Source organism: Orcinus orca, chromosome 1 (genome assembly GCF_937001465.1).
Source record: "Orcinus orca chromosome 1, mOrcOrc1.1, whole genome shotgun sequence".
NCBI lineage: Eukaryota > Metazoa > Chordata > Mammalia > Artiodactyla > Delphinidae > Orcinus > Orcinus orca.
This window is the reverse complement of record NC_064559.1, coordinates 198,359,309-198,644,901: the sequence shown is the minus strand read 5'-3', so window position 1 is coordinate 198,644,901 and position 285,593 is coordinate 198,359,309. Positions and strand designations below refer to the sequence as shown.

Sequence of the window (285,593 nt, the reverse complement as noted above, 5' to 3'; positions counted from 1 at the left end):
TGACTCACCTCGGAAAAAAGCAGCCTGGCTTGAAAGGGGGAAGTGGCATTTCAGGCACTTAATTAGACCCAGGACAAGAATGGAGGCTGGCTCTCGGGTCAGGCCAGGGGGGATTGTTGGGGGATTAACACCCAGGTAAACCCATCAAGGCTCACCGGCCCCTTGGCAGCAGGCAGCAGAAAGGCTGGGCCAGCAGCCTGGAATCACATTCCCCCGGGGGTGGGGGGGGGGACGGGGAGGAGAAGGAGGGCCACTCCACCTGCAACCTCCACCATCCTCCTTCCCCTCCCCCACCACCAGTGCCCCAGGAGAGTGGAGCTGGAACTACCACTTTATTCCTACAGTGATGTACTGAGCACCCACTATGTGCCAGGCATTGTTCCATGGGCTGGGAGAACAGCCTGGAACGCACAAGGCCCTGGTTTCCCGGGGCTGGCACCTGGGGAAAGGGAGGCAATGAGCGTGTCCTCAAGTAAGGAAATACTTTCAGAAGGTGGACAAGGGTTTGAAGAAGATAAAGCAGAGTGCTAATAGAAAGTGGCTGAACAGGGAAGTGATGGTAGGTGGGTTATCAGGGAGGCCTGCCTGGAGGAGGTGATATTTGACCTGAGACCTGGATGGCAGGAAAGAGGCAGCCATTTATCGAGTATCTACTTAGGAGAATAGCTCACCGAGAGCTGACTGTGGGTCAGGTATTGGGTTAAGCCCTTTACAGGAATGAATGCATGAAATCTTCCCAAGAGCACCTTGAAGGAGGGATTATTAAGATGCTCATTTATAGATACAGAAATTGAGGCACGAGGAGGCGCTCAGCTCTTTGGGCACAAACAGGCAGGGATGTCTCATTGGAAGATTGGATGCCTGTGCTCTCAGCCTGTCCACCTCTTGACACTGTGTCAGGTGTCTCATCTCACCTAACCCCTGGCCCTGCCCCGTGGGTATTTGTTATCCCAATTTTGCAGTTGAAAGCAGAGCTCAGAGAGGTTTGCTCAATTCCCTAGAGTCACACAGCCAGCAAATGGCAGAGACAAATAGAATCCGGGCACCACAAACTCTTCCTGCCATGATGCACCAACTTTTGGCAGGCATCAGACTTTGGAATGCCCTCCGCTGACTCACAGGGTCCTGTGTCCCTGGGGAGTGGCTTCCCCTGTCTCTAGAGCAAAGGGCTTGTCATTAACAGAAGATTCAGCAAGAAGAGGGCTTGATGATTTTTTTTTAATGGGGTACCGTGCCCACATTTCTGATTTGCATTTGGGATTATGAACTGAGAAATCCCCAGTGGCCTTGGGAGTGTGTTGGAAGGTAAATGTTGGGATTGCTGTTAAGGGAGTGTTTTTTCTGGTGTGTATTTTGTACTGTGTACACTGTGTACTGTTTACAATGTACTGTGTTTACATGGTTGCTGATGGATCGTATTTTGGGAGTCAGGGCAGAGGTAGAGTGGGTCCTGGTTAGACTGGGTGGGGGGCTTTGTCTTGGGTCATTGGTATGTGTGAGTATGTCCTTGTGATATGAAGTGTAAGGACCGAGTGCGAACGTGTTCAGGGCTGTGTGGTTGTGTAGATATGGGTGTGCGTCTGTTGGCACTGTGAGGTGAATGGCCCTGGGTGTTTATGTACTCCTGGGGCTACACCATTTCCAACGTGTGCGGGCGCAGGTCAGTGCGTTTCTCTGTGGTCTAAATGCACTTGCCCCCATTTTACAGACAGCAGCCGAGGCTTAGGGAGCCCAAGTCATCTGCCTGAAATCACCTAGCTAGTAAGTGGCTGAGCCAGGAAGGAAAACCAGGGCCTCCTTGAGTTCCAGCCTCTTTCCTCTGCTCCCCAGGAAGGGTTTAAGTGACAACATAAAGGTTCACATGCCAGCGAGCGTAGATGCTGCCTTCTGTCCCGGGGCCTGGTGGATGGACGTGTGTGCGGTCACATGCGTGTCCCCCTCCTCACTCTGGCGTCTCGGCCTCTGCCCATCCCCTGGGCCCCCAGCCCAGCCCTGTTGCACGCAGGGCTTTTCTTTCCTGGGACTGCAAATACGCCAAAGATTAACGCCCGCAGCTGGCTGTAGCACTGAACAATGGCAAGACCTAGGAAGTGAAGAAATCACCAGAGAGGCACCACAGCCGCTGTCCAGAGAGTCGGTTCACAGCGTCTGCCCACTTGACGTGGAGTGACCCATCCCCCCTCCCTTCCCTCCTCTCCCCGCTCCCCTCCCCCCACCCCACCCCCAACCCTGCCCAGCGCCATGCTCCCAGCTGGAAAGGGAAAACAGTCTGTAAAGAAATTCTCACTGGAAAGAACACTTCTCACAAGTTCACCGCCTTAGACCAGAGATTAGGGGACAGTTAAAGAAGGGGAGGGGCATCCCCTCCCAGAGGGAAATATCCAATAAATAATCACATGTGGGAGAGAGGGAGAGAGAGAGAGAGCTGGATGAGGGCGGGGCGGGGTGGGTCTGGAATCCCAGCTGGACGCTGTGACCCAGCCTGGGATGTGTCAGCTCCAACTCTGTTCTCCTTAACGGACGACAAAACACAGTATAATAAAGCAAGACCAACGCACAGGGATGCAAAGCCTTTCTCCTTCCTGAATCTCCACTCACCCACTTCTTGGCGAGCAATGAGGGTGACAGATGACCCCGGAGAATTTCAGGGGCTACTGAGGCTAGTGGAGGGGGAAAAAAAAACATTGGATAGGCTGGAAGTTAGCCTGTGCTAATTTGCAAGGCTGTGATAATTCGAGATGAACAGATCATGGTCATTTCTAGCTGGGATGCAGCTCTGGAAAACAAACTTGGGATGGTGGAGGACTTACTGTGTGCTGGGGGCAATAGTCCCCTTTAGGCCCACAACGCTGAGAACATCACAGGCGTTATTAAGCCCATTTTACAGATGAGGGAACTGAGGGTCAGAGAGGTAAAGTCACTTGCCCAAGATCAGATCTAGAAAAAGAGGCAGAAGGAGTTTGGATCCCAGCCTCTCTGGCTTTGGGTCCAGGACTCAGGTCAGCGCCCCCCGTGGCTCAGGAGGGGCCAATCAAAGGGAGAACTAATCTTGCTTTGCACGTGACTGTCATGACACAGTGACATCAGAAGCACATATGTATTCCTTTCTTTTTGGCATAATTATGATTTAATTTTAACTCTGCTCTTTCATCTGCAGCTGGTCAGGTTTGTGCAAGCTCCTTCCCAATTCATCTCCACACCACAAAAAAATGAAACAATACTATTTTAAAGGATGATGAAAGTCCCTTCTAGCAGCCAGAAGCCGGTCTCCCTGGATTCCGGTTTGCGCGGTCAGACACAAGGGCTGCGCCCTGTCCCAGCCCGTGACTGGGAAGCTTAGAAATGCAGGTGGCGCGTCCCCTCCTCAGATGAAGCCACTTAATTACCACGCAATCAATATGCAAACAAGTGCCAAACTGGGTTTGAGTCACATTTCTCGTTGGGGACACAGTGCGGGAGGAGAGTCCAGCAGAAGGGGGTCCCACCGGGGTGGGCTGGCAGGGAGGGGGGCTGCGGGATGAAGACGTGGGCTTTGACTGGGACCCAGGCACCCGTGGACCGCTCCGAGGCCCCCGGAGGCCCCAGTGTCTGGCATGGGGCCCTGCTCCCATTGAGGGGGCCGGGGTCCATGGCTCAAGGCTGCCGTCGGCGGGAGGGTTTCCAGGCCTGTCAGCTGAAGGCTGGCGGCCTCCACTAATTCATTTGACTCGGAAATCTCAGTTTGACCAGGTCCCCCCTCCCCTCTTTAAAACAAACTCATTAAACTTGTCAACACTCATTAGGCCTGTAAAACATTGAACTAGAGCCACTGGGGAGACGTGGAGGGTTTGCGTGTACGTGTGTGTGTGTGTGTGTGTGTGTGTGTGTGTGTGTGTGTGTGTCTGGGAGCCTGCACTGCAAAGCTGAACCAGGACCTGGGAGACCCACTTCCAGGCTTGTTGGGGCGGAAGTCACATTCGTTTGTTCATCTGCTTCCCTCCTCCTGCGTTTGCCTTTCATTGAAAGCAGAGCAGCATAGGGACTGAGGCAGAGCCCCAGAGTCAGAACAGACTTGAGTTCGAATCTGCCTTTGCCCATCTGGCTGTCTGACAGTTCCTTCTCCTCTGTGCCTCAGTCACCCCATCTGTATTATGGGTGATATCATAATAGGACCCATATCACCGGGCTCTTGGGAAAACAGTGTCCATAAAGTCTTATGACAATGTCCGGCACATTTTAAAAGCACGACTTCTGTGGCTATTACGACTATTAATAATACCTTAAAATGTAAGAGGCAGCTTAGTTTAGAACTTGAAAACATGGATTTGATAAGACTTGAGTTTGGACCTCAGCTTCCTGTTATGGGACTCGGGATCAGGGATCATTTCTCTGAGCCTTGGTTTCCCCAAGTAAAATGAGAAAAAGTGAGGACAAAAATGTGTGTTAGAAAATAGGATAGTGGTGAGAAGTGAGTTAACACGTATAGAGTCAAAACTAGCACAGTGTCTGGCACGGTAGGAATCTTAGGAATATCCCTTCTTTCTTGCCCACCCCCAATTCAACCCACTCCCCCCATCTCACCATGCAGCGTGGAATGGTGCGGGGGGGGGATTTCTAGGTCTTACTCCTTTGGGGAGGAGCATGGGGGGTACTTCCTACAACCTAAAGCAGAGCTTTTCAGGGGACTGGGGCTGGGGATTGAAACCGCAGGAGGAAAAACTGCTCAGAGGAGAAAAAGCTGCCCACCCACCTCGCCCCGCCACCCCCTTGACTGAAAAAACACCTCCTCCAGTTTTTAAAAACTGCCTGATGGGAAGGAAACCAAGTGACCCCAGATCCAACACAGAAACTGGACGGAAGGCTCCTGCCTGCTGTCCCTGCTAAGCCACACTTTGAAGAAATTTCTTCTCTCACCCCGACGCCCTACCGGCGACGAACTCAGCCTTTCTTGCCTCCACCAAGGGGACCCAGGGCCAGCGGCCCGGAGACACTCAGATGGAGGCAGACCTGGGGCCCCATGAATAGCGGTTTTGTCTGGGCTCCCATCTAGGATTTGTGGCTGTAGTTGTGATGTGTTCTTTTTCCCTTTAAAGTGGGGTGTCTGCGGGCTTTCTCCTTTTCTCGCTCTTTCCCATTCCCCTTCTTATTGAGAATGCCTCCTCAAAAAAAAAAAAAAAAAAAAAAGCCACGCCAGCCTTCTGCTAGTTTTCTTCTCTCTCTGAAAATGAGAACATCAGCTATTGAAGCGGATTGATGAACTCTTCCCAAAAGTTTATTAAGAGAAGGTTAAACAAAGGCCCCAAGGCCCGCGGGCAACTGAGCAGTCAGTATATATACTGGGCCCTTTTGTCCCCCCAGGGCCGACGCATGAATACCCCTCAATGGCCCTCTTTAGAGTGACAAGATCAAGCCAGACAACGGCTTGTTAAAAGGAACTGTTTTCTCTTCCCCCCCAGCCCAGAGCTCCGTCCCCGCTTCTCCTGCATTAATGTACATCTGCAGCAGGAGAAATAATCGGCTGGAATTCTGTCGGTTTTGTGTGGGTTTTTCTTTTTTCCTAAGTACACCCTTCCTCCTCTTCCCTGCCCCCAGCTGCCCCTCCTCCCCCAACCTCCCAGCCCCTCCCCTCAGCCATATGTTGCCCAGCACAGCCTGCTGGAGTCTTCGAGGGACCCCAGGGTGGGTGTTTCTGGAGAAGAGCGAGAGACCGGGGTCTCTTCCCGTCTGTCCCCATCATCCTAACCACTTTTATTGAGCACTTACTATGTCCCGGTGGCTGGAGGGGGGACGGATGTGTGTCATCCCTCAGGTGAGCTTTAACGTCGATGATGGTATTATTTCCCCCAAGTTGTGGACGGGAAAGTGAGGCAAGCGAGAAGGAAGAATCCAGCTGGGGTGCACTCCAGGCCTGACTGATGCTTGAGGCCTTGCCCTGTTTTTCAGGGGCTGCACTCAGGACAGGGGTTGAAGCCCAAAGCAAATCTTAGTCCCAGTGAGACGGCAGCGGGCTTGTGAACAGGAGGCTATAGCTCAGCTCAGAGAGGATCAGTGTGTTTTGAGAGGGCAGTTGTCTGGAAGAGGCCTGAGCCCCAGGACACAGGGCTGTGGGAGAAGACCTGGCGGGGGTGCTGGGTTGGAAGTGGCCTCGCGAGAATCCTTTCCTGCTTATCACGCAGATAAGCCACTGTAAGGGAGAAATTCCAGATTCCCTCCAACTAGGATGGGGAGTGTGTATGTGTGTATGTGTTTGTGTATGGGTCTGGCTGTGTGTGCATGTGTGTATATGTGCGGGTACATGTGTGCAGTAGTGTGTGTGCCTTTGTGCGTATGTGTGTGTGCATGTGTATGTGTGTGTGTCCCGCAGAGTCACTGTCCTAGTGCGTTTCGTTCCATGCTTCTGTCTCCTGTGCCGGCTTAGAACTTTCCTGGACGACAAGGACTGGTTAACTGTGTGTTATTCTGTTTTGATCCCCTCTGGTCGGTACAATGCTGTAGACAGAGTAAGTGCTCAATACATGCTTCCTAAATCTGGAACTTTCCTGAGACATGTGAGCAGTCGGAGGGGAAAGGGGCAACCAGGCCTCTGCTGAGCGTGAGGCCCGCCCCTCCCTCTCCTCCCCCTCCCCTCTCCTCCTCCCTCTCTCCCCGTCCCACACCTGTCTTAATTTGGGTACTGAGAGGCCTGAAAAGGGAGCATCGCTTATGACCATAGGCTAGAGAATTGGACCTGGATTACTTGCCTTTACCTTCTGAACAGCTTCCCTTGTAGCAGTGCCAGTGAGGGTGTTTGCAGTCATCCTCCCTGATGGTTTTTCCCTGGAGAAAGGGATAGACAGGGGAAGGGAAGGGGGCTTAGGCAAGTAGCAGGTGGAAGGAAAACACTGTTGCCTGGGAGCTAGGAGCCTGGCCTCTGCATCGGGCCTTCCCTCCCTGGTGGGGCAACAGACTGCCCCGGTTTGCCTGGGACTGTCCTGGTTTTAGCACTGCGAGTCCCATGTCCCCAGGAAACCGTCAGTCCTGGGCAAATTGGGATGGTTGCTCACCCTACATCCTGGGGTGCAGGGGACAAGTCTCTTTGGCCTTGAGGCTCAGATACGTCACCATCAAGTAGGGTTATCTCAGCCTCATCCCGGCTTTGAGAAGAGGGACCGCAGAGGGACTTGGGAAAGCACGGAGAGCTGTGTGCTCGTGAGGCTGTGTCTCGAGCGTGCTTCTTGGACACGAGCCCTTGCGCTGGGTGGCTGAGGGGGGTCCCTGGATGGGTGGAAGTGGAGCTTGGGGCTAGAGCCTGGGGGGAGCCTCTTCCCGGGGAGGGGCCCCCAGGGTGGGCCTGACTCCCGTTTGGTGAGATGGCCCTTAGCTGTAGACTGCGTTCCAGGCTGGGCTCTGCCACTTGCCACCTGGGTGGTTTCAGTGGAGTCATCACCCGGCCTATTGAAAGGGAGGTGAGAACCCCTCAAATCCCAGTCTGCTCAGAACAAAGCAGGCCTCCAACGAACGTTAACTCCTCCCTTCACTTCTGCTCTGCTCGTCCCCTCAGACCCCTTATTTTTTTCTGACTTAAGGACAGAATTAGAGGGAAGAAAACGGGAAATCCAGATGCCGAATCTATCCAGAGACCAAAGCGGGTGGGGTTGAGTGAGGCATAGTGGGGGTGGGGTGGGGAAGCGGTTGAAGTATCATCATATTTAAGAAATCTGCCTCTCCTCCCTTCCCCGCCCCCCAAGATACGAGTCACTATTTCATGGATGGTTCAAGTCAAACTTCCACCAAGGAAGGGCCGTGACCCCCTGACCCCTGTAACCTGTATTTAGCACGTTCAAAAGTCCCTACTAGCCCCAGAGAGCTGACCTGGGCTGGGACCCAGGCAACAGGGCAGGCAGGGCTATAAACAAGCACGGCTCCTTGGGCTCAGGAATCCTGAGTGAAAAAACAGAAGGGAGCTCAGAGGTGGGGCGGGACCCAGGCTGTGAGCACGTGGCCGAGGAGGGGGTGTGGGGATGGAGAGGTGAGGGTGGGGGGGTGGGAGGATACCTGGGAGGTGGAGAGAGTTAGGGGAGAAGCAGTGGGCAGCCGACTCCCCAGATGAGAAGGTATTTCTTCTCTCTGACCCTCAGTTTTCTCACCTGTAAAATGGAGCTAAAAATATTGTCCTCATAGGGTTTTTGTAAGGATTCGGTGAAATAATGTGGGTGAAAGGAGCTTGCATGAGCCTGGAGCACAATAGGGGCTCAAGAGTGCTAGAAGGGAAAGATGAATAGAAAAATGTGATAAAGCAGGGGCACAGAATGGGGGTGGGGGATGATTGAGGATTGAAGTAGTTGGCGCTCGGTTGTCAGTCCATCAGTTAGTCTTTGTTGAGCTCTAACTAAATGCCAGGCGCTGGGCTGAAGCAGGGAACAACATGGGAACATCCGTGCCCTCAGGGGCCCCTTGTTTGGCGTGGGGGACAGACAGACATACAGATATGCCCCCCCCCCACATTCAGTGTGGGAGGTGCTTGGGGTGAGGCACAGGGGCCGTGAGAGATTCAGGCTTTAAGTTTCATGAGGTGGAAATGAACTTATGGGCAAAGCAGAAATAGAGTCACAGATGTAGAGAACAATGTTTTGGTTACCAAGCGGGGAAGAGGGGAGGGACAAATTGGGAGATTGGGATTGACATATATACAGTACTATGATAAAATAGATAACTAATGAGAACCTACTGTTTAGCACAGGGAACCCTACTCAGTGATCTATGGTGACCTAAATGGGAAGGAAATCTTAAAAAGAGGAGATATATGTATACATATAACTGATTCACTTTGCTGTACAGCAAAAACTAATGCAACGTTGTAAAGCGACTCTACTCCAATAAAAATTAATTTTAAAAAACGGTAGAATAAGAAAAAAAGAGGTGGAAAGGAATTTGTTTTTAGTTTTTCACTTTCCTGTGCATCTTTCCAAAACTTTCTGAGCCTCAGTCTTCTCATCTGTAAAATAGGGTGAATGACACCCAAAGTACAGTGTTGGAAAAAGCCAAGTGCCTGGTGCCAGGCCTGCACACAGTGGGTCCTCAGGGTGCAGGTGCAGAGGTGGGCCCGGAGCCCAAGCTGCCTTCCAGGTGCACACAGGAGCCAGGGCTCCGCTCCCGTGGCCGGGCCAGCCTTTGAAGCTCAGTGCAGCTCCTTATTACTGCAATTAATTACCCAGGACAATGGCGCTCAGCCCTGCCCTCTGCCCGCGCCTTCCAGTGGCGGGGGGGGGTAGGCGGAGGGCTCCCGGAGGGGGGGGTGTTAAGCGGCTGCCTGTTTGTTTATGGGCACTGGAAGCTTTATTGGTTTTACACTCCAGCCTGTTTTGAAATCAAAGGACGTTTCCAGGGAGGGGGGTAGAAGCCAGCCTGCCGGAGCCCAGAGAGTGGTGTTATTTATTTTTTGGTCCCTGGTTGAGCACAGCCTGGTCTCAGCCTGCACCAGTGTCCTCAGAGGCTGCTCTGGGGCTGGACAGCAGGGGTGGGTGCTTTGCCAGGGACAGGGTGGGCACTCAAGGGCGAGGGGGGCAGCCTCTCTTCCATGAGCTGCTGGCAGGCTGGGGAAAACACTGAGTCGGGCGTGGCGGGCAGGAGCCTTGGCTTCCCAGAGCCTGAAGTAAGCACTTCTGAATCGTGTGACCGGGGCCCTGGCCAAGTCATTCATTCTCTCTGAGCTTCAGTGATCTTGTCCTCAAAACAGACCTAAAGATGAGGACCCCAGCACCCTTGCAGGGTGCGCTAAGTGATGCTCAGCGACGTGAAAACATTCGGGAATCTTTATGACGTCGTGGAGTTTGTAGTGGCTTCTTTGTTCTTTCTTTAGTTCATTCATTCATTCACTTATTCTCTTGCCCTGTAAGAGAGGCTACAGCTGCAGGTCAGGCTTCTGCTTAGAATTAGACAAAAGAAAGCTGTTTCTAACATCCTATTAGTTCTTTATTATAAAAGAATTAACGTGCTTCATGTGAGCGCAAAAGTCAGACACCCGAAAAGGATACAGAAAGTAAAGAAAGTTGTCTTCCTTTTCTTTCTTTCTATCCTACAGAGTTAAATACTGTGAATAATTTGGGAGTCAGATCTTCTAGATATTTCTCTGCAGGGGAACGTGCACACCCGTACATATATTTATTTTGACGAAGTGGGCAATATGCACTGTTCTGGGCTTAAAAGTTCAGGTGTCAAGAAAATGTCAAACATCATTTTCTGGAGACTGGTACAAGAAGCTGCTTCCTCTGTGATGCCTCACGGGCCATGGGCTTTGTCAGTTGTTCTGTCACTGTTGATCTGACAAGTGAGACCTGGTGTGCTTTTGGCCCTGTGCCTGTCATTCTCACCTGTTAACTCCAGGAGCCATTGCTGCCCCTATTTCACAGATGGTTAAGACTGAGGACCAGAGAAGTAGAATGTTCCTTCAAGCCCCTTGCTAGAATGTAGCTGAGCTGGAATTTGAATTTGGGTTTTCTGATTCTAAGTCCTCTGGAATATTCTGGGGGGTGCGGAGGAGTTGGTCCCATCCTAAAACACAACTGCTGAGTTCCGAGGACAGACTCCAGATAAGAATGGCCCGGCCCCATGGCGAAAGATAAGGAGTGCTGACATTCACCTGACGGGCCAGGAACTGTTACGAGACTTTAACATGGCCTTGAAGTTAAGGCCGGCTGGTACCAGCCCATCCAAGATGGCTCACTAATACCACAGCCTTCCCTTCTCCCTCTTATTAAGAGAGAGCAGAGAGAAAAAAAGATGTCAACCCACATCTCATCCATTGGCATTAAGAACATGGGATCCCGGGGCCACAATTCCCTTTCCCATCTAGGATGGTGAAACTCACAGCTCCCCCAGATCCTTGCACTAAGATTGTGATTTGGAGCTGAAAGAAGCTTCTCCTGCATCAGATCCATCTCATATGTCAGCTCTGGAAGCATCTAGCCTGACCCTCTCACTTTCACAGATGGAGGGGCAAAGGCCCCAGAAACTTTAAGTGACTTGCCCAAGGTCATACGGCTAAATTAGTGGCAGCACCGGGACCTATTCCATCTTCCTGGAAAGAAGATCTCATCCCTCTGAGGCAGTGGTGACCTCTCTCCTGGCCCCCACACGGCCTATAGCCACATCTGGGTTTTTCCTTCCCAACTGTTGAGAGTATTCCAGACCCAGAGGAGGGCAGGAGGCATAACAAATGGGGAGCTAGTGACCTGGAAAAGGGAAGACAAAGCCTGTTTGGGGGAGGGTGGGGGAGAAGAGCTGCTCCCGGGGCTGAGGGTGAGGCAGCCGTGGTGGGAGTCCATTTACGGAGTTATCGCAGCCCTCTCCTCTGGCCATTACTTTACAGTTTACAAAGCTCTTCCGAGGCTGTGATCTTTACAGCCCTCTGTGGAGTAGCCTTGTCACCCTGCTTTACCTATGGGGAAATTGAGGCCCAAAGGATGACATCAGTAGCTCAGAGCCACACAGTAAGTGATAGAGTGTCAGTCCAGGGCTGGGGGGCGGGGCATGGAGCTTTGCGATCATCTAGCTCTCTGCCCCCATTTTACAGATGAGAAAGGTAAGGCCCAGAGGAGGGGAGGCCAGGAGCTCACTCTTCGAGGACCTCCTCCCCTAGACACATACTGTTCCCCGAGACATATGACAGGTGAACCCCAAATCCTGTGGGGAAGCAGGACAATGCATTACCTTCCCCAGGAACCATGCCAGCTTCCTGATGAGGCCCAGCCTGAGATACCATCCTTTACTTCCAGTGATTCTAAACATGGCAGTGGAAGGTGGTGGCTAAGCTCCCAGGCTCCAGAGGCAGCTAGACCCCGAATTCCAATCCTGACTGTCCTGTGCTGTGTGTCCTTGGGGAAACGACCTCATCTCTCTGAACCTTACTTCCCTCACTGTGGAGTTTCGTTACAGATCATGGCTGAGTGGTTTACATGATGTGATGCATACACACAGCTCAGCAGAGAGCCTTGACACACCTCTTGATAAACGTGGCCGCTGATTATTTTTACTTCCAAGACAGACTGAGAGGGGTTGAGATTGGCCCAGCTTTCGGCCCCAGTGGCCTTGACAACACACCTGTGGTACGTGCCCTTCCCAGGTCTCCAGCCAACACAGAAGGCCGAGGGACCAGGTGTCTTGGGCCTGCAGCTAGACAGATGTGGGCATGCGCAGGCTCGGGGTTGGGGAGGGGAACGCCGCATAACTGGTGAAGTTTCCTGCACCTCCTTTATCCAGAGACTGCTAATTCGACTCATTCTGTTTCAAAATAATCATTTAATCTGCAGCTCCAAACCTCAGGCCTATCCCCAGCTGTTCTCCACACAGTGGTCTGGTTTCAGTCCAGGGGGACCCTGAGCACGCTAGCCTGTGGGGACCTCATGCGCCCTCCAGAAAAGATGTTGTTGGGTGTCCAGCCCCAGAAGGGCTAAGGGCACAGGTGAACACCCCTGCAAGTGCCGCATTCCCTCTAATAGCTGCCCAGTAAGATGCTCCAGGGTGCGCCGGGGCTTGCAGCCTGCCTGCCCATCTTGGCTCCCAATCAGAGTCAACTCCATGGCAGCCGGTGACTGTGGGCAAGGCTTTGGGGTGGAGGAAGGGGTTGGTGGGGCCCTGAGACGACTCTGGGAGGCATCCAGCCAATCTCGGAGCTCGGATACCTCCCCATTCATTCCCTGGCAAAGTCCTCGGAGTTCAACCCTTTGCCCAGGTGGTGCATGGCAGCGTTCCACCTGAAGACAGGCTTTGAAAGTCAATTATTTGAAACCGAGGAAGCCAAGGCCTCACGGGCCTCTCAGAGAAAACAAGCTTTTGGCAAGTTCAGAGAAAAGGAAACAGGATTGAATTTCCCTTCCGACTCACCTGGGGGAAAATTCAGACTGCTTGGTGGTGGGAGTACCTGGGAGCCTGGCTCCAGTGGTAGGCTTAGGGGCCAGGGGTGCTTTGGGGTCATCCAGAAAAGCCCCCGAGACATCCTACAGCTTCCCCCTAACAGCTGGTTCTAGGGCTTTGGACTACTAAGGTTGGGCAATTCTTCCTTTGGTCTGACTTTATTCCCTCCTGCTGCAGATCAGAGCTAGATGCGTGTGCTGTCAGGCAAGCTGCTTTACCTCCCTGTGCCTGTTTCCCATCTGTGAAATGGAGGAGAAGAATAATACCCACTCTGAGGTTCTCGGTCAAGTGTAAAGTCCTACAGAAGGGAAGGGCTGGGGACAAGTTTGTTCTGTGGCTGGCTTCGTCTACATCCTTCAGAGACTTGCAGGGGAAGGAAGGATGCTTGGGACCACACACACCCCTGACCCTGCAGCAGCCCAACAAAGGGAAGTCCTTCTCCCAAGAAGCCTAGATCCTCACACAGTGACGCAGCACAAGGAGGACAAATTCCAGGAGATAGATTCCGGGGGATGCGACCGCGGGGATTGAGGTTAGATTTAGGGAAATGCACGCTCATTAGTCTCTACAAGTCGTGAGGTCCTGGGGGTGAGGAGGAAGATTAGCTGGGGGACGGGGGTGGGATTTACTCTGAGAATGTGGCAGAGGCAGGGGGATGGTCTGAATGACCTCCCCAGCCCAGCCCAGGAGCTCCTGCCTACCTGTCACCTTCAGCTGGGACCCCTGAGCCAGCCCAGCCAGCACCAGGGCTTGGGAAGGGTCCAATCTTTGCTCTTCTCTTCCCCCAGCCAACGTCAATGGGACACATGATCCTGATTCTCCCCTTTCCTCTGAAATCTCTTAACCATCCATCTCTTAACCATGCCACCTCAAGAGCTAAATAGGAGACAGGAAATTCTGGAGCAAAGCCCAGGAGCCTTAGCTGCACGAGAGAGTCAATGGGGGAGCTTTAAAAAATCTCAGTGCCCAAGTTGCACCCCAGACCATTACATCAGAAGGGGGGCAGTATTTTTAAAAAGCTCCCCAGGGGATTCTTATGAGCGGCCCAGGTTGAAAACCCCTGGCCCAGAATCAGAGCTGTGGGCATTCCAGCCACATGGACGCCTGAGCCACACCCTCCCAGGTTCAGCCTCCTCACCTGCAAAAACCAGACACCATCAGAACCCTCTTAGGCCGGAAGGCAGCTTAGAAGGGAGAGCATGTGAGAAAGCACGTGGTACCTAGTAGGTGCTCATTAAATGCTTGTTAAAATAATAATGGCTCCCAATCATGGAGCACACACTCAGTGCCAGGTATTTTGCATGCATTTACATAAGCTTTTTTCTGGACCTGGATGACTCCTGGGTTGGCACGTCTTTTCCCAGGGGGAGGGTTGCCTTTGTCCCGGTTTTGGACAGGCGGGTATGTCTGGAGGCCCTGGAGGAGGAGGACCCTGGCTGGTTCTCGTTTGGACACATCTTAGGTAACCTTCGGCAAACAGTGACTCAGCTGTAGCCGAGTCCCTTCCCCAGCCAGGCCTGTCTTCCTCAAGTTTCTTCCTGCAACATGTCAGGGCCCATGAGGATGTAGCAAGCGCCTGTGTCTGTTTTCCTTGGGGGCCCTTGGGAGGGATGGGGGTGAAGGACAGCGGGTCTCTCCTTTGCCTTCCTATCCTCAGACACTTACTTCACCTGAGCACCCACCTGCCTCCTGTATGCTGGAGCTCAGAGAGGCTAAGTACCAGCCCGAGCTCACCCAGGATTCAGACTCCCAGTTCTTGGTCTCCAAAGCCATATCTTGCTGGCAGCCTCTTAGTTCCACCTGGGGAACAAAAGAATGATGCTCTGATCCCCAGCCTGGCCGACACCACTCAGTTCCTGGCACTTGGCCTCACTCTCCTTTTTCTCCTTCCCTCCTCTCAGTCCTGGAGCATCCTCAGACTGGGGGTGGCAGCTGATGGCATTGCTTCCGGGTTTGCAGGGGAGGGTCAGGAGGAATTCAGGGCATCGTCTGAATGCAGAGCCTGCATCCCGAGTCAGTGGCCCCAGGACTTAGCTAAAACCATGACCATACTGGCAGCACCCTCTCCAGAGCCCTGTCCAGGAGGCCTGCTGTCGACCACCCCTCCTCCCGTTGCTGACATACCCTGAGAGTGTCTGCGGGTCTCTGGGACTAGAGGGGGACCTGACACCAGTCCCGGCTCTCCTACTGACTTGCTGTGTGACCTCAGGCAAGTCACACCCCGTCTCTGGTCTCAGTTTTTTCAACTGTAAGTTGAGTCCCAATGAGTTGGGACTCAGCGATCTCTCAGGTTGCTCCTAGCTTGAACCAACGGACCCTCTTGAAACAAAAAGGAGATTTCAAACATTTAGAGACCAAGTTCATCTGGGGAAGCCTCCCCTTCCCAAACAGGGAGGTCGGTGCCTGCACCAGACCTGCAATCAACTCACATTCTGCCTCTCTGAGCCTTGGTTTCTTCACCTGTAGATGGAATAATAATCATTGCAACATGTTGCCGTAGTTAGGTGAGTTCACTAATCCGCAAAAAGCCTTTGAACAGCGCCTGGCGCGTGGAAAGCGCTTCGTGGGAGCGGTAATGACCACTGGGAATGGTTTCTCTGCATTCCAGAGCCCTCCTCTGTAAAGTGCGGATAACAGTGCCTACCTGGTGGGGATATTGCCAGGATTAAATGAGATAATAAGTGCCTGGACCTCGGTGCCTGGCCCATGGTCCCAGTTGCTGTAAACTGAATTATGTGTACGGGCGCAGCTGAGTCTTTCTCCCATCTCCAAGCCCCATCATGGGAGCAGGGGCGGTAGGAGCTGGGAAGTGGCGGGACGGAGGGGGTGTAGCCCTGCTCCGGGTGCCAGAGACACTCCGTCCCACATGTCCTGAGTGCCCAGGCCCCGGGGACCCGCTGTGCTCCACCACCCTCTTCGCCCACGTGGGGCCGTGGTCACGCCCGCCGCGCCCTCGGCGCAGCCCCTGCCCGGGCCTCTTTCTGCAGCCAGCTCCCCGACTCCGCCCTCTTGCTTCCCCTTGGGCCAGAGCTCTCAAATTCTAATTTATGAAACCTGTCCACTCAGAGCCCAGATCTGCAGCCCCCCGCGGGCGTCCGTCAATCCGTCGGTCTGTCCGTCCGTCACACGTCATTGCTGGTCTGGCTCCAGCGACTGAAGAGTGGGTGCCCAGCAGCCCGTGTGGGCTGCAGACTGTACAGATGACCGCCCACGCCTGTGTGACACCATCCACCTGGCTCCTGGTCCCATCAGGCTCCACTTAAAGGGATGTACCCTTAAATGTGGAGGGCGAAGGCAGAGCCGGGGATGCTTTCAGAAATGGAAATGGGACCCATTTGTTTATAATTTACTCTCTGACACTTAACGGGAACCCGATGGGACCAATAAAGGCCCTGCCCTCACCCAACTCCCACCTCAAAAGTGCTGGAGCCGGTCCAGTTCTCTGGAGGCAAAAGTATCTCAAAGTGGAGCGAACGGCTTTGCTCCCCCCGCCCCGCCCCTCCCCCTGCCTGCCCGCCCGCCTGCTCTCTCAACTTTTGAAAGACTCTTCACTGTTCCCAAGATCACTGGGGCTGCCAGCCTTTCCAGGCTGTGGGGCAGGATGGCAGGGGGCCTTGCTTTCGAGGTAGAGGAGGGCCCAGGAGGGGTTTGGGAATGGACTATAGCATATTCTGGGCACAAGATAGGCCAAGAGAGGGGGCCCGGTGATGGAGGAGAATCCAGTTTTCAATTTTCCTCAAGAGAAAAATGAGTGCACGAGAGACAGAATAATTTTCCAGTGTGCAGGCCCTAAGTAAAACCTCCTTGAGACATTGTGAGTTATTAAAGAGGAGGAAAGAAAAGAAATTGTAAAATCAGTTTGCCTTCAGCAGAACGGTACAATGCACTCTTATTTCCAGGGGAATCTAATTAGAGGGCAGGCGGCCCAGCCTGTGGGGGGAATGAAAGCTGGAGGCTGGGTCTGGGAGGCCCCATGGGCTGTGTGGGAGGAGGGCTGCGAGGGTAAAAGTTGGGGTTTGGGGGATGCATTTCCCTTCCCAGCATCACGGGAGGCTCGACTTGCTTGGATTCGAATCTTGCATCTTGGCTCTGACGTATGTCTTTGAGTTAGAGGCTTGATATGATCATCTGTTTCTTCATTTAAAAATGGGAATGAAAGGGCTTCCCTGGTGGTCCAGTGGTTAAAACTCTGCGTTTCCACTGCAGAGGTCACGGGTTCGATCCCTGGTCAGCGAGCAGGGATCCCGCATGCTGCATGGTGCGGTTAAAAAAAAAGGGAATGATAAAATTCGTTATTGCTGTAGTTGTCAGGATGAAATGAGGGAATGTATGATCTGAGCTGGACCCACACTGGGCCCTCTGGGTTTGTATATTTCTGTCCTTCCTCATCCATTACCTTACCCGTCTCCACGCCTCCGTCACTGACACCTTCCGAATCTCCAGGCACCTCGATCATCCCCTTGACTTTCAGAATCTCACGCCACCATCTCCCTCTCTTTCACCACTGACCCTCTGAATCTAGCCTCCAGGCCCCCTAGACTCCCGGTATCACACGTCTAGCTCAGCCTCTGAGGTCGCCAAGCCATCCCCCCCTCCTTCACCTTCTCCCTCGACCTCTTGCAGGATACTTCAGATTCTTTTAGTGTAAGATCAACGTTTTTGTTCAGAAATATATAACAGAAAGTAAAAGTCCCGTGAACTGTAAGCACGCGTGCACACACCCAGCGGGACCACGGCTAACAGCAGATGTGGGTCCTTCCACGTGTATTTCACAACGCACAGGATTCAGACCTTCCCATGATGTTCATCCACTTATCGAGGGCTGCATCCCTTCCCACCAATGCCACCCCATGCCAGAGAGCACTGTCTTTTCAGCAACCCTATCAGGGTGATTTGGGGCAAGCACAGTACGGCATTGCAAGGAGAGGGGAAGGAAGCAAAGGACTGTAGAGAAAGGGGCATTGGATTGTGAACCTTCTCTAGTTTCCAAGGCCTTGTCACTGCCCTCACTTAGTGAAAGGCAGATGGAGGGGCAACGGGGTCTGACCATAGGTTCAGACTCCTGATGGACCTGGGTTCAAGTCCTGATACAGCCACATAGAGCTGTGTGACCTTGGATAAGTCATTGCCCCTCCTCTGAGTCTCATTCTTACAACCAGTTCAATATCAGTGCCTGCCAGCTCTGAGTGTTGTGGGATGAGGCCAGTTATGTGTGCCAGGCGTAGCACCTGGCACCAGTAAGAGCATCGCAAATGCCTATTATCACTGTTTTATCCCCGTGGAGTTTTATCCCCCCTTGTTCCCCAGAACTGGGAAGTCCAGTCCCTCACCATCTCGAAGCATGATTTTGCCCTCTGAGAACCACTATGTTTTCAGATTCCACCCCCTCCCTGCTGGCTTAACGTAACTAACCTATAGCTGGCCACATTTGGGGAAAATAACATTATTTATTCTATCAAGATTCAGCACCCCAGGGTGCGAGTGACAGATTTTATTTTTATTGATCAAAAAAAAATTTTTTTATCAAAAACACATCAAACTAGAAAAGGCGTAAGCAGCAGGATCAAATTGGATTTTAACTCCTTTAAAAACGGGCTCCTCCAACAGCCCACTTGCAAAGATGTCTGAGGCTTTGCAGGGAGGTGCTTGCAGTCCGGGGTGCCTGAGGGGTTCCGCGGCCGCGGAGGCTGTTTTGCCACCATCCTTCAGACACCGCATTAGCATTTGGGCCGCCTCTGAGTGGACCAAACATCTGGATGTGGATGAGGGAATTCAGTGGAGTACCTGTGTGTTGCTTTACAGAGCGTCAATCCTCCAGACCTCTTGGAACCGTGCAGCTGGCTAGCTGGGGCTTTCAGCCTGGTGCCAGGTGTCTGGCGATGCATAAATACATTTCTAATGAGATCATTGTGCAGGATGAGTCTACTTGCCAATAAGCACGTTGGCCCAAAGAGCAAACCTTCGTCAGCATCTGTCGGAACGCTGCAAGTTATTGCCGAGCTCTCAGCATATGGGGGCGGGGGGCAGTGCATTCATTCCATAAATGTGCATTTATTCACTCATTCATTCATTCAACAAATCTGTGTTGAGCTCTTCCCATGGGCCAGGCCCTCTTCTGGGCAGTGGGAATAAAGCAGTAAACAGAACAGATAAAGGTCCTTGTTCTTCTGGAGCGGAAACATCACCTCTTCAAATAACTCAAGCTGGGAGGCTGGAAGATGGGTCAGGGAGGAGGCATGTGTCAGGCGTGGTCCCTGACTTCAGCCTTTTGAAGTCACTGTTTTGATGCTGTGGCAGCTCTTTCCCCTGTTAATACCAGTGCACATCTGATTGCTGATGGTGGAGGGAAAGATGGTGGGAGAAGGAAGAGGGCTTAGGACAGAAGCCAGGGTAGATAGGAATGGAAAGAGGTGGGTCCAGAGACTGGGGCAGGGCAGGGACAGGCTGGGCCCTGGTCAGGGTTCCAGACACCCAGGTGGTCTGTTCTGAGTCTGATGACCCAGCCACCGTGGCAAGCTGCAGGAGCAAGGACCGCAGAGAAGAAAGTTCACCTGCCAAACTGGCCCCCCGCTGGGTCCCCCTGGGTGAGTGTCTTCTCCCCCATCATTGTGAAAAAGATCTAGGGTTTTGGTGCGGTGAAGGGCTGTGGGCTTGGCGCTCTCAGCTGCTCTACCTCCATTCTGATAATAGCAAGAAAAGTATGCTTTTCCCTTTCCCTGGAGCAGCGTGGTTTTTGTTTGTTAGCTGTTGCTACTTTTCTTGGAATTTCTATGGAACAGTGGTTCTCAAGGTGTGGCCCCCAGCAGCAGAGGCGGTATCACTGGGGTACTTGTTGGAAATGCAACTTCTTAGGCTCCACTTACTGAATCAGAAACTCCCCCCGGGGGAGGGGCCCAGCAATCTGTGTTTCCACAAGCCCTCCCAGGGATTCTGATGCCCTAAGAACCACTCCTGTAGGAGATGCTGGGGAGGCAGCTTGATTGACTTAAAACGTATGCGCTGGCTTTGGCCTGGAGCCCACCTTGGCTAAAGGAAGGCTTTGCCACTGAGCACCCGACAGGTCTCCACACCTTTCTGAGCGTTTACCAAAGAGCACTGGCCCTAAGAGATGCTTGTGAGGATTTCATGAAAGGACACAATGCGTGTTGAGTTCCTGGCACCTAGCAGACCCTAAATAAACTGTGACCTCCCCCCGCTTCTATTACTGCATCACGTGACGGAAACAAACAAAAGATGAAAGTATTTAACAGGACAAGTGCTGATCACCTTTGAAAAATCAACCCCACCAACCCCAACAGCAACAGAATCATAGCATCTTAGAATTTCAGAACCACACTATGTTAGAGCCAAAAGGGGAGAAGTTAGTCCTGCCCCTCTTTTCACAGGTGAAGAAACAGAGGTTCACAGAGGCTGTGGACCTGGCCCATGTGACACAGCACACCAGAGCGTGCCTCTTCTCCCTCCACCCCCTTCCGGTCACACAGCCTGCCTCCTTCCCCCTTCCGTCCTGCCTGCTCACTTACTTTGCAGGAGGAGCCCCAAATGAGCCCCTCCCTAGCTGCCTTTTACGAATATCTTTTCAAGCTGGACATCTTGTCCATTTCATCCTCTGCTCTGTCACCCATAGCTGGCTCAGAACCTACACCTATGTGTGGAGTGAATGAATTAATATCTGGGGGCAGGAGCCTGGACAGGAGGAGAGGTCATCGGGCCCTGGGAACCCCCTGCCCTTGATGGGTGCGGTCGATGGCCTGCCGTGGACCCACCAGCATCCCAGCACTGGGACCTGGCTCCGAGCTGGTGTCTGCTTCAAGACCAAGTTTTCCAGGGCTGGGGCGTCCGCCTGACATAATACGTAACAGTAATTAAGAAATAAGCCGCCTTGCCCAGCTTCACAGCGATCATTTGGCTAAGTAACTACCATGGTCCAGTGCCTCAAAAATCACCATTGGAGTACGCTCCTTATGGCCATAAAATTTCTCGTTTTCTGCCTTTCATCAGCCTCCCCCTGCAATCTTCGCCTTGCTTTATTTATACATTCGTCCTCAAACAATGGCAATAAACTCTTTCCCAGAGTGTTGCAAATCAGAAATTTGTCCACATTTTTCCACCACCTTCCACTGTGGACCTGCTCTGCCTGGGAACAGCCCAGCCAGGCCAGCTGGAGAGGCTGGGTTGCCGTAGATTGATGGGGGCACGACAGGATGGGCTTGTGGGGAGCGGGCAGCAGGAGAATGCACCATGAAAGGCCGGGCTGCCCAGCGACCAGCCATAGACACAAGGGGCCCACGACCGGCTGGGGAGAGGTGGGGGGAGGGGCAGGGAGGGGAGGGGGAGGGGCAGGGAGGGGAGTGGGGAGGGGCAGGGAGGGGAAAAGCCTTCCCCCACCTCCTTCCCCTAAGAGAGGAAGAAGCGTTGGGGACTACTGGCAAGCAGGGTTGGCCCTGGGCAGAATACGAGGGTCACGAAATCCATCCTTCACCCCCGCAGGAATCAGATGACCTTGGGGTGTCTTGTAGCCCACACTGCACTCCCAGCTTAGAATCCCAATCCCTTCTGGAGCTCCTCACTAGCCCCACCCATCATCATTCTTTCATCCAGCAACAGACATTTATCCAAAGCCCTACGTATGCCAGTGACTATATTGGGTTCTGGAGTGTGACATAACGAATAAATCAGATACAGCCCAGGCCCCCTTCTCAGGGTCATTCTTAGAGACCCAGGAGGACCTCTGGTTTTCAGGGATGGGGAAAAGGGGGCCCAGAGAGGGGTTTAGACTTGCCAAAGTCACACAGCAAGTTGGAGACAAAGTCAGGAACAGACTTCAGGGTTCCGGTCTGGAATCCCCTAGTCTTTCCAAGCAGCCCACAGGCTCCCTGGAGACCCTCCTCTGGGCAAGGTAATGGTCCCCTCCTCTGGCCGGGGTGCCAGCTGCCTGTAGCGGGCCTGGGGGTGTCACGTCTGCAGTGACTATCTGTATTTTAATCCGGAGTTCCCGGAGGCAGCAATAGGTGGAGAAGTAACTCACGTTGAAGGCTTTGGTGTTGGTTTACAACAGAGGGGAAGTCTGTTCTGTTAGGTGGGCTTCCCAGGTAAAGCTTTCTGCTCCTAAGGAGGAAGGCTGGACTCCATGAAGCGACATTAAGGGTCTGACTTGTTTTTCCAGTGATCCTGCTTCACTTTCAAACCCACGCTCACAGCACTGCCCACCTGTATGAGTGGTTCTCTTCGAAGGCGGTAGGGTTCTGAGAAATGCGCTTGTTTGCGTGGCGGTGGACGGTAACTGCTATGGCTTTTGTCCCTGTGGGTCTGTGGGGCACCCAGTAAGGAGCACCTTGATATGCAATGTGATGTTAGGTTTCAGAGTTTTCTGGGAGGCCCATTTAAAGAAAGATGGAGGTGGGGCTGGATGGAAGTTGGACGGCTATAAATGGCTCCCGAGGGAAAAGGAATCAGCCCAGAGTCCCGAGAGAGAACCTGTGACTTTGAGGAAGCTTGAGTCATTTCTCCTTGTTGTGTTTGGGAAGGCAAGGTCCATGGTTTCTTCGTTTAACTGACAGCTGCAGTTTCCATGGGAGACTGTTATTAAGAACATTCTAGAATGATAGGAACTCAGAGCTATGCCCAGTCACCCCACCCTGGGGTAATGCCCAGTTATAACAGAAGAAATATAGTTTCCAACTTTAAGAAGCTGCCAGTCTTATTGTGAAGGTGAAGCCTCTACTGTGGAGCGTCCCCAACTTGATGGGGGAGACCTCGTTCCCATCCTCAAGAAGTTCAAATAAACCTTTTGCGAACTGGATGATAAGATAAACAGAGCACAGGCCTTAAAACATTGGGACTTCCTTGGTGGTCCAGTGGTTAAGACTACACGTTTCCAATTCAGGGGGCACAGGTTCGATCCCTGGTCGGGGAACTAAGATCCCGCATGCCGTGAGGTGTGGCGAAAAACTAAAAACAAACAAACAAAAAACCCCACAAACTTAATTGTCAGTCCCCAGCAGGAGTCGAGGCCATGTGCTGAGAGGGTGGCATGGGGGGCAAATGCCACAGGGATTCCAGGAGAGCGCTCAGGGTGTGGCAGTCATGGAGGGCTTCCTGGACTAGGTGGACTTCAAGTCCAGACTTGAAGGATGGGGGAAGTGAGACAGTAGGAACTAGTGTGAGGGCACCATCCCAGGCCACTGCAGGGTACAAAGGCCTGGCAGTGACCTTCAGGGGAGGCACATTTGGGGCAGGGCAGGGAGGACCCTGAATGCCAGGCTCACAGGGGTCACCTTGATGGTGAAGACAGGGACTCAGGGGCAAGCTGCCCGGGTTTAATTGTCAGTCTGCCACTAAGTCCCTCTGAGCCTCAGTTTCCTCATCTGTAACATGGGGCTCATAGTAACACTCACTTCTTAGAGTTATCATGGGACCGACCACGTGACTTACCACGAGAAAGGCACATAGCTCAAAACACATCAGCAGCTCTTTTAATGTTTATTCTCCTGTGGCCTTCCTGCCCGGTTGTGCTGTAGGAGACTTTGTGTGGTCACAGAGCCCAGTCTTCAGGGTTCAGTGAGCCCCAGGTTTAAGCCCTTCCTCAGAGCTGAGCCTGGAGGCAGGAGGGTTGATGGATGGAGCCGGGGTCCTGAAATCACTTTCCATCCCACCTTCTGTGACGACTTTCCAGTGGCTGCAGCCTTCCAGGCTCCAGCTTTGAGGAGGGGGAGTGGAGGTTGGGAGGTGGAGGAAGGAGGGTCTGGGCAGGCTTGACTTCCCAGGCATGGGGTCCTTTCACGGTGGCTTTGTGGGGCTCTGACGGGTGGCCAAGCTGCCTCTTCCTTGCTGCCACGCAGGGCGGCTTCGTCTGGCCACTGGGGCCCCAGGTGCTGCCATTTCTCCTCACTGATTTGGAGACCTCACCCCAGGCCTCTCCCAGCCCAGCTTTCTGAGTGCCTGCCTTGGTCCCTTCATGCCTGCCAGCATTAGTGTCCCAGCTGGATGGCTTACTTGAGGCCCTTGCACCTCTCCTCTCCATGGGCACCACTTGCTCCTGGGATGGCTCCCGCTGGGGATGGGATGCGGGGTCCGTGGATGTGGCTGGGGTTGTGCAAAGCTTCCACCGTAGGAGAATAAGGAAGGAATGACCAAGGGGTATTCATTCATTTGTTCATGCATGCATGCATGCTTGCATTCCTTGCCTTCCAGTTTTGTGCCAGGCAAATGTGCTTTTGCCCCAGAGGTAGAGGAAGTTCTCATTGTATTCGGGCATCAGTCGTAACAGCAATAATAATAACAACTAACATATGTTGAGCACTTACTGTATACATGGCAGTGTTGTAAGCCTTGTCTTGCAGTAGTTCATTTAATTTTCACGTATGACGACTCTGTGAGGTCAGCGCTATGTGATTTTCCTCCTTTTACAGATGAGGAAATTGTGGCCCGGAGGAGCGAAGTCACTTTCCTGAGTGAGTAGGGCAGCAGGCTGTGATCACTGCCTCAGAGGCGCCCCTTGGTGATTTCTCGAGGTTTCCATCTGTGCAGCTACACCAACAGCCTGAGGGGCAGGCGGATGGCAGTTCTTACTTCCCGTGGGCGGATGGGGAAATGGAGATGCCACGAGGACGAGTGACACGTTCAGGGTCACACAGCAGGTCGGGGACTGAGCCCAGAGTGCCGGCTCCCCGCCTGCCAGGCTTCTGCCTGAATGAGAAGAGAGACGGGGTCTGCTCAGCCAGGGCTGGGGGGGCCCATCACCCCCACTCTTGGAGCTCAGCCTCCGGACATAGTTTTCTCTCTTCCTTTCCTCCTTGACTCCCATCACTACCCCCATTTTAGAAAGGATGAGAATGAGGCTTGGAATTCAATCACACATTCAGCATCTAGAGCAGTAGGGCGCAGAGCCAGAATTCAAACTCAGGTGCTTCTGATCCCACAGCTTCTGTTCTGCCCCCCTCTTCCCAGTGTCTGCCGGTGACAGGCTCGGCCACGCTCTGTGAGGTGGAGCCCCGCTGGCAAAGCCCCTTTCGGGAACTGACTCTGCTGTCTACCCAGCACTCATCACCACTCTTCAGCTTCAGCCTCTTGCCCTAAGCAGGCAAACATTAGTTTTGAACTCTGTCCCCAGGAAGTCTCCCCTGACTGAGTGCTGGCTCAGGCAGTTCCAGCCCTCTACCAACCCACTCTTCTCTCCCACACGTGACTTGGGCTTGGTTCACAGTTTGGTGCAGACAGAGCTCTGGATCCATCATGAGAAAACATGGCTCTGAATTCTGGAGATGCAACTACACAGTACCATTTCAAACAGTACTACTTCCTTCTTCCTAGATAGTCCCCTTCCTGGCAGGAATGTATAAAGAGTGCCCTCTAGTGCCTGAGGACAGGACCATACTGTGAGCATAGAAGCCACAGTCAGAGAATACCCGATGTGGGCCTCGTATTTTGTAATGCGAATTAGCTACCAAAGGTTCAGAGTTTTTAAAAAAGGCAGCCTGCTGAGGTTTGATGGGGACTTCCGGGAGAAGGAAAAGTTTTCTTACGTTTAGGTTATGAACAAAGTGAGAGTTCCACCCAGTCGTCCTGAAGACACTCTCCTCCCTTCCCTCTCCTCCTGGAGTTGGCAGAGTGAAGTTGGGTCTCCGTCAGTCGCTGAGAAATAGCATAGGATTTGGAGTCAGACAGAACCTATTTGGACCCCTACCTCACCAATGCCTCCCGACCCCTCGGGAGGCCTCTTGGAGAGCAGGACTGAAATGAATCCGCGGGGACAGTTTGGCTGAGCTCCAGCCGTGAGGGCACAGAGGTGGGCACCCCAGACCCAGATGGAGAGGGTGCCGTCCTCCAGAAGGCTTCCTGGAGGAGTGGTCCCAAACTGAGTGGGAAAATGACAAGGCTTGATGGAAGCTCACACTTGCTGAGCACGCGCTTGTCCCTGGCACTCTTTCCTGGCCTTAATATACTCACTCATTTACTCATTCCTTCCGTTATTCAACAAATATTTGGGTGTCCACTTTATGCCAAGCACTGGAGATTCAGCAGTGAACAAAAGAGACAAAAACGCCCAGCTGCTTGGAGCTTGCACTCTAGTGAGGGCCAGGATGATGCGGGGAGGGGGGTGGGGACGGGCAGTAAAATGGAATATTTGGCATATCTGACTGTGCTATGTGCCGCGGAAAAACTGCAAAGCAAGGAACGTGGTTCTTGGAGGGAGGGGATTCCCATCATTATCCATATTTTAAACGTGTGGAATCTACACAATCCAAGCAAACTGTGTTGGGAGCCTGTGCTTTTTTTTTTTTTCTTTTTTGGTCGCGCCGCTGGGCTTGCAGGATCTTAGTTCCAGGACCAGGATCAAACCGCGCCCGCTGCAGTGGAAGCACAGAGTCTTAACCACTGGACCGCCAGGGAAGTCCCAGCAGTGCTTTTCAGTGCCCTGCTCCAGCCAGCAGCAAACTGCAGGCCAAGAGGGGAATGGGAAGGGTGTTCCTGGCGGAGGGCACAGCCTGTGCGAAGGCCCACGATTGCTGGGGCCGGAGACAACTGCTGGAGTCCAGGGAGAGATGGACAGGTTCTGGGGCAGGGCCAGGGTGGGGTGGCGGGGTGGGTTCGCAGCTAAGCGGGATGCTGAGTCACCCACTTCTGGGGCTGGGCTGACTGCCTGTGAGGCTTGATGGGAGAGCAAAGGGGTTATTGAGGACTCCTGAGGTCTGTGACCTGGATGCCTGGGTGCTGGTGCTGGGAAGGGTACCCGAGAGAAGTTTGGGCAGAGAAGGTGAGTGGGAGGGGTCGCTTCCAGGGAGGTGTAACTAGGGGTCTGATTCCCTCCTCTCCATCCACCCACTTCACCAGGCCTTGTGTGCTGTCTGGTCCGGCTCCCGCCGGCCCTACTGAGCTGCACGAACCCCACGCTGGTTACAGCTGAGCAGTTCCTGTGGAGGGGCTGGGAGGGCGCCCGCCATGGCCCGGGGCCCCCAGCTGAGCTGTAAATGACTTTTCCATTTTCCAAGACCTGCGCCCAGGCCTGTTTGGTATTCAGGGACACCCAGCCCACACTCGCTGGCTCTCGGCTCTGCCCGAATTACTTGATTAAAACGCATATCAACTATTATGTGATTCATTTCTCTGCTGCGGCTGTGAGCCGGCCTATGTTAAACTGTAATAAAGGCTGGGCTGGGAGGCTGCGGGGACGGGGGAGCTCAGGAGCGGGGTGGGAGGGCGTCTCTGAGTTGGGGGGGCTGAGATAAGGACCCCAAACCTCAGGGCCAACTGCTGGCTTCCACGGATCTTCGATGACAAGGACTTGGTGTGGAGAAGGCTCAGCTCCCTCCCGCCTCCTGAGGGAGAGGTGGGTAGGTCCAGAAATTGTGACCATCTCATTTCCATGCTTTTCTTTGGCAAAAGAGAGAACAGAGAAAGTTTGGGAGGGTGGGATGGAGAAGAAGCCACCTGGGTTTTCATGATCAGAAATGGAATTCTCCATCACCTGGGAATTATAGCAAAGTTGGCTTTCACTGGGCTGAGAGTCCCAAGTCCTGGGTTTTCTTCCCGGCCTCACTGGCCTGAGACTTCACCGACCATCTGTAAAATGGGGCTAATCCTGCCTGCTTGACACTCCATTGGGAGAGATTAGTGTTGGAACTATGAAAGGGCCTGTAAACTGTAGAGTGCATGCACAAGTATAGGCTCGTGACTGCTGCAGTGTGTCAGAGTTTGAAAGGAACTTTCTGAGCATTCTGCCAAGCTCTATTCATTTAAGGAGGCTTCATTAGGCCCCTGCTGTGTGCCAGGCACAGTCTCTGCTGGACTCAAGGATCTCCCTGTCCAGTGGGACCAAGAGACCAGAAACAGGCCAGTTTGATGTCTCTCGATGAGCTCTGAGAGCTCCGAGGATGAGAAGTGAAACCAGCCTGGCCTGGATGGACCCAGGACACCCACCAGCTGGGTTCTGCAGGGTGAACAGGAGTGCACTGATGAAAGGGTGAGGCATTCCGAGCAGAGGAGGCTGGAGTTCAAAGGCAGGGAGGTGTGAGACAGCCCAGCTGGGTCATTTAGGACTCTGAGAGCTGGACAGGGAGTGGTGGGGTGAGTCTGGACATGTGGGCAGGGCCAATGATGGTGGGGCCTTGCTTGTGTAACTGAGGCCCCCCATGTCAGTGGCTGTGAAATTCAGCATGCTTCAAAGGAGGGGGCAGAGGCTGGGGTAGAGAACAGGAGAGCTGCCCCCCAGTGATTTTCTCTCCACTTCCATCAACCTGGCCTGAGCTGGACTCTGACCTGAGCAGACCTGCTTCCGTCCACCCTAAAGCTTTGACAAGCCAGACAGCTCTTGTCACCCGCTCATCCCTTATTCTATTCTCAGGCTGCTCTCAAATCACGGAGCTGTCTTCCTCGTTTATGCCTGTCCTGGGCCCAGTTCATCTGGAAGTAGTGTTTCCTCCATCAGACTGGGAAATTCCTATCACAGGGGTGAGGCCTCCTCCATCAGATTGGAAGCTTCCTAAACCAGAGACTGTTTTTCCCCCATAAGATCGGGAGGGCCCCAAGGGAGGGGCTGTTTCTTCCTTGCTCTGTAGTGGACTCCTCACATCCCTAAGCAAGACAGGATCTGGGAACCCAGAGAGAGGGTCCCTCATCATATTCCTCTCCTGGGGCTATCCAGACCAGCTCCAGGCTCTGTCCCACCCCCACTGGGGCCTTTGTATCCAGAGCTGCTTCAGAGCAGGAAGGCAGGGGCTGCAGATGGCCAGGAGGCTGCTCCCCCACTGGTCACCCCAAATCCAGCCTCTGTTTAATGGATGTGAGCCCGTGTCCCCCTCCCTATATGTCCCCCACCCTGTGCCAGCTGCCCAGGCTTCACCAAGAGGCAACCAGCTTCCAGTGCATGGAGGACTCAGCCCCAGCCAGCAGGGCCTCTCTGTGGCCAAGTCCACCTAATCCTATTAATTTAATTCAGAGGCTAAAGGGTTCCCAGGGGTGGGGAGGGGGAGAGGCAGCACAGGGGAAACCAAAGTGAAGGTGATGTGGTGGCAACAGGGCTCTTTGTGTCCCTTCTCCCAGTCCAGTGGGACCAAGAGACCCATAAACAGGCAAGTTTGATGTCTCCTGATGAGCTTTGAGAGCTCCAAGGATGAGCAGTGAAACCAGCCTGGCCTGGATGGGCCAGGAAGGCTTCCTGGGGGAGGACACCCACCATCTGGGTTCTGCTGGATGAGTAGGAGTGCATTGATGCTCCTTTTTTCTGTTATTATCATCATTATCCTCATCAATAATAATAATCCTTCATGTGCCCTTTACATGTTCCAAATTACTCCCATAGTCTTCGTTTCATTCTGTTCTCACAGCAGTCCGGTAAGGCATGCAGGGAAGTATCATTATCCTCATGTGTACCTCCAAGACAGTGGAGGTCCAGGGAGAGGATGCAACTTGTCCAAGGCCACACAGCAAGGGTGGAGACAGAGCTCAGAATCCAGGTGTCAGGCCTCCCAGAGAAGGACTCTTGACTAGACCAGAGCTGCCCCAGAGGGTCCCCGAAACTCCCTCTCAACCTGTCCTTCCGCCCCATCCCTCTCCAGGAATGAGCATGGGCTTACTGGCTATGTGGCCGCTCTCAAGTTACTGAACCTTTCTGAGCTTTGTTTCCCTATTTGTAAAAGAACCAATAGTGCCAGCTTCATAGACCTGCCATGAGGATGGCATACCAAAGAGTGGCTCCAACCTAGCATGGGGGGGCTCTTCCGCTGGGATGGGCCAGGATGGAGGCGAGAGATCTCTTCCAGGGGCCTGCAGTCACAGACTGTAGTCCAGCTCTCTTGAGATCTCTCTGGATCTCCCAGCTACTGGGACACGGCCCTGCTCTCCCCACTCAGCATCCAGAAGGTTGTTATGGCAACCACCATCATCCTAGTGGATCATTCCAGATCTTTTCAATCAACAGAGACTTGTGGGCCCTGCTCTGCCTTTTTTAGTCTGGGTTTCCATCTGGGTGTCTCTCTGGGCTCGAGGAGATCCCAGATCTGTGCTCAATAAGGGGCAGGAGGGACAGGGAGATGAGGAAGAAATGAACACAGAATTCCATGAGGCACCTAGAAAGCCAGAAGTACTTTAGATGGCAAGAGCATCCAATGCACCTGGGGCCTGACTGGGCACTGAGGCTGGGCAAGGTCTAGTAACAGAAGCACCTTGAACTTATCTCCAGTTGGTCATTTGCTAACTGCACTCATGATTTTGGTTACAGTCCTACAGCCTATTCTGTTATTTCCTTAATATTTTACTTGGTGCAAAAGTATCTTTAAAAACTGAATTCAAGGGCTTCCCTGGTGGCGCAGTGGTTGAGAGTCCACCTGCCGATGCAGGGGACGCGGGTTTGTGCCCCGGTCCGGGAGGATCCCACATGCCGTGGAGCGGCTGGGCCCGTGAGCCATGGCCGCTGAGCTTGCGCGTCCGGAGCCTGTGCTCCGCAACAGGAGAGGCCACAACAGTGAGAGGCCCGCGTACCGTAAAAAAAAAAAACAAAAAACACTGAATTCAAGGAAACAAATTCTCTTGTAAATGAAATATGCCTGTCACGTCCTATAAACAGATGGGAACCATAAAAACAAATATCCTAAAAACAAACAATGTCGTTTAATTCTACCTGGAGACTAGTGCACGCAGAAAGATCTTGAGGCCTGTCCTCTCCTTGCTAAAAAGAGAGACCAGCGGCGCTAAAGACACGCTGTCCTGTGGGGTAGCCACCAGCCCCGTGCGGCTAAGTAAATTTGAAGGAAAATGAAATAAAATGAAAAACTCGGATCTTCAGTTGCACTGGACACATTTCAAGTGCTCGGTACTACATGTGGCTGACGCTACCGTATTGAACTGCACAGACCTAGAACATTTCCATCATCACAGAAAGTTCTATTGGACGGCACTGCTCTAAACTGAAGTGAGACTTAATCAGGCTGAGGGTTCTCCCAGGACAGGGCTGTGCCTTCTCCATCAGGCTGGGGCTCTCCATCTCCTCCCCGATCTGACCTCACAGCTCTGAGTATGATCTCTGCCCATAGGTTTTGCCCCCAACAGCCCATCTCAGCTCCTGTCCGAGCCCAAGGGTCCCCACTGGAGGACAGAGCCCGGTGTCCCATTCCCCATCTACAGGCTGGCCTCCCTTGCTGCCTGCCAATCTCAGCTCTCTCCTTCTGAGGCCCCAAGGGCTCTCTCCTTGTCAACGTCAGAAAATCGAAGTTATGCAGTGAGTTTCAGGAAGTGAATCCTTGGGATTACTTGTATTTGGCTCTGAGCCCCAGATGTGCTGGGGAAAGCACCCCAGCATGCCAGCTGTGACCGTTCCGGCCTCCTCTTAGTGACAGGGAGCTGGGAAAGGGCAGGGGGGTGGCTGGATCCGACCCCAGGTGTCTGCCTTTAGGGGTGAGGCAGGCAGCCATGAAGGCAGGTCTCCTTGCCATTGGTTCCCTTGTTGTGTGGCGTCACAATCAGCAGCCAATGAAAAGCAGGGATGACCTCCCGATGGCCGTGTTAGCAGGATGGGGGAAAGGGGGTCTGGGGCAGAGGAGCATCGCCTCTGGGGCATGCAGCCCCATGATGGCATCACGCATCTTGCCCTTTGACGCGCCAGGGCTTTGCACATGCTCTTCCCCCCACCTAGAATGCCTTTCCCTTCACCTCCACTTGACATCTAAGAGGTTGCATTAGGTGGTGTGTTTTTTTCAGGGATGGGGGACAGTTGTCCCTTGTGGGAGGAGCTTAGACCTATCTGTATAACCAACATTTGAAGCCACTGGGTAAGAACAGGATGGGGGACAGGAGAGCAGGGTCTGAGTGTGGGTGTGGACACTTGCTGAGGGACTTTGGGTGTGTGATGTTACTTCTCTGTGACTCAGTTTCTCCCATCTGTAGTGTGAGCACATGATCTCTGAGGCTCTTCCAGCTTGACTCAGGTGAGCTTCCAGAACACAGCTTACGTAGTCTGCACGTGACACATAGCGGGTGCTCTGTCAATGCTCTGGGGAATGAATGAATGACAAAACCTAGATGTACTCCACAAATATCAAAGATGGAGATGGAAAGGGAGGGGAGAGAGAAATGAAACAAGAAAAGGGAGAAAGCAGGAGTGGGGAGGAGGAAGACCATCTCTGCCGCTTTCTCGTCTCCCTTCCCTGGTTTCCTCTTCTCACCAGCCCCCTCCTCCATGCTCCTGAGGGTGCAGTTTCAGAGCCCTGGCTAGGGGGCTCCTTGCTAGCATTCCTTCTGCTGGATCAGGGATGGGCACGAGGCCCAAGCTTGATGGGGGTGGAGAGTCAGTTCAGCCCCCAGGGTGTCTTCAGCCCTGACGGCCGAGGAGCTTGATCAAGCCCTTCTTGCAGCCTCCATCACCTGGACCTGGGACAGAGGTAAATTCCTGTCCTGACAGCCCATCCAGGGCCCGACTCCTGGGCTCTCTCTGCACAGAAGCAAAGGCTTTCACCTACCCCTAGGCTTCAGGGTGAAAATTAATGGGGATGATGTGGTGGGAGCCATGGCTATGGTCAAGGTCATCAGGTGAGGTCTCCTCCAGCCTGTAAGATCACTCAGTGATCCTGGAACATCCCAGGAAGGGCCTGGGTGTGGAAGTCACGTAGTCCAAACGCTTCATACTGTAAATGGGGAAACTGAGACCCAAGGAGGGAAGGTAGCCTTCCTAGGGTCACAGTTCAGGGCATCTGGGGGAGAACCAAGCCTGGAATCTAGGCTTCCTGACTGCCAGCCCTGGGCACAAGCATTTGCTCCCTTACTCCAACCTTTCCTTTCTTCCTGCTTCTTCCTTTCGTTAGTTTTTGCAATATTTTCCAAAAATGCAATAGTGTCATTGTTTAAATGATCATCATTTAAGAAATACTAAACTATAAATAAGTTTTAAAAAGAAAACAAAAATTCTGTCACCCTGAAGGTTAACATTTGTTGGTCTTTTGAGTGTAGTGTTCTATGATGTATTATGCACGCTTTTTCCAAAAGTGGAATTGATCTCCACACACTGGTTGTACCTTGCCTTCTTCTTTTTTTTTTTTTGCTGTATGCGGGCCTCTCACTGTTGTGGCCTCTCCCGTTGCGGAGCACAGGTTCCGGATGCGTAGGCTCAGCGGCCATGGCTCACGGGCCCAGCCGCTCCACGGCATGTGGGATCTTCCCGGACCGGGGCACGAACCCGTGTTCCCTGCATCGGCAGGCGGACTCTCAACCACTGCGCCACCAGGGATACCCCCTTGCCTTCTTCTTAAAGTCAGGTTTATTGAGGTGCAGTGAATATTCGGTAAAATTCTCCCCCTTTTGGAGAATATAGTTCTAGGAATTTTGACAAGTGTGTTTCCTCATGAAACCATCCCCTGAGTGCCATGTCATGGACATCCTTCCGTGTCAGTAGAAATAACCTAAATGCCCAACTACAGGGGTTATTTTTTTAAAGGAATGGCTGGGCCATAAGGTATTTAACCAATCCCCTAAGGTTGGGCAGAGAGGTTGCTTCCCAGCCTTCACGCTGATAAATAGTGCCGGGGGGAACATCCTTCCTGTGCTCAGGAGGGATCTGAGGCTCAGTGCCGTGGTGGCCTGCACAAAGCACCCCTCCATCTCACTGGGCCCCCACCCTCTTCCTCCCTCTCACCTGGCTGTAGGCAACCGTCTGGATGAGGGCTCGGACGTGGAGTCAGAACCCGACCTCCCTCTGAAACGTAAGCAGCGCCGCAGTCGGACCACGTTCACAGCCGAGCAGCTGGAGGAGCTGGAGAAGGCCTTCGAGAGGACTCACTACCCGGACATCTACACCCGGGAGGAGCTGGCGCAGAGGACCAAGCTGACGGAGGCACGCGTGCAGGTGAGGGGGCGCCTGGGGCTTTGTGCTGTGGGCATCATCCGGAGACCAGGATTGGGAAGGTGGGAGTGGCCAGGGTCAGAGGGTTTAGTGGGCACTCCCCAGGGTGGGGATGGAGGTTCTGCAGCAAGTGATCCAGGAACCGTGTAGGCAAGTATTGCCCTGGCACTTGGTACAGAGTAAATGGGCAGCGAATGTTGACTGATTAACTAATCCCTAGGCAGTCCCAGGGAAGCCAGGAGCGGCAGTGAGGACTTGGATCGTGGGGGGGCGGGGAAGGGGGGAAGGAGGGATGGAGGGAGAGACAGAAAGGGAGAGGAGAAAAGGGTGAGGGAGGGAGGAAGGAAGGACATTGGTTCAGCCACAAGAGAGGGAGCTCGGGGAGTAGAAAAGTCTCCAAATCTCTGAGGAGGGGAGGAAGTAATCAGGACGCACATTCCAGAAGAGACGTAGCTTCCTAAGATGGGTAATGAGTTTCCTGTTATGAGAAGCATGCAAGCCGACTGGGAGCATGTTCCTGGTGAGTTAGAAGCATGCAGGGGAGGGTGGGCAGGCCTAGAACACGCCCTCTACACCCTCAAAGTGCGTGGCTCCTAATCAGTGGGCCTGGGGGAAGGGAGGGCATGGAAAGAGCAGAGTCTGTCTGGGGTTCAAGGCCTGCAGTGGGGTGGGGGGACTTGCCTCTGCTCCCCAAGCTGTGCTCTCGGATTCCACGAGGTCTACAGTTCTCTAAGTCAGAGTCTCTAGGGGCCCGGCTGGGACGGGCTCAGGCTGGGTGGGTCAGGGAGGGTGCAGAGGAGGAAGAGAGGGGTCTGATGAACAGCTCCTGTGGGGGCCCATTCTTGGCCTGGCTTCTCTGTGAATGGGGGAGGCGGGTCTACAGAGGTCCCGGCCCCAACTGGTCACTGGGGGCGCTTCTATCTTATCAAGGGGGACCAGCCTTGCTTGGGCACCTACCTTATGCCAGCGGCAGTGCTGGGGGCTACTCCCACGTGACCTGGTGGAAGCGCAGACCGCCTTCTCAGGTCGGGATGGCCACTCCCCAAGCCGCAGGCACAGAAGCTGAGGCTCAGAGAAGCGACATGGGGGGGATACAGAGCCCAGCAGAGGCTGAGCTGGGCCTGGAACTCAAGCCTGATGGATGCCAAGGCCAGGTTCTAGCCATTCAGAAGGAAGAAATGGACTCAGAGCCTGGGATTTGAAAAGGAATAAAGTTCTAGAAGCAAACTGGCATTTAAGCAATCCGGGGACCCGCGTACCTCCCTCTGCCCTCCCCACCCCCATCCTGGAGTGGGGGACCCTTGGCTGCCCCTGAGGGAGATCCTGAGGGGAAGGGGGCAGGCGGCAGCAGCCAGCTCATCTCATTCCTTCCCCTCCTCTCCGGGGTGATACCCGAGCCTGCCCCCCAGCCCCCAGCCTCCCTCCCCCGCCTCTGATCCCCCTGCAGCTGTTCTGGGCACATTCCTGGGTGCTTTCTCATTCCCACGTCTGGTGGCCATGGCTGCTTCCCACCACCTGGAAGCCTGACCGCTCCTTGTAAAATTTCTTGGCTGTCAGGGCAGTGCTTTTATTGGCCCAGGGGACTCAGAAACAGGTGTCACTCAAGGTCCAAGGATGGAGGGGGGCCTGGGAACAGGGGGGGCAGCCAGAGCTCAGGCAGACTCACGGTGAGGGGACCAAGGCCGCTGTCCTCCACCTCCCCCCTCAGGCTCTGAGCTCCCCTGGGGCGGGGCGGGGTCTCCCCCCTCAGGCTCTGAGCTCCCCAGGGTGGGGCGGGGTCTCCCCACAACCCTTAGCCTGAGAACTTGGCCTGATCCCAGCCGAGGAGGGATCAATACACGTTGAGTTTTTAAAAAATAAATAAAGGCGGACCCCAAAATCAACACAGGAATAACAGAATATTTGTCCCAGAGAAGAGAAGGCTTGGAGGACACGGCTGCTCTGAGAGGCCCCTTGGAGTGGTGGCGAGACCAGGGCCGATAGGACAATGTCCTAAATCCCATATAAAGGTCTGCAGGGACAAAAACACAAGATTGGGAGCCACAGGCCGGGTTCCCATCGGTTTCTGCCTCTGATCAGCTGTGTCACCTTCAACAGGTCAGGTTCCTTTCCTGAGACTCAGTCTCCCATCTATAAATAAAGGGATCAAGCTAAATGAGCACTAAGGCTCCTTAAAGCTCTAGGATCCTAACTTATTGACTATCAGAGCTGTCTTGTGAGGTGATGAGATCCCTGTAACCGGAAGTGTTCGAGGAAAAGTGCAGTGTCCAGTGGATCGGAGACCCTGGTGAGAGGGTTCCCGCTGTGGACAAGGGAGCAGGGACCTGAAACCCTCTGAGCACTGCTTTGATTTTGGGGCTGATTACTTTTAAGGTCTTGGCGTCTGACTCTAAGAACCTATGATTCGGGGATTTTGCAGTCCTATGCCATCACGTTTCAGTGGTGCCGGGAGACGGGTTACTGGAGTGGTTCAGAGTGGTCTCGGAGCCAGACGCCCATGTGTGAATTCTAGCTCCATCACTTACTCCCTCGGTCCTCAGTTCCCTCCTCTGCAAAATGGAGATGACAAAAACAGGGTCCACTTTGTTCTGAGGATTAAATGATTGCACGTAAACACAGACACAGAGTCAGGAAGTGCTTGGCACACAGAAGTGCCCTGAGTAGGGGCCATTATTATTAAACTCCACCTATTCTTAGTGGTTCCAATTCTGGCCACCCTTGAAACTCCAAGGTCATTCATCTGGCAGTCATGTTGGGTACCTACTGTGTGCCAGACATGGTTCTAAGCACAGGGGATTCAGCAGACAAGAAATCCCTGCTGTCATGGGGCTGATGTCCAAGTAAGCAAGGAAGCAGGTAAATATATGTCAGGTGGGGTTCTATCAGTCAAGTACGTCACCCCCTCTGCCTCCCTTCCAGCCCTGCTCCCCAGCAGAGGGTCGGGAGCCTCCTTGTGGAGCCCCGCAGGGCATTATATGGTGTTATATGGTACCCCCGATGGCTGGTGGAGACGCCCCATCTCAGCCCCCAGAAAGCCCAACCACCATGAAGGGTAGGAAAGGGGCGTGAGGCAGGAGGACGCATGCCTAGGGCCCAATGACTCCTTTCCCTGGAAGAATCTTCATTTCTAAACAACTGGGGTCCCGAAGCCAACCTTTGCATACATCTTCCTTGCAGGTGAACAAATCTGTTTCGTCCTGAGCTCCAAGATCCCTGAGCCTGTGTGTTTCTTCTAGAAACAGAGGCTGCAGGTCTGATAGGTCCCGAGGCCACCCCAGGTGTCTCCCACAACTGCCTATGAAACCATCTCACCCTTCAGATGACCAGCACCAAGAGACCAGGGCTGTGTGCAACTCTTTACATATGGCCCCAAATCAGAACCCTGCTATTTGCCTGGGGGTGGGCTGGGCACATTCTGAACAGAATTGCATTTTGGAGGCACTAGAGGGACTGGCTAAGTAATAACTTACGCCACATCTTTTCATTACACTAGATGACATTTATGATGCATCTCTATGCGCCAGGCACGACGCTCGGCACCCTACATACATAATCTTCATCATTCTCACTGTAACCCTAGGAGGTAGGGACGATTCGTCTCTCCATTTCGTAGGTGAGAAACCCGAGATTTCACTAAGAGAAGCAACTTCCCAAAGACACACGTAATAAGTGACTGTCCTGGGACCCGAGCCCAAGTCTGTCCATCGTGTTCTTTTCCTCGGTGCTACATTGAAAGAAGGGCCAGGTGAAATGTTCAACTCGGTAAACTGATGCTTCCTACAGGGTCCTGCTACCAGGGCTAGGTGTTGAGGGAAGGACCAAAAGTAAGTAATAAAATCCAGCCTCTACTTTTAAAGAATTCAACCCTGAGCAGGGATTCTGGGTGGGACACTGGGGCCACCACTGTCCCTCCTGGAGCCTTCATTTCCCCATAGGTAAATAGGAAGCTTGAAGTACATACTGGCTAAGAGCCTTTCCAGCTCAGCCGTTGGAGGCTTTCCAGCAGAATAAGAGTTGTAGATGCTGTTCTAAGTAAACACTTTGCCTGTGTTAACTCCTTTGAGGTCCAGAACCACCAAGAAGGTAGGTGGTTATTAGCAACAAAGAAAGTGAGGCCCAGAGGAGTAATGGAATTTGCCCATCTTAGCTAGGAGTCAGAGGCAGGCTTCAAAGCCAGGCAGCTGGGCTCCAGAGTCCCTGCTCTTAACCATCATGTCACACTTTGTGAGGACGGAGGTGCCTGCTGTGGTGGAGGCAGCCCTGGGGAGACAGGACAGTGAGGAAGAAACGAGGAGAGGAAAAAAAAAGCAAAAGATGTGTCCTCTCCTCCAGGAAGTCCTCCTGGATGCTGAGAGGAGTTGGAAACCCCTCCTCAGACCTCCTTATAGCACCTTGCGTGCCACCTCATCTGAGCTGACTGCACCAGAGAGCAGCTGTCCTTTGACTCATCTGTCGTGTGCCCAGGCCAAGGGCAGCTTGAGGGCTGGGACTGTGTCCTGCTCACCTTCTATCCTTACTGTCCTGCTTGACACAGAGTGGAGTCCCAGGAACAGTTTGAGATGGGAAGGAGGGAAGTAAGGAGGGCGTGAAGGAGGAGGGAAAGGAAGGGAAAGGAAAGGAAAGGGCGAGAACACTTCCAACTTTGTTGAGTCCTCTTTGTTTGAGGAACAGATGACCCATGCCGAAGAAACAGCTGCATGGAGTGAAACTAGAGCACGGCGTCCCAAACTTAAGTCTTTCTCTGACCATCTTCAGGACTTTGGCCACGTTTGCGTATTATCTGTATTGTCATTTACTTTTTAAAATAAAATTAGTGGTTTTTTTTTTTTTTTTTTTTGCGGTCTGCGGGCCTCTCACTGCTGTGGCCTCTCCCGCTGCGGAGCACAGGCTCCGGACATGCAGGCTCAGCGGCCATGGCTCACGGGCCCAGCTGCTCCGTGGCATGTGGGATCTTCCCGGACCGGGGCACGAACCCGTGTCCCCTGCATCGGCAGGCGGACTCTCAACCGCTGCACCACCAGGGAAGCCCCAAATCAGTGTATTTTAAAATAAACATGCATATCACTCTCATAAAAAGGAAGGCAACTGGAAACACTCACACAAGGGAAAACAAGACAGCATGGGAAAGTCCTGCCGGAATACATCACCTGCCAGGGCGTCCTCCCTGTGCTTTAAACAGGGAGACTGGCGAGTGTTAGGAAGGATGCTGAGCGCCAGGCTGAGAGTGTCTCTTCCACACGCCCCAGGCCCAGAAGAGACGGGAGTGGTTCAGGGTTATTTGTCATCTGTGTCTCTCGCCTTTGGGGATGTCTCTCCACCTCGGAGTGGAGGAGCCCCACCCTTTGGGAAATGCTGATTTAAACCAAAGCCGTTCCCCACACCCTCCGTCTGAAGCGGGGAGCAGGTAACACTGCCTCAGTCGGACTGGCAGGCATCCATCCCGCCCAGGGCGCCCGTGGGGAAGCCCTCGCTGCCTTGGGGAGGTGGGGCAAAGCCAGGACCTTCATTTTGTTTGGGAGCCAGCTTTTGGTCTTGATTTCACTGCCACGTCTCCTTTTTCTGTGAATCCTTAACGGGTAAGAGCCAGCTGCCCTGTTCGTCCAGCTTGGCAAGCTGAACACCGTTTCTCCCCTCGGAGAAAGGAGAGCCGATACCAGGGGCCATAAACGCCCCTCCGTCCCTGCTGAGACCGCCCTCAGGTCAGCAGACATCGTCCAGGGGTTTGGGTGTCTTAAATGATCCATGCCAGGGGATCCGTGTCTTCACCCACCAGTGGGGGGACTCCCCACTGAGCCTTGTGGCCAAACACCAGCAAAGGCACACCAGAGCCATCTCTGCCTTCCACTGTTCATTTGTTTGTTCGTTCATTCATTCATTCAACAAGTATTCCTATAGAGCTGTGAGCCATGGGCCAGGAATTCTTGGCTTCTGCCTGTGAGGCTTAGGGCCTGAAGGGGAAACAAAGAAACAGATAAAGACAATAATTGTTTGTATGAGGCCAGCTCACAGCTGGAGGCCTCCTGATAGAAGGGGATGGGGACCTGCCTGGACTTACTTTTGAGGCAGGGATTCCTTATTGCAGCAGGGGGGAGGCATTTCTGCTGAGCCCCGCAGGCCAAGGAGCCGGCCCTGGAAGAGCGTTTAGGTTGGAAGGAACATCGTGTGCAAAGTCCAGAGGTGGAGAAGCATTCTCTCACAGCAGCCCCGTTCTGCACACTCATTCTTGTATTAATATTTCTCTGGCTTGTCCCAGGGAATTTGCTGCAAATCCAGACACGAAGGTTCTAGGAAGTCAGACTGATTGAAGTTTGAACCTCACATCTATTACAGACTAGTGGTGTGGCCTTGGGCAAGTGATTTGACCTCTTTGAGCCTCAGTTTCCCCTTCTGTAAATGGGACTAGAAGGGCAGGCCTCACGGGTCTATGTATGGACAGACGTACGAAGAGCTAGCACAGGTCTTGGAGGAAAGGGAGACCCAAAGGTGTTAGATTGGGCTTCCCTGGTGGCGCAGTGGTTGAGAGTCCGCCTGCCGATGCAGGGGACACGGGTTCATGCCCCGGTCTGGGAAGATCCCACATGCCGCGGAGCGGCTGGGCCCGTGAGCCATGGCCGCTGAGCCTGCGCGTCCGGAGCCTGTGCTCCGCAACGGGAGAGGCCACAACAGTGAGAGGCCCACGGACCGCAAAAAAAAAAAAAAACAAAAAAGTTAGGTTATCTTCCCACTGGTGCTTAATCAATCCCTGTGTCTGTGAAAGGTGGGCTTTCCTAATCAAGGGGGCCCATGCAGCGAAAGCCAAGCAGGGTCTCAGGCTCCTGACAAAGAACTAGCTTTCCCATCTAAGTGTGGCAGGTGGGTCTCAATTCAGGTGGGTTCTGGATATGCGGCCTCCTCCTTGGGGGCTTCCTGGAGGAGGTGAGGAGTGAGCATGTGTATGAACAAGGGTGGTCACACATCTTTGAGGGCGGGAGCAGCTGCAGGGAAAGAGCACTGGACTGAGAGTCACTCAGACCCGGCTGTGCCTCTCCGACCCACCCTGTCACGTGGACAAGTCCCCCACTTTCTCTGGGTCCCAGTTTGCTCATCTGTAAAATGGGGATCATGATAATGACCTCCTCATTGGGCGGTCGGGAGGACAGAATGGGATTGTACCTATGAAATCACTTTGCAAACTGTTCCGAGTTGCAGGGAGGTGAGGATCTCCTCCCACGGAAGAGGATGCTGGCTGGATGGAGGGTATAGCCGTGCCTCAGCTCCCTGCCAGGAGCCAAGCTGAGGGCTGTCCATGCTCCGCTCTCCATCCCCCAGGTCTGGTTCAGTAACCGCCGTGCCCGCTGGCGTAAACAGGCAGGAGCCAACCAGCTGGCAGCATTCAACCACCTTCTGCCAGGCGGCTTCCCGCCCACCGGCATGCCCACGCTGCCCCCCTACCAGCTGCCAGACTCCACCTACCCCACCACCACCATCTCCCAAGGTGAGTGCGCAGCCCCATCCAGGCATCTCAGCCACACCTTTTCATTCCCCTCCACCCCCACCCACTCCTTCCTTCCTTAACAAAGAAAGAATAAGAGGGTGTTTGGTTTCTCTTTAATGGCTGCCTGGCTGCTTTCATGGGGACAGACTATTAAGACAGAAGAGATGGGGTCCTGCCCTTGAACTACTAGGCTCTGCACCCAGGTGAAGATAAACAAGGTCGCCTCCATGCACGTGTTTAGAACAGAGCTTCTCAAACTGTAAAGTCACATGCATCTCCTGGGTCTTATTAAAATGCAGAAGAGATGATGGTGGGCAGAGAAGAGTAACTCCCCTCCCTCCCTGGCTCCTGGCCCCCAGTCTGCCCTCCCCTTCCCACCCTCCGCCCCCAGCACACATTAAGAATCCTGCTACTTGACTTCGGCCTCGTGGAGCCCCGTGGCCTCCTCTTAAAGGACTGGCAGGCTAGAGTTCTAGAAGCTGAGGAGAGGCCTCCCTGTGATTTTTGATGAGAAATTGAACTGTTGCCAATGGTGATGGTCCCATCTGCCGGAAGGCCTACGTGGAAGGGGCTGGGACAGAGAGGAAGAGCAGCCCAGCAGCTAGGAACAGAACGGCAGTTCAAACTCTGACCCCCCACTCACTAGCCTTGTCACGTTGCACAAGGGCCCTGAGCCCACTGAGCCTTAGTTTCTTCATCTGTAAAATGGGAATCACTATTGCTTCATATCCTTAGACACTATTTGTAAGAGCACCTGGTGAGTGGTCGGCACTCATAAAGCGCTATCGGGACAGGCCTGGGCAGATTGACACAGTCCTCACGGAGATCTGACTTCTAGTCCAGATAATGTTTATTGAGCACCTACTATGTGCCAACCACTGAGAACAAGGCCAGCACATAGTAGGTGACTAGAGGTTGTCTGGAATGTTGACTGGCGGTCAGTCAAGACTTGCCAGTCCGTAGTGTCCTGCCCAGAAGCCAGTCGTCCCATCCCAAGTAGCAAGAGAAGGTGGTCCCCTCCCCGCTCCATCTGATGGACGGAGGCTGGGAGAAGGAGAAGGCTCAGGTCTTTCCTTCCAAACAGGAAGTACTTGCCCTCCCTCGCCCTCTGGGGTGAGGCCACTTGCTCAGGCCCTCTCCTGGGTCTCTCCACAGACGGGGGCAGCACTGTGCACCGGCCCCAGCCCCTCCCGCCGTCCACCATGCACCAGGGGGGCCTGGCTGCGGCCGCCGCAGCCGCAGACACCAGCTCTGCTTACGGAGCTCGCCACAGCTTCACCAGCTACTCCGAGAGCTTCATGAACCCGGCAGCGCCCTCCAACCACATGAACCCTGTCAGCAATGGCCTGTCTCCTCAGGTAGGTGTCCCCACACCCCGCCCAGGGTCCCATCACCAGATGATAGCCAGTCCAGCCAGCGAGGGCTCTGGGGGACACAGGCTGACTCTCCCTTGGGGAAGAATGGCTGTTGGACACCTTGAGAGAGTTTAAGTGGGAGGCGGGGATGTTCCTTCCACCTGCACTTGTCACTATTCTGTGACCCTTCACCCTGGGTTTATCTTCTTCAAGCCACAGACCTGGGTGACCCAGCGGGCAGATGCAGAGAAAAGGTTTCCATCACAGGTTTCCATATTTCTCACCACCCAGAGCTTATTAAACTGGCCCATCACCCCCCTCATGGCTGTTCAGTCCATAAAAGTCAGGCATTTTCAGCGTGTTGATGGAAGCCTTGCACCATTTCCTATGGGATGGTGACTGGTTGGGGCTTTGTTCTAGAATCGGGAGTCTTTCCTGGATTCCATCCTGGGCTCCATCTCCCACTTTGGTCACTAGGAGTGACCAACGAGTGAAAGAAAGGACCACGTACTACTGGTGGAGAGAACTGTGGCAATGGGTGGGGAGGGGAGGGATGGTTCTAGCCTGGGAACTCTACTCTCATTGGGTCTTGGAACTCTGTTTACTCACATGTGGTTGGTTGCTGGTTAAGTCACTCATTGCCTGATGGTGCTATTAGAAGCGGTGGGACCATCTTTAGATGAAGCCAGAAAGACAAGGTTGAGGCTGATGTGGTTATTGGTGGGTTTGGGGAACAGGACTCAGTGATGCTCGAAATCCTAGTAAATTGGAAGAACTGCTGAGCTCATTTTTGTCGCTGTAACAGGCTCTCAAATATCTGTGGGGGAAAGAATTGAATCCAAGTCTCATTTTACCTTGCCTCCCATTTTCTGAGACACCTCTGTCATGTCTGTGGTGAGAACACATGGGGTGCAAACTTATCTGAACAGCTGTAACGTGGTAGAAAAGGTGAGGCTTGGAGGGGGTTTAAATCCCAGCTCCGCTGCTCAGGGTGTTAGGCTAGTAAGCATCTTTGAGCCTTAGTTTATCTCCCATTAAACAAAAGAGTAATTAAACAGAGAGCTGCTAACCTCCTAAGAGGGGTGTTCTCTGCATTCAATGTGCTAACAGGTCAAAGCACTTAGCACAGAGCCTGGTACAGAATAGGGGCCAAATAAACATTAGCTCTCTCACCCCCGCCCCGCACCCACCCCCACCACCCCGGCCATTCCAGGACAATATAGTTAGTATGAGAAATATGTTACCTAAAGAAAAGGACCAAAGAGAAGGTCAGCTACATCCCCCCAGGCCACTTCCACCCAGCTACCTGTCTTTGTAAGTAAAGTTTTATTGGAACACAGCCATGTCCGTTCATTACGTATTTATTTATGGCTGCCTTTGTGCTACAACAGCAGAGTTGAATAGTTTCAAAAGAGATCACATGGCCCGTAAAGCCTAAAACGTTACTGGCCCTTATAGAAAAAACTGGCTACCGTTGGTCTAAAATATTCCCCCAAATGTTCGATTTCTGCATGTTTGGGGGTCATTCCTATTTGCCTCAATTAATGTGTGTCGTTGAGGACTAACTGTATTTCAGTTCCATCATTTACTTATGGGTAAGATCCCTTTCCCTCTCTACACCCCAGTTTTCTCATCCGTGAAATGGGGTGATGTTAGCCCCTACCTCATAGGGTTGCTGAGGACTGAATGAGATGACCTAGGTAAAGCACTTAGGCCAGGTCCAGTGCAGAGCTGAATGCCCGGTGAACCCACGCAGCTGAAGGGAGAGCTCCCAGGGGTGAAGCAGCAGGTCCTCGTGGGCCCCACATTGGGAGGGTGATGCAGCCTGTAAACCAGAATGTTTTTCCAGTAGAACCTAATTGGCCTCTTTGGGGTTCAAGGCCACCAGCTCCATCTCATTAGTGCCGAGGACTAACTGGCCAAGCTAACCTTCCAGAGCCAGGTTTAGACATGACAGGATCCAGAGCTGGCTGGGTAAGGATGGCTGCAGAGACCCACAGTGTCCACACTCGAGAATGTGGTCCAGGCCTGGCCTTATGGTACAAAACATATTGGAGGAAATCTGAAGAGGGGTGTTGAGATCAAGTGGGCCTCCAGCTCACTTTACAGGTGGAGGGCTAGGACACGGCGGCTGGGCCAGGCCTGAGAGTCCGGGGCACCTGGCTCCCTGACCACGGCTCTTCCGTGTACACCCATCTCCACGTGGGCTGAGGTGTGTCCCCAGAGCAGCACTTCTGTCACAAGACAGAGGAGAAACTAGCAGATTAAGGGGCCCCTGGCTTCCGGAGCATATGGTTCAGCAATGGTATTAAAGAGAAGATGTTCCACGCACTGTCTGAGCCCAGAATTGAACCTCAGGGAGGGAAGCAGAAGAACGGAGAGAGCCTGACCCACTAAGGTGAGCAGCCAGACCAAAGCCGACCTTTTCCCCACTTGAGCTGGACCCTCACCCCTCCTCTGAGAGACCCTCAAGGCTTCCGCCCCATTCCTCAGGGCAGAGGGGCTGTGCGGGGCGTGACGGATTGCGTGAACTTTGGAGACCCATCGGGAGGTTCCCACCAAAGGTGTGAAGACAGATGGAGGGTCTGCCAGGGGCTGAGGGGACCAGGAGGTGAACAGCTGCTAGAGGGCAAGGAGAGGGCTGCGTGCGGGGCGGACGTGAGGGCAGGGTCAGGCTGTGTGTGCTTCTGCGTGTGTGAACCTCCGGGCTATGCTACAAACACTTCCTGAAGGAAGGGGGCAGCGAGGGGGTGTTTAGGGTCTTATACAGAAATCCCTGGCATTTCCCTGTACTCCTTCCCCCATCTGACAGGCCAGCTACACATGGTCAGCAATCTCTGTGGTCTTGGGGATCTCCACCAAGAGAGGTTCATTACCATGTCTGTCTTCCCAGCAGGAGGGGTTTCTCCATAGCTCACCTGGGCAACAGGGGGAGGATGGGCCCCACTTGGGCTGCGGGGCCAGCATACCCCTCCCTCATCCAGGATCGCAGGTCCACGGTTGCCCAGATAGCCTTGGCCCTTGTTTTTAGAGAAGCCCAAGGGGATGCGGTCGGGGACCCAGCTGGGGCTCTGCTGAGCACCTGCTTGTCTCACTAACCGGCTTGCTGCTGCCTGGAGAGGACCTGCCTCCTCCCCGTGGGTTGCCCCGGGTCCTGGCCTCAGACCCAGCCTGGGAAGTGGGTGCTTCCAAGCCTCAGAGCCTCCACGGAGAGTCTGCCCAGCAGAATCTCACAGAAAAGCCATTTACTCATCTAAGCTCTGGGCCTGTCCTCTGGCTCTAATATAACACACAGCTATGGAGTGCCGGCTATGGGCCAGGCACTGTTCTCGGCACTTGGGATAAATCAGTGAACACAGGGATGCAGGTCCCTGCTCTAGTGGAGCTGGCAGTGTAACAGGACAGACAGACAATAAACATAATAAAACAGCAAGGCATGCAGCATGTTTAATAACAACGGGGATGAGGACAGCTAAGCTTTCTGAGCCGCTGTGATGTTCTGACCCTGTTCTCAGTGCTTCCTATAGACTAATCTACCTGAGCGTCAAACCCTGGGTTCACCCGTCGTTTCCAGAACCCGAGATTGTACCCACTCACACTGCCCTCCTGCCTCTCAGAAACGCCCACACATGCTCTCTTTTTGAGAGACTGGCTGGCGGCGAGGAGAAATCATCTCGGAAGCCAGTCCCTCCTTCTCAGTGGAAGGGAAAGCTCCTTCAGCCCATGTCATGGATGAGAACACTGAGGCCTAACTCAGGTTAGGGGCCAACAGGCAGAGCTGAGTCATATGAGAGGCTTAGATGACCTTGAGGCTTGGTTCCCTCGGGGCCTAGGCCCTCACCCACCCCCAGAACCCAGCCTGGTAGGATTAGGGACTCAGCACGTGGATGGCCCTGGCTTTGCTTGGAAACAACTCTTAGAAACAAGCTCAGGACAGCTTAGGACAAAAGGACCCTTTTGTGACATCACTTCGAGTGATCTGATTCCTGCAGGTGGATTAGTTCATACCAGCCCACGTGTAGGAATCACGAGCAGGGCACAATTTTAAGGGCGGTGGGCAGAGATAGAAAGGGGACACTCAGGTCCTTAGAGATTCCCCCAACCTGTCTGATGGGGGAGACACAGCCCCCAACCTGAGGAGCTCTCAGTCTGAGAGGAGGGACACGACTCTGTCCTCAGGAAACCCCTTGTCCTTAGACGCCCCAGTCTGGTGGTGGAAGCATAGCCCTGTCTTGGAGAGTTCCCAATGTGATGGGGGAGACAGGCCACGGGGGCCATTCATAGCCACAGCACTGACCAGTCAAAGCTCCCAAGCAAAGCATCAGGATCAAGGTTCTGCCGTTTCCGGGGTCATGTGAGCTGAAGGCCACAGGCAGGCTGCCCTGTGCTGGGGTCTTCTCCGGGGCCTGTGCAGATGTGTTACCAGGGGCAGCCCGAAGCAGGAGCTGCCTTCTCCCCCAGGCTTTCTTAGATGCGGACTATCAGAGTTGGCAGTGGAAACTGAGGCCCAGAGAGGGGGAGAAAATTGCCCAGATCACACTGTCAGGTTAGCAGCTGAGCTGGGACCCGCACCCAGGGCTCCAGACACCTCACCCACAGCTCCCGCCGCTGCTTCATGGGAAGGGGGCGTTTCTCTCCTGCCACCACCCCTCCTCTTGCCTCTTCATGATGTCCCTTGCGCATCGTCCCCTTTGTTCCTCTCTGGAGCTTAACGTGGAGGAACCTGTAAAGGGATTTACATATTTACAATTTCCCCCATGTGGAATTAATGAAAGATAGTCTCTAAGTGTGAAGTTAATCACACGGCTGTGATCACAGTACACCAAGCCTCGTTGTCCTTTCCCTCCCGTAATAGTTACAGTGACGGCTTACGTAGAATGAACGCTTACCGTGGGCCAGCCGTGAATGGGCTAAGTGTCATACCGGCTCTCACTCAGCCAGTCTTGGCGGCTACCTTGTGACCTTGGTTTACAGATGAGGAAATGGATTTGTCCAGGGTCATCCATCCATCCGCCCATCTAACAAGTATTAATTAAGCCCTACCACATGCCAGGCCCCGTGGTAGGTTCTGGAAAGTGGCAAAGCTAGGATTCAGATGGTCTGGCTCCAGAGCCCACTAGGCTGTTCTCTTTTATCTGCCCCGTAAGATTGGTCCTGTGGTCCATGTGGGGAAACTGAGGTCTGAGGCCACAGTGGCAGTTAACGGCATGGTCAGGTTCATGGTCTACACCTTCAAGCTCCCCCTTCCTCCCTAGACCAGTAGGAATAAAGCGCAGGGCTTTTCAATTCTTTATGAACGGGGTCTCCAGAATGCCCCTCCATGGTAGAGTCCCACCACTGCCCTCCTGGCATCCTTTGAGGCCTCCAGGGGAGCCAGTCCAGCAAGGAAAGACACCCCATCAGCTGATCACCTACGGGATGCCACATCCCCTGTCAGCACTTTGCTTCTGTGAAGCTACTGTGGCCCCACAGAACTTGGGAAGAGAGACTCAGAGAGCTTAAGTAACTTGCTGAAGGCCACAGAGCAGGTGAGTGGTGGCGATGCAATTCTAAGGCAGATGTGCCTGACCCGCGCACCTCACCTTCTCATCACCCTCAGCGGGATGAGATGGAGAAACCTCTCACACTGCGGACCTGAGCCAGGGCCCTTCGCGCGGTGGCCACTGGAAACTCCCTTTGCCTTTTTCTCCCCTCACTTCCTCTGTGTGTTTTTTTCCCCTTTATTGGCGACACCGCGTTTATAATAAGCATTTAAAATGAGTCTTGCTGGACCAGGGACAGGGAAGGAGGAGGGCGTAAGAGATTTGTCGGCAAGAAGACGGGGAGGGGGATCGTGGGGTGTTAAATAGCCCAGAATTTTTAAAAAAGTGATGCAAATCACTGGTAGGAGAGAAAATTATGTGCAATTACGTCCTGATATTGGAAGGTTTTGCCTAGCCCAGGCAACAAGATCTCATTAACAAGCAGAAAATAAGATTGAAATGGTGTGTAAAAGGGCTGAAAAATGAATTTGAATGCTGCGTTTGTCCACAATTACCCCCTCCTTCACACATATTTTATTGCAATTTTTTTATTATTCTTAATCTCTCCATTCCTCAAAGCAGATTGGGGACATCCTGGCATTACTGGGGCGTCGGGAGGAGGTGTGGAGGATTTCCTGCTCCCCTGAAAGGAGACCCTTCTCTCGCACATTTTCCAAGGTTGGGTTTTGGAAGGATCAGAATTCATTTCTCCGGCTTAGCGGGTTGTAGGAACATGAGGCTTTAACCCCAGCCGAGTGAGCGCGCCTCTGGGCCCCGCCCAGCCCTTCCTTTTCCTCCCTTCCCGGCGGCCCCTTTGCCTCCAGCTTCCTTCCCTTCGCCTTCTCAGGGTCTCTTCCAGGCTCATCCTTTCCCGGGAAGTCTCTCCTGGGAAGCCTGGGGCAAGAGAAACTGCCTGACCTCTGCCAACAAGCAGCCCTGAGTTGGAGTTCTGGTTCTGCCACTATCTGAGTTGCTGTGTGGCCCTGGGGCAGCTTGCCTAACCTCTCTGGGCTTCCTTTTCCTCATCTGTAAAAGGGAGTGATAATCCCTACCTCTCAGGGGGTGCTGTGAGGACTAAGGGAGATTTGAGTACAGTGCCTGGCACGTAGTAGGTGCTTAATAAATTCTCCACCCACCTCCCCCGTCTGTGCCCTGGCCTCCCAACTCTGTTTTACTGCCACCTCATTTCTTCTATCTCTTTCCCCCTTTCCTTCCCACCTGGAAAATGCCTGAGTTGGTTTCCAGTCTTGGGAAGAGAGGGTGACAGGGTGCAGGTAGCACCCCTCTCCGCAGAAAGCACAGGAAAGGCCATCTTCCTCCCTCCGCCCTCAGGTCCCAGGGAAAGATGAGCTGGGATGGAAGGAGTGACCGGCTCCCGTTGGAAGGACAGGCTGTGACGCTGGTTTTTCCCAGGATTAGGGGAAAGCTAACTGAATCACCTCAGCCACCTACCCATTGCTCATGGTGACCACTGGTGATGGTGTGGGGTCAGGGGTCAGCTTGTGGAAAGGACCGAGAACCTGTGGCCAGATTTTCTTGGACTTGAAGCCAAATGCCCTTTTGCAGTATCTGCCCTCCCTGACTGGCTTTCACTGCACCAGTAACAGCCCAGCTCCCAGACCTCCCCCACATCAGCCAGCCACATCTGCCAGCCTGAGTCACAGCCCTGATCAGGGTACTAACTGGAGGTCGTGAGGAGCATCCACTTACCTCATCAGGCCTCCGCACACCCCCAGTGCCCCTTCCCCACAACTCCCGGCCAGGCCCACCCCGGGACGAGGATGAGCTGCAGGCTCAGAGAATCAGCCATGGGGTCCCAGGCGTCCTCAGTCCTTCCAGCCCCTGGGCAGACAGACCTGCCAAGACCCTGCTCTCATGTCCAGCTCTGCCTTTGGCCATCGTTAACCCACCAGTGGGAAAAGCTGAGTTATTTCCCCCTGGGCGGCTGGCCAAACAAAGCCACCTGCTCACGTCAATCAGAGGCCCAGCTCCAGCCCACAGGGAGAGGCCTGGGCAGAGCCTCGTCTCCTGTGAAAACAGACTCGTGTTTATGTCTCTGCCTTTCTCACCCCTTTTCCTGGGTGGAGGGGACTGAGTGGGTGGTGGACAGAAAGATGAGACCGGAATCAGGAACTTTCCAGAATACTGGTGATGGAGGCGGGTCATGCCTGTGTGCAGGCCCTGCTAGGAATTGGGGGGTCTAGCTTATGGCCTGGCTTCTGGGTGACTGTGGGATCTTTTCTTTTTTCTAAAGATTTTTTGATGTGGACCATTTTTAAAGTCTTTATTGAATTTATTTCAGTATTGCTTCTGCTTTTTATGTTTTGGTATTTTGGCCCCAAGGCATGTGGAGTCTTAGCTCCCCAACCAGGGATCGAACCTGCACCCCCTGCATTGGAAGGAGAAGTCTTAACTACTGGACCGCCAGAGAAGTCCCCAACTTTGGGGTCTTTTTACCATTGAGGGCAACCCTGGCTTTTTCTCCTTAGAGGACTGAGTGGGATTCTGGGAAGATGGCATTTTGAGCTCATCTCCCTGAGTCTGGACAAGGGCTGTGGATTGAGGGCTGCCCTCAAGGGATGCTCTGGGCCTCTTTTTTGTCCACTACTGATACATCTATAGCAATCAAGACCCTATACCTTGAGAAGATGTGGGCAGGAGCTGACCTCTGCCCCTCCCCATGAGCAGAGTAAGGCCTGGTATGAACAAGTGGGAAAGAGGAGACCTAGATGTTTCCACACACCATTTGATGTCAGGGACCACGGTCTTCAGTAGGACCCCAGGCGAGGCAGTGGTACTCTGCATGGTGATTCATTCTAGCGACACACAGAACTCAGTGTCTGGCCCATAGTAGGCCTCCAGCAAGTGTTGGTGAACCCCCAGGAGTATTGCAGGCTTGACTACACACAGCTGTGGTCTGTACCCCAGAGAGTTTTGAGGCAGCTGATCAGTTAGTTTGAATGTTCGTATGTTCAATTGCCTTCAAATTCATTTCTCTGGCTCCTGTTACTAACACAATGTATAGGGAGGCACAAAAAGGAAATAACACGTGTCTGTCTCTGCTCTTACCGAGTATGTTTTAGGGGAGACAGTACTACCCCCATTGCACCACCAAAGAGCAATGAGAGAATCAGTTATTGACAGTTGAGAGGGATTTCTGGTCAGACAGGATAGGAAGAGCAGAGGAGTTTGGAAAAGGGAGGGCATTGTCAAAGAAGGCTTCCTGGAGGAGGAGTCTCAAAGGGCAAGGTAGCATTTGCTCAGGGGAAAATAAGGGAAGGGGTAAGAGGTTGGTGCAGACTGGACAGCAGCAAATAATATGGCAAATGCTAAAACAGTGTCTAATTCAGATACATCATGGGCTGAGTGAAATGATCATACAGACCAGGTTTTGGATCCCAGGTCTTCTATACTTACTTGCTATGTGACCACAGGCAAGTTACATGAGTTCACTGAGCCTCAGTTTCCTCATCTGGAAGATGGGGCCAATACTGGTCACCTTGTGGGATTTTGAGAAATAAATGAGACTCTTCATGTGAAATACCTAAAACTATGCCTGGCAATAGAGGAAGAGCTTAATAAGTGACAGTTTTTCCCTCTTTGCTTCTCCCTGCCCTAATTAGAAATTGGGGGCGAGGGGAGGGAGGAGAGATGGATCGGGAGTTTGGGATTAGCAGATACAAGCTATTATATATAGAACGGATAAACAACACGGTCCTACTGTAGAGCACAGGGAACTACATTATATCCTGTAATAAACCGTACTGGACAAGGGAGAAATTGAATTAGCCATTCTTTTCTGGGACTGGAGGTCCGGCTCAGCCCAGGCCAGGCCTGGTCACTGGCTGGAAAGTCAGGCGATCTGAGTTCCCTCCAGACTTTGCTTCTAACGCACTGTGTGACCTTGGTAGATGCCTCTTCGCTCTGGGCCTGAGTTTCCCTATCGGTGCAATGAAAGTGAGAAGCCAACTTCTAGTCAGGAACCTTCCTGATCAGAGTCCGTGATTCCCGTGGGTTCTTTGTATGAGCACGTGAGTCCCAGCCTCTCGGTCTCTGGGTCGGGCCAGCCTTCCTCTTCACCCTCCTGGGGCCCCAGCCTGGGCCTGGGGAGCTTCCCAACAGGCTGGGGCTTTAGCCAACCAGACCTGCCTGGCTTGGTGGGAAAGAATGCAGATAGCAGATTTGTCCTTCTTTCTGATTAGCACGGGGCTGGGGCCTCTGAACCAGACAGTCCCGGCAGATAGAGGGGAAGAAAATGAGAGAGATTAGCATTTAATACAGCAGGCAGACTCAGAACTGCTGAGGCCCGTCCCTGGGGTCCCCAGCAGGAGGGAGGCCTCTGGGATGGCAGCGCAGCCGGACCTGGGAGGCCAGGCACGTACCCAGATAGGAGAGGCAGGAGTGACTTTGAGGGTCCCCAGAGGGCCATACTGTCCCCTGCCTCCAAGCCTTGGCACCCGCTGCTCCCTCGGCCTGGGTCTCCTCCACCATCTTGTCATCATCTCAGACTCACTCTTACTTTTAAAGACTTGGTCCCTTCCAGGAAGCCTTCCTGCACCCCCTTATGTTGGGTTAGTTGTGCTTTCCCTGTGCATTGATCACATTTTATCAGTATATTAAAAGTACCTGTGTTGGTAGACAAATACTAAGTAATAATAATAATGGTTCCATTTTCTGAGCCCTTATACCACAGGCCAGGTGCTGTGCTAAGCCCGTTATACGGATTATTCCATTTAATCTTCATAACATCTCCTTTGGACGGGGAGGGCCTGGAATGATTTCTGTCTTACAAATGAGGTGGTGGACAGTGGCACCATGCAGTTTAAACAATTTGTCCAAGGTCAGGAACTAACAAGTGTCAGGGCCTGGACTTGAACTCAGACTGCCTGGCCCCAGTGACCATGCTCTTAGCCAGTACATGTCACAAAAATGGTCTGTTTCCCACTCGCTGGTGAGATCTCTGAGGGCCCCAAACTCTTTGATCTCGGCTATTCCCAGTGCCCTAAGGGGCAGGAGAGGAGAGGCGTCAGGATACCAGCTCTGGAATCCCTGGGCCTGTGCCCAATCCCCAGGACCATCACTTCCTAGCTGGGTGCTTCCAAACAGGTTCTTCTCTGCCTCGATTTCCCCCTCTGTAAAGTGGGGCTAATAAATACTTCCCATCTCATGGAACCAGTCTGAGGAGTAAGCGTGCTGATAGATGCAGAGCAGGTTGGCATCTCGCACGATGCCGGGTAGCTGTTTGCAGATGGGGGCTCCCAAGGCCACACAGTGAGCTGGCGCAGGGCCAGGCCCCCAGCTAATTCTTCTCAGCACCTTTGAGTTCCCCTGCTCCTTCCTGCCTCCCTATCTACCCTCCTGCCCTGCCCCAGCCTCAGCCCCAGGGTTCCCCCCTCTCTCCAGACCCTCCCACCAGTCCCTTCTCTCTGCTCGCCCTCGCCCCAGCTGGGAACATTTCTCCAACACCTTCAAGGGCTTGGGACAGGTATTTCGAGCTGCCCTGGGAGTTTTGCTGTGGGGTTGAGGCTGATGGGGAGCAAACAGGCAGAGGAGGCTCCTCTCCTGGGGCTTCTGGGAGTATCTGAGACCTGGGCTAGTGTCCCCCAGGCATCGCGAGCGACCTTTGGAAGGTCAGGCCTGAGTGCCACCCCAGCTCCTGCGGGGTAATTCGGCCAGTCACCACCACTCTCTGCTTCCCTTTCCTTCTCAGTGACGAGAGCCAGCACTTTCTTTGGAGGGAGGACAGTCTCCACCCCAAGCCCTGCGCAGCCAGACTGCCCTCCCCCGTCCTCCTCCAGCCAGTCTCCTCTCCATGTGCCCTCCCTCAGCCCAGAACTTTCTCTTGGGCCCAGCTGATGGGAAATTAACCGCTGCTTTCTTTTCTGCACTGATTTTCTTCCGCTTCCTTGTTCTCTCCTTTTCCCGTTTCCTCCCCCCAATCCCCAGCTCTCCTGCTCCTTTTCCCCTTTTAGCCCCATCTGCATCTGACCCTCTTTTGCTCCATCCTTCCTTCTCTCAAATCCAGTCCCCTCCCCCACTCTCTTCCCCCTAATCTCTCTCATTCTTCTCCCGGCTTCTCCCGCAAACACCTCTTCTTTCTCCCCATCCAGCCCCTCCCCGCCCCCTCACCCTCTACCCCCTCCCGTTCTGTGTTCCCTCTTCTCCCCTTCTCTCCAGCCCGCTGATGGTGAGCTCCAGGCAGGGACCGGGCGCGGTTCCGGCCCGGCAGACCCGGGTCGGGGCGGGGGCATCGAGGTGGGGGGATCGGGCGGGATCCGCGCGGCCGCCCCTCCCCGCGCTCCGCCGCCTCCACCGCCGCCGCCGCGCGCCTTTGATCCATGGCCCGAGGCCGCCTGACAGTGGAAAATGCGGGGAGACAAAACCACTCAGTCAGAGTGATTCCCAACAACTGTCTCCCCGAGATAAGGACGCGCTCGGGCTCGGCGACCTGCTTAATTCCTGCGGCCCGGGCCTGAGATCGGGGAGCAGCAGCGAGCCTGGCCGCCGCCCGGAACGCCGGGCCCGGCGCGGGGCTTGCGGTTGCGGGTTCTGCCTCCGTCGGCCCAGCGGACGCGCGCACGGTGGCTGGTGGCCGGTGGCCGAGGGCCAGGGGAGCGAGTGCGCTCCGCAGACAGGCACTTCCTTGCTTGGTAGCGCCTCCAGTGAGGGCTTCCTCCCTCATTCCCATCCTCCATTCAGTCGCTCCTCTTAGCCAAGGATGCACTTGCTGGGATGTTCTCATCCTCCCTTCTCATCCCTTAGCCAAGCCCTCTTCACTTCCTCTGAGAAGCTTCCCGTCCTCCAGTATGGGTGGCCGCACTCCTTCCCAGGGTAACAGATTTGCCTCTGAATTCGAACTTTCTGGATACTGCTTTCTCCCCCTAAAGCAAGAACCAGGCTTTTCTGGGGGCGCGTGGCCCTAGCACAAAGCCTGGCTCATAGCAGGGGTCTGATAAACAGCGGTGGGCCCGCATTGGACACAGCATCCATCGTATGCCCAGCCCCACGGTCCCTGCCTTCAAAAACCTTCCAGTTATTTTGGCAAAAGAAAGCAAAGGAAACCAGGCGCCAGAAGGCTCCACAGAGGAGGGGATGCCCCAGACAAGAGGGTGTGGGGAGGTAGGGAAGCATCTGTGGCCCCCGCACCCACCTGACAAGAGAAATATGTTTCTCGGGGATGCCAGGCTAGGCTGGACTGGACTGACCAGCTGGAGGTCCACCTTGGCTTTCCCACCACCTTCCTTGGCAAACTGGGGTCTACCTTGGAGGTTCAGGAGGTGACGAGAGGTCAGATTATGTAAAGGGAGAGCAAAAGGGAACCTTCACAATCCCAGCCTAAAGCCCCAGGGCGCTGTCTGTTTGGGACAGAGAGAGCCAGCATGATCGGGGTGATGACAGAGGTCATGGGGAGGCAGAATCCCCATCTCTGGGGTGCAGGCAGGATCTGGTTCTGTCAAGACTATTGAAGCGTGGGTTCTTAGAATGGGAGGGGATTCAATTAGAGTCAGTGGTTCCCAACGCTGGGCGTCCAAATGATCTGGAATGCCTGTTAAAAATCGAAATTCCCAGGCTCCACCCTGATGGGTCAATACAGGAGCTCTGCTGTGTGAAATACAGCTCTTCTGTATTTTAAAGAAGGCGCCATCTGAGGCAGCTGGGGTAAGGTCCGGCACATGGAAAGCGCCGGATTAGCGAGCCTTCACCTTGTCAACATCGCATCAGCACCTTGACCCTCAACCCCCTTTCTTTAGGAAGTGACTCAGGGGCAGGGCTGTTTGAATTGAACTGAGACCCCTCTCCAGCAATCTCTGGGCTGGAAGGCTCCCTTGAAGTAGTTAACCCATTGCCTCCTGTTATAATAGAGACACCTGCGGTAGCCCTCCACACTTCTCACCACCTAGAAAGACTCAGGGATTAGCTGGGCTTTTCCGCGGGCACGGTGGGTGTGGCAATGGCCGGATCCTTCCAGAGGGTTGGTGGACAGCATTTACAGTCCTCTCTGCCTCTGCTCCAAGTGGCACGGGCAATCCCTGCTTTGACACAAAGCCCTGGGCAACCTTTCCAAGGATGGAGCACCAGGCAAGGAGAGGGAGACCCATCCCTGCCTGGCTCCCGTCCCTCCATCCTGCTCGTTTGTTGGGGGCCAGCAGAGAGCACGGAGACTCAGCATGCGGGCGACCCTCTTGCCAGACCGGGGTGTGACCTGCGGCATCGGAGGATTAAGGTCCCACGAGAGCCCTGGCAAGTGTCTTGACAAAGGGGATGGTCCAGGCTGAAATTGAGACGTGAAGCCTGGGGGCAGATGTTCCTGAGCCTCCCCCAGGGGCTGCCTTCCCTTCCCTATCACAGATAATGCCCCCCACCACGCCTAACTGCCCAGGCATCCTTCCCTGAGCCCCCTGGATGCTGACTCCCACCCCAGCCAACTCCAGTCTCCCTCTCTAGGCCTCTGGAGAAAGCGGCTGTCCCAACTGGGGTCCCACCCTGCTTTGGCTCCCAAAGAAATGGAGTTACTTCTCTAGCACCTTTACTGTTCATAATAATTACAACAGATCCCCGATTTGTTCAGAACCAGAGGAGTCCACGATGTGCTTTTGCCTCCATTAGCTATTCGGTCCTCACTGAGCCCTGAGGGCCTGGAATTGTCAGAGGGGCAAAGCTCAAGGTCAGCAGCAAGGGACAATATTGGAATCCAAAAGCCAGGTCCGCCCAATGCCAGAGATTCAGTTCTGTCCTCTGTGCCGGGCTGCCAGAACAGAACCCTTGCCTCTCCAGGTCTGGTCTGCACTTGAACAGGCGCCCAGGGGCTTCCCATGTTGAGGAAAGCTTGAGAAGTACTGGCTAAAATGAGCTCGTTATGCCGTCCCAGCTCTCAGATGCCCCATAAGCTCCTTGAGTGACTCAGAGTGGACCACCCTGGGCAGCAGAGGAAGGGGAAAGGAAGGGGCCTTGGAGGGAAGCCGCCGAAATCCCTCAGAGGAAGAAGCAGGGGAGCAGAGGAGATTGGCTGAGGGTTCCTCCAGCCTGTAGGCCAGTGCTGGGCTGACAACCAGCTCGACCAGGGTGCTGGCCTGGCCTCCTGGCCTGGTGGCCTCAATCCTGGCACACTAGGCTCCAGGGCTGATTTGGGAGGCGCCCCCTGTTGGAGGTGTGTAGGAGCGGAGGGCAGAGGGGCATGAACGTGGACAGACAGACCCACAGACCCATAGAGAGAATCAGGGTGTGAGATGCTGGTGGAGAGAAGGGAAGTCAGTCCAGACAGATGTGCAGAATGGTCAGAGAAAGGGAGGGATGGAGAAGCGGCAGAGGCAGAGGGAGAGAGGCAGGACAAGAGAAGAGACAGAAACAGAGAGACACCCAGAGACCAAGAGACAGAAATGGGAAGAAAGACATGGAGAAGGAAAAGGAGAGAGAGTGTGCAGACAGGGACTGGGATGGGGAGCAAAAGGCAGAAACAGGGAGACACCAGGGTGATGGCAGTGATGGAAAGTCAGAGGCACAGTTGGAGGGAGATGAACTCACAGAAGTGGGATGGGGAAGGGAGCCCAGACAGGAGGGAGGACCCCAAAGCTGGAGGAGAGAAGGGGCAGAGGACTTGAGGGAGACGCATACCCAGCTCTGCAGTCAGACTCAAGTGTGAATGCCAGCCCCACCTCCTCCTAGCTGTGTGGCCTTGGGGAGGGAAGGAACTTTACCTGGGGTTCCTGCCAAGCACCAGTGGGACATGGGAACCTGCCAGAGCCCAGCTCCTCTCCATGCTCCTTCTCTCCCCTATGGTCCAGGTGTCCATGGCAGGGGCCTTTCCTCAAGCCCAGGCCTGAACCCCAGATGCCCTCCTCCCAGCCCTGGCCTCCTCGTGTGGCAGTGGTTGGTCTCCAAGCCCCCAGAGCCCAGGGTGAAAAGTCTTGGCCTTTTGATGAGTGTTTCCCTTTAGTTCCAGATGCCACCCTGACAGGGGCTCCCCTGTGATTAATGTCCCCACCCCCAAGGCCTGGGACCTGCCCCTCTTCCCCAAGCCAGAGCTGGTGGGTGTGTGGGCAGCTTAGGGACCGAACCTTCCAGAATCACCACCTGGTTTTCCCTCTTCCTTGACCCTTCCTCAAAGCCACCCTCAGAGGAGCCAGTTAAACTCAGATGAGCTGAGTTTTCATCCAAGTCCCCGTTTTCTCATCTGTGTGACATTCATAATCCTGCAGCCACGGTTAGGAGGCTGTGTCAGCAAAGGGCCCGGAATCCCTTGGGGCAAAGCAGAGAGACCTCTGGGAGCCTGCTGGGAGGACCCTACAGCCCTGATAACAGAAGCACTAAAGGTGGACATAGGGCATAGAAGAACAACTTTGGCTCTGACAGTGACCCCGGGAGGTGAATTAGACAGTCATCAAACCATGTAGGGGGCATACAGCCTTCAGCCATTTGAAGGATCTTATACATAGTGGCAGGGGAGGGGACCATGGATCGTTGGGGGTACTGCCAGGTGGCGTTGGGGACTTCTGTCGGAGTTGGGGACCACAGTTGGAGATGCAGGTTGAGTTCAAATTGGTCGTGGTCGAATGGGAGAGCTTTATTTTAGATAATAACTCTCCAGCTGGGATGGGTGGTTACGAGCTGTGTGATCTTGAGCAAATGACTTGACCTCTCTGGGCCTTGGTGTCTTCATCTATAAAATGTGGATGACAGCAGTACCTGTTTCACAGGGTTGTTGTGAGGAGAAAATAGGTTAACACGGGAAATGCTTAGGACCCTGCTTGGCATGGAGTAAGCACTGAAGCCTGTTAGCTGGGATTACAGATGGTTACCTTTGGAAGTGCAGTCAGCGCAGGGTCATGGAGTTGGATTGTATTGGGAGTTGGGAAACCGGCTGCATTGGGGTGCATGTGGTAGAGGATGGGGTGGGCACTCCATTCTGGTTCCTAGCCCACCTTGCCCAGCCCCCTTCTCAGATAACCCAGGGCACCGCCTTCCCAGCCCGCTGCACCATCAGAAAGCTTCTGTCTCCTCCCGCATCTCTCCCAGCCCGGGGCCTGCAAAGAGACAGCATCTCTCCGTGACCGTCCCCAGACTCTTGTTGTTTGGTACATCGGAGCCGTGGGCACGTTTCTGCTAATTTTGTGGCTGCCTTTATCAAATGGGGATTCACAGGCGCTTTATCCTCGATAAGTGGATTAGTCGGTGAGCTAAACAAGATGGTGTGGGACTCAGGGGCTGCTCCGGAGAAGATATTTGTTTCGCAAAGAATGGAGCCCGCGTTGCCTTCCCTGTGCAGGCGAGGCAGGCAGGGTGGTGGAGTAGCTGGAGGGCCGGCCCTCTGAGCTCCTTCTCCCCGGGCAGGGGAGCCCTAACTCTTGGGAACTCCCTACAGGGCAAGCAGGAAATGGGAGGGAGGCTGGGTCCCTGGAGAACAGGGTCCCTCTGGGGAGGAGAGAGTGGAACCCCGGGTTCAATCCAGCTACCTGTCATCCCTGGGCTCATCTGGAGTGTCAAGTCCCTGGGCGGCAGCTTCCTCCCTATCTCCTACCTTCTGATGCCCTTGTCTTCCCTCCTCCCCTTCCTCCTAGCCTTTTGCTTCCCTTTTGTTTCTTTTCTTTCCTCCCTCAAATACCTCCGAAGGCTTTTTGCTAAGTATTGTGAACCCAGACACGGATGAGACGTGGTCCTTGCTTTTACAGACAGAAGAACAAAACCAAACCCAGAAGCCTCCAGACATGGCAGCAAGAGGCAACCCTGGTTGCACACTGGGCTTCTCAAAGTTCTCTCCGAAGTCCAAAGTGTGTTCCCCCGAGGCCCCGGAGGTGGGCTGTAACAGATTTGTATGTATTCGCTTTAAAATGCAGGCTCATTTTGCATGCTTTGCCACTGTGGAGCTATACTTGTTGACCATCACAATAAAATTAATTAGCGTCAGGGCGAGTCGACACTCCAGGAAGTTGTGCCATGTTCTCTCGTGACTTGGTATATGGTACATGACGCCATGCAACATCATGGATGTTGAGACTGAGGGAGAGGCAGAGATGACTGGATGTGTGGAGTTTGGGTGACCAAGAGGCTGATGTAATCGTAGACAGATACAGGGAGTGCAGGAGGAGGGTTGGATCAGGGTAGATGTATGGAGGTCAAGGCCAGGGGGCTGCCCAGGAGGGAGCTCAGGGCGGAGATGTGGATTTCAGAGGCCTCTCTCTATAGAGACTCGGAGACGGAATGATATGCTCAGGGGGGAGAGGAGAGAAAGCGGCTGGGAGGATGCTTGGTCCAGCTGTTCCTCTAGGCTGGATGAGAACACGGGGGACCCACATGTTTTCTTTTCCCCCTCCAATTCTTCTATGGGTGGCCGGGATGTTGAGGTCCCTGCTCTGTGCTGCAGCAAGAATCTGGTTGAGGGTGAGGGGGGGAGCAGAGACTCTAAGAAGGAGAGAAAAGGATGGAGCAGAGCATCCCGGGTCCCCAGCTGGTCCTTAGCAGCGTCTGTCCTCGCCAAGCTGCCTCCAGCTGAGTGTGATTTTGCTATTTATTTACATGTAATTATTGCTATGAGGTGCAGATATTAACGCTGTCAAGAGCAATTTGCTCTGACATTTTTCACTCACTCAGTGCCCCCGCCACTCTCGATGGAGCCCAGGGCTCTCCCAGCCCGGGCCGCTGCTCGCTCGGTGGCCGGGCCGGAACCACCCAGCCGGCAAGGAGTGGCGTCAGTGAGCTCACCCGGCTCCTCCGCAAACTCATTAAACTTCGAAATTGAATTTGGTCTGGGAAAGGGCCGGCTGGGCCCTGCTCCACCCAGCCGAGGCTGGCTCAAGGCCTCCCCGCCCTGCCTTCCTCCAAGAAAACTGGGCAGGGGCTGGGCTGGCCGGGGCAGGGGCTGGTGGCTGAGGCTGGCAGAGGGCAGCTGGTGAAGACGGTGGAGGGTCATTGTCAGAGAGGTGGGAGAGAACACAGCCGCCAAGGCGGCCAAGGCATAAGGGTCAGGCACGGCGGCTGGAACCCTCTCGACCCCATTACCGGCTCACGCTACAAGAAAACCAGGCAGCTCTAACTTTGGGGGACGTTATTGCAATTGACTGCTATACCCACCTAACAAAGAGACTTCCCTCTGGGGCCCGGCAAGCACCTTAGGCAGCCTGCAGGGCGTGGTACCATGCGTGTAGGAAAGGTGCCGAGCTGGCCCTGCGGTGGGTCCCGGAGATAGATGCTGGAAAGAGAATCGACTTTGGAGTTACACCTTCTGAGTTCAAGCCCCAGTCCACCACCTCCTGATTGTACAGACCTGGGTGAGTTTTTTTTAGCTCCCCTGAGCCTCAGTTTCCTGATCTGTATTGGAACAGCCAATACCCATAGTTCATTGAACCTAAGGCTGGCCCTTTCTTGATCTTCTCAGAAGACCTCAACAAAACCTTTGCACACAGCTGGTGTCATTGCTACCACAGCCGTAGCAAGGTGCAATGGATGGTGAAAGGCATTCCAGTTCTAGAAAGATGAACGTCCACGTTGTTCTGACAGCTGTGGTAAGGAGTGAATGGCTGTGCCGCCCGCCCATAGTAGGTACTTAATTACGGAAGGCTACGATCAGGTTTCCTTGTGAGCCTCTTGATAACCACGGGCTGTTTTATACAAGAGGACACTGAGGTTTGTTCCTTTTTTCACTCGTTCTTTCCACTTAAGGGACTTTGCTCCTTGGAGAGGACCAGCAGGGCCTGAGCCATCATGGCCGTGAGTCCCTAACGCGTTGTGATACGTGCCAGCTTGTCTGCCCAGGTACTAACGAGGCCTCCCTGCCACCACTCACTCCCTGCCATGGCCAATCTGCGTCCTCGTCTCTGGTAATTACTGAGGGGGAGAACTCCCACCACGCCAGGGGGCCCGAGAGCCCAGGCCACCCTGTCCCCCTCCTCCTCTCCCAACCTGGGCCCGGCCAAAGTCAAGGAGGCCCCCCCTCCCCACTCAGCCCTCCCGGCTCCCCCTCCTCCCTTCAGCTCAGCCAATTAGGCCCCTGACACCTGGAGCCTCTGACAAACTGTTTCTGTCACTTGCTCTCTGTCTTTTATTAGGGCCGCAGAGGAGGGGGAGCTGGAGGGGAGGGGGAGGAGATGGGATCTTTCATGCTTAGTAAGGCCAGATACATTAATTACAAAACGGCCATTTGCCGCGTGAAAGTGTGCTAATTAAATTTATGCAATCATTATCTTTAAATAGTCATATCTTTCCCGGCGATCGGCCCCTTCCTTCTCCAACCCCACCACCGCTCTGAGAGCGGAGTTGCGCTAATCCCCATCCGCCATTATCACGCCATCAGAAATGGTCTCTGAATCCCACCGCACCCCATCAGCTCCACCACCCACCAGGGACCAGGAGCCCTTGGACCCATCCTGGCACAGACCCCTTCAGACTGGGGCCAACCCAGGATCCACCTAGGGAGGGGGAAGCCAAAGTCTGCCCCCACCCCACCAGTGTTTCTAGATGCTTCTAGAAGTTTCCACATATTTGGAGGTTGACATCTTGTAGACCAAACACTGGAAATTTGTGTGTGTGTGTGAGAGAGAGAGAGAGAGAGTCTTAGCTTCTTGGACAATGAGTGGGAAGTCGTTCTGTGCATCCCGCCATTTTCGAAACAGCCTTTAGCTAAGCCGGCAGGGACCCCTGGGGAGAGGAGGGACCTTCTGTTTATTTTCATCCACCCAACTCTGTGCCAGGCCCTGTGCTGGGGATAAAAGATAAGTAAATTCATTCATTCACGGATTCACTCACTCAATAAATATTTGTTAGACATCTACTGTGTGATGGGCACAGGGAGTAAATAGGACAGCAAATGTGCCTCTAGCCGCTCTTGGTCAAATCCAAGGTCAAGGTCAGTCTGTGCCCAGGGGAGAAAGGGGGACCATGGCAGGGCGGAAAGTTTTCTCTCAGTGATGCCCTTTTTTGGCTTTGTCTCTCAGAGTATCTCCCTTCACACACCAGGAGGTTCTTACCACAGCCTTGGCTGAATCCTTCCTCTGCAGAAATTATCCTCCCTGCTTTCCTCTCCCATCAAACAGAGCCTGACTCCTGAGTTTTTTTGGGTGCGGTCTGTGGAACTCCCACGTGGAGGGAGGAGAGAAGCTGGTGGACTCTGGCGGTGGGGAGGGCCCTCCTGGCCAGAGATGACAGTCAGTGACAGCCTGTTTCCCGAGGGCCCTCTGAGCTCTGAGGTCCCCAAGCCCCAGTGTGTGCCCTTGGTGAGATCAACCAGAGGGGCAGACTGGACATGTGCCCAGACACACGTGCTGTACCCATTAGCAACACTCACACATGAGAAGCACAAACGGTACTCACACACATGAACACACAATACTATCACACGAACTCAGGAGCACACATACAGAACTCACATCTGCAGACGTACTCTCATGGGTACATGTGTGCACGTACGAGACATGCACACACAGACTCACAAACACACATACAAAATTCAAATATACATACACACAGTACTTTCACGTGCACCTGCGTGCGTACACACCCACGCTAGTCTCACACATGCAGTATCCCCCATATGCTCCCGTATAATACACACACACACAACACACACACATACACAGTGTTAAGAATGACCCAGAGCCACATATGGTAAGTGAAGACCACAGCCATTGCAGGGCAAGAGTACCGGACTAAAAGTCAGGGGTCAAGGGTTCTTGCCCCGGTGCTCATCCCCTAGGTGATTCTGGGTGAGCCCCTCCTAAGCCTCAGTTTCTTTATCTGAGAAATGAGGTAACAGCGCTTCATAGAGTGGTTCTGAGGCTTAAAGGGAGATGGCTTTCGAAACTGTAAGGTGCTGTGCTCGTGCAAGAGAATGGCCTTCATGGAAGACTGGGTGGGGACAAGCGTGAGGGGAACAGGAGCCAGGGGGCTGGGGCTGGGGTCGGGCAGGGGAGGGATCCTTGCTTGGGCACCAGCTCTCCTGGTTGGCGGGGGGCTGCTGTGTGACATGTGGCTGGTGGAGGGTGTGGCAGGCAAGGGCCACAAGCAGAAAGATGGAAGGCGAAGTGGGGGGCGGCGACGGGGGCCTGCGGGAAATCTTGTTCGGATACTCCAAGTCAGCACCCGAAGCCCATTACCGCTGTCCACAGGAGGCAGGGAGAGGGGAGGGGGCCCAGATCCTCTTAGTGGAGAATTGAGCGCGAGAGAGGGGGAGCAGCGGTGGTGGGCGGCTATCCGGGTGGGTGATTTCTCGCTTGCACTAATCCCAGCATGGAGCTGGGAACAGGCGGCGGGATGGGCAGGTGTGCGTTTGTGTGATGTGTGCCTGCGCTGTGTGGTGTGTGTAGGTCTGTTTGCCCGTGTGCATCTGTGAAGTGTGTGGATGGCGTAGGGGCGGGCAGTTGTTCATGTGTCTCATTCTTTGTGTGTCCGTGTTGGCTTGTCTGTATAATGCCGCGCTTATCCCGGTATGAGTGTCTGTGTGTACTCTGTGTGCGTGCCCGTGATTTCGCCCATGTGGGTGTGGAGGTGTAGTCATACTGTGTGTGTAGCAATAATAGTGATGATCTGAGAGCAGTGGTTCTCGTAGTTGGCAGCATACTAGAATCATTGGAGGAATGAGCTTTTAAAAATCTCGATTCCCAGATCCTCAGGCCAACTGATCAGCAGCTCTAAAGGGTGGGGTCCTGGCATCAACATTTTTTTTTTTTTTTTAAATTTAATTTTATTTTTTTTATACAGCAGGTTCTTATTAGTCATCCATTTTATACACATCAGTGTATACATGTCAATCCCAATGTCCCAATTCATCACACCACCATCCCCAACCCACGGCAGCTTTCCCCCCTTGGTGTCCATACGTTTGTTCTCTACAGCTGTGTCTCAACTTCTACCCTGCAAACCGGTTCATCTGTACCATTTTTCTAGGTTCCACCTACATGCGTTAATATATGATATTTGTTTTTCTCTTTCTGACTTACTTCACTCTGTATGACAGTGTCTAGATCTATCCACATCTCTACAAATGACCCAATTTCGTTCCTTTTTATGGCTGAGTAATATTCCATTGAATATATGTATCACAACTTCTTCTGGCATCAACATTTTAAAAGACTCTCCAGGTGATTGCACTGGGCAGCCAACATGGAGAAGCGGTCTCCGGGCGGAGAAACCCCAGGGGAGCCGCCCTGTGGCTTCTCCCCAGCTCTTAGCCTGCCCTTATGGGGTTTATCTGGACACAGAGGTGGACTTTGGACCCTAGACCCTGAGAGACCAGGGCAAGTCATGAGCTGGGCTTCCCCGGCTCATCCTCAGCCTGGGACAGTCTGTGGTCCAAAGAGACATATTTCATGTAATGCAGACGGAAATTGTGTTCCATTCCTGGCAAGCTGTGCCCTTACCTTCTCTCCCTGACAATGGGAACAGGCTGCTCCCCAAACATGCCCCTCTCAGCTCTTGTGGAAGTCAGGAGGATGAGTTAGTAAGCGGGTGGACCAGGCAGGGCTGCAATCAGACCTAAGGCTTGGAGATCAAAGCACTTGTGTGCCAAGCGCTGTGTGCCAAGCCAGCTGGTCATTTGGGGGCCAAACCGGAGCCTACCGGCAGGAGGGGTGGCCGTCGTGAGCCCCAGGACCGGCTACACTGCCGCTAGTTTGCGGGGACAACTCTGCCCGAGTGCAAACCATTGCCCCTCTTTGAGCCTCCGTTTCCCCATCTCTGAAGATGTGCGAATCTCCGAGGTGCCTCCCAGCTTTCATGTGTGTATTTAGATGTGCTTATGTGCAGGTGTGTGCACAAAAGTGCAGTGATGAGTTTAAGAAGGGTAGGTGGGTGTACGTGAAGTTTATCATGACAGTTTATCGGAGTTTTGATGAAAAGCCATGTGGTGGTCTGGAGAAGAGGTGTTTTGAGTTGTCTCACCTTCTGGGATGCAGATCTGTGTCCCTGTGGAGGTGCAGTGTGGGCTGCTCTGTGCAGTGTGTGTGTTGTGTGGGTGTGTGAATTCTGGGCCTCGCTAGTTCTCAGCTCGAGACTTCATAGATTCGCCACTCTCTACAAATGAGCACATTCAGGGACCCTTGGGGACCAAGGCAAGCCATGAACTGGGCCTCCCCAGACCATCCCCCGGAGGGGTATGATGTGTCCACGTGACACATGCCTTGCTCCCTTTCCAGAGTGCAGGCAGAGTGATGCTCCGTTCAGAAAGCACCCACTGTGTGCCAGGCCCCCTGGGGGAGAAGAGATAGAAAAGACAGGGTCCCTGACAGGGAGGAGGGCCCTGACAGGGAGGAGGGCCCTGTGTCTGCCTCGTCTCAAGCCATGTCCCATCTAATCCAGGTGGAATGTAGGGGGAGAGGAAGAGGAGGGGGAGAGCTTACATTTACCGAGAACAAATAACACGCCCGGCACTGCGTAAGCATCCTATGTGCATTGACTCATTTAATCTTTCCAATAACCCTATAGGTAGCTACAATTACTATCATTCCCATTATACAGATGAGAAAACTGAGGTCCAAAAAGTTAAAGAAATTGCCCATGGTCACAGCTAGTCAGCGGCAGAGCATGGATGCCCATGCAGATATCCTGGCCCCCAATGCTGCAGGGAAGCCCCTCAGAGCACTCACTGGCCGAGTGTCTTTGGGGAAACCGCTGTCCCTCTGAGGCCTCAGGGTCCCCTTCTGGCATTGCAGAGGCGGGGCTCCCCACCTGCTGCCTGGTCACTGGTCCCGTGGTCCTTGGCCTCATTCTAACCCCAGTCTCATCTCCAGGTCCCGACCTCACCAGTCTCGGCCCCTGCCCCTCCCTGCCCCCCTGCATCCTGCCATGGGCCCACTCACCCACCCTGAACCTGGCCATGGAGCCCCGATGACGGTGATCACCCCTTCTAATTGCAGCCTCGCTCCCAGAGCCACGTTCGGTTATCACAGAGGGTGCAGATCTCACAGCTCAGCCTCCTCTGTCCCAGGCCCTCGGGGCCAGCTCAGGAATGGAGGGAATTAATTACATTTTTCCCATCCCCTTCTTTTAAAGTAGGGGAGCGCCGGCACGTCCCGGGGGAGGGGGCGGTGAGCAGAGGATGTGGGAGGGGGGCTGGTGCTTGGCTCCCGCAGCCCCCACCCCCCAAAACTAGAAGCCTCTCCCCGGCGGCAGAAGGTGGCGGGGTGAGACCGGCCCCTTATTGATTTAGTCTGGTGGAGGCTGGGACTGATTTAGAGCAGAGGGAGAGGAAGGGGCTTGGGGGGGGCATGCGGGTAGAGGGGGAGAGGAAGGGATGGCTGTCACTCAGCCTGACAGACAGCCCAGAGATTTGCCTTCAGATAAAACCTTACAGATGTGGAGGTCGGTATTGATTTTGAGTTAGTAACGGTAACGTACCAAGAAGTGATACATTAGTGAAAGCAAGGTCACTGGGGAAAAAAGTAAAACCCACCGGGGGAGAGGCCTTAGCATACTTGAGGGGGGTGGATTACCGCATCAGACCAGGACTTCCTCAAGTTCAAAAGTTTGCAGGCCCCAGACCTCAGCTGGGCCCCTAACTGTGGGCAAACGCTTCCTGCTTCCGCAGGCAAAGAGGGACTCCCGGGGGCCCATGGGCCAGCCACAGGCCGGCGAGGGCCACGTAGGCCTGTGGGGCTCTGTGCAGTGCGGTTGCCGAGGGCCTCTCTCTCTCTCGTGCTCTCCAACACAGCTTGCTGTGGGGAAGGAACACAGCTAGGGGTCAGGGAGACACGGGTTCAAATCCCAGCTCTGCCACTTACTGGCGGTGTGATCTCAGGCACTCCTTTTCACGTTCCTGTGCTTCGATTTCCCCATCTGCAGAATAGGGGTAATAGCCCATTTGCTGGAGAAGTCATTCAGTGCTCCCCTCTCTCACCTCTCTTTATTTATTTATTTACTTTTTGCGGTATGCGGGCCTCTCACTGTTGTGGCCTCTCCCGTTGCGGAGCACAGGCTCCGGACGCGCAGGCTCGGCGGCCATGGCTCACGGACCCAGCCGCTCCGCGGCATGTGGGATCTTCCCGGACCGGGGCATGAACCCGTGTCCCCTGCATCGGCAGGCGGACTCTCAACCACTGCACCACCAGGGAAGCTCCCACCGCTCTTTCGATGGGTCCAATCCCATCAGCTTGGAAGTGGTCATGCCTTGAGACAGAGGTTGGATGCAAGGGAAACCCTTTGATCCCCAGGCCTCCAGGCACTCTGGAAGAGAGCGGGCACATGCTGCACATCCCCCATTCACACCTACCCCAGACGTGGATTTGATTTGATGTCCCAGGGCAAATCCCATTGAACAAGTCCCATTACAAGGAGAGCTCCCTGGGCCTGAGCTGATTCTGAGCTGTCTCTTAATGACCCAGGGTCCAAGCCACTGGGCACCACATGAGCTCCTGCTGACAAAGCATTCCAGGAAGGCTTGCAGCTCCGAGGATCTTCAGTCTTCTCATTGACCTTCTTGCTATGTCTCAAACCTGAGGTGTTCCAACCTCAGGGCCTTTGCACTTGCTGACTCTTCTGCCTGGAAAACTCTCTGCTCTGTCTTCCCTTGGCTGGTTCTTTTTGGTCTTGCTGAATCTCACCTCTCTGGGGAGGTCTTGCCTGACTACTCCACATACTCTATTTTTCTTCCAGAGCGTTTATCAGTATCATAAATTATATGATTTGTTCATTTATTTGTTGTCAGCCTCCTTCACTCGACTGGCAGCTCCAGGAGGTCGTGGAGCTGCTGCTGTTCATTACTGCATCTCAGCGCCTGGCTTAGTGTCTGGCACATATTAGGTGCTCAATAAGTATTTGCTAAGTGAATATGCATGAATTCAATGGGATTTTCTGAGCTCATAGTATGTAGCAGGTACAATGTAGGCACTGAGGCTGCAATGATGGATGAAACACAGTTCCATCCTGCCCTCAAAGAGCTCGCAGTCCAGCCCTATCTCTAGCCTGGCACATAGTAGCAGTCTGTGAAATGTTTGATCAATGAATAAGTGAATGAATGAAGGATGTCTTCAGGAAACACTATATGGTTTGGGATAGCTGGGCCATAAAGTGCAAGGTAGGAATGGGTGGGAGGAGTTGGGACAGGCAGGTAGAGGTCCAGTCACAAGAAGACTTTGCCCTGTTTATCTGGGAGGTACGAGGAGCCACAGATAATTCAAGCCATGTCGTCAGATTTGGTAGTGGTTGTCTATAGGGCTCTGCCTTGCAGGATGAGTACTGGGTCTATGCACAGCTCCCAGCCCATCCCCCAAAGCACCCATCTCCTCTCCCTAACCACAACCGCTTTGTCCCCTCCATCCCATCCTTTCTGGGGGTGGCATCTGGGTGCTGTGCAGGAGGTAAGGATTAAACTGGGGTCTCACCAGAGCTGACAAACCCTCACAAGAATCTCCCAGCCCCACACTTGTCGTCTTGAAGGAAAAGAAATGGGGGCCTGTGTGCTTTCCCCAAACCTCTAAGTTTATTCCTGGGGCCCAGGCCTCCTTGAAGGGAAGAGCAGGGTTAGTGTTGATATGGGGTAGGGAATGAGATGATGGTGATTTTCTTAATTTAGATGGAAGGTGGGAACCTGACAGGCAACCTGGAAGAGAATCGGGTCTCCTAACCCCAGGGCAGTGTGAGATTCCTGAGTACTGCGCCCACCCCCCGCCAGGCCCACCAAACACACACACCAGCAAATTCCTCAGACCCAGGACCCCATCTCAACACTCCGAGAGCAACAAACCCAGCTCAGCGGTGTCAGACGTCCTCACACACCACCCCCTTCACCGGGCCCCTCTCACCAGCACCCCTGGGTGGACCCTGCCATGAGAGAGGCCTCGGAAGTATGTTCAACAAAGAGTGAGTTTGGGAGAACTCAGCTCCCTAAAGACACCCAAACTAGTCCAGGTGTCTCCTTCTCCCAGACCCATCCCCGTGTGTCTTTGCCATCTCACTGGGTTGACACCCCATGAAGTCCCAGCTAAACCCCCCCAGCTGCGGTGGAGACAAAGTCCAGCCCCAGTGGGCCTGGTGCCCTTGACTTTGGCTCTGGGAGAGGGTGAGAAAGAAAGGACAGAGGGGGGTGACCTCCAGGGCTGAGGGGAACGTTCTGGGTACATTGTGCGAAGAGTCAGGGGGAGGCTGTGCTCATGGCATTCCGGAGGAACCAGGCCCCCCAGGGGTGAGGGACCCCACTGCACACCCCCACCAACAGCTGCCAGGGAACAAACATCTGGGGTGAGAACCCCTACCGTGGTTAAAACCCATCTTGGAGAGTCAGACTTGCCATTATCGGGGGAGTGGGGCCAGGCCTGGACTGCTCCCTGGCAGACCTGCTGTGAGATCTGGGGAAGCCACAGCCCTTCGCAGGCCTCAGTTTCTCCATCCGAGAAATGGGCCTTATGGCTCCACCTCACACCTCTCTGCAGGGCTCTGCACCGGGAGAGTCACACGAGTCTGTTGCTAAGAGGAGGGAAAGGTAAGGAGAAGGGGAAGAGGAGCATTAGAGGATCTGGGGCTGCTGATACCTGAGCACTTTCCACACACAGAGCCTGTCTCAACCTCCCAGCCACACTCTAAGGATGGGGGCGGTCACAGGGGTTAAGGGACCCCTGGCGGCTGCACAGCCAGTAAGTGGAGGAGCTCAGTGTCTGCCCCTGGCCTGAGGATTCCACATCCATGCCCTCCACCCCGCCCATGCCTCATGCCTGTGGCAGGGATGGGTCAAAAATGGGCAGGTGAAAATTTTCACAAGGTGTCTAGTTGGCAAAAAGATCATTGCTCCAATGCCCGAAGCCTGCTTTCTCCCCAGGGGGGTGCGTGGGGACATCAGAGAGCACACCGTGTGCCCAGCATGGATTGCAGCATGGCCCTTCAGCTCCGTGCTGAGCAGATTATCAGCCAGACTGACCACCCCGGCCCTGGGGCCTCCCTCCCCATAAAGGGTGGCATTACCAGGAGGCCATCAGGATCCTGGGCCCTGCAGGTCAGGTCCACAAGGGCTGCCTCTTTATCCCCCTCCCCGTCATCTCTCCTGGATTGACCAGGACACCCCACCTGCACCTCCCCCTGCCCGCACCTGCTGCCTGCACCACCTTTCCCACTCTATCTCCAGTAGCTGGGCCACCGGGATGCCTGGGCGCCCTCCTCTGGGCTCCCACAGCCCCCTCTGCTGCCTCTACCATGCCCCTCATCACTCCATATTCTGATGATCTGTTGCTAGTTGCCACCCTCACCAGACCCAGAGACTCCTCCGGTCAAGGTCAAGGACCATGGCTCTTCGTCCTCTGAAGTCCCAGGGCCCGGCCTGAGGCCTAGAGCCATAGTCATCATCAATGCATGTTTGTTGAATGAATAAGTGAACACACCAATGAACCAACACCAGGTTTTTAAGCTGAGTTTCTAGAGACAAGCCTCACCCTGTCAGCTGGGGTTGCCAGCACTGATGGTGAGTTCCTGTTTGCTAAACCAGGCCAAGCAGGAAGTGGGTGATGGTCACAGACATCCAGGAGCTGCCAGAATCAATGCTATTTGAAAGCATTGGCCACGTAGGGGCAGAAGCTCAAAGTCAAGAGCATAGTAGCACAGGATGGGGGAGTAAAGCTGGACAGATCCAGAGTCTTTAACCTTTGTGTTGGAAGATGGGGGCATCCCAGTCTGATGGGAGAGGCATAATTAGCTGGTTCATTCATTCATTCAGTCAGTCATTTGTTTATGCATGTATGCATTCATTCATTCAGCAGACAGAAATAAGGTGCCCCTCAGAGCCAGGCCTAGGAATAGAGAGGGGAACTATGCCTGCCCTCTGCCCCCAAAAGCTCTCAGTGGAGGGAGGCTCCATGGGCCAGGACTTGACCAGAGAAACTGCTAACCGTCTTGCCCACAAAGGCAAGCAAGCCACGTAAATGGAGGATCTCAAGGCTGCAGGGGCCTCAAGGGAGCAACTCCAGCAAAGGCCTGTCCAAGGCCAGCCTGGCATCTCCCCTGCTCACCCTCGCGTCTGCCAGGTCCTTCCTCCGAGCCCCGCCCGCCTGCCATGGCGCCAGCACTGACGGTCTCTCCCCCGCAGGTGATGAGCATTCTGAGCAACCCCAGCGCAGTGCCACCGCAGCCCCAGGCCGACTTCTCCATCTCTCCGCTGCACGGCGGCCTGGACTCTGCCACCTCCATCTCGGCCAGCTGCAGCCAGCGGGCTGACTCCATCAAGCCGGGAGACAGCCTGCCCACCTCCCAGTCCTACTGCCCGCCCACCTACAGCACCCCCGGCTACAGCATGGACCCCGTGGCTGGCTACCAGTACGGCCAGTATGGCCAGAGTGAGTGCCTGGCGCCCTGGGCGTCCCCCTCCCTCTCCCTGCCCCGCCCACCTCCAAGGACCTCCCACTTACGTGTAGAGAACAGCAAGGTGGTGCTGGGGTGCTGGTGCCCATTTCATAGGTGAGGAAATGGAGCTCCAAGAAGGCGGAACGGCTGTCCTAAGATGATGCTGAGACACTACTACTGTCTTAGAGCCGCGCTGCCCCATAGGAACTAATACGAACCACCAGTGTCATTAAAATTCCCTAGTAGCCACGTTTTACAAGTGGAATGATTTTTACTAACATTTTTTATGTAACCCAGTATATCCAAGAGGTGATCATCTCGATGTGTAATCCGTACAAAATTAGTAATAAGGTTTTTTTTACACTCTTTTTTTCGTACACTGTCTTTGAAATCCAGCCTATTTTCATTCAGATGCTGTTTTCATTGGAAATACTTGATCTGCATTTAAGTTGCATCAAATTTACGACTGAGGAAGTAGATTTACACACCCAAGTTGTTCCAAATATACTGAAAAGTTTCCCAACCACTAAATTAAAGCGAATTTCAGTTTTTAAATTTAAGTTGGATAAAATGAAATCAAAAGGTAACATTCAGTTCCCCGGTTGCCCCAGGCACATTTCAAGTGCTCCGGAGAGCCGCGTGTGCTGGTGTCAGACAACGCCCGCGCCTGCGTGAGAGATCCTGCCCCTTTCTCCCCGCCCCACCTCCGCTATAGGGCAAGGCAGTATCTCCCCTGCGCCCATCCTCAGCCTTGGTTTCCCCAAACCGTGAGCTGGTCTCAGGCGCCCATCCCAGCTGCCACACCCTTGGCACCTGGCCTGGGGTTAGAGACGGCAGACCCTCAGACCAAAGGCTGCAAAAGGCGGGCTGGGCCACAGCCTCCAGCTGGACGGGGATGGACGGACAGACGGACGGACGGGGCAGCAACAGGGTCAGTCAAGACAGCCCGGGGAGCCAAGGTCACAGGCTGCCCCTCCTGCCCCGCCCCCGGCAAAGGTGTCACCTGCTGGTGTCAAACCAATCAGAAGGGCATGTGACAAGAGGGTGTGACCTTCCAGCCCCAGGGCTTTTCTGTGCTTCTCTGCCCTCAGTGTAGCCCTGACCCAGCCCCACTGACCTCTGCTTCCTAAGCCCACACCCACCCACCCATCCTCACGCAGCCTTGGCCTCCACGGCTAAATGAGGGCCAGCTGTGCCGGCCTCTGCCTCCCAGCCGTGTTCGCAGCCCCTTCCCTGTATATGTGCGTGTTCACATACGTGTATCTGGGCGAGTGCGAATACATGCGTCATGGATACCTTACAGTTTGTGTGTGTGTGTGGGGGGGTGTGTGTGTGTGTGGGGGTGGGTGTTTCGGCATGCATGTGTAAGTGCACACATCTTGCGTATAGGTGAGTATGTTTATATGTATATATGTGAATGTGTGAGTGGCACATGTGGGTATATGTGTATATGACACACGCGTGTGAGTATAAATGAGCATATCGTGTGCACGTGGTTGCATGTGGGTTTGCATGTTAACACTCCTGCACACGTTTGGTCATGTGAGTATATGTGGCTACAACCCATATGCACGTGTGTTGAAGTGTGTACATGTGGCTCAGTGTCTATGTAGGTGCCTGTGTTTGACCTACGTCGCTATGTGGAATGTATAACAAATATGTGTGCATGTGTGTAGGGGTGTGTGTAAGTGTACGAATATGTGTTGCAGTATGTACATGTGTGTTCAGCATGTACATACGCTGGAGTGTGTAAGTGTGTGTATTGGGGAGTGTGTGTGTGTGCAGAGTACATACGGCTGTGGGTCTGCTTGAGTGTGTGCATAGGTGTGGCTGTGTGTACTGGTGTCCAGTTGTGCATCTGGGTGTGAACACATGATGCTGTCTGTGTGTATAACTGTGTGTGAATGTGTGTGCATGGGGTCATAGAACACACGTGTGCGTGTATATCTGAGAGCAGGGTGCCTACATGTGCACAGGAGTGTTTCCAGAGGGGCCAGGGTGACCCCCTGCCCCAGCCCGTGTTCCCGGGCACGGAACGGGACACACATGCTCTTGATAAAGAGTTTAGAGCAGCTCCAGTGGCGGCGGCGGCAGCCCTGGCCTGGGGCAGGCGTTAGTCACACCCGGAGCCCTGTGCCCCACTCCAGGGGCGCCTGCCCAACTCGGAAATAAAATTAACCCCAAAGTCAGCACGGGGGCCGTGAAGGAGGGGGGATCAAAAGGAAAAGGGCCCAGGAGGCGAGAAAGGAGTTTTGTTTCCCTTTGCTGGGGAAAAGCTGGCCAGTGATTTCCTCCCCTGTCCCCACTCACCCTCCCACTCACCCCCCCATCCTCCCTCCTCCCTCCTCCCTCTGGCTCCCCCTCCTCCCACTCACTCCCCCCCTAGCTCCACCCTTGCTCCCCTGGCTCCTCCAGGGTCTCTCAGAGCACCTCCTGGGTCACCTTCTCCTGCCCTCCCAACTCAGACCCCATACCCCTCCACCCACCCCACAGAGGCTCCAGGGGCAGGCTGGAAGGGGCCTGAGGGAGAGTCTGCCCCTCCACCACCACGGCGTGGGCAAGTCACCTGCCTCTCTGAGCCTCAGTTTCGCCATCTGTGAAATGGGGGCCCAGGGATTAGACTCCATCGTCTTGATGTTTTCCCCTGGTACCATCCCCCTCACCTTTGACATCCTGGGACAGCCCAGGGACACACGGTTTTCCCACTGACCACTGCCCCATGTTCATGGGTGGCCAAACCCACCTATGACTGGGCTCCCACAGCTCATGTGCGAGAGCCTCATGTTCCAAGCCGTGCTGTGTATGCCCAGGGCCACCTGTCATCTTCTCACATCCGTCCCATGCATGAGGTTAGCCCACTGGGCACTGGGCGAAATGCATGTTCCTCATTTCGTGTAATCCTCAAAAATCCCAGGTTATTTGCTCTCAGGTTACAGATGCAAAAGCTATGGCTCAGAGAGACGAGGAACTTTCCCCAAGGTCACACAGAAAGTGAGTGATGGACTCCAGGTCACCTAGCTTCAAACCTAGTTCTCTTTGGGCCAAACCACAAACCTGTATAAGATCCTGAGTAACGATGCACACCTTGACCCACCTGGGTGTGGGTTCATGTGCACAGCTTCACATGCACCTGTGCATGGACAGAGGTTTATTTCTCTGTGGGTATTCACTAATGTGTGTCTATACATAGCTTCAAGGGAGAACTATTCAAGATGTATGTGTATAAAGAAAGGAGAAATAATGGTTTCTTGAGCATCTACTATGGGTCTGGCATTCCATCCTGACGGCCACCCTGTGCAGGGTGCAGGATTATTCCCATTGGGCAGATGAGGAAATGGGATCCCAGAGAGATTGGCTGCCTGAGATCACCCGGTGGTACGTATCGACGTGCACACGGCCACACCTTTAGCCATGGAAAGCATCACTTTCAGGTGTGCCTGGAGTCACGTGGGCCAAACTCTTAAGCAGCAGAGTCCACCTCCTCTTCCCGGGCCTCTCATCTTCCCAGGGACACCTTCACACCTTCCCTTCCTGCTCCCTGCCATCGTCCATCCATCCGTCTCTCCCCGTCCCTAAAGGGGGTGGGGGCAGGGGGGCAGGGACGGGGCACATGGCAGATTAATACGGCCCTGGTGTTCCCAGAGGCCAGGGCCGTACTAATGATGGGGCTGATAGAACGCAGAAGTGTGAAAAGAATTTTAATAGATCTGACAAGTCTAATAAGAATTTGTGTCTAGAAGGGTCCTCCTCTGGGGCCGCGGGCTGACGAGACGCTGACGGCTGAGATCTGTTTACTGGTTGGCATCGCTGCCACCTCTCCTGCCAACTCCCGATTAATCTAATTTGAGACATTTAGAGCCCAGGCTCAGGCGCGAGGCAAAAGAGGGGAGACGCAGAGAGACAGGAGGACAGGAAGGGCCATTGACAGACGCCATAATGAGAAATGTCACAGCCCTGCCCCTCGCTGGACCCCGGCCTGACCCCAGGGAGAGGCAGACTCTGCGGGATGACGGGTGCCCTTGAAGTAGGCTGGGTCGTAGGTAAATTTTGGCTTGGTGTTTCCTCGCTCATCTTGACAACAAGCACCTACTGTGCGCAGGGCTGTGGCTGGTGACAGGGAGAGGCTAAAGAGGAAGAGACAGAGTGCCCAGAGGCACAAGCAGGACAAATTCAGGCTCCTCCAGCTCACTGCCGTGCGCATGCCTCTGGGCCAGCCATCTTTCTGGGCCTTGGTTTCCATGTTTGTAAAATGGGAACAACCGTAGCTAAAGCATGGGACTGTTGAAAGAATCAGATGAGATTTTGTCCGCCTAGTACCTAGTGGTTGCCATCCATCATTGTTATTCAAAGCCAGGCCTTTCTGCCCCACCTGCAGGAAGAGTTGTGCCCTTAGACGAGTCACTTCCATTTCCTGAAGTAGAAAATGGGGCCATTGCAGGCTTTGGGGTATAGAGTGTTCCGTACACTCTGAAGTGCTGTACACGAACAAGGGTGATGCTATAGGAGGCTGCTGGGTGGGGTTGGTCGGGGCTGAGTAGCAGCTGGCATCAGACTGCCTGCATTTGAATTATGATTCCATAATTTAGGAGCCCTGGGATCTTTCAAGTTATGCAGTCTCTCAGGGCAGGGCCTCAGTTTTGTCATATGCAAAATGGGGATGATAATAATAATACCAACCTCACAGAGTTGCTGCGAGAATTTTAAATGAGATGATGCACATGAAGTGCTTAAAACAGGACTGGCAGAGAGCCAGCTCTGGGGAACCGTTAGCTTCCCCTCTTCCCCTTCCTATTATCACCCTGACAGTGAGGCCTTCTCGTGGGCAGGACCTGGAGCCCAGATGAAACTGGCTCCAAGTAGCTGAGATGGTGTGGCCACAGCTGCCGGGTCCCCCTGAGGCCAGAGATGGGAGATTTTCCCACCCTCACCCAGAGCAAGGGCTACATCCAAGGCAGGCCACCACCACTCTGTCCTACCTGCTGGGAGCCTGGAGGCTGAATGACCTCAGAGGCGGCACCCAAGGGGCCCAATTCAGTCCCTAGAGCCTGGGAAGCTGAGGGGCACAGGGTCCACACACTCCAGAAAGACCCCAGGGCTCTTGCACATCCTTTAGGAATCTAGGAGGCCATGCCCTGAGCACTCTGTGCCTGGCATCTTAAAGCCCATTATCTCATTTGATTCTCGTAACAGCCCTTGAGGAGTCTGGAATTTGTTCTCCCCATTTTACAGTCAACGAAACAAGGCTGGAGAGGCAAAGTGATTTGCCCAAAGCCACGTGAGCAGGAGGTAACTGGGCCTCTGAATTGCCCCATTCACTGTTCCTTTCCTTCTTGCCACCATCAAAGGGCATGTCCGCTTACTAAGCCCCAATCCCGGGAGCCCACATCTATCCAACTCACTATGTGCCAGGCACAGTGCTGGCTAACCACTTTATATACATTTTCTCATTTAATCCCAATTACCCTTCAGCCTAGGTGCTATTATTATCTCCCAAGGAAACTGAGGCTTGGACAGGTGAGTTGGTATGCCCCAAATCAGTTTGCCCTACTTTGCATCTAGGTCATTTGAGCCCCTACGCAATACAGCCTCCTGGAGCTCAAATTCTTTTTTAGAATTTTTTTTTTTTTTTTTTTTTTGGCCATGCCGGGTGGCATGCGGGGTCTTAGTTCCCCAGCCAGGGATTGCTGAGCCCCCTGCAGTGGAAGCGTGGAGTCTTAACCACTGGACTGCCAGGGAATTCCCACTGGAGCTCAATTATTGATACAGCCCATCTCACCTCCCCAGTTGCACTCCAGCCATGCCCATCACCTCCTGGCTCTACCCACCCATCCTAGGCAGGAGCCCCCAACTTTGAGGAGACATGTAGAGTGTTACAGGGCCCCTCGGTGGGCAAGTGACAGAGAGGGTGTTGGGCCAGGCCTCGTGATTCCTACCATGGTCCCCTCTCCATCTTCCTCTCGCCTCTGGATCCGAGGGGTCCAGGGGGTTGGATTGATCACAGCCACAGATTCTGGTTTGGGAGGTGGCATCTCTGTGCCTTTCAACAGGCCTTGGTCACATGCCAGTCGTCGTTTGGTCAGGGATGATTTCTGCTGCAGCCCCAGACAGGCACAATTAGGACAGTGAGGACAGAACACACGTAGACATACCTGCACACACATACGCACTCACCCGGACACATGGACCTGGCTTAGGTAGAGCTCACCTGTGCAGTTACCTGTACATGCACAGGTGTTCCCACTGTTTTTCTACACATGTAGGTGCACACCACTCACCCACATCGGTGCACACGTACATGTACTAGTGTTGTTCGTGCCCATTACTACATCCCGGAGATTCTTGTTTCCACGGTTCACCACACGCAAGTACACACCCTCAAACTCTCATTCTTCTCCTCTGGGCGACCAGAAATGACAAGGCTGAACGTCGCAACTCCCTGCATTACAGGCTCCTAGCTCCTCCTTCTGCGTGGACCCCTCAGCTCCCCGGAAAAATCTCCTTTGATTTTTGAGTACGAGGTCTTGCTTTGCCTCATCCATGAGCTGGGCTTAGGGTCCAAAAAAGGCAGAAGGACCTTGTCCTCATTACTACCTGGATGCCATGGGACTCACTGGATGTCCCCCAGAGCAGGGATAGGTGGAAAGAGGAACTAATTCTTCACTAAACAATGTGATACCCTCTGTACTTCCCTACAGAATCCATGAAAGAGCTGGGTAAATACTGTGTTAAGCAAATATGTGCTGAATGATTGGAGAGGAAGTGAGAGAAAGAGCTTCATGAAGAAATGGATGGATGGATGGGTGGATGGGTGGATGTGTGGATGAACAGATGGAGAGGCAAGGAGTGGAGGGACAAACTGATGAATGGATAAATGGATGGACAGTGCATAGATGGATAAATATATGATTGGATGGAGGGATGGATGGATGGAAGAAGAGATGGATAGATGGACAGAAGGATGGATGGATAAATTAATGAAGGAATAAATGGATGGATAGATGGATATATGGATGGATGGATGGATGGATGGATGGGTGAACGGATGTGGGGCAGATTGAATAATAGGCAAAAAGAACCTCAATTTCTAGGAGTTTATCTTTTTTTTTTCCAGCTGCTGTTGATTACCTGGCCAAAAACGTGAGCCTCTCCACACAGCGTCGCATGAAGCTTGGGGAGCATTCGGCTGTGCTGGGACTCCTGCCTGTGGAAACTGGCCAGGCCTACTAGGGCCCCTGGGGCGACTTGCCCCAGCCCAAGTCCCAGCCTAACCCTTACTGATCCCTGAGCCTCCCAGCCTCAGTCCCTTCATTGCCCTGGGGTCCCAGGAGGCCAGGAAAGGAGCCCATTCCCTTCTCATGGCCAGCGCTCTGGAGACGAACAGCCCATCCACCATTTGCCTGTGATTAGGGACCTGGAGCGGCCCCCTTGGAGTCTGCCCCCTCACTGTCCCCCCAGGAGGGTCTCTGGTCAGCCTGCAGTCTTCCCCCAGCCAAATCCTGTCGTGGCCTCTGTGCCATTTCAGACACAGAGATCACAGCTCACCCTGAATAGAGTACCTTGAGCGCCCAAAGGAGGATGGTGTCTGGGATGACGTCCTGGAGCCCTTTGGACCCAACTCCAGTTGGTCCCCTGGCCAGAGGAGGAGGTGGAGCTCACAGGGCCGCTCTGGGAGTGCTGGGAGCCGGCCCTCCCGGGTGGGTGTCCGGCTCAGGGCCAGAACCGCGGCCATTCCTCCTCTGAACACTGGGACTTTAGCAGAAGGGGGGACCCTGGCCCTGAGGCATTCCCAGGGAATCACCTAGGAATTCTGAGGACTTCAGGAGCCTCTCCACACACCTCTGCTGGGTGGAGGGGGGAATCCAGCCCAGGCAGGGGGACTGGGACCACCAGGAACAGGCTTAGCCGGGGGCGGGGCCATGTGGGTGGGGCTTGTCGGCAGTGGGCCAGCCCAGGGTACCAAGACCCAAGCCAGGCATCCGGAAGCAGCTTTGGGCTCTTAGACTGAAGCCCCAGTTCCAACTTTGCCCACCCCACTTAGGGCCTGGGGAGCCCACAGAACCTCCAGTTTTCTCATTCACTGAATCAGATGGCAGGGGGAGGGGATCAAGTCTTGAGGACACATAAGTGAAGAGGCAGGCTCAGAAGGGGTTTCTGTAACTGGGGTCCCTCTGCTTGTGGGCAGCAAACCTTTGTTGCCAGAGGCTTCAGCTCTATGCCTCCAAGTCCACAGCCCATGGAGCTTCGATTTCTCACAGAGCCTCCCTCAGAGACCCAGGCCTATCCCCTGCATGCCCTACCCTCTAGGAATGGGGCCTCCATTGGTCTGGGAATCCCTTTAAGCTGCTGGGGGTGCAGAGAGCTTCCCTTGGGGCTCTGGAGGAGGATTCTTGGATCATCAGGGACTGGCTGCCCCACAGACAAGACCACAGGTTCTCCTTGGCTTTTGCGGGGGAGGCATGTCCCTGTCCCACCCAGAGGTGCATCTTTCAGTGTTGACACAACCTCAGCCAAGATGCCTCTGTCTTCTGATCCAGCACAGCTGGGTGAAGAGATGTGGCCAATCTTTGAGCCACCACCCCTGGGCAGAGGGGGACACCAAAAGTTCCGGAGAAGAGGGCAAAGTTGCCTTCCTTGGCCACTCCGGTTGCTCTCCCAAGCTCCCCTCTCTTTACAAGTTGAGACCTTTGGGGAATGGTTCCAGCCCCTGACTGTGGCCTCCCTTGAACTTTTCACCACCTTCACCTGTTGAGCAAAATTATATTCATCTTCTCCATCGCCATCATTATAATCTACACTTAGATCACCTGTATCAAGTGTTGCTGGGTCAAAGGCACTTGAGATGGGAGACACAGCACTGAATCCATGAAGACCGGACCAAATTGCTTGGCCCTACCTGGGCACCTGAGGCCACCTCTTTGCTCAACCCATGCCTCTTGCTCAGCCAACAAGACACTCCCAGAGGGAAGGGCTGCTGCTTTGAGAATCAACCTGAGTTCCTCCCTACTGGGGAGCTGGGTTGGCAAGATACTAGGACACTTTCCTGCATGGACATCACCTCTGTGACAAATGCTCACCTGCTTCTCATCTTCAGACTCAGTAATACCAAGCCTGTCCTGGACCGTGACCAAGGTGGCTTGTATCTCTGGTTCTGAGGAACCTATTATTGGGGACGAACAGACTCTGGTAGCCGCGGACACCCAGACGTGTGTGACCCATCAAGTTGAGCCAAGGTTTCAGGGGAGCCTCCACGGCAGGAGACTTCGGGTTCTTCCCGCTCTGGACAAAAAGGAAGGGCGTGTTGTGTGTTGGTGACCCGGTCCAGGCTTTTGTAGCTGTCACAGCCAGGAAGCAGTTCTTCCTTAAGATCAACCACAATCTTCATCCACATTCCTTAAGTGGTCAATCTTTCCCCCTGGAGGCCTGTCTCAGAAATCCTTTGAGCCGCCTTAGGTTACCCAGGAGCAGGGATCTCAGGCAGGTGACATCAAAACCACCCAGCCCTACCCCCAGGAAGTGACATTCCAATGCTAGGACCAATGACAGGTATCTGCCCCCCATGGCGAAATGGGAATAAACCAAATGATTTCTCATTACGTCCACTGTCTCTGGAGTTCTCCCAAGCCACCATCTTGGTAGAAAATGGGTCTTACTCCCCCAGGGGCTCCACGCTCCTCGGAAATAGACCCTGACCCTGACAGGTTTTCCTAAAACCCAGTGTATTAATGTGTCTAGCCAGCTCAGTCTATAAAATTCAGTCTTGTGTTGGCAGCTTGCAACTTCACCAGAAAGATGATATTGGGTGAGAGTTACAAGGCCTCAAACGCTTGAGGGTTGATCACAGGCTGAGGAAGAAGGCCTGAATCCCAGTGGCTAGGCCAGCCCGGAACAATCCCCATCCATCCCTGTAAATAGATTCCATAGCAAAATAAAAGATATTTCCCCCAACTTATCACAAGTAGCTGTTGGTCCTACCTATGGGGGCCCCCTCTTCTGAACTCATTGTACATTAGTTGGAAATGTGGTGATGTGCTGTTCGTTTATAGGAAGTTGACTTTATATATATATATATATATATATATATATATATACACACACACACACACACACACTAAAAATGGAACGAAACCCCCCACAGTGCGTGTCATGCTAGTGCCAGGGACCATCTGTAGGGATATATCTGCATATCGTGTGTTTCAAATTATACATTCCGGGCTCTCTTGGGTTCTTTCATTTTTATTGCTTTGTTTTTCATTTGGTATTTCTCTCTTGCTATTGGAAAAAAAAAAAAAGAAGTGATATGTAAGAACCAAGCTATGCTTTTATACTCTTACGTTTTCCTTGATTTACATTTGCCGTTCTTTTGCCAGAGGAACATGAAGGAGAAGAGAGCTAGAGGAATGAGAGAAGAATCGAGAGAGGTTTGCCCAGAAGAAAAACGAGAAGGTCAGATTTCCAATCTGACAATGGCTTGAGAACACCGTGGGTCCCAGACATCGATCACTCCACCGAAATTCTACGCTGTTTGCGATGGAACGGGTGAAGAATTCTGAGATTCGGATCCGGGGACTTGGGAAACTCCGTGATGGCCCCAAAAAGACACGCTCTGGGGCCTCTCTCAGGCTGATATTCTCCTCAGGCTCCCGAATTTGCCCTTCACTATTGGATGCTTTCTGAGGTTGACAGATCTTCTCCCCTCCTGCAGAGGCACCGAACCAAGGCCAAATGGGGGTCCTTCAGCTGCCGTCTTGAAATGCTCAAAGACATCTGTATATCGAATGCTTTCTCTGCCAGCTCTAACGAGGCCAATCCCCTACCTGGGAACTATCTGCATAGCACTCTAGATCATTCCTTCTTCCTAGTAACTGGTTGCTTCCGTGTTTGACTCACAGCCATTTTCCTCCATGTGGGAGTGAGTGTGGGTGCATGAGAGTGTGAGTGGTGTGTCCGCGTGGGCGTGTGTGGGCGCGAAGGTGTGTGTTTAAATATAATCGCACCATAATTTATTCAGCTATATGAAGTAGTAGACTAGAAAGAGAAACTGGCATTCGCTTTAACTACCTGCTTGTAAGCGCTTCCTCTGTAACTCAGGCGTAACTGTTACATATACATTAAAGAGAAATTAAAAGCATCTCCGAGATTCCGTGTACTCAATTGATCGTCATGGTGCGGCTGCCCTTAAAAGGGGCTGGGGTCCGTCAAGAGCTTTGACCTAGTTTATTGGGTGTGGAGGAGTTAGAACTGCATTTCTCTTGCACCCCACCTGGCCCCCCAGTGCTAAGCAGATGCTGGACATGTAGCGAAAGCCTCAGCAGGATTTCATTAATGGATGCCATTCTCAAGTATCTCTCTGGGAAAACCTCAGTTCTCTTCACCAGGAAAAATTTTCCTGCCACTAAACTTAGAACCCTCTGTGGTCATGTCCCAGTATATAAAATTTGGAAGGTGGGAGAGAGCTCAGAAGCTTACCTGTTGCCGTAGAAACAGGGCCTGATGTGGAGATTCTGGGCAGGTGAATTATTGAGGGAAAGCCCTCAAGAGGAATCCGTAAGGGAGTAAAGGAAGCAAGATAGGGCTGGGGAAGGAGCTGGCAAAGAGGAGGTCTTACTTGGTGTCTAGCCCCACCTGATACTGCAGGGAGCGCTGGAGTGTGAATCGTAGCATGGAGTTAGTCTCACCTTAAGACCAGGGGACTCTCGTTGCACAAGTCAGTCATTCATTGGCTGCTGGCTGTCTCTGGGGATGTGGATGGTGGGTAAAGGGCTCATGTGGCTAAGCACCTCTGCTTAAAGTGGCTCCTATGGGCTGAGGGCAGTTCTCCAGAGAAAGGTGTGGAAGTGAGCCCTTAGCAACAACATTCATATCAGTTAGGGGACAGGTGCGCTGGCCCAGTGAAAGGGCCTCTGGGCAGGGCCAGCACCATCTACTCCACATGTGTTCCCCTGGCTCTACACCAGGGCACCTGTGTCATTCCAGTGGGTAATCTGAACGGGGCAGCAGTGAGGTGGAAGAGTTTTGGGGAGAAAGTGTAGATGAAACATTGGTAAGGCGGATGGGAAGGAAGGACCTGAGTCCATCCAATCCAGCCAAGTTCTCTTCCCAAGTTCAGACCGATCGGAAGGCTGCCACGCGCCCTTCTCCACATAGAATCCCTGCAGTGTGATGAGCTCTGTACCAGCCCCCTATGGAATCAGGCAGTTTATGTCAGAACCAGGGCTCCCAACTACGTTTCACCCCAGGTCTGTCTCCCTACCTACCACCCCGACCAAGCAATTGTCATTCAGTAAATCAGGAAGAGACGGGGGAGAGTCAAGAACTAGTCAAGTTCCATCCTGACCTCTGCATATGACTCTCTGTGGGTCCTGAGACAATTTTCTTCCCTTCTCAGGCCTTATTTCAGTATACTTTTTAAAAAGCAGGCTAGGGGGCTTCCCTGGTGGCGCAGTGGTTGGGAGTCCGCCTGCCGATGCAGGGGACACGGGTTCGTGCCCCGGTCCGGGAAGATCCCACATGCCGCGGAGAGGCTGGGCCCGTGAGCCATGGCCGCTGAACCTGTGCGTCCGGAGCCTGTGCTCCGCAGCGGGAGAGGCCACAGCAGAGAGAGGCCCGCGTACCGCAAAAAAAAAAAAAAAAAAGGCAGGCTAGATGATATCTAAGGATCTTCCAGTTTACCAAGACAATAAACTGAGCCAAAGGCTGGTCTTGGAGCAGCCCAGAGAGTGTCCAGAGAGTGGCTTGGAGCTGTCCATCACCGGTGCTAGGGAAGCAACACAATGAGTGCTGAATGTAGGACGCCAAGTTGCTCCAGACACAGACCTGCCCTTGGGGACCCCCAGAGAGTTCTCTGACCCCCTCTTAGGGAGCTTTCCTATGGATCCCACTCAACAACCTTTGTTTATAACTCCAAGGAAAACTGAGAAACATAGTCCCCTGCCCAGGCACACTACTATCCAGAATAAAGTCAGGTTTCTGTACCTAAGAGAAAAGAGAAGAATGGATATTAATCAGATAAGTGTATCAGTCAGCTACTGCCACAGCAATGCTACATAACATAGCCATCTCTGTTCCTGGTCTCATTTGTCAGGCACACCTTATGGTGGGTGAGTTTCACTGCCTTTCCTTGAGAAAATTTACTAGTGAAGGAAAGAGTCTCCTGAGACAGGAGATAAATGGAGCCATTGAGATGAGGAGGGAAACAGAACAGAGACTGGGGCTTCTGAGTATAGTCCTGTCTGTTACAAAGTTAAGTCTAGAACGTCTAGTCCTCCCAAGAATTCAGCTTCCAGAACTCTGTCCTGTCCACTCCCCAGGCTGTCATTGACTCACTCTGAGCAGAGAACCACTCCTGCTTCTGATCATGTAAACAGCTATGGCAGGGAGCAGAGAGTCACTTCCCAGAGGCACCAGGGAGAGAGCATTCAAGCCTCCAGTCACCTCCACTCTCTCCCCTGGAATGAGTCAAATGTGCTTTCTCAGGTAAAGCCCTGCCCTTGGTCCCAGATGCCCTCTGTGTGACTGTAGGCAAGCCACTTCCCATCATCCTTTGAACAGAGATAAAGTCTGTCCCACTGTATCAGGTTGGAAGGCAGTAACCAACGACCCCAAATCTCGGTGGCTTAAAATACCAAAGGTTTACTTTTTTTCTTGTTCGTATTCACGTTCAAGACTCTGATGAGTCAGCCTGCTAGAGAATGGGCATCATCCTGAGTGTTACTTGTGGCTGGTACCAGAAGGAAAGAGAGAGGTATTGAATCATGCTCTGCCTCCTAAAGCTTCCACCCAAGTGACACAGGACACTTCTGCTCACCCTCCATTGATGAAGCAAGTCCTATGTCCACATGGACTTGAAAGGGAGCAGGGAAACCTAGCCCACCCTGTGCCTGGGAGGTGGGAAGTGGAACTATTGGAAGCAACCCTCAGGACCACCACCTCCACCTGCCACAGAGGGTTTACACTAGGATCACATGAGGCTAAAGATGAGAAAATGAAAGCAAACATCTCCTTAAGCACCTGCTCTGTGCTCTTCTCCTGCAAGTAGGGAGGGCCAGGGAGTAACACTAAAAGCACAGACATAGACAGTCTCTGCTCTGTGGGAATGGGTACACAGTCTACGAAGCTTCTGTGATGTGCCCAGGCACACAATTTTTGTCATATCATCAGCATAAAACCCTTGTGAGGTGGGGATCTCACTCTTAATGTCTGGGGAAGAAACCAAGTGTCAGAAAGTTAAGATCACTTGCCCAAGCTCACACTGTTTGTTAGTGGAAGAAACCGAGCTCTCCAAAAGAAGGCTTCCATGTCACATTTCAAAATAATTTAAAATTAAAGTGCAGGAGAGAAAGAGCTGGGGTCTCGTCTGAGGGTGGATGCCCGGGGTCCCTACCCCACAGAAACCAGGGAGAGCTGCCTTCTACAATCTGGCTCAAACGGAGAGTCTTTTCAAGGTCAAAGAGCCCGGCAGGTCAGCCCCTCATCTGGTGATGAGACAGCACCCAGGCAATGCACAGGTATCAGCAATGCAGTGGCCCCTCCCAGAATCTGTATCATATTCATCCTCTGAAAATAGGGGCACGTTGGCTATGAGCTTTAGAGAGATAAGACACTAACATTTATGGCGCCTACTATGTGCCAGGTGATCTTCATCTATTGTTCTAGTTAACCCTCCCAGCATCCAGATGAGGTAGGCACTGTGGGTCCCACTATTCAGGTAAGGAAATGAATCCACAGAAGTGAAGCAACTGTCTCAAAGCCCCCCAACCAGGAGGGTGAGGAGCACAGATTCAAGCCCAGACCTCTCTGGTCCAGTGCCCTGCCCATCATAGCCAGCTGCCTCCCCAGAATGGAAATATGACCTAGGAGGGCAATGCTTCTTGAAAAGAAGTGTATCAGCTAGCCACTGCCACAATAATGCTGCATAATGAGCTGCCTCAGAATCCAGTGGCTTGCAACAAGCATTCATTCTCACCTTCACCTGTGGGGAGGTTGACCATGGTCTGGCTAATTTTGGCTTGGATGGTGTGGTAGGCATAACTCTCTGTTCTCCACCAAGACTCCTGCCTCTTGTTGTACATGCCCTATATAGTCCCCTGCCCTTGAGCGTGGCTGGGATCTGTGAAGATGATGAGATGGTCACTATCATGACATGGTTATATTATCTGGCAAAGGTGATGGGATAGTCACTCATGTGGTTACACTACATTACATAAGACTCCATCACAGCAGAGTGGAGTGAGGTTTTCCTACTGCCTTTAAAGAAATGAGATGCTATGTTATGAGAGGGCCATTGCTAGGATATGAGGTCACCCTCTAGGAGCTGAGAGTGACCCTTGACTGACGGCCAACAAGAAAGTGGGGACTTCAGTCCTACACAAGGAACTGAATTCTGCCAACACCCTGAATGGGCTTGAAAACAGATTCTTTCCCATCAAGCCTTCAGCTGAGATCACAGCCCCTGCCAACACCTCGACTTCAGCCTGGTGAGATCCTAAGCAGAGGACCCAGCTATGCTGTGCCCAAATTTCTCACCTACAGAAACTATGAGATAATAAATGAGTTGCCTTAAGCCATTAAGTTTGTAGTAATTTTTTATGCAACAATAGAAAAATAATACAAATGGGCAGCTGGGCTTTAGGCTCTACCGACAATAACTTTTCTGAGAGGACCATGAAGAAGGAAGATACTGGGCCATGATTACAGATCACCAGAGTTCTAAGGGCATTGTGGGTGTGCGGTGGTCCCGTTTCAAGCCCCACTTCAAGCTTCTTTCTTATCAGATCTACTAACAACCCACTGGCCACGGCAAGTTTCATGGGCAAGCCCAAAGTCAAGGGCTGGGGAGGTCCATTCCACACATCTTGAAGCACAGAAAGGGTATGGATGTCGAATTCTATCACAGGGGAGTTAAGGACTGGGACCCGTTATACAAGAAATTTAGCAAAATAAAAAAATTGTCTGCTTAGTTCTACCTCCTCTACTTCCATGGGTACACAGGTGACCAATAAGCAGTTACCTCCACGTATTTGAAGTCCGTGAAGCCCCCTTCCCCAGCCCTGCAAATCTATCTCTTGAAGAAAGGCTCAAAGAGAGGCAAGTGGGATCTAGGAGAAGTTAGGGTGAGGATTAGGGGATCAGTATGAGGTTTGTGTGTAACAGGAGCAGCTTTGGATAAGACTGGTGTTGGCACGAGCATCCCCAAGCAGAAGGACTTAGGTAAGTGGTGGGGTAGGGATGGCTGGATTCCTTGATTCTCTGGGCTGGGCCACACCTGTCTGACCCTATAGAACTTCCTCCTCTTGTGAAGTCAGGCTTGAGGCCAGCCCTTGAGCTACCCATGCCATAAGGATAAGCATTTCCTACGTGCCAGGGACTTTACGTACATCATTTTTTTTCTACATTTTTAAGAGGGCAGACTCTGAAGTCAGACATCCTATGTTCCCATCCTAATGTCACAACCAGCTAATCTTGGGCAAGTAGTCTAAACTTCTCTGAAGACTCAGTTTTCTTGTCATTTATAAAACTGGCATGATGATGATATCAACTCCCAAGGTAGTTACGAAGATTAAATGAGACAGAATAAAGAAATGTATTTAATTTCTTTAGCCCTGTGTTTCACAGACTTATGTGACCACAGAGTCTTTTATTGTAGGAGTGCTTATTAACATTATGGGGAGGTTCCTGTAGCTTCCTAACAGCCAATGGAACATGGGAAACCTGGTAAGTTACCCAAGTACCAATGTCAATGAGAACTAAGAAACTCGCTAAAGGAAGGTTCTCCCTGGTATCTTCCTAAATAGGACAGGGTGATATAATAAATAACAACTCAAGAATAAACTCCTGAAATGCATTTAATGTAATGATTGATGTAGTTGGATTTAGGTCTGCTATTTCATTATTTTTCTGCTTGTAACCTCATTTTTTTTCTTTTTTTTTGGCGGTACGGGGGCCTCTCACTGTTGTGGCCTCTCCCGTTGCGGAGCACAGGCTCCGGACGCGCAGGCTCAGCGGCCATGGCTCACGGGCCCAGCTGCTCCGCGGCATGTGGGATCTTCCCGGACCGGGGCACGAACCCGTGTCCCCTGCATCGGCAGGCGGACTCCCAACCACTGCGCCACCAGGGAAGCCCTGTAACCTCATTTTTAATTCCTCTGTTCCTTTTTTCCTGCCTTATTTTGGATTTTTAAAATATATTTTAGTATTTCACTTTCGTTTATCTCTTGGCTTTTTGGCTCGCTCTCTCTTTTTTTTAATGGCCTTTCCCCACACATCGAAGTGTTTATTCAAAAGGTTCATTTTAAAAAAATATTTTGGCTGTGCTGTGCAGCATTTGGGATCCTAGTTCCCTGACCAAGGATCGAACCCTTGCCCCAGCATTGGAAGCACAGAGTCTCAACCACTGGACCACCAGGGAAGTCCCTCTATCTCTTTATATTAGTTCTTAGTGAATGGTCTAGGGATTATAATATACATACCTAACATCGTCACAGTCTACTTAGCATTAATATTTCACAACTTTTTTTTTTTTTTTTTTGCGGCATGCGGGCCTCTCACTGTTGTGGCCTCTCCCATTGCAGAGCACAGGCTCCAGACACGCAGGCCCAGCAGCCATGGCTCACGGGCCCAGCTGCTCCGCGGAATGTGGGATCCTCCCAGACCAGGGCACGAACCTGTGTCCCCTGCATCAGCAGGCAGACTCCCAACCACTGCGCCACCAGGGAAGCCCCTCACAACTTCTTATAAAACATAGACGCCTACAACCCTTGATATTATAGTTGTATGTGTTACATGTACATACATCGAACCTTCCCAAATAATGTAATACTTTTTTAAAACAAGGCATATATTTTAAAGAACTTAAGCAGAAAAAAATGGTCTGTTATATTTACCCAGATATCTACCATGTCTGCTGCTCTTCCTTTATTCCTGAAGTTCCAGGTTTCCCTCTTGTATCAGTTTCCTTCAGCCAGGACTTCCTTTAGTCTTTCTTTTAGCGCATGTCTGCTGGTTAAGAATTCTCTTAGTTTTCCTTCATCTAATATCTTTAATTCATCTTCATATCTGAAGGATATTTTTGCTAGATAGAGAATTCTGGATTGATGGTTATTTTCTTTCTGTAAAGATGTTGTTCAATGTCTTCTGGTCTCTATGATTTCTGATGGAACACTCACAGTTCCTTGAACTGCTCTTCTCTTTTACGTAACATGTAGTTTTTCTATGACTGTTTTAATGACTTTATCTTTTACTTGCAGAAGTTTGATTAGGTTGTATTTGGGCATGGTTTTCTTTGGGCTTATCCTCTATGGGACTCACTAACCTCTTGAACCTGTAAATGTATGTTTTTCACTTAAGTTTGGGAAATTTTCAGCCATTATATTTTATTTCATATTTTTCCTATTGTCTCTTATGCCTCACATTCAGGGATTCCAATGATAGATATTAGATCCTTTCTTATAGTCCCACAGGTCTTTGAGGCTCTGTTAATTTTTAAAAATTTTTTTCTCTGTTCTTTGGATTAGATAATTTCTATTGATCTGTTCTCAACCTCAATGACTGTTTTCTCTGTTATCTTTATTCTGCTATTAAACTCACCCAGTGACTTTTTAAATTTTTTCTGATATTGTATTTTATAAAATTTCCACTTGGTTGTTTTTGTAGTTTCTATTTCTCTGCTTAGAATTTCTATTGTACCTTTCCCTTTATTTCAAGAATGTTTACTTTACCTCATGAGGTATGATAATAAATACAAAGTCTTCAATAATTCTGATATCTGGGTCATCTAGAAGTTAGCATCTGATGTCTTTTCCCTTGAGAACTGGTTTAGAGTTTTCCGGTTCTTGATATACCAAGTAATTTTGAACTTTCTGAATATTACATTCTGAGTCTCTGGAGCTGTTAAAAATCCTCTGAAGAATTGTTTGTTTGTTTGTTTTGCTGTTTTAATTTAGCAGACAATCAACCCATTTAAATTCAGATCTCAATGTCTGTCTTGTCTTCTGTGAATGGTGATTTCAACCTCACTCCAGTGTTCAAAGCCTTTGCTATGTTGTTTGGGTCTGCCCTGTTCACGTGCCATTCAGGGGTTGGTCTGGGTCTTGAATAGTGGTTTATATCAGTCTTCAAAGTCTTTGCTATATTTTGTTTATTTTTAAAGTCAGAACTATGTTTTTTATTATTAAGCAAATGCTAATGAAAGCACTGAGAAAAGACTTACTATAAAGATGAGAAAATTGAACATAAAACTGTATTTTGGTTGCTGATAGAAAAATCTAAAATGTCAAAGAGTCTAATAAAAAATCAACTAGACTTAAAAACAATTTGTTAAGGTGGCTACATAGGGGATAACTGTACAACAGACAGAAGATTTTCTTTATTCTAAGCAGTGATTGCCTAAAAGCAGAAGTAGGAACACATATTCCATTCACAGTAATGAAAAACATTATTTAGGAATAAATTTTCAAAGAAAGCCACAGAAGTTATGTGAAGAAAACTGAAGTCTTACTGGAAGACAGAATAAGATTTGAACAAATTGAAAAGCATACCTTTTTGTAGGTTTTTTAACCATTTTTTAAATTGAAGTATTGTTAATTTACAAGTTGTGTTAGTTTCAGGTGTACAGAAAAGTGATTCAGATATATCTATAAGTATCTATCTATCTAGATATACATATATTCTTTTTCAGATTCTTTTCCATTATAAGTTATTACAAGATATTGAATATAGTTCCTTGTGCTATACAGTAGGTCCTTGTTGTTTTGTGTGTTTTCATGTTGTTTTGTGTTTTCATCTGTGTTCCATGCACACGCAGCCTGAACAGGTGCTTGTGTCACTTCACACGCAGAATTAGGTTTTCCCCGTCCCCATTTCTCTCCTCTTGGAGATTTCCGCCATAACTTCTAACTCCCAGGGGCCCCCTTTTCTGGTCCTTCCGACCAGAAAAACAGGGTTCTCTCAGTGTTTTAGCCTCTCAGGATGTCACATAGTTGCGTGTGACTTCACCCACATTCAGGAAGACAGCACAAAAGATTTTAAAATAATAAAACCCTGGGATTCTTCCACACTCTTCGCAACATGAGGCCCCTTTGCCTGGTTTCTCTGTCCAGAGGGGTAGATTTTCCCTACTCTTAGGCATCCACTTGCCACCACTGCCCTCATGGTGGTGCAGCAACTCTGCAAGGGTTGGCCTCAAGGCATAGCTTTTTAAAACAATAAGAAGAAAATAGAGATTTCTCTCATACCCTGTGGCTCACAGGGACATTTTTTCCTGGTCCTATGGCCAGAAAGACAAGGTTTTAGGGCTTTCCACCTGCAGGTGAATGGGGTCCGGGTGGCCACTGGTCCATAACCTTTCTGCCCATGGGCCCCAGGCTTCTGTGCCTTCTTGGACCTCAAGTTCTGCAGGCAGTTTTAATGCTTGGAAGTGCCTAACATCACCAAAAGAAGCTGCTAAAAATAGTGGGTTTTTAATGATGCTTTTTGGGGGGGTTGGGGGCTCATACAGCTTTTTAAAAATTGAAGTATAGTTGATTTAAAATATTGTATTAGGTTCAGGTGTACAACATAGTGACTCAATATTTTAATGAATTGTGCTAATGACACATTTATATGTGTTGGATACTGCACTAAGCATTCTGCATATACTATCGCTCTTCATTCTCGAGGCAGCCCGCTTTATGATGAGAGGTTGGGGTGCTGCTCTGAGTCTCATCCCTAGGGAGCAGTGGAGCAGAGTTAAGCCCAGGCCCAAAGGATCCCAGAGCCTGCCCTGAACCACTGGGTTTACCACTTCAAAGCCATAGCCTCCCCATGAAGCAGTGGACTGACAAGGCAGTGGATCCCAGCTGTTTAAAACTTTTAAAACAAAAGAGAAGACATTTCTTTCTCTGTCAGAAAGAGGACCAGGATCCCAGTGGGAATTAGAAGCTGAATCTGGGGTGGCTGAAAAAAATTATGAGTGCAGTGCCAGGCTGAACTGAAGAAGGACATATGTGTCCCATCTGTTTGAGCAACTTAAAAACAGTTCATCTCAAAGAAACATTTTCCTGAGAGGCTGGTCTATGGCAGGTCCTGTTCAAGGTGGTTCAGAAACAGTTGGGAAGTTGGGAAGAGACACATAGAAAACTTCACTGGCAATGAGTGGGGCTCTGACCGAGGGAAGCCCGGGGATGAGTGGTTCCCATGCCTGGATGCCACCTGGAGGCCATTTAAAGGGCCAATACCAGACCCCACCCCAGCCAATTACATCAACATTGTGGTGGGGTGGGGTGGGTAATTTTCGAAGTGTCCCAAGCGATTCTGAGTTGCGATCAGGACTGAGACCCCCTGACTCTCTGGGAGGAGGCTTGAGGTCTACCCAACAGTGTATCTAGGCTCATGGGGTGCTGAAGGAAGGTGGGAAACCAGGGAAACATAAGACATAGGAACTTCATTGAAATCCATGCTGGCTGCCATGTGTGCTTGAAATGAAAGTCAAGAAAAAGGGGGCAGTGCAAATGCAAAGATCCCCAAAGAGGCCAAGACAAATAAGCCACAAAGTTGCAAGAGTAATTTTATAAACTACGGTTTATAGTTCTATAATCTCCAATCAGGTGTTAATTCTCATTGTCTTATTTTATCATTTTCTTCATCCATTAGCATCCTCCATGTTGAATGTACATCCTTCAGCAGAGTTTTGAAAAACGGCTCTGTGTGCGTTACGAATTTACATAAATACCTTTGTGCTGCGGATTGTCTTCTGTTTCTTCCGTCCTCAGGTGACACTGAACTTCATCCACGTGACTGTGCTGGAGCATCAGCTCTGTGTGCTATGTAGCCTTCCATCAGATGTTACCTCTCCAACCCCTGAGGGGTGCACGCCCGGGCGGCCTCCAGCTCCACACACCCCACAACTCCACAGACAGTGCTAAATGAACATCGCAGCGCCAGCCCCCTTGCAGACCTGGCCTAGCACCCAGCAGTGGAACTGTGAGGCCATCAAGCACGGCTGGTTAGCCCGAGGCTGTCCTAGGGGGATCTCATTGCCATTTTCCACATTGGTGGTTTTGTCCCAGGAGGACAGATTGGCCCATGAATCCCATCTCCAGAGCACACAAAGTCCATTCACACAGTGTCACATTCAACTATAGTTCCTCCATGACAGAAGAACAAACACTGTGAAGGTAGGGGTATAGTCCCCAAGATCACCCTTGCTTTTGACTCTCACTTCTTTCAGTCTTTGGGGGTCAAGACCATGCTTAGGTTCAATACTTTGCTGGAAGGACTCACAGAACTCATTGAAAGTGGTTCCACCCACGGTTATGGTTTAGGACAGCTCGAGGATGCAGATTCAAAACAGCCTAGAAAAGAGATGCCCGGACAGAATCCAGGAGGGCTCCAAACACAGAGCTTCCTGCCCTGTGGAGTCACAGATCATGCTACCTCCTTCCGGAAAATAGGTATGACAATACCTTGCACACAGGCTATTGCCAACCAGGAAAGCTCGCCTGAGCCTTGCTGTGCAGAGTTTTTTTGGGGAAGCCGAGGTTGACTGCCCACGTGGCTTACCTGCAGTCTCCAGACACTAAAGGCTGATCCTTGAGACAGCCCCTGTTATATCTGCCAGGAGAGACATGGCTCTGTGCAGAGGCAGACAGTCCCCAAAGGTTGGTGGCCCTACACGATAAGGGTTGGTTTTCTCCTTCGTGTTCCTACACCATTTGGAATGCCTGGGCCCCCAGGTCACTGTAGCTGAGAAGGGAAGTGGGGCTGAGGCACACTGGCTCTTAATCGCCTCAGCCCAGAAGCTACCCATCATCTCCTCTCCTGGAATTGGCCGCATGGCTCCAACTCACTGCTGTAAGGCAGTCTGGGAGATGTAGGGCCACCCGTGGGATATTTGTTGAGTGGAGGCCCTTCCCCAAGCAGCAGCCTTCTGAGCATGAGATGATCCCCATCCTTTCCCATCAACCCAGGGGAAGTAGATGGGCACTGATTGGGAAACAGTTCTCATGGAGTCAGTCCATCCATGCCCTGTAACCAGCCAGAATTCCTGGAGAGCTCCCAACACCCCGTGCCAACTCCTGAGAGGCTGAGAACATCGAAATAATTCAACCAGCGCAGACAGCTGATGATGAAGGAACGGGGCTGTCCCCCCAGGAGAACAGAGGGAGTGAGGGAGAAGGCTGAATGGGCAGGAGCAGCCTTTCAACTGTGGCTTCTGCAAGGATCTTGCTAGCAGTTTGGCCATTAGGAATTCCAGATGAGGCTTTGTCACAGCTGAGGCCAAGAGGGGACTTGCATGGACTCAGAGTCCTTCATGGGGATTAGGAGTTTTGTCCTCACCTAGCTCTGTGGGCAACCTGGGGTTAGAGTCCCTCCAGGGCCACCATAGGGCGTAGAGCTTCGTTGGTGACCAGGGCTGGAGGTGGACAAAGGATACTGCTAGGAGGAGTTCTGTGGTGAAGCTGGGTCTCCCCATCCCCTTGCAGACACTGAGGTCCTTGCAGTGAAGAAAGACAAGCTGCTATGACCCCAGAGGAGCCCTGCTCTCAGCCAGGTCCTTACTCTGTTCAGGAACTATCGCATATATTCGGTATTATCTCATTCAATCCTCACAACAACCCTGCAAGCTACAGATTATTATCCCCTCACTTTGCAGATGAAGAAACTGAGGTCTAGAGAGGCAAAGAAAATTACCCAAGATCATACCAAAGGTAGTGAAGCTGGGATTTGAACCCAGACAACGAATCAGTATCCACACTTCTAAACGCATTGTATGATGGGAAATCCTACAAGAGTAAAGATGTAGCCATCACCTGGCTTCAATAATTATCAACTCACCACCAAGCTCATTTCATCTGTACCCTTGCCCACATCCCCTCCACATCCATGCTTTGGAGCAAATCCCAGATCCCACCTCATCTTATCCTTAGATATTTCAGGAAGTGTCTCTAATAGATGAGGAAGAGCCCACATTCTTAACCACAGGGCCTGGCACGGAATGGGCATCAATAAATATTTGTTGAGTAAATGAATGATATCTAAGGGCTCATCAAGCTGAAAATATACCTACAAGTCTCTAAAAGGCAGCCGGGAGAGGTGGGAAGATAATGGGCTTTACCATAAAGTTTGGGTTCAGACCCGGCTCTGTCCATTGCAATGGCTATGGGACACTGGGTGAGCTCACGGACACCACGTGAACTTCAGTTTCCTCCTCGGAATCTGAGCATCATGACACCGTGACTTGCAAAGTTGCAAGGCATGAACGAGAACATGAATATGGGCACATGCCCAGCAGACAGCCTAGCTGAAGCGGGTGGTCTGCAGGAAAAGAGGTCAAGTGACTCACCTAATTTCTCTGTGCCTGTCTCGTCATCTGTGAAATGGGATAATAATAATACCCATTCCAAAGGGCTGCTGTGAGGATTGAGTTTGTCTATGCCTAGCACTTAGTAGGTGCTCAACATGAGCTATTAAGCATTAGAAGCCTGATGCATGGACAATAACCATTTAGGATAATGGTTTTCATGCTGTAAGATAGAACAGATAAGGAACAGGCTATGCTGAGGATTAGTGATTCTCAACCAGGGGCAATTTGGGTCCACCCAGGAGGCGTTTAGCAGCCTGGAGATCATTTTGGTTGCCACAATTGGGTGAGTGGCCTGCTCCTGGCATCCAGTGAGTGGAGACCAGGGAGGCTGCTAAGCCTCCTACAATGCACACAGCCCCTGCAGCAAAGAATTATCTGACCCAAATGTCAATAGTGCCAAAGTTGAGAAAGTCAGGATTAGAGGAGGATCAAGAGGGGGTTAGCTCCATCACACAGAGGCTGGGAGACTGAGACTTCAGTCGTCCCACACTGTGTCCAGACTCACTAAATTAACGGAATTTTTCCATCTTTATCAGACAGAGTAGCAGCTGATCTGGTCCTTTCCGGAAGGCAGATGGATGGGGCTACCTGTCTGTTTCCAGTCGGGTATGCTGTGGCTAATAAAGTGTCTTCTCCACGCTTGTGCAGCTGGCCTGGGAGTGGCCAGGTCCTGGAGGATGGAGGATGCTGCAAAATGAGGGGCCTCAGCTCCCAGCCGGAAGGAAGGGGGAGGAGAAGTTCCATTAGCAGCCGTATGTGTCTCTGGTCCCAACCTGGAGACTAGGGGAGGGGTCTGGGATGGGAGGCGCAATCAGAGCAGAAGCGCGGTGAAAATTGTGCATGAGCTTTGGAACCAGATGGACCTGTGTTCAAATCCTAGCCCTCTCAGTTACCACTGGGTGACCTTGAAATGGGACTTAACCCCTCCAAGATGATTTGTTTCCATCTATAAAATAGGTGTAACAATACCTACTTCATAGGAGAATTTATTCCAACAAATATCAAAAGCAAAGGCCCAGAGAGGACAAGGGTGGTTGTCCAAAGTTCCAGAGTAACCAGAGCTTGAGTCCGTGTCTTAAATCTCAGTCCAGGCCCTTCCCCAAAAATTCATTCATTCATTTGTTCAGTCCGCCCATCGGGTGAAATGGCCTGGGGCCAGATAATGGGAGGCCTTGTAGAGTCTGGTAAAGAGTTTGGATTTTATTTTAATAAATTATGGAGTAGAGATTCAACAGGCCTGTTCAGCCAGGCTAGAGCCGAGAATTCCCAGGTGGAGAAAACGCCGCTTGACAGTCCTGTATCTGGAGGAGAGGGTGATGCTCCACGGGTGACTATGGAAGTTTGGTTGGTATTAAAGTTTGTCTGAGACCACTTAGGGAGTGAGTGAGGTAGAAAAGAAAAGAAAAGAGAGCCAAGGACTGGGCTGCAGTTACTCCAGCCTTTAGAGTTCAAAAAAAAAAAAAGAAGAAGAAGAAGAAGAAGAAGAAGAATTCAGGGAAAGAATCAGTGAAGGAGCAGCTGGGGACAAGAGGACAAGCAGGGGAGGATGGTGCCGGAAGCCAAGAGGAGAGGCAGGGGATGAGGCAACACACTGGCACATAGTAGGTCCTCAGTGAGATGACATAAGCAAAGCGTCTAGAAGATTCTAGGCCAGCAGTAATTGGTAAATACCATCATTAATGCTTAAACATGCTTGGAAGATTGCCAAGAAAGCACCCCACCTGCAAACTCCTCGCCACTGCCCATCAGTCCACTATTAGCCCCTCTTCAACAATGCAGATTCTCCCCAGCCAGGCAGGCAGGCTTGAGGCCCCAGCCCTCCAGCCCCAGGATCCACTCTGGTTGAATCATTTCAACATTCTCGGACTCCCAGGAGTTGGCACAGAGCGTTGGGAGCCCTACAGGAATTCTGGGTGTGTATGAGGCATGGATGGACTTGCCATGCGAACAGGTCCCACCACCCCAGCACCTGTTCACTTCCCCTGGGCCGATGAGAGAGTATGAGGATCATCACATGTTCAGACGGCTGCTGCTTGGGGAAGGGCCTCCACCCAACAACTATTCTGTGTGGATCACAGAGGGATGGGTGAGTAGGGTGGGGTGACAAAACATACCAATGTCTAGGCCCCCCCAGACCCATTAAATCAGGACCTCTGGGAATGAAGCTCAGGCATCGTTATTACCACTACTACTGCTGCTGTTATTATGATTTTTTTTTTTAGCTCCCCAGTTGATTCTGTCACACAGCCAATATTGACAATCAATGGGGAAACTGAGACCCTGGAACTCTAACCCTAAATCTCTCCTACCTGAAATTCCCCCAGGCTACAAACAGAAGGATGGCATTCTCTTCCCTTCATAAATTAATGTCCAGGGAAGAAGTGTGCTGGGTGGTGAGAACCCAAGAGACTTCATTTGCTCAGGCTGCTATAACAAATTACTATAGACTGGGGCTTTAACAATAGACATTTACTTGCACGCAGTTCCGAAAGCTGGGAGTCTGAGGTCAGGGTGCCAGCATGGTCAGGTTCTGGTGAGGACTCTCTTCCTGGCTTGCAGATGGCTGCCTCCTGACTGTGTGCTCACATGGCCTGTCCCCTGTGCACTTGGAGCTCTGGTCTCTTCCTCGACTTATAAGGGCACTAATCCCATCATGGGACCCCACCCTCATGACCTCATCTAACCCTAATTATCCAAAGACCCCATCTCCAAATACCATCACATTGGGAGTTAGGACTTCAGCATATGAATTTGGGGGGACACAAAAACGTTCAGTCCGTAACTGAAACATTGATGAAAAACCCAACTAGGTTAATTTTTAGCTGTGTGGCCTTGGGCAAGTCATCCCCAACCTGAGTCCTAGAAAAGGTAAATCCTCAAATAGCAATTGCATGACTCTTTACAGTTGACACGCATTTTGACACACACAATCTCCTTGAATTCTCCCCCATAATCCTGTGAGGGAGAGGGAAATTATTAGTTCCATTTTCTGGTTGGGGAAACAAGGTTCAGAGACAAAGTCACTCACCAAAGGACACTCAGCTTGGGTTTGAGTGCAGGTGTCTTTCTCCTTTGCCAAAGGGAGCCTGGAATTAAGAGGAACCACATATAGTCTCCTCCAAGACAGTGCCTGGAACATAGAGATGCTTGGAAATTGTTGGATGAAGGATGGAAGGAAGGAAGGAAGGAAGGAAGGAAGGAAGGAAGGAAGGAAGGAAGGGAAGGAGGGAGGAAAATAGGGAAGGTGGGAGGGGAGGAGGGAGGGAGGGAAGGAAGGAAGGAAGGAAGGGAAGGAGGGAGGAAAATAGGGAAGGTGGGAGGGGAGGAGGGAGGGAGGGAAGGAGCTGGGCTAAAAGATGGGAGTAGGTGCTTCTAAACAGGGTCCTCCAATGACCAAGGAATATGTCCCAGTGAAAGGAGAGCAAGGAATTAACCACCTGGGCAACTACTATATGCCCAGGAACATGCTAACCCTTTACACGTGACATGGGGCACTTGAAGTTGTACCTTTGCTAGAAGGGATCCATTTTACGTGGAAAATTAAGGCCCAGGGTAGGTGAATGGAAAAGAGCACCTAACTTCTTGTCCAGAGCCCCTTCTGACACTTCCGTTTTTTATTTTAAATGTTATATAATTTTTTTTTTTTTGGTAACTCTGGGTAAAATTCCTCTGAAAAAACAAGGCCCCAGTTATGGTTTTGGCCCCAATGAGAAATTCTGTGTCTATAAGGCAGATGGCAAACTGTTGGTAACTATTGTGTAAATACTGGTTGATTGATTTTCTTCCTGACACCCAAACTTCCTTAAATCTCCCACCCTGTAGTAACTGCTACCAAGAATTGGTGCTTCTGACATCCCAGACACTGGGCTGAGCGCTTTACCTACGCTGTTTCAAGGGTTGGCAAACTTTTCCTATAAAGGGCCAACAGTAAATATTTTAGCCTTTGCAGGCCCTGTGGGCTTTGTCGCAACTACTCAATCTGACGAAGGGTGACAGCAGCCATACATAAACCCAGGAGCGTGTCTGTGTTCCAGTAAAACTTTATTTATAGACAAAAATTTGAATCTATATAATCTTATGTCACAATATACTATTCTGTTTTTGATTTATTTTTCAACCATTAAAAAATGCAGAAACCGTTCTAAGCCGGCAGGCTGTGTAGACAAGTGATGGACGGATTTGGTCCACCGGCCATCGTTTGTTGATAACAACCAGATGAAGTAGATGTGGTTTTTATCCCATTTTAAAGATAAGGAAACTGAGTTTCAGAGAGGTTAAAGAATTTGTGTCAGATCACACAGCTTGCTAGTGACAAAGACAATCCGGCAAAGACAACCAGACTCTTAACCGCCCTGCTGCCATGTGAGCACAGAAACTTCACTCGGGGGAAGTCAAGCTTCCGATTTTACAGATGGGGAAACTGAGGCCCAGAGTGGGGATCAAGGCTGCAACCTGCTCAAGGATGCAAAGTTAGGTGGAGAGAGAGCCCTGCCCGGCCCCCTGACTCAGTCCCGGGCTTGTTCCTCCACATCGTGTAGCTTCCTCATTTATTCCAATTAATTATCATTTATTAAGCAGATCTGGAAATGCTGACATGAGAGTCGTAGGTGGGGGCGGGGGGGCGGGAGGGGGCAGAAGTGAGATGGGCAAGAGGCGCTACGGCATCCACACGCATCCACACACATCCACACGCACGCACACACATCCACACGCACACACACACAACGGCTTCCATTTCCTGAGATGTCCACCTGCTTTTATGAATATAAGTGGATTTGTAACAAGCATTGCAGCTGCATATAAGGCATTCAGACATGGAGACAATTTTACTAGATAATAGACTATCATGCAGGATACAATTTAAATTAAAAAATGCAATTTTCACCTTGAAATGAACAAATGATTACAATTTCTATACAAATTAAGGCATTCAGCCTCTCTTTCAGTAGTGGCACCAGCCCATGAAATATGACATAATTACCATGAAATACATTTTCAAATATTTTGATTTTTGTCCGCCGCTTTTTAAAAAACATAGGCCGCCTTCTAGGTCTCCGAGTGTGTGTTGGCATTTCCCACCTTCTGGGAAAAACACATTAAAAAGAAAAGCCAAAGTCCCCGAAGATGAAGTTGGCCCCCCTCGCTGCCCCCCCATCTCCCATCTCCTCACCCCTCAGAGTTCCCTGCCCTCCCCCTCCCCCTGCCTTGGCTCAGAGATAAAATTGAAAAAAGGCAGACGGAGGAGAGGGGACGCAGGCGACCCGCTCCAAAGCCTGAGATTTATCTAAATTGCTACGCTTATCTGAAGAATCGCATCTGTTGGTTATCTCAACGCCAGCCACTCCGACCCTCCATCTCTCTCTTCTCTGGAAATCGCTTCCCCAGCCCCCCGCTCTCCCCTACCAATGCACCCCCTTCTGCAACCTCCAGTCTTATTTTTAAATTATTTTTCCATCCTGTTGTCTCTTTATGGCTGAAGACGAAAGGATGAGCAGCCGCTGCCTGTGGCTTGCTCCAGCCCCCATGGGTTAGATAAAGAACTGTGGGGTTCAGCAGGGGTGGGGGAAGCAGGCGGCCAGTGGGTCTTAGTTCCTGGGTGGGGCTCTCTGTTCAATGCCCAAGCTGGGTAACTTTGATGAAGGTCATTCCTACGCTAATCCGTCTTTTCCCTGTGTCTGTCAGCCCGCCATCTTGAACAACCCATCCCTTTGGTCTGAGCTTTGGGTGGATGAACCTCTTGGACCATTAGGTCTGCACCCAAATTACCTAAGAGCAGACCTCCAACCTTTCACCTGGTTCTCGGTCTTGGTTCTGAGCCTCCTGCCCTGACCCATCGTCTGCTGTGGGGGCCTCAGCACCCCCAAGCCCCCCGCCGCTGCCCTCAAGACTTGGTTCCTATCAGTTGTGTGTTCTCACTTCACTCTCTCTGCCAGCTGCGTCCTGCCTTTCCCTCCTTGATGGTAATTCTGGCTCAGCAGCAGTCCATCCTGGGCTAGTCAAGAGCCTGGCCCGGGTGTCCTCCATTCAGCATGGTCAGCCTTCTACCTTCTCTTTGAGATGTAAAAGGAGCCTGAGGAGAAACCCAGATCATAAGATGCCGGGCTTAGAGCCCCTGGCTTTTTCTTAGCGTGTTTGCTTTTGTTTTCCAAGCACTTTCGCTTGCTTCAGCTCCATCCCATCTTGCAACTGCCCTGCGTGGAGGACCTCACCCACAAGGAACACACAGAGCGTGTTACCGGGGAAGTAACCAGGTATTCTAGACCCATGCGGGAAATTGCCAAAGTAATTCCATACCCATTGCCATGGTTTCCAGCTGTTTGTCTGGAAGATACTTCATGGAGCTTTGTGAACTTGGACCATATCCTCTCCCTCTGACTCCCTCCTACCTTATGCTCCACCCACTCACCTACCTTCTGACCCCAGGGCCAGATGAAAACTGGGTCATACTCCAGCTCAGAAAGCAGAATGGGCTGTCCTAGTGGAAACAGAATGGGTTTTAGGGTCAAGCATTCAGAGTCTCAGAATCTAACCTCCATCTGTTTCTTGCTCTCTGACCTTGGCCAAAGAAATTGGTTTCTGTGCCTCTGTTTTCTCACCTAGAAGATGGAGGTAATGATACTTCTACATGGAGGCCGTGAGAACTAACTTTGAGAGCATGTGGCAGGCTTTCAGCAGGTGTGAACTTCCTCCCCTCATGCAGTGGCTCCCAGCTTGCTAAGGGATTTTGAGATATTAAAAAAAAATCTTTCCAGTTCATCAAGAAACCCCAAGCCCCATAATGTCTATCACTTAGAAACATGTTGGAATTTGGGAGTGAGTCAAGTTACTATGCGTGAAGCAGACACCAGGGTATTGAAAGATGAATGTGTGAAGGTCCAGGGAGGGGTGGTAGGAGCTGAGGGGAAGCAGAAAGGAAAGATTATTATTTTAAATTATTACAAATTATTGCTATAATAGAATAATGTTTATTAAGTATCTGCTCTCTGTTACAGGCACTGAGCAAGGGTCATTTTGTCATTTAATCTGCACAAAAATATTATGAGGCTACTTTTAGCCCCATTTAACAAAATGGAAAAACGGAGTCAGAGAGAGGTTATGTTACTTGCCTAAGATCACACAGCTAGGAAGTGGCAGAACTGGAGACCTGGCTCTTGAAAACTGCCATAGTCAAGTGTTCTAGGTAGACCAGATGACTGTATTTTCCCAACTATTTATTTTTGTCAGTAAAAAGATATGAGCAAATATCCTTTGTTTTTTTTTTAGATTCCATATATATGTGTTAGCATACAGTATTTGTTTTTCTCTTTCTGACTTACTTCACTCTGTATGACAGACTCTATGTCCATCCACCTCACCACAAACAACTCAGTTTCCTTTCTTTTTACGGCTGAGTAATATTCCATTGTATCTATGTGCCACATCTTCTTTATCCATTCATCTGTCGATGGACACTTAGGGTGCTTCCATGTCCTGGCTATTGTAAATAGAGCTGCAATGAACATTGTGGTTGTCCCAGGAAACAAAGGCATGTCAACAGCTAGTGGGTTGAGAATGACATGTGCACAATTAGCTTTATTCCAAGACAGAATTCACTGATGCCTAGTATAGGAAGCAGTGTTACCAAGCACCCCTGCGGCACTCTGGTCAGACCATGACCCAGGGAGCAGCTGAGGCAGTAGGTGTGGGGGGACAGGGGATGCATAGTTAGGAGGAGGTCAGATTCCACTTGTGGTTCTGCACAGCCTCCCATGTGGCTTGACCAGATCACAGGGTATCTCTAGGCCTCTTCATCTTCATCTGTAGAATGAAGGTCTGACCTGAAATCAATGGTCTGCCCATATTTCCACAAGCCTCCCAAGGTACAGAAGAGGGACCATGGGTGCTGTGCCCAGGGCATTTGGAGAAGGCGAATAACCCCAAACAGCCCACCCCAAACCAACATTCGTTTAAATGGTCACATTTTTTAATCTTAAAAATGCATTCTAGGGACCTCTCTGGTGGCGCAGTGGATAAGACTCCACACTTCCAATGCAAGGGGCCTGGGTTCAATCCCTTGTCAGGGAACTAGATCCCACATGCATGCCGCAGCTAAGATTTCGCATGCCACTACTAAGGAGCCCGAGTGCCGCAACTAAGGAGCCAGTGAGCCGCAACTAAGACACAGTGAAACCAAATAAAGAACTAATTTTAAAAATGCATTCTAATTTTGCATTCTGTTCCCACGTGCATGCTGCAACATAAAGATGGTGCCAGTTCACTTCTGAATTTTCCCCTCCCAATTCTGTCTATAATTACTACTACCAAGCCCCCCAAAAGTTATACTGCCTTTTTGCTATGGCTTTGCCTATCTACAGATTCAGCAAAAGACAAGATCCTCTTCAATAAGCCCTTCCAAAGACAAAGTTCTTCTAGTATAACATTCTATTGGTTATTATAATATCCACACATTGAGTCATTTTAACATCCTCACGTTATGACACCGTCACCCTTGATTATAACATTATTCTAACATGCAGGCGCTGCCTCGTTCAAACATTCAATCTGTCTGGTCTCCACTGAAGCCCTCTAATCCTCAATTCACCTGTATCTGATTCTGTCATGGACAGGGTGGTGGCCAGACCCTCGGTGGGATGGTGCAAACAAGCCCCATGAACAAGCCCTGGAGAACCTTCTGGTAGGTACCCAGGCAATATCAGCCTCTCCCCTCCCTCTTCCGCCACACAGGTGGAACAGAGTTAAGGCAATTGGTCATCCTGGGACTTCCCTGGTGGCGCAGTGGTTGAGAGTCCGCCTGCCGATGCAGGGGACACGGGTTCGTGCCCCGGTCCGGGAAGATCCCACATGCCACGGAGCAGCTGGGCCCGTGAGCCATGGCCGCTGAGCCTGCGCGTCCGGAGCCTGTGCTCCGCAACGGGAGAGGTCACAACGGTGAGAGGCCCGCGTACAGTGAAAAACAAAACAATTGGTCATCCTGAATATGGAGCAAAGTGACTATCTTATAAGTTGTTTGAAACGTTCTTACACAATGTAATAGCAGGTTAACAATTGTTATTATAGCTAACATTCGCTGGATGCTTTCTAAGTCCATGCAGTACATCATTTAATCCTCACAACCACCTTACAGGTACCATTATTGTTCCCAGTTCACAGGTAAGAAAATGGATACTCAGAGAAGTTCAATGACTTGCCCAAGTACCACACCGCTGACTGTCTGACCTCAGCTCATGCCTCTGTTGACCCAATGAGTATAGATGGAACTGTGGGGAATGAGGAATCAAATCCAGAGCCTGACACAACATTAATTAAATACGTATTTAGTAAACGAATGAGTGAATGTTCAGTCCTCTTAGAACTGTAGTGACCTTAGGAAATCACCAGCTAAGACTCAGATGAGTGGAGGATTAACTCTGTTTTAAAGATGACAGGTGCTCAGAGTGGCTAAGCTTTTTTGCAAAATCACACAGCTACAAAGTGACAGGGATGGGGTGGTAGGTGGGAATGGTTGGAACACAGGTCTGCTGCACGTGGCAGAATTTTCTGTCCTTAACTCAGCTGCTTTGACAGTTGGGCAGGGCCATCATGGATGCCTTGGAAAGTAGTTTCCACCAAGTTCTAATGGTTTTGGATTCAGGGACCTCAGAGATGCTTTCGGGGAAACAAATGTGAAATTTATGTCACTCAGATCAGAGCCCTGTCTGTTATGGAAGCAGGAATTGCTAAGCCACATATTAAAATAAAACTGATTAGGGATAATGGGGGAGAATCAAGATCCTTAAACTCCTTCATAATCATTGGCCAAGGGATTCCACCCCCGGGAATCCAAGCCTCAGAGAAAAAAACCTGTGATGGGGGCAAAGCTCTTTTAAGTGAATGCTCAGGAAACTGAAATAAAACGAGAACAACGCAAAGGTCCAACAATAGGAAGATAATTATGGGAAATATGGTATTTCCACTCAATAAGCTATCCTGTAGCCATTACAATGGACATTTATGACATTTTTAACCACACGGGGAAAGGTGATGCCCCAACAATGATCCACATAATTTAGAATAGAAAACTGGCTTTCTGATGTGATCTCGAGTGTGTTGAAGTGCGTAGAAGGTAGACCGGAAGGCACAGTATGAAACTGTTCATAGAAATTGCCATTGAGGACAGGATTGTGGGGAGTCGCTTTTTACTCTCCAAAAGACGCTCTGTTACTCTGATAACTAGAAATTCATAAAACAAAAGACAGACAATGAGTAAGTGGGAGAAAGGAGGAAAAAAAATGCCCTCTTTCTGGTTATCACCTCTTGTTAATGAGCAGAAGTTGCCTCTACACGGGAAAGGAAAATGGAGTGAAGGAATTTAACAAAATCCAAAAAGCTTCAAGCCTAAATGTGTCCAGTGACTAAGAAACAAAAAAGGCTGTGAGGCTGCAAAGGAAAGCTCTCAGCCCTTTGTCTCCCGATGCACAAGGAGGACTCCTGGGCTGGTGGCCTCTGCTCCTCGTCCCATTCTCACATGAAAGGGGTGGAGTGTGGATGGCCTTCCAGGGCCCTTCTTGCCCAGATGCACCAAGGCCGCCTCCCATGAGCCGTCAGCATGGCTTCTTCCAAACAGAGGAGTCCATGGTACTCAGCTGCAAAAAAGAATGAAATAATGCCATTTGCAGCAGCATGGATGGACCTAGAGAGGATCATACTAAGTGAAGTAAGCCAGACAGAGAAAGACAAATACCATGTGATATCACTTATACTTGGAATCTAAAATATGACGCAAATGAACTTATTTACAAAACAGAAACAGACTCACAGACATAGAAAACAAATTTATGGTTACCAAAGGGGCAAGGGGGTGGAGGAGGGATAAATTAGAAGTTTGGGATTAGCAGATACACACAAGTATATATAAAATATTAAATAGATAAACAACAATGTCCTACTGTATAGCACAGAGAGCTATATTTGATATCTTATAATAAACCACAATGGAAAAGAATATGAAAAAAGAATATGTGTGTGTGTGTGTGTGTATGTGTGTGTGTGTGTGTATAACTGAATCACTTTGCTGTACACCAGAAACTAACAGAACATTGTAAATCAACTACACTTCAATTAAAAAAATAGTAATAGGGCTTCCCTCGTGGCGCAGTGGCTGAGAATCTGCCTGCCAATGCAGGGGACACGGGTTCAAGCCCTGGTCTGGGAAGATCCCACATGCCGTGGAGCAACTAGCCCCGTGAGCCACAATTACTGAGCCTGCACGTCTGGAGCCTGTGCTCCGCAACAAGAGAGGCGACAGTGAGAGGCCCGCGCACCGCGATGAAGAGTGGCCCCCACTTGCCACAACTAGAGAAAGCCCTCGCACAGCAATGAAGACCCAACACAGCCATAAATAAATAAATAAATAATTTTAAAAAAATAGTAATAAACAGAGGGTTCCAGTTTCAACAGGACACTCATGTCACAGTATGCACAGTCCTCACCCCCTGGCTGAGCGACTGGGACTGAACAATAATACTTATTTTATAATTAATAATACTTGTCAAAGCAGCCCCCATTTATTGAGCACCTTATGTGTAAGAACTAAGACTCCGACATGCATGACCTTACTTAATCCTGGCCACTACTCATGAGGCAGGTGCTGGGATTGTCCCCTTTGCAGATCTGCACGGAGGTTCCACTTAAGCTGCTCACTCAAGGGCCAATGGCAGAGCTGGGACTCAAACCCTGGTTTCTTTTTTTTGTGGTACGCGGGCCTCTCACTGTTGTGGCCTCTCCCATTGCGGAGCACAGGCTCCAGACGCGCAGGCTCAGTGGCCATGGCTCACGGGCCCAGCCGCTCCGTGGCATGTGGGAATCTTTCCGGACCGGGGCACGAACCCGTGTCCCCTGCATCGGCAGGTGGACTCTCAACCACTGCACCACCAGGGAAGCCCCAAACCCTGGTTTCTTGACCTTTACCACCAGGCTCGGCTCACTAGGCAGGAGCCTGGTGAACGTCAGCTGGACCCCTGCATGTAAGAAAGCATTTGTCTCTCTGCTGCCATAAGGAAATGTGTGGTGCTCGCTTCGGCAGCACATATACTAAAACTGGAACTAGACAAAGGAAATATGTGGATGCCCTTTAGTTATTAATCACGGAAAGGTCTCCAAGAGATCCAGTTAGGTTAAAAAAATGCAGAACTGCATGTATAGTATATCACCATTTGTATGTGTATGAAAGAGGGAAAACAGAACATGTATACATGTGCTTGCTTGAACATATATAAAACCTCTGGCAGCTCCGTGAGAAGCTGGTTACATGGGTCGTCGTGTGGAAAGGGGGACAGGGAGAGATGCCTTTGTCCTTTTGAATCATGTGGATGTATGAGTCAATAGCTAAAAACTTTGACACTTAAGGAAAACAAAAGACGCATTGGTCTTGAAAGCACAGATATGCTGTCACCACCAGCCATGTGCTCATCAGAACAGTCTCTGAACCATCTCTTCTGAGAAGCTTTGGGGTTTCACAGCATTAGGCTTGCATTTCCTCGCTGTCGTTGCTTGAAAAGCTTATTTGGACCATTGGGCAGTTCTTTAAGGGAGCCTAAGTTAGTGAGAGCCCCAGAATTCCAAGGGCAGGGAATGTATTAGATGGTCAAGGTTTGAACTAGAGAAGCTAAGAAAAAAGAGACACATATCACACACACAAAAAGAGAGAGAGAGAGACACGCACACGCCCCCCAAAAGCTCAAGAACACTGGACCAAAAAAAAAAAGACAAAGAGGATTTTATTCATTCAACAAATATTACATGAGCTCCTACTATATCCCAGAGCTGTGTTGGGCACTGGGGTGTGGCAGGGACAACATGGTCACAGTTCCTGACCTCAGAGGGCTTATGTTCTAGTAAGTGGAGACAGATAGTAAGCAACTGAACAAATAAAGATTGAAAATAATAATTGCAGGTGTACTAAGCATGGTGAAAGAGCAGAGGATGACAGGCTGAATTAGATGCCTCTGAGGATGCTATATTTACAGGTACGTGAATGATCCAGAAAAGGCAACCACCCGGAAGCTAGGGAAGGGCATTCTGGGCAGAAGGAACAGCAAGTGCAAATGCCCTGTGGCAAAAAAGGCTTGGCATGTCCAGTTTGACTCTAGAGCAGAGCGAGGCAAGGGTTCCATGTCAACATTTTACAGGAGGAGAACTATTTAATTTGTTTTTAAGACACAGATAACACTTCAATTTATTCTCTCTGTAATAGTTCAGATAAGACAAGGTGACAGAGACCCCTTCACCCACCATTGAAATTAGTCTCCCTGTCCAAGTCCATGTCTGTTGTCACTTTGGTGTTCACTCTTCCAGATTCCTTTCTAGGCATTCAATATATACACAGATATGCAGTTTGGGGTGGTTGATCACATGGGATCATATCGTTCGTTATTTTTCCACCAGTTTCACTTGCTATATCTTGAAGATCTTTCTTTGTCAGTCCCTGTAACTCTAATTCATCTTTGTAAATTCACCTCTAATTTTTACTCCATAAACATTTATTAAATACCCACTAAAAGCCAGCCAGAATATGGAGATAAATAAGACCCAGGCTCTGCTTTCAAGGAACTTACATGGTAGAAGAAAAGCCAAACATCAAATTAGGCATTTAGGCACCCGGGAACTGAGGGCTTGGAGGGAAGGATCAGAGTGTACGTTGATGGGGCCGAGGCGCGGGGTGGTGTGGGACAGGCAGTTAAGCCAATCAGGCTGTGAAAGGAGAAGCATCGGTCACAGGAACAGGAAGGGTGGGCAAGCAGGAGTGTTCCAGGTGAAGAGGAAGAAACGCTCCAGACAGAGATCACAGTGTATACAGAGGGAGGCATGGAAAAGAATGGCAGGTTCAGGGAGTCACAGTAGCTCAGTCTGGCTGGTGGGCCTGGTACATGGAGGGAAGGAGAAGCAGGTAAGCCTGGGGGGCAGGTGCGGACAGGACCCAGTGAACCATAATTTCTAGCACGTATGCTGTACATGCTACATGATAGGTGTTGTCCTAAGCGTTACCCATATTATCATCTTTAATTCTTGCAACCATCCTAGAAATAGGTATTCTTATCTCTGCTTAAATATGAGAAAATGAGACACAGAGAGGTTAAGAAACTAATTTGAGGGCACACTGCTAGTAAGTGAAGGAGTCAGGGTTCAAACCCAGGCTGTGAGTGCTTTAAATCACTTCATTTCACTAGGTCACAGTGATGGGGCAGGGAGACAGGGTGAGTGGTCTGCTGATGGCTGCCAGGCATTTGTCCATGTATAAAGAGGTAGGCCAAGGGCTTCCCTGGTGGTGCAGTGGTTGAGAGTCCGCCTGCCGATGCAGGGGACACGGGTTCGTGCCCCGGTCCGGGAAGATCCCACATGCCGCGGAGCGGCTGGGCCCGTGAGCCATGGCCGCTGAGCCTGTGCATCTGGAGCCTGTGCTCTGCAATGGGAGAGGACACAACCGTGAGAGGCCCACGTACCAAAAAAAAAAAAAAAAAAGATTGTAAAGAGGTAGGCTGGCAGCGGACCCACCTCAAAGACCGGAGTACCTGTGCAGCTGGGGATGCACTGGGGGAGGAGCAGGGCATCTGCCTGCAGGGACCTCACAGGTGTGTGGCAAAAAGCCGCTGATTCCGGACCAGAGAAGAGCACAGCTCGTAACACTGGAGCCCCTGAGAAGTAGGGGAAGTTCCCTGTGGCCTGCTGGGGAAGGGGTGGGCTTGTTAAAGGATGCCTCAGAGGAACTGTGGACAAGAAGGGCCTGGGGCGAGGAAGAGGAGGAGGATGTGGATCTGTGGCTCTCCTGCCTGAGTCCCCAGCAAGCATCATCGGGAGAACTTGTTAAACACAGACTGCTGGGCCCTACCTCCAGAGTTGGAGATTCAGCGAGTCTAGAATGGAGCCAGAAAATTTGCATTTCTAACCAGCTCCCAGCTGCTGCCAACAACTTTGAGCATCGCTGATCCAGATAAGGGTGGAGGAGAACAGACTCATAAAGGCCCTGATTCGGTGCCTGACCCCTGTGATGCCTCAGGTCATGGTAACTACTCTTATTATATTTCCAAGGAAGAATTTGTGGCACAAAAGGGCTGAATGACTTGCTGAGACCCCAACCTCAACCCAAAGCTTGGTCTCCCACTCTGTCCCCCCGGCGTCTTCCATAGGGAGCCTGGGAAGGCCAGGAGGTCCCTCCAGGGCCTGTCCTCCTGGCCCATCACCTGGCCCTCAATCCTTCCTCTGCTGAGCGGGGGTGGCTGTAAGAGTCTGGGAAATGTGGTCAGGCCCAGGGGTGCCTCAGCCATTTGGGGGGGCGGGGGCAGCAGTGGGCACAGAAATTGTGGAAGAGAGAAGAGGATGGAGGGCATCCTGCGTATCATTCAACAGATATTCATGGAGCATCAACTGTGTTTCGAAGATGTTTGGAAAAGGACTTATGTTTCAGATGGGAAAACTGAGGCCTTCAGGGGAAGGGACTCACCTGGGGGTGGACCTCGGACTGGAACCCGGGTCTTCCTGACCTGGATTCCCCATTGGATGAGGGGCTCCCCGAGCTAGTCTAAGCCTCTGAGTCAGACTCCAGGAGATGTCTGGCCCCTCCTTCCTGCCACATGTGTGCTGGCCGGAGACCCTGGAAGGCGAGAGGGGAACACCTGCCATTTGCTGAACCCCTGCTCCGTGCCAGTTCTCCCTGAAACACTGAAATGCAAGGAAAGAAGTTCCAAGTGATGAGACGACTTCCCCAAGGCCGTTTGGTGAGCACCTACTATGTACCAGGCTCCTGCACCAAATCAGCCCTTCACCTACGCAGAGCAATGCTGTGAGGGCAGAGCTGGTCAAACAGGTGAGGCAGATGCGGCACAGAGAGGTCCACCAGCCACCCAAGGTCACACAGCACTTCCACCCTCAGCTGGGGAGATGAGGATGCTTTCTGGAGGAGGGTGGACCTGTGTAGACCGAGGGTGCCTGGGTTGGGGTGTATGTTTATCCCTCCACTGACCCTGGGCCCTGGGCCTCATACCCGGTTTCTGTCCTCTATCCCAGCAGCTGTGCCTGCCCCCACTGGCCCCCCGACTGTCACGGATTATCCCAGGGACCCTGGGGACAGGGGAAGGAACATCTGGATCCTGTTACAAGGCCTGGCTGGGGGTCCAGGGCGGGGTGCTAAGGCAGCAGAGCACAGGGCCTAAATGAGTTTCAGAGCCCCAGCAGGGCCCTCGTGTGGACTGGCGAGGGGCCGAGGGGCTGCAAGCCCAGGCTGAGCAGGAAGGTGGGATCAGAGCCTGCCAGAGAAGCCTTCCTGAGCCGCCGGGGCCAGGCAGGAGGTAGGATTATGGAATTAGTTCAGGAGGCAGCGCTGGGCAGGGGTTGGTGAAGGCGGCCCCAGGCGGTAGCCCAGCCAGGCTCCATCCCCAGCTCCCTAGGGAACACTGGGCACTGGGGCCTCAGCAGGAATATGGTTTGGTTTAGGGGCCAGACCCGCGGAACAGGTCAAATCAAACTCAGCTTGAAATTCCAGGCTGGTCACGGCAGCTCAGGTGAGGGCTGTGTGCCAAAGTCAACAGCAAGGCCGGGAGAGGTTGCACAGGGCATGGGTGGCAGTCCTCACCAGACAGCATCCGAGGGGCAGCACTGCTGTTCGGGCTTCGGCACGCCCTGCTGGGTACCGGGGAATCGGGAGAGGGGGCCGGGGGGATCACGAGAAGGTGTCCCAGAAGGTGTCCCATAGTGACAATTTTCAAAGTCCTCACTGTGCTTTTAGAACATTCGGTTGTCATGGAAACTCCACCAAAATGGGCACGGTGGACATCCACTTGACGGATGAGAAAACGGAGGCTCAGTGAGGTCAGGTGAAGGGACCGCTTACTGCAGGAGGTGAAACTCGAGCTGGAAGGGGGAATGCGTTCCAGGAGGAGGATACAGCAACGAACGAGGCAGCGCCGGCCACATGTGGGGTGGGTGCCTGTGGGGAGTGGAGGCTTTGCCTGGGGCCCTGTGAGCGAGGCTGAGGACTGTATGTGAAGGTCTGTGAATGCCAGAGTAAGTGCTTTGGTCTTTGTCTTGGAGGCAATAGGGAGCCACTGAAGATTCCTGGGCGTGGCATTGCCATGATCAGAGAGGGGTTCTCAGAAGACTCCTCAGGGCAACTCTCACAAAATGGGTTAAAGAGTTGAACACAGCAAGGGAGGCAAGCAAGGGCTGTGTAGGCAGGGCCCTGAATGAATGGGCCCCAGGACAGAGACATCCCAAGAGAAGGAAATAAAATAATCCTTATAATTATAGCTTGACGTTTACCGAGCACTTCCAAGTGCCGACCACTGTTTCGAGCACAGGCAATATCTACACAGGAAGTAGCATTATTGCGCCTATTTTATAAATGAGGAAACGGAGTATCAGAGGGGCCATTGGCCAGAAGGTCACAAAGCTAGTAAGTGGCTAAGCTGGGGCTGGGATCGAGGCCTTCTCCCTCCGTCCAGGGTATAGTTTCCCCAGATCACACTGCCTCCCCACAAGTACATGGTGGAGATGGCAAAGCTGGGGTGGTGAGGTTTAGGTCAAGGGCTCCGGCACCATAAGAAGCAGGGCTGGATACCAAGGCTCTGACACTCGGTGTCCTGCCTTCCTGAGCCTCCCTGGGCCGAGCCTGCCCAGCAGACACTCAGCCCTAAGGCATGTCCCTGAAAGCTATGGCACAAAGTCTGAGCAAGAGAAACCTCAGACCATGGGCAAGTGCGTACAGATGATGGCAAGGGGGTGGCATTTATTCTCCCTCTGTCCTTTAATCTGGGAAGGCTTCTTAGCCGGGGCGGAAGTTCAGGGGCAGAAGGCAGAGATGGGAAGATGGAAGAAAGGTGAGGTGAGAGGTCATGACAGGTGATCGCCACGAGGACGCCATGGTGGAGCCCTAACCAGAGCGCCTCCCCTGCACCCCCTCAAGCTTTTTCTAGAAAACCCTAACACTCCTTGAGCGTCACGGGCACTGTTCCAAAAGTGTTACATGTATTGGCACATTGATCTCCCCAGAATCCCTACGAGGTGGTGCTGTATCGCCCCCATTTTACAGATGAGGAAGCTGAGGCACAGAGAGGCAAAGTGGCTTGCTCAAGGTCACAGAGCACTAAGTAGCAGATCCAAGGTCCCAGCCCAGGTCTGTCTGACTGCAGGGCCCACACACCTAACACTGTAACACTGCCTCCCAGGCCCTGGTCCACTAGGGACTTCACACCAACACAGCTCAGATTTACGAGTGGAATAGTAGAGAGTTTCTCAGCGTTCAGTGGATCCAGAAAGACGGGTTGGCTGGCTGTGCAGAGAGGGTCCTCATGATGCTATCTGCCTTTTGATAACGTCATATCAGAAGAGCAGAATGGTCTTGTCGTTAAGAACCTGCGTGCAGAATCCAAACGGTTTGGGTTCAGATCCTACCTCTGCCGTTTACTGCTGTGTGTCCTTGGGCGAGTTGCCTAAGTTTCTCACACCCCATTTCCTCTGTTTCCTTACACGAGGAAATGGGATGCATGATGATACCTACTTGCCTCTCAGAAGAGTTAAGCTGTAAAGTGTTTTTTAATGTTTTTAATGTGTTTGTAATTTTGCCTGGCAGAAAACAAGCCCTCAGTAGATGGATGTCCTGGCCTGGGTCCCAGCATCAGGGTGACCTTCACATTATCAGATCCCTGTGGCTCTGGGGGCGGGTGCCTCCTGCCTGAGGAGGGACCATCAGAGAGCTGAGACCCAGGCCATTACAAAGCATTGTCATCTCAGCGTCTGAACCTTCCCTCCACACCCTCGCACCCAGGAGACATGCTTGCCTGCTGCCTCTCCACCCTCCACAGTGTCCAGGCCACCCAGGTCTGACCACACCTGAAAGTCCCAGAGAGCCTCAGATGCGAGGCCACACACTCACCTGGAGGCCTGCCACCATGGAGGTCTTTCCTCCTGGAGCCAATGGAGTCCAGAGCCCAGCCTTGGGGTGACATGACTGGGGTGCAAATTGGTTAGTTGTTCTGTGTCTGTAGGCTGATCACCTACTGTGTGGTGGGCACTGTCCTTGGTCCTGAAGATCCAGTTGAGAACAAAGTCCCTGCTCTTACAGGGCTCACATCCCCATGGGACAGTAAACAAATATAATGTGAGATGTAAGAGAGCATGTGAGGACCTGACGGGGTGCAGTGAAGGAAATAGGGTGGGCCAAAGAGGGGAGGAGGGAGGATGGAGTTTTTTGGAAAAGAACGTTGTAGACATCTCGGAAAACAATTTTAAAAAACTAACCCTTGGCTTCCCTGGTGGCACAGTGGTTGAGAGTCTGCCTGTCGATGCAGGGGACACGGGATCGTGCCCTGGTCCGGGAAGATCCCACATGCCACGGAGCGGCTGGACCCGTGAGCCATGGCCGCTGAGCCTGCGCGTCCGGAGCCTGTGCTCCGCAACGGGAGAGGCCACAACAGTGAGAGGCCTGCGCACAGCAAAACAAACAAACAAACAAACAAAAACTAACGCTTTGTTCCTCCTTGAAGCATTTGCTCAGTTGAATGATAGAACTACACAGATTTACAATGAATACAGAAACCAAATTCTTGGTAGGGAACATTTTATAAAACCAAGAATCACTTGATAAAATGTCCTTCCCTGGGAACCTCCCTAAATTATGGCCAGCTGGGGAGGAGCTGGGCTCTGCTTTGGCCTGCCTTGCTAAGCCCAAAATGAAGCCCCCCACCCTTCTAAGCCTCAGTTTCTTTAGCTATAAAATGGGGTCACCACCGCACAACCCCACCTGATAGAACAGCTGGCCAGGCTCAACAAGGGGATCTCTAGAAAGCTTTCATACAGTTCACCCCTAGCCAGGCAGGCACTGCGCTAAGCAGCATTGCTGAGTGCCTGCTAGATGCACTGTGTGACGCTCACAGCTGAGTCAGGATCTGGGGGTCCCTTCCTTGCTCGGCTCTCCTCCACGTCCTGGGATTCAGTGGTGCTAAACTCTCAGCTAGGGCTCAGCCCCTCGGCCGGCCTGGCTGGTCCTCCCCAGGCAGGAAAGGGCACATGGCTCCTTTAAGGCAGGCCCCAGCTGGGCTTCTTGGATATTGGAGCAGGACGAGATTAGGTGGCAGAGGCTCGGGGCCCAGGCCAGATGCGCCTGAGCGGGGCCTCGTTATGTATTCATGAGCTGTGAGGAAAAGAAATAAAAGGATTCATTATCAACCAAACTGTTACTAATGACATGTACCTGGAGCCCCAGCACCTCTGGAAATCTAATGCGACACACTCGGAGAGCAAATGTATTCCCGGGCTCTGCGCGTGGCCGATGGAAAATGTCTCCTTCCCGCCCTTCCTCATTGCCATTCACTGGGGCGACATTTACAATTCTTCTGCCATTATGTCCAACCAGGGCCTCTGAGCCTCTGTCACGACCTGCACATTAGCTGAAAATTGGAAATTCCACAGCGTGGCCGTGGCCGTGGCTATGGTGGGCTAGGACGCAGCGGGCCGTGGCAACCAGAGGCATACTGAACTGAGTGAGGGGGTACCAAGGGGCAGGGGCTTGGGGACAAGAGGATGGACAGTGCTGCCGGCCTTCGGGGTCCTGCTGGCCCTGATCCATCCCCAACCAGGTCACCCACGACACCAAGCCCAGCCCTGGGGTACCAAATCCCCTTGGGCGGCCAGGAAGATGACCCCACCCCTTTTACATATATACCTTTGCACTCCCTCCCACCCCTATCCTGCTGTGAGAGTCCTGCTGCCCCCTGCATAACCATCCCAATCCTTTGTTCCCTCAAAGCCTCAATGAAAGTAGTTACAACAACCAGACAAGGAACATTAGTCCAGATCTTATTTTGCAAGATAAAGGTGTACCGGGAGCACTGCATGGACACTGTCTCACCTGATCTTCACCACCATGCTCTGAGGTGGGTTCTCTTTTGATCCCCACTTTACAGATAAGAAAACCCAGGTTTAGGGCTCCCCTGGTGGCGCAGTGGTTGAGAGTCCGCCTGCCGATGCAGTGGACACTTGTTCATGCCCCAGTCCGGGAAGATCCCACATGCCGCGGAGTGGCTGGGCCCGTGAGCCATGGCCGCTGGGCCTGCGCATCCGGAGCCTGTGCTCCGCAATGGGAGAGGCCACAACAGTGAGAGGTCCGTGTACCGCAAAAAAAAAAAAAAGAAAACCCAGGTTTGGAGAGGTGAGGGGACCTGCCCAAGGTCACACAGCTAGGAAGGAGCAGACCTGGGATTTGAACCGGAGCTAGGGTGCTTCTAGGAGTTGGGCCTTGCCTTGGCACCAAGTGAAAACCCCAAGTTCAAAGCTCAGCTCCTCCAAGAAGCCTTCTCAGGCAGACCTCAGCCCACTGTGATGAGACTCCTGGGATGGGCACCTCTAGGCTGGCTTGGATCAGCTGTCCCACGGCACAAACCATGGACTTCTGTTTAATGCACCTTCATGGGAAAGATGCAGCTGCCTGTCCTGACGGCTATGCCCTAAGGAGAAGGTGCCCCATCAGCTGTGTTTTCTGCATCATTCTGCAGTGTTTAGCACCCCTCAGGTGCACAGTTAAGTCTTGGCTTAATTGTCCCCATAGGCTTCGGAGGCAGAGCTAGGATTGACTGGGAGAGCAGAGAAGACTCGTTTGGGCCCTACCCAAGGAAGAGCTTTGAACAGGATTGATGGATAAAATACAGTATTTCAAATAAACAATGAATAACTTTTTAGTATAAATATGTCCCAAATATAGTTTATCTGAAATTCAAGTTGACTGGGTATCCTGTATTTTTATTTGCTAAATCTGGCAGTCCTAGCTTTGAGATATCCCAAACTACCCCACAAGGGGTCTGGCTCACCTGGGGATATGAGTCAGTGCTCCAAACCACTAATTCCCAAGCTCTTAGAAGTTTCAGCTAGAGATTCTATTTCCCAGACCTCCTTGTGATGAGGTGTGGCCACATGAGTAAGTTCTGGTCAGTGGGATGTGAATAAAAGTGACATAGGACCCTTCTCGGTCATGCCTTAAAAGGAAACAATAGACACTTCTCTTGCCCTTTCCCACTTCCTGTTTGCTGGGTTGCAGATGAGATAGCAGGAGCTGCAGCAGCCATTATGGACCCAGAGGTAGAAGCCATACGCTAAGTGTGGCAGAGTTGCCCTAGCAGGGCTGAACCACTTATTTCTGGAGTATTACTCAAGGTGAAAAGAAATTAAATAAACAAAAAACTTCTAAGTTGTTTAAGAAACTGTATTGTTGGGTTTATTTTTTCTAGTAGCTTATACTAATATGTAATACTAAAATACTCTCTCACCAAAATGTCAGCTCCCATGAAGAAGGGACTTAGACTTATTCACTGTTATAATACCAGTGTGTGTCACCAGTCAAGTCATCGATAAATATTTCTTGAACAAATAATGAATGAATGACCTGGATGACCTCTAAGTGTATGTTAACAAACAGTTGATTAATCAATTAATTACAATCATTAACATTTAATGAAAGCTTACTAAATCATTTTATATATATCAACTCCTACGACCCTACCCTATGGGTAAGATTCCTATCCTATGAGGTAGGAACATTCGTATCCCCATTTCACAAATGAACAAGCTGAGGCAACTTCTCCCAGTTCAGAGAGCAGATAGGTGCTGGAGCCAAGGTGCAGGCTGTCTCTGGGGCCCTGTTGCCTAACTTCATTCTGACTCTTAGAGAAAAAATGAGTAAATGGGTGAGTGAAAGGGCAACTCTATAGCTTTATTTATACATTTATTCATTTATTCAACAAATATGTCCAAGTATGTGCCAGGCACTATTCTAGAAGCTGGGAATTCAGCCATGAACAAGACAAACAAAAATCCACTCCTACAGGTCTAGTCAGAGAGACAGACAATAAACAAGATAAGCAAAACACATAGTGTTGCTGTAGGATTCCATTTATATGAAGCTCAAGAACAGGCAAAACTAATCTATGGCGATAGGAATCAGAACAATGGTTGCCTCTAGAGGGAGGATTGGCTGGAAGGGGCATGAGGGAGCTTTCTGGGGTGATAGAAATGTTATGTATCTTGACTGGGGAGGTGATAACATGATTGTATACATTTGTCAAAACTTTTCAGTTCCAGGTTGGTGAACACGTGGAGGTGCTAGGAGAGTGGCTCCTGCAGAGGGCATGGAAGGTCCACACCCTCTCCCCATACCTGCCCTCTGCATGTCTTCCATCTGCCTGTTCCTGACTTACATCCTTTTATAATCAACCAGTGGTCTACCGTGTGGATGAAAGGCTCTTGGTGCTGCAGCCAGGAGTCAGTGCTGTGCCTCTGACGAGGGAGAGCCAACTTCAGGATACTGGTCTACAAGAGACTTCCCAGCTCCATGTAATATCAAATGGCGAAAATCTCCCAGAGATCTCCATCTCAACACCAACACCCAGCTTCACTCAATGACCAGCAAGCTACAGTGCTGGACACCCTATGCCAAACAGCTAGCAAGACAGGAACACAACCCCACCCATTAGCAGAGAGGCTGCCTAAAATCATAATAAGGTCACAGACACCCCAAAACACACCACCAGACATGGACCTGCCCACCAGAAAGACAAGATCCAGCCTCATCCACCAGAACACAGGCACTAGACCCCTCCACCAGGAAGCCTACACAACCCACTGAACCAACCTTAGCCACTGGGAGCAAACACCAAAAACAACCGGAACTAAGAACCTGCAGCCTGAAAAAAGGAGACACCAAACACAGTAAGATAAGCAAAATGAGAAGACAGAAAAACACACAGCAGATGAAGGACCAAGATAAAAACCCACCAGACCTAACAAATGAAGAGGAAATAGGCAGTCTACCTGAAAAAGAATTCAGAATAATGATAGTAAAGATGATCCAAAATCTTGGAAATAGAATAGGGAAAATACAAGGAACATTTAACAAGAACCTAGAAGAACTAAAGAGGAAACAAGTAACGATGAACAGCACAATAAATGAAATTAAAAATACTCTAGAAGGGATCAATAGCAGAATAACTGAGGCAGAAGAACGGATAAGTGACCTGGAAGATAAAACAGTGGAAATAACTACTGCAGAGCAGAATAAAAGAATGAAAAGAACTGAGGACAGTCTCAGAGACCTCTGGGACAACAGTAAATGCACAACATCGAATTATAGGGGTCCCAGAAGAAGAAGAGAAAAAGAAAGGGACTGAGAAAATATTTGAAGAGATTATAGTTGAAAACTTCCCTAATATGGGAAAGGAAATAGTTAATCAAGTCCAGGAAGCACAGAGAGTCCCATACAGGATAAATCCAAGGAGAAACACGCCAAGACACATATTAATCAAACTATCAAAAATTAAATACAAAGAAAACATATTAAAAGCAGCAAGGGAAAAACAACAAATAACACACAAGGGAATCCCCATAAGGTTAACAGCTGATCTTTCAGCAGAAACTCTGCAAGCCAGAAGGGAGTGGCAGGACATATTTAAAGTGATGAAGGAGAAAAACCTACAACCAAGATTACTCTACCCAGCAAGGATCTCATTCAGATTTGATGGAGAAATTAAAACCTTTATAGACAAGCAAAAGCGGAGAGAATTCAGCACCACCAAACCAGCTTTACAACAAATGCTAAAGGAACTCCTCTAGGCAAGAAACACAAGAGAAGGAAAAGACCTACAATAACAAACCCCAAACAATTAAGAAAATGGGAATAGGAACATACATATCGATAATTACCTTAAATATAAATGGATTAAATGCTCCCACCAAAAGACATAGACTGGCTGAATGGATACAAAAACAAGACCCATATATATGCTGTCTACAAGAGACCCACTTCAGACCTAGGGACACATACACACTGAAAGTGAGGGGATGGAAAAAGATATTCCATGCAAATGGAAATCAAAAGAAAGCTGGAGTAGCAATTCTCATATCAGACAAAATAGACTTTAAAATGAAGACTATTACAAGAGACGAAGAAGGACACTACATAATGATCAAGGGATCGATCCAAGAAGAAGATATAACAATAGTAAATATTTATGCACCCAACATAGGAGCACCTCAATACATAAGGCAAATACTAACAGCCATAAAAGGGGAAATTGACAGTAACACATTCATAGTAGGGGACTTTAACATCCCACTTTCACCAATGGACAGATCATCCAAAATGAAAATAAATAAGGAAACACCAGCTTTAAATGATACATTAAACAATATGGACTTAATTGATATTTATAGGACATTCCATCCAAAAACAACAGAATACACATTTTTCTCAAGTGCTCATGGAACATTCTCCAGGATAGATCATATCTTGGGTCACAAATCAAGTCTTGGTAAATTTAAGAAAATTGAAATTGTACCAAGTATCTTTTCTGACCACAACGCTATGAGACTAGATATCAATTATAAGAAAATATCTGTAAAAAATACAAACACATGGAGGCTAAACAATACACTACTTAATAACAAAGTGATCACTGAAGAAATCAAAGAGGAAATCAAAAAGTACCTAGAAACAAATGACAATGGAGACACGACGACCCAAAACCTATGGGATGCAGCAAAAGCAGTTCTAAGAAGCAATACAATCCTACCTTAAGAAACAGGAAACATCTCGAATAAACAACCTAACCTTGCACCTAAAGCAATTAGAGAAAGAAGAACAAAATACCCCAAAGTTAGCAGAAGGAAAGAAATCATAAAGATCAGATCAGAAATAAATGAAAAAGAAATGAAGGAAATGATAGCAAAGATCAATAAAACTAAAAGCTGGTTCTTTGAGAAGATAAACAAAATTGATAAAACATTAGCCAGACTCATCAAGAAAAAAAGGGAGAAGACTCAAATCAATAGGATTAGAAATGAAAAAGGAGAAGTAACAACTGACACTGCAGAAATACAAAAGATCATGAGAGATTACTACAAGCAACTCTATGCCAATAAAATGGACAACCTGGAAGAAATGGGCAAATTCTTAGAAATGCACAACCTGCAAAGACTGAATCAGGAAGAAATAGAAAATATGAACAGACCAATCACAAGCACTGAAATTGAAACTGTGATTAAAAATCTTCCAACAAACAAAAGCCCAGGACCAGATGGCTTCACAGGAGAATTCTATCAAACATTTAGAGAAGAGCTAACACCTAACCTTCTCAAACTCTTCCAAAATATAGCAGAGGGAGGAATGCTCCCAAACTCATTCTACAAGGCCACCGTCACCCTGATACCAAAACCAGACAAAGATGTCACAAAGAAAGAAAACTACAGGCTAATATCCCTGATGAACATAGATGCAAAAATCCTCAACAAAATACTAGCAAACAGAATCCAACAGCACATTAAAACAATCATACACCATGATCAAGTGGGGTTTATTCCAGGAATGCAAGGATTCTTCAATATATGCAAATCAATCAACGTGATATACCATATTAACTAATTGAAGGAGAAAAACCATATGGTCATCTCAATAGATGCAGAGAAAGGTTTCAACAAAATTCAACACCCATTTATGATAAAAAACCCTGCAGAAAGTAGGCATGATCCCTTCCTCAACATAATAAAGGCCATATATGACAACCCACAGCCAACATCATCCTCAATGGTGAAAAACTGAAAGCATTTCCACTAAGATCAGGAACAAGACAAGGTTGCCCACTCTCACCACTCTTATTCAACATAGTTTTGGAAGTTTTAGCCACAGCAATCAAAAAAAAAAAAAAAAAAAAAAGGAAATAAAAGGAATCCAAATCAGAAAAGAAGAAGTAAAGTTGTCACTGTTTGCAGATGACATGATACTATACATAGAGTATCCGAAGGATGCTACCAGAAAACTACTAGAGCTAATCAATGAATTTGGTAAAGTAACAGGATAAAAAATTAATGCACAGAAATCTCTGGCATTCCTATACACTAATGATGAAAAATCTGAAAATGAAATTAAGAAAACACTCCCATTTACCATTGCAACAAGAAGAATAAAATATCTAGGAATAAACCTACCTAAGGAGACAAAAGACCTGTATGCAGAAAATTATAAGACACTGATGAAAGAAATTAAAGATGATACAAATAGATGGAGAGATATACCATGTTCTTGTATTGGAAGAATCAACATTGTGAAAATGACTCTACTACCCAAAGCAATCTACATATTCAATGCAATCCCTATCAAACTACCAATGACATTTTTCACAGAACTAGAACAAAAAATTTCACAATTTGTATGGAAACACAAAAGACCCCGAATAACCAAAGCAGTCTTGAGAATGAAAAACGGAGCTGGAAGAATCAGGCTGCCTGACTTCAGACTATACTACAAAGCTACAGTAATCAAGACAGTATGGTACTGGCACAAAAACAGAAATATAGATCAATGGTACAGGATAAAAAGCCCAGAGATAAACCCACACACATATGGTCACCTTATCTTTGATAAAGGAGGCAGGAATGTATAGTGGAGAAAGGACAGCCTTTTCAATAAGTGGTGCTGGGAAAACTGGACAGGTACACGTAAAAGTATGAGATTAGAACACTCCCTAACACCATACAGAAAAATAAGCTCAAAATGGATTAAAGACCTAAATGTAAGGCCAGAAACTATCAAACTCTTAGAGGAAAACATAGGCAGGGACTTCCCTAGTGGTGCAGTGGTTGAGAGTCCACCTGCCGATGCAGGGGACGCGGGTTCGTGCCCCGGTCCGGGAAGATCCCACATGCCGCGGAGTGGCTGGGCCCGTGAGCCATAGCCACTGAGCCTGCATGTCTGGAGCCTGTGCTCTGCAACGGGAGAGGCCACAACAGTGAGAGGCTTGCATACCGCAAAACCAACCAAACAAATAAAAACATAGACAGAACACTCTATGACATAAATCAAAGCAAGATCCTTTTTGACCCACCTCCTAGAGAAATGGAAATAAAAACAAAAATAAACAAATGGGACCTAATGAAACTTAAAAGCTTTTGCACAGCAAAGTAAACCGTAAACAAGACCAAAAGACCACCCTCAGAATGGGAGAAAATATTTGCCAATGAAGCAGCTGACAAAGGATTAATCTCCAAAGGTTACAAGCAGCACATGCAGCTCAATAACAAAAAAACCAACAACCCAATCCAAAAATGGGCAGAAGACCTAAATAGACATTTCTCCAAAGAAGATATACAGATTGCCAACAAACACATGAAAGAATGCTCAACATCATTAATCATTAGAGAAATGCAAATCAAAACTACAATGCGATATCATCTCACACCAGTAAGAATGGCCATGATCAAAAACTCTAGAAACGATAAATACTGGAGAGGGTGTGGAGAAAAGGGAACCCTCTTGCACTGTTGGTGGGAATGTAAATTGATACAGCCACTGTGGAGAACAGTATGGAGATTCCTTAAAAAACTACAAATAGAACTACCATATGACCCAGCAATCCCACTACTGGGCATATACCCTGAGAAAACCATAATTCAAAAAGAGTCATGTACCAAAATGTTCATTGCAGCTCTATTTACAATAGCCAGGAGATGGAAGCACCCTAAGTGTCCATCATTGGATGAATGGATAAAGAAGATGTGGCACATATATACAATGGAATATTACTCAGCCATAAAAAGAAACGAAATTGAGTTATTTGTAGTGAGGTGAGGTGAGGTGTAGTGAGGTGGATGGACCTAGAGTCTGTCATACAGAGTGAAGTAAGTCAGAAAGAGAAAGACAAATACCATATGCTAACACATATATATGTAATCTAGGGGGAAAAAAATGTCATGAAGAACCTAGGGGTAAGACAGGAATAAAGACACAGACCTACTAGAGAAAGGACTTGAGGATATGGGGAGGGGGAAGGGTAAAGCTATGACAAAGTGAGAGAGTGGCATGGACATATATACACAACCAAACATAAAATCGCTAGCTAGTGCGAAGCAGCCACATAGCACAGGGAGATCAGCTCGGTGCTTTGTGACCACCTAGAGTGGTGGGATAGGGAGGGTGGGAGGGAGGGAGACGCAAGAGAGAAGAGATATGGGAACATATGTATATGTATAACTGATTCACTTTGTTATAAAGCAGAAATTAACACACCATTGTAAAGCAATTATACTCCAATAAAGACGTTTAAAAAAAATTTCCAACCATGCATGTAAGATCTGCACATTTTACTGTATATAAATTAAGCCTCAGTAAAAAATAAATAAAAAATATATATGTATGGAAAAAAATATGGTATCAGATGGTTCTCAATGCTAAGAGGAAACTAAAGAAGGAAATTAGGGTTGGGAGATTGGGATTTTACACAGGATGTCCGTGGAAGGAAGGAAGGAAAAAAGGAGGAAGGGAGGAATGAAGGAAGGAAGGGAAGGAAAGGAAGGGAGACGAAAAGAGAGAAGGTTGGAGGGAGGGAGAAATGGGTGAATAAATTAATAAAGAAATGAGTGAATGAATAAAAGCCATGTCTTGTTCAGAAAGGGGTATTCACAGCGGACATTCAACCACCCAGCGCTTCAGAGCCTTGGGCAATCAAGCTCCTCCAATGTGGGAGGGGCAGGGGCAGTTACTACTTGAGAACAGCCTCTTGCGTGGGCTTCTGACAAGGAGTAGCGTGAGGACAAATCCTAAGTCCCACGGTCTAGAAGATAGACATCATGGGACAGATGCCCCAAGATAACTGCTCTGCTAATTCGGGGAAAAGATGCCCCCACCTGCTCACCCTGCTCCCCCAACCCCACTGTCTCTGCAAACATCTCCTCCACCCACATCACCCTCCCCAACAACAATAAGTAGCACTGGGACCACTGGAAATCCACATGGAAAAAACGTGATTCTTAAACCCTTCCTCACACCATATCCAGTCATTCTGGATGGACGGCAGTCTAAGTGTGAAAGGTAAAATAATAAAACTTTTACAGGAAAAGGGAAGACCATCTCTGTGACCTGGACGTAATTTCTTCAACTGGTCCCAGAAAGTACTAACCATGAAAGAAGACAATTATAAACTAGACTATATTAAAATCAAGAACTTCTGTTCATCAAATGACATCATTAAAAGGTGAAAATGCAACCCACAGAGAGGGAGAAGGTATTTGCATATATACGACAAAAGACTCATGTCCAGAATAGTAAATTTTTTTTCTACCAATAAATAAGAAATAGAGAAACCCATAGAAAAATGGTCAAGAGACTTGAACAGACACTTCACCAAAGAAAATATCCATGTGTCCTGACAGTGGTAGTTGCTTTTTTCCCAGAAAGACTAAATTAAAATGCTATATTTTTCACTACTAAAGACTTTTTAAAAGTTCTCATTCGTTTCTGATTCAAAGACAATTAGCATTAGCTTGCTAAGTGAAGTACAAGTGAAGTGTCCAAGCCCTCCTGTAATTGCAGCCCACCCCGTGATAGAGAGCGTCACTGAAGAAAACACATAAAATTAGCACTTGGGTCCGTGCTCACCCTGAACTTCATCATTGCTACCAAAGGCACATGCTAAGATGCAGGAAGAGGAATGCTAAGCTCTGACCTGCTTTAGCCCTTAACCCAGTCCCTGTCAATCCACTCAGTGGAAAAACAATCCTGAGATACGCTGGGAGGCTAATACCCAGGAAAACTTCCCCCAACCTCTCCCATCACTGTGTGATCTAATCAATACCTCTCTCTCTCTCTCTGACACACATACACACACACACACACACACACACACACACACACACACACACACACCCCTACTTCAGCAATGGCCACTAGGAAGTGTATATTGTTTTTTTGAAAACAAATTTACGGTTACCAAAGGGGAAATGTGAGGGGGGAGGGATAAAATTAGGAGTTTGGAATTAACATATACACACTACTGGGACTTCCGTGGTGGTCCAGTGGTTAAGAATCCATGCTTCCAATGCAAGGCGCACAGGTTCAATCCCTGGTCAGGGAACTAAGATCCCACATGCTGTGCGGCAAAGCCAAAAAATATATATATATATATGTATGTATACACACTACTATATATAAAATAGATAATCAACAAGAACTTAATGTATAGCATAGGGAACTCTACTCAGTATTCTGTAATAACCTATATGGGGAAAGAATCTGAAAAAGAATGGATATATGTATATGTATAACTGAATTGCTTTGCTGTACACCTAAAACTAACACAACATTGTAAATCAACTATGCTCCAATATAAAATAAAAATTAAATTAAAAATATGAAAAGTGGGGCTTCCCTGGTGGCGCAGTAGTTGAGAGTCCGCCTGCCGATGCAGGGGACACGGGTTCGTGCCCCAGTCCGGGAGGATCCCACATGCCGCGGAGAGGCTGGGCCCGTGAGCCATGGCCGCTGAGCCTGCGCATCCGGAGCCTGTGCTCCGCAACGGGAGAGGCCGCAACAGTGAGAGGCCCGCGTACCGTAAAAAAAAAAGAAATAAAAAGTGCTCAATGTCATTAATCATTAAGGAAACGCAAATTCAAACTACATGGCAGAATGGGAGTGAGGAGGAGACACCAAGCTTTGTTGAGGATGTAGAGCAACTGCTGTCAGGGGTGGAAATTGGTAAAACTACTTTGGAAAACTGTTAGGCAGTGTCCGTGGAGCTGACCATATGCCTTCCCTAGGACCCAGCCTTTCTACTCCGTGATACCCATCCAACACGAGTGTTTACGGTCACCAAAAGCCTGCATGCCCATGGCAATACTGTTCATAGTAGCCCCAAACTGGAAACTCTCCAAATGTCCATCAACAGTAGAGCAGATAAATAAATTGAGGTCTATTCATGCAACGGGGTAGAATACTGCAGGGCCATGAGAATGAATGAACAGAGTACAACTGCGGAAACCAGACAGAAAGGGTGTACACTGTGTGATTCCATTTCTATGAAAGTGGTTACCTTCGGGGGAGGGGGAGTGGTGCCTGGCAGAGGCATGAGGGGGGCTTCTGGGAGCTGGTGGTGTTCTGTTCCTTGATCTGAGTGCTGGCTACACAGGTGTGTTTACCTGGAGAAAATCCTTCTAGCTGTATGCTTATGAATTCTGCTCTTTTCTGTGTTTATGTCCTATGTCAATAAAAAAATTTTTTTTAACTTTAAAGTCACAATTTGGCCACTTACAGCCAGGCTCAGCTCACCAGCTCCTTGGCACCCTGAGGTGACATCTACTTTTCCAAACACTCTTAGTAGCTGAGTTTTTAGCGAGAACTGGCTTTCTTTGTAGTTAGGGGTATATTTTTCCAGGAATGGCTTTCTTTTCTTTTTCCTATGGTTTTTGAGAGAGAGAGAGAGAGAGAGATGGAGCGCTGCATCAGGAATGTCCTGTGACGTGGGGTCAGTGGGAAGCTGTGGACACTTCTGGCCAAGGAAGGGTAAGTGGGGCTCTTATTCCACATATCCAGCACTTTGGGAATCACTAATCTGATGTTTTCCATCCAGTGTTACTTACCCTTCTGCCCTGAGAGCCCACCTCAGTACCTGGTATAGAGAGGTGCTCAATAAGAGAAAACATGCATATAAAAGCCAGTGAATGAGTTAAACAAACACTCCATCCGTAGCACCTCTGATGCTGGTCACACACCCCCAGTGGGAACTCATCCCCTCTGGAGGGAGCTTGACCACTGCAGAGCTCTGGTTGTCAGAAGGCTGCCCTGGGTTGAAGCCCTCACCTTTCTCCCCATCCTCCTCCCATTTCCCCAACCCCCCTCCAGCGTAAACCTCCCCCAGGGGCATGAGTCCTAGCCACCTCCCCACACACACCACCTGTCAGAACCAAGGAGAAGGAGGGCTTGCTTAGGCAGGTGGGTGGGAAAATGAAGGCAGGGTGCTTCAGAGACCACGTTGTGTGTTCATTCACTCACTCATGTAGTCACTCATTCAGCAAACCTCCTCTGGGCTCCCGTTCCTGGCTAGACGCTGAATGAGGCATTAAGAACAGAGATGACCCAGCAGTCCCACTACTGGGCACATACCCTGAGAAAACCATAATTCAAAAAGAGTCATGTACCAAAATGTTCATTGCAGCTCTATTTACAATAGCCTGGAGATAGAAACAACTTAAGTGTCCATCAACGGATGAATGGATAAAGAAGATGTGGCACATATATACAATGGAATATTACTCAGCCATAAAAAGAAACGAAAGTGAGCTATTTGTAATGAGGTGGATAGACCTAGAGTCTGTCATACAGAGTGAAGTAAGTCAGAAAGAGAAAGACAAATACCGTATGCTAACACATATATATGGAATTTAAGAAAAAAGTGTCATGAAGAACCTAGGGGTAAGACAGGAATAAAGAGACAGACCTACTAGAGAATGGACTTGAGGACACGGGGAGGCGGAAGGGTAAGCTGGGACAAAGCGAGAGAGAGGCATGGACGTATATACACTACCAAACGTAAGGTAGACAGCTAGTGGGAAGCAGCCGCATAGCACAGGGAGATCAGCTCGGTGCTTTGTGACCGCCTGGAGGGGTGGGATAGGGAGGGTGGGAGGGAGGGAGATGCAAAAGGGAAGAGATATGGGAATATATGTATATGTATAACTGATTCACTTTGTTATAAAGCAGAAACTAACACACCATTGTAAAGCAATTACAAAGATGTTAAAAAAAAAGAACAGAGATGAATAAGAAATCGATTTGCCCTCAAGGTGCTCACAGTTCAGTAGGGAGGAGGTCAGCAGGTAAAGATGCCTGCGTAGTGCCTGGCTGCACTGGGAGCCGGTTGGTTGAAGGGGAGGGGGGACCTGGCAATGACAATCTAAGGGGGAGAGAGATTCATAAACAAATGATCCCACCGGGCTGAGTCTTGCTGGAGTGGAGGTAATAATAATACTACGAATAACAACAGCCGTGCTCTAAACGCTGTATATTTATTATCTCAACTCATCTTCCTGATAATACTATCATTACCTTCCATTTTACCAATGAGGAAGCTGAGAGATTAAGTCACTTTGCTCAGGGCAGACACGGCTAAGGAGTGATTCAAACCCTTAATTGTCTGGACTAAGAGCCTCGATGTCTCCATGTGAGTCGGGGAGTCTGGAAGCATGGAGGAAGGACATCTGCACAGATCATGGTGGAGTCTAGGGAAGGCTTCCTGGAGGAGGTGGCCCTTGATCTTGTTCTTAAAGATGTTGAGAGACTGATTATACAAATGCACAATGGCCACACCATACATAAAAATAGAACATTGACCCGCAACCTGCCGCAACCTGCCCAGGAAACCAACTCCTTATCTACAACAAACAGCCCAGGAAGCCAGCCTGCTATCAGTCAGCCTCGCAGGAAGCCAGCCTGCCATCTTGAGTGACAATTCATGACACTAAACAAGAACTTTACAACAGTCGGCCCCAGATGGCCAGGACATGATTAATAACTGGCAGCTTCCCTCATTCTTGCCCTCGCTTCCAACTTAGGAGTAACCAGAGAAAGCCAGATATGCTCCACTGACCATGACATAGGATGCCCTGCTTCTGGTTAGTTCATCTGCAGATTCCCTGTGCCCATGGCCTCCAATCAGGACACACCTGAAGCCTTCACTTTTTCCCGCTATAAATCTTCCCCACTTCTCTGCCTGCCTCTGAGTCCCTGCCAAAACACAAGTGACAGTGGCTGACTCCTTGCTATAACAAGCTCAGAATAAATAGCCTTTGTTTTTCTCCTTTGGTTGGACTTGCTTATTTCCACCATGTGCAGGAGTTTGCTGGGTGGCTCAGAGAGGAGTATGTGCAGAGGCATAGAGGCGTGAATCAGCCAGCCACAGGGGATGGGGAGATTAGAGGTGAGGGTGGTGGAAAGGAGCCAAGAAAACTCCTACTCAGCCGACAATGCCCAGTTCAAGAGTTGCCCTCTGCACACACAGAATAATGAATACTTCTGGGATCTACAGAGACCAAGTGGACCTGCTCAGCCAGTGCTCCCCTGGGAGCCCCAGAGGCAGCTCACATCACCAGGTGAGGCTGTGTGGGAGTGAGCAACCCCACTGACCAGATGGGGATTCCAAGGCCCAAAGCCTTCTCTGCTCCAGGCTGCTCAGAGCCTGGGCCCAGCCCCGCACCCACAGCCCTGGTGGCCCTCTCCCCTCACGTGTCAGCCACATCTTCTCCACTTTCACTGCCCTTCCTGGGTGTACTAACAGGCACAGGCTGGCAGAACATTCTGATTTAATCAAGGCTGGAGACAGGATCCCCCCCGCTGCCACTGCTTGTACTGCCCGAGGCCCAGGATGCTCAGATTAATTCACAGGATGTCACAGACACTGTTCTGCTATGTTTGTCATCTTCCCCAGCCAGGTGTGAGGTTTCCCAAGGCCCTGGACATGAGGTCTCAGCGTCTGTGCCCAGAGGCGCCCCTGCCACCACCGCTGCCCTCACATAGAACTCCCCCAGCTCAAGTAGATGGGCTGCAAGTGAGACTTATTAAGCCAGAAGAGGGGCCTTGGGCAGGATGCTAATTCAAATGTCTGCATCTGGAATGGGCCATGAGATGGAGAGAGAGAGAGAGACGCTGACCCAAGAGGCAGAAGATCTGAGTTGGAGTCTCAGCTCCAGCCCAGGGGAACGTTAAGCTCCCAACCACTGCCCCTACCAATCCCCGCCTCTTTTCTTCTTCATTTCAACAAATGTTGTCTGATCATGCACTGTGGGCCAAGGGCAGGGGATGCTCCAGTGAATAAGACGTGGTTCCTACCTCCAGGTGGTCAAAGTTCTCTGGGCCTCAGTTTCCTCATCTGCAGAATGGGACACCCATATCTCCCTGGACCACTTCACAGGGCAATTGTGAGGATCCCGGGACATTGTCCATGTGGCCATGTTGAGGGAGCAGTGGAAAGAAGACCCAGCAGGGAGTCAGGAGGTCTGAGTTCAAGTCCCAGGCAGCCACAGCTAACTGACGAACTTTGGGCAAATCTCTACCCCTCCCCGAGCCTGTCTGCTCAGCTGCAAAATGGGGAGAATACAAATCATCAAAATAAGAGTTATTTGCTACTATGAGCCTGGTCTAAGCACTTTACAGGTGTAAAATGATGGAAGTCCCACCACCTCCCATTTTACAAATGAAAGAAGCTGAGACGCAAGAGGTCAGATAGCATGTTCAAGGTCACACGGTGGCAGGTGCTGGAGCCAAGTGTAAAGCCCTGGAGGCTGCTCTCTTCACCCCTCGTGCCCCACCACCTCTCACCTCCAGCCACATCTGAGGTCCATAAGCAACTGGCCCAAATGACCAGGCGCCCCTACGTCTGCCACAAAGTTCATATAAAACAAGGCACCTGCAGTGCTCCTTTGAGGTCCTCAGCAACCAGGTCTGATTTCTTTCGTAAGTTTCTTGGTATGTGTTTTTACATTTGTTGGTTTGTTTGTTTTTTTAAATCAGACCAAGAACTCTTCTGGGGTCAGGGCTGTGCCTCCCCCATTAGACAATTTTCCCAGGGCAGGTGCTGTATCTCTCCCATCAGACAGGGAGTCCCTCAAAACAGGGACTATTTCTCCCCATCATTCTGGTAGTTTCTGGGGTGAGGATAGGAGGAGAGCACTGGTTCTCACCCCAGTTTTGCACCTGACTGTCCTTAATTGCCCCAGTTTCTGAGGGCCAGTCATTCCTGGAGACATCTGGTCTACCTCCTCAGGGGCCCCAGCTGCTGGGTGACCTTCTCCAGCCGCCTTGAAGAAATTAAATACCCTTTCCTAAATTACTGCCAGAGTTGGGCAAATGTGAGAAGCCTGGAGCTGGGGGCATTGGCTGCTAAAGTGCTAAAGAGTTAATTCAGTTAGCCAGAGAGTGAAGCTGGGGCCTCCAGCCTGCCTGCTATCACAGCCCAGCAGACTTCGGCTGGACTTTCCACACCTCTGCCAGAGCTGCCCAGCTCCCATATGAAATCCCAGCTTCTCTTCTACCCTCCCCCCACCCTCTGCGGCCCTCACAGTTTCCACTTATACAAAAGCTAAGGCTTGGAAGGATAAGCAAGCCCAACTCTATCTGGAGAGCCACAGCCTGACCCAAGGCCACCCAGCGAGTCATGGATTTCTGACTCTGGTTTCAAGTTCTACTTTTGTACCTGCTGTTCCCTCTGCCTGGAATGCTCTTCCCCCAGATCTGTTTGGCTCCCTTCTCCTCATCCTTCAGGTTTCAGTTCAACTGTCACCTTCCCTGATCACACATGTCCAACACAGCCCCACCCCACTCCCCAGAAATTTCCAACCCCTTCCCTGCTTTATTTTCCAAGTGCACTTGTCACCAGCCAACATTGTCTTATCTCCCTACTTCTCATCTGACTCTGCTTTTGGACAGTTAGCTTGGTGAAGGCAGGGCGTGGCTGCCTGCCGCATGTCCTTCTTGGTGGCAGCTATATCATCAGCACCTGGCATGTAGTCGCCCCAATAAATCTTTGTGGAATGAATGAATGAATGGGGGTCCATGAAGACCCTGCCGCATGGGACTTGGTCCTCTTCTTCTGTGACGGTGGCAGGAGGGATACCAGGGGGCCGGCACTGCAGGCTGCACCCTTCCCACAGCCCAGCTGTGGCTGCAGCCACCTCTGATTAGGCCCCAATTAGCAGAGAGGCCTTTCAGCCATCAACTTCTATTAGTCGTTCAGATTTTAGCTGCGAAGTCTGGCTAATGGCCAAGAAGGTGGTCTCCAGAGAGGCCAGTGGGGGAGGAAGCTTGGGAGGTCTCTGTGATGTGATTGTCTGGGCTCCAGTGGAAAGGCTGGGTGCAGTGTGGGGAAGGGGTACAAAGGTTAGGGGCTAGGTGGGGTCCACAGCCTGGGATGTCGCCTACTCTTCTGTCACAGGGTGAGCAGCTCACTCATCCACCCCCTTCCCTGCTGTAATTCTGTCTCTGCCACCACCATGTTGTGTGACCTTGGGCTGGTCACTTGCCTTCTCAGGGCCTAACCTCCAAGACTGCAAAGTGAGAGGACTAGATATTTTATTTTATTTTATTTTACTTATTTTTGGCTGCGTTGGGTCTTCGTTGCTGTGCGTGGGCTTTCTCTAGTTGCGGCGAGCGGGGGCTACTCTTTGTTGCGGTGCACAGGCTTCTCATTGCGGTGGCTTCTCTTGTTGCGGAGCACGGGCTCTAGGTGCACAGGCTTCAGCAGCCCGCGGGCTCAGTAGTTACGGCAGGCGGGCCCTAAATCGCGCGGGCTTCAGTAGTTGCAGTGTGCAGGCTCCAGGGCACACAGGCCTCAGTAGTTGTGGCGCACAGGCTTAGTTGCTCTGCGGCATGTGAGATCTTCCCGGACGAGGGATCGAACCCGTGTCCCCTGCATTGGCAGGCGGATTCTTAACGACTGCGCCACCAGGGAAGTCCCTGGACATTTTAGGGGATCTCCCAGCCGAGGGATCCTGAGGTTGCGTCTGGCTGTGATTCACACCTTGTCTGGATGTCCAGGAGCCTCCACCATCTCCCTGCCTCTTCTCCCGTCCCTCTGACCCAGCCTCCACCCTGCAGCCAGAGTCAAAAACCTGCCTCCTCTGCTGCCTCGTCTCTCACCACCAACCCACCGGTGCCCCCTCTTCCCTCCACCAGGAACGCCCTCCTCCTCCCTGTGGGCACCTCAGCAGCTCCACTCTTAGTTTGTCTGTGATGCTTTCCCCAGCTCCCCTCAGCTTTCCTTCTGCTCCCCAGATCCAGACACATAGAATCGCTCCCTACTCTGGGCCCCTAGAGCACTTTGTTTCACCAACCACGTAACTTCATCACATTTCTCTTCACTGTTATCATGAGCACAACACAGTCTTTACATCATTCATCTCTGTGTCCCCAGTGCCCGGCAAAGGGCCTGACGACGACGACGATGATGATAACAGTAGTAAACATCGATTTGTTGAGCATCTACTATGTGCCAGGCACTACGTTGTGTTCTTTATGAGAGTATTCCGTTCGACCTTCACAATAACCCTATAAAGGAAGATTCTTTAATTACCCCCATTGTACAAAGGAGACAAGTGGGGCTCAGAGAAATTAAGTAACTTACCCAAGGTCACATAACAAGTGGATGGCAGAGCCAGGATTTAACCTCCAAAAGCCTGGCCACAAGATATGATCTCCTTTTGAGAATGTTATATGCTTCCCTGTGTTCTAAAACATTTAGTTGTTGCCAAAGAAGTTATGGGAACATTGGGGAGGGTAGTGGGAAGAAACCTCCCTTAGGACAGTCGGTGATGTGCAGCAAAGCCTTAAGAGTGGTCCACGCTCTTTGATCCAGGAATTCTGCTTCTGGGAATCTGTTCTAGGTGAGTGGTGTGTTATGTGGACCATGATTTATGCACAATGATGTTCATCACAGCATTATTTATAACAGGGAGAATAGGAGAATGGTGAAATTAAATATGATAAAGGGTTATGCAGTCATCACGAATAATGTTTATAGAGGGTTTGCAATAACACAGGCAGCGAGGGCTAACGTTTAATGCTGGGTAAAAAAAATCAGGGTTCAGGATGGCACAGAAGCACATAAAAAGAAGTTCAGCAGCACCAGGTATTAGAGAAATGCAAATTAAGACCACAATGAGATATCACCACGTGCCTATTAAAACAACTAAAATAAAAAATAGTGACAACACCAAATGCTGGTGAAGATGAGGAAAAACGAGCTCTCATGTGGGAATGTAAAGTGATACAGCCAGTCTGGAAAATAGTTTGGCAGTCTCTCAGAAAAGCTAGGCATATACTTACCATACAACCTAGCAATTACCATCCTCAGCATTTATCCCAGAGATATAAAAATTGATGTCCACACAAAAACCTGCACATGAATGTTCATGTGTAATAGCCTAAAGTTTAAAACAACCAAAATATCCTTCAATAAGTGAATATTTAAACAAACAGTGGTACATCCATACCATGGAATACTACTTAGAGATAAAAAGGAATAAACTAGCGATACATTCAACAGCTGGAATGAACCTCTAGAGAATTTTGCTGAGTTTAAAAAAAAAAAAAAGACCTCAAAAGATCACATACTATATGATTCCATTTATATAACGTTCTTGAAATGACAAAATCATAGAGATGGAGAACAGATTCCTAGCTGTCAGGTTAGGGCTGGTGGCTGAGAAGAAAATAGGTGGAGCACAAGGGAGACCCTTGTGTCCTGTATCTTGATTACAGTGGTGGTTACGCACACCTACACATGATAACATGGCAGAGAACTAGGCAATTCAGTGTCAGTTTCAACGTCAATGTCAGTTTCCTGGTTTTGGTATTCCACTGAAGCTATGGGAGATGTAACCAGTGGGGGAGACTGGGTGAAGGGTACACAGAACCTCTCTGTACTCTCTTTACAACTTTCTGAGGATCTATAATTATTTCAAAATAGAAAGGTTTTTAAAATGCAGGATTCAAAGTATATACAGCATGATCCTCATGATGGAATAATACCTGTGGGGAAGCGGGAGCCACCCTGCTATGAGCTGGTAAACTTGATGAGCTCTGACCACTGCTCAGACATTACCTTATTCCCATAATCTTCTCATGACAGTAAAAGGGATTCTTATCCCCATCTTACAAAGAGGAAACTGAGTCACAGAGAATTTGAGTGCCTGTCCCAGGGGCAGAATGGAGACAGGAACCCAGAATATCTGACTTTCAACGTCCCCCCACTGCCTCCACCTTAGATGGGGTTTATTTTCGTCTTTACACATCTCTTTATTTTCTCTAATAAGTGTGTCTTACTGCAATAATCAGAAGAAAAAATAAGCAAACACTAGAAAGTGTTCCTTGGTGGGTTGCCTGCTTGTTCCGGAGCCTGTGACACCGCAAGTCTACAATTTCTGTCTCAAAGACACTCTATCCTGGCTGCTGGCACAATGAGACCCACCCCCAGGATGCTCTGGCCTGAGTCCCACACACTTCCCAATTAGAGACAGTGGGGTCTGCAGACAGAGCCCTAGGTCTGCTCTACACCAGATAGGAGCCTCTGGGCAAGACCTTAACCTGGGAACCTCAGTTTTCTCATCTGCAAAATGGGAATCAACAACACTTACCACTTCTCAGCATTGTTATGAAGCCCCAGTGGAATATGACCACTCACTGTGTACCTACTATGTGAGAGCACTCAGTTGTTTGAAAAGGAAAGCCTGAATTCAATGATCTGCCTCAAATCCGGCCTGCGGCACGATGGGGTAGAGAGAGCTAAGCAAACAACATCAGGGATTATTACTGTTGTTGTCTCAGTCTAGCTGGCCGCAGCCCTGTGTATCCAGATGGGCGCGGTGCCTTGGGAATTGGGTGGACCCCGGCAGGATGGAGCCTCTCTGGGAATGGCAGGCCCCAGAGGACTCAGAGGAGCAGGCCACAGCCCACAAGCTCAAAAGACCCCAAAAGACCCTGCTGCACCCATTGGTTTTCCACACTGAGAATCAATTTTCAAGGGTGTTTCCCAGAAGCAGTCTGGCCTCTCTGGTGTCGTTATTCATCTTTCCCTGGCTGCTGGCCACCTCCTGGCCAAATCCTCTCCCCTCTCACTGCTTCTTGCATTTGAAGCCTGGAAGTGGAAGGGCAGCTGGGCAGAAGGCTGGTTCCCGTAAATGCCCCCACCCCTCTGTGAGTCTGGATGCCAGCACGCCATCCACCCACCCCATATCCTGGCCTTCACCAGCTGAGGCCCTTGGCAAGGCTGGACCAGGAATGCCACACTGGGGCCAGGAGTGCCTTTCCCAGGCTGGGGCTTAGAGGAGCACGGTATGGGCCAAGCAGCCAGCGCTGGCAGCGAGAGAGACTTCCTGCCCTCACAGAGGAGATGAGACCACTGCCAGCTTCCCATGCCCATCCCGGTTTACAGATGTTCAAGGGAGCGTTCAGGGGAAGCACGAGGATTAAGGCGGGGCGGTGGGGGAGGGTGGGGAGATGTGGCCAGGAAGGATGGGGGAGAGCCCTGGAGAGGCCGCAGGGAACAATGGAACAGGCAAGGAAGGAAGACACAGGCAGCCTCCACCGCTGACCTGCTGTGCGACCCCAGGTCCCGCATAGCCCTCTCACGCCTCCATCTGCCACCCAAGAGGGTTGGGAAAGATGGTTTACTTCACGGTATTTGCTGAGCACCTACTGTGTGCTGGGCCCCAGAAACAGAGCAGTGCAGGAAACGGGCCCCCTCCCCTCCCTGCCCTCTGGAAGCTGACGGTCTGCGGGGAAGGCAGACATCGCAGGAGTTCGGTGAGAAGTGTGGGATCAGCAGCAAAAGGACCGAGGAGAAGGCGCGAGTGACAGGAGTCAGCACCGCCCCTGGGGACCAGGGCGGGCTTCCCTGGGGAAGCAGAGACCTGGAGGAGCGGGAGGTGGCCAGGTGTCCCGAGGATGGAGCAGCAGGGGTGGGACAGAGGACGCCGCCTTCGAGGACAAAGTGAGACAGGGACAGCTGGTGTGTGGTGACGATCAAAGGATGCCAGGGGCTGAACATACCGACCCTGTAGGTCAAGGCAAGAATTTTGATCTTTAAGAACAGGAGCCACTGAAGGTGAAGATGGAATACGATCCGCATTTTGAAAAGTTTCTACCCAGAACCCAAGTGGAGGGATCCGATGGAAGAAGTTCTGCTGGGCCTGAGGCTAGTGCCCCTCTGTGCCCCTCTCATGCCCAGCGATGCTTCAGTGGAACCCCAGGGTTCCAAGAAACCCAGTTTGGGAACCACTGGGCTGGCCGTCCTCTAAGGGCCCTTCCTTCACCGACATTCTAGGCTCCGTGAGGATTCTAAGACATCCCCAAGTGGCACTCATGGCCCATGCTAACACCCACAGGCAAGGCTTTGACTAAGCCCCGATCCCACCCCTCTCCATCCCAGAGGGGCAGCTCACCGGCCGTCAGGCACAAGACCTCCAGGTCTCTGGAGGCAGGGCCAGAGAAGTGAGGGTGGGTGGCCCCCAGTAAAGGCCGCACCTTCAACTGTGGAGTGCTTCTCACTTCCCTCCTCTTGGTGATCTTATTGGTCCTTTAATACCCAGATCAATTGTCACCTCTTAGTAAAGCTTCCTCAGACCCCTCCAGGCAAAATAATCCCTCCCTCTTTCCCTCAGGCTCTGAACCCTGGGTGCCACTCCCACTATACTTGCTGATCTTCTGCCAGTCTGTGAGCCCCCTGAGAAATGGGGATTCATCTGTGCATTCATTCATTCATTCATTCCCTCATCCCGCAGGAGCTGGGAACGCTGTGATGAACAAGTTAGAGGGCCTCCCTGCTCTCACAGGACTCATGGTCTAAAATGTGTTTTGTTCATCAGGGTACATCAGGGGCCCACCCAGGGCCTGGCATGGAGGGACCCCAGGGAGTCTTTGCTGAATAAGTGAATTTGAGAACGAAGGAGGGTAGATAGAAAGAGGGAAGGAAAGAAGGAGTGTCTGAGGGTTGGAGTGGGGGAACAGGAAAGCCCTGGTAGGAGAAGCTTTGTGGGTCCCACCTCCCCCAGTCTAAACCCACCCCACGCTGTTCCCCCTTTCTCCTTCAGGCCTTGCCAGATACCCCGATCCCCTCCCTAACCCAACTGAACAGTGAGCGATTCTCTTTCAGTCCAGGCTGGAGTTTTTCAAAAGGAAAACAAGGAAAGGCGGTGGAAGCCAGATGACAAAGCATACACGTGTGTCTGCAGGACACAGACTCCTCAAGGCAAGTCTGGTTGGAGCAGCGGAAGAGTCACGGGCCATGGCATTGCCTCAGTCTGGCTGGGTGAGCGCTGGACCCAGAAAGCAACAGCATCCCCCAAACAGCACCACCACCAACACCACCAGTGACAATGTTAGCACAGCAACACCACCCAGACCAATACACATGTTAGCACTACCACCATCCCACCACCAGCACCACCAGTGACAATGTTAGCACAGCAACACCACCCAGACCAACACACATGTTAGCACTACCACCATCCCACCACCACCACCAGTGACAATGTTAGCACAGCAACACCACCCAGACCAACACACATGTTAGCACTACCACCATCCCACCACCACCACCACCAGTGACAATGTTAGCACAGCAACACCACCCAGACCAACACACGTGTTAGCACTACCACCATCCCACCACCACCACCACCAGTGACAATGTTAGCACAGCAACACCACCCAGACCAATACACGTGTTAGCACTACCACCATCCCACCACCACCACCACCAGTGACAATGTTAACACAGCAACACCACCCAGACCAATACATGTGTTAGCACTACCACCATCCCACTACCACCACCACCAGTGACAATGTTAGCACTACCACCATCCCACCACCAACACCACCAGTGACAATGTTAGCACAGCAACACCACCCAGACCAACACACATGTTAGCACTACCACCATCCCACCACCACCACCACCAGTGACAATGTTAGCACAGCAACACCACCCAGACCAATACACGTGTTAGCACTACCACCATCCCACCACCAGCACCACCAGTGACAATGTTAACACAGCAACACCACCCAGACCAATACACGTGTTAACACTACCACCATCCCACCACCACCACCACCAGTGACAATGTTAGCACTACCACCATCCCACCACCAACACCACCAGTGACAATGTTAGCACCAACAGCAACACCACCCAGACCAATACACATGTTAGCACTACCACCATCCCACCACCAGCACTACCAGTAATCATGTCAGCACTACCATCATCAACACCAACACCAATACCAGGAACAATGTGAGTACGAACAAAACACCAGGAATCGTTCTAGAACCACCAACAACAACAACACTGACACCACCAATAATCACGTAAGTACCACCACCATTAACACCAGAAATCATGTCAGGACCAACACCAACACCACCAGTAATAATGTTAATACCACTACCACCAACACCAGTACCAGTGATCATGTTAGTATCACCACCATCAACACTACCAAGACTAACATCGTCCACACTGATACCACCAGCAATAGTGTTAACACCAGTTCCAACACCAATATCACTAATAATGTCATCAGCACCGACGCCACTAACACCACCAGGGATCATGGTGGCATCACCACCAACAACGCCAATACCACCAGAAACAGCATCGGCACCAACATCACCAACATGAACCTGACCGCTCCCAGTAACAACAAAAAGAACAACCTCAACACCAACCACTTCAACATTACCAATAGCAATAACGCCACCTATAACTACAGTGAGTCCCTACAACCCCAGTATCACCAGTCAGAACATTAACACCACCAACAACAACGACAACCTCAGCACCAACACCAAGCAATTCCATGTTGCCGACACCAACAGTACTATTCCTAACAACACTGCCACCGATAACAACATTAACACCAACACCATCATCGTCAACACTGCCATCACCGCCAACTCCAACACCAATAACAAGAGCGTCACCGTTACCAACACTACCACCAATTATACCACCAACGCCATCTCCACCATCAACAACAACAGCGACTATTATCCCAACAACAGCCACACCTACTCCATCAGCCCAGCAGCAACAACGTCAACACTGATAGAAAAGCCAACAGTGCCATTAACATCAACAATGCAAACTCCCTACCGACACGCCACCCCTGGCAGCACTCACTTTGTGCCAGGCACTGTGCCAGGTCCTCTACACACATGATTTCAACCAATGTTCATCCCGACTCCACGCAGTACCTACTATTATCACCTCTTCTTTAACTGTGAGACTAAGAAAGTTAACGGTGTGTTTGAAAAAGAGTGTTGGCTCCTGACTCCCAGCCCAGCGCTCTTGCCACTGTCTTTGTGCCTGGAAATCCTCCCTGCTCCTGTACTGTGTGAGGCTGGCCTGACATCTCTTCTCCCTGGCATTTCCTGGCTGTGGGACCTTAGGTGGGTCTCTCCAGGCCTAAGATCTCTCCTTCCTCCCCTGTCCAAATGCGACAGTAAATCATTATATCCCTGCGTGGTAAGCAGACTCCTGCGATAAGGTAAGTAGGTCACCAGGCAGGGCCCCCAGCACCCAGAAGGCAAGGTGTGGGTAGCAGCTGTTATTGTTACTAGGGTTGGCAAGAAAAAAAAAAAGAATGTCCTCATTCTGTAGATCTGGGCCCAAAGTATTCATAGAGCGTTTGCAGCAACAAGCATAATAATAACAGCTAGTGCTTACGGAGGGCTCACTGCCTAAGTGCATCCCATGAGGAAATTGAGGCTCAGGGATGGTAACTGATTAACAGAGTGAGGAAGTGGCAGGGGCGAGATTTGAACGCAGAAAGTCCGTGTTAGCCTGTGCTCTTAATCACTAGTCTGTATCTCCTCCAGTAATATAATTAGCATCTACTGAACACCTACTATGTGCTGGTGCTCCCCATGTATTATCTCTAATCTTCACAACAACCTTGCAGAGTAGAGAATACTGACCCTGTGATGACCTTGAACTTGGGCTCCCCACTTTGGCCAGCTCCAAAGTGGGACTCTCACCCCCACTGTCTCCCACCTCCCCATCTCCTGCTCTGTGGTGCCCTGGCTACCCAAGAGAAACCTCAGCACCCCAGGGGCAATGTCCTTGGGCCTCCACCCAGGCCAGGTCTATGCCAGAGGCTGTTCAGACTCAGAAGGTGCCAGATTCTGGGTCTGCTCCCCTGGCTTTCAGGGCTCCAAACAGCCCCCTTAACTCGGTCACAGCCCCAGGAGAGCCCAGGGGCCGGCCGTTGGGTTTTTGGCAGCCCCACGAGCAGCTGCCCCGGCAGAAGGGTTTCGTCTTTCCAGGCTGGACGGGAGAATCCAGCTCCCCTCCCCAGTTCTTGTTCCCAGCAAAAGACCTTGGCAGAACCCCTGATCCTCTCTCCTTCCCTGGGACGGATGGCTTCCAGCTGCCTGCCTCCTGGCCTGGGAAAATTCCTAGGAGCTCTGCAGGTCCCCGGATCTCTGAAACTTGAGTGGCCCTTCCAGAGCTCCGACCCTCTCCCTCCACCCCACTCAGGGCTCCCTGGGGCACCATTTTCCTTCAACGCCCCTGCCTTGTTTCCCTAGGAAAGCCCCAATAACAGTCATCACAGAAATAGAGCAATTTCAACCTGGGAGGGGCTTAAAGCAGAAGAAATCCTCCAACCTTGATCCCCTAGTATGTGCCAAGCCTGGTGCTAGGCACCTTCCAATCAGTGAGCTGGTGCTTCCAACTTGCTTGTGAATTTGATGTTTTATAAACAGGGAAACTGAGGCTCAGGGAGTCAAGACACTTGTTCCCAGTGCCGAGTGACGGCACCTCTGGGGGATAGCTTGCATTGGTCCAAGGTCTTCCACATCTTGCCTGTCCAACCCCCTCACTCCAATGGTGGGGAAACAGGAGAGGTGGCTGGCCGAGGGGACAACGGTTAGGGGTGTCCAGGCTGGGCGTGAGCCCGTGTGCATCTGGCTCCATTCAATCTCTGCCTCGTTGTCCATCTTCAATCCCTCCTCCACCCTGGAAGCAGATCAGTTCTTGGTGCAGATCTGAGCATGTCTCTCTCCGGCTCTTAGAACCCTCAGTAACTCCCATGGTCTTCAGGACTCGTCCAAGTGCATGGTCCTGGCTCCACAATCAAGGCCATTCCTACATCCCCGGCCGAGACTGCGTCCCTCCCTGTCTCACACCCTGTACAAAGTTCCCCAAACACATACTGCCCTGCTGGGTCTCTGGGCCTACGCAGAGGCTGTTCCTTCAGCCTAGCTTGCTCTTCCCTCGCTGCCTGTGCTTCCCACTGCACTGTCACTGCCACCGACATGTCTGCCTCCCCTACCCGGCCAGGGCTGGCTCCCTCCCCCTCTGGGGATGCTCCAGGGCCCACCACCTTTTCTGGGAGGGATGCAGTGTGGTACAGCCGCCGAAGAGCCCGGGCCTTGGACAGACCTAGACTCGCATAGCAGCCTCATCACCCGGGCAATTCTGGTGGTGCTCAGAGTCTGCAACGGGGACAGAGGTCCCCCCAGGGCCCTCCCCCATCACGGCCTCCACGAAGGACTGAAACAGCCAGCTTAGGGAGAGTGAGAGCAACAGGTGGCATCCCCGCCAGCGGGGCCTTTCCCACACGCGGCCGCCAGCTGGGGAAGATGGATGGGCCCTCCCCGGCCAGGGCTGTGGAACAAGGGAGCTCATGTCACCAGGGGCTTCACATCCCTGGCTGGAAAGGGCCATAAAATGTTCCGGAGCCAGACACAGGATTCAGGCCATTTTTCCAAGTCGTGGGAGATCCGGGATTTTTCTTTCTTTTTTTTCTTTTTTAGGAGAAAAGAGAGAGAGAAGAAGAAAAGACCTTCCACGGTGCTGTCCAGCCCCCGCCCCCGTTCCGTTTGCCCGTCCCCCCCCCCTTCATTTGCCTGTCCCCAGGCACGGTCAGGAGACACCCACAGCTCCCCGGGGTGGCTTCCTGCTCAGGGTACATCGTGACCTGCTCTGTCTCCCCCGGGCTCTGTCCACTTCTGGCCGGGCGGAACTCTCCGGGCTTTACTTTCTCATCTGCCAAATGGATCGATGGGCCACAGACCTCTAAGATGGGCCCCTTCCAGGTCTGTTTTCCACAAGCCTGGGTTTATCAAGGGCGGATGCGGGGTTCCAGTGGAGTTGCTGAAAAACTGAGTCAAAAGCAGAGAAATTAGGCAGCGGGGGAGGAGGGCTTTTCCCCAACTCATGTGCCACTGAGTCAGGCATTCAAGTAAATATTGCATACATGCAGGAGTTCTTCCTGGGCCTCACTTCTCCCTGCTGAGATATGGGTGTGAATGTGCTTTTGATCCTTGAGAACTGGACCGCTGGGTGCTAAGTGCCAGAGACAATGCCTGCCATGGTTTACACGTGGATCTCTGGATCTCTGTTCACAACCCCCTGCGGGGCCACAGAAGGGGTGTAAAAGGGAAATTAACAGCTTGCCCCAGGGTCACCCAGAGTGGGATTGAAACCTGGGCGTTTCAGGCCAGACGCTATGCCCTATCCCGCGGCCTCCCAAAAGAAGGAACTCAAACAATGCCAAAGGCTCTGAGCAAACACCGAAGAAAACCAGGAGCGCCTGGTCCAGAAGGAGGGACCTATGACTCCCGGCCCTGCATCCAGGGCTGAACTTCCACTTGGCCATCGCAATGCCCGTGCTCCTGTAAAACCCGAGGGGCCGAGAAGCAGCGGTCCCCCGTCAGCTCTTGGCCCTCATCCCACACCACGTTCCAGGTCACCTCCCTCCTTGGCCTGTTCGCTGCTTCAGAATCAAAGCACTTTGGGAACACCCCCCCACCCCCATCTTAGCTCCTTGAAGACAGAAACTTGTCATTGTTTTCTTGGGCCTCCAGAGCGCTTAGCAGAGCGCCTGCCACTGATTCATTCCTTCAACAATCATTGATTGAGGACCCATTATGTGCCAGACACAACAGTGTAGGCCCTGGAGACACAACAGCATCTCCTTCAGCATAGCTCCTTTCCTTATGGAGTTCGTCTCCTCATGGGAGGGACAGGCATGGATAAAGCCCCTGGGTCTGTGCTGAGAGCCAGGGAAAAGCGAGCAGGCTGCTAAGGATGGTTGCCTTAGGGTGGTTGGAGGGGAGGGGCCATCTCTCTAAAGAGATGATGTTTATGGGACTTCCCTGGTGGTCCAGGGGCTAAGACTCTGCACTTCTACTGCAGGGGACGTGGGTTCAATCCCTGGTGGGGGAGCTAAGATCCTGCATGCCGCGCGGTGTGGCCAAAAATAAAATAAAATTAAATTAAAATGAAGAGATGATGTTTAAACTGAGACTGAAGCATAAGGAGGATCTGGCTTACTGGTCCCTGGGAAGTGGGGGAAATTTAGCCCTGTTCCCTCTACTTACAGATGGGGAAACTGAGGCCCAGACAGCTCACACAGCCCATCAGAGGCGGAGCTGGAACTAGGTGCCAGATGGCTTGACCCTCCCATGAGGACTTGGTTTCTTTTCCTCCCCATGAGCCCAGAAAGGGGGCAGGGGAGGGTCTCTAAGCCTGAGGCCCAGCCCAGTGAAGAGGCAGGGGAGGTGACCCCTAGAAGGGCCTCTGGAGCTGGGGAGGGGGCTGAACTCCACCTGCAGGGCACAGAGCCCCTCCCGACACCAGCCCAAGTCTCCCCAAGGGCAGCTGCCCACCCCACTGACTGGGCTTCAGAAAATTGATTTTCTAACAGCCATCCATCAACCCAGCACGTCCAGCTGTTGGTATGACACTTGTGTCCCCAGAGCCTCGTCCACCTGAGGAAACTGTTCCTAGAGCCCTCCCCGCCCCCTGCTGCCAAAATGACCTCTGCAATTCCAGGAGCTGGTTACTGGACACCAGAGAAAACACCTCCCCTGCCACTCACACCCCTGCCCCCATCAGGACTGAAAGGGGTCTTCAGGGTCACCTCGTTCAACCCCTTTCCCAAGATGCCTCCCTACCTCGTAACCATAGTCTGCTTGAATACCCCTCAGTGACAGGGTGCTCAGCCCCTACTGGCGTAGCCCCGTGATAACTGAGGGTCCATTGAGTAGGGAGCAGTTGGGAGTGGTCATTATTTTAAGTTTCAAGATAAATAGGCAAGGTGATATTATTCTTCTCATTCAAGGACGATAAAATTAGGCTTCAAGGTCACCTAGGCAAGGTTCCCAGCTGAGGACTGGCTCACCCTAAAGCCGGGGGGTGTCACCAGACCTCCTCCGTAATGTTAACAAGTCCCTTCACCCTGGGGTTTCTCCCACCAGCCTTGGTTCTACAGAAGCCCATGTAATCTTCATCCCAGGTCACTCCTGAGGGTTCTGAGCTGGGGCAGCACCTTCAGGCCAACTTCAAGCTTCTCTACTCCCTCAATCCAAGTCCACCAGCTGTGCAACTGGCTGTGATCCGGGGTAATGGAAACTGTTATCTGGGCCTCAGCTTCCCTGTCTGTAAAACGGAAATACCAATCCTTGAGAGAGGTAAGAGTCTCTTACTACGGATAAACTACACCAGGGGTCCAGGAAGGACCCTGTTGTAAAGACCGTGGGGCCCAAGACCAAGAATCAATATTCACCCTTGTTAAAGACAGTAGGATAGGGGCTTCCCTGGCGGCGCAGTGGTTGAGAGTCCGCCTGCCGATGCAGGGGACACGGGTTCGTGCCCCAGTCCAGGAAGATCCCACATGCTGCAGAGCGGCTGGGCCTGTGAGCCATGGCCGCTGAGCCTGCGCGTCCGGAGCCTGTGCTCCGCAATGGGAGAGACCACAATAGTGAGAGGCCCGCGTACCGCAAAAAAAAAATAAATAAATACAGTGGGATAACCCCTAATAAGATAAGCAGGAAGCTGTTGGGATTCCCAGATTAGAGCTGACGAGTGAGCCCAGAGAGGGGAGGCAATCCACCTGAGTTCACCCAGCTTCAAATGGGCAGACCTTAAGCCAGAAGCCATCCTCTAATCCAGAGGCCTTCCTGCAAGTCCCTGGGGGCAGCCAAGACCCCCAGAACACCTACCCAGCTTTCCGTTAAGTCCCTCCATCACCCCGAAGGACCTAGTTCGGCAGGGTTTGTGGGAGAGCTGTGCCCACCACTGGTAGGAACAGGATCCCAAAGGGTTAAGGCTCTGCCCGGGTTTGCCTTGATCCTTATAGGCAAGCAGGACCCCAGGCAGAGTGGGGGCTTGGGTTTCATGCCCCCCCACCCCGGCCTGGCTATAAAATACGATCGTGTCTTGCTGCTGATTGATGGCCTTGGGGGAACCTTGAGGAGGTGGGCTGGGGTGAGATCAGATTTTCAAGGGCTCAGCCACCGATATTCTATCCGGGGCCCTCTGGATCCCGCCACGGGCCCATATCCACAAGCCCCGTAAGTCCTGCAGGAGGCTGGGGAGTGGAGAGGCCAGACAGATCGTCCTCCACAGCCAAGCCACAAGGCAGAGGGTCCCTGGGCCCAGAGCCTGCCCCGAGAATGGCCCCCAGGGTTCCCTCCAGGACTCCCGAGAGGCTTGGCCTGTGCGATCACTCATCCATCCATCCGTTCATTTCTCAAGTACATACTGGGCCTGGTCAAGAGCCTCCGGAGGTGAGCAGAACCAGACATGGTCCTGGGCCTCGTGGAGCTTTCCATCTAGAGGCCCAGGAAAGACCAACTCTGAGATTTCATTCCCACACAGGGCATGTGGGATTGAGGGCCAGGTCAAGGCTGAAGCATGGACTGGGGCTTGAGCTCTGCCTCCAGGCTGACCTAGGCTCAAACCCCAGCTCTGCCTCTTAGGAACTAACCTTTCCATGCCCCATCTATAGAATGGGCATGAAAATAGTACTGCCACTTGGAGTACCAGTGTGAGGTAACGAATATAACATCTTAACATCATGCCTGGCATCGGGTAATTAAATAAGTAATGTTGCCCGTGATGCTCTCAGATCCTGGAAGAGTGCCTGGCCCTCCATGGGAATGAATGAATGAGTGAATGAGTGCACGCATGAAGGTGGTGTGCCGGCTGCACGAGGTGCTCTCTACAGGACGTCTCATTTCACTCCCACCGTGAAGGTGTGATGCGGAGAAACTCTGTCTCAGGAAGCGACGTGCCCCAGGCTATTCGGCAGCCTCCACAGCCTCCTGCGTGCCTCAGCTAGAGACTTAGCACCCCCGTAACTGAAGTCCCTGTCTTTGCCCTCCCAGCTAATCATGAGTTTCCTGGGGACAGAGGTGGTGCCCATCTGTGTCTGGGCCCTCCGGTCACTCATTTAGCTCCAAGACCAGAGGAGGGATGAAGGGAAAGGAAGAGAGAGAAAGGAGGAGCGGAGAGAAAAGGAGGACACCGCGGAGCTCAGCAGCCCAAGGAGAAACTGTCTTTGCAGAGCAACGCGGGTCCTCTTTTCACCCTGTAGACGTCAGCCACGATGCTCAGAGCCCCGCATGGGGACACCTGGGTCAGCGCCTGAAAAAGTAAGACTTGGCTTTCAGAACAGCCCCACTCAGGTCTGCCTCTGAGGAACCACGCTGGGAGAGAGCTGCTTAAGCCAGACCCCCCTGAAGACCCCTCAGTGCCCCCCACCCCTCGCTGAAGCTCACCAGGACACCAGTGCCCGCTTCCCCGGGGGGCCCCTCAGAGCTACACCGACCACCCCATCACATGCCACCTCGTAGCCCAGGCCACGCCCCTCTGGCTGCGTCCATTGCTCTTGTGTTCTGCCTTCGGTGTTGGTCCGCGTGAGCACACGTGAGTTAAATGTGTGGGCTTGAGAGCCTGGCTACCCGGATTCAAACCCCACCATCACCTAACAACCTTGGGTGAGTCATCTCCCCTCTCTGAGCCTCATTTTCTCCCTCTGTCAAATGACGATAATAATGGGGAGATAGTGCGGACTGTTGAGTTCCTACTAACCCTGGCACATAGTAGGTGCTCATTTAGCATCTGTTGACTTGTATGAGCAATCGTTATCTCCAAAGCCCCGTCAGGTTACCTGAGCACATCCCCCACAAACACACTGAGAAGGAAGAAGAGCCCCCAGCCAGCAGCTGGCCCTCAGCCCTGCCCCCAACTCCCCTCTTCTCAGCACCTCCAATCCCCTGGCCCCAGGGTCCCTAATCCACCCCAGAGTGACACGGAGCAAGTGCTCCATCCCAGCATTCGCCTGCTGCGAGGGGCCAGGGGATCACACAGGCCAGGAGAAACCCAAGCCCCTAGACCCAGCGGAATGTCAACAGCAGATTAGACCTCCTGCTGTTCCCAGGACCCAAGCAGAGAGGCGGGGCTCTCACCCCGGAGTCCTCCCCTACCATCCGCTCAGGGGTAGAGACCAGGTGCCCACCCCATCAAAGCCTAGAATGCCAGAACGGTTGATAGAGCCTCTTCGCTCATGTCACAGAAGCTCAGAGAGGGCAAGGGGCTTGCCCAAGGTCACACAGCAATCTTGTCCAGAGCCAAGGCCAGATTCCTGCTTTCTGCTCCCAGACCTCATCATCTTTCAGTCCCAATCTCACTATGTGACTTGCTCTGACTGTGATCTTGACCAGGTCAATGAAGCTTTTCTCCCTCATTAAGTCATCAGTTAACAGTCCTCTATGCCTCAAACACCCTGGACTGATCCAGCCCCCACCCCCCGTGCTCCCCACCCCAATCTCAGAAGGTGCCCCCAGGTCTCTTCAGCCAGGTGCTCAGAGAGGGTTTGCAGACTGGCAGCCTCGGGGACCATGGGTGTTTTATTTCGGGAGGTGAGGGGGTTTTCGCACTGTAGCTGTGGGAGGTTTAAAATCCATATTTCTAGCCTCTCTTGAAAAAAATGTTCAGGCTACATAGTTCCCCAGAGCCCCACCCAACCACTTTGCCCCTTTACAAGAGCAACCTGGCCTCCTCAGGCAAGTCAGTCCGTTTGCAACCCCTTTAGGGTTTTCCGCGGGGCAGGGGAGGGGATGGGGGGTGGGCTTAGAAACTAATCTTTATTGAGTGTTTAAACGCTGCTCCAGCCATTGTTCTGGGCACATTACGTTTGTTAAGATCTTTAGTCCTCATGGCAATGGGAATTCCTGTTATTCTCTTGATGAAGATTCCAGACTCAGGACCGTCTGGCACACGAAGACCACAGTCCAGAAATGGCAGGATCAGAACTCAGGTCTGGCAACTCCAAAAGCCAGAGCGCCCACCACCTCTTGTTCAAAGCACCAAGCTAGGCTACTGCTTCCCAGCCTTACAGATCCAAGCCTCAAATTCTCTCCCGATCACATCGTTTTCTCGTTGGCCTCTCCTGTCCTCCCCATCCCCCCAAACCCCTGGAGTGGAGCTGAGTTTAGAGGAGACATCCTGCCAACACACCAGCATCTGACCCTCAGGACCAATTTGCTGGGGTTCGACTTCTACCCTGCACTCCCTTTGTCACCCCACGGTGCCACCATGATGCTAAGACAAACGACAAGGGTCTGGCCAGGCCACCTTCCCCCCTCATCTCCCTTCCTTCCTCCCCTGAATGCCCCCAGAAAAGCCACTCCCTTTGCTATGACTGTCCTGCTCTTCCGTGCCTCCCCACCGCAGTTCCTGGGCCCCCTGCCTGAAATCCCCTGCCTGCCCACTTCCCCTGGCCCACACCTTCCCCTCCTAGACTCCACTCAATTGCATCCTCCCCATTCCAATCAGGCTTGACCTACTGCTCTCTGGTAGATATAGGTTTCAGAGTAGATTTCAGTAGAGTTGAATTTGAATCCAGCTCTGCCGCTCACCAGCTGAGTGACTTCGGGCGAGTCACCATCCTCAGCATACCTCCCCTTCCCCGGCTGTCACCGGAGGCGAGTCCCCACTGTGCTGGGATTTTGTGAGGATTTATCCCATCCTCCCTCGAACAGTTATTCATTCCGTGAGGATTCAATGTAACAAGGTTTGCAATGTACCTACCACATAGTACGTGCTCACTAAAGGCCTCCAGCTTGCTAGAATCCTTTGTCCACCTCTCTTATCTTATGCTTTACGTTTTAAGCTCCTTGAAGGGAGGGTCTTTTTTTTTTTTTTTTTTTTTTTTTGCGGTACGCGGGCCTCTCACTGTTGTGGCCTCTCCTGCTGTGGAGCACAGGCTCCGGACGCGCAGGGTCAGCAGCCATGGCTCACGGGCCCAGCCGCTCCGCGGCATGTGGTATCTTCCCGGACCGGGTCACGAACCCGCGTCCCCTGCATCGGCAGGCGGACTCTCAACCACTGCGCCACCAGGGAAGCCCCAGGGTCTTATTTTTTGTTTGCCTTTTTTGCCTCTGGGCCTCGCAGGCCACCCGGTGCATAACAAGGGGTCCATAATTTGAATATTACATAAAGAAGCATGAGTCCCAGTGCACCAGGGTTTGGGCCCAAAGTGTCCTCTGCTCTCTGACAGCAACAGTGAATCAGGGTCAGAAAGCCAGATAGGCTGATAGAGAGGACATGTCTTACATTTCAGGTCCCAACAACCCTGGTCACCTAGTCAGTCAATTATCACGGATTTATCAAGCACCTATACTGTGTGCTGGGTTTACTCTAGGGAGCGGGGTTACAGCAGTGAACAGAACAGATGAAGTCCCTGCTCTCAGAATATTTACATTCTAAGTCAGGGAAACAGATCATAAACCTAGAAACAAGCCAGATGATTTCAGATGCTGGAAAGTGCTATTAGGAAAGTCAAGCCTAGTGAGGCTATTGGAGATCAGCATTAGCCAGGGTAGTGAGCAAAGGCCGGCTGAACTGACAAGGAGACAACCATGTTTGGATGTGGGCAAAAGCAGTTCAGGCAGGAGGACGAGCATGTGCAAAGGTCCTGTGGTGGGAACAACCTTGGCGGGTTCAAGGAAGAGGAAGGAGGACGCTGAATCTGAAGCAAGGAGTGGGTGACGAGAGTGAAGGGGAGAACCCTGGGCGATGAGGTCAGAGATCAGAACAGCGGGAAGCAGGGTCGCACTGGGGACCGTGTTCAGGAAATGGAGTTTCTTCTAAGAGGATGGGAAGTCCTGAAGGGCTGTAGCAGGAGCGGGGGGTGAGTGACAGGATCGAATTCCCACTCTGGCAAGCTGCCCCTGGCTGCTTTGTGGAGGATGGACCGCAGGGGGCAAGAATAGAGGCAGAGACCAGCAAGGGGGGCATAGCTGTCATCCAGGGGAAAGGATGCGGCGGCACTAACGCGACGGGGCCAAGATTTGGGAAACGTGCAGGAGGCACCATCCCCTGGCTGCTGGATGGGATGTGAGGGCGCAGGGAAGGGAAGACGGAGGACAAATGCCCACGGCCCGCAGGAGCCACGGGGTCTGTGGACGAGTTCACAGGAGGGAGCCTGTGTTCAGCAAGTGTCTATAAAGGCTCACTGCTATTATCAGTCGCCGTGTGACTGAGTAAAGCACTTCCATTCTGAAGCTCAGTGTCCACACCTGTAAAATGGGAGTGAGAACGTCTGCTCACACGGAGTGTGGCGAGGGCTGTATGAGACAAAGGATGTGAAGGGCTTGCTCAACTAGAAAATACAGTAAAATAGAAACTAGAAAAACTAGAAACCATGTATAAGATCAAAAAGCAACAAAATACTTTCAGTACCGTCATGACTACCCTTCCCTGCCTCCCTGCCCGGGCTCACCTAGCCTCCTGCCAGAAATCCCCTCCCTGCCCACTTCCGCGGGACCACACGTTTCCCTCCGTCTAGACTCAGCTCAGTGTGGTGGACACGTGACCCTGCAGGAGGCACCCTTGGTGTAGCTCAGGTGAATCCAAAGATTCTGCGTCCACCGTCCAGTTAACCTCCTGCCCCGCGGCAGGTTGGAGGGATAGGGTGCCACTTGGGCAGCAGAGAATTTCTCAGCTTGGAGCCAGGAGGCCTTGGGCCTATTCCCAGCTCAGTCACTGACTCCTGTGTGACCTTAAGCCAGTTGCTGTCCCTCTCTGGGCCTCAGTTTCCCCTTCAGTAAAGCAAGGGGATTGGGCTAGAGGACTCCCAATGGCCCTTCCAGCTGAGACACTCTTAAAAGTCTGTTCCTCTCCTCCTTTGTCACGCTCAGAAGTTCGGTCTCCCAGCGCCTCCCCGGGAGGGCCAGCTGGCCACACCTGGGACCAGGCTTCCCCGGGGTGAGCTCACCACTGGCCTAGTTCAGACCTGGCTGATTCCCCCACCACCTCAAGCCTTCCTCTCCCTGCTTCCTCTCCCACCTCCTGGCTCTAGCTCTGCCAGAGGAAATTGTCCTGTAGCCTCCACCCCTGCAGGAAAAGCGGAGAAGCGGGGCCCACGGTCCTCGAGCTTCCCCCCCTCCACCCTACCCAGCACAGCTGTTTCCCCGCATCCCAGCCGCCCCAGGATTACCAGGCTCCCAGGGACCCCAGAGGAAGCGGATTACATTCTTGAGGGCCTTATGTCAGGCTCAATGCTTCCCACTCCCCTCTCTAGACCCCTCCACCCGCCACCAGCTCTCCAGACCCACCCCTGCATGTCCCTCTGCCAAGGCAGCTCAGGGGGCGTGGAGCCAGTCAGGCCCGGGCATGAATCCTGGCCAGGCGAGTCTCCCACCTCCCTTCTCTGAGCCTCGATTCTCTCACCTGTAAAGTGGAGACGAGGGTAGTCAAAGAGGGGGACATCCAAAGAGTCAGGTGTGAATCTAGGAAGTACAGGGCACACAACGCCAGCCACCTTCACCACCGGGCAGCCCCGTCCTAGGGGCTATGTGCAAACTTATTTAATCCTCACAGGAATCCTCAGAGATAGGTAGGTCCCATCGTCATCACCTCCATTTTACAGACAAGGAAACTGAGGCACAGAGCGTCTGAGTGGATTGTCACACAGCTAGTCCATGGGATTCAAAGCTGGGATTCAAACCCAGGCCTTTCTGGCTCCAAAGTCCACAGGCTTAATTACACTACAGTGTCTGGTAGATAACGGTTAGTTCCCCTCGTCCCTATTTCCCCATTCCTCACCTGCCCCCCACCCTTGTGGTCAATCCAGTGTGGGGAGAGCCCTGGGTAAGGTGGGAGTCACACAATGGCTTTCACCTGTGCCCCTTAAGCCACTGTTCTGCCTCCCCTAGCTGTGTGACATTGGGCAAGACACTGCCCTCTCTGGTTGTGACTCACACCTTGGACGCGAACATCAGAATGGGAGGCGCTGGTGCGGAGGAGCGAAGTGTGTGTGTGCAGAAAGGTCAGCACCCAGAGGGGCAGGCAGAGCGGGGAGGGGGGCTGGCAGCCCAAGATGCATCTGCAGATACACTTCATACATGCAAATGGGAGGAAGGGATGGATGCCCAGACATTCCTCACAAATTGACTCAACCCTGCCATGAAACGTGTGGTCCTGATACCCCAAGGGTGCCTTCTGCAAGGTCACCACCTGCCTTCTACACCAAGAGTCCAAATGCACCTCATGTGTACATCTCTAAAATGGGAGCTAAATCCCCTAGGAGTCACAGGGAACCCAGGGACTGTTTCGAGGGAGAGAGCTGGCCCAGGATCACACAGAGGATCATGGCAGAGCTGGGATTGGAACCAGGGCTCCAGACTAGAGACTGGGGCTCTCACGTGGCACTTGGCATGTCGTGGGGACACAAGGCACTGTCACCCTTCACACTTGGCCATGGCTCTTATCTCTCCAGCCCTCTCTCTTTCTCCATCTCCACTCCCTCTCCTCCCTGCCTCTCACTGTCCCCTGAGTCTCTGAGCGCCACACCTTTCCTGCCCTGAAACCACCTCCTGCTTCGTGCCTTCTCTGATCTTCCATCCCCTGGCTTTCCTCTGATGCAAAACATCCACTTGACATCTGGCCACATGTTTTATACCATGGTGTGTGTGTGTGCGTGTGTGTGTGTGTGTGTGTGTGTGTGTGTGTGTGTGTATAGTTGCTACTTTATTGATGATGCCTGAAAATCAAGGCTTCTATTTATTTTTTTCCCAAAAATGTGCTGGCACTAAACACATCGCTGTTTCTTTAACTGACAGGTTGAATGAATACATTGTAATCCCCTCTGTCACCATCACCACCATCACCTCACCACCATCAACTACACCGGCAGCAGGAAAGGCACCCACGCTGCCGTCTTCATCGCCTTTGTCACAAATGCTACCATCGTCATCGTCAGCAACAGCAACAGTCCAGAGGCCGTCACCACAGAGCTATCGTCCCCGTGATTTCCTTCCACACATGTTTACCCAAAACCTCACGTGGGCCAAGCTCTGTCCTAAGAGTTTTCCATGCAATCCCCTCAGTTAATCCTTATGACGACCCTAGTACCAGCCCTGCACCTATGGGGTAGGTACTCTTGTTGTACCCATTTAACAGATGAGGAAACCAAGACACTGAAGGGTTTCTTGAATCTCTAAAGTGATAGAGATAAGGGAGGAATCCAGGCTTGTCTGACTCTAAAGTCCATCTTCTTAAACATGCTTTGTATCACCACCCCAAAACCACAGCAAAATTGTCATTGTTTTCACCACCAAAAAAGTAACCAGCAGCAGCATGGGTCTTATCGTTACTGCCATTGCCAGCACCATAGCTGCCAAGAGCTATTGCCATTGACCTCCCCATCACTGACTCCAAAAAAGTAACCAGCAGCAGCATGGGTCTTATCGTTACTGCCATTGCCAGCACCATCACTGCCAAGAGCTATTGCCATTGACCTCCCCATCACTGACTCCACCATCACCACCAGCCACATCACCATTTTTAGATTCAGCTCAGGGAACATTAGCCTAAGACAGAGGAGTAAGCCCTGGGAGCCAGGATCACATCCATCATCAGGACCACTTCTTCTTGCCCCAGGCTTGCCACCTCATTGTATGAAGGATGGCCTGGAGAGGAGCATTTTCCCCATGATTATGGAAGGAACTTTTTCTTGGCCAAAAATTCAGGTCTTTGTTAGACTGCATTCAATAAGCATTCATTCAATCATTCATTCAATTCAATCAGCATTTATTGAGCACCACCATGTGAGCCAAAGGGATACACAAGCAAACAAAACAGAGGCAAGGCCCCCTCAAATGGAGTGAGGAGGACAGATGTCAAATAAATCATTACAGGAGGGACAGAGCATGAAAGAAACGGGCTGAGTGTAAAAAGGAGTGGAATGGAATAACCTAACCTAGGCTGGGAAATCCAAGAGGGCTTCCTGAAGGAAGTAACAGTTAAGCTGAGACCTGAATGCCAAGTGGCAGTGAGCTAGGTAGAAAGGAGATTGTGTTAAGGCTACTGGGAAGGAGTTCTGGTGAAGGGCACAGCATGTGCAAAGGCCCTGAGGTGGGATGGCACCTTCTCTTAGAGGAATTAAAGGGAACACAATGTGGCTGGTGCAAGATGACACAGAGGAAGGTGGAGGTGACCAGAAATTGAGGCATCCCTACTTGCCTCATGGGGAGTAGAAGGAGGATGGAGTAGGCAGCAGGGGGGTGGTTCTTTCTGGAATTTGGAAAGAGAGCACCCAGTCACAGCAGAGAGTGCATGGGCAACCCAGCGTGAGGCCCAGAGGAAGCAGCCCCAAGGGCTGATGGGGGCTGATGAAGTGTTATGGACAGTGCTTGGCGATTATGCAGGGAGAATCGATTGCTCGGGCTTGTGCCTGCCTAGCACAGAGACACAAACACTGAAATGTCAAGCCTGTGATCTGAAAGCATCACCCAGCAGCCAATGAGTGAGCACGGCCCATGGGTGCAGGCAAAGATGGGGAGATTAAAGAAAACCTGACACCCCCAAATAAAAGCAGGGCATCTCAGAAGATGCTGACATGGAGAAGCAAGTGGATATGCTTTTCTGGGCTCTTGTGCACGCAGATAGCTCAGCTCCCAGAGACACGGCAGGGAGGAAGGGAGGGAGGCTGGGCCTTAGTTGCAAGATGTGTCTGCAGATATATTTTAAACATGCAAATTGGGGGAAGGCAAGGGACTCAGGGAGACTGCCGAAGGCTCACTCCCGGGGACACACTAGAGGATGAAGGAGGGGGCTGGAGGGAGGGCAGATAGAGGAAGAGCCCAGGTGAGTCAGAGGAGGGCCCGTGGAGCCCTCCTGGCCGTGCCCCTGTCCCTGGAAGCCACCTCTGTGCAGAGTTGGCCAGGTGCCTGCCCCCCAAAGAAGGCTGGGCCAGCTTGGGCAGCACCTCAAAGCCACATTTCCAAGTACCTAGTCTGCCACGCACTTTCCCACATCTCATTTGAATTTCTGGCTATAACTTCAAAGTGGGTCTGATTCTACAGGTGGAGAAACTGCAGTTCAGAGTGTTAAGGGGCCCACGCCAGGCATTCAGGTAACTAAGTAATCACCACCATAGCAACAGCGAACACTAACGGAGCTCTGACGGCCACGTGCCTGGCCCGGTACTGAACCCTTTGCGTGCTCCATCATGTCTAAGCCTCAGCACTGTCTGATACTCTAAGAAGCATCATCATCCCCATTTTACAGACAAGGAGACTGAGGCTTTCATAGAAGTAACTTGGCCAAAGTCATCCTGCCAATCAGAAACGAGCTGGCATTTGACCTCTGTGCAGGATAGAGAGTCTGCACCTGGAGACCTCACTCCCAGGGTCCACAGTGGCGAAGAAAACATCTCCAGGCATAAGAAAATTCCCGGCTCAGGGAAAGAGCTGGAAGTCACAGGACACACAGGACCTATGGGAAGGAAGAGAGCAGGAGGAGGGCTTGCTCCAGGATACAAATTTCAAACCACAACTTCCCAGGCCTCCTGTGTTCCAAACCTGAGGGCCCAGGGAAGGGGTTAGGGAGTCTCTGCCGCACCTGTGCAGGTCCCATTCTGCAGAATCATCAGCCGTCATGGAGCATTCTCTGCATGGCATCCAGACCAGCTTTAAAGGGCAAATCAGGTCTCGCCTGCTTAAACCCCTCCACGGCTTCCCCGTTGCTCTGAGAATAAAATCTCAAGTGCTCGCCATGGCCTGCAAGGCCTGCTCCATCCTCCGGCCACCATCCCAACAGCCCCTGTCAAGCACCTGCTGCTGCCTCGGCTCAGCCCGTCCTGGCCCCTCCCCCGCCTCAGCCCCAGGGCCTTCCCCTGGAGACCCTCCCTGACAACAGTGTGCAGAGCAGAGCGGCCGGCCACTGCTTGTCACGTTGCCAGTTCCATTCTTCCTGGCACTTACCTCGGTCTGAACAGGTCTCGTTTATGCTGGTTTTTTTTTTCCTGTCTCTCGTGGCATGAGCGCAGGGACCATGTCTTTCCCGTTCCTAGCTGTGTCTCCAGCATCTAGAACCCCGCGTGGCACATAGCAGGTACTCAATAAACTTTTGCTGAATGAATGGGGGCGGGCAGTACCCAACAAGGCTTCTTGCACCAGGTCGGAGCTCAGCATGCAGGGAAACTGAGGCTCCCAGAGGCTGACCCCTCGCTGCAGGCCGAGGCCAACGCTCCCAGGCCACTCTTGCCACAGAGCTGGGAGTTTTCCACTGTCTGAGTTGCCTCCTTTGACATCAGGAGTCATGGCTCTTTTCCTTCATCTCGCCCTTGACCCTGAAAATGTCCTCCGGTCCCATCCCAGGCTTGGGGCCTGACACTCATCAGCGTCACAGCCCATCACCCAGGCCTACTTGGCGTAGAGGAGATTTAGTGACAAGTCTTAGGGCTGGACTTTTGCTCAAGACCCAGCTCCACCAGGCCTGTCTGACCACAGGCAAATTCCTCTACCTCGCTGATCCTCAGTTTCTTCATCTGTAAAAGGGGGGCATCAGGAGGGTGTTAGGTGAGGCCGTGTGTGAAAGAGCCTGGCACTTCGTCACACATAACTCTGTGCACTTAATCATGGTGGCAGCACTGCCTGCTCCCAGCCTGAGAACCGCTGGCTCACTCCCCGCCGGGTCAGGGTCTCTGGGCACCAACAAAGAGGTCAATTCGTCTTTGCAGCCTGTCTGTCTATACCCTCTCTATTCCTCAAACCACTTATTATTCCTTCTCATCCATCAGCCCAGCCCAGAGGTTGCCAGGAGTTTGAGATTCGCCCACACAAGCACACACACACAGCCAAACACGTGTGCACAGACACCTGTATGGGCAGCTGTAGACACACACGTCTCCCCACACACAGCTGAACAGTCGTGCCCAGAGGGACAGGGCGCTGGGGGGCTTACACACACACAACACCCACTCACACACGTGTGCACCCACACTCACATGCTACACCTTTCACGTGTGCACGTGCAGACACACAGACCACAGACACGAGCTCTCGTGCACTCACGCTGACCCACACGAGCCCACACAAGCATCCCCCTCCCCTCACACACCCCCAGCCAGGCAGGCCCCCCAGCCACGTGGGCTACACGGAAGCACACGTGTGATCCGTGAAGACAGCCAGGCTGGGCATTTGGTGCCAGGCAGACAGAGGTGAACAGCCTGTGTGTGCCTCTGTGTGTCTGGTGTGCGCATGTGTCTATGTGAGTCTGCGCTTCCGCAGGGCAAGTGATGGGCCATGGAGGGTGTGCCCGAGAGTCCGGCCTCCTAGGAGAGGGGACCCCAGGCCCCAGCAGCACTGCCAGGCCCTGGAGCTGGGAGCTCGGGAGACTCCCGGCCCTCCCCTTGCCCAGTAACGGGGTCAACAGCACCACCTGCCGCCGGTTTCTGGAACTGCCCCGCAGAGAGCGTGCCTGGCCCTCAGCTGGCTTTCCCGAAGGACCTGAGATCCTGAGAACAAGCTGAGACTACAGGGACACTCCAGTCCTGTGGTCCAGAATGGGGCTCCTGGTCAGAACCTCCTGGGAAGGTTGGTACTCAAGTTGGCGCCCCAGGTCAGGGAGTGATGAGATCCACTTGTCGCCCCAGGAAGAGGGGCACAGCCATGTCACAAATGGAGTGTTTTTCTCAAATTCTTGGGGTGAAGCAATGGGAGACACATTGAGTCCTGCCCAGGATGGGAAGGCCCACTGTACAGATCACGTGTTCTCCCACACGAATGCCCACACCTGACCCCCTGTGAAAGGGGGCTGCAGAGGCGGGGAGGCCCAGGCAAGAAACCACAAAGGGATGAGGGCTTGAGGGAGACCACAGGTAGCTGGGAAGGTGGCCCTGGCTGGCTCTGGCACCATGCTCCTATCCCACCATGCGGACACCTGCTGAATGCAGGAGGGAAGCAGCCTCAGAGTGGAGGTGACCTGTCCACGATTTTACAGATGGGGAGACTGAGGCCCAGAGGGAGGAGGGATCCCCGAGGTCACAGGAGCCAATGGCCAACTAGGAATTGCTCCAGGTCCTCTGTGTCCCAGCCCAGCACTCCTGTCTTCCCCGTGGCCGGCTCCTTCATCCCCTTGGGCCCAGAATTACCCTTTCTAAGGTGGGGGGCTCTTTTCACATCCCTGGTGGATGTGGCTGAGTTAGGCCTTGAAAGGGTCCGTCAGGCCTTCCTCCCAGAGCAGAGGGCAGTGCAGGAGGCGCAGGAGGCCTGGGACAAGGTGGCTTCTACCAGGTTCCTTAGCCAAGCCCTAGGCCAACCCCTACCCCTGCCTCCCTCCTTTTAAGTGACGGACATCATAGATCTTCATAATAGTAATGGTCAGATCCTAGTAGCTACTGTTTATTTTTTTTTGCAGTGAGGTAGATTTTTTTTTAATTAATTTTTATTGGAGTATAGTTGCTTTACAATTGTTGTGTTAGTTTCTGCTGTATGGCAAGATGAATCAGCTATACGTATATACATATCCCCTCTTTTCTGGATTTCCCTCCCATTTAGGTCACCATAGAGCACTGAGTAGAGTTGCCCGTGCTATACAGTATGTTTTCATTAGTTATCTATTTTATACATAGTATCAATAGTGTATATATGTCAGTCCCAATCTCCCCATTCATCCCACCCTCCCCGCTTTCCTTCTTGGTATCCATACATCTGTTCTCTGCATCTGTGTCTCTATTTCTGCTTTGCAAATAAGATCAGCTATAGCATGTTTCTAGATTCCACATGTATGTGTTAATATGTCATATTTGTTTTTCTCTTTCTGACTTACTTCACTCTGTATGACACTCTCTAGGTCCATCCACGTCTCTACAAATGACCCAATTTCTTTACTTTTTATGGCTGAGTAATATTCCATTGTATATATGTACCACATCTTCTTTATCCATTCCTCTGTCGATGGACATTTAGGTTGCTTCCATGTCCTGGCTATTGTAAATAGTGCTGCAATGAACATTGGGGTGCATGTGTCTTTTTTAAAATTAATTAATTATTACTATTTTTTTGGCTGCGTTGGTTCTTCGTTGCTGTGCAGGCTTTCTCTAGTTGTGGCGAGCGGGGGCTACTCTTCGTTGCGGTGTGCGGGCTTCTCATTGCGGTGACTTCTCTTGTGGAGCACGGGCTCTAGGCACGGGCTCAGTAGTTGTGGCTCACGGGCTCTAGAGCGCAGGCTCAGTAGCTGTGGTGCATGGGCTTAGTTGCTCCGTGGCATGTGGGATCTTCCCGGACCAGGGCTCGAACCCATGTGCCCTGAATTGCCTGGTGGATTCTTAACCACTGTGCCACCAGGGAAGTCCCTAGTGTGTCTTTTTGAATTATGGTTTTCTCTGGGGTTTTTTGGCCACGCCACACAGCATGTGGGATCTTAGCTCCCCGATCAGGGATTGAACCCGTGCCCCCTGCTGTAGAAACGTGGAGTCTTAACCACTTGACCACCAGGGAAGCCCCTATTAACAGTTCATTAAGGAGCTTGGGGCCGTCCTCCTGCAGGATGGATCCTTCTTATCCCATCTACGGATGAGGAAAACAAGGCTCAGCTTAGTGCCCTAATTTGCCCAACTTCACATCACCCCCAAGCGACTGCCCCAGGTCTCACCCCTGGGACAGTGGCCCCCAGCCCAAGCCCCTCTCCTCTGCCCCCACTATCAGATACTGGCCAGGGCAGTGTTTGCATCTTGAATCCATTCAGCAGTGTTGCCGGCCCACAGCAACACGGATCCGAAAACACCCAGGAGTTCATTAACAAGTATTTACTGAGCACTTACTATAGGCCAAGCATCATCCCAAATGCTGAAGATACAGCAGAGAATAAAACAAAAAAACTCCCTTTTACTGAGGAAACAGATAAATAAGGTGAATTAGCAAAAGACACATCTCCAGATTTCAGTACAGGCTGTGGAGAGAAAGAGAGCACAGAGGCAGGATAGGGAGCGTGTGTGTATGGGATGGAGGGTGCGGCTAGGAACAGAAGGAGGCTTGGGGGGTGTAACTGAGAGGGAATGTTTGAGCGGAGACCTGAAGGAGGTGAGGGAACCAGGTACATGGATGTGTCTTCCAGGCCGAGCCAGTAGCCTGTGCAAAGGCCCTGAGGTGGGACCATACAGGTTAATGTGTTGGAGAAACAGTGAGGTGGCCGGTGTGGCTGGGGCAGAGGGAGCAGAGGGGGAGGGGGGAGGGGGGAGGTCAGGGAGGGAACAAGGAGACCGGGCAGGGCCATGTGGGTCCCTGGCAGGACTGTGGCTTTCCCTCTGATGGGATGGGAGTCGTTTTTGAGCAGGGAAGTGGCAAGATCTGATTGAAGTTTTGAAGGGCACTTTGGACAATATGTAGTTAATAAGCCGCAGAGGCGGCGTGGGCAGATGGTCGGAGACCAGGGAGGGGCTTCCCAGGAACCCAGGGTAAGATCAGGGTGTGTCAGGCCGGAAGAGGTCATATTTGTGATCTGTTTTGAAGATAGACACACACACACACACACACACACACACACACACACGTGACGCTGTGAGCGAACCCACCCTCAGCTGTAAAGGAGTCAGCTACACCAAACCATTCATGCTCTCGCACCTGGTCCCCTGGGTGATCAAACTGCACACAGCGTGAGGGGCCAGCTGGACCCACCCAGGCCGGGTCACTAAGGGGCCCCGGTGTGGACATCCTGCTTCACTGAGGCCCCAGAAGCAGTCCTTGTGCCACTGTAAGAAACAGCTGAAACTCTCAGCTCCTGTTCAACCCCCTCATTATGCAAGTGGGGAAACTGAGGCTCAGAGCAGCAAACTCAGTTGCAGTGACTCAGGGAGTCAGAACCGGACCCAGTCTCCTGACTCCCTGTCCAGTGCTCTCTCTATATTGTACAACAAGCCCAAGGCCTGCCCCTTAGGACTGTGGTGACAGAGGGTCAGGGGCTGGTCAGACCCGAGCACCCTCTTCTAGAGAAGGGGGTGGACGATGAGGGGCTGAAGAGGAAAATAGCTCTACCTTCCAGACTCCATCCCCACTCGATTCTAGCCCATGGTCTGCTCCACTTCAGCCAGAATCTGGATGGATCCCCTAATGACCCAGATCTGCCAAAGAGAGAGGTCTACGTATTGCTGGTATAAGAAAGGACAAGTGATCTTGGCTTTTGGCCTCGAAAAAAAGAGACTTGGGCTTCCCTGGTGGCGCAGTGGTTGACAGTCCACCTGCCAATGCAGGGGACATGGGTTCGTGCCCCAGTCCGGGAAGATCCCACATGACGCGGAGCAGCTGGGCCCGTGAGCCATGGCCGCTGAGCCTGCACGTCCGGAACCTGTTGCTCCACAACAGGAGAGGCCACAACAGTGAGAGGCCCGTGTACCCCCCCCAAAAAAAGAAACTTGATGAAGGCATTCAGCTGGAAAGGAAAGGACCAGAATTAACATCCTTATCACTGTCACCACCACCACCATCACCACCAGCACCTTCACTACCTTCACCATCACCAGCATCACCAATACAACCAACACCATCACCACCACCAACACCACCATCATAAGCAAACCATCACCATAACTACCACCGTCAACACCATCACCACCAAGAGCGCCACCGCCAACATTATCACTGCCATCACTGTCATTACCACCACCATCATCAACATCACTACCTTCCACACCTCGCCAACCTTTCTACCATCACCACTGAGCCAGATCTAGGTTGGGTTACCCCAGGGAAGAAAGGGGATCCCCTGCAGCTGACACTGAACTCAGAAATCTAGCTAAGAGAGTGAGGCTGTCTCAGCCCCCAGAGAGGGCCAAACGGCTCAGTTAGTCACCAGGGAAGCAGAGCTGGGAGGACTGGAGGGACCTAGAGCTGGGACGGGAGATTAGAAGCAGGAGACAGGGCCCCATCCAGGGCAGGGCAGGCTGGCTAGAAGAAAGAGGAACTAGGGAGTCTGACGAGCCAGGAAGCAGGATGACCGTCATCTACATGGAACGCCAGAGAGAGGAAGAGAGCAGCCCCTACAGGAGCCCGCTTGTGAGGTGAAGGCCAGGGGGGAGCAGCTTCTCAGAGTTGGGGTCCAGCAGGCAGGTAAGCCTACCCCCATGTGAATGAATATCAACATTGTAACACCATGGCTTCCCACTCTCTATCATGGCCATGACCTCCATCACCATGGCAACAAGCCTCATGAATGACACCATCATAGCTATGGACACTCTCACATACCCACAATTAGCCCCGCCATGACGCCACCGTTCCCAAAGCAGATTTCTGCTGCCCATCAGTAGACCTTCTCCCCTACTTCCCTTACAACAGCGCTCCCAATTATGTTTGACGGATGCAGGTTGGGTTCTCCCAGAAGCAGACTCTGAGATTAGTGGGCAGGTTTACTGGGGAGTGCCCTCGAGGTTGACACCTGTGGAAAGGAAGCAAAAGAAATGGGAGTGGGCAGAGGCAGAAGCTGGATGCAGAGGCAGCTCAGCAAAGGCCTCCGCTGATCCCACAAGGACCTCTGAAGATTGGATGGTTTTCTACAGTTGAGAGACTGGCCTTGACATTCCTCGAGATTCCCACAGCCTACAGTTGTTGCCTGTAAGCTCCCCACTGGATGGGGATGTAACTTTAGGCGAGACAGCTCTCTCCAGCCAAGAGCCATTTCTAGGGAGGACTGAGGACTACCAACCAGTAGCCCTCCCAGAAGCGGGGGGAAGAAGTTCTTCAGTCCTGAAAGGGGATCTGGGTGATGCATTCCGTGTCCACCAAAGATGCCACTAAATACCACATTCCCACCCTCCCTTGTAGCAGGGTGTGGCTAGATGGCTAAATTCTGACCAATGCCATGTAAGAGAAAATTATGTCTGCCACTTTCAGGTTGTGCCTGAAAAGGAATGAGCACGTAATCCTCTTCCCACTTACCTTCTCACTGGCTGCGATGCAGATGTGATGGTGGGAGCTGGAGCAGCCATGCTGGGCCCAGAGTTGGATCCACATGTGGAGTGTGGCAGAGTTGCCCACCAGTTCTCACCCGCACACTTCCAGATTGTTACATGGCAGAGAAGCAACTTCTGCCATGTATAAGCATTCAGGGGGTCTCTTTGTGGTAGCCTACTCTCGTTTACCCCAATTGAGTAACAACCACCTACATTACCATTCTGACAACAGTATAACCACTGTGTCCACCATCACCAACACCAAGTTCAACTCCAGGTTCAACCCTGGCTCTGCTGCCCACTTGCTCTAAGACCTTGGACATGTCTCTATACCCTTCTGGACCTCAATTTCCTCTTCAGAAAGTATGTAATTTATAATATATAATTTTGTATACATTGCAAGGGTGTCATAAGGATGAAACAAAATGATGTATGTGTGAAGGAACCCCATGTATTAACATACAAGGTTTGCCCTCCTCCACACCTCCCCACCAGCTCTGAATCCAGAGCTGTCTCCTCGGTGGTGATTTGTACTGCTGTTATATTACCTGTTAACACAGCATCATTACAAAACCCACTACAATGTTATCCCCACCCTACCCACTAGAAGCGTCACTTCCACTTCTACTTTACAGTCAGAAGACCTGGATCCCAATCCCAACTCCATCCTTTATCAAATGAATGACTCAAGACTCCCTTGAGCCTCAGTTCTCCCATCTGTAAAATGGGACTAATAACAACCCTCAGGTAGTGGCTATGAGGATGAAATGGGATGATGGGTGTAAAATGCTCCACACAGCTCTCGGGTCACAGGAAACACCATAAATGGTACCTGTTGTCACCATCATGGTTGCCATTTACCTTCATCAAACACCTTCAGTTCACCAGCACGAGAAAGCCATGAACCAGATCCTCCCTGGGGCTGGAAATGTGCTGGGCGGGATGCAAGACACCCCCACTCGTGGGGGCTCATGACTCATGCTCAAGGAACCTGCCCCGACATCACAGCTGGGCAGGAGCGCCAGGGCTGGGATCAGGCACCAGGCAGGACTAACACAGTCCAGAGCCCACGGGTGGGCAAGTCTGCCCCTCCCCTGGAGCCCGAGATTCCAGCCATAGGGAAAGGAGCTACAGAACACACAGGTGCATTTCAGAGGTCCCCCTAATGGCAGGTCTTAAAGGTCTCTGGTTGGGACAGTCTGGCTCATGGTTCAAAGCAAAATCAAGGGGGTGACACTTCCAATCAGGCCTCACTGTTACTGATGGCTCAGCTCCAAGGCCAGATGCCTGGTGTAACCAGGCCCGATCAATCCTCTTCAGGCTTGTTCTTCTGCCCATGTGCTGAGACACCTCCTTGGCAAAACTCTCCTCCTTCTGGCTGATGCCTAATTCCACCATGCCAAGCATCGCCCTCAGTGTTCCTCTCAGATGAATACTGACTTTCACCTTTTGTGAATTTATTCTGTGAGGTTTTCCCTTCAGCAGGAGGGATCAGACAGGTTGGGTGTGGGTACCAACAAGGGAAGGGAGGCACGCTAACAATAAAGTTTGAAAAACTCACCATTTTGCCACAATTCAAAGCAAACTGAGATAAAACATCTGGGTAATGACAATCCCTGCCTCCACATCCCCATGGCCCCTGAATTAACCATAGTCACGACCGTGATCCGTCACATTGCCTGTCCTCACTTTCACTGCCCCACCCCCTGAGAGGATTTCTCTCCCTGCCCATCAACATCAAGCCAGGTCATGTGACTTGCTTTGGCCCATGAAATGTGAGCACAAGTGACATGACACCCCAAGGAGAAGCCTCAGAGGCATGAGATGCCTTTACCATCGCTCTGTTCCCTCTGCTGTGAGAGCAGGGTGTTTCCAGGCAGGCCAGCTCCTTCAGCCTGGATCCTGGAAAGAAGACAAATGGAGAAGCGCTGCAGAGAGCCCACACAAGAAAGAAAGAAATCTTTGCTTCTGTAAACCATTGAGATCCAGGGGATGTTTGTCACGCTAGCATAACCTAGCACACGCTGACTGATACAACCGCTAACATTTATACAGCAGTTACCATGGGCCAGGCAAAGTCTGAGTACTTTACACGTGTAAATCTCATTTGACCCTCACAGCAACCCTGATAAGATGGTTCCAGTTATTAAACCCTGTTTTACAGATAAGGGTGGTAAAGCTCTGAGAGGTTAAGTATCATGTCCAAGGTAGTGACGAGCAAAGCTGGGATCTGAATGGAATCCATCCACCTTGAATAAGCCTAGACGGTTTTCTCCCATTTTACAGATGGGGAAGCTGAGGCTCTGAGAGGTAACACCACCTGCCCAAAGTCACACAGCTAGAGCCAGTCCATTTATGTCATGTGGCCCACAGCAAGTCACGCAGGGAATGAGAACCAAGGTCTCCCCTCTTTGAGCCTGTAGCCTGCCACCATGTGTCTTTGCCAGGGCAGGACCCCACTGGCTCTCGGACATCCCTGCCACAGCCAGGGTCAGGACGCCACTCTCCAAGAGCCCTTCCCTCCTCCTTGAAGTTCAAGCTTAAGTTTCAGGAGCCCAGGCGCCCCTCCTCAGCACAGGGGCAGAGGCACAGCCGCATCTGCCCAGGCTCTTCAAAGCCTTTTGACACTTGTTAATATCCTGCCACTTCTGTGCACGAGGATCTGGTTTGCGTTAGCACCCCAGGCCCCATGGTGGTCAACACAGGGCTTGGGCTCTGTCCAAAAAGTATCAGACTCTGCTGGGGCTCTTCTAACTACTTATCTAATGTGGAACATCGAATGGTTTGATCTGCCAATTAGGCTCCCCCGGAGCTGCTAACTGGAAGCAGATGGGCCTATGCGTTATTGTATGGAAAACCCCACACTCCCATCTTCCCTGCAGAAGGGGCAGGAGGGGCCCGGCCCACCCTGGACATCCCCCATGGTCGGTGCTCTGAGGGCCTCCTTTGGGGGTCTTATGGGGGAGATCTAAGGCCCAAGGAGAATCCGCCTCATCTCCTGCTCCCAGAGAGATGGAGGAAATATTGCTTCTGGTTATGCAGTGAGCCAGGATGGGGACCCACCCAAGTGGTCCCAAGTTCCCGGATATCACAAGCTTCTTTCTGCCAGTTCTCTGCATCTAGTGCTCTAAGCCTGCCCAGGAGACCTTTATAAAGCGGGTCAGCGCTGGCCACCAGGCTGGGCCCCAGGCCTGCCCAGAAGCAAGGGGGTGGTGTGAATGTCCTCTGGGGTCCCTTCTGACTCTTAAGTGGGCCGGACCCACCCACCTGACAGCTTCCCCAGCCAGCGGCTGCCCAAATCAGGAGCCCCCTCCTCCTTCCAGGGCCAAGCTGTCCCCAGGTCCACGGCCACCCCACGCCCACGGCCGCCGCAGGTCCATACCTGTGTCCTCACTCACCTGGACCTGATGCCCAAGGGGCCTCCCCGCCTCCTGTCTCACACCACACGGCCTGCTTTCTCCCTTCAGAAAGCCTTCAAACTTCCCTCTTAGGACCAAGCGGCTTACCCCTGCCGGGCACTCACTCTGTGCCAGGAAGCCTGCGGAGTGCTTCACAAGGGCAGCTCATGTCATCCTCACAGCGGTCCTGTGACCACCCCCCATTTCACAGAAGAGGGAACTGCAACGCAGAGGGGTGAGTTCACTCTCCCAGGCCACACAGCTGGATAGGTGTGCTCGTTCTCTCTCTCTCTGCCCCTCTGTCTCTGTCTCTCTCTCTCCTTCCCTCTCTCCCTTCCTCTCTTCCTTTCTTCTATCCTCTTAGTTTCCTCTCCCTCTCTCTCGTTCTCCATCTCCCTCCCACCTCCTCTCCTTCCCCCCTCCACAACTCACCCTCGCTCTCAAGCTCAGCTCCACACCTTCTCTCTATTTTCTGGACCTACCGGGTCCTCCTCTGCTCAGGCTGGCCCCTGCCTGGTGCGCCCTCCGAGCCCCCCTCACGGGGCCGAAGGCTGCACACCCCTCAGGTCTTGGCCCAATGTCACCTTCTCGGGGCACCGTCCTCCCCTTCCCAAGGCAAGGCGTCTACTCTGGGTGCCCCTGCAGCACCTGGAGCCTGCCCCTCACACAGTGTCACATGGAGTCCTGGGTCCCCCACTGGAACATGAGTGCCTGGGAGCAGGGACTGATGTCTGGGGTGGTGTCTCCTCGGGGCCGCACAGTGCCTGACCCTAGTGGTGTTTTGTAAGCATTTGTGGAGTGAATAAATGAACGAGGGAGTGAGAGAAGGGGTGCACGAGTGAATGCACCTCACTCACAGACCTGAACTGCTCAGCCTGACCATCACTGTCCACACTTCCCGACCTGCCCCTGCTTCTCTGGCTTCTGACCTCACAACCCATTATAGTTCGTTTCTTTCACTCACTCATTCAACCAGCATTTGTTGGGCACCTATTCTGTACCAGACACTTACCCAGATGCTTGAGATACGTCCGTTAACAAAACAGACAAAACTCCCTGCCCTTGTGCAATGTATAGTCTATTGGGGAAGAAACACAACGAACAAGACAAAGAAGTAAAATATATAGTGTGTTAGTGGCCAGTGTTAAAGAGAAAAAAACAGGAAGACAAAATGCATGAGACAACAAACCATGGGACTGTCAGGAAGGACATTTCAAGAAGAGGGAACAGGGACTTCCTGGGAGGTCCAGTGGTTAAGACTCTGCTCTTCCAATGCAGGGGGCCCAGATTCGATCCCTGGTCGGGGAACTAAGATCCTGCATGCTGCATGGCGCGGCCAAAAATATAAAATTAAAGTAAAATAAAAAATAAAGAGGAGGGAACGGCCAGTGCAAAGGCCCTGAGGCAGAAACATGACATGTCTGGGGGATGGTGAGGAGGGCACTGTGGCTGCAGAGGAGTGTAGGAGGGAGGTGGCGGGGAGCCCTGTGGGTCTGACACACGCCCACATAAGGACTCTGGCTCTTCCTCTGAGGGTGCTGGGGAGCCACGGGGTACTGAGCAGAGGAAGGCGATGAACTGACTTAGGTTTTAAGAGAACCATTTTGGGCACTATGGGGACGAGGGCAGAAGCCATTAGGAGGCTGCTGCTGGAACGTAGGTTTAAACCAGGATATAGTCTGAAGGTAGAGCCAACAGTTTTGCTGACAGATAGGATGTAGGATGAGGGATAAAGAGAAGTCGGGATGATGCAGAGGGTTCTGGTCTGAGTGATGGAGATGCTGCCATATTTGGTTTTTTCTTCAAAAAGTGAGATTTAGAGAAAGATATCCTACTATTTCTATGAAATTTCCCAAGTAAAACGGTTACCTGGTGAAACTGGAACAGATATTTGCTTTCTCTTTCTTAAAACAATGGAATTTACTCTTTGGGATTTTCTCTTTCCAAGTTAAGAGTTCTATAAAGTATACCTGAGGTAAGTAAACTGTGGGAGACCAGGAAGCACTAGAGACTTTGCTTGCCTGGGAGGCTCAGTCCCAGCTTGCTGGCTCCCCTCTCTCACCCTCTCCATTCCCCCCGCAGCCCCTGCCACCGGGGAAAGCAACACCTCTCTCCTGGCCCGGCCCCAGATCACAGCCAGCTCCCACCAGGTCCACTCCAGCCCTGAGTAAGGCCCCGGGCATCTCACTGCTCAGGCAACAATGCCTTGAGCGACGAAAGCATTGGAGATGAGACCACAGGGGAGAAAAAGGCTGCACAGAGAACAGTTCCTGCCCTCCCCCGCAGGTGGTAGCAGACCAGAAAGGCGGCGGCCATGTCACAAGTGCTGGACCAACAGAGGTTAAGCCCAAGCAGCTATGGGAGCACGAAGGAAGCCCTCGGCCTAAGGCAGGGAAGTCTTCCCAGGGGAGGAGGCATTTGAACTGGGCCTTAGGGGACAAACGTAAGTCCACTGGGGAAAAGACAGAAGGGCCTGAGCAAAGGTGTGAAACCGAGCAGTGTGTCTGGGGACTAGCTGGGGGGCTGCTGGAGATGAAGCTGGAGAGACGAGCAGGGTCCAGATTTTGAAGGATCTGATTGGCACACGAAGGGGGTGGGGCAGGATCGTGGAGGCCCTGGGGAGCCACGGAAGGTTTCTGAGCAGGGGAGATCCGTGACTGTGATTGGAATAAGGGGACGTCAAGCAGCTGGCCAGAGTGTGGATTTGGGCAGGATGACAGGGGCCTTGGAGAGGAAGGCTGGAGAGGTGCTCTAGGAGAGATGGTTACGGGTCAGAGAGTAAGGAGAGGACCAAAGGAGAGCTCCGGGTCGGTGGTCACAATCAGGTCCTAAGAGCAACTGAGAACCTTTAGACCAAAAAAACAAATGATCCGAGGAGAGCACAATAGCTGAACCCCACCCCAATTACCCCTTGAACCCAAATCCTAGCTCCCTCACTTATGAGCTGGTGACCCTGGGCAAGTTAATCAGCATCTCTGAGCTTCAGTTTCCTCTTCCCTAGGGTAAGGATGCATTGGGTTGCAAGCGGCAGAAAATCCAAGTCAAACTGTCTGGGGCAATAGTGGACGTTAATGGACTCGTGAAATGGGAGATTTCAGAGGTGGGGCTGCCTGCCTGCAAGATCCATCATCTCAAAGGTTTCCAAGGACCCAGTTTTTCCATCCTTCCACTTTGCCTCTAAGGCTGACTTGCCTTGTGGTCCTGCAAGAGCTGCCCCCAGCTCCTGGGTCAACAGCCTTGCTGGTTCCTCAGAAAGAAGCTATCCCAGCAAGCATCCTGAAAGTCGCTCTGATTGGACCAACCCAGGTCACGTGCCCACCCCTGAGCCAATCACTGCAGCCAAAGGAGGGGTGTCTGTGGATTGGCTTGGCCTGGGTCACCTGCTCCATCCCCTGGAGCCAGGACACGGGAGGCAGCTTCCCTATAACCACATAGATCTCCCTCGGGAGACCAGGGGCTGCCAGGGAGGGAGGGAGGAAGGGGATGCTGGGAGGTATCAGCATGTGGCCACCGAGGGTCACAGGTACCCATCAGGCAGGGTCATCATGGGGATTAGAGATCATGTATATGAAGCAGATGGCACACAGTAGGTGCTCCTTCAAAGGCAATATGCTTTTTGTTATTACATATAAAAGACCTTCATGAGAAAGAGGAATGAGATTTAATTTGTGGTCCCCAAAAATAAAACTAGTGGCCACAGATGTTTCAGAACCCCGGGGAGTTAGGTTTTGATTCAATCTAAGAAGAATTTTATCAACATAGTAACTGGCATTGTCCTCAGTGAGCCTCCTGTCACTGGAGGGGAACAAGAAGGGATTAAGCGCTCAGCTCGCGGTGGCTATAGAAGGTGGTGCGGAGTAGACGCCTCTGAGGTCAGTGGGATTCCTGGATTCTCTCTCTAATGGTGGTCTGTGAGGCAGAACCAGGAAAATGAGGTCATTATCTCTTAAAAAAAAGATGTTTAAACCAAGGCATCAGAAGCTTGCAAGAAAAGAGAATTAAGAGCTTAAAACTCCCTGAGCCTCTGACAAGCTGGTCCCAAGGGCAGGGGGCACGGAACACAGGCACATCCAGGAACAGACTGCACAGAGCTGCTCCCCAGAAACTCAGGGCTGGATGGGGTCTCAGCCGAGGCTCTGGGCTCCCCTGCGAGGCAAGCGGAGGGGACAGAAAAGGGATGGTCACACCAAGAGTCCGTCCTTGGGGTCTTGTCCCAGCAAGTCTCCAGCCCACCAGGCCAACACCCAAGACTGTGGGACGAGGATGGAGCCAGAGAGGAGGCTGGTCACAGAGGTCAGGGACATCCAGGGACAGCACCTCAGGCAACCCCAGGAGCAGGGCCAGCCAGTCTGTGCGGGGGACGCCGACAGTGGCCACCAGGGAAGACAAGGTCCAGATACCTAGGTCAGGGTCCCCCACATGTAGCCCCAGCTATCCTTCCACGCTCGGTTCTGCAACCCAGCCACCCTCAGCCGCCTGCTCCTGCGGGCCTCCCTCCACTCTGCCTTTGCTCTGCTGCCTGTCCCACCCACCCCGCCCCTCCCCCACCCCTGCTCCTCCCCAAACACTCATACTTCCTGGCTTCCCAAACTTCTCTGTCCTTCAAGGCTCTTTTCAAATGCCAGCTTCCCCCAAAGTCTTCCCTGGTCACTGCATCCACCAGCCATCTCTCTAAAATCTGAAGCCCCCCAGCACACCACAGGGCCCTGGCGGGGACACTGCACCCCCTCCACCCAGCCGTGATTGCCATTCCCCTGCACCAGCTTTCCAGGCAGGGCTGTCTGGGTCTCACTCCACAGAGGGCCGTGGTTCCTGGGGTGAGCTGTGTGGGGCTGGGGACGTTTCATAACCCTTTTGAGTCTCTTTTTTTCCCCATCTGTAAGATAAGGACCCTAACAGCACCCAACTCATAGAGTTTAGTGAGGAATAAATGGATAAAATTACAGTACAGTTCTTAGGGAGGGCAATAAACGTTAGCTGTTGTCCTCATCAATTGTAAGCACAAATATTTGTTGCGTCCTTCCAGTACCCCAGGCCATGAAGGATGAACTGAATGAACGATGTGATGGTTTGGGGAAGGGGCGGTGGGCAGTGGAGGAGATAGTGGAGGAAGCCGACAGTGACTTAGCGGTTCGTCAGTATCCACGGAGCACCTGCTCTGTGCCAGGCTCCAGAAAGAGGCTTAGGGAAGAGAAACAGGGACTGTCCACGGAGAAGCGGCCCAAAATATGAAGGCCGTTGCCCCAAATCCCAGATGGTTCAAGCCAAGATCCTGCCACCCACCACCCTGAAGCATGAAAGAGGTAAATTCAGGACAAGGACTCAGTCCTGCCCTCCCAGCCGCAAATAAGCTTAGGGAAGTTGTTCCTGCCAGGGCTGGGGCTGGCCAAGCTCTCAATCACTCCCGGGGATTTCTGAGAAGGCCACCGTGTCACCGCAGTTATGGATTCTTCAGAGCCCCCATCTCCCTGCCTGAGCGCACTGAGGCTCTGACGCTCCCTCTCCCAACTTGGAGCTGGGTGCACCTGAGCCGGTCACTCAACCTCTCTGGGCAGGCAGCAGTTTGGAGGCCTCCGTATGGAAGTTGTGGCTCCCTGGTGAGCTGTCAGAGGCCAGGTCTGACCCCTGAACAGGGAAGACAGGGCCCCTCCTGCAGCTGGAGCCCACCATCGGGGGTGGTTGACATGCACATGGCCACACCCAGCAGAGCAGCCTCTCCCGGGTTTGGCAGTGCCATGGTACACAGTGGCTCTGGAGCACGTGAGAGGCTCGAGCACCCCATAACAACACCCAGTATTTACTGGGTGGGGGCCAGTTTCCAACAGAGGCTAGTACCATGGACTAGAAGATATACCATGGACATCAGGGTGTAAAAAGGAAACACAGTCTTATTTTGCCCCTGATGGTTCCAGGGACATGTGGATTTGCAACAGTTGGCATTTACTTAGTACTTAATATACGCACTTTGCACCCCTTATCTCTGATCCTTCAATGTTCCCATTTTAGGGACGCGGAAGTGTAGGCTCAGGGGCAGTAAATAATTGGCCCAAGGTACACAGCTCAGAAGTGGCAATGCTGGGATAGAAACCGAGGTCTCCAATTCCACATCTTCTTAGGGGACCTCCGGAAAACAAGAAGGAAACTCATTCGTTTCACCCAAGCGAGGTTTATTCCCGAGCATTTATGGGCTCAGCCGTACTCAGAGACAACAGAGAAGCCGGGGATTCGTGCTCTGGGGGAATCTCGGGGATGAGACGCGGACACACGGGCAGCTAGTGAATGAGGCAGGGCAGCATTATTTGAGCTCACATCCTCCAACCCCAGCCCAGCCCTCCAGCAGGCGTCCCTTCACCGTGAACCTGCAGGTACCCACAGTGACCACCAGATGGCGGCTGTAGGCTGCCAAACTGGACTCCGTCCTTGGAGACCAATAGGTCACCTTGGGTTGTTTTTCTAGAACGGGGTGGCATGCCTGGCAAGCTAAACAGCTCGAGGGAAAGGAACGAAGGGCAAATGTTTCTAGGCATCCATCGCTAGGTGGGTAAAAATGGCCAGGATGCAGAGAACCTCGGAGGAACGCCAAATCAGATACCAGGGCATGGTGGTAATCGTTGGGGGTGGCTTCCTTGCAGACATCTGGAGTTGAACAAGCAAGCCGCCGGCCTCCATCTCCCAACGCTGAGGCCCTCATCCCAATGGGCAGATGATAGGAGTGCTATCCCCTCCCCATGGTGTAGCCCTGAATCATGCTGTTGACGTAGGCTGGCGTGTGGCGCTCCAGGTAGAAGAGGATCATGTAGCACTTGGGGCCGAAGTAGCCCAGGGTGATGCCCAGGAGGTAGAGCACAGTGACCAAGAGGCCCAGGATGGTGACCGGCACCCCCTCGTAGACAGACACGAAGGTGCAGAGGAAGACGGAGGAGGTGAAGTAGAAGGTCATGCAGGTGATGAACTTGGCCTTGTAGTAGTTGGTGGGCAGCTCCTTGCCTATGTGGGCGAAGCTGAAGCCCAGCACGGAGACGAGCAGTCCAGGCTGCTGTTGATCCGCAGCCCCCGGTGGTAGCTGGGGTTGCAGGACAGGATCGTGACCTTGGGGTCATCGGGGTCAGTGCGGGCAGTGGAGTTGGTGGTCACGGCCAGTATGCTGCTCCCCACGATGACTGTCTTGAGCACCGTGATGAATGCCACGAAGACACAGAGCCCATGGTAGCGGACCCAGAAGCCGTAGGCCCGTGGGAGGCGTCTGGCCATCTTGAAGATGAGATGATCTGGAAAGAGCGCACGGTGATGCAGGAGATGCAGACGGTGAAGCAGAGCGTGAGGAAGGCCTGGAGGCAGAGGCACGTGGAGACCATGGGTGGCCCTACTTACACGGGGACCACCATGTATGCCATCAGCTGCAGCGTCAGGAAGCACACGGGCCCCCCAGCCGAGCGAACCATGGGCGTCTGAAACTGCCTCCAGAAGATTATCGAGATGGCCAGGGTGCCGAGGAAGCCCAGGGCAGCCAGCACGACCACAGTGATGGTGGGTGCCTCATGCCATTCAAGGAAGGCCAGCTGCCACTTGAAGCAGGAGATGTCCTTCCTGCGGGACCACTCGTAACTTGGGCAGGGCTGGCAGTCGAATTCACCTGCAAGAGCCCACAGCAACTCCCAACAGCCGAACCTGCCTTCTCAGCATCTACATCCACTGGGCCTGCATTGAGCCAGGCCACGGCAGGAGAAAGAGAGAGAGAGAGAGAGCTAAGGGCGACCAATGCTCACTGAGTCCCTTACACCCCCCGACTCATCAACTCCTCACAGCAACCCCATTTCACAGATTAGGAAACTGAGGCTCAGCCAGGTAAAGTCACAAAGCCAGGAAGTTATAGAGGCAGGATTTGAACCGAGGACTCCTTGACTCAGAGTCTAATAACTATAATTCCTTCCTCCCGAGACCTCACCCTCTGGTGGGAAAGACATAATCCTTAGCCTTTGGACACTTGCGTACCATGGGGGAGACCCCAGAGACCCTGCCAAAGGTGAAGGGCCCTGGAGACTACCCCCCTCCAGGGCAGGGCAGTGGCAAGACAAGCATGTGGGCCCATGAATCATACCTGCAGCTCGGTTGAGGAAGGTGCCAGAGAGGCAGTCAATATACTCGAAGCAGCCCGGGTCGATGCCAGCTGGCTTCTTCTTTTGCCCAGGATGGCAGTCCTTGGAACACATAGACACAGCGATCTGGAGGGAGGAGAGCAAAAGACCCTGAGTCCTCTTTCCCACTCTCTGGGGGCTCCCTTACCCTCTCTAACTCATCCGCAGCAGGATGCTCAGGGGAGGGGAACTGGCTTCTGTCTGGGAGGGGGAGGGGTGCTGGGATTGCCATTAGAACTGGACCTCTGTAGGCACCTTCTTAGTTTCACCCAGCAAAGACCTAATCCACCTTCTTCTGGTAACAGCACCCAGCTGTTGAGACGGAGACTTTCTGAGGTTGCTGAGTGAATAGGATATAACTCTGGAGCTGCTAGCAGCCCGCTGGTTTCCAGGGGGAGAACATGCCTGAGGAAGGATCTGGGAGATGGAGAGAGTGAGACCCTGGATCCAGCCTTGCCTGAAGCTTCCCCTTCAGGTCAACTCCTGGAATTTTCAATGATGTGAGGCAATAAACTAACGTTTATTTATATTGCTTTCTGTCGCTTACCACCAAGAGTCCTAATTAACACATCTTTTATGGAGGGGCAGGGGTTTTCAGGTGAGCAAGAGCAGGTAGGCAGTGGCCACGTCTATTGCTTTTACTGCTATATTTCTTTTTTCTTTTTTTAAAAATAAATTTACTTATTTATTTATTTATTTTTGGCTGCGTTGGGTCTTCGTTGCTGCATGTGGGCTTTCTCTAGTTGTGGCGAGCAGGGGCTACTCTTCATTGTGGTGCACAGGCTTCTCATTGCAGTGGCTTCTCTTGTTGCAGAGCATGGGCTGTAAGCGTGCGGGCTTCAGTAATTGCGGCACGCGGGCTTCAGTAGTTGTGGCACGTGGGCTCAGTAGTTGCGGCTCGCGGGCTCTAGAGCACAGGCTCAGTAGTTGTGACATATGTAGTAGTAGTAGTAGTAGTAGTTGCTCCACAGCATGTGGGATCTTCCCAGACCAGGGATCGAACCCATGCCCCTTGCATTGGCAGGCAGATTCTTAACTATTGTGTCACCAGGGAAGGCCCTGCTATATTTCTAGAAACTAGAAGCGTGCCCAGCAAAGAGGAGGCCTCCAATGATTGTTTATTAAATGAATGAATGAATTACAAGTAGAGGAAACAGTAAGAGCAATGAGGTGGAAGAGAGGATGGGGATGGCATTTTTGGGAAGAGGGTGTGTCCGAGCCTGGCTGAAGTCAGGCTGCATGGGGAGAGGGTGGGAGAGGGTGGAAGACTGAACTATGACACTAAAAATGTAGGGGTGGTGGGAAGCAGCCATGGCTCTTGAGTGGGGAGTGGCCTGATTAGATTCGGGTTGTATAGAAATCATTCTGACAACCAATGAGGAGGGTGGTGCAAGAGTACACAGATAAAGGACCAAGGGCCAGACAAGAGGAGCCATGGTAGGACCACTCGACCTCAGAGCCCTTCTCTTCTGGCCTCTCAGAGATCACCTGCTTTCCCGTTCCGCCCCTCTAGTCTCTCTTGCACATGCATCAGGTGATGTTTCTGGATGTCTTGTTCACTCCCTGAAACCTCATGGAAGAGCCTCTCCACCAGCCAAGCTAAGTCTGATCCCCTGCCAGCCTTCCCCCTCTGTGGTCTTTTCTGCCTCCTGTGGGACCACACACATGTGCAGGCCTATGCCCACCAACACACACACACACACACACACACACGCACACGCACACGCACACACCTTATCCAGACCTACACCCCACCACTCCCTTGCCATGTATTCTCCCCCTCCTCCAAATTCATCTCTACACTAACTCTGAGCCCCTAAGTAACCAAATTAATCCTACCTCTTACCCATGGAGTCTCAACCTGATATTCACACATTCATTCATTCAAAAAGGTATTGAGTACATACCGATGCCAGGCACTGGAAATATAGCTGTGAACCAAATGAGACAAAGTCTCTGTTCTTATGAAACGAATATTTTCATGGGGAAGAGAGACAACACACATATAAATCTGTGATACAACAGATGGTGATAAATATTGTGAAGGAAAATAAAGCCATGCAAGGGATATGGAAAATGATGGAGGAGCTGATTTCACTTTCACATTGGGTGAGAGAAGAAGGAAGGCCTCATCCAGCAGGTGACATTGGAGTAAAGATGTAAAGGCTGGGAGGGAGCAGGTCATGAAGATATCTGTTTAGGCAGCAGGGACAGCATGTGCAAAGGTCCTGCGGTTGGGAGACTTGGCTTAGTTGAGGAGCAGCAAGGCCAGCGTGGCTCTAGCAGAATGAGCAAGAGGAAGAACAGTGGATCTGTTCAAAGAGTTGGAGTCGGGCTTCCCTGGTGGCGCAGTGGTTGAGAGTCCGCCTGCCGATGCGGGGGACACGGGTTCGTGCCCCGGTCCTGGAAGATCCCACATGCCACGGGGCGGCTGGGGCTGTGAGCCACGGCCGCTGAGCCTGCGCGTCCGGAGCCTGTGCTCCGCAACAGGAGAGGCCACAACAGTGAGAGGCCCATGTACCACAAAAAAAAAAGAGTTGGAGTCAAAATACTTTGGCTTTTACTCTGAATGAAATGAGAAGCTACTGGAGGATCCCAAGCAGAGGAGTGACAGGATCTGACCTTCATTTTAACAGGATTGCCCTGTCTGAATATAGATCATGATGGGTAATGGCACAACGGGAGACCAGGTAGGGTGTTATTGTAATAGCCCAGCTGAGAAATGGTGGCGGTTCTGACTAAAGAGAGAGCCGTGGAAGAGGTGGGAAGTGGTCAGATTCTGGATGTGTTTTGAAAGTAGGCTGGACAAGATTTACTGCTGGGTTGGATGAGAAAGAAAGGAGTCAAGGATGACTCAATGCTTTTGGTCAAACAAGAGAAAGATGGTGTTGCCTTTTACTGGAATGGGAAGACCGTGGGGGAGCAACTTTGCATAAGCAGGTGAATATTTGACTTAAAGTTGAGGGGAGAAGTCCCCTCTGAATATATAAAATTGGAAGATATAAAATTGAAGTCTGAAGATATAAATTTGAAGATATAAAATTGGAAGATATAAAATTGAAGTCTGAAGATATAAAATTGGAAGTTATAAACCTATGGATCATATTTCCAGCCCTGTAGACAGAGAAGAGAATAAGTCCATTGGCTGACCTCTTGTACCCTCCAGGGTTTAAAGGTCAAGGGGATAAGGAGGGACCAGGAAAGGAGACCTAGAAGGAGTAGTCATAGCTGTAGGGGAACCAAGAGAGAGACTGGCCCAGAATTCGAGTAAAGATATTGTTTCCAAAGAGAGGAAGTAATCAGCTGTGTCACATCTGTTCACAGGTTGACTACAATGATGATGGTTGGATTGGCAATATCTAGACATCAGTGACCTTCACAAAAGCAGTTTCAGAAGAGTGATGTGGTGGAAAGCCTTGCTGGTGTAGATTCAGGAGAGAATGGGGAACTTCTGGTTTCTGGTCTGGCATGTAAGGAGCTTGGAAGTCATCACCTCCATCCTCACAACAAGGAAAAGGCTGAACAAGCTAAAAATCAACAACCCTTCTTAGGTCCATCAGAGAATTGGGGTCATGCGGCAAACTACAGATCCCAAAACCGGGGAGACAGGTGCACACAAAGAGTCACAGCTTAGCAGGAGCAGGAGATGCTGCTGAGGCAGCAACTGGTAGGAGCAGCTAGAGAGCAAATGACCAGTTGCTGGGACTGAGCTCAGACTAGCTTGAGAGAGGGCTCTAGGGGTGCATCCTTAACCTCAGGAGCCCCACCAGCTTCTCAGGGTAAAGACTGCTCTCCAGCAAGGGGAGAGGAAAAAGCAACCATTCTGAAATACACCCAGAGCATTCTGTTCTCCTTAACAAAGGCCTGCCCTCAAGGGAAACTATTTCACCACAGCTGAATTGACATAGGGGAAAGGAAGTACCCAACTGCAGCCCCCCTCTGGCCTTCCTGTCTCACCGAAGGTAGGGAGAGCTGAGAGGCACTTGTGAAGGGCACAGCCCAGGGCACAGGCTTACCAAAAGAATAAAACCTGGTCACCGATGATTCCAGAATTCTTCCCCTCCTCCCACATCTTACCACCACATCATTCAGGCTCCTGTATAATAACAGGGGATTACAACCAAAAGAACTGCAAGGCTCAAATTCTGTTTAAGAAGGAGTCTCTAGGGAAACCCAAAGCCAGCAGGGAAGACCAAAAGAGGGAGACAATAGAGGAAATTTTAGCCTCTGACACCACAGCTATGGCAAAGAGTAAACATAGCCTCACTCCTACCCAAATAAACATAAAACCTCATGCTAAAATTTATTTACCTCAGTTCCTTTAACAAACACATCATGTCTGGCTTTCAACAAAAAATTACAAGGCATGTTAAAAGACAAAAAAAAAGTCTGAAGAGACAAAACAAGCATCAGAATGAGACTCATATATGGTAGAGATTTTCCAATTATCAGACAGGAAGTTTAAAATAACTATGATTAATATGCTAAGAGCTGTAACTGAAAAAGTGAACAACATTCAAGAAAAGATGGGTAATGTAAGCAGAGAACTGGAAACTGAAAGAAAGAACCAAAAGGAAATGCAACACATTTTGAAAAAAACTATGGTAACAGAAATAAAGAATGTCTTTGATGGGCTTATCAGTAGACTGGACATAGCTGAGAAAAAAGCCAGTGAGCTTGAAGATATATCTATAGAAACATCCCAAAGTGAAAAGCAAAGCGAAAAAAAAAAGTGAAAAAAAGAGAACAGAATATCTAAGAGCTATAGAACAATTGCAAAATATGTAACATACATATAATGAGAATACTCAAGGGAGAAGAAAGAAAGGAACAGAAGAAATATTTGAAGGAATATAGGCTGAGAATTTTATAATTATTAATGACAGATGCCAAATCACAGATCCAGAAAGTTCAGAGAACACCAAGTGGGATAAATACTTTTAAAAAACTACTCTTAGGTATACAATATTCAAAATGTAAAAAAAAAAAAAAAAAGATAAAGTCTCAAAGGAAGCCGGAGGGGCAGGCGGAATACCAACAAAAACGTTTACTAGGGAAAAAGAAGGACCTTTATGACAATAAAAGGGTCAAAAGATCAAGAAGAAGAGGGCTTCCCTGGTGGCACAGTGGTTGAGAATCCGCCTGCCAATGCAGGAGACAGGGGTTCGAGACCTGGTCCGGGAAGATCCCACATGCTGCAGAGCAACTGAGTCCGTGAGCCACAACTACTGAGCTTGTGCTCTGGAGCCCGCGAGCCACAACTACTGAAGCCCGTGTGCCTGGAGCCCATTCTGCACGAGAGAAGCCACAGCAGTAAGCCCGTGCACCGCGGGGAAGAGTGGCCCCTGCTCGCTGCAACTAGAGAAAAGCCCGTGTGCAGCAACGAAGACCCAATGCAGCCAAAAATAAATAAATGAAAAAAAAAAAAGATCAAGAAGATATAATAATTATAAACAGATATGCACCTAACTAGAGAGCCACAAAATACATGGAGCAAAGACCATCAGAATTAAAGGGAGAAAAGACAATTCAACACATAATATTCCCCAGTAATAATTGAAGACTTCCATACCTCACTCTCAATAATGGATAGAACGACCAGACAGAAAATAAGTAAGGAAATAGAGGACTTGAACAACACAATAAACCAACTGGATTTAACAGATATACATAGGACATTCTACCCAACAAAAACAGAATATACATCTTCCCAAGTGCACCTGGGACATTTTCCAGACAAGGACAGACCTTATGTTAAACCATGAATTAAGTGTGAATAAATTTTAAAAAATAGATATCAGGCTTCCCTGGTGGCGCAGTGGTTGAGAGTTCAGCTGCCAATACAAGGGACGCGGGTTCATGCCCCGGTCCGGGGGGGTCCCGCATGCCGTGGAGCGGCTGGGCCCGTGGGCCATGGCCGCTGAGCCTGCGCGTCCGGAGCCTGTGCTCCGCAGCAGGGGGGGCCACAACAGTGAGAGGCCCGCATACCGCAAAAATAAATAAATAAATAAATAAATATAATAATAAATAAAAATAAATTTTAAAAAGATAGATATCACACAAAGTATCTTCTCTGACCACAATAGGATGAAGTTAAAAATCAATAACAGAATGAAAACTGGAAAATTTGTGAAAATTAAACAATGCTCTTACACAACCAACGAATCAAAGAACTCACAAATGGGATTAGAAAATACTTAAAGATGAATGAAAATGAAAACACAATGAACAAAACGGGATACAGCAAAGCAGTGCTAAGGGGGGAATTTAAAGCTATAAACACTTACATTGGAAAACAAGAAAGATCTCAAAACAACCACCTAACTTTACAGCTTAAGGAACTAGAAAAAGAAGATCAAACTAAACCTGAAACTAGCAGAAGGAAGGAAATAATAAAGATTAAAGCAGAGTGAAACAAATTAAAAAATAGAAAAATATTAGAGAAAATCGATTAAGCCAAAAGTTGGTTCTTTGAAAAGATCAGCAAAATTGACAAACCTCTAGCTAAAATGGCTAAGAAAAAAAGAGAGGATTCAAATTACTAAAATCAGAAATGAAAGTGAGGACATTCCCACTGATTCTACAGAAATAAAAACAATTATAAGAGAGTACTATAAGCAATTACACACCAACAAATTGGATAAACTAGATGAAACAAATTCCTAGAAACACAAAATCTACTAATACTAAATCATGAAGAAATAGAAAATCTGAATAGACCTATAACTAATGAGGAGATTGAATCAGTAATCAAAAAATCCCCCCACAAAGAAAAGTCCTGGATCTGATGGCTTCACTGGTGAATTCTACCAAAAACTAAAGAGGAAGGAACTCTCCTTAACTCATTCTATGAGGCCAGCATCAATCTGATAACAAAGCCAGTCAAAAAGACTTCAAGAAAAGAAAATTACAAACCAATATCCCTTATGAATATCGATGCAAAAATTCTCAACAAAATACTAGCAGACTGAATTCAGCAGCATACTAAAAGGATTATACACCATGATCACATGGGATTTATTCCTGTAATACAAAGATAGTTCAACATATGAAAATCAATCAATGTAATACACCACATTAACAAAATGAAGGGAAAAAAACACATGTTCCTCAGTCATAAGAAAGAATGAAATTTGCAACAACATTGATGGACTTGGATGATGTTATGCTAGTGAAATAAGTCAGACAAAGACAAATACTGTACAGTATCACTTATATGTGAAATCTAAAGAATACAACAAGCTAGTGAATATAACAAAAAAGAAACAGACTCACAGATATAGAGAACAAACTAGTGGTTACCAATGGGAAAAGGGGACGAGAAGAGGGTCAATATAGGGGTAGGGGATTAAGAGGTACAAACTACTATGTATAAAATAAGCTACAAGGAAACATTGTACAACATAGGGAATATAGCCAATATTTTATAATAACTATAAATGGAGTATAATCTTTAAAAATTGTGAATCACTATATTGTGCCCCTGTAACTTATATAATATTGTACATCAAGTATACTTCAATCAAAAATAAATAAATTTAATAAAACACATGATCATCTCAATTGATGAAGGAAAAGTATTTGACTCTTTCATGATAGAAAAACACTCAACAAACAAGAAGTAGAGGAAAACTACCTCAACATAATAAAAGCTCTATGTGAAAAGCCAACAGTGAATATCATATTCAATGGAGAAGGACTGAAAGCTCTTCCTCTAAAATCAGGAACAAGGCAAAGATGTGCAGTTTCACCCCTTCTATTAACACAGTACTGGAGGTCCTAGCCAGAGCAATTAGGCAAGAAAAAAAAAGTCATCTAAATTGGAAAGTAATCAATAAAATTACCTGCTCACAGATGATATCTTATATGTAAAATATCCTAAAGATTCTGCAAAAAAATTGTTAGGACCAATAAGTGAACTCTGCAAAGTATCAAGACACAAAGCCAACACACAAAAATCAGTTGTTTTCTACACACTAACAATGAATAATTCAAAAAGGAAATTAAGAAAATAATTCTATTTACAATAGCATCAAAAAGAATAAAATACTTAGGAATTAACCAAGGAGGGAAAGACTTGTACAATGAACACTACAAAACATTTCTAAAAGAAATTAAAGAAGACATAAATAAATGGAAAGACATCCCATGTTTACGGATTGGCAGACTTAATATTGTTATGATGTCAATACTACCCAAAGCAATCTACAGATTTAATGTAGTTCTTATCAAAATTCCAATGAGGTTTTTTTGCAGAAATACAAAAACTGAAATTCATATGGAATCTCAAGGGACCCTGAATAGCCAAAACAATCTTGAAAAAGAGCAAAGCTGGAGGAATCACATTTCCTGATTTCAAAACTTTCTACAAAGTGACAGTAATCAAACAGTGTGGTACCAGACTAAAGAGACACACAGACAAATGGAATAAAATAAAGTCCAAAAATAAAACCTCACATATATGGTCAAATGATTTTTTTTTTTTTTTTTTTTGCGCTACGCAGGCCTCTCACTGTTGTGGCCTCTCCCGTTGCGGAGCACAGGCTCCAGACGCGTAGGCTCAGCAGCCATGGCTCAAGGGCCTAGCTGCTCCGCGGCATGTGGGATCTTCCTGGACCGGGGCATGAACCCATGTCCCCTGCATCGGCAGGCGGACTCTCAACCACTGCGCCACCAGGGAAGCCCTGGTCAAATGATTTTGACAAAGGTTTCTAGGCTATTCAATGGGGAAAAGATAGTTTTTTAAGCCAATGATGCTGGGAAAACTGGATACCCAGAGGCAAGAGAATGAAGTGGCCTGTACTTAACACCATATATAAAAATTAACTGAAAACAGATCCATGACCTAAATGGAAGATCTAAAACTATAAAAACTCTTAGAAGAAAACACAGGGCAAAAGTTTCACGACACTGACTTTGGCAATGGTTTCTTGGAGATGACACCAAAGGCACAGGCAACAAAAGAAAAAAAGTGATCAAATTGGACTTAATGAAAAATTTAAAATTTATGCATCAAAAGATACTATCAACCAAGTAAAAAGACAACCTATAGAGTGGGAGAAAATATTTGCAAATAAGATATACAAGGTATTAATATGCAGAATACAGAGAACTCCTAAAACTCAACAACAACCAAAAAACCAACCTGATTCAAAAATGAAAAAAATAGGGTCTTCCCTGGTGGCGCAGTGGTTGAGAGTCCACCTGCCAATGCAGGGGACACGGGTTCGTGCCCCGGTCCGGGAGGATCCCACATGCCACGGTGCGGCTGGGCCCGTGGGCCATGGCCGCTGAGCCTGCGCGTCCGGAGCCTGTGCTCCGCAATGGGAGAGGCCGCAACAGTGAGAGGCCCACGTACCGCAAAAAAAAAAAAAAGGAAAAAATAGACTTGAACAAACATTTCTTCAAAGAAGATATACAAATGGATAATAAGCACATGAGAAGATACCCAATATCAGTAATCATTAGGAAAGTAAGAATCTAAACCACAATGAGAGACCACTTCACACCCATTAAGATGGCTGCTATCAAAAAGACAGAAAATAACAAGTGGTGAGGATGTAGAGGAATTGGAACAGTGAGCTTTTGTGCACTGCTGGAAATGTAAAATGGTACAGCCACTGTGGAGAACATGGTAGTCCCACAAAAAATTAACAATAGAATTAACCTATGATCCAGCAATTACGTTTCTGGGTATATACTCAAAAGAAATGAAAGCAGTCTTGAAGAGATATTTGTATACTCCTATTCATAACAGTATTAATTTCACAATAGCTAAAATATGGAAGCAACCCAAGTGTCCATTTATGAATGAGCAAAATATTATATATCCATAAAATGGAATATTATTCAGCCTTAAAAAGGAAGGAAATTATGATGCATGTTACAACTTTGGATGAACTTTGAACTTTGGATGAACTTTGAGGACCTTATGCTAAGTGAAATAAACCAGTAATAAAAAAGACAAATACTGTATGATTCCACTTATATGAGGTATCTATTGCGGTCAAATTCAGAGATAGAAAGTAGAATGGTGCTTTCTAGGGGCTGGAGGAGAGGAATGAAGGAGGAGTTACTGTTTAATGGGCACAGAGTTTCAATTTTGCCAGATGAAAGTATTCTGGAGATGAATGGCAGTGATGGCTGTACAACAGTATAAATGTACTTAATGTTACTCAACGGTCAACTTAAAAATGGTTAAGACGGTAAAGTTTATGTTATGTGTATTTTACCACAATTAAAACATTGGGAAAAATCTTTTAAGATGGTAACATTTATGGGTTTTTTTTACCATAGTTAAAGATAATTTTTTCAAGTAACAAAACTTATGAAATACAATGAAAGCAGTACTTAGAGGGAAGTGTCTAGCTGTCAATGCCCACATTTAAAAAGAAAGACCTCAAATCACATTCACTACCTTGTTGCAGAGTTGTGTACTCTGCTACTGTCTGTCATGACAGACTCCACAAGGAACTTGATCACTCTAGAAGATGTGGGTCCAGCAACCACAGGGTGGAAAAAGGATTGGCCACACTCACCATTCTTTGCAGAGGTCCATTGTAGAATCAGGGCTTCTCATCTCCAGAACCTTAGATTCTGCTAGAATAAAGCATGGTCTCCAAAGGGGGAATACTCCCACCAGCAGACACAATAGGGCTCTATGGTTACCACCTGGTCATTTAGGGGGTCTCATGCCAGCAAACGAGAAAGCCAAGAAAGGAGAGGTAAATGACCTGGATTAGCAGGAGGGGCTAGGAGTGCCGCTAGGGGTAGGAAGGCGTAGGACTGGGATCCAGGCGATTCCCCAAGGTGGCACTTGGTGTTTCTAGCCCAGTGATGACTGCTACTAGACAGCCACCGGACCACGAGCCAGCCCGGACAAGGTGACACAGCCTCTGACACCTTGGGGATGAATGTCTGGATCACCCCACATGCCAATGACCTAGAGCAGCCCATGGCTGAGGGTGAAGGAATCCAGAATGGACGGTGGCAGAAAGAGAGGTTGAATCAGGTCCACCCGGGGCCCAGGGCAGCAGCAGGGCCCGTGGCTGGGTTCACTCGACTCCCCTCGTGCAGAGACCAACCTGGCCGCTCTCTGCCCAGGGGCTGCAGGGTGAGACGCCCGCAGGGAGCTGCTGGGTATCACACGAGCGCAACCTGGAAACGCCAGGGAATTCATACCCCCTGGCACAACCCTTGACCACTGGGAGATACGGAGCCAATGGATCCTCTTCCCACCCTCGGGGACTGCTCTAAAGTGACTTCTGAGAAGGTCCAGGTAAGACTGAGATCCCATGGCTCCCAGCAGCACCCAGCTTGAGAACATTCCCTTATACTGACTCTTTCCCTGTTAAATACTCCCCAGCCTCCTGTTCCCCCAGATCATATCCTGGGATAAACCATCTGCTGGCCAAGCTGGGCTGAGGAACCTGGATTCCAGGGGTCCAATACGTGGGGCCAGAAAGCATTTCCCTGTAATTCTCCTGAGTAGGCAGGGCAGGGCCTATTACTGGCAGGGGCCTGGGTCTCTCCGGGCTCCCCTTCTGGGTCTGAGCCTTGCTTCCCCTTCCTCACCTAGCCCCACCTCCAACCCCAGCAGTGGCTCTACCCCCAAGCCCAGCCTCTCTCCTAAGGCCAGACACTGGTGTCAGAAACAGAGGAGGAGACACTCAGCTTCTACTCTGCACCAGGTAATGTACATACATTATTATTAATCCTCCTAATAACTCAGCAGCATACACATTACTCCTTCTGTTTAATACATGAGAAAGCCGAGGCTCAGAGATATTAAATAACTTGCCCAAAGTGGCACAGCTAGTGGTGGCAGAACTGGGACTTGAACCCAGGCTGCCTGATTCCAAAGCTCTGCTCAGATCATCACCACCTGCCTCCTAACAGATGGGCTGTATCAGAGATGCCTGATGGGTATCAGGGGAGGATAAAGATGGGGATGCGGGGTGGCTGAGCGATAGAGTAGGCAGCTGGTTCCAAACTGTGGGAACGTCAGTGAACTGTTTAAGCAGAGATGTCTAATGCTGAGTAGAAAGCGTCCATCTCTGGTGTGTATCTCCTCTTCTCTGGATCCTCAGTAAAACCTTCTACACCTTCCGCAGGCCCGAGGTAGGGTGTGTGTGTGCCTGTGCCTAAAACCAGGAAAACACAGCTTTAAGTTCCAGGCCTGAATCTAGGTGATGCCGAACTGGGACCATGAACCTGAGAGCTGACGGGAATACACGAGCTCATCCCCAGGGCCTCCACCCTGGAGAGGCTGCGGGGAGAACTGGGGCTCCAGCCTGCGGGGCTTCATTCTAGGGAATTTCACCCAAATCTCCAAGGACAGACCATCATGGGTGGTGATGATTAAGTTAATTTGTTTTTTTAAAGGAATTTTGTTTTGTCACCACGAAGGACTCCTGTGTGTCTGGAGGCAGGGCGTGATCCATGGCCTCTCCCACCCATTTGCCCAGAACCCACCAAGGGAAGGGGAGGATAGAGCAGAGCAGTGGGCAGCTCTGCAGTCTCCATGGCAACCACGGACTCGGCACCTGCTCCGTGGGGCCCTGGCTTTCCACAGGCCAGACCTCACCTGCCAAGGGTAGACCACCTCCTTGTGGCAGCCGGTCTGGTTGCAGCCCAGGAGGCTCTGCAGCGCGTGAGCCACGGCGTAGACGGCGGAGTACACGCTGTCGACCACGCGTTCGCCAGAGAGCGTGAGGATGGTGTTGAAGGACTCAGAGGTGTCCATACAGGTGTCACACTCCTGGTTGCAGGTGGCCCCCGGGCTGCTCCTGTTGAGCGCGGGCCGGCTGACCTGGGAGCAGTGCACGCGGAACTCGCTGAAGCCCGGGATGGGCACGCTCTGCTCTGGGTGGTGATGCCCAGCGTGGTGAAGCCCAGGAAGGTGCCTGTGCGCTGCAGCTGGGTGAGGTGGTGCAGGACCGGCTCGATGGCCCAGGGTTCGGAGGTGACCCACACTGCGCCCGTGGAGTTCTGGCGCAGAACCTCGCGGAAGAAGTTGAACAGGGCCAGGTCTGGCGAGGACACGGCCACAACACGCGCCATGCTCTGCTGCAGCTTGCCCATGATGGCCTCCAGGCGCTCACGCTCCTGCTGCGTCATCGTCCGGTCGGGCTGCGGCCTGGGCAGCGTCTCCCGGAAGGCGATGCAGATGTCACGGTGGGCCAGGCACTCGCTGAGCAGCTGGCTGCTGCCGCGGCCATAGTCGTCGCTGCTTGTCAACACAAGGATCCAATTCCAGCGGAAGTGGCGCATCAGCGGCACCATGGCCTCCATTTGCTGATGCACACCTGGCGCCATGCGCAGCACTGCTGGGAAATGCAGCTGGTCATTGATGGTACCGTAGGTGATCTGCCGGAGGGGAGGGTCCAGCAGGTATTAGCGAGGGCCTCACAGGGTCCCCCCCCCAGGGGGGTTCCACCCACCGCCGTCATCCTTATGGCATTTGAGGAGCACATAGCGCCAGCCACGCCCAGGGCTAAGTGGTTTACTCCACCGTCATCATGGACATCACAGTAATGACAATGAACGAGGACCTACTATGTGTTGGACCCTGAACTAGGTGGTTTACTCCATCGTCACCATGGTCATCACTGAAATAACATTTCACAAGAATCTATCATGTGCCTGGCCCTAGGCTAGGTGCTTTACGTTAACATCATCATGATTACCCTTGTAGTAACACTTACTAAGCACCTACTGTGTGCCATGCCCTGGGCTAAGTGATGTACACCATCTCACGATGGTCATCAGCCTGGTAGCCTTTAGTGGGCACCCACCACATGCCAGGCCCTGGGCAAGATGCTTCTCATCGAAGTCAGCCCCACCTCGGCCTTTAGCAACGCTGTTGACCACCTATTGTGTGCCAGGCCCTAGGCTAGGTGATTTCCATCATTATCATTCTCATGATCTAGTAACATTTATTGAGTGCCTGCTGTGTGCCCCTGAGCATAAAGCTTTCCTCCTCACCATCCTCCTCCTCAGATTAGTCACATTTCCTTCCGCAGCCTCTGGGATGGCACAGTCTCGGTTTTCTTCCCCTTTCACTGGCTGCTTCTTCTCCTCTTCTCTATGACCTCTTGACCCTGGAGGACCCCAGGGCTCAGTCTTTAGTCCTTGTGTCTTCTCCATCTGCTCCCCTTCCCTTGGTGATCTCATCCAGGCTCCTGGCTTTAAATACCATATCCATGCTGACAACTCCCAATAGCCCTGCCCCGGACCTGTCTACTAAATTTCAGACTCATACCTGCAACTGCCTCCTTGACATTTCAAACTTAACGTAGCCAGAACTGAACTGCTGTCTCCCCTGAACCTGCTTCACCTACAATCTCCCCATCTCCCCAGATGGTGAATCCATCCTTCCAGTTACTCAGGCCAAAACTGTAGAGTCCTCATTGGCTTGTCTCTCTCAAACATGCCACCTTCAAGCCATCCGCACATCCCATTGGATCTGCCTTCAAAGTGTGTCCATTCAGTGCCTACACCTCCCCACACCATCCTAGTCCAGCCACCATCATTCCTGCTATGAGTTACCCCGATATCCTCTCCCCTCTCCCCTCTACAATCTACACTTAGCGTGGCTCCAGGGTGACCCTCCTCACACACACACCAGTCACATATTCAAGACCCTCCAACAGTTCCTAATGCCACTCAGGAAAAGCCAGAGTCCGTCAGTAGTCCCCAAGGGGCTCCATCATTGACCCCAGCGCTCACCGCTCTGATTTCATCTCCTTCTCTCCCACTAGTCCCAGCTCTGCTCACCCAGTTCCATGGACACACCAGGCACCTCCCAGCCTCTGCATCTGCTGACCCCTTGTCGTGGAGGCTGTTCTTCCTCCTTCACCCCCTTCAAGCCTCCATCCAATCTCCCTGTACCCCTCCGCCTGCCCGCCGACGTGCCCCACCTCCCTTAACCTTGACTTTTCCTTTTATCCATTTCACTTCTCACTTCCTATCATCCTATATCACATACTTATTTACATCGATCGTCTGTCTCTCCCCACTGGAAGATAAACTCTATGAGGGCAAATTTCTGTGCATTTCCCCAGCTGCATCCCCAACACCTACAGCAAGACCTGGCACAGTCGGTGCTCCATAAATATTTGTTAAATGAATGAAAGAATTACTTCAGTCCCGGACTAGATTCCTCACATAAGAATATTAACACTGATTGAGCACCGACTCTGAGTCAGATCCTTGGTGCTTGATATAATAAAAACAACAGCAAAAATTACAGTATTTGGGGCTTCCCTGGTGGCGCAGTGGTTGAGAGTCCGCCTGCCGATGCGGGGGACACGGGTTCGTGCCCCGGTCCGGGAAGATCCCACATGCCGCGGAGCGGCTGGGCCCGTGAGCCATGGCCGCTGAGCCTGCGCATCCGGAGCCTGTGCTCCACAACGGGAGAGGCCACAACAGTGAGAGGCCCGTGTACCGCAAAAAAAAAAAAAAAAAAATTACAGTATTTGTAACTACCCACTGTGGGCCAAGTCTTGTGCTAGCTGCTCTTTAATGAGCAGATATTTTATGCCAGTTCTGGACCACGCCTTTTTGTTCATGATGGTGAAAATAGTTAGAATAGCAGTAGTAATTCTATAGCACTTTTTTGAGGACCTGCTGTGACGCAGATTCTGCGCTAGGCAATTATATAGGATAATATTGAGCGCTTTCTGAGTTTTTATCCTCGCGCAAGATGCTTCACGTAACAACAGTAACATTATTGACTACCTATTGTGCACTAGAAATTCTAAATTGAACGCTTTAATCTTCAGACAGTCCAAGGATAGGACTCTTATCATCCCACTTTAGAGATGGGGAAACTGAGGCTTGGGAAAGTTAAGAGGTTGGCTCAAGGCCTCACACTGGCCAAGACTCAGAGGCAAGTTGCACACTGAGGTCTTTCTGCCTCCAAAGCCTGAGTTCTTAACCAATAGGCTGGCTACCTTGCCAGGGCTGGGGTGGATGTCCTGACCTTGCTTCTGCTCCCCGATCCAACACCCCCGGGATGGGTGGGGGTGGTGAGCCCTCAGGAAAAGCGCTCGGCTACCCTCCTTCCCAGCCCCTTCTCCCAGGGCCCAGGGGCCTCACCTGTGGAAGGAGAAAGAGGGAGAGGAAGTGGGCCACGGTCACAGGGGACTCGGAGGGAGCCGGCTCCAGCAAATCAGGGACCTGTTTTAAGCAAAGACCCTTGTCCACAGAACGCTGTTTTGGTCCTTTCCTGCCCCAACAATATGGCCTAGCAGGAGCCTTGGGGGCCTGCTATAAAACGCCCAGCCCAGGTGGATATGTCACAGGCCTGAATGCTGCTCCTGAGGCCCAGGCTCATGGGGGGAGGAGGCTCCAAGGGACAATAAGGGGATTGGAAACTCAGTACTGTCCCCCTGCCCACCCCTGCCAAACCCTGATCCTCCTCCAAGGGCCAGTTGGAGCCTCACCTCCTCCTAGAACCCTTTCCTGGTGCCAGTTCACGGGAACACTTCTGCTTTGCGCTGCAGTGACCCTTCCATCTGTATCAGCACTGCGCCCCTGGTAACAGACCTACATCATTGACCAGCTCCTGCTGACGTGTGTGTCTACACTCGAGGAACATTGAGGCAGCATGACTCCAGCCGGCCTGGACTGGACATCAGCTCTGTGTGCTGTGTGAGAATGGGCAGGTTACTTAACCTCTCTGAGCCTCTGTTTGCTACTGAAATAGGAATAATAATTCTAGCCTCATGAGATCGGTGTGGGGATTAAATAAAAAGGCATGTGTGAACGGCGGGGTGCAGGGCAGACCCTGGAGAAAGGTGAATTTGCCAGAGTGCGAGATTGTCCTTTCTTGTAATGAAATGAACCACCCCGGGGGGCACCCCGGGCTCTGAGCCCAGCTGAAAGAGCCCAAATCTTCTCGAAGTTACCCTGAAAGATACTGGCTGTGTCTTTAGCAACTCCAGAGGGAGCACCCCCTCCCTCGCCCCTGACCTCCCCTGGGGTGGAGTCAACCCACAGACATTGAAAACAACAGGGAGAGGCCTCTGGGTGCTGTGGAAAGATGCAGGATTTGGGGCCTGGCCCTGGCCCTCTCTGGGTGTATGTAAACCAGTGTGGGGTGGGGAGATCCAACCCATAGAATGAAAGGAAGAGCCCTGCACGGGGTGTCTGGAGGTGTGGGTTCTGGTCCTAGCTCTCCCCTCTCCTGACCTCAGTTTCCTCATCTGTACAATGGGGAGGTCCTCTTTGGACCTTATTCACCCTCCGTGTCAGCAGGTCAAAAGCCCCAGCACTAATTCACAGTGTCTATGGGTTCTCTCCAGACTCCTCCCCCTTCTGCCACACCCCAAGCTCAGACCCTTATAACTTCCTGTCTGGACCTCCCCGTCTGCCTCAGGTTGACAGTTCAAATCCCTGAAGGACAGCTCTGAGTCTATCACACCTTGGCTCTAACACCCCCTGGGACTCCACATTGCTGTAGGATCACAGCCGAGCTCCTGGCCTTGGCTTTCAAGGCCTCCCCAGCTTGGCCCCAGCTCACCCATCCTTCCCCGCCTGCTCTCTCCTGCGCAGTGTGCCCCAAACTACAGCCACATTGGCCTCCTTGGAACGCGGTCCCTGGTGGCGTTCTAGGAGCCCCCGAGACCACTGTCCCCTGCCCTGCCAGATACTTAGGGAGCCGTGAAGGCAATAACTAAATGGCACTTTTCTGGGATGTATTATGTGCCAGGCACAGTGCCAAGCACTTTTTATGCATCATATCATTTAGCTACCCTGCAAAGCAGCCATTATTACTCCCTTTTTTTTTTTTTTTTTTGCGGTACGTGGGCCTCTCACTGTGTGGCCTCTCCCGTTGCAGAGCACAGGCTCCGGACCCACAGGCTCAGCGGCCATGGCTCATGGGCCTAGCTGCTCCGCGGCATGTGGGATCTTCCCGGACCAGGGCACAAACCCGTGTCCCCTGCATCGGTAGGCGGACTCCCAACCACTGCGCCACCAGGGAAGCCCTATTACTCTCATTTTTAAAGTGAAGAAACTGAAGCTGAACAGTTAAGCAACTTGCCGAAAAGCACACATTTAATAGGGAGTGACGCTAGAATTTATTTATTTATTTATTTTAATTTTTTTGGCCGCACCACACAGCTTGCGGGATCTTAGTTGCCGGTCGAGGGACTGAACCCGGGCCCACAGCAGTGAAAGCACCGGGTCCTAACCACTGGACCGCCAGGGAATTCCCAATGACACTAGAATTTAGACCCAGGCTGCCAAGCTCTCAACCCTGTACTGTCTGATTTGAGTGTGTTCTGCCCTCAAGAGCTGTCACCACTACAACCACCACGGGGGTGGGGACTGGTGCCGCCCTCTCCCAGTGCAGGCCCCACCTCAAGGCCAAGGTGTTGGTGAAGGGCCAGTTCCAGGCACAATGAGTGTGTGCGTCAGTTTGAAGAGGGAGAATAAAGATGCCAGTTGCTGGGTGGCCCTGGAATGTTCTGGAGACTCCCAGTCAAGTCAGATTATTTAGCAAAGCTTCGGGGTAAGGGGTTGGTAGAGAAAAAGAGCATCTAAGTTAACTGGAGCCCCCTGGGTGTGGCGTTGTGGAGGACAAGAGTGGCTGAGAAAGCCATGCATCCAGAGGGCACTAGCAGAGCCCACTATGTGCCAGGGCTGGGTGGGGCACAAGGGACACAGCCAGGACACACAAGGGATACGGCTTGCGGTCTGGAGACAGAAATCAGGGCCATGTGCTCGTGAAGGCAGCACATGCTGGAAGATGCCAGGGGCACCAGGGCCATCCATAGTGTGGCGTATTGTATCAGAGCTGAGAGGGTCTGCAGAGCTCCACACACCTACCGATTATACAGATGGGGAAACTGAGGCCCAGAGAGGGCCAGTCGCCAAAGGGCCGGAAAAGCAGGTGGATTTCCCCTGGACTCCAATCAAGTCAAAAGCATGTCAGGACAGCTCTATGATGACCCACGCTGTGCTGGCTGCCAAGAAGGGGTAAGGAGGAGGGAAGGCGTGGGCCAGCCAAGAGCTCCATGGAGGAGGCAGCGTCTGTGCCACGAAGAATGGGAGGAGGATGGTGATAATGAGCACAAGTTATTTCTATCATTAACACGTTTGCAGGGCTCATTCTACGCCAGGCTGCCATCCCATTTTATTCTCACTACCTTCTGAGGTGCTGTTATCATCTCTCCATTTTTCAGATGAGGAGACTGAGGTTCAGAGGGACAGTAACTTATTCAAAGCCACATGGCAAGTATGTGGATTGGAGGAATCCAAGACCCTAATGGGGGCTCATGGGAATGGTGTTGACCAAGGCGCTCCAATGAGGAAGGAATGATGGGGTCCCCCTGCTTAGTGGGGGCTATTAGTCCAGAAGGATGATCTTCTCTGAAGACTAAAATCTGAAGAAGGAGCTCTGGATAGAAAGTCAGAAGGCTTGGCTTCTGGTTCAGCTCTGCCCCAACCTGAAGGCTGCCCTCACACAAGTGGCTTCCATTCTCTGGGCCTCAGTCTCCCCACCTGTAAAATGGACTCGGTGCTTCTTAACATTTCAGGGGCAAGGATCCTTTTGAGATTCTGATGAAAACCCTGGACACTAATACACACACCGACAAATGCAGCCGTGCGCCCAGATCCAGGATGACACAAGGCTCAGTCTGTGACCCTTGAGGTGCCCTGGGCTGGATGATCTCCGCGGTCCCCTCTAGCCTTGACATCACCTAAGAAGGGCAAGTGGGTGAGGCTAGGGCACTGGCTGCCCTGAGAACAAATGTCCAGGAACACCAAGGCCCTGCAGTTCTCCTTCAGGGCTGCACCCAGAGCACATGCCCCACGGTGGCCCAGGCTGAACACACTGCCATCCTCACGGCCCAGTCCAGGGCCCGAGGTCCCCCTGATCACACCTGTGTGGCTACTGGTTGCCAAAGTGATGGAGAACCATGACAGACTTATGCAAAGTTCATGGGGCAGGGGCGAGCCATGGAAATAGGGGCCCGGGAGATGCTGCCCATTTGCCTTACATCTGCTTCCCTGGGTGCTTACAGAAAGGAACTGGCCATGTTTGCTTTGGGCTGGAGGGGGCCGCCCTGAACTTCCTTCCTCCCCCTGCCATGGTGGTTGGAGGGGCCTAGAGTGCAGGGGGGAGCCCCCAAAAGTGGCATGACCCCAGGGACTGGGGGCTGCATCGGCTTCTCTCCCCTACCCCACCTTTGTACATCCTGTTTGCTTCTGTGTCCCACCCCCCACCCCCCGCCCACCATTTCCCCTCTTTCCTACCAGTACTGCCTCCTCCAGGACAAAATTGGGCAGCTGGAAACCTAGCTCCAATCCAGCTGAGGGTAGAGCAGGGGTAGGCAGGCAGGGCTTCCCCAAGGAGGGTCTGGGAGCTGCACAGCCCCTGAGCCGGCTGGCTTGGTTCAGAGACACCTTGGAAGAGGGCACAGGACAGGCCTCAGAGCTGGTTACCAGAGGACCCAGCCTCATTGGTCACCCCTCTGAGATGTCAAAAGTGTAATGGGTAGGGTGACCCCTAGAAGCTGGGGACCTAGGGGTCAGCTAAGGCCTGAAGGGGGGACACCTGTGGCTGGGACACCTTCTCGAGTCCAGAGATCCATGCAAGCCAGCTTTGTCTCATTCAGAAAAAGATCTGAAGATTCCAAACGACCACAAGCCCAATAAGAGCCCAAAAGGTGATAGTCGCTAAAGGGAGCATAAAGGGCTGGGGTGGGGAAGGGCGCTGGTCCTGTTCTGTGGGGCTCTGGGCAGGGGCCAACCAGCAGGCCCTAACTCCGCTCAGCTTCCTCGCCTGTGAAATGCGCACAGCCACCTCAAACAAGGGTGATTAAGTGGGATGAATACATCAAGCACCTGCCTCATACGTGATAGTGAATATGACGTTACAGCGTTGATGGCTTTTGTCCTAGTATGGAACTGGCAATGGGACCCTCGGTTCTGGGCCCAGTAAAGGGCTAGGGTCTATGACTCTGTATGACTCTCCTTCCTAAGACTCAGATCTCTCCACAAGCCTCACTCTCCTTCTGACAACGCCTGCCCAGATGCACCTCACCAAGCAGGTGCCCGGCAGAACATCAGCTCCCTCATTTCGCCCCGGCCTCTGTGCACCAAATGCTCACGAGGCTGAGGAGTACCTGCCAGCCACCTGGGGCCTGGAGGGAGGGCATGGCAGAGCCCCAGAACAGAATGCTCATGTACCCCGGCACCTAGGGTCATATGGTACCTGCTCCGCCATCCAGGGTGGCTGTCAACAACCCGGGGGAGGGGGACAAGGCTGGCTATGTCTGGAGCCAGTGTCAGCCACACCTACCCCCATCCACCTGCTGGATGGCTCCCACCCAGAAGCTGCTGCATTCCTTCGAGGGACCAGGACAAGGGGGTGCTTGTAGAGCCAGCTCTTGCCCCTGTACCTGTCCCTTACTGAACAAGTCTCCCTGAGGCTCCCTAAGCCTCAGTTTCCTCATCTGTGAAATGGGGCCAAAATACTACTCCCTCCCTCCCAGTCTGGTGTGGTCCAAGCTAATTAGCAGGAGCACCTGCCCACGGACAGGTGCTCAGGGAAGCCCAGCTTCATCTCCTTCCTGGGCACAGGCATCCAGGATGAGGGTACTGAGAGGGTGGGTGAAGGTCAAGTTCTCATTCACTGAGCATCTCACTCTGTGCAGGGCACGGGACCTGGCATTTTGTTCTAAAACATGTCGTTCGATCCTCGGCTCCCACAGAAACGTCAACTCTGAGACTGGGGAGGCCAAGGCACAGGTAAGAGGGGTTAAGGCGGGACATCAGGGCTGTGCTCAGTGCCCAGGCAGGCAGACATGAGGAACAGAAACCCAGGCAGTCATCTCCTACTGGTGCACTGGTTACTTCACCCAGCGTGCCTCAGTCTCCTCATCTGTAAAATGGGACTAACGGAATGTACCTTCGGGGGTTGCGATGACGTATCCAAGGGTGTGACGTCCAAAGCATTTAGCAGGACACCCGGCACACAGCCTGTGTTCAAGTAATGGTGACTCTTCCTATTTCCTACGCCGCCTCTAGACAGAGGACCTACAGGAACTGTGATAACGAATGTGTCGGTAGGGGAATTAATGAAAATGAAGGCGTGACTCTGTGAAGAGGGTGGGTCTGCACCCTGCTGCTTCCTCTTGCCCCCCAGGAGCTCCAGGTCTGCCTGGCGACCAGGGCACTGGTGGCCCCTCATTTCCTTAGCATGCACGCCCCACTGGCGGCACCGCGGTGGCAGGGACATCCAGCCTCAGTCAAGTGGTTCACGCTCCAGCCCAGGCCTGCGGCTGGGCCCCCAGCCACAGCAGGGAAATGAAGAGGCTCCTTGGGCCACCGTGGACATGGGGACTTACTGCAGTGACCATGCAAAGAGCCCTCGGGCACCCGGGTGGGCACTGGGCCTTTGGAAGCCACCAGTCCCAAGTCTGGGGGACAAGGGAGGGCAGACAGAACGGAGTGAACGATAGCTTTGAGCCACCCCCTGACCTCGTTCAGTGGAGTCAGAGGCACCAGGATAAAATGACACTGGTAGAGGCATAGCCCCTGGGAGGCATAGGTCCCTGGGAGTCGATGACCTGATGGAGCAGGTGGCAAGGACCATGGGCTGTGGCACCCATAGCCCTGGGTTCTAACCCGGCCCTTTACTAACCAGCTATGTGACCTTGGGCTTGTCATTCTACCTCTGACCTCCATAGCCCTTCCATAGAATGCTGTAATAGTTTACAGCATTAGGTCAATGTCAAGGCTCTGAGACTAGGTAGGTAAAACACTACCAGTCATCAGCCAACTCTGCGGCTGTCTCAGTGTGACCTTGAATAAGTCACTCCATTCAGCAATGTTAACGAGGCCTATGTATCCCCCGACGACAAAAGGCAGTTGCCTCCCTTCCCTTCCGTGAGCTCCAGCCAGAGCACTCTGGGGGCTGCCCTTTGTCCCTGACTCAAGCCCCCTTTGGCACAAACCAGTAGCAGCCCCTGGGTGAGCCAGGGCAGGGGTTCTGCCCGGGGTTGAGTCCCCTTCCCTCCCCACAGCTCTGAGAGCCTCCAGCCAACAGCCCTAACCAATGGACCCTCGGACAGGGTGGCGTCTGTGTGGTTCAGGACCAGCTCTGTTTACATTACCTGTGGTTGGAGACAGGTCAGGACACACGTGTCTTCCCCTCCAAGTCAGCTGGCCCAGGTGGGTTTAGACCCACGGATTCCAGGCTCAAGCTAACTGGCCACGGTTGCTCCCTGCCATGTCACCTGGCCAACTGAGCCGATCTTTGCAAGCCATGTGTGGACATCTGGGTGGAAGAGAGAGAATGAGTTTTGGAATCAGACAGACCTGGGTTTCCACCCCACTGATAGCATACCCTCGGCAAGTCCCTTCACCTTTCTACACCCCAGTACCCTCATCTGCAAAATGGGAGCACAGCAGCACTTCGTAAGACTTGTGAGTGAAGAAAACATGCATAGTCTTTGGCACGTGTATGACTCAGGGTTCCGAAGAGAAGCAGAACCTCTATGAGGCATAGAGAGACAGACACAGGGAGAGAGATTTATTGTAAGGAAGTAGCTCACGTGATCATGGAGGCTGGTAAGTTCAGAATTTGTAGTGCCGGCCAGCAGGCCAGAGACGCAGGAAGTTGCAGTTGAGTCCAAAGGCAGCCACTGGCAGAATTCCTTCTTGCTTGGGGGAGACCAGTCTCTGTTCTGTTAAGGCCTTCAACTGATTGGATGTGGCCCACTCACATTATAGAGGGTAATCTGCTTTCCTCAAAGTCCACTGATTTAAATGTTATTCTCATCCAAAAAAACACCTCCATGGAAACATCCAGAATAATGCTTACGTAGATATCTGGGCACCATAGCCCAGCCAAGTTGACCCATAAACTTAACCATCACAGTACATAACAGTGGTTGTTATAACAATGGATAAATGGGTTACATTGTTGAATCATTACCTATCTGAGCACTTATACGAATTAACTCATTGAATTCTCAAGACAACCTGTGTGCATGTGAGTGCACACACGTGCGTGTGTGTGTGTGTGTGTGTGTGTGTGTGTGTGTGGTTATTTCCATCTAAGACATGAAGAGGCAGAGGGTCAGAGAGCTTGCACAACTTTTTGGAGCCGGGATTTGAACCCAGGCCCTCCGGCGCCAGAGTTCCTGCCACCCACAGCAGGGATTCCCGGCATCAGTGCTCACCCTTCCTTCCATCACACCAAGGGCACTGCCCTCCTGACACCTAATGACACACTGGCAACTCCGTTGGATGTAGAAGGTGACCAGTCCCCACCAACCCCACCAGAAAGACCACCGACTTGGTTAAGTAAGAGGCATTTTATTAGGTGGCATCAGGCAGCTCCTATTGCCACCTCACAGTGTAGAACCAGTAGAATCAGAACACCTCCAGCCCCCGCCGCCTGACCTGGCCCCTTGTGGGAAACAACCCGGGCAGCATCAGGACCCACCCCTGACCGGGGGCCAAGGCGTGTGACCGCGCACTTGGGGAACGGCCACCCCAGCCCCGCGGGGGCCCCCTGCCAGCTGTGCTTGAGGAGGGTCCAGCCCTTTCGGGGCCCCCTAAAAGCTGTCCTCCAAAGTCACCACTTCTCATTCCCTGGCCACCCAGAATCTACTCAGGATGCATTTGCAAGTGTCCACCGATTGGCTGCGTCAAGGAACAAGCCTCTTAGGGGCCAGTCCACACAGAGCCACTAACGTGCAAAGGAGGGATAATTCTAGAGGCAAGCCTCAGCCCGGGCTGGACGGGGACCCAAGGAGAGGTCTCAGGGTGCTGGGGAAGGTGGGAGCAACATGTACCCGGGCCTGTTCAACCACAGCCAGCGGGTGCTGAGCTCCTGCAGGGAAACCCCAGGCTCTAGAGGCAGGACCCGAGAGCTAAGGGAAGCAGCAGGAAGGGCCCCCCAAAGTCTGCCAATCTCACAGCCCAAACAGGAAGGACCAGCACATCCCACATCTTGGCAGGTGGCCTGCAGCAGTCCCCCCAGACCCCCAAACGGAGATAGCCAGGAATCCGTGGGTCTCAGGTGAGCTCAGGCACTCTGGAGCAAGGCACACGGGGTCTAAGGCATTTGGTTGGGCACAGGTACCTGCTGGTACAGGCGCACCTGGGCAAAGAGCTAGTGAGCCGCCCGGACTACAGAGGGCAAGGCCAGCTGGTGCTCCCATGCCCTGCAGCCACGACTTGCCAGCCCTGTAGGCCACTGTGGCCACACGCGACCCTGCACACCCGGAGAAGCCGGGGCCAAGGCCAGGAGCCTCTGTGGGTGGTGAGGTTTGCCAGGGGCCCCCGCTGCCTCCTTTTCCTCCACGGATCCGTGAGCTACTCTACCACCATTCCTCAGGTCCCTGAGCCACTGGGCCACAGTGTAGAGGAAAGGGAAGGGGACGGATGGAGAACCAGCCAGGCACCAAGGTCACACCTACCAGATGGAATTTCTCGGACAGCCGATGGGGTCAAGGGTGGCGGCCCTGTTCTCCCCACTGCGTAATCTCAAACCAGAGCCCGGCATCTGACTCCAAGGGTGGGCCAGGCCAGGCCAGTGGGGGGCAGGGGGCAGGCCTCAACCCTAGAAAGAGGGTCGTCCTGTGGGGAGCGGGTGGAGGGCCTGGGGTGGGGTCAGTGCACTGAGGTCAGTCGTTTGGAGAGACAGACGGGTGGACGGCAGAGGCGCCGAGCGGGGCTCACTGCATGTATGGGTAGCGCCAATCCCCCAGAGGCTTGTGGGTCTCCTTGATGACCTGGGGTGACGTCCACCGCAGGATGTAGTGGGGCCCTCCTGGCTTGTCATTAGTCCCTGTGGAAAAGACAGCTCTGTTTATCTCCAAAAAGATACAACGGCTCTGGGCAGAGGGAAAAGGAGTGGGGAGGAGGAATAAATGGGGCACCATGGGCAGAGGGAAAAGGAGTGGGGAGGAGGAATAAATGGGGCAACAGCACGGGCAGCAAATTGCCAAAGTAACCCTAACACAGTCACAGCGGCCAGGGTTTCCCGAGCGCATCTGTGCGGAGGGCACTCAGCCAGAGGTCGGGCAAGGCAGGAGCTGGCGAGCAGGCAGGACGCCCGTGCTCCCCAGGTCCCTGCACCTCACCTGCAAGAGGTGTCTGGGAGGCAGGGGGGCACCGTGGAGGGCACTGGACTGGGAGTCGGGAGACCTGGTTTCCGGCCCTTGGGAACTCTGGCAAGTCACCGCCCCTCGCCGGCCCTCAGTTTCCCTATTTGTAAATAGGAGGGGGATGGACTTTGGTAGCCTGGAGTATGACAGTAAAAGGTGTGGGCGCTGGGACCCAAATCCCGGCGCCACCACTCTCTAGCCATGTGCCCTTAGGCAAGTCACTTCACTTCCCTGGGCCTCAGTTTCCTCCTCCATAAAATGGGAAGAAGAATGGCAGCACCTGGGCTTAGGAGGCTGCTGGCAGGACTGAGTTAGCACAGGGCCCGGCCCACGGTGCTCAGTAAATGGTGCTACTGCTGTTCCTCTTAACACCCTTGAGATGAAGGACCGAGGGTCTCCCGCCGGGAACTCGGCCCCCCTCTGGAAAGGGGGCCCCACTCACCAGAGGTTCGGGCCCCCCCGAAGGGCTGCTGGCCCACCACCGAGCCAGTGGACTTGTCATTGATGTAGAAGTTGCCGGCAGCGTTCCTCAGCATCTCTGTGGCCTCCCGGACAACATCCCTACAAGGCAGGGCAGCGGTAAGAGGGCGGCCAGCTCACCCTCGTTCCAGACCCAGGGACAACCTCCAACACCCCCGTCCCAGCCCACATGGGCCACCCTGGTGAGCATGAGGCCAGCCGCCAGCTATGGGCCCTTGACAGGCTCCCAGGAGCCTCTGAGCCTCAGCGTCCTCCTCTGAAAAGGGGGTTAGCACGCCTCCCCCGCAGGGCATCTGTGAGGGCTGGATGAGGCTCAGGCTGTACGTACTCGAGGGAGTGGTCCATCTCGGTCCAGTTTTCCTGCCTTTGGGAGCTGGGGAACCTCCAGACCCCCAGCCTGCCCCTCAGGTTCCAATCCCGCCTCCACTCTTTTTTTTTTTCTTTTTTTAAACAATTCAGTGTTTTCTTTTTTCTCTTTTTTTTTTTAATTTATTTTATTTATTTATTTTTGGCCGCGCTGGGTCTTTGTTGCTGCGCGCGGGCTTTCTCTAGGTGCGTCGAGCAGGGGCTACTCTTCGTTGCGGTGCACAGGCTCTCATTGCGGTGGCTCTCTCGTTGCGGAGCACAGGCTCTAGGCACACGGGCTTTGGTAGTTGTGGCACGCGGGCTCAGATGTTGTGGCTTGCGGGCTCTAGAGCGCAGGCTCAGTAGTTGTGGCACATGGGCTTAGCTGCTCCGCGGCATGTGGGATCTTCCCGGACCAGGGCTTGAACCTGTGTCCCTCGCATTGGTGGGCGGATTCTTAACCACTGCGCCACCAGGGAAGCCCCCCGCCTCCACTCTTAAAGGCAGACACGGGGAGACAAGCAGTACCACGGAGAAAGGAAAGGGCAAAGCCTGGGGTTTAGTGTCCCGGTGCTCAAGTTGGAATCCTGCCTCTGCCAGCCAAGCAGTGCACCTGGGCCCGAGCCTCTGTCTTCCACTCTGCAGCCCCATCAGACCCGGCGAGCAGGTCAAAGGCACTGATTCCCCAGCCCCACCCCTAGACACCTACATTCAGCAGCCAAGAGTGGGGCCCCGGAATCTGCATTTTAACAAAGAGCCCACTGCCTGTGTCTACCTGCCGGTCAGGGCAGAGGTGAGGAGAACGGAGAGAAGCAAGGGCAGCATTATTACTAGGATCAGCACCCAGGAGGCAGTCTCCGGGGACAGCAGGGTCCTGTGGGGACAGGACACCAGGACTAGAGTGGAGGGGCTGCGGCCACTCACTTATCCTGGGCAAATACTGCCCCCGTGAGGCCATAGCTCGTGGTGCTGTCGACCAGCCTCAGCGTCTCTTTGTACTCGTCATCCGGGTAGACGTACACGGTCAGCACAGGCCCGAAGATCTCCTGGGAGAGAAGCCCCAGGGTCAGGCCCCACCAACACCCCGAGGCCTCCCGTCTCCCTGCTCTGGCCTCCGCCTCTCCCCATCCCCCTCCTCAGCCCCTGCAGGAAGGGCCAGGCGCTGCCTCCCACTGGGTTCCCTCGGGGTTGGCTTCCACCCGGCCCACCCCACCCCAACCTGGCAGAAGATCCAAGGAGTCTCTGGCCTCCCTGCCAGCCAGACCCACACCCAGAGCCAAGGGCCCAGGCCCTTGGAAAGGAGAGACTTCTGGCAACAGCCGGCCCAGGAATTGCCCGATGGTATCACCGTCCCCTCTGCCATCGAGGGGCTGGGGGAAGACCCCCACCCCTGCACCGTCCTCCTGACCCCCCCGACCTCTCGGAGACTCAGTTTCTCATCTGTAAAATGGGAACGATATGCCCACCTCATCTCTGTCAAATGCCCGGCCCACAGTTAAGAGTCTACAAGTGTCAGCCACTGAGACGGCCACAGGGACCTCGGTGGCTGCGGACAGCGCAAGCGCCATGACACCAGCCCGGGTCAGCAGTGCCGAAGACAGAGCACTGGATGTGGGGTCAGGAGGCCCTAGCTCAGGGCCTGGCTCTGCTCTCACCGGGTGTGAGATGGTCCCCTCGTAGGGCCTCGCTTTCCACATCTGTGAGATGGGATGACGCCCCGTGAAGCACCAGGGCCCTGTGCGTGTGCCATGCTCGGGGGAGAGGCTGCCTCCTCCCGGCCCCGGGCCGCCCCCCCCATCACCTCCTTCATGATGGGATCCTGGGGGTCCTTGCTCTCGATGATGCAGGGCTCCACGAAGTAGCCCACGGAGTCGTCACACTGGCCCCCGGCCAGGACGGTGAGGCTAGGCGAGGAGTGGGCGTGCTCCAGCCACTTCCTGATGCGGCTGAAGGACTGCGGGGGTGGGGTGGGGTAGGGGGCATCAAGGGCTGGCTGGAGGCCATTCCCAGCAGCAGCCCCCTGACGCTCACCCCAAACACCTGCCCCTGAAGGGCCCAAATTCTGAAGTGGGGGGGGAGGGGGCCCTGACAGCAAAAGTCGGGGCCTGGCTGAACCAGGGCAGAGACAAGGGCAGATGTGTGCGCTTGTGTGTGTGTGCGTATGTGTGTGTCACAACTACAAACATCACAAGCACACATATACATGCATGGCCATGAACTTGTAGGTTTCCGTACGTAGGCACACGTATGCCTGCGTTACATGGATGTGTTTGTTATGTGTATGTGTTTGTGCATGCAGACCCACAAGGGTGCCTATATACACATGTGAACCTGCACACGAATGCTTCTGTGTAGGATACGTGTGCATGCGGGCGTGCGTGTGCACGTGGGTGAATCTACAGGCATGCTCCCGCTCAGAGATCTAAATGAACGTGCTCGCGGCTGTGCATGTACGTGCGCGTTTGGGTTGATGCATGCGGTGCGCAGGCCTATTTGTACGTGTGCGTATGAACACAGGCACTTAAAGGGGTCTTGTCGAGCCTGGGGCAGGGTGTGCGGGAGGCGAGTTGCCCTCTGGGTACGGATGCCTCCACCCTTTTCAGAGCTGGCAGGGGTGGTGCGGGTGTATGCGTGGCTATCAGGCTGCCCTGCTCGAAGCAGCAGGTCTGGGTCGCCCCTATAGCTGTTCCTACCCCTCCCACCCAGTCCAGGCACGGGACCCCGGGAACGGCCTGCTTCCTGCTCATACCTTGGCATCAATCACGGCGGAGAGGAAGCTCCCAAAATCCTCTGCAGGCTGGAAGCAAGAGAGACATGGGAGGAGACAGAGTCGGAGACAAAGGGAGCGCCCTCCCCGCACCCCCCCACCAGCCTCCAATCCCATCAGCCCCCCGCTGGGCCGTGGCAGGGAGGCCGGCGCCACTCACGTTGCCCACTTTGATCCTGCTGCGCTCCTCCAGCAGCCGCCCTTTGATCTGCGACCACAGCGAGCGGGGCACGTAGAGGCGGGAGCAGGCCGAGCACTTCTGGCCGCCGTACTCGAAGGCTGAGCGCAGGGTCCCGCTCACCACGCTGTCCACGTCGGCCGAGCGGTGCACAAAGTGGAAGTTCTTCCCGCCACACTCTTCAGGGGTGGGGCGGGGCGGTGGAGGAGCATGAGGAGGGGGTGGGCTCCCCAGGCCAGCGAGGGGCCCGACGCACTGCCCACACCCGTCCGCAGCTACACTGGCCCTGCGACCAGCCCCAGTACTGGCAGGACAAGGGCACGAGAAGGCAGAGTCGGAGCCCGACAACCTCCCAGAAACTGATCAGCCAGGCCTGTCCTCCCACCCTAGGGATGAGAAAACGGAGGCCCAGGCAAGGGCGAAGGGCACCAGGGGGCATCAGGACCAGCTCCCCCAACTCACAGATGAGAAAACTGAGCCCTGGGGCTGCTGCCCAACATAAAGGCAGAGGAAGGACCAGAACCCAAGGCTCCCCAAAGCTGGTCCACTCCCTGCAGTGGGCGTGGCTTCCTTTGAGCCTTCCCCTGACCCCCACCCAGCGAGAGGAGAGGGGGCCACCCCAGGTCCACGGCCAGGGCTGGCCCCTCTGCCTGATCCACGGTGGGGACACCCCTCCTCGATCTCCTTGGCATGAGGGAGCCTCGGCAGATCACTCCACCCTCCGGGCCTCGGTTTCCTCACTCGGTTAAACATCAGCTAATAGCAGCTCGTTACAAAGCACTAACTGTCAGACTCGGGTCAAAGCACTTCGTGCTCCGTCTCGCTGAAGCCTCACAGCAACCTCGCATTATTATCCCATTTTAAAGACAAGAAAACTGAGGCACAGAGAGATTAAAGTCTCATACTCAAGGCGGGGAGCGGTAGAGTAAGTAGCGGTCTCTCTCCCTCAGGGAGATGGTGGGAAGGAGACAGAACAGAAAACCATGGACAGCTCACACAAGGGACTCACTGTCCCCCATCTCGTGAAGGCTGGACTGGGGCACACTGGGGAACTGGAAATTGGAGATGCAACAGCTGGCCCTGAGGAGGGTCACCTGCCCTGACACCCCCATCACAGCTCCCACCAGCTTAAGAGGCAAACTATTATATATAGGATGGATAAACAATAAGGTCCTACTGTATAGCACAAGGAACTAGATTCAATATCCTGTGATAAATCATGATGGAAAAGAATATGAAAAAGAATATATATATGTATAACTGAATCACTTTGCTGTACAGTGGAAATTAACCCAGTATTATAAAATCAACTATACTTCAATAAAATTTCACAAAGTTCCCACCCGCTCAGGCGTGGGGTCCAGTCTCCCTGTGACCCCCCACTTCACCCCCAGGAGCAAGAATGCTGAACCACCAGCTCCAGCTCTGCCATTACTGCACTGTGTGAGCCTGGACAGCCCTCCCTCTCAAGAGGTCTCAGCATCTTCCCGGAGTGTGTTCCATGAAAAACATGGTCCAGGGGGTCCTCTGTCAAAACAGGGTTGTGTAGTCCAAAGAGTTTGGGAAACATTGCACATCAGCCTTTGCTCTTGAAGATAAGCAATGCATATATTAGTGCATTAAAGGCTCTGAGAAGTCCTGCAGGTGAGGAATCCGTTTTACTTTAAACACGGTGCACGCCAAATGTCCTTGACCATGAAACTGTTTCTTTGTGGGAAAATTATTATTTTGACAAGACCTGGCCCTGCTGACCTCTCAGCCCCATCTCCTGCCACCCGCCCTCCCTCCCTCCCTTCCCCAGCTACACTGGCCTTGTTTCTTCAAACACAAGCTCATTCCCACCTCATGGTCTCTGCATTTGCCATTTCCTTGGCCTAGATCTGGGCTGTGCAACAGGGCAGCCACCAGCCACACGTGGCTATTTAAGTTCAAATTAATTAAAATTAAATGAAACAAAACTTTCACTTCCTCTGCCATGCCAGCCACGTTTCAAGTGCCCTGCGGCCACACGTGGCGAGTGGCTATACTATTGGACAGCACAGATATAGCCCATGTCCATTACTGCAGAAAGTTCTAGCGGACAGTGCGGGTGCCCATGATGGCCCATCCTCCGGACCTTTGCGAAGCTGGTTTCTTTCCATTGCTCAGGTTTCATATCAAATGTTCCCTCCCTGAAGGGGCCTCCCACCCCACCAGCCACCCTAAGTCACAGTCCCACCACGCCCAGCCCTTGAGGGTCCCTGCCTGTCACGTCTTTGCCCTCCTTTAATTATCCACAGCCCTTCTCACTCCCTGACATCATTTATCTAGTTGTTTACTGTCTGCCTCCCGCTGTTGGAATAGAGGTTCGTAACGGCTGGGTCTCTGGGTCTCATCATCTTTTGCATCCCCAGTGTCCAAAAAGTGCCTGTGAACATACTTAATAATTTACTTGCTGAATGATGGATGGATGAATGGAAGAAAAACTGCACACTCTGAGGCATAAATGCTCTGTATAAGTGCCAGAGCAGGGGCTCCACCCTGAAGGAATTCTCTGCGTCTGCAGGGCCGCCCCACCTCTGGGGGCATCACCTCCGCCTCCTTCTCTTGCATGGCGGCCAGGGCAGGGAGGGGTCCCTAGGGCTGTAGGGCAGGGCACGGGGAGAAGGGCCCTTACCTCCGGCCAGGCGCGGGAAGGTGTGGAACCGGTCCAGGTTCTGGGCCACCTGCTTCCACAGGTGTTTGAAGGTGCTAAAACCAGAGGACAGGGCAGTGACTAGGGAGCCAGGCTCAGGCACCTGAGAGGGTGAGAGGCCTGGGGAGTAGGGAGTAGGCCCTAGCAGAGGAAGAGGCTGGAAAGCCCAGGGAGGAGCGCTAGGGGCAGCAGCCCCACAGGAGGCGGGCAGGGGTCACAGCGGTGCTGGTGGTGGTGGTGGTGGTGATGGTGATGGGGAACCGAGTAGGTGGGAGCAGCTGGAAATGGACTGCATTCTGGGCTTACAAGGAGGGAGCAAGGGGAGGGCTGGCAGCAAGATAGTGCAGAGAAGGGCCAGGCTTTGAGGCCAGGGGATGCCGGGCTTGAGTCCTGACTCAGGCATACACGGTTGTGTGATCGTGCGACCATCGCTTAACCTCTGTGAGCCTCAAATTCCGTGCCACGTCTGGGAACTGGAAAGAACAATTCCACCTGGCAGGGCTGTTTTGCGATGGCTCTAATGTGAGTCAAGTGCTTGGGACAGTGCTGGCTATGCTATGGGTGCCTGATGGGGGACAGGCACCACCGTGGTCTGCGAGGGGCACCACGAGCTCACGCCCAGGCTCCAGAGAACCAAAGAGGGTCCTGGGAGAGGCAGCTCAGGCCCCTACCTCCTCCCTGGGCTCCAAGTGTGACCAACCTCAGCACCACAAAACAATAAAAATGCTAATCACCAGGGAGCTGGCGACACAGTAGCTAATACTAATTTATGACTTTCCTACCTTTAAGCCCGCTGCTCATCAGAGCATGGCAAATGGGGGCCAGGCCCGCTCCACCCGCTAATAGGCAGAGACCCATGGGGCCCGTGGCTGGCAGAGCGGGCCTTTTGGAAAACAGCCCTCCTCAGCAATTCTAACGCTGCCACCTCCACCCGGCAAACCTTAGCAGGGGTTGTTGTTGCAAGGGAGCCTGAGGCCAGGCAGAGAGGGCGAGAAGCCACCGCAGGTGTCCCTAGGATACCTGGAAGGCCCGGAGTGCAGACCCCAACATCTCCACCCAGATGGCCCATGGGGACCTCAAACTCAAAGTGACCACCATGTGATTCATCTTCTTCCCTAGGCTCCCAGGTGCCCAGCCGTCTGGGTTGCCCACCTTGGTGAACGATGCCCACCTCCTGCCCCGAGCCTGGATGTTCCCACTGAACACCCCCAACCTTGACCCCACAGACAGGTGATCGAGTCTGCCAGAGAATGAGCGAGGCCGTCCAGGTAGGCAGAGGCCCAGGGCCTGTCAGGACGGGGGGGAACCAGAGACCTCCCACCCGCCTCCAGCCAATGGTGCCACATGGAAATGCAGGCCCAGTGGGACCAGGTTCTTAAGAGAGGCCCAGTATTTGGATTTTTACATGAAACTGTCCCAATGGTACAAGGTTGGTCCATCCCTATTAGGAGTCAAAGAACACAGAGCCACTTGCCAGGGCCAACTGGAGAGCTACCATCTGCAATCCCTGTTTGAAACAAAAGAAGTCTGATTAAGCCACGCCCCCTGCATGTAACTTTCCGTGGCTGCCATCCTCTTCAGGATAAAGTCCAGACACCTTAGCAGGCTCATGGGGCCTTATAGTCACAAGACTAAATCCCCCAAGAGGTAGGCCCTTGCCCACTCCACGTGTTCACTGCCCAGTCTTAGCACCGGCAGAGCCTGGTATACATGGGGGCTCGATCAACACCAGCTGAGTGAGTGAGTGAGTGAATGAGCAGTTGTGATCGAACCATATCCTGCCCCCACCCTCTGACCCTCGGCCCCCATCTCCACACTCCAGCCCCACGGGACCACGTCCACAGCCCAGAGCCCAACAGCTTCAGCCTTATGCCTCTGCATATGCTGTTCCCCCTCCTAGAACGCTCTCCTCCACCTCTGCCTGGCCTACTCGTCTGCTTAGATGCCACCTCCTCCAGGAAGCCTTCCTGACTCTCCTCCTCCAGTTTATCCCAAGCTCCCTTGTGACCTTTCCAGGGATGGTAGTGGCATCGAAATCCATATCACTAAACAACTGTAGGCCGCTTCCAGCCTGTCACACTCCTTCCTGTCCATTAACTAGTTTGGCCTTCACGATTACTCTGCAAGGTAAGAATCATGACTACTGTCATACAGGTGAAGAAACAGGCTCAGGGAGGTGAAGTGGCTCACCCAGGGCCACACAGCGCCTGACCTCTGGGCTCACAGCCCCAGCTCCCGGACAGAGGTCACGAGGTCTGGTAAGCGTCCCCAGGCCACCCTGCCCATCCCACCTCGGGGACTTACGGCACGCTGCCTGTGAAGTTGATGCCACACAGGTGCTCCGAGCTGGTGACAGTGTCCCCAAACGTGGGCCCGTCAGCTGGCACAAACTGGATGATGTTGGGGGGCAGACCGGCCTCCCGGAGGATGCGGTAGACAGCATAGCTGGCCAGCATGGCAGTGTCACTGGGCTTCCACAGGACCACGTTGCCCTGCCCGGGAGGCACAGTGATGACTCATGAAGTGAGGGGCCGCCAGCCCTGACTCCCACCCTACCCTGAAGCATGGTCATCCCTCACCTGGAGCCACCAGGACCCCATGCAAGCCAGGCTATCCCCTACCCAGCCCCATTCCTACAGGTGCCCAGGTGCTGCACACCAGGCCCTAGAAGCCCTTGTCAGTGAGCTCACACCCTGCCTGTCTGCTCCCACACTCTGGTTACGAAAGCCTCCCTTCCTCCAGAAGCCTGTGCCCACTGGTCCTGCCAGCACCCCTTGGGCAGGTCTGTTCTGGGTGTTTCCAACTCGCTGGGTGCTTACGGGGCGAGGCTGGGCAAGTGCTCACAGGGCTCTGTCTGCACGTGTCCTGGACGAGGGCCCGTGGGTGCCGGGTGTGTGTGCGTCTGAGTGCAGATGCACGAGGATGGCCCTGTGCACGAGCACGCTTCCAGATCACCCAGCTGCCTGACAGCTGTCAGCCCTCCTCCTGCTGTGCCCCGAGTCACCCAGGACCTCCGCGGGTAGGGCTGCATCTGCCCCATCGATTGGGAGCCGATGGCCACCTTCACCCTGATAACGACAGTGGAGCCCACCAACTTCGAGACCACCTGCCCAGAGACAGACCAAGCCCAGATCCGTACCCGTTCCGTCATTTGCTAGCCTTGCCACCTTGACAAATTAGCCGCCAGGCACAGAGCAGGCACTCAAAGGTGGGCTGTAAGTATCATCATTAGTAGCTGCCCCTGTATAATGCTAAGCCCGCGCCGGGCCAGACCTGCCTGGCGTTAGATGCGTCACAAGCGTGGCCTCCTTTGCTCCTCATGACCCTGTAATGTAAGCTTTTCTTTTACTTCCACTTTGTAGGTGAGGAAACTGCCTCAGAGGAGGGCGGGGACTTGCCTGGGGTCACCCAGACAGAGTGGGGCAAAGCTGGGACCCAGACCAGCCTCTGACCCCCAAGTCTTTTCCACAGTCCCCAGCTGCCTCCACTTTCTGTGCTTCTCCCCGCAATGAGGGCTGGGACCCCATGGGCTCTGACGTGGCCTCCTGTCTGTTGACAGGGAGTGATGACCTGTTCCTGCCACGCCCGCCTGCTGCCCACAGCTCACCATCAAGGCCGGCGCCCCCGCCAGGTTGCCGCCGATCGCAGTGAAGTTAAAGGGGGAGATGGCTGCCACGAAGCCCTGGGGAGGGAGGAGGTGGTGAGGCCAAGCCCAGGGCTTCCAGCAGCCCCCAACCCCCGCTCCACCACCTGGGGGTACCTCCAGCCCCCGGTACACCACGCTGTTGGTGCTGGGCGGCACACTGATGGGCTGCTCCCCCTCCAGCTCCACGGCAAACTTGGCGTTGAATCGGAAGAAGTCAATGAGTTCGGCCGCGGCATCGATCTCTGCTTGGATCACCGTCTTCCCCTGTGAGGCGGGAGGGCCGGGGGGTCAGTGGTGGAGGACGTGCCTCCCAATAGCCCTCTTCTGACACTCACTGGACCCTGAGCCCATGGTGACACTGGGTTGCAGGTGCATTTGGGCCAAGAACCAGGAGACCTGAGGACTGTAAACATTTCCTTAGACTGTCTGTTTCTCCTGACAGCGAACGTGAGCCGTGAGGAAAGGACTCTGGGCAGCAAGAATCGGGCTTTCTCGGGTCGGGGGGCCCCTCCTTGGGTCACTGGCAGCTGCTAACCCTGCTCAGGACGCACAGCAGGGGAAGCTGAGCTAAGACACACTGCCTCCTGCTCTGCGTGGCCACCATGCGTCCTACAAGCTCCTGAGTCTTAAATCAAATAAAGAGGCACCTTCACCTGGTCTTGGAGTGTGTGCGCCTCTTTCTGCCCAGCTGTGGCTCACCTGGGACACTCTGGAGCCCGACACCCACCCCAGGGGCTCTGCTGAATCAGGAGACACTTAGCCGGGTGTGGAGCTGTTATACCAGCTCCGTGCAGCAGAGGGCGCTCTCACTACGTGATGGCGAACCGGAAGAGCGCTGGGGTCACCCAAACCCCCTAAGGCGAAATTAACCCTCTCTCAACTGCTAATGCCACTCCCTGGCTCAACATGCATTCAACTCAAAAAACATCTATCAGGCTCTTCTGTGACTCCAGGAAGACACGGTGCAAGACGCAGAAAGACAGAGAACACTAGCATGTGATTACAATGCCCAAAAAACTTGTAAAGGGGAAACAAACACAAAGTAAGTCATTACACCCCAATGGAATCTGAGCTATAACCGACAGAGGAACAGCATGTTGGGGAAGGGGGGCGGGCACAGAGGTAGGACAGATCGTTATGAACTAAGAAGGTTCTAGAAGCCTCACAGAGGAGGCGCTATCTGGGCTAGACCTTGACAGTTAAGAGTTCATGAGGCAGAGAAGACAGGGAGCATTGCAGGCAGGGGACCCGGGGCAGAGGCAGGAGATGGGATGCTTGAGGTGTCCAGGAGCCTTGCTAGGTCCAGGCTGGTGACATCATGGGCGGGATGGCCTGGCAGGAAAGGGCAGAGCGGCTGGTGAGCTGGACAGAGGTGGTAATGGAAGGGCTCTGGGGGCTGGCTCAGGACTTGGGACGTGACCCTCAGCCAGAGAGAGAGAGATCTCGGTGGTTCATAAGGCTAGAGTGACCTGCTGGAGGTGTCACAGAAACCGCTCTGAGGGCTGCAGAGGTCTGATGGAGCCTGGAGGACCGCGTAGGGCAACTGTCAGTCCAGGCAAAGCACGACAAGGGCCTGGCCCAGGGCGGGGACAGAAGTGGATGAGAGGGGCCGTTTCCAGAGTAGGACACGCAAAGCGTAGTTCAATCCACCTTGTCTACAAAGTATATAGGTCTGTCCCCTCTCCGAGGCCTGGTCCGTCAAGGACACCTCCTGGGCTCCTGCACGCAGAGCAGGTCTGGACACCCAGAAGTCACTCAGCTGATGCCTGCTGAATTGGATGGGGTACGACTGCCTCCCCTACATCCCCGGTTGTGCCAGTGGGCATCTCACCTGTCCCACCATGGTCTTGGCCAGGACCTCTGCCCTGCGCGGCCCGCTGAGCATATCTGCTGCCTTTAGGAAGACCTGGGCCCGGTCTGCAACAGGCTTCAGGTCCCACTCTTTCCTGGCGGCCAAGGCGGCCTCGATGGCTCTGTGAAGCAGGGCCTGATGAAGAGGGAAAGGTTGGGGGCTTCCTCCTGCAGCAGGAAGGGTCCCAGAGGAGCGAGGGAGGGAGGAGAGATCTGGAGGTCACTCTTCACCCAGGGAAGACCCCTGGCTCCCTCGGCCCTCAGCCCCCTCCCCCTACAGCGGCAGACGCCATGTCCCATGGCCAGCTGGGCTGCCCCAGGCTCCGAGCCTGCCCTGCTACAGGCTGGAGGAGTCCGAGGGGCCTGCCAGGTAGGGCAACATGCCAAGGACTTGCTCCATTCTCTCTCGTGGTCTCATCAGGGCCTCCTCTTACTCCTGGGCCCTGGTGCTCCTGAACCCGCTGTCCAGAGCCTCCAGCCCTTGAGGTCCGGGCCTGACCTTGCCCTTGCCAGGCCAGAACTGCAGCCAGAGACAGACACCTGCCGCTGGCATCCCAGCTGCCAACTGCCCTCATCACCACGTGACACCTTGACCCCGTGGCCTCTCGCTGGCCCTCCCTGATGCCAATTCTCTGCCTGGCTTCCCATCCACGATGCCTCCAATTTCCCTGACTCAGCCTTCCAGCACCCCCTCCCCCTCCCTAAATCAGGGTAGCCTCCAAGGGGCATGTGCGGGGATGTCCCAGCCCTGGCCAAGGCAGCTCTCATCAGGCGCAAGTTAACCCCGGCACGCCTGGCCCAGTCAAAGACACGTGCCCGGGGACGCCCTCAGTGCCAGCCGCCCCCCGGACACCCCCACCCTCCATGGCTCGAGAGGGGAGCAGTGACTGACCTCTACCCCCATGGCAGCAACTAACCGGACAAGACAGGGTAGCACCCCAACCCCAAAGTCGCCAGGGACTCACCTTGTCTGCATAGCAGAACTTGGCCACCTTGTGTCCATGGTTAAAGGGCTGAAAGAAGAGAGAAGAGTGAGGTCGCTGTCCAGGAGGGAGGTGCCAGGGCAGGTGGGGATGGAGCCGGGCTCAGAGCTGGCATTCCAGGCCACTTGCTCTCTGCCCTCCAATCCCCATGATGCCTTCTCCAATCGCCCAGGTCCATGCTGACCTCTCCACCTTGAGAGTTACAGGGGCACCTGCTGTTTGATGAGCTCTGGAAGGTTCACGGTGCAGGAGAAAGGTATGAACAGAACAGTCTTTGAGGGAAAGCATGGACGTTTGGGTCAGACATAGGTTCGAATCCCGGCTCTGCCCCCTACTAGCTGTGCAGCTTTCTGTAAGCTGACTTTCCTTCTCCAAGTCTCCCCATCAGGGAAAGCACGGAGAGGAGGACCAAATGGGGTCACAGGTGAAAAGTCCTCCAACATAGCTCCTGCCCTTACACCTGGGTCTGGCGTGAGGCTCGGTGGTGGGCTGTCACCACGGGAGGCCCTAGGCGATGCACTGCGTTGTGAAACACTCAGGATTTCTGCCACCCCCCAAGGCCCTAAAGGAACAGAGCAACTGCTTCTCGAGCCCCGTGCTTGGGACCCAGATTAACTCGTCTAAAAGGGATGAAACCCCAACAGACGTTTACAAACAACCCGGCAGTGCTGAATGTCAGCCTGGGCAACAAGGCGGGGGAAACACCACTTCTTTCCCGAGCTATTTTTTACACCATAATTATCAGCACTTTCGCCACCTATAAGTCTTCCAATGGACTGTTTAGGGCCTTCCTGTCTAATAAGGCAGCCGCTAGTCACACATGCCTACTGGAACTTCAACTCACATGGCACAAGCCAGGTTTCGTGTGCTCAATAACCACGTGGGGCCGGTGGCTGCCGAAGAGGACAGAGCAGATTCAGAACATTTCCACCGTCATCTCAGAACGTTCTACTGGGCAGCACTGGTCTGGTCTGAGTGCAAAGTGGCCTCCCCGGCATGGTCACCTGTATCCTGTCTATACCTGAGATTGGCCTGTGAGCCTCAGGGGCCGAGAAGTTGGGGACCCGGGCCCTTCTATTCAGCACATCCAATCCCAGTGGACTGCGGACACCCCAAGTCAGCAATACATCCCGGTAACAGAGCTCCTGCCCTCACGCCGCCACGGCCCCAAATGCCAGGGCTCCAAGGATGACACGTGGCCAGGTCAGTGAGGTGGTCTGGGAAACGAAAACCGGAAGTGCCCACCAGGGCGTTATCAAAATCCCAGTGTCTGGAAAAATACTCAGGTGCTGCAGTGGCCATGGAGGCCGGCGGAGCTGCAGGTGAGGTCGGGCTCTGGGCAGTTACAGAGACCAGGTGAGCGAGGCCGTGGGAGCCGCTCTGGGCTGACACCTGGCACACACCCATGCAGACCTGCAGGGCCTGCAGACCCCAGGCTGTGCTGACACTCCAGGTGTGGGCCCTCTGGTTGCTGATCCAGCTGCAGGGGCTCTAGGATGCCTCTGTGGGTGACCCCTGCCCCAGGCCATCTTCGGAACCGTCAGAGTAGGGGCCCTGGGCCCGCCCCCTTAACCCTGAACATGCTGCTCAGAGCTTCATCTGGACAGATGTGTGCTCAGCCCATTTGCAAAAGGGCCAGCCCTTCACTCCCCTAAATCAGAGACCTGTGAGTTTCCTGATCCGTCCAAAGCACATGCCAGTTCCTGGCTTCATAAACTCCAGGCAGGTGGGTTTCTTAGGCCAACGTCATCATGGGGCTTGGAGCCCAGCTTCCCACCCTAGCCCACCGTTTGCCCCTAAACCGCCTTGTGGAGAAATCCATCAAGAATAACGGAAGATGCTGTGTGGACCCCTCAGGATCTTTCCTGCCTGTGGACAGGACTCAGTGATATCACAAACCCCCACATGGCACCTGCGTGAGAACTGGGGTGGGTTAGCAGAAAGTCTCTTGACAAGGTAGTGAACAACTTCCAGTGGTTAAAAACAGTTCTGCCTCTCACTTCTTTTTAACTAGATTTTTTTTTTTTTTTTTTTTGCGGTACGCGGGCCTCTCACCGTTGTGGCCTCTCCTGTTGAGGAGCACAGGCTCCAGACGCGCAGGCTCAGCAGCCATGGCTCACGGGCCCAGCCGCTCTGCGGCATGTGGGATCCTCCTGGACCAGGGCATGAACCCGCGTCCCCTGCATCAGCAGGCGGACTCTCAACCACTGCGCCACCAGGGAAACCCTCAACTAGCTCTTTTTTACATGAACTAGCTGCAGGCCCCTGGTTAAGGAACACTGATAGTTACTGTCAAAGCTAACATTAGTTTCCCGCATGCAGAGGCACCAAGTGTTTGACACGGATAAATCCGTTGAACCCTGACGACATCCCTCCGTGGCGTGATTGTTACCCCATTTTACATATGAGAAAGCTGAGGCACAGAGAGGTCAAGCAGCTCAAAGATACATAACCAGCAAGTGGGCAGAAAGGGGCCTCCTCACGGTGACTAGGGTGGGATGCAGCTGGGTCTTAGGAAGATCCGAGAGGCCCAGCCTGAAAACCCTGAGGCTCCTTCTCCTTTGCCCCTGCTCCTCTGAGAGCTGGTGTCCTGCATCTTTCAACAGACCCGCTTCCTTAGTTTCTCTCATCCTCTGTGGGGAGGTGTTCAATGCCCTCCCCACAGCTCCCAGCCCTGCAAAGAAAGATGCTTGTGGCTGGTTCCAAGTTTCCAGGGCAGGTAATTCCGACTGGCCCAGCTGGGGTCAGGTGCCCATCCCTGGACCCAGCATCCCTCAGGTAGCACCACACGATTTCAAAGGCTGCCCTGGCTCACCGCATGGGGGCAGGCGAGGAGCTCATCAATTTGAGCAGACACGGCCTCCCCAGACGCCCACTGCGCCTCTCTACCTTGCATGGAACCCTCAGTGCTTTGTTCCAAGCTGTTCCCTGGCCTCCCAGGCCACCCACCTGCTGTGGGCTCCTCATCGTGGCCCTCCACCCTCCTTCCCAACCCAGCTCCCTGGCTGCCCAGGGGAACCAGGCCCTCCAAACATCTATGTCCGGACTCACTTCTTCTGCCAAGCCCACACTCCTAATCCCTCCTCTGTCCTGAAATCAGAAAGCATTCCAGCGAGCAATGGGCTTTTCCGGAAAGTCTCACCCTCCTTAACCCCCTCCAATGGCTCCCTGGGCTCTTGGAAGAGGCTCTTAACCACAGCCAACAAGACCCACACGTGGGACTTCCCTGGTAGCACAGTGGTTAAGAATCCGCCTGCCAATGCCGGGGACATGGGTTCGGGCCCTGGTCCGGGAAGATCCCACATGCCGCGGAGCAACTAAGCCCGTGCGCCACAACTACTGAGCCTGTGCTCTGGAGCCCGCAAGCCACAACTACTGAGCCTGCATGCTGCAACTACTGAAGCCCGCGCACTGCAACTACTGAAGCCCGCGAGCCTAGAGCCCGTGCTCTGCAACAAGAGAAGCCACCACAGTGAGAAGCCCATGCACTGCAACAAAGAGTAGTCCCCGTTCACTGACTCACTGACGCAGCCAAAAATAAACACATAAATGAATAAATAAAAGAACCACACCCGAATCCTCTGGCCCCACCGGCTTCCTCTCTGTTCTGCAGCTCACCCAGCCCCCTCCTGACTCTGCACCCACAGACCCCTCTGCTGGCGATGAGTCCCCAGCCCATCTTCATCTCTGGGGTTCAACTCAGATGTCACCTCCTCAGAGAGGCCTGTGGACCACCTCGTCTTACGTGGCCTCGCATCTCCAGCCCATCACCTGTGCCTTCCACAGCCCCTCTCACATCTGGAATTCTGTTTGTTTCTTTGCTGACATGTACACCAATCTCACCCTCCCCTAGGTCAGCACCATGAGGGCAGAGCCATGTGCCATGCTCACCGCTGTGTCCCAGCCCTAGGTCTGGGGCCGAGGAGGCTTGGATGGATGAATGGGTGGATGGGTGGGTTTTATTATCGTGATTTACAAGTACCCCTCCTAGAAAGAGCTAAAGTCAGCCTTTTGGAAACTGTTTTCCAACTTCAAACAGGTTTCTAGCTAATAATGCCATAGAGTAAACCACTTCGTTTACATACCGTGGCATTTATTTTGCAACTGGTTCCATTTGCACAAAGCTGGAAACTCCCTATGTATCCATAACATCAAAACGTATATATAGGGCTTCTCTGGCGGCCCAGTGGCTGAGAATCCGCCTGCCAATGCAGGGGACACGGGTTCGATCCCTGGTCTGGGAAGATCCCACATGCCACGGAGCAAGTAAGCCCATGCGCCACAACTACTGAGCCTGCGCTCTAGAGCCCGTGAGCCACAACTACTGAGCCCGCGTGTCGCAACTACTGAAGCCCACGCGCCTAGAGCCCATGCTCCGCAACAAGAGAAGCCACCGCAGTGAGAAGACTGCACCGCAAAGAAGAGTAGCCCCCGCTCGCTGCAACTAGAGGAAGCCTGTGTGCAGCAACAAAGACCCAACACAGCCAAAAATAAATTAATTAATTAATTTAAAAAAAAACACAAACGTATATATGTGTGTACACACACAAAGACACACATACACTTCCCTTTTGTTCATAGCCAAGGTGCCTATTTGCTTTAAGCCTTTCTGGGCTAAAACCGTCATGACCATAACAAGGGATAAAAAGGGATGGGGTGGTGCCTCTGCCTGGGGTTGGAGCAGACCCAGGGGTTCACCCTTAGGCCACCTTGTAGGGAAGCACCGCAGACTTCCATTCAGCTCTGAGTCCTCGTCAAGATCCCCAACTGTCACCAAAGAACGCCACTCTCACTCTTGAACAGACTGGCAGCAGTATGCGTGCCATTTCTTAACTGTCAAGCCAGACTAGATGCCTCCCAGCGACTTGCTAGGAAAGGCAGGCTGCCTTATCGCTGTCCCATTATCCAGCAAAATCCCCGCGGAGAGAAAGACTTAAGGAGAATGCAGGAGGGACACACAGACCAGCTACTGCTCTGGCCGGGGATCTGAGAGGCCTGCCAGGGCCAGAGAGGCAAGAGGGATGAGTGGAGAGGGCTGGGCTGGGGACTGGAGCCGCTAGAGGGTCACCCCACATGCGGGCTCACAGAAAGGCCACTTGTGTGGCCACATCTTCCTTCTCTCAAGAGAAACCAGACATTTGAATTTGTACATGAAATCGCCCCATGTTTAGGTTTTGGAAACAAAGCTACCAGCTATCGATTTGCAGCCTGAGCTCTGGATGGAAAGCCCACCCCAGCAGTGGACATGGGGCCTGCAGGGCGACCTCTGGGCATCCTCAGGCACTGGGCTTTGGTGACATCCTCAGCCCACACGACAGTGTGTGAGAAGCAGCCCCACGAAACGTCCGTGCATGAGATGTGTGACTCTTGTGGGGATCTGTCACGTCACTGTGTCCTTCTGACACTTTCAGGAGAAATTTCTCTCTGGGCCCAGTATCAGAAATGGCTGTGCTTCTCCTACCACACAGTGGGGGATTTACTTCAGGAACACTCTGACTAGGGCAAATGATGTGTTCTCCTCTCCACTGGAGACCAGGAGGCCTAAAGGCAAGTCTGTGGCCATCTCCAGCAAGTGCCTAGGGCCTCAGGATTTTGTGACCAGCAGGTCACAGCAAGAATATTATCTTGCTGCCATATACTAATTAACACTCTGCTTTGAAATCCCCTTTAGACATAGTCAGGGTGTGAATGAATTCACTCGAATCAAAATCAAGGGGATATGGTTCTGGGGAAACTGCATCCATCATCCCTGTTCCGTATCTAACTGTGCCACCCCAGGAGGGTCACTGATTGTCTCTGAGCTTCTCCCCTGATCTGCAAAATGGGCAGCTAACCTCCTGCTCTTCCAGCCTCCAAGGGGGTTGGCAGGGACTGAGGGAGGAGCTTGTGCAGAGGGGACAGGGTCTCAACAGATGTGTCTGTGGTTGGAGTCTGGGCTCCAACAGGAGGGCTTCTAGGAGGAAGTGACACCTGGCCACGCCCTGGGTGCTTACCTCTGCTGAGCTCATTGTCAGCTAGACCACTGGTTCCCAAATACAGACCAGGACTTTGGTGACTGTCTTTCTTTGGAAGGATTATCTTTTTTTTTTTTTTTTTTTAAGTATAGTTGATTTACAATATTGTGTTAGTTTCAGGTGTACAGCAAAGTGATTCAGTTATACATATTTTTTTCAGGTTATTTTCCATTACAGGCTATTACAAGGTATCGAATATTGTTCGCTGTGTTAGACAGTGAATCCTTGCTGCTTATCTACTGTATATATAGTAGTGTGTACCTTTTAACGGAAGGATTCTCTTTGATTCTGACATTCTACCCTTGCTCCCTACTCCCTAGGCTGGTGAGCGGGTCAACTCTTCCAAAGCGATGGCAAAGCTGGGGACAGCTGCTGTTTTTAACTTCTTGGCAGGCGCAATGTTGGCACCTTTTACGAGAGTCCCCTAAGACTGCCTTTGGAAGTTTTATACCGGTGCACGGAATTCAAAATCTTGCAGGGACTCTAAGTCCTTTTGGAGGCAGAGACCCCATGTTGCATGCTTATGTGCTGCCCGAGAGAGACCCCAGATTCAGGGGAGAGGCTGAGCCCTGCCCGCCCACTGGACTTACAGACACCTGGTACCGCACGTCCGAAGTCCACACCTCCTCGTCCCCCACCACGCACGGGATGGCTTCCGTCCGGCCCTTCAGCTCCTTCAAGGCCTGGGGAGAGGAGGAGAGGTCAGATGAGCACTTCCTTCGCCTCTACTCCCTGCCTAAAACACCGATGCAGAGTCTGCCAAGGCGGATGCCCAGGAAGGAATGGAAATGAGGAGGGGGCTGGGCGGGGTCTGTGGTCAGAGACGCTGTGATTGCTTCCCCAGGGGCGGGGGCAGACTCGGCTCCCACACTGTCACTTCCTGTCCTACAGGAAGGTAAGGCCAGTGTTGCCAGGTCTTCCCATTAGAGAAAAGATTTAAAAACCCGTGTCTGAAATTTATGTGAAATCTCACAATTTTAGAACACTGGCAATTAACGGGAGAATTCTTTTTTTTTTTTTTTTGGCCACACCTTGCGGCTTTGCGGCTTGTGGGATCTTAGCTCCCCGACCAGGGACTGAACACACACCCTCATCAGTGAAGGCGCAGAGTCCTAACCACTGGACTGCCAGGGAATTCCCGGGAAAATGTGTTTAAGCATAAAATATCTGTGGACTTATGACCCCTGACCTGGCACCCCAAAGAGACCCAGGTTGCCACTCTGCTGCTCCTAGGTCCCCCACCCCCCTCCAGATGCACAGCTCTCCCCAGATTCCCAGTTTCCTCCCGTGGCTGGGAGCAGAGGCAGGAGGGCGTGGGTGGCTGTCGGCATGGAGAGGTATCATGGGGGCTGCTGAAGGCCGTCTCTGCCCCAGGCCCTACACCACTGGGTGCCCCCCATCCTCCCATTACCTTCTGCAGTGCCTCTCGCTCAGGGCTGCCCTGTGTGAATGCCAAGACGGGTTCATTGGCCACCTTCAGGGAGGAGACGTGCTTCCAACACAGCCTGGGGAGCGAGGGTGGGGAACAGAGGTGGACAGGTCAGCAGCGGCCACCACCAGCCCCAGCCCTTCTGTCTCCGACAGGGGGTCCTAGGTTGGCCCAGCATCTTGAAATCCAGGGCAACTATAGAACTGGGGGACGAGAACCAGCCTTGGGATCCAAACCCCAAGTTCAAGTCCAGATCCTGTCACTTTGTGTCCTCGGGCATGTGACCTGCGTCCTCTGAGCCTATTTCTCCACCTATCAAGTGAGAATCATCATAGAAACTCACATCGTTGCCTGAAGTTTTTTTTGTTTTCTTTTCGTTTTGTTTTGTTTCCCGGCCGCACTGCCCATCACATGGGATCTTAGTTCTGCGACCCGGGGTTGAACCTGTGCCCCCTGCAATGGAAGCGCAGAGTCCTAACCACTGGACCACCAGAGAAGTCCCTGGTTGCCTGAAGTTTAAATTCATAGGTGCAAAACCATGGCTTAGTGTTTTGCGCATAGAGAAGTCTTATTCTCCCTTTATTTCCCCACAATGCAGACTTTCTTCCAAACAGACCCGAGTTACTTCTTTCTCTCAGCAGGAAAGTCAGAGCATTCCAGAGCTCGGTCTCATCAGAATGTGAAACAGCTGAGACTCCCTTGGCACAAAGAGCTGAGCTCCAGGTGGGCAAGAAGGGCCAAGAGGTGGGCCGTGAACTTGGAGGAGTACTGTGAGCTCGGTTCACAGACACAGGGAGAGCTGCTGTTGGGGTATGGGCTCTGATTCCTGGGTACTGAGCTCCAAGAACTTGTTCTGCAGATGCTATTCAATCTTAACCTGTATGACCTCACTGATTAGTGCCCACCAGTGGCCTCCACCCCTAATGTGTCTGGAGGTCCCAGGGTGGGAGGACAGGTGGGTAAGAATCAGTCATTCCACTCACGGAGGTAGAGAACAGACTTGTGGTTGCCAAGGGGGAGGGGGTTGAGGGAGGGATGCAGTGGGAGGTTGGGATTAGATGTGAGCTACCGTATGGATATACGGATAAACAATAGCAAGGTCCTACTGTAGAGCACAGGGAACTATATTCAATATCCTGTGATAAACCATAATGGAAAAGAATATTTAAGAAAAGAAAGTATATATATGTATAACTGAATCACTGTGCTGTACAGCAGAAACGAACACAACACTGTAAATCAACAACACTTCAATTAAAAAATTTTTTTGTTAATGAAGAATTATTGTTCACAAGTGGTCCCAAATAAGCCACACAGTATTCTATTGTCTTAATACTGGTGAAAATGGTATATAAACAAATAACATACACTTAAATGAAAAGAGTTGTAAGTACAGCCTTAAAATTTTTCAAAAACAAAACAAAAGAGTCAGGCATTCCGGAGCTGGAGGAACCCCAGTGGTGGGACTTCCCCTCCAGGCCTCAGTTTCCCCATCTGTAAATGAGGACAACAGTGAGGACAAAGCCCACCTAGGGCACAGGGGGCACATGAGATTTGATAACACCATCGTGGCATCCCAAGGGCCTCGCCAGTGGCACGGTGATAGAAATCAGGTAATTTTGATCCTATAAGTAAAAAGACTAGATCAAGATCAAGAGAAACCTGGATTTGAATCCAGAAAAACCCAGATCTATCTCCCCTGGTGTCAACACCCCACGGGCAGCACCCGTGGGTGGACGAGTCGGATAACTGGTCGCCGAGGTAGGGAGGACACACACCTGGGGGACCATAGGACCTCCAGACATGAAGGTGTTGGAAAGAACCTGTCATAGGATTTGGGTTATAGAGGGGTAATTTGGGGAGGGTTAAGGAAGCTGGGGCTGGCTCTGGATCAGGAAGCTCGGCAATTCTACGGTGGGGTGAAAGAGTAGCAGTTCCTCACTTGGCGAGGCGGGGGATGCCTGGTACTTTGGGGGTGGCATGGTGACCTCTGTGCTTAGACAAAACTATAGAGGGCCTGTTCTGTCCACTTCATCATGGCCTCCGGTGACCTTGTCTGAGGCTGGGTTTCTGCGAGGTTGTTTATGCCCAAGAGATCCAAACACAACGGCTACGAGTACTGGGCACTTTTTTTTCTTACTCACTGAGACCGGGTCTGGGGGCTCAAAGACCCAGCCTGGGAGGCCAGGAGGAAGGACACAAAACCAGGGGCCGTGAGGGCAGATCCTTCATTGATTCTACAAGGTTACTGGGCACCTGCTCCGTCTCTGGAGACAACAGCGGTGACCAAGACAGCAAGGCCTGTGGTTGCATGCAGCTGACCTCCAGTGGGGGACGCGGGTAAGAAAGGAACACAGCGGTGACCAAGGGGACAGGAAAATGAGGAACGGGAAGGGCAGGGCTGCTTCAGCAGGGGTGGTCAGGGAGGGCCTCTCGGAGGAGACGACCTCTGTCAGAGACCTGAAGAAGGTCTGAAAAGAGCTGGAAAGAGCGTTCCAGACAGAGGGACAAGCAAGGGGAAAGGCCCAGAACAGGGAGCATGAGTCAGGAAGAGCAGAAAGGGGCCTGTGCGGCAGAAGGGGAGGGAACAGACTGGGGGGGTGGGTGGCGGGGCCGGGCGCCCAGGAGGGCAAACTGAGCCTTGGGGCTTTCTCCTGCCCCTCCCTCCAGGTCCACCCCAGCCCTACCCACCACACCCAAGGAAGCCAGCAAGCCTCAGGCCCCACCCTTCCCCAAAACAGAGGAAGAAATGTGAGGCTCCTTCGCCCTCTGTGGAGCTGTGTGACCTTCAGCTGGATTCCTCGGTATAACACGGAGACACCCATCTCCTGGGGTTATTCTGGAGATCTGAAGAAATAATAATGCAAAGCTACACGTGTGCCCCAAACCTGAAAATCCACACGGCCCCCTTCCACCTACTGCGGTGGGGAAGAATGCAGAGGCCAGAAAATGTCAGCGGCCACAGGTCTCAACAGCCCGGCAGGAAAGGGGAGGGTGGCGTCTACTCCTCCACCCCCCACCACCTGGAAGTTTCCAGATGCCTCTCTCTGGGCCTCAGTAGCAGCGCACCACCACAAAGCAGTGAATCAGATATCACCTGGTCCTCTTCAAGCCAGGAGAGAGCCCCTGCGTGCTGGGCTGGGAGCCAGAAGCGGGGCCACCCAAGCCCCCTCTTGACCCCAAGTCCTGGCGGGTGTGAAAAGCAAAGGCTCTGGAAGCAGACAGAGCCCGGATGGACCCCCACACCTGCTCGAGACCTCAGCACATTATTACAAACTCCGCAGGCCTCTGTTTCCTCACCTGAAGAATGGGTGACACCATGTTCCGCACAGGGTCACTGTAAGGATGACAAGCCTTGCCTCTCCTCACCCTTCCTGCTCTTAGGTTTTCCTAAGAAACCGTAAAGGTCTTCCAGAATGTTTACTCCACCAGGCCAGGCTTTCAAAGGCAAAATGGTTCCCAGACACCCCCGAGGATCAGGGGCTGGCCTGGGGGCTCAGCAAACACTGCTGGAATAAACGTAGCCCCGTATCCCACCAGGGCAGAAGTTCAAAAGGTAGCAGCTACCAGCCCTCCTCTCCCTGTTCCCTCCCAAGCAACGTCAGAACCAGAAATCCTACAGGTCTCCCCCAACCTTCCCCAGGGCAGAGGTCCACTGTGACCTCAGGATCACATGCCCCCGTGGCTTTCTCTCTGCCTGGAAAGTCTCCAGGCCCCGGCCCCACTATCCATCACTCTGAACATAGCTTAGGGAACAGAGACTAGTTCAAAGATCAGCCTGAGTCAACAAGAGCCAAAAATAATCCAAGGATGTCTGACAAACTTTCTTTTTCTTTTTTTTTGGCTCATGTGCCCTTTGGGACAACATGAGCACCCTTCCACTGGCTCAGGGAAAGGCAGCGTGAACCACTTGCAGGACTTGGGGCCTCTACAAGGATCTGCGAGGCCCTTCTAGGCAGGACTGTATTCCCATTCATTCATTCATTCAGTCAGTCAGCACATATCTATCCCCCATGGCAAGGATGCAGAGATAGCTCAGATGAGGTCAAACAGCTCACCCAAACCATGTGTTCATCACACCTGGCAGGTGCCTGGCTCTGGGACACAGAGGTGAATCCAACCCAACCTTCTTAGGGCAGCTCTCAGCCCTCCCGCTTCAGGAAAGAAGCATACAGCAGAGTCTGAATTTGACTCAGTTTCCCCTAACAACCCGGGGTGCCCCTTCTGCTCACCTGAGGACTTCACGGCCTGGGCCTGAGACCCCAGCTGCCCCTCCTCACCCTCGGCAGGTACCAGGATCTGAGCTAAAAAGGCTGCAACGCCAAAACATAGCCTGCAGTGGGTGAAATTTAGAGCCTGCAAGCTCTGAAATTTACAAAGGGGAAAACTGAGGGGGCTGCTGCCAGGGGCTGAGCTGCCAGGGGCTGAGCTCCCAGGCCACGCCTCGGCCTCCACCCTGGTCCAAGGCACCACCAGCTTTTGCCTGGACAACTACAACAGTCATTCCGGCTCCACTGACTCCAAGCTCCTCTCAAAACTGCTGGAATAAACTTAGTCCTGCGTCCCACCCAGGGCAGAAGGTCAAAAGGTAGCAGCTACTGGTTTTCATAGTCTTAACATGAGAACATGATCAACACAGAGAGACGGAGGGTAAGTGCTCGGCTCGTAACTTAGTGGCTTCCCATTTTCTTCTACAATAAAGAATCAGAATCCTGGGACTTCCCTGGCGGTCCCGTGGTTAGGACCCCGCGCTTCCACTGCAGGGGGCACAGGTTCAATCCCTAGTCCAGGAACTAAGATCCCGCATGCCACGTGGCACGGCCAAAAAAAGAAAAGAATCAGAATCCTTACTGAGGCCTCCAGACTCATTTCCCATCACCCCCCACCCCCTCCCACCTCATCTGCTGCAATCCTGCCACCCTGGTCTCCCCACTCCACCCCACCCCCATCTCCCTCTGCAGGGGATACCAGCCTCACCCTGCCTGGATGGGACCCTATCAGATCATCTCACAGGTGACAACCCTCATTACAGAGCTCTGATTGTCTGTGCTCCCACACTGCCCAGACCACAGTAAGCATATGACAAATACCTTTAAAACAATTAACACACAAGTGGACACCAGGCCCCCGGGACGGACGGGACTCCCAGGCAATGTTCTTTTGCTGGATGCAGGTCCCCAGCGGCTGGGGTCAGGGCAGCCAAGGCCAAGGAGAGGACTAGAAAGGAAATTGCCTTTGCTTCATTCAGCTTCCAGGCTGTTATCTGGGACCTGATAAGACCAATTCTCCTTATCACTGAGATAAGGCACCAGTGATGGAGGTGAGCTGAGAGAAAGTACAGAGCCCAGGGCAGGGCCAGAAGGGAGGGGCCTGAAGCCCAGGCTGAGGAAAACTTCAAAGAACTTTTCTGAAGCATTTACTGCATGCCTCTGGCATAGTGCTAAGTGATGACCGCATTGAATCCACCCTACAAATATATTACCCTGCAAACTCTTATTACACCTATTGTACAGGGAGGACGCTGAGGTTCAGAGATTAAGGGCTCATGGTCACAGCTGGTGGAGTGACGGGTGCAGGATCTGAAGCCAGGTTCCCTCACTTAGGAGACACGCTTTGGCAGAAGCATGGGGAGCATCTCAGACACCTTTGGCCAGCTGATGGGACAGGTTCATCCTCCTAACCGCCCAGCTGGCACCTCCTCTCTTCCCACTGGAGCAAAGAGGCCACGCTGAGGTGGAGAGGGAAGCTCAGGGCTTTCACTGCATAACAATGTCCGCTAGTGGGGGAGGGGATCAAAATAATGCTTGAAGCAACACATTACGTGTTCTAGGTGCTGGCCACTCTTCAAAGTGGTTTTCGCATATGAATATATGAATTTATTCTCCAAGAATAATTCCACTATTATCTTTCTTTTCCACGCGGGAACAAGAGGCAGCACAGAGAGGTCGAGCAACCTGCCCAGGGCCACACAGCTGCTAAGAGGTAGAGCCAGGATCCACCCCGGGCTGTCCTGTGGGCCATTCCAACAGCAACTGTTCAGCACCTGCTGTGTGCCGAACCAGGTGCTGGGCACCGGAAGCCAAGTTCCCCAGGGTCCGTGTGCTGGTGCCGACTGCTGCCTGAGTGGGGATTTTGACACCTTTAGAAGCAAGTATTATGATCATTGTAGGTTCTACTTATTCTTTTACTCAACTTATTCACAGAGCGCACAGAGTCTCAGGCCCCCACCAAGCCACTTGTCACGTCATCTCTAACCCTTGTGCTCCATGCCTGTTAACAGGATTATTCCCATTTTACAGACAGGGCACTGACGGGCCAAAGAGAGCTGCCTTGGCACGGCCACAAAGTGCTGGGTGAGCATGCGCTCACCAGGGGAGGACATTCCAGGCAAGAGGCACTGCCCTGGCCACCGCTTGGAGGAGTGAAAGGGCAGAGTATGTCCAGGGAATGGTGGGAGGTACCAGGCCCCCGCCCTGCACAGCCTCTGCCCATCCCAGGGGCGGGCAGGCTGGGACAAGCACTGGGGGGTTTTGAGATGGGGAAAATTAGACAGGCTGGTGGGCTGAGAGGGGTCCAAAGTTACCAGGATTTCTGCACGGGAATTCCAGCCCGCAAGCCCCCTGACACTGGGGGGGGGGGGGTGCTGAACTGGAGTCACCTCTGGACCCCGGCACCCAGCGAGGTCTGATACAAGAGTATGTAAGGGACAAAAATTAACATTTATTGTAAGCTTCCTATGAGCCCGGGTTAGTTCTTTTTTTTTTTTTTTTTTTTTTTTTTTTGCAGTACGCAGGCCTCTCACTGTTGTGGCCTCTCCCGTTGCGGAGCACAGCCTCCGGAAGTGCAGGCTCAGCGGCCATGGCTCACGGCCCCAGCCGCTCCGTGGCATGTGGGATCTTCCCGGACCGGGGCACGAACCTGTGTCCCCTGCATCAGCAGGCGGACTCTCAACCACTGCGCCACCAGGGAAGCCCCCCGGGTTAGTTCTTTTATTTATTAAATTTATATATAAATGTGCATCTTGGCTGTTTCCAAAGAGAATTTGCAGAGGACACCCATGACAAAGTTAATGAAATAGAGAAAAGGGCAGGCAGGTCAGGGCCAAAGGAGACAAAAGGCAATCAATTGGGAGGTCTGGTGTTTACCAGCTTAAGGCCTTGGACAAGTTTTCCTTAACTTCCACAGGCCTCAGCTGTTTAATCCGTGAAGTGGGGATAGTAACACCCACATCATAGGTTGCTGAGGAGCTAAGTAACATCATCCACGTAAAAGGTAAATGGTAGCCCGTAGCGACCATCCCTGGGCCATCCGTAAAGGCCAGGCGTTTGTCATGATGGTCTCCCAGACTGGTTGTGATAAATCTCTGTTGGCAAGTAAGGAGTCACGTGATCGTTCTTTCCTTCACCAAATGTTTGCTGAGGGTTACCAGGTGGCACTCACAGTTCTAGGCCCTGGGGACATATAATGAGGTAGAGAAGTCTCAAGTGAAACAGCAAGCTACAAAAATGGATTTGCAGGGGAGCCCATTTGTATGTTGTTTTTCTAAAGCATATATATTCCTGGAATGTTAAAAGGCTAGTAATCAAAGTGGCAGGAGTGGTTACCTCTGTGTGGTGAGCTGCCGGGCGGTTTTTTGTAACCCTTTTTGCTTTATCTGTACTTTGTACAATGGACACCTACTAATTCAATAAAAAGAAAATGTACAATCAAGAGTATTTTTAAAAATTGGTTGAGATTCCTGGCACTCCAGGCAGAAAGGGAAACACTAGAGAACAGCACCCATCCTAGTTCCCCAAGAGATGGTTTTTCTCAGCTTCATGTCCAGGACACTGAGAGATATCACTAAACATGCCCTGAAGCTGTCTCTCCGTACATGCAGACACGGCATGCCACAGGAGTGTTCTAAGTATCTGTCGACTAAATGAACAAGTGACCAAACACCGAAACTGTTCTTCTAGAACCATGGCTCTCAACTAGGAGTGATTTTGCCCCCCAGGTGACAGCTGGCAATGTCTGGAGACATTATTTTGTTGTCACGACTGGGGGATGCTCTGGCGTCTGGTGGGTGGAGTCCAGGGATGCTGCTAAACACCCTGCGATGCATAGGGCAGCTCCCACAGCAAAGGATTATCTGACTCAAATGTTAATACTGCCGAGGTTGGAAACCCGGTCTGGGGCAGCGGGCCAGCTGCTGTATCTGAAGAAGTAACCTGAACTGGCAGATCTGGTTGCAAAACGCTTTCTCGGATTGCAAAATGCTTTTTCTCCGCTCAGGAGGCTTTGTAATTAAGAGCATGAGTCTGGAGTCAGACTGACTGCGATTTTAGTCTCACATTTGTCTTAACAGGCAGATAAGTTTCCCATCTGTAAAATGGTAATAATACGGGGCTTATCTGCACATTCAGGCCTATGGTACTTGATTGCTTGATAACTATTGCTGTTATGAGCTTTTTTTTTTTTTTTTTCAGAATAGGGATTTCTTTCTACCAGATATTAGAGGGGTTTTTGTTTTTTTTTAATGTTTAAGGCTTTCTTCCGCATTACACTGAAAACTCTTGGAAGGCTCCCATCCACGTGTAAATCCCCTGGGTACACGCCCCCCCCCCCCCCCGCCCCCCGCCCCCCGCCCCGGCCCGCAGCGTTTAGCAAAGCACGTGCACACGGTAGGTACTCCGTAAACAGGTAAATCTATGTGGCTTCCATCTAGGGTCTGAGAGGGATGGTCTCAGAGTGCAGGGAGAGGCCTGCAAACGGGACCACGCTGAGGGTGTAGTGAGCATGGCCCCCGTCCTCAGTTTGGAAAAAGAGCCCTTCCTGTCCATGTCCTCTTCCCTGTCCCACTCCCCCACAGAGAATACACAGCAGCGCTGGGACTCATCCATGCCCAGGGCACCCCTGCACCATCCCTTAGGACACTGATTAACTCAGAAAGGGCATAGCTCAGCAGGCGAGACGTAACTGGTGAGTCCTAGAGGTCAGGCAAACACTGGGGGCAGGGGCTGCCCAGCTCTGAAAGGGAGATGGACAGAAACACGGGTCCATAGGGGTGCAGCCTCACCAGACTGTGAGCCCCTCTGGGGCAGGATCTGTGTGCCACCTACCTTCTCCACCAAGCCCAGAGGCAGAAAGGGGCTCTGAGAACATTTGTCGCTGAGTGGGCAAGGGTCCAGGAACCCAACTCCACAGTGCGGGGGTTTGCAAATCTGGGTTTGCAGGGCAGCTCCGCTCTGAAACTGCACCTTGGTTTCTTCATCTGTAATTTGGAATAACAGCTACCCCCAGGAGAAGTTTAAATAAGAGTGATAATGATGGTCATGATTAATAGTAACTGGGCACTGCCTATGTGCCAGGCACTGTTCAACGCACTTTACATGTAGCAACTTATTTATTAATCATCACAATAAGGCACATACCCCAAGTGCGTAGCACAGGTTTGGCACGTTCTACGCACTCCGTAAGTATTATTATTCCACCTATCAGAAGAAAGGGGTCCTTTTCTCTGCCCAACGCAACTTTTAAAAAGGGGAAGGAGAAAAGAGAGAAATAGAAATGTCGGTAGACAGAAGAGAGGGAAGACCCAGGGAGGGTCCTGAATGTGAGACCGAGGGTGGGGAGGTGAGAAGCGGGGTGTGCTAAAAATAGAGGTGCCCTGGGAGGAAGGCACTGCACTCCGGCGGTGGGCAAATTTCGAAGATCCAGCATCAGGAGAAGGAGAAGTGATTAAGTGGCTAATTTCTAAGCGTGGGAGCCAACAGGGCACCGAGGCACCCCCACCCCGCAGCAGGATTCGGGAAGCGGGTCCCCCTAGCTGAAGGAAGAACTTTGGGAGACGAGGGTATAGCAATGGGAGGAAGGCCTGCGTGGGGGTCGGGCGGCATCAGAGGAAGTGACCCCCGGCGGAGGGGAGCCCCTAGGAAACCCGGCGAGGGTCTGGCAGGGAGGGAGTCCGGCTCGGGGGCGAGGGAGCGCCCAACGACTCCCGGGACCCCGGGGCAGCAGGCGCCGCGAGGGGCCTCCCCAGGCCTGGTACTCACTCACCCGGCAGCCCTCCACGGGCGAGCCAGCAGGGCGCGGCGGAGCGCGGGCGGCGACAACAGCAGCATCTTGAGCTTTCGGCACTGCTGGTTGCTGGACCGTTCGCCCCCAGAGCGGCTCTACTGCGCTGCCCCGCCCTGAGCGCACCACCTCGGCCGGCGGGGGGAACATGTCACCCCATCCGTCCTCCAAGCCAGGCTCAACCGAAACGCCTCTGTATTTACCTTCTGCTAATAAAATAATTCCATTTTTAGGGCATGATAAAGGACGTTATGTGACATAGGGCAAAATTGCCGGAAAGAGAAGCCTTGAAATGTACACACTTCCCCCTCCTCTCTTTATGGTATGACCCAGTCGCCCTCCAAAGGGGGCCGAGGGCAAAAGGGAGTGAGCTCCATCGACCAATCAGAATGATACATGGAAGCTCCTGGACCAATCAGAGGGGCGGTCATGTAGCAGTCTCCTTAGGCCGGGATAGAGGGGCTGAAGCAGCCAATAAGAGAGCGGGAATAGGGCACGTGTGAGGCGGCGCGGAAGGACAGCGGGTCTGCCAGTCAGGGACAGCTAGAGTCCCAGCCCTACCACTCTCGCTGTCTTTGGCCAGTGGCTGCTAGACTATTCGACCGTGCAGGGCTGCATAGCGGCCAGCGCCCTACCTCAACTCGGGGGCTGCAGCCCCTGGAGTGAGCCTGCTGCCCCTGGCTCTAGCCTCCTGGTTGGGACTCAGCCGCCCTCCACCTCCCGGCCTGGCGCGGGGCCACCCAGCTTCCTGAGGCCTAGCGCTTAGATAAATCAGCCTGCTTCTTTGCAGATTACGATCAATAAAAGATAAAACCGGAGCCAGGCTATGCTCAGGCTTTCGCTTTCCTTCAAAGCCTATGGACGCGGAACCAGTTGCTCCTGTGCTGTATTTTTGCGCCCCGCACCAAAATTTGAATTTTCGGGGAAGTTTTCTGCCTGATGAACACGTGAACGTTATTTAAAACTCGGTTTCTGAAGTCTTCCAGAGGATGGAATCTTAGGGACCCATTCGATTCCTAAAGTACTGTTACAGCTTTTCTAACGCTCCCTTCTAATATATCTGTTTATATTTCCTCTAGCAGCGTGTACCGAGAACTTGCTTAGGAGTCAGAGTTCAGTTGCTGATCATGGTTTCTCCCTATGACAAGGGCGAAATACGTAATTTTTCCTGGGCTTCAGTTTCCAAGCCTGTAAAGTGGGGATAATAATACCCACCTTAGAACGCCCTCATTATTTCATGCTACTCCTTTCTCCAGGAGGGCACACTCTTTAAGGCACTTGGGAGAATTTAAACAGAATGGGGAGTGGGAAAGGAAACTACAGTCGTCTCTCGGTCTTGGTGGGGCCTTGGTTCCAGGAGCCCCCGCAGATACCAAATTCACGATGCTCACGTCTCTTACATAAGGTGGCACAGTACAGTCAGCCTTCCCTCTCCAAGGATGAGAAACTTGCAGGTTCGGAGAGCCATTTGTACATTAAGCACAAGTCTTAGAGATGGTAAAAAGTTAATTGGAATTGGCAGTGGCTGTTTTTCTTCATCCTTGAAGAAAACCCTAGTCATGGGCCCAGTTCACACAGGTCAATGTCTCCCTGAATTCAGCCATTAACAGAAAGAAACTAGAATATTGGACAGTGTCAAATCCAGAGCCTAGGAGGTAGCCTTTCAAGGGCACTGTGAGGAGGTTTATGAAATGGGGTTGATTGATTAACAGGACCTCAACTCCAAACCAGGCTATGCCAGTTATTCAGTCTGTGATCTCTCTGGCTCTCTTCCCCTTCTGTAAAATATGTATAATAATTTCTGCTTTAACTACTTGCGAAGATTTTATTGTGAGATGCAAATATAACAGGTGATGTGAAACTTCCCTATTTGATCACTAATCAGCTAATTACTTTAGTGGTTATGTGGCCCACCATCCTCTTGCCCCTCCCCATCACCTCTTTATCCTTAATTTTTTTTTATCCTTAATTTAAAAAAAAAAGGCACCATCAATTCTAAGACATTTCACTTTATTTAAAAGAAGCCAATATACAGGATATAAAGGGCATGATATTTACAACAGTACAGTAAACAGGTTGGTTTCCGGTAGGATCAGTAGTCTTTCAATGAATATAAACCCCCCGTTCCCCTTGACGCTAGACCCAGCTGGCAGACAAACAGCAACAGTGGGGTAGGATGGGACTTCAGGATAGAAAGTCTCCCTGGATGGGGCTAAAAATCAGGTAGATGCTAAAATGTCCACGAAGGGGTCTGTGGGTGGGGTTGCCTTTGCCTCATCTCTTTGAGGGCTTGGCAGAGGGAATGGTGAGGGATTTAGCCTGAGACTAACAAGCAGCCCACCCCGAGCCTGGAAATCTTCCACTCATGGAAAATTCCCTTCCAGAGAGAATCTGCCTTTACTGACACCCACCTGGCTGCTTCCAGACTCCCCACTCTAGGAGAGTGCCCTCTAGAACCAGAGCTTGGTGTCTCAAGGTGGAGGACCCAGGAAGCTCCCAGCACCCTAGTTCCTCATCCAGGTCCCTGGAAGAGCACAGCAAGGACTGCATCCCAGGCCTTGGCCTGGGGTTGGCACAGCCAGGGCTGGGCTGTAGGCATCTCATGGCATTTGCACTCCTGCTCCAGCTGCCTGACAACCTTGGACCCACGGAGGCCCAGGCCCCAAGGAAGCCGTGGGCTCCGTGAACCAACAGCCCATTGCCACCCACACCCTACTGCTTCTCAGCTCTCTCCAAATACAGCCGACCTGGCAATGGATCTTGGCAGACCAGAGTTTGAGCAACTAATCGGAGCCCACCTTCTGAAGCAGAGCTTGTCCCCTACCTAGTGCCCCCCTTCCCTCCCACCACCCACCTCCGTTCTGAATTCCCCACTGTCCACCCACTCCCACAAGTGCCCAGCCCCCTGGACTTCCAAGGACCAAGGAGCTGGGGGATCAAGGGAGAAGGAAATGAGGTGAGGGGTGACCTACACTCTGCTGAAGCCACTCGTGGGTGTGGATGAGTAGGTGGTGATGATGCGGAGACAGGTGAGGGGTACTGATTATATTAAATCCAGCAGCAACATGCATCTTGTCCACAGAAAAATGCTGGGCTACCATAACTGCCTACCCTAGATTTTAAAAAAAACGTTCATAAAAATAGATGAGAGTCTCTTCCTTTATAAATAGATTACATTTAGCTTAAGTTACACCTTATATGATCCCCTGCCCCACACCCTCTCCCCCATCCCAAGCCAAAGTGGTCTGATTCTCCACAGGTCATATGAGCTACATCCACAGAGCTAAATCCATGATGGACAGGCCCGTCAGACACCTCTAGACATACTGCCACAAGAAAACAAAATGTGTTTACTTGCAAATCATTTTTTTCCCTGTTCAGAGTCTCAGAGAAGTATGTGTATGTGTGTGTGTGTGTGTGCTCCACAACCAGGGAGCCCAAAGGAAGCTACTCTCCCTGTCCCTCCCCAAACCTCTCTTTTTATAAAACCCCCCAAAATAGGAGAGTGAGAGAGGGCAGCACAGGAGAGCCCATCTGAGACCAATTCTAAAATACCAATGTCAATATGACACTGGGCTGAGAAATAGAAAACCAAAATTACGTATTTACATCTTTACAAAGGATGGACCAGTTCATCCCAACTGGACCTGGTGCTGCCCCAGCGAGCGTTGGGGTCTTTCTCGGCAAGCTGTGGGCCCATGGCAAGGGTACAAGCGGGGCCCACTGGCAACTAACTCAAAAAAGAACTTGGTGGGGAGGGAGGCAGCCAGGCCAAAACCAGGATCGCACCCTGAAGGCAGGTCACTAACACTCTTGTTGTCCCCCCATCCACCAGCCCCAAGTCCTTGCTCCCCAGCGAGAACAGCTATTGAAAACCAGCAAGATGGATCTTTCTGGCCAACATCTGACTCTGGCTCCTGCCATTTCCATACTCCCCAGATAAATTCAGAGTACGCTAGTCCCCAAAGACAAATATCCTATGTATCCAAGGGGGAAAGCAAAAATAATACCATTGGACAGCAATCACCATGGTAACCTTAGTTACCCCCCAATACTTACATTGTTGCCTAACTGTCTTAACTCTAAAGATAGGTCTGTCACCCTCCCACCACCTTGAGGAAAAACCCGGGGCAGGCCTCCACTCTGCCTACCTGTCCATGGAATTCAATGCCTCCCTCACCCTGGGCAGAGGAGGCCTGAGAGGCGGCCAGTTTCCCAGCCTCCCAGAAACGGAAAATCTTTTCAGCAGCTGAGGTCCAAGCCCAACTGGCTCTGATAACCTTTGGTTAAACTAAAACTAAAACTAAAACAACAATAACAATAATGACAATAATAATCTGATATGTTTGAACCCTGTAACCTTGAGAACAAGTGTCAGTGAGGAGGAGGGGAAGGGGTGATCTCTCCTCCGAAACCTCGTCCCTCCACGTACCCAACAAGGGACTATTTGGCTAATAAGAGATTCTGGGAATGGAAGACTTTCAGCCAGACTTTCACAGGGAAAGAGCAGGAGGTTCCTCCACAACAACAACAACAAAAAAGGAAAAAACTCACAATAAAGGCCACCAAGTTCTGATAAATAAAATTACACACAATCACTAACAATCTCCTCTCTCTCCATATATATATATTTATATAATATGAATATTATGTACAACGATTTTAAGACTGAAAAACAGGTGGGGGAAAACGGAAGAGAGAGGAAGTCCTTACAGATCACTGGTACCCTGGGAGAGAAAAGACAGCGGGCCTGATCTACACAAGGCCAGATTTCCCCCTCTGCCTGCAGACACAAGCAGTGGGTAGCAAGGAGCTCTGGTCCTTGGGCACATTTTGCTCCTCTGACCTCCAGGGGGAGCTCCTGGGCCAACAAAAACAAAAATCAGCAATCACACCCACAGTAGTGGGTCCAAAAAGAAATTTAAAAAACGAGCAAAGCTGGCTCTGCTGGCCCCAAGCTGAGATCTGGGGGTGGCCGCCACACAGTGCCCTTTGACTCAGGCCCTCTCAAGTCTGGGGAGATATGGCTCAGCTGAACTCCCCAACTGGTCAATCAGTGAATTATGGAAAAAGGTGAGCTTATGTCCATGAGCAGAACAAGGACGGCTCTCACTCGAGCTCCTCCTCTCACCACCTCCTCTGCCAGCAGCCCCCGCTAGCTCCCTCCCCTTCCCTTCCCAATGCCTGCCAGTGGCCAAAGAGTGGGCCACTGCGGGCACCGTGGAGAAGCAAGATGGCGGCGGACGGTACCGACCCAGCTCCGAGGTGGAGGGGCTAGATACCAGGCCTGGCCCCCTCCAGACTTTCTCACAGAGAAATTACAGATCGATAACCCCTTACTGTTGCCTGGGAAAAACATCAAGTCATCAGGGCAATAAGAGACCCGCTCCCCAACCCCAACCCACAGAGGTCCCAAGAAAGCAAGCAGTCAGGTGGCCAAGGGCCTTACGGGGCCCAGGCCTCACTAACGACCTTGACCAAACTCCCTCCCAAGTCAGTGCTCACCCCCAGAGGCTGCGAGAGAGATCGCCCTAGCTTCCTCCCTCCCAGCTCCAGGGGAAAACCAGGGATCTAGGAGAGGGCCTACCTTCCACAATGGTATAAGGCAAGCTGCTTTTTTTGTTTTGTTTTGTTTTTTGCATAGTAGTTTAAACACAGTGAGGTTCCGCCTTCCCCCACAGTGCCTTGTCCCTCTGCTTTGCCACTCGATCCAGAAAGAAAAGAAAAATTTGTCTTCCCTCCCTCCTTCCATCTTTTCTCTCTTTCAGCTCCCAGGCCTGGAGAGCTCGCAAAGGCCAACAGCTCCTTCCTGGTGGGGGGAGGTGGGCCATCCCAAGTCCAACTCCAGCAGAGGAGGGAGGGCAGAGCTTATGGCCAATCAGAGGAGCAGGTGGGAGGGTAGAAAACGGCATTGTACCACTCCAGGGGCCCCCCCGCCCTCACCTTAGAGTTTTGTATAAAAACACCTGCTAGGAATAATTCTTTGGAGCTCAAAGTGGCTCAGCTTAAGGGAAAAGGCACAGTTAACACTGCATCGTCCGGACAGAAGTCTGTATCTGTAATGTGGAGAACAATAGAAATTGACAGCACCATTCCTTGGGTGGGTGGATGGAGGAGGGGCACTGGTTGGTGGTGGGCGGAAGGAAGGAAGGAAGCAGCGGTCCCTTGGGGCCTCCAGAGAAGGGAGGGCATAGGAAGTCTGCGTGGCGAGGGCTGGAGCCCCACTTCCTGGCCCCGTGGGGAGAGGCGGGCAGAGGCCCCATCACCAAGACCACCAGGCACGGGCTGCGGGACCTCAGTCATCAGCTGACCATGGGCTCCACATCCGCCTCCCGCTCAAACTCATCCTGGATCTCGTCTGTACTTCCTGAGTCGCTGCTGGCCATGGAGCTAGGCGACGGTGAATTCCTGGAAGGCACAAGAGAATGGGGGACATCAGAGGGCAGCCTGAGGACCTCTGAAGGGATTCAAAGAGCTGGAAAGATGGAGCAGCCATTCCTAGAAAACCTAGCCTCAGAGGGGGATCCTGCCCCGAGGCCCGCCCTTGCACCACTTGCCTTAGAATCTTCAAAGCCCAGGAGCTGAACATGGCTATAGAGACCTATTGGGACGCCCTGCACCCGCCTCTGTAATTGCTTGGTCCTGAGAGCTCCTTGGGAGCAGAAACCACGGGTCAAGCTCAGTTTTTACACTCCCATCACCTAACACACGTCTGGACAATTAACTCAGAGCCCAAAGGGAGGCCACACAGGACAGTGGTTTTGAATCCTCACTCTATCACTGCTGAGCTGGGGGGCCTGGCACAAGCTATTTTCCCTGCCTACGGGGCGCTCCTCCATCCCAACAATGGAAATAACAACAGTGGCTTCTGGGAATCAGTGAGCTAAAGGTGACATGCTAATAAGCCCAGGGCCACACACACGCAACCTCCCCCTGCCTCTCCCTCTCTTACAGCCCAAACAACGGCCTGCAAGACTGTCGTCATGATAAGAGAACAATTATAATTAATGTATCTGTGCTCGATGCCAAGCATTTTATGTGTATTATCTCATTTTATTATTAGCATGTCTGTCTTCCCCGAAAGGCTGCGTGTTCCTTGAGGGCAGGGGCTCTGTCTTGGTTCTGGTGTCCCCCAGCAAATAAAAGAGGCCTGATGCATGTCAGTCTCCCGGGGACAGACCCACATGGCCTCGGGTTGGAAGACGGGAAAGGAAGGAAAATGGCTTCCTAAGGACACATGTGAGCCCCGGCCACCACCTCCACCCACCAGCTCAGCAGGAAGTGGGGCGTGGGCTCCAGGAGGGCCAGGGCTGCGAATGTTCTGCTCATCACTGTATCCCCATGGCTTTGCACAGAGCCAGCCTTCAACAGTAGCTGTTGAATCAGTGGGGGCAGGGTTGTTGTGAGTGGTCACGTGAGATTAGATGTGCGAGGCATTGACACATAGTAGGAGGCTAATAGTCATCGGATGCATGGACAGGTGGACGGACGGATGGACCAATGGCCTGGGCAGGTGAAACCACCAGGCTATAAGTTGCAGCCCCACAAATCCCGCCACCCACCCCGAGGATGCCACCACTGCATTGCCAGGGAGGACAAGGCCAGGTACCTGTCTGCAGAGCCTTTGATGAGCCGGCGGCAGGTCTCCATCTGCACGTCCAGACCCCGCTTCATGCTGCACATCTCCATGTACTCATGCAAGTGTCGGTTCATGTCGCTCTTGGCCGTGGCCAGCTCCAGCTGAGAGGAACCAACATGGCATAAAGGGGAGGCCAAGTCATCCTCCCTCATAGCAGACCACTCAGCAACCTCCCGTCCTCAGTGGTGGTGGCAGCATCGGGGCCACCCCAGGACACCACGTCCTCAGGGCCCTCCCTCCGCTCTCTGCTCTCTACATACTGGTGCAGGGCCCCTAGAACCACTTCTGGTGGAAGGTGAATGGTTGCTTAGCAACTACTGGGGCAGCCCTAGCAACTCCACCCTGTCCAGCATCCCTGCAGTCCTTTCTGTGGACTGGATTAGAAAAGTCCTGAAGCCTCTCGTGTTTCTGACCCTTCTCCTCTACCAAGTGATACATCCCCCAGGAAAGGAGCTGGCCTTCTCTTTCTCCAGCGTGACAACAGCAGTGACTCTCACTGATAGATGTGGCCCAGCACACAGGCTCCAGAGCTGGGAGAACTGGGCTTACAGGCTGCTTCCTGGCTGCGGGGCCTTGGGCAAGTCACTTGGTCTCTTTTAACCTCAACTCCTCCTCTGTAAAGTGGGGCACACAGTACCCACTGCATAGCGCGGAGGCACCCAGGTCCCTCTAGGTACACACATAAGGTATGCAGATACCAGGGAGGGTGTATTTTTAAAGGGCTGAGTGCCCAGTGTCGCTTGATGTCACTCAAATGTCAGTTCTCATTATTTTGAGATCATCATCTCAGTCAATAACTTAAAAAAAAAAACCTCTCTGGGGCCAACATGGATCACCACCCCCATTTCACAGATTAGGAAACTGAGGCCCTAAGAGGGGTGTGACTTGCCCAACACTAGGCAGAGAATCAGCAGATGTCCTGACTTCCGATCCTGCATCTGCCTCGCTCTCCCAGCCCCTGTCCACACGGGCACCTAATCACCGTGAGTCTCGGGGGTCACAACCGGGTGATGTGAACCAGCTAAGGCCTCACCTCGATCTGGCCTATGGTCTCCTGGTACTCCTTGTCTCTCGTCTTGAAGAAGGATTCAGTCTCATGGATCAAGTTGCCCAGGTTTTCCTCTTGCTGGGGAAACAGAACAGAGGGGACAACTTAGCTGGGTGGTAAGGGCTGCAGGGAAAGAGTGGGGGATGCGGGATCGTGGAAAGGAAGTGCTCCCAATGCCTACCTCCCAGCCTCTAAGAAGCCATGCCCGGCTCACCTCGCCCTGCAGGTCAATGCTCGGATTGCAGTTAGTGAAGTCCTCCCAGAGCAGAAGCGTATCTTCGTTCTCCTCCCACGTCAGGCTGTCACAGTCATCATCGAAATCAAAGGTCTCCCGCCTGTTGGGGGGGACACAGGAGGGCATGAGTGAACAAAGCCAGGCTCCAGAGGCCTGGACAGGGGAGAGCAAGGGACACTGCCCTGATGACTGGGCTCCTGCCAGGTGGCCATCCAAAAAGGCAGGGGCGGTGGCCAAAGGGGACGCATGCCTTCTCCTTGGAGTTTAACGCTTTTCAAATGCAGAGTGTATTTACATATTATTTATACAATTTAAAATGTATATTCCTAAAGATGCCAGGCTTTCATTAATGGAGACTAAAGATATTTTCCTCCCAAGTCCAATCTTGTGACTGTTTTCCTTTCATTTAATAACTCATTCCTGGAGCCCCTGCTCTGCCTGAGGTGATTCATATAACCTTTTCTGCAACTTGAAAAGGTGGGTATTATTATTATAATTCCCATTTTACAGAGGAGGAAACTGCAGCTCAGAAAGAATAATTCCCTTGTCCAAAGCCACACTAAGCTAGGCTGTACCAGAAACTAGGGCTGATAAAAAAGAACAAAATAATGCCATTTGTAGCAACATGGATGGACCTAGAGATTGTCATACTGAGTGAAGTAAGTCAGAGAAAGACAAATATCCTGTGATATCACTTATATGTGGAATCTATAAAAAGGGTACAAATGGACTTATCTACAAAACAGAAATAGAGTCACAGATGTAGAAAACAAACTATGGTTACCGGGGGTAAGGGAGGGAGAGATAAATTGGAAGATTGGGATTGACATATACACACTACTATATATAAAATAGATAATTAATAAGAACCTACTGTATAGCACAGGGAACTCTATTCAATACTTCGCAATGGCCTACATGGGAAAAGAATCTAAAAGAGTGGGTATATGTATAACAGATTCACTTTACTGTGTACCTGAAACTAACACAACATTGTAAATCAACTACACTCTGATAAAAAATTAAACAAAAAAAAGGAACCTAGGGCTGAAAGCCAGATCTTTCTGTTTCCTACGGCTTCTTCCTGCCCATCAAAACATCACCAAGCACCTATTATGTGCTGGGCATGGGACAGGCCACCATGCATGTATTAAAATGCAATTCATTCCATCCTCACAACAATCCTGTGAGGTGAGCATGATTGTTAGTCCCATTTTACAGGGAAGGAAATTGAGGCTCAGAGGGATTAGGTGGACTTCTAGAAAAATACATGCTGGAAATCAGACTTGAATGCAAAGCCTGAGCGATTTCTGGCCTTCCCTATTCACTAGAACTGGAAGTAGGGTGATGGACCATACAGGTGTGCCTGGGACTGAAGGGGTTCTGGAGGTGTACTGGTTACCCCAACTGGAGGGGACTGTAAAAATCATTCAGCCCAATATGCCCATTATCCAGATGGGAAGGCTGAGGCCTGCAGGAGTTAAATTGCTTGACCTGGTGAATCAGCTGCAGAGGAAGATGTGGGTCCCAAGTCCTGATTCCCATCCCAGGGCTCTCCCCACTGCCTACGCTCACTCCTTCAACTACTTTCTGGATCCTACAGGGCACTGCTCCCAACCTGCTGACAATGGACCAGGCTGGAGCCACCGGGCAGAGCCCAAGAGCACCCCCGGGAGCCAGGTTCCCCACCAAGAAGCGGTTCCTGCGGGAGCCTGCAGGTGGCTCCCTGCAGCCAAGGACCAGAGCTGGGGCAGGGCTGCAGGGTGAGGCGCTGCCCACACCCCGCCCCCCACAGCAAGACAGCTCGGGGCGAGCCCCTGGGTCGAGCGTCGTCGACCCATCGCCACCTCACATACTAGACTGCTGACCTCACTTCCTTCCCAGCAGCTGGGACAAGAAGGAAACCCCAGCTGAGTAATGGGGAACTAGAAAGGATAGGAAGCCGCCTGCACAAGAGAAAGGGCTGGGAAGAGCCGCCCCCCTCCCCCCAGATCTGGAGGGCGGGGCTGAGCAGGAAGGCCGGCCACGGTGCAGAGAAAGTAGCAAATTTCTCCCCTTCTCCTGGGCCTGAAGCCCAAGCAACTGATTTTGATCAAAACAAAACAGCCCTGACACGGGTGCATTCATTATTCAAGGAGCTCAGAGGAGCTGGCCCGGGGCAGTGGGGGCTCTAGCTTGGGTCTCAGCCCGTAGCCTGTGGAGATGTCGGCGGGAGGGGGCCAGGGCCCTGCCCTGGTGCCTTCTGCGTGGCATTGGCTAGAACTACAAGGGTGGAGGGGTGATCAGAGGTTGGCCGTTTTTTTTTTTTTTGAACTAGGCAACTTTACAACCAGATCAACCTAATTGGATACTGAACCCAGTTCAGACCTGTCAACGCTCAGGTGCCCATTTTAGCAGCATTGGAAAGAAAGCTCTTTCATACACCTGGGAGCACCGCTTTTTAGCTCACGCCACTTCCTGGGCAGTCTATGGATTCCTGGTGACTTTATGAAAACCAGGGACAACACTTTCTTCAAAGCAGCCCTTTAATTCAACCAAATGAACCCAGCCTGGGTCTCTGGGGCATACAGCCCTGCCCTACACTCAGAAATGCCCACAGCAACGTTCAGAAAACCTAGACCCGACCAAGGGTTCTCTTCCAAAGCCCCTCTCATCAGCGAAAGATGAGACTATGAGAACTGGGTGTGGGGGGGGATGGTGAAAGATGAATCGAGAGTCTAGGAATCTCCTTGTCACCCTCAAAACAGCAAAGCCCCAAACACAGCCCCATCTCCATGTTGTTTCAAGGGAACAGCAAGTATAGGTAAGTGCTGGGCACACCCATCCCACCCAGGTCCGATTCCCGTCTTCCTGACAAGTCACCAGGGTGGGGATGGTGTGGCAAGGAAACAGAAGAGGAAATCTCTTCTGAGCACGAAGACAGTGCTGGACCGGGAGTCAGGGGCCCGGCTCTGTCTCGACTTGCCCGGCCCTCTCTGAGCCTCATCTGTGCAATGAAGGGGCTGGGCAGAGTGATCTTGGGACTCTACCCTGCTAGGCCAGCCCCCAGCCTTGCAGGAAGCATTAGGAGAGGCCTGTGCCCCTGGCTTTGGAAATAAGTACGATGGCAGGAGTGCCTGCTGAGAGGAGGTGCCCTCCTGGAGGGGCCTGGAAGGTCGGTGATGGCTCATCAGAGGCGAGCACTCGAATCCAGCCAGCCCCGCGGCTGGAAGCTCAGGACTCCAGAGAACGGACATCAGGCCAGAAAGTGTGCTGGGCCCTGAGACTCAGACGCAAGGGGTGGGGGAGGTAGGGGTGGGGAGGGAGGACTCCAGTCCTGGGCAAAAGCTGAGTTCCCAGGGCTCAGGGGAGAGAGCAGGCAAGAGCAGGCCAGTGGGGCAGGGGGAAAGGTGGACGCCAGAGACCCAGTCCCAGCCTGCTCTCTGACTCAAGGCCCTTAGGTGCGTCAGCCAATGCCCATAGCTGCACCCCTACCCTCCCCAAGCCCACACCGGGATACTCTACGGATTAGAGCCAAAGATGGATCAGGACTGCAAGTATAGCACTGGGTACACCAAGGTTACAATGCATCCCTGCCCCGGAGGACTGTACGCAGCTGTCCACAGGGGTGGGAGAGGGCTGCCCAGACTGGTAGCCCCTGACCATTTCCCATCGTGGCAAATGTTAAGCTACTAATATGCCATCGCTAAACCTGGAGTGGGCAGACATGCATACAATCAGCTTTTACAAGCTGGTACAAGCCAGCTCCAGCCCACCACTGACCATACCCAGCCCAACTCTGCCACTAACCCGGGCAGCAGCTCATCCCAAGGGAAAACAAAATTGTAACTCTGTATGGTGATGGATGTTAACTAGACTTATTGTGGTGAGCATTTTACAACATATACAAATACCAAAACATGATGTTGCATATCTGAAACTAACAGAATGTTACACGTCCGTCATATTATCTCAATACAAAAAAAAAAAAGAACTGCCCACAAATAGGACCACCATTACCAATTTGACCCTTTCTGAAAATGTGAAACTCCGAATCCAAATTCTTTCAGAGCACGTGCTGGCCAAAGAAAACATCTGCAGGCTACTTCCGGTTTGCCACCCCTGCCCTGCCCAACCTGGGGAAACGGAGAGGAGGCCCCAGGCAGCAGGGATACTCACAGCTGGTTAAACATGCGTTTCATCTCATCTGTGATGTTCATGGAGCCGACCTCGTCATCTGAGAACCGGTTCACCTCCCCGTCCTGCTCAGAGATGTCATCATCCGAAGCCACCTTACGCTCTTTCTTTTTGGGGACCACCTGACCCGGAAAGGAAAAGATCAAGGTCACTGGGAGGCTCTGCTGGGATGGAGGGCAGGGTGGACTGGGAAGGGAGCCGGCGTCCCATAGGATGGATGGAGCATGGCTGGTGCGGCCACTGCTTGATGCCGGGTCCTCTAAGAAGCGGGCGGCGCTCGCAGGAAGCGTGAGGTGGGGAGACATGCAGGATGGAGGGGCAGATGGCCTGGACCCTTCCCTGCCCTGGGAGGCCTGGTGGTTGGGCTAGCTCAGCTCACCCCTTCACCAGAGAGGCAGCCCCATCATTTGGGGTGAAGAGCAGGCCAGACTGGGGCACTGAGTCGCCTGGTATGTCTCAGAGGCAGCCAGAGAGACGGAAAAGCCCTTAAAGAGGCGCAGATGGCTCCGCGCTTCCCAGAGCCCTCCTGTTCACATGCAAAGTTGACAGGCAGGCAGCCCCAGGTTCAACAAGCTCCCTCCACTCCAAGCAGACAAGACACGACAAACCAGACGAAGGCTGAAATGGTCCCTTGCTTCCCCACAAAGGGGCAGCAAGAAGGCAAGAGGTGGACAATGGGCCCCAGGGAAGCCCAGACCTCACCCCACTACATCCAAAGTCACGTACTTAAAGCGACAACACGCCATACTGCCCTGGGCTCAAGCAAAAGCCAAACCACAACCCAAAACTCAAGCAGCAGCCTTCAGAGAATGACGCACGCCCTTTGGGCAGCTGGACCGGCCCCCAAGCCCTCCCTGGAGGACATTTGCCAGTGCTAACCCATCGCCTTCGCTTGGGACACACCCAGTCCCTTGCCGGTTGGAGGCGGGGTGGGGGGGACGGTACGGAGTGAGTCTCAATGTGGGACTGAAAGAGTCAACAGTCAACAGCTCCTCTTCTGAATTCTGAGGCTCGTGGACCAGGGCTCAGGCCAGCTCACCCAGTGCTCCCATAGCCTGGCCAGGGCTCCCTGACCATGGCATTTGTAGCCAGCTCCGGCTCCCAGAGGAAGAGGCAGGAAGCAGGGCAGTGGACGCAGGGTGGACGGATGGACTGAGCCCTGGAGGGTCCAGAGACCTGAGTCCTACTCCCAGCTCTGCCATGTCCGTCCTGGAGCCTGTCACGCCCACCACCCGCCCGGGGGAGCGGCGTCCTCAGCCATCGGATGAAGCGGTCAGCCTTGATGATGGAGTCAGACGTGCCTATGAGTCTATGCGTCCCTGATTCTACGTCTTCCTGGGGAGGCCAGAGGGCTGGGCAAACGCTACCTCGGGGGGAAGGGGCGTGGGCAGGGTGCGAGGAAAACGGGGGTTGGGCGGCCAGGCAGGGGCGGAGGGCGGTGGGCGGCTGGGAGTGGCAGCTGGTGAGCAGGGCAGCCCTAGTCACCTGGAAGATCTTGGACACGTCTTCCGAGTTCCGCTGCTGTGCGACATCGCACAGCTTGGCCGTGATATCGATTCGGCGGCAGATGTCCATGTCCACCTTCATGGCCTTTTCTTGGATCTTTGTGTCCAGGTCTGTCATGGGCTGCAGGGAGGACAGCAGGGGGTTACGTGAGCGAGGGATGGAGCAAGCATGGGGGTGGGGAGGCACTCCCAGGCTCCGACTGGACAGAGGGGTGGGGAGACCCCCAGGTGTCGGGCGGGAGGCCCCGCGGTCCGAGGGGGTCCTTGAGCCTTTTCTGGACTTGAAGGGTCGGGCCAGCTGCTCGGGTTCAGGGCAGGGGGCGGAGGGACTGTGGGAGCCTAGGGCTTCGGCGCCGAGTGGACAGTGTGTTTGCTGGTCACCCTAAGGGCTGGAAGGCATCCTCTCAGCAGATACAGCGTCAGTGTTTATTTTGTCAGAGCAGAGAAAAAAGAAAGACAAGTCCCGCTGCTGAAAGACCCCCCTGCTTTCCCACCGGGCCTGCTCCACCTGTACCCCACACAGAGATTCCTCCCACGGCTGATGGTTGGGGCTGCCTAGGATGGGGGGTCCACCGGACCCCGGTGAGGGGAAGCCACATGGCCTCTTCCAGCCACCCCAGCTCCACGCCTCTCGGGACCAGAACTGCTCCAGGCTGAGTCACCTGGACTGGGCTCCTTCTCCCTTGTGGAGACTCTCTCTACATACTAGCCGCTGCTTGAAGGTGGCAGGAAACCAGGTCCCCAGTAGGAAGAAGGCCCTTGCTGCCACCAGCTGCCCCTGCCCACGGTTACTCAGAGGGGCTCCGATCGTCCCAAGGATGTGCACACTGGCCTGTCCCGACTTTACAAAGCAAACCCTGCTGAAGGCCGCTGGCCCGGGGAGCCTCTCAGGCCGGCGCAGATCAGACCCGGGGTCTCCTTCAACCTGCCATTGGCCGCCACTGCGCCCAGACACAGAGGCCCATGGCCACCACCCGCCCTCACCGTGGTGAGCTGGCAGGAGATGAAGCAAACACACACAGACCATCAGAAGAGCCCCAGGGAGGGCGGGATGGGTTAAAGCAGCGGATTAATGCATCTCTACTCAGACCAAGGGAAGCAGAAGTGGGGAGGGGACAGGGAGGGGGGCCTGGTCTCCGATGCATCCGTCATCCTCACGGGTCAAACGCAGCCAGCCAGGATTCTAACTAGAAGCCGAGCTCTGGAGCCTCGGAGTGAATGAAGCGTTTTGCATGATGGCTGTGGGGGGAAGTCATGATGCCTGGGGGTGGTGGTCGGTGGCACTTACGTCACTCATGAGCCCCTTAAACACCACCAGCTCGGCCTTGAGACGCTCAATCTTCTCATTCATCTCCTCCTGGATGGCTTCTGCTTCCTGCGCTGCCTACGGGGGATGAAGATGGGGGAGGTTTTAGGAGGGCTGGTCTCCCTGTTGGAGGGGAGGGGATGGACACCTGGGTCCAGAGCCCCGGACACCTGACATCCAACCAAGCCGGGTGCCTTTGTGCCAGGGAAGGAAGGGGTGCCAAGGACCTCATCCCAGCCTGGGTCCCCGCTCAGCCCTCGCTCAGCACAGGGCATCGCTCAGCCTAAAACACTTCTCCGAGGATTATTTATTGTACGGAAAAATCCATGGCAGACGTTAAGAGAAAAAGTGGATGTAAAAGGGATCCCAGTAGTAGGTCGATTCACGTGAAAATGCCAAAACATCTGACCATCTCCGATCTCCAGAGTGGCAACGTCACACGTGCCACCCTAACCGAGCATGCGCACCTCGGGCTTGTGTGTGTCTGCACAGAAAAGACCAGAAGGTCACACACCAATCTATCCACAGTGGAGCAGGGAGAACTGGAGGTGAGTTTTATTTTCTTCTCTGTGCTTTTCTGAATTTTCCAGGTATTTGACCATGAGCATGTTATGTGTATAAAGCAAAAAGTACTTTTCTTATAAAAGAAAGCGGGGTGGGCGGACGCTCATCCTTTTCCTTCTGCATATTGACATTATTTCAGTCTGTCTCTAACTTCCTTAGAAGATCAGTGTTTATTTTCTTTCTTCTTTCTTTCTTTTTTTTTTGGTTATTATTTATTTATTCAGAGGATCAACACTTTAGATATCAGAAGGCAGTTAAAGAGCCTTCCATGCCTTCTCATGGGGTTGCCATTCTTGTGCCCATTTGGCCGAGAGGAAAACAGAGGCCGAGAAGGTAAAGTTTGTTGCCCAGCGTACACAGCAGGCGAGTGAGAAGCAGGCCCACCCAGAACACAGAGCCACCGAGCCAGAAGAGCAGAAGAATGTCCTCATGCCCGCTGCTGAGCACCTGCCAGGGCTGGGAGCCCACCTGATGATGTGGCCACCCGCCCTCTGCAGGGCACTCAGCCCCGAGTCTGTTCCTGCACGCCAGGGGCAGCACCAGGATTCCCGTGCCCAAGCTTTTCTGCAACTCTTGTGCTGGTGCCTTCCCAGCCCCAAGGAGGGGAGGCGGGAGAGGCCTCCGGCTCCATCGAGGAGAGACTGAGGCAGCAGGAGGTAGCAGAGCACAGAGGCTGTGCTGGGAACTGCCCCCGGCTTTGCCCCTTGGCCACGTGGTTCTCCTGTGAGCCTCTCCTGGTCGGGACCTCTCACCTCCTGCAGCGTGTCCACCATGGTCTGTAGGTTCATGCGCTTGGCGAGCTCCTCCTCCCATCTGCAAGAGACAAGAGGGACAGGTGGTCAGAGGGCGGCCTCCCCAGGCCAGTCCAGCCTCAGACACAATGCCAGCACCCACCCTGGGCCCGTCCCCGGGCTGGGCAAGGAAGGTGCAGCAGCGACTCTATCCTTGCCTGCCCCTCGGGAGCTCCCAGTCTAGGGAGCTAGATGTGTGGGACAGCCAGGTGACCCATGATACCAGGTGGTGGTGACGGGTGCCAGGCTCCGGGCATGAGCACAGCACCACTGGGAGATGACGGCAGGAGGGACCGCCAGCCCCCCACACAAACTGTAAAGCACTGTACAAATGCTACTGCTCCTTCCGTTCCTGTAAGACATGGTACTGAAGCTGCGCTCAGGGTCAAGGCTGCAGCCAGCACCACCTTCAGGCTCTCCTTTGCAACCACAAGAAACAAATCTGATTGTGCCAACCATCGCAATCTCGGAGTCAATTTGTCCTACAACCTACCCTAACCAACAAAGACATCTCCTACCTAGCTGTTATCATCCCTATCTTACAGATGAGGAAACTGAGGCTCAGAGAGGTTAAATACCTTGCCCAAAGACACACAGCTAGTTAGGGGGTGGGGCTGGACTTCAAACCCAGGTCTGTTTCATTACATTAAAACAAAAAATAAATATAACTCTCCCTTATTTAATGCTTATTAAGTGCCAGGCTCTATTCCAGGGGTGTTACATACGTCATCTCGTTTGTATCTATGTGGGCTGAAGTTGAACAGGAAAGGACAAAGGGGAGAAGGCACATGGGGGCTCTGAGTGTACCCCCAGCATTAACCGGAGGCAGGACAGGATGATAATAGAGTTACCACAACAATACCAGCCCACCTTAACTGAGTGCCTACTTTGTACCAGGCACCATTCTGCGTGATGTAATTCAATCCTCAAAACAACCCTCTAGCCTAGGTGCCACCATGATCCCCACGTTACGGGGGAAGCATGCAAGGAAGAGTCAGGTACCCAAGGTCAGGGTGAGGACAGGTGGGGCCAGGACTCAAACCCAGGCTGGAGACTCCAGATTGAGTGCTTGAAACCCTGCCAGGCTTCCTGTAGACCCAGGACCCATCAGAGCCCTAACCCGCTCCCCACCCAGATGCCCCTCCTTCCCCAGAGGGACAGGTCCTTCTCCCCCCACCCCCATCCTGGGACAGACCGACCAGGAGTTTCTCTCTTTCTTCACCCTACGGCTGCCTCCCTACATGGCCTCAGAGCAGGCAGGTCTGGAAGCCTTTTAGGATGCTGTCGGGGCCAGCTAAAAATAGGCCAGAGGGGAGGGATGGCTGAAGAGTGGGTTACGTCACCAGCTTTTGGAAACAAGAGAAAACGGATACTGTTTGCACACACAGAGGAAAATTCCTCCTCTTTCCCACATGAGACACGACGGCCCCGGCCAGGGCTCCCAGAGGACACACTCGCCACTCACCCCCCATCCCCCGTTCCCCTCGGTCTTTACCAGCCCCCAGTGGTGGTGGCCAGGCCTAGATCTTCTGTGGGCTGCAGAGTTCAGAACCCAGTGGGCAGTGGGGCTGGGATAGGGGTCCTGGCAGGGATGAGGAACACAGAGGAAGCTAAGGAGGGGCAGCAAGAGAATCTAAGGGTCTAACCCAGGTGGGATCATCTCACTGAACACCCTCGTTGTACAAATCGGAAAACTGAGTCCAGCCCCAGGCCCAGTGTGGGGAACAGGAATCCCAGGTGGGGAGAAGTTCAAGGCTGCCCTCACCTCGCCCAGCAGCATGGGGCATCTGGGGCTCCCCTCAAGGGAGGCCAAGGCCCAGACCACAGGTCCCAAGCTGAATCATCTCTACTGGCCACGCTGCCCTGAGGGGGGCAGGGGGCTCAATTCCAAAGCCGCTGAGCAGAGCAGGGACAAGGGAGAGCCCGGTGTGGCACTGCCTGCAGCCTGGCTCCTGAGGCCAGCCTCACTACTGCATCTTGCAGCAACACCAGGGGCAGCAGAGGAGTGGGCAGTGAGGGTTGAAGATGTGGGCACCCGGGGACATCTCTCCTCCACACACACTCATTTCCAAGACAGGCTTTTGGGGATAAGGCCCAGCCCCTCCTCACTTTTCCTTTAAGCAAACTTCTTGTGAGGAAGGTGGGGCAGGGGTCAACAGACCCATTGAACAGACGGGAAAAATGAGGCCCAGCAGAGGAAAGCAACTTGTCTCAAGTCAACTCAGAGCGAGAACTTAAGCCACGTCTTTGGATCTCCAGACACATTAGCTGTAGTAGCAGCAGCCACTGATTGGCAAGCACAGTCCGAGTCCCACGCACTGGGCTCAGTGCCTTGTACACATCTCATCGGCTTTCATGCGAATTATTAACACTCTCGGGTAAAGAAATTTTCCCCAAACCCATTTTGTAGATGAGAGAGCTGAGGTTCAGAGAGGTGAGGTAACTTGTCCAGGGTCACACAGCTAGTAAGCAAGGACGGGACTCAAGCCAAGCTCATGCTCTAAAGCATCCAGTTTCCAGCCGTGATATGCACGGGAATCACCCAGGGAGCTTGTTCACGTGCAGACCCAGATCCCGCAGGTCTGGTGTGGGGCTCATTTCTAATGAGCTCCCCTGCAGAAGGCACTTCGGTGGCCCCCTCGCCTAAGCTGCACCCCAGTTGAGCTTGCACAAATGACTTCATGGGCCTTTTATTACCAGAGCTGGATAGGTGGGCAGCCGGTGCACCTGCCCCCAGCAGACCCAAGAAGGACCCCTGTGTGCTGACAGCAGCTGGCTTGACAGACCAAACCTGCTGCCTACGCTGACCTCCCCTCCCGGCCGCAGCGGGAAAGCTTGGCTTTGCCGGCTTCAATGTTGACAGTGCAGAAAAGCTTTGCCCTTCAGCTGCTCTGGCTGACCGGGGTGAAAGGATGGTTGAGTGATATTTCTTAAGGCACCCCAGATGCCCTGCATTTACTGCAACTCAGCCCAGAGAGAGGGAGCATGCAGCTTAACCAAAAACTGGTCAACCAAGTTGTGGGCTCTGACATCCCAAAACCTGCTTCCCAGGCACAGCCCCCTCTCCTGACCTGGATCTGCCCACAGGAGTAAGGTTTCAGCAGGATGGAAGTTTCAGGCAGCAGGACCAACATAAGCAAAGACGGGCCAGCAGGAAGGCCAGGGAGTAGCCAGCTGCCACCAAGAGGGGACACACCTACTATGGGTCAGGGGCTGGTGGATGTCATGTCATTTAAGCCTTTGCCCTCCTGACTTTCATGTGTGGCCCACGGCTGAGCACAGGAGCTCACACAGTGAGCTGTGAAGCTGCAGAGAAACCTCCTCCCCATTTTACAGGTGGGAAAATGAAGGCCCGTGCACACAGAAAACTCTAGCCAAGGCCAAGACAGCCTGAATCACTTAGATCCACCCCTGCCCGCCCTGACCCACCAGCTCATAAAACTTCCAAATTCTTTTCTTTCTTTTTAAATTTATTTTTATTATTTTTTAATTTTTGGCTGCATTAGGTCTTTGCTGCTGCGCATGGGCTTTCTCTAGTTGTGGCGAGCGGGGGCTACTCCTCATTGTGGTGTGAGGGCTTCCCTGGTGGTGGGCGCCACCAGGGAAGTCCCCAGATTCTTTTCTCTCGAAGGGAGTGGAGAGAGGGACATTTATTGGTCACCTTCTTGGTGGTGTACACCATGTTGGGCCTTCATATACATAATAAAAGATAAGGGACTTCCTGGTGGCGCAGTGGTTAAGAATCTGCCTGCCAATGCAGGGGACATGGGTTCGTTTGCTGGTCCGGGAAGATCCCACATGTCGCGGAGCGACTAAGCCCGTGCGCCACAACTACTGAGCCTGCGCTCTAGAGCCCGTGAGCCACAACTACTAAGCCCGTGTGCCACAACTACTGAGCCTGCACTCTAGAGCCCGTGAGCCACAACTTCTGAGCCCATGTGCCACAACTACTGAAGTCCACGCACCTAGAGCCGGTTCTCCGCAACAAACGGAAGCCACTGCATTGAGAAGCCCGCGCACCGCAACGAAGGGTAGCCCCCGCTCACCGCAACTAGAGAAAGCCCATGCGCAGCAACGAAGACCCAACGCAGCCAAAAATAAATAAATAAATTAATAATAAAAAAAGATAAAATATCACTTAATCCTCCCCTAAGGATGGTCCCCATTTTGCAGATGAGGAAACAGAGAATCAGAGGTAACTCGATTCCCCTTTCCCTCCCTCCTCTTCAGCCTTCTGAAATCTATCCATTCTCCCAGGCTTGTCTCAAATGTCATCTCTTCCCGGAGCCTCCGCAGCCACCTCCATTGTTCTCCCTCCTTGAGCTCAGGCTTGAGGCAGCAGACCTCAGGAGGCCATCTTTCCCAGGCGGCTTGGCTGTGGCGTGTCTTCAAGCATGGCTCTCACCCAAAGAGCCGGCCCACGATGCCAGGGACCGCGATGGACCACCCTCCATCTTCTCCACCTCCAAAGAGTGCTCAGGCCCCAGATCTAGCTCCTGCCCCGACCACATCACAGGGACCTTCTCTCGCCCCCAGCATCTCCCCCCAGCATCCTCTCACTCTCCCCCCATCTGCAGACACCCTTCAACAACGGCCTTGTAGGCATGCCAGCTCCTCAAAACGCTCTCAGGCTGTGGACGCTCACGCCGGCCTCTGAAGCAGGTGGGATGGATGATGGCGGTGGTGATACTGACGCTGCTTGACGCTCAGGATGATGATGATGTGATGGGGCAGCTCACACAGACCGAGTGCTTACGATGTGCCTGGCACCGTCCTCAGGGGCTTCACAGGCAGAGCCTCATTTTCGTTTCACAGTAACCTCTAAGTCGGGTTATTATTTTCTCCGTGTCGTTGATGAAGAAGCTAAAGTCCAAAAGCACGAAGCACCTCCCCCCAAATCACACAGCCAGCAAGAGGGGGTTGTTTCTATTTTACAGAAACGAGAGACTCAGAGAAGTTCCAGAAGCGCAGGCTGAAAAGGGGACCAGGGTTCCCCTAGGCCACGCCTCTGAGTGTACAGATAAGGACACTGAGGTGCAGGTCGCCCAGGGAGTGGACAGCAGAGTGCCCTCCCCTCCCCCAGCCCAAGCGGCGCTCATGAGGAGCGAGGTGGAAGGACACGAGTCTGAACCCCAGCTCTGCCTCCCCCACTCAGAGCCTCCGTCTCTCCATCTGTCAATGAGACACAGTGTGAGCCCAGCATACCCCAGGCTCGCTCCAGAAAAGCCACTCTGTTCCCACACTCTCTGACGGTCATGTGACTGGCCCCCAGTCACGGGCTGGTTCTGGCTGGACTGGACCCCAGGGCCCATCTCCCAGCCCCAGCCCAGCCTCCTGCCCCTGGACTCAGTCACTCCAATCCCCCTGCTTACCAGTGTCCAACCCCACTGGGTGTGATCCACAACACGGCAGTACTGGATGAGGGTTAGTCCTGGGGGGCCTCTGTGCCAATGCAAAGGACAAGCCGGGGCTCAGACTGGGGAGCCCACAAATCGGGAATGTAAATGTGGGTACAGGTAGCACCCTGGTGCCCAGGCCAGGTGCCCTGGCCTGTTGGAGCACAGAGGAATCATGGGGGAGACACCTGTTCTAGGTGGGAAAAGGGGCACAGGAGGGCTGCCACTATACAAGTCATCGGAGGAGTCGGGTCTAAAGCTGGGGGTCTGCCCACTCCCCCAGCCGGAGAACTGGTTATAATGATCATTTCTGTGCTCACTGCTGTTCTCCCTGCACCTAAACCCACCCACACTTGGTAAGGCGTCAAAGAGTTATTGAATGGATTTGTTGAATGAATGAATGATCCCAGCCGCAATCACTCCTCAGCCCCACTGCTTGCCCCTCCCCAGCCAGGGCCCCTTGGACATCCTCAATCTGCACAGCCCCAGCTTGGGGACTCGGCTGCTCCGTCCACTGGCTCCTGAGCTTCCCCTGGGAGAGGCCAGGCCAGCAGGAGGGTGGGCCAGGGCAGGAAGTGGGCAGGGAGAAGGAGAAAGCTTCCCTCTCCCACTTCGCACAGCTCCAGGCCCGGGATGGGAAAGCAGGGATGTCAGGGCAACGAGCGGGGAGAGGAAATGACTCCCCAGCCCTACACCGCTGCTGAGATCTCGGCGGGGCTCAGCCACCATCTTAGCAGAAGGAGCACATGTGTGAGAGGTGGCCAGGAGGGGGAGGTAGCTGCCCCGCCTCAGCCAGATGTGGTCTCCCCGCATTCCTGAGGAACCACCGCTGGACCACGTGATGGACGGGAAGTCTCAGCAAGCCACTGGGGGGAGGGGATTGGCAGCTTCAATGCCAGTCCCCACCCCCAGCTGACACTCAGGGCCAGTGTCTCCCCTCCCCCATCAGCTCAGGATGACACACAGACCCACCGGAAAGGGGCCACAAAGCCTGGCCTACTGAGGGGCGGAAAGCCAAGCTGAAGTCACTGGCAGCGGGACTGACTCACAGATTTTGCACTTCCTGTGCACTCACAGAAAGAGGCTCCGGGGCTCTAGCTCCAGAGGAAAGTGGGTGCAGCCCCAGGAAAACAACTTAGGCTCCTGGGATAGCCCTGGGGCTTCTGAAAAGAAAGTCCTAGAGACTCCTGGGCAGCAAGCGACTGGGTTCGAATACTGCCCCTGCCGCTTCCCAGCTGTGTGACTTTGAGAACGTCAATTAATTACCCTCTCTGGGCCTCAGTTGCCTCATCTGTGAGATGGGAAGCACACCACCCCTTTCGAGGGTGGGTTGTGAGAACTACATGAAGTGGGGTGGTGTGGGTGAAAACACCCAGTCCCACCTCTGGCACCTAGCAGACAACTGATGCTCCCACAGCTGGCTCCAGTGGCCAGACCACAGAGAGCTGGGAGGCCCTCACAGGGATGGTCCGCACACTTCCAAGGAAGGTCAGCCGCCGGCACGCCCAGGCCGACCCACTCAGGTGATGGAAAGCAAACTCAGGTGAGGCTAGGCCAGAGCTGTCAGTGGAAAACTTCATTCTGGGCCAAGCATGGGCCTTGCCTCTGGCGGAGGGCAGATGCGCGGAGGGTAATTTTCACCCGGGCACGGGGAGCTCACTCCACAGCAGCACAGCCGGCTGCAGGCTGCCCGGGGGCGTGCTGGAGCCACTCCGCGCACCTGTCCCCAGGGCTCTGCGCTGCCCCTGGCTTTTGTGCGAGCCCACCCACAGGTGCAGAGGTGCCTTTCCCCTCCCTGTGTGGATGTGCCTTGAGCCACCCTCGCTGCAGAGCTGGGGCTGAGCTGGGGCCCTGACTGGCAGGTCCTTCTCTAGACTTACATCCGAGCTGGAGGATGAGGCAGACCAGGGGGACCCTTCTTCAAATGCAGTTTTGCAGAAGCCGATGGGTAACAGATCAGAGTGGGCACGCGGCGGGCCCCCACCCCTTAGCTTCTGCTGAGCCCCCCTAGAGAGCTTAAAAATCACAACTGGGTCAACTTCCTCATTCCACGCCACCACCCTCGTTGAAAATCACAAACAATTCATGTTTGTGGCAGAAAAAAAAAAAATACAGATGAGCAAGAGGGCAGTGGGAGTGGGGTGGAGCCAGGGATACACGGTGAGAACCCACTTTTCTCAGGGAGATCCTCCTTCCGGGCAGCCCAGTGCTGAAACACGTGGAGCCTCATCTCCTGACTGCCTCCTCTCATCTGCTTTGCTGCATCTTCTCTCTCCAGTCAAAAGAGGGCCGGGCCGCCCAGCCTGTGAGCCGAGAGGCCCTCCATCCCCCCGAGCCCCGCCCTCACGGGTACCTCCCGGCCCCCTCCCTGTGGACTCTGGTGCTCCCACTGGCACCCAGCCCCTCATCCGGGGAAGGGACTCCTCCCAGACGTGCCGATCCGAGGCCCAGCTGCCCAGCTGTACTCTGCTGCTCGGAAGGAAACACAAATTAAATGTCAGCTGATTGTCTCTGCAGAGGAGGTATTAATTTAATGTGAACACTTAACCAGGCCAGCTGATTCCATTACAGGCGGGCAGTAACAGCCCGGGCAGGCCAGAGCACAGGCTGGGAGCTGGTGATGGGTCGGGCTGAGCAGCCACCATATCAGGTGGGCACCTCTCCCAGCATGCTGCCACCGCGCGCACACACACACACGCGCGCGCGCGCGCGCACACGCACGCACACGGACTTGCTCTCAACCTGAAACACCAGGCGCCTCCAGGGATCCCAGCGGAGAGGTCTGTGCAAGGATACTCGGGGTGGGTGGGGGTCTAGGGTCCATGGGGAAGTACCCAGTGGGGAAGAGGGTTCTGGGCGAGGGGGCAGGAGATCCTGGTTCAAGTCCTGGCTCTGTTGCTAATTCACTGCACGACCCCAGCAAGACCCTTCTCCACGTGGGCCTCAGTCTCCCCATCTGTAATATGATCTCTAAGAGTCCCTCTGGATATGATGTGCAGACTCTGGATGTGGCCCTTCCTTGGAGCCCGAAAGAGGAGACAGCCTCAGGGACGTCACCGTCATCCAGAGATACCCTGGGTAACAGCATCAGGCCGCTGGCCCCTGCCCTCATCACCAGTGACCAGCAAGCAGGGGGTGGGATGGCAGCATGCACTGATTCAACGTTTGTCCACTCACTCATTCCATGATTGGTTCTGCAGCACTTGCCACGAGCTGCTCGGGCCTGATAGAATCAAAGGCTACGGGAGTCTCTACCTGCTCCACTGAGAAGGGCAGCAAACTGAGAAAGCCGTCTGCCACTGTGTGGTCCCTGGAAGGCCTGCCTACCACTAGCTAGAAACCTCAATTTCCTCCTCTGTGAAACGGGGGTAGCAATCCTACCTTGTAGGGCTCACGGACATTAAACGAGCTCGAGCAAAGGTACACAGGTGCCCTTGCTGGATGGCCATTCTCATCACTGGCATTGCCCTGCCTACGCCTGTCTGGGGGAGGCAGGGACAGGTGGTTGCGTCAGGCCTGGACCACCTAAGCAGGGACACTTCTCCATCCTGCCCTGACCCTCTGGGGATCTAGAAGCAACTGAGAGAGGTGGCGAATGAATTTTCCCAGCAAGTTGGTGATTGCAAGTCTGGCCAATGGACAGCGGTGCTGAGCTGCGTGGCGTAATCCTCACGCTCCCTACCTGTTTCAGTGACCACGGGTACCCCTTACAGGGCAGCTGGCTGGCCTCTGGGGCTCTCTGCGGGGAGCCACCAGGCCTTGAGAGAGGAGGGAGGGAGAGACCGGCAAGCCTGTCCCTGGACCGCATTCCCCAGACCCACACCCCCTCAGGCAACGAGGCAGCCTGCGCTGGGCAGGCAGCCCTGTATCTGGTCCTGTCTCTGCCCCTAACTTGCTGTGCGACCTCGGGCAAGTCCCTTCCCCTCCTCTAGCATCACTTTCCCATTCTTAATGCAATGGTGTCAAACTGGATAAACACTTTGATTAACACCCCACGCTGACGGCAAAGCTATCTGATAAACCACAGAGTGCCAAAGCCAGCTGGGACACCAGCCTTTGGGTTCCAACCAGTGTGTGTAGCGGAGGGATGGGCAGGGGCTCTGGAGCCTCAAGGTCCTGGGGTCAAACCCCAGCTGTACATCTTGCAGCTCTGTGACCTGGTGGAAGCTGCCAACCCTCTCTGAGCCTCGGTAAGACCACCCATCTCACAGGGGTTTTTTGCAAAGAGTCAGTGGACTCGTGTATGACAGGTGCAGTCAGTGACATCATTCTCACCCCCGTGACCTCCCCACGGCAGATGGTCAGAGACACTGGGAGAATGGTCCTGGACCACACTGCAAGTGACAGGGCCAGACCTGAACCCAGGACTGGCTGACCCCACAGCCTCTATGCTGCCACAACCATCATGTTGATGATGATGATGAGGGGAAAGATCTAGATGCCACCATCACCTGGCTGGGGGACCAGGGGCACAGGGGGCTGGGGGTGGCCACGAAGCCAGATGCTGACACCCCCGATTCCACTGCCAGCAAAACCCAGCAAGTGTCCTGCTTCCGCCCGCCATGCCCCAACACGTGCCCCAAGAATGAATGGGCACGTGCTCAGGCTTTGAAGTCTGTCCTGACAAGGGCTGCCATGACAGCAGATGAGACTGAGGCAGGAGGGGTCCCTCCAGCCAGAGCCCAGCTGTTCTCATGGGGCCACCCCAGCAGGCACAAGGCATTGAAGGCCATTCTCCCGGCCGACAGGTGCCCCTGGTCGCCTGTCCCAATGCCAATCCGAGGTTCCAGCTGCTTACACCAGTCTTCCGTTCCAGTTACCCAGTGTCCATACCTGCCCAGGTGCATAGCATCACTCCCACTTTGGTGTCATTTATTGAAAGCCCCTTTGGAGACCCGGCAGCTCCGTGGATGCCGGTAACCCAGAACTCTGGGTGGGGAGGGGGGAGGGTTAGGTTGCTGTCCCTCCAGTGCTTCTGTCTAGAAACCACACCCAAGTGGGCACTGTCCCCCACCAAGCAGGCCTCTCCGAGAAGGAAAGTGGCTCAATGAGCATCTCATGGTGAGGAGGAATCTGTGTCCCAAAGTGCAGACCACCGTGAAGTTTCTGGGGCACCATTTCCAACCTCTTCTAGGCTTGTGACACCTTCATCACCTCCTCCAGGAAGCCCTTCAGGACTTCCCCAGGATGAGTCACTACACCCATCCTAGTATTTCCAGCCCCAGCACATGCCTTCCTCACGGCATTCAGGTGCTGTTAAATATTCACTTCTCTGCCTCTCTCATCAGACTCTGCTCTCCTGGAGAAAGGGAGGACTTGCTTTCACTGTAAAATGCTTATTTTGTGCTAGTCTAGTCACTTTACTCCGACCATAGCTCTGTGAACCAGGCGTTATCCTTCCCACTTTACGGGTGAGAAAACTGAGGCCCAGGTGAAATGACTTGCTCCGGGCCCAGGTCCATCTGACTCCCATGTCTGAGCAGCCTCGCAGTAGCAGTAGTCAGAGCATCTCATCGGTTCCATAAACCCCACTGCCTACCATGCCTCCCAGTACGCTACTCAGGAAACACCCCCAAATTACCCTGCCAGGGTCAGCACCGATGTGTACCCCTGGGTCACAGTCACTGACTTGGAAGAGAGCCGCTTAGCCAGGCATTTGCTTTGCCTGTTTACTCACTTCCTGGGCCCCAGAACCCAGGTGGAGAAACGCCCTAGCGTTCCACCTCCACTGACCAAGACACACCTACCCACAGCCCTGCCACCCGTCCCACCCCTACGTGGCTGCGGCAAAGCACTGAACCTCCTGTGCTCCTGATTCCCATCTTTACGGTGGGGGCCAGTGGAAGCACCTGCCTTGTGGGGCTGGTGTATTCAATGAGTCAGCATCCGCTATGCGCTCAGCACAGAGCTCAGCTCCTAGGAACGCTCAATAGATGGACACCGGTTAGCCACGGAACGTGGTCTTTATGTTGTCTCTCCTGCCATGGAGGATGGGCAACTCAGCTTGGGGGGGCAGCTCTGCTGAGTGGATGGTCAGGGCCCCAGGCACCAGGCAGCATCCCCGGGTACCAAACCAGACTCCCTGCTCTCAACGCCTGGTGACACATGGGGCTGTCAAACAAGTCTTTGGAGGCTTGTCTCACCTCAGGAGGATGTCTCTCCCCCATCGTGTCCAATCCAGCGCCACATTCCAGCGCTGGCATGAGACCCGGCGCCGAGGACGCCCCAGTGAGTGAGTGTGGGGTGTTTCTGGGACGCCCAGCCCAGCAGCCTCAGCGTCCACCGCAGCCCAACCCCTCTGGCTGCTGGCTTAGATTCTATCTTCTTTCTCCCACGACAGATTCAACAAACATTTCCCAAGTGCCCACTTAGAAGCGCAGGACTGAATTAAGAACACTCTTCTCCCACTGCGAGAGGGACAGCGAGTGCCGGGGCTTTCCCCAGGCAGGACCTCTGCCCCACCTCCCAGCCTCCGGTCCTCAATCCCCCAACCCAACAGGGCTAGAAGCTCTGGGCACCGCTGCCTCGTGCCCTGGAAGTGGGGATGGGAGGGGGTGCTCATCCCAGGCTCTTGGAGTGGAAGGCATCTTTGCTCTGCTCATCAGTGAAGGGGCCTCATCCGAGTTGCCCCTGCCCAAGGTACCCAGGGCAGGAGGGAGGAAAGCAAGCAGTCTCCACCATGACACTGAAAACAGTGGTTGCCTCCAGAGGGAGAGCCTTGTGGCTGGGGACAGGGTGGGAGGGAGACTCATCACTCTGTCCCCTTCTGTACCATTTTCTAAATTGTAGTAAAATTCTCATAATATAAAATTTGTCATTTTAACCATTTTTAAGTGTACAGTTCAGTGGCATTAAGTACGTTTACACTGTTATGGAAACCCCACCCAACTCCAGAACTCTTCATCTTGCAAAGCTGAAACTCTGTCCCCGTTAAACAGTAACTTCCCATTCCCTCTCCCCGCCAGCCCCCGGCAACCACCATTCTATATACTTTCTGTCTCCAGGAATCTGACTACTCTGGGCTCCTCCTATAAGTGAAATCATACAGTACTCGTCTTTTTGTGACCGGCTTATCGCACTTAGCATAATGTCCCCAAGGTTCATCCCTGTTGTAGCAGGCATCCAAATTTCTTCTGTATCGTTTAAATTTCGAATCATGTAATGTATCTCCTAGTCAAAAAAACCAAAGCCATTAAGACAAAAATACCCATTCGTTTTCCCCTTATTTTAAATTGCCTGAGTATTTTACGATTACACAAGAAACAGAAAAAAAAAAAAAATCAGGTAAGCCAAACAAACAAAAAAAGAATGGAAAAACCCACCCAATCCTCCATCCCTGAGAGAATCGCCATTAACACTGGCTGCACATCCTTCCCAATGCTTTCTTATGAGATTTTTTTGTTCTCGTGTGAGATCTTTTAAGAGTGAAAGTGGGATCAGACCATGTGCGATTTTCAAGTGTGCTTTTCCCACTTAACAACACACAGCAAGCACCCTTCCCAGCAGGTGATACAGCGGGTGGCCGTGGCACCACTGATCTAACGGGTCCTGCAGTGTCATTCCCAAGTCCTGGCAATCTAATCAACACTGTAAGAGGACCTTAGTACATACATATCTGCATATTTGTCTAGTTACCTCCATGGAGTGGGTTGCTGTCTCAAGGGTATGGACATGGAAGAGGCTTCTGTGAACCTCAAAAGCTCTGGATGTGACAAAGCTGTACTCTCGTGGGGCTCAGCAGCTGCCCAGCGAGCCAAGGAAAAGCAGGGTCCCTGGGTCCTGACTCCAGCTCAGCAGCAACATTGTTTTGTGCCTCAGTTTCCCCATTAGTCAAAAGGCTGCCTCTCCCATGGGTGGAGGAAGACCCCACCATAAATACTGTCCTTCCTCATTGGGTGGCACTCTGCCTTCTCCAAGGAGCAAGGGCTGTGCGATCAGGCTTATATGAGAAATGGGCCCCGTCACCTCTCTTCCAAAAGGGTAGACATTCCCACCTGGTGTGTGATGAGCCCCGGAGCAAGTGGCCACGTGCTAGGGTGGGGCAAGATAAAACAGCATCCCCTAGGGCACCTCCAGCCCGGGCCCGACAAGCTGCATCACACCTCCAAGCCTTTGCCTGTGCTGTATACTCTGCCTGGAAGGTTTCCTCTACATGCCACTTTGTCATTTCTTTCTCTGAAGCTTTTTCTGAAGCTTATGCCAACTTCAGGCCTCAGTTTGTATACCCCCTCCTCCAGGAAGCCTTCCCTGGCTCCTCAGTCAGGGTCAAACGCCCCTCTTCTGTACTCCAAAGGCACTGGTCATTTGCTACTGAGGTTATCTGTTCACCTGTTCGTTTCCTCTACTAACTCAGCCCTTGTAAGATGAGACCCATCTCTGGCTCCCAGCTGCAACTCCAGAGTGCAGTATAGATCCTGGTATACAGTAGAAACTAAATAAATGTTCGCTGGATAAAGGGCCCATGGAATATCCCCTCCAGGGCCTTCCTTAGGAGACCCTATCTGGAGTCAGTGTAGCACCAACTCACTGTGTGGCCTTGGACATGACCTCCCTGCCCACCCCGCCCCTCCCCGTCAGCCTCAGTTTCCCAGACAACCTCCACAGTCCCTGCCAGCTCTTCTAATCTCCTCCAACAATCTCCTTCCCTCACCTTGACACCCGCGCCTGCCTCTCATGGGGCCCCCGATGGGCAGGTTAGTGCTCACAGCTCTCCGTCCCCAGGACTCAGCCTCTCTGCCCAGGCCTGGCCGAGCCCCCAGGGACCCTCCACCCAACCCCCATCCCTGGTGTCAGCAGCTCTCAGCCTCTGGGACTCCATCTCTTGTTCAAATCCAGAAGCCAGGAGGGGGTCTGGACACCAGGCCAAGAAGCTGGAGGCCCAGGGGCTCTGTGCCCAGGAGGCTGGGGGAGCCCCACCCAAGGATATGTTTATAGCTTTGAGGAAAAACAGCAACTCCCAAGGCTATTTTGGAAACCTAATGTGCACTTTGGATCTCTCTGTTGTTTATTTCAAGTGACCGTGCCGTCCTGCAGGTAAATGCACGACACTGCGGGTCTGCAGCTCAACGCCATCTCCCCATCACAGCCATGTCACTCACTCCGAGCTAAGCACGCCTGGACCAATGAGGGGTCGGCAACCAAGCAGACCCCACCAGGCAAGGGTCGGCACACACCTCATCCTGGGTTTAAACCTCCCCAGGTCACCTCTCTGTGCCTCAGTCTCCTCACCTGTGAAATGGGGGAGAATGACCCCCCTCTTGGATTAAATGAGGATTGGCAAGTACATCAGGCTCCAGGCGTAATGGGGGGAAAAAAAATCACAGAACATGAGCCCTCAGGACCTCAGAAGGGGATGCTCAGAAGCCCAGGCCATTTGTAAATGAGAAGCCCGAAGCTCAGAGGGGTGAAGTGACGTGCCCAAGGTCACACAGCCAGGCAGCGGCAGAGCAGGGACTGCAACCCAGAGCCTGTATGTGTCCTGCCATGCCGCTGCTGAGGGAGGAGGACAGCCCTGAGCAGTCACCAGGAAGGAAGGAGGGAAGAGTGACAAGGACCCCAGGAACCAATTACATGTGCAGCTGGTGCAACAAGGGATGGGTCATGGCGCCACCACCTGCATGTGGAGCGCCATCAGTGTCATAACTGGCTGGGAAGGCTGCAGGCACAGCCCGGACAGGTAATTAGAATGCGGTCACCGCACCAAGCGGGGTTAGTGACTACACACAGCTCAAGGGGATGGACTCATGACTTAATACCAGCCTCCTGCCACCATGAAGCCCTGACATTCAACATGATGTGAACCAGTGGGAAGGGCACTTCACACACACACACACACACACACACACACAGCGCTCCTCCCATGCATCCACAGGGCTGGGGTACACCTCTAGAGGAGAGAGAGGTCAAAAATAGCAGACTCTCAGAGAACCTTCTGCGACAGTAACACCCCTGGCAGAGCACCTTATTGGAGCCTCTAGTTTCCTCACCCCCATTCTGCCAATGGGGAAACTGAGGCTCACAGAGGTAAGGCAACTTGTCCAGGTTCCCTAATCATAATAGTTAACAATATGAAATGTTAGGATGTGATAGGCACTATCAACTCATTTAATCCTCACAACAGCCTTATGAGGTAGGTGCTATTATTATGCCCATTTTACAGATGAGGAAACTGAGGCCCAGGGAAGTGAAGCAACGTGTGCAAGGTCACAGAGCTCAGAAGTGGTGGAGCCAGGACTTAAAGCCAGGCAGTCTGGCTCCAGAGCCCAAACTCATAACCACCAGACTCGCCTGCTTCTGCTCTCCATATGCAGCAGCAGATGCTGCAGTAGAACACGGGTCTCTCTGACCCCAAAGCCTAGGCTCCTTTTCTCTGTGCCAGGTGGCGTCATGATGGAGAAGGTCAGGGAGCATGTACCTCAGACTCCTGGGGGTCAGAATAGACCCCAAGTGGCATCACCTCCAAACTGTAAGAGTGAAGCCCAGAGGCCCTACCCTGGGCCCCACGAGGCCCCGACAGAGGGGTTGCTGAAGTGAGGTTCTCCTAGGCCTGGCCCAGCCCCGAGGACCCTCGGATGGGCAGGGCTTCCTGCAGACACTAAAGGTCCCCAAGCTGCCTGGATCCTGCCAGGTGCCCAGCCCAGGGGGAGGAGGCAGATCATCACCAATCCCAGCCCCGCCAAGGGACCAGCACAGATTCCCTTCTCAACTCAAACCCAATCGGGGCCTCTCTCCCCCTGAGACTTGGTCCTCCAGCCACACAACCCCTGGCCTGGACTCAGCAAGAAGCCAAAAAGGAGATGGTCCAAGGCAGAGGGATGAGAAGGAGAAGCCTGGGGGAAGAGGTGCGGCCACCCACACGGCCCCACTGCTGCCTCTTTATCTCAAAAGATTTGTAAGTCAGAGAGAGAGACTCAGCCATGGCCATGCCCCAGCTGGTGACCTGGTAAAAGCGACTTTACCTGAGTCTCAGTTTCCTCATCTGTAAAATGGGATAACAGTACCTACCTCACTGGGTTGTGAAGATTATACAAGATCATGAGTACCAAGCATCTCATGTTACTTTGCTCACCTTAGTGAGCAGATCCCACTTCCAGCTGCTGGGGCTAGGGGGTTGGTCCAGGGTCCAGGGTCCAGGGTCCTGGGCTTGGCTGAGATATGCCATCTTGCCCCTCAGAGGCTTCATTCTCTGCGTCCCTCTCCCCCACACTGGGACTGGGGCGCTGTCTGGTAGACTTGGATACCGAGTACCCAGCACATGCAGGCCCTCAACTGGTATTTATGCACTGGACAAATGGATGAGCTTGGGGGCTGAAGCCCCAGGGAGGAGCAGCTAGCAGGGCCTGGGTGCAAGTCCCGCTCTGCCTGCGTTCCAGCCCGTCCCGGGACCCGTCTGCACAAGGAAGCTCTGACCATCCCTGGGACCTCAGGCTCTCCCTCCACCAGCCACCCCCCTGGGCAGCCTGCCAGTGGTGGGCCCTTTCCCAACCTGCCTGGCCTCCTAGGGACAGACGGCTGGTCCACGCCCACCCCAGCAGGCCCACAAAGGGAGCAGGCGGCTTCCTCCTGGTGACTTTGCCTTGGGAGAGATGAAACTCGGTGTGATGTCTGCCAAGCCAGATGGCCTGGTTGGCCTGAGGGGCCAGGACACCAGCTGGGACTCCTGCCCCAGCACACAGAGCTGCTTAACCCCTTCCTGCCCCAGCACGGGAGCTAGCATCCCCCCGGCAACTTAATTACTGTCATAACACTCAGGCCTCCTGCCCTCCACCCTTGGAGGTGAGAGGCCTCCCAGGGGCCAAAAGGGAGTCAGCGAGGCAGTGGGGTGAGAGGGAACCACGGAGCATGTGGGAGTGGAGGAGGTGCCACTGCCCGGCTCTGAGGGGAGGTCTGGCCCGCCAGGAATCTGCCAACCCAGAGAGTGAGCGGGGTGGGTACTGGTTCCTGGCCGCGGAGCACAGTGAAGCCAGCTGCCTCGCTTCCAGGACACCCATCTGGGGCAGGGACTGCCAGGTCTGAAGGCCACCAGCTACCTTTAGCAGGCTGGAAAACCCACTCCCCGACCCAAACCCCAGAAACAGCACTGCCCTGTGAAGGCTGTCTGAATGGCCACAGACATGCTTGCTCAACCTCTCTGCGCCTCAGTTTCCCCATCAGGAAAGGTGGGGCCAGGGCGATCCCTGGGCTCCAGGGCCACTTCCGGCTCAGAGGGCTCCATGACTCCAGGAGAAGAAATGTACCTCCTCCCCGTGCCCTGCCCCCGGCTCCCCCAGGAACTTGTGGAATCCTAGAGGGACCAGTCAGATCCTTTCTACACAAAAAGCATGTCCCAACGAGAGCATGCATGAGTCAAAAGGAACTTCAGGCAGGAAGAAAGTAAGCTTCTGAGAGTCAGTGGGGGACGGATGCTGCCTGGAGAACTCAGGAAGGGTCTTCACCAGGCAGTGCCCACCCATTTCCCTACTCAACGGAAGGCTAAGCAAGGGGAAATGCAGCGTATGGGATTATGGCTAGAGACCAGGAAGCATTTCCCAATGGAAAAGCCTACAAGGATGCTAGAAGGCCCTGGAATGTCCTTCCCAGGCAGTAAAACCTTTAAGTGGGATTTGCAGAGGTCCTATCCTCAAGGCAAGGGAGGAACAGATGACCCCTGGAGACCCTCTGGGGACAGCAAGCTGGAGTCCACAAGCAAAGCAGGGCCTCAGAGTCTCTGCACTCGGGTGCCCAGCCAACCTGACATTCCAAGTGGACAACGGTGTCATCTCAGGGTACAGCACAGCCAGGCCCAGCTCCAGCCTGGAGCCTGTACGCTGGTCCAACCAGGATCTCTGGATGTCTCTCAGGAGAGGGGCTGCAGAGGACTCCAGAAAAGCCCGAGAACACATCAAAATAGCCAAGGAAGGAAGGGCCAGGTGAGAGGGCTGCCAGCCAGGAGTGGAGCCGTCTGTCAGCACAGCAGAGACGCAAGAACACGGGGCTGGGATCCACAGACCTGGCTGTGAGTCCTAGGTTTTCCACCAACTTGCTGTGTAACCTTTAGCAAGTCACTACTCCTCTGAAAAGTGTGTGCTGGGGGAGAAATCAAACATCTCTAAGGACTCTTGCAAGTCTGATTTCACAGTCATTTGGCAAGCTGCCTAGGGATAGGAGTCTGCCTTTCCAGTCCACGCAGCATCATCCCCAGGGCCCAAGCATAGGGCCAAGCACAAGCACCCTAAAAATGATGGGTGGATGGGTGGATGGATGGATGAATGGGTGAATGAGTGAATAGATGGATGGATGGATGGATGGATGATCAAGCGGAGTAATTCCTGAAAAAGAAGAGCAGAAGGTCCTAGGTGTCCCCTGGGATGATTCCTTACACTTGCCCTCAAGGGCTCCCTGGAATCACCTTTCCATGACTATAGACCTTCCAGCGTCCAGCCCCCTTCTCTAACCTGTGCTCACACCCACACACACATTCTTAAATATGCAACACATGCTCCAAGCACCGTGACCCAACATCCTGAGAAGAGAAGCTATGGATCCCATCAGCTATCTGCTCCAGCCTTTCCCTGGGGCGCCTCAACCTCCTGAAGCACCCTCCCAAAGCTGGGTTTGAAATGAGACTGGACAGTAATGGAACCCCAGTGACGATCTTTTAAGACCCAAGTTCACATGCCAGCTCTGCCACTTTCTGGCCATGACAAGTAACAGGTCATTTCACCTGCCGAGACTGTGTCCTCATCTGTACAGTGGGCATTAACCACAGCTACCCTTCAAGAGTCTTGCGAGGTTCAAGAGTCTTGTGCCGTTCAAAACATCCGTGAAGTTTTGAACAGCAACAGGCACATGGGATGTGCTCGGGGAACGGCTAGAGGAGTATAATGGGGTTATGAGATCCTGGCTTCCTTCCTGGAGGAGGTGAGGGTGAGTGAAGCCTCCCAGAGTTTCTCTGCAATCCCTTCCACCTCATTTCCCACCTTGGGAGGGTGACATGCCTGGACTTAAAACCCAACAGAAGCTACAAAGCAGCCTTTGTCTCAGAGGCGAAACCCTAAACCAGCTGCCTTGACATCAACTCTGGAAAAACAATGCCAGGACAGCCTTCAACGTCCGTCACCTCTCTGCCAAGGTCTGGGAGCGGGTGCTTCACCCACAAAGCCTCGCAGCGATAGTCAGTGGGCTGGACAAGAACCCGGGAGCCATATTCCCATGGCCTTCAGGAATAAGGGCTGCCCCGGTGATCCCTGAGGTGTAAGATAGGACTTGAACTCCTGTATCTCAGCCCAAGGGCCAGGGCCAGGAACGTGCAGCCCATTCCTCAACCTGAAAGACTGAGCCTGGGAGTGTGGCCGGAATTATTCTGGAAGAGTCCACCAGATTCAGGTTCAAATCCCAGCTCTGCCCCGGTCTCACAGTGAGACCTCAGGCCAGGGATGGGTCCCAAGGCTGCCTCCGTATCCGCACAAGGATGCTGGGACTTAGGGGGCCCCTCCCCAGGGAGGCAGGGACACAGACAGACTCCCCATTCAAGACCGCTCTCCAGCAAGGCCACTGGAAGCCACAGGCTGCAGGTGACACACTGTGCTGGCCACAGCCTCGAATGCTAGGTCTTGCCCTACCAGTGATCCTGCGCTGACAGTCTGCTGGGGAGGACAGGGGATGTGACCTCCTCCTTGCCAGCGAAGCAGGCAGCTCTGCTGGGGAAAGGAAGTGCTCTGAACACAAAGGCCACTCTGCAGTTGGAATGGGGAGGGAAGAGGCAGTTCTCACTGTGTGGGGCCTTGGGGGCTGGTGAGGGCCAGGCTGGGACAGAAGGGACAGAGCAATAACAACTCAGGGGCCGGCACCCCACTTAGCCCTCGGCATGCACCATCGCACTGAACCCTCTTTACTACCCGTGAGCTAAGGCTGTCATCCCCATTTTACAGACATTTTACAGATGTCATCCCCATTTTACACCCATCCCCGGGGTGGTGATGGGAACCCAGGCGATCTCACTCCAGGATCAGAGCTCCCACCCAAGTGAAGTCCCCGATCGCAGGCTGACAATGCAACCGAGGAAGAGTGAACAAATAATTTCTTTTTAATTCCCCATGGATGTATTACGCCTTAAGGCCCAGAAAGGAACAACCTACACGTTGGGGCTTCCCTGAACTCAGCATCAGGTTAATCGTGGCTCTGTCAGTAGCCTGGTGAGCTCTGACCCCAGTTTTCCCAACTTGAATAAGTCCTGATGTTTTAAACATCAACACTTTCTTTAAAGGCAAGTGTCAAACCAGTTGCAATGTAATATCAAGACTTTCCATAGAAAACTGTGTACAGATCCAAACATACTATTTGTTAGGGCCCAGCCCCAGGCTGGGGACTCAAGAAACATGGTCTTTGTAAAGACTGGGGGATCAGCCTTTGTGGTTCACCCAACTCCTCACTGTGGGCAAAGTTCTCAGACCTCCAACTCCAGGGCTCACCCCAGAGAAAAGGGGATGGGAATGGCCCTCAGTGGGCCAGGCTCATCAACAACCCTGTGGGTCTCGTCATCCCATTTTATACAAGAGGAAACCAAGGCACAGAGAAATGCACAGCTGAGCACACGGCTGGCAGACAGGGACAGTAGGTCAGTCGGCCACTCAGTCAACACCCCAAGATGCCAACGCCAGGCCTATCTCAGGAAACTGCCTCTGGTTACGAGGAGACAAACCCAAGGTGACCTCAGGTGTCTCTTTTGTAGGCCAAGAGAGCCTCATCTGCAGCACTGAGGACCCGGATGTCTGGTCAAGGGGCACGGATCGGTCTGTGTGGGCTCCACTTTGACAGGCTCTGAGGCCTCTTCACTCTACGTTCTCTGGCCTCTGCAAGTTTTCCAAAGCCCTCCTTAAAGGACCAGCAGCCTCCAGAAGGATCCCTTAGCCCAAGGGTTTCAAAGGAATCCTGTTTAGGGGACCTGGGTTCTAGCCCCTACTGTGCTGTGTGACCTCAAGGGAGCTGCTCTCCTTCTCTGGGCCTCAGTTTTCTCATCTGTAAAATGGTCATGGGTATGTGGGTGGGGGTAGAGAGAAAAAGATAAAACACTGAGGGACGGACTCTCAGAAGGTCTTCTTCAAAAGACACCAGGCACATTTAGTCATCTGGGATGACAGGGGAACGACGTCTCCTAGAAGCAGGGGGATAGATTAAATGACCTCAGAGAGAGCCTCAAACCCTCTGGGCCCACCAGAGGGTATGAAGAAGGCACAGGTGTGAGGGAGAAGGGGCAGGTGGGGCAGTCAGGCGGGAGAGGTAAGGTGAGCAGCCTAGCCTCCCCAGCTCACTCCCCAACCGGTGTCTAATCACAGGCCTAGACCTTGATAGGGGCGGGGGAGGCTGAGGCCCCCATGACGGCTTTGACCTCTAACCTGGCAGCTATCCCTTTCACCAGGCAACCTCCCCTGTCACCCAAACTGATGTCAAGACCCCAGGCCCATAGTACAAGGGGTCTGCCTTGGACAGAGGTGGGGTCCTGACCCCAGGTCCTCCAAGTCCACAGCGGGTAGAAAGAGGCTCTCGGCCCCATACTCACAGACACACGCGCACACCCATGGGCTCACGCACGGGCTCACAACGCCCAGCAGCAAACAAAAAGCCCCCCACCAAGGCCTGGCATTGGGCGGGGGTGGAGGACAGAGACCCCTCACAGCCCTCCCCTGCCTCCAGCCATAGGGAACAGAGACCAAAACAAGAAAGAAGGGAAAGAGGGAAAGGAGAGAGGAGGAGAGACAGCAAAACAGAGCAAAGAGAGCCAAGAAGGCCATGAGGAGGGAGGCAGGCCAGAACGGTGGAGAAGAAAGAGCAGGCAGGCCAGGTTCTGGCTGTGTCCTGACTCCAGCCCGGGCCTGGGCTGTGCACCAGCATGGCAATCTCAGCTACAGGTCTTTGCACAAGCTGTTCTCTCTACCGGCAGCACCCTTCCCCCTTCTCTTCCACTCTTACTGGACCTTCAAAACACAACTCAGCTGATATCTCCTCCAGGAAGCCTTCCTTGACTGGCCCTAAGCTGGCTCAGCTGTCTTCCAGAATCCCTGGATTTCAGGCACTACAGGGTCCCACCAGGGTCCCGCCTAGTGCTCCAAGGCTCTCTCTCTGGTCCAGTGTTCTGACTTTGCAACAAGCTTTCCCCACATCTATTCCAGTCTCAGTCTCCACCCACACCCTGCCCCCGGATGGCCTTCTGCCCATTAACCACAGCAGGCGGGGACAAAACGGGGGCGCCAGTGGGCCCCGGGAAGATGTACCCACTCTGCCCAGAGAGAGGCCTGTCTGCTGGGGAATTTCACAAGGTCCACTTAGACCCAGCTCTTCCCCTCCCCCTAGACGGCAAACAGGTGGCAGCGAGCCAAGAAACTCCTTAAATAACCCAAGTAATAAAAATGCCAATTAAGAGGGTGGAAGGCAGTGTCTCCACTGTGGGGGCGTCTCTCCGTCGCGCAGCAGATGAGCAGGGGGCTGTGTGCACCTGCACATCCTGCAGTCAGAGCACGCAGGCCAGAGAGCGCTGAGCAAGCATCTCAGAGCCGCCCTGGAGACGGCCCCGACCCAGCACAGCCCAGGCCAGGGCCCCAGTGCCACCGGAGTGCCCCCTTGCTTCTCTCCCCAGGACCCCCAGCCTCACTGAAGAATCATCATGGCACATATATACACTACTACGTATAAAATAGATAACAAATGAGAACCTACTGTATAGCTCAGGGAACTCTACTCAAGGCTCTGTGGTGACCTAAATGGGAAGGAAATCCAAAAAAGAGGGGATATATATGTATACATATAGCTGATTCACTCTGCTGTACAGTAGCAACTAACACAACATTGTAAAGCCACTATACTCCAATAAAAATTAATTTAAAAATCATCACAGCAGCTGCCAGTGTCTGAGGGCCGTCACCTCAGTCCCTTTCTCATGCCACCCATGCAATATGCCTATCCATCCCCATGTTGCAGGTAAGGAAGCAACGACTCTCTCAAGGTCACAGAGCTGATAAGCAGTGGAAACACTCTTGGACTCCTCTCTTCCCAGCTTCCAAGTTCCACACAAACGCTCTGCTCCGAGCTGTTTAGTTCCAAAGGTTTTTGTCCTTTGACTTGGGATCTAGGGGAGATGTGATATAAAGGCAAGGGGAGGACAAGACCTTTCATGGAACTTCAAGTAGCCCCAGGTTGCATGAGAAGTTGGAGAAGAAACAGCAGTGTGGGTGTGGCCCAGGGCTTCCGATCACTTAGTCACCATGGGCACAGCACTCAACAGTTTATAAGATGCTTCCACAGGCATCACTTCGTTTAATCTTCCAAACGGCCTCATGAGGCCAGATTTATTACCCCCATTACACAGAAGGGAAAACTGAGGCTCAGAGCAGGAAAGCTGCTTGCAATGCACATGCCCCTTCCCGGGTACCACACAGGATAAAAGGTTGGATCTGGAGCCTGACTTCCTGGGTTCGAATCTTGGCTCCCCACTTCCTGTCTCGGCCTGGCTTCCCTCAATGTCTCTATGGCTCAGTTTCAGCATCTCTAAAATGGGCTAATGATAGTATTCAACTCATAGAGTTGTTATGAGGTCATATAAATTAAATATTTGTAAACTGCTTTGAATGGAGCCTGGCAAAGGGTACATGGTATATAAATATTTTTTTAATTAATTACTATTTATTGTGCCTCTAGTATGCATATGCACTATTTGGGCAGGTACTTGTCACGTGACATTGTCCCATTTGTCTGTGTCCCCAGACACCGAGCTCCTGAGAGCAGGGGCTGTGTCTGCTTCACCCCGGTGCCCAGCATGGGGCCTGGCACACGGTGGGTGCCCAGCCACTGTCCAGAGAACAGAACCTTGGTTTCTCAGACACCCACACCCAGCAACCTCATCTTCCCCAACAAGAGGCACAGAATGACTGTAACAAGTTCCCTATACCCTGGCAAAGGTCACAGCACCAACCGAAAGCAAAAGTCAGACCTGAGCCCAGCTGCCCTCTGGCCACCAGAATGTCCACTGCTCTCTCCTGCTCGTCATCAGGCAGTGAGCCCCTGACCACTGCCCTGGGAGTGTTCAGGCGCTGGGCGTGAAAAGGAGCATTGAAACTTAGAGTCTGAGACCCACATCCAGTCCTGGCTTTGCTGTGTGACTTGGGGCAAGTTAATTTTCCTCTCTGAGCCTCGGTTTCCATCGTGCAGGGTTGTCACAAGGTTTAAATCAGATCACATGGAAAGTGCCTGACAGGTAACGATTAGTGTTCCTAGCTCGCCATCCCTTCCCCCACCCTCACCCCCAGGTCTCCCAGCCTAGATTTGCCAACCCAGGAACTCCACCTCCCCAGAGCTCAATCCTCAGAGATCAGGGGGGCTGGCCTGCCCTCTATGGCGGCCCAGAAGGCTCATCTGCCTGCGTTGCCAGTGATTCATTGGCTTCACCAGAAATACTCTAAAGTCACAGCAGGAAGTCTTCCCTGCATGGTGGCCACCTCCTGTTCCGCCACCCGCCCCGGCAATATTGTGACAGGTGCCGGGGAGACCCACACCTCAGCCTGCCTCTCGTCTGCTTCCTCCACCCTGTGCCAGCATCACCAGCCTCCAGGCCGCATGAGATGAAGCCAGCCTGCGTCTCTGCCAGGCAGAGCACTGAACTTGGGGTCTGGAGACCCAGGCTGGACTCGCTGGGAGATCTGGGGCAGAGTTCTTCACCCTTCTGAAACTCTCATCTGTAAAATGAACAGAATCAATCCTACCTCTTGGAATTGCTCTAATAATTAAATCTCACTTATTTAAAGAATTCATCACAGAGCTTAGCACATAGTAGGTACTCAATTAATGGTGGCTATGAACTCACTATGATTTATTTTATTATTTTTTTAATTAATTTATTTTATTTTATTATTTATTTTTGACTGTGTTGGGTCTTTCTTTGTTGCTGTGCACGGGCTTTCCCTAGTTACGGTGCGCAGGCTTGTTATCACGGTGGCTTCTCTTGTTGTGGAGCACGGGCTCTAGGCTCGCAGGGCTTCAGTAGTTGAGGCACACGGGCTCAGTAGTTGTGGCTCACAGGCTCTAGAGCACAGGCTCAGTAGTTGTGGCGCACGGGCTTAGTTGCTCCGCGGCATGTGGGATCTTCCCGGACCAGGGATCGAACGCGTGTCCCCTGCACTGGCAGGCAGATTCTCAACCACTGCATCACCAGGGAAGCCCCTCAACTGATTCTTATAACAACACTGGGGAGCAGAACGCATAAGAAAACTTATCCCCACTTTACAGAGCAACACATCAAGGTGCAAGAGATTAAACGGCATGCACAGAATGCAGATCACTCCAATAGAGTTATAGAGACAACACTGTTCCTAGGGCACTGGGCGAGCCCATCTTCCCAGTGTCCTCACGCCCAGGTGGGCAACACCCTAGGCAAGCCAGGACCACGACCTGGACTCCACAGGGCTCTAACTGGCCCCTGCTACACCCCAGGGGGCTCAGCCAGGCCACAGGCCCTCAAGGGAACCTGAGGCATTTGCCAGATTTAGTATTGGGTGACAACTACTCTTGTACCAAGAACTAGAGCAAGAAACTACATCCTGCCCAGGAAGCCAAGCATGGGTGCCCACTGGGGTTGGGAGGGCACTGCCCTGGCAGGCAGGCGGCAGCATCAGAAATATTCACCAGCCTCCCACCTGGCTTGGAATCTTCTAAGCACCAGTCCTGCCAAGAGGCTTCACAACCCCCAGATGCTGCCAGCAAGGTCATGGACTACCCTCTCCCCAGGTTCAAGCCCCGTTCTTGACTTCTGCCCAACTCACAAAGCCAGCACGGCTCACCCCTTCTGCCCTGTGAAATCTGGCTGTGTAACTCTTGGAACTTCACCACCTACAACGTACTGTAGCTCTGTGAGCCCATTTACTGCTCTCACAATGTTGGGACACAGAGCTCAGCATCCCCCTTTTCCAGATGAGGAAACTGAGGCTCAGAGAGGCAAAGTGATAGCCCAAGCTCGTTCAGCTTTTAACTCCTGCACCGGCGGCCCAGCATGTGGCACCAGGAGACAGGTATTCATTCAAACTTGCTGAACTGATGAGTCAGGACTGGAGCGCGTGTCTCCTGACTCCAGGTCCAGACCCTGCCCTCCACAAGCTGTGAGTCCGCCGATGTGGAGTCCATGCGTGTCAGTTATTGTGTCAATCCAGCCTCACTGGGGCCTACCAGCACGCAGCAGCCGGGCACAGAGCGCCCCTCACTGCACAAATACTTGCTCAGCATGGACTCTGCCCAGGCCCTGGATGGGTTCTCTGTGGACACGGCGAAGAATACAGACCTGGAGCCGGCCCCCACAGAGCTTACAGTCAGTGGAGGGGGCAGATACATCCCAGGCAATTACAATTCAGGGTGTACGGTCCTGTGATGGGGAGGCAGTGGGTGCTCAGGAATGCCCGATGCAAGAAAGTCAGGGGAGAGCAACATATCCTGACCCTGAGGTTACAATAGGACTGCCTCCTTCCCTGCTGTGGGCCTCCTGCCATCTATGACCTGGGAAATAAACGGAGCACCAACCCGGTTGAATCTCATCAACGTGATCGAAAGCCAGGACTCCACATGCAAAGTCCGCAGCCTCCGGTATCACTGACACATGGCATGGTTCAAATCAATTCCCTTGGAAGTCCATGCATCTCTTAGCAGCAAAGGATGTGTGCAAGTTCTGGGTCTACCCTTCTATGTCTTTCAAATACCGACACGTGTGGGGATGCAGCCAGGGGCTTGGAGAGAGAGCCTGAGAGCGCGCTTGTGCGTGCGTGTGTGCGTGTGCGTGTGTGTCTGTGTGTGTGTGTATGTAAGCTGGTGGGGCCCAGGGGCCTGTATCCGGTGGCCAAGGCAAAAGCCCCGCCTCAAATTCCTGGGAGAAGGAATCTTCAGTGTCAGCTGTATCCCTGCTTCCTGCTTCCTGTTTCCTTTTCTTTTCTGGGACCTCATTCCCCTCCTTCTAGCATGAGGCTCTGAAAAGCCCTCCCAAATTTGTTCCCAAAGAGTCTGCCAGCCTAACCCAAGAGACTTGGAATACTGAGGAGCTAAATGAAGGCGGGGTTGGGGTTGGGGGCGGGGGGGGCGTGTTTCTTTTAAAGGAGGTTGGGAGAAAGGGCAGAGGGTGGCCAGAGATTCCCGGAGGCACAAATCAACCACTAAGAGTAGGAAGAACAGCCTCCTTAGATGCTGGACAAAGAAGTAGCCCTTTCTCCCTCTGCCCCCAGCACCATCTCTGGCGCCTTCCACAGGACAGAGAGCGACGACGGGTCCTGAAATGGATGTGTCAGTCCAGCGCTGTGCTGAGAAATCCTTGTAAATGAAGGGAACAGATATTGCAGGGGCGGGGGGAGGGCTCTGGGATGGGGGACGTCCCGGGAGCTTCATGTGCCTTAACACATGAGCTTATTTACTCCTTTCCGGTCCCTAGGGGAGTTATTCTCCCTCTTTTACAGAAAGCAGTGTCTCAGGCAGCTCAGAGAGGCCAAGCAATTGCCCATAGTCCCACAGAGAGTGGCAGAACCGGGATTCAATCCCTTTTTCCACCATCCCAGCCTGCCTCCCAGGAAAATCGGAAATAAAGAATCCGTATCAGCAGCTTCGGAAACAATGGAAGTGGCAGGGAACGGAGCCCTCTGACCAGCTTTCCGGGGCAGTCTTGTGGCTTTGGGGCACTTAGGGGCCAGCACCCACCTGCTCAAGGGCCTCCCAGCACATGACGGGAAAAGGCAAGGGACGCTCCAGCTGGCTCACCCACCAGCCCTTTTTGGAGCCCTCCATTCGGGCCCAGCCGCTTCCGGCTCATGATCAGAAATAGCTGTGACAAAAGTCCCGCCTATCCCTGAAAGTGGCTTTTTAAAAAATGCTTAAAGGCAGACACATAAAAAGGTGGAGAGAATTCTGCCAAGCCCCAGTGGAAGGCAAATGATGCGGGCAACCCCTCAGGGCAGGGAAGAAAGCTCTCAACGGCAGACAGAAGTTCTGCCTGGCTCGGCTTTGTGGGTCAGCTCCCTCTGGGCCTCAGTTTCCCCAACTCTAAAATGAAAGTATTTAGCTGGATCAGCGATTTCTTGCTTTCTTTTCTTCTAAACTGTAAAATCCTGGTTTCCAATCGAATCTCCCTCAGAATATTAATCTGAGAATCATGAAAGTGGAGCTGCTGTGTTTGATGTTGGCCGAATCCTAGGTGGTCAGCCCCCCGGACTGTCCCCAGAATCACCCTCTTCTAGACTCCAGGGCTCCAAAGAGTCCACTTGCAAACCACTAGGCTAAATGATCACTGTGGTCATCCTGGCTCTCAAACAAATCTCTAGGGAAAACAAACCAAGACTTTCAGGCTGACTGGAGTCAGGGGCACAGACACTCAGCAACTCGCAAGGGGAGGCAACAAAACCAGCTGGTTCCAAACCACACGGGGCCTGAGGCAGGAGAGGGGGAGGCCCGGAACAGAGAAAGGCCACACTGTCATCTCAGGAGGCAGAAAGAGCAGCCCTGAACTGGGCCCCTCCAAATCACAGACCGAAATGTAGAGCGAGCTGGCAGGGATCACCTAAAGGAAACATGTTGTGTATAGGTAGGGGACCTAAGGCTCAGAGAGGGCAGGAATTGGCCTGAAGTCACACAGCGCCTAATGGTAGAGCCAGACCTGGAGTCTGGGTCTCTAGGATGCCCATTTAGAAAACTCTCTGCCTGTCTAAAGTTTATCTAGTTTCAGCAGGAATCTCCCAGGGAAAGGCCCCCCAGCTTGCAAACTCAGAGCAGGGTATTTTGGTAGCACTGCATGGTGACAGGGTAGAGATGTTTGTTTTGGTTTTCAAATCAATGCTTGACAACCTTGTCGGCTACAGTTTCAGTGACCACATTTCCCTCATGGTAAAGAGCTCAGAGCTGATTGGACCAAAAGGAAACCAAAGCAGGAGTGATCGGGGCCAGGGCCCAGTCACCCCCAGGCCAGGGGCTCTGGTTTGGGTTGGTATTTCCAAAGCACGGATCCTGTAGCGCTGACAGCACACAAGATGATGTGACGTAGCACACAGGTGACTTGTTAAATTTACATTTTATTGACTATGTATGTGAATGGATATACAAAATGTAGTCTACCCATACAGTGGAATATTATGCAGCATTATAAAGGAATGTACTGCTGATATAAGCTACAGCATGGATGGATTGCACAAGCATCATGTAAGTGAAAGAGGCCAGACACAACAGACTACATACCGTGTGACTCCATTTATATGAAATGCCCAGGAAAGGCAAATCTATAGAAATAGGAAGCACATCAGTGGCGCCTGGCCTGGGGTGGGAGCAGGGATTCACTGCAAAAGGGCACAAGTGTTGCAAGGGTTCTAGAACTGGATCGTGCTGATAGTTGCACAACTCAGTGGACTGGCTAAAAATCATTGAATTGTACACGTAAAATGGGAGAATTTTATGATATGTAAATTATACCCCATAAGGCTATATAAAATATTTTACGTAAGAAATAATATGGATGGTGGTACATGAATATGGCCACAGTTCATGGAGGTGGAACCCCAAAAGTCCCCAGCTTGGAGAACACTGAGCTACACAACCCAAGTTGCCCTTTGGAGACGCAGAATGAACATCTCCAAGGCTGCGAGTTCCTCCAGGTGGACCAGAGGAAACCCTGGAACCTTTCCTTTCCCGGCACAGGCTCCTTCTGTTGGCCACTGCTTGGGGCTCCATGCTAGACATCCTGGAACGATCTGAAGCCTTCAGTGGCCAAGAGCCCAGGTAAACACCTTGGTCTCATTCTCTTATGAACAGGAGATCAGAAGTGCGCAGGGAGTTCAAACTCAGATTTACATATTGTCAAGGCTGGGGAGACCCTTTGAGATCATCTAACCCAGTGGTTCTTAAGCTTTTCAAAAAGATGATCATATGCCTGCCCTCTTCCCAAAAGAAAATTCTTATGATAAACCCAAATACAGAAACAAGTAAAAACAGAATGTTACTTGTATAAATTTATATTGTAGGCTCAATGATATAACAGTTACCTATTCTAAATTCAATCCATGAGGTTGATGAGGCTATTTTGATCCATTAACATTTAGAACTGGGATTATGGATGACAGGTCCACCTTCGCTTTAATTCTATCTCTGGTTTTGGCTACAGAGTATTAAGAAAATCCTGACTCACACAGATTAGTAGCTACAAACGGGACCAGCTTTAAGCAGTTTGCTTTGTAATCTCAGAGTACTCTTCTGACAAAGAGAAGGCAGGGGAAGGCTCTAACTTGAGGCCAAGTACTAACAAATCAATGTTAAGTAGACTTCCATGAGTTAACAGTAAGAACTTAAAAGTGACTGAGCACACTTTTATGACCATTTTAACATTTTTAAAATATTCACTTTTATTTAATATTCAAGGAACTGCCTAAGGTATCTCTGAGGCAGCCTGGGGCTTCAGGGACAGTTCTAGACCACCCTCCTCTCGCTTTTACAGATAGGGAAACTGAGGCTCAAAGACGGGAGTAAACTTGCTTTGAAAAAATCCAACTTGAGCCCTGAATCAACTTCAGAAAAGATGCATCTCCCCAGTTCACAAAAAAAAGAAAAAAGATGGGGAAAGAGAAGGTACACACTCACCCCAGAAGGGCGGGAAGAGAGACACCCACACTCCACCTGTCTCAGCAGCGCCCATGTCACTCCAGGCCAGTGCCAGAAGCTGACATCACACCCCACACCCTGGGTGCAACTTGAACAGGGCATTGCTCAATGCCGACCCATCTCCCTCTAAGACTGGGCACAGTTTTTTCATCTCCTTAGTAGCCAGATCCCCAAAGCACACACACAATAAAACAAACACAGCGCAAGCCTGGGGCATGACGACACAATCAACAGTGGCAGACAGAAGGGCCCATCCCTCCAAGTTTCACCATCAAGACCAAGCGCCTGTTTCTCTGCCCCACCCCGAGGAAGCTGCCCACCAGGGGCAGAGAGGTGGCCTCCGCATGGCGAGGCGCCAGGCCATTCTCAAGTCCTCAGGAGAAACAACCAGCCCAGAAGAGTAGCTTGCTCCCCACAGGGTCCAAGACCTACCCCCAGGAAGCCAGGCCCTGCATGAGAGACCTGAGACTCCAGGCAACTGCTCCCTGACAGCTTGACAGAGCCGATCATCTTTAATAATGTCAAGTTGATTACTGTATACCTTCCAAAAAGCACCACCAGCCTACCTACCCCTTGGGCAACTGTGGATGGATTTTATTATTCCCATTTCTCTGATAAGTAAACAGGCTTCCGAGTGGTTCCGTGACCACGTGGTTCACCCAGTGGTTCTCACAGGCAGCTAATGGAGCTGGAACTTGAATCCCGCCCAGTGGCCAGCCTGCCAGTAGAGGAAAAGGAAGGAGACCCATGCCCAGCTCTCTGTGCTCATGTGAGCACTAGGACTCGAGGAATGGAGGAAAGAAGCTTCTCAGTGCATCCTCCAAGCCCTGAAGTTCAGAGCCACAGCTCCCAAGGCAGAGCTGCCCATGCCTGGGACGGCAGAGGGCCCTGCCCCTATCCAGGCCTGAGATGCTACAGACAGACCCCTCTACTCTTATCAGAAGGCCGATTTGACAATACTGTCAGCCAGGCTGCAGGCAGGAAGCAATGTCAGTTTCCCAGCTAGGGAATCTGGGCTGGGCAGGAAGGTGCCAGCCAGTTCAGCAGGCAGTCTGTGCCATAGTCCAGCAGAGACAGTGGTCTGGGTCCATTCGGTGCCCAGTCTTCCAGCCTAAGGTTATCTCCTTCTGTGGGCCTTTAGGGCTGAGTTTGTTGGGGTCCAAAAAACCATGAGAATTGGGGGTGGGGAGAAGAGAGGTGAAGGTAGCTGTTTCTAAAAGCTCGTGGCCAGTCTGATGTAGGTCTGGTTATCCAGCCCAGCCAGCTGGACCTTACAGAGCTGGAGCAAGACAGCAGACCCTGGCCTCAGTGGACAGATCCGACCATTCTTAAACACATGACTTTTTAATTCAAGGAACAAGAAGCCAGTGGATTACTTAAGAGTTATTTCTTTTCATCCATTGACAGAGGAGAGCCCACCTCCTACATCCTTGGGAAAATACCTAAGCTGGAAGACAGACTAGCCAGGTAGTAGTTCACATCCTGGCTTCACCACCTATTAGCCAAGCCATCTTAGGCAAGTCACTTGCATCTCTGTGCCTCGGTTCTCTCATCTACAAAATGAGGATAAGAATGCCCCACACTTTGCGTTGCCATGAGGATTAGATGAGATCACGGAAAACACCAATGGTCACTATGTCACCTAGAAAACAATGTGCCTGGTCCAGTGACGGAGCGGAGGTGTCCCCCACCATAGTTAGCACCCGCTCCCATTCTTGGAACTAGATAACTGAGTTTTCCAAGCGTGTGTAGGGCGTTCTGCAAATACAGCTTCCAGCCCACCTGCCAGGACCAGCTGCCGCCCCCGGCCCCTCCCGAACGCACACATTCCTTGGCCGCGGAGACAGGGAAGACCCCCCCGGCCGGGAGTGCGGGGGCAGGAGCGGGGCCCCACTCACCTCCGCTTGTACTCGTCGCGCTCGCGCTTCACCTTGGCCAGCACGTTGTAGAGCGCGCGGATCTCGGGCGTGATGGTGTCGATCTGCACGCCCACGCCGTCGGGGTGCACCCACGACACGCCAGGGCCCTGCACGGTCTCCACGCCGCCGCCGCCCGTGCGCCGCACCTGCGTGTAGCTCCAGATGGTCCCGGGCAGGCGGCCGTAGTGCTGCGGCTGCGAGCCGCCGCCGGGGGGCAGGCCGCCCAGAGCCGCGGCGTTGGCGTTGGCTCCGGCCGCCGCGCCGCTGCCGTGCCCGCCGCCGGGCGCGGGTGGCTGCAGCAGTTCGGGCCCGGTCTGCACGGCCTGCTCGCGGGAGAAGGTCTTGTAGCGCAGCCTCCGCTCGCGCTCGCTCTGCTGCTGCTCCAGCTGCTTCTCCAGCAGCCGGTTGCGCCGCTCCAGCTCGTGCACTTTGGCCAGGAAGCAGCGGAAGCGCACGTTGAGCCCCTTCAGTAGGTGGATGTTGGAGCCCAGGTCGTCCCGCAGCGCCGCCGTCACCGGCGATGGCCCTGGCCCGGCCCCGCCGCCGCCACCCGCGCCAGGGCAGGTCCCCCCGGAGCCGCTCGGCGGGCAGCCGGAGGCCAAGGCCATCTCCCCGAATATCAGCGAGTTCACCATGCGCCGGCTACGCGGCTCAGGGACCCGAGCCCGCGGCTCCAAGTGCGGCTCCAGCTCCGGGCAGGGATCCCGGCGCGGCCGGGCCAGGGAGGGCGCAGGATCCAGCGCGACCTGCCGGTCGGTTCCAGATGCGCGCCAGATGCGGCCTCCGCAGAGACAGCGAGCCGGACCGCCCCCGGATGTGGGCGCCGAGGCGAGGGACTGGACTTCGGTCGTGGTGGAGGCCGCGGCGGCTTGCGCGAGGTATCGAGGATCGCTGGTACCGGCGCCGGGGCTGTCAGAGACGCTGTGGAGGCTCCGCGGTATTAGCGCGCAGAAGACTCTCAGCCTGCACTGCCCCTCTGCGGCGGGCCCCGCCCACTGCAGACACAGGCCCCGCTCCCAAGCTCGCCCCGCCCACCCCGCCCTCCTCTGCGGCGCTCCCAAAGCTGGAGGCAGGGTCCCCGAGGCCCGCAGCGCCGGGCCCCGCCTACGGCCCCGTGGCTCCTCCTATTCCCGGGCTCCACCATTTTCTCGGCTCGGTGGACTTGCTGTCTGCAGCTTTGGCTCCGCCCAGCTCCGGGCTGGACCACTCCCTCCCCTGCGCCGGGTCCAGCCCTCCAGCCGGGCTCGGATTCTTTGCCCGGGGACACAGACCGCAGAGCTGCACCAGGCACGCGGTTAGG

At 52.6% G+C, this 285,593-nt stretch overlaps 4 protein-coding genes and 1 long non-coding RNA gene across 8 annotated transcripts in view; 1 reads left to right on the top strand and 4 right to left on the bottom strand.

Annotated features, from left to right (window-relative positions):
• The window catches only part of PAX7 (paired box 7), a 103,646-nt gene extending 20,227 nt beyond the window's left edge, over positions 1-83,419 (top strand). The window contains exons 5-9 of one of the 2 annotated variants that reach the window (XM_049706353.1): positions 33,501-33,700; positions 41,006-41,171; positions 42,327-42,529; positions 72,038-72,284; positions 79,403-83,419. In XM_049706353.1, the coding sequence (XP_049562310.1) occupies positions 33,501-33,700; positions 41,006-41,171; positions 42,327-42,529; positions 72,038-72,284; positions 79,403-79,518 (932 nt within the window). In that variant the 3' untranslated portion in view covers positions 79,519-83,419. Of the gene's footprint in view, positions 1-33,500; positions 33,701-41,005; positions 41,172-42,326; positions 42,530-72,037; positions 72,807-79,402 lie in introns of those variants that run through there. The other variant, XM_049706355.1, reaches the window with a different exon arrangement.
• A 92,117-nt stretch (positions 83,420-175,536) lies between these two features.
• On the bottom strand, positions 175,537-198,614 carry TAS1R2 (taste 1 receptor member 2). Its single transcript, XM_012533950.3, is given in 8 exon segments — positions 175,537-176,412; positions 176,415-176,648; positions 176,651-177,019; positions 177,485-177,608; positions 190,108-190,401; positions 190,404-190,889; positions 193,623-193,752; positions 198,580-198,614. Coding segments are annotated over 8 exon segments (1,983 nt in total). The 3' UTR covers positions 175,537-176,101.
• A 3,226-nt stretch (positions 198,615-201,840) lies between these two features.
• Positions 201,841-234,230, bottom strand: ALDH4A1 (aldehyde dehydrogenase 4 family member A1). Its single transcript, XM_004272465.4, has 15 exons — positions 234,065-234,230; positions 224,009-224,102; positions 223,188-223,280; positions 216,566-216,613; positions 215,581-215,736; positions 213,864-214,013; positions 213,711-213,785; positions 212,408-212,595; positions 210,086-210,159; positions 207,412-207,608; positions 207,234-207,281; positions 206,286-206,438; positions 205,409-205,530; positions 204,102-204,220; positions 201,841-203,340 (listed from the first exon to the last, which is right to left on the bottom strand). Exons 1-15 carry the CDS (start codon positions 234,127-234,129, stop codon positions 203,228-203,230), a joined length of 1,695 nt encoding a protein of 564 aa, XP_004272513.1. The 5' UTR covers positions 234,130-234,230; the 3' UTR covers positions 201,841-203,227.
• LOC117202375 (uncharacterized) lies at positions 231,162-234,058 on the bottom strand. The gene is made up of 2 exons (XR_004484713.1): positions 233,128-234,058; positions 231,162-231,477 (listed from the first exon to the last, which is right to left on the bottom strand). It is a non-coding gene; the product is annotated as an uncharacterized LOC117202375 (long non-coding RNA).
• Positions 234,231-236,075: 1,845 nt separating the features above from the next.
• On the bottom strand, positions 236,076-285,257 carry IFFO2 (intermediate filament family orphan 2). Of its 3 annotated transcripts, XM_004272466.4 has the most exons (9): positions 284,273-285,255; positions 251,308-251,368; positions 249,974-250,069; positions 248,666-248,806; positions 247,163-247,302; positions 242,984-243,104; positions 242,755-242,847; positions 241,692-241,822; positions 236,076-240,490 (listed from the first exon to the last, which is right to left on the bottom strand). In XM_004272466.4, the coding sequence occupies exons 1-9, from the start codon at positions 284,926-284,928 to the stop codon at positions 240,385-240,387; spliced, it is 1,545 nt and encodes a 514-aa protein (XP_004272514.1). In that variant the 5' UTR covers positions 284,929-285,255; the 3' UTR covers positions 236,076-240,384. The 3 variants fall into 3 exon arrangements, with proteins under 3 accessions (XP_004272514.1, XP_049562279.1, XP_033288989.1); XM_049706322.1 differs by lacking the exon at positions 248,666-248,806 and having other exon boundaries at positions 284,273-285,257; XM_033433098.2 differs by lacking the exons at positions 248,666-248,806; positions 249,974-250,069 and having other exon boundaries at positions 284,273-285,256.
• Positions 285,258-285,593: the final 336 nt, after the last annotated feature.

Bases quoted from the DNA above. Each gene is read 5' to 3' on its own strand.
- ALDH4A1 (XM_004272465.4), bottom strand. From the start codon at position 234,129: ATGCTGCTGTTGTCGCCGCCCGCGCTCCGCCGCGCCCTGCTGGCTCGC. The intron at 215,737-216,565 runs GTGAGTCCCTGG...CCTCTTCATCAG, and splicing joins AGTTCTGCTATGCAGACAAG to GCCCTGCTTCACAGAGCCAT. The intron at 204,221-205,408 runs GTGAGTGGCCGC...CCTGCCTTGTAG, and splicing joins GCAGTATTTGCCCAGGATAA to GGATGTTGTCCGGGAGGCCA.
- IFFO2 (XM_004272466.4), bottom strand. From the start codon at position 284,928: ATGGTGAACTCGCTGATATTCGGGGAGATGGCCTTGGCCTCCGGCTGC. The intron at 247,303-248,665 runs GTGACTAGGGCT...TTTCCGGGTCAG, and splicing joins ACGTGTCCAAGATCTTCCAG to GTGGTCCCCAAAAAGAAAGA. The intron at 243,105-247,162 runs GTGAGTATCCCT...CCCCCCCAACAG, and splicing joins AAACGCATGTTTAACCAGCT to GCGGGAGACCTTTGATTTCG.